Source organism: Durio zibethinus, chromosome 20 (assembly GCF_047325235.1).
Source record: "Durio zibethinus cultivar Kanyao isolate XHJ-2024 chromosome 20, ASM4732523v1, whole genome shotgun sequence".
Taxonomy (NCBI): Eukaryota; Viridiplantae; Streptophyta; class Magnoliopsida; order Malvales; family Malvaceae; genus Durio; species Durio zibethinus.
Genome location: NC_143181.1, coordinates 2,923,143 through 3,182,340, shown reverse-complemented (window position 1 = coordinate 3,182,340; position 259,198 = coordinate 2,923,143). Strand labels below are relative to the sequence as shown.

The window sequence follows — 259,198 nt, the reverse complement described above, 5'->3', positions numbered from 1 at the left end:
TGCCATTTTGCTTGACGGGTTCATGCTGATGAAGTCACCGATATGATAGGTGTCTAGTCTTGATGGATCCACTCAACGAAGATACTTTCGGAGCATATTAACAGTATTTTTAATTAATTAATCAATTAAATAACACCTGCAGCCATCTTTTCTATCGTTTCTTTTCCATTTTGAGGAACGCAAGGAATCTAATCATCAATTTTACCTAATTGTCCTGGTACAGGTTTCCAGCTGTAGCTGTTGCCCTACTCGGAAAAGCCACTCAACAAACCAATTTGGTCAACTTCAGGTCCTGGTTGTGATCTTGCTGGAAAAAAAAGTGTAATGAAATCTATTATTGTTGGCGAAATCAACGGGTAATTTGCTTAGAGTTAAATTCTATTTGCAAGAACTCATTATCCAGCGTAAAACACCCTCACTGTTGAAATTGAGTTGGTTATGGAACGTGTTACATGAAAAGTGCTGTGATTTGATGATTCGATTTTGATGTGGAAAGAGGGCCCCACATCAAGGACTGGATAGTCAAAAATAGTGCGGCGATGGTATGATTGAGATGGTACACCTAACTCACCTATGTGGGCACTCACACTAAATCATTCTTTTGGGTACCAATGAAGAGTGGGGCTGGCAATGAGGTTGGAGAACTGGAGAAGAATGATGTGCTGCTAATTGTTTGTTCTCTAGCAATAGAAGCCAATGGTAATGAATTTGTTAAATATCATGAAATTTTGCTTTATTTTTTTTTACAAATGAAATTAGATTATACAATGAACTCCAAACTTACAGTCATAAAATCTATAAAAATTCAGAAGGAAGCCAATGTTGTCATAAAAAGAATGATTAGCCAAAATTACATAGATATAGTCTTACATTAATATTATTATTTTTTAAATATCGCATTAATAAAAATATTATTATTATAGTCTAAGAGTCTAGTACTAGGAACAAAAGAATAATAAAGAGAAAAATAGAAGTCCCTACATGGGATTAATTTGATGATTATCCAATCAAAATATTTCATGTTTGTACGTACCCTTTAGAAATATAATTATCCAAATTTCAAAAAAAAAATATAATTACCTATTAGAAAACAAAACCATTGAACCACCGACACCGATGGACTGGTCTTTTGGACAGTTTAAATTCAAGGGCATTTCATATAATTTTTTTATTATAATTTTATAATTATTCAATTATAAAAAAATTATGTAAGAGTAAATTATTTATGAGTTTAAATTTTATATAAAATTTTGATAAAATTTACATAGTTTTAAATTATAATAATTAATTAATTATATTATCACTTAAATTTTTTATTTATTCTTTAATTTGATTATTGCATGTGTTTAACGTAATTAATTATTAATTTTTCAAAAATAAATCTACTTTCATAATATATTAAATGACTTTATTAAATTTAATATTTAGATTCAATTGTTTAAATAAAATCTGAATTTAACGCCGCAGCCCTCAAGCGACCCCGCCATCACGCGTGCGGCATGCGCCGAGCTCGCCCATCTTGACCCTACCCTTCCGTTCCCTCTGGTCCTGCCTAATTAGCAACAATGAGATGGGATAGCTCGAGTGAAGAATCTCGTAAGATTTTTTACGTCACCAGAATTTTTTCTTATGCCATTAAAAATTTAACTTGGTTCCTTCTTTAATTTGCTTTAAAAAGTTCACACCCCATTCTTGATGCTGCTGCGTCCTCGTCACTCTTTTTCTGCTAATAAGATTTATACTTTCAAAGAAGCTTTAAGCTTTTTCGTCTCTTCTTTACACAAAGTTGCCACAAACCTCCTTCTTTCCCAATTACACAAAGCCAGAAAATGAATTCTCAGTTTCTTAGTAGAATAATATTAGTGGACGGTTTGAAGGTGGAAACCATAGTTGTTAGATTAAAATGTGTGTTGTGAGTGGAAATTTTATTTTGAAAATTGAATATTTCGAGTATTGTATTATAGGATATGATAAATTAATTTTAAAATTAATTATAAACAATATATATACATATAAAATAAACAAAAAATAAAAAATATTACACATATTAATAGATCTGAGTGATTACGTATAGTTAGGGGTGTAAATGATATATTAATACTCGTAAATTATTCGAGTTTGATTCGAAAAAAACTCGAATTCGATTCGATTATTATCGAGTCGAGCTCGAGCTCGAGTAACTCGACTTATCGATCGAGCTGAATTTGAGTATTCTTATATCTGACTCGAGTAGCCCGCGAGCCTAATCGAGCTTTTATATTTAAATATATTTTTATTATTTTAATTAATAAAATATTTTCGAGTCCGAGTTCGAGTTCGAGCATGAATAATTGAACTTTTATCAAGTATACGAATCGAACTTATTTTTACATATTAATCGAGCTTAATCGAGTGAGTTCGAGTAGTTCGAATTCGATCACGAATCGAGCTCGAGCCGAGTATCGAGCTCTGAGTTGTGAGTCGAGCTCGAGCTCGAGCTTCTCACTATTCGACTCGACGCGATTCGATTACACTCCTACGTATAGTTACAGGAATATATCATTTATATATATTTTTATATAATATTATAATTATTTCATTAAATTAAAGATTTATATAGGGTCTACTACTTGTACATGCGTATTTCATGTAAAATTTTAACAAATTTTATATAATTTTAAATTATAATTAATTAATTATATTACAATGATATGATCGTACTATAAAAAAATAATTTACGATTAGTTAAAGTTAATTGGTTGCATGATGGGGATTTAGATAGAGTAAGCATGCAAAGTATGAAATCTCCCGTACCTTCCAATGAGAGCTGAGAGAAGCATGCGCATAGGAGAAGTAATATCATAATCAATTTTCCTTTTAACGTATTAAAGCAGAGAGGACGCTGTTAAGGAAACTGAAGACATTAATGATGCTTTTCTATTAAATGCAAAACTCATTGAACCCATGACGGCTCAGCCCCGATAATCATTCCAAGTCATTGATGTCTTCCACATAAAGAAGCTTCAACCGTGTTTCACTGTGAAATCAAAAGGACTAGAAAATTTGTCGGAAAATAAAAACCACAACTACAAGTCATTATCAAAAAGAAAAATCAGTAGCCGCTATTCCAGGCATCATAGACACATTGGACTAAGGTCTCTTTTTAACTTTCCAATGTTTAAAACAGGCATGGATCTACCAACTATTTGTGAAAGAGCAACTTATAAACTATTACCATTGTCAAAATCTGCGTACTAAACATAATCATAAGAATGGTAAAAGAAAATGTATAAAGAAACATAATGATGAGTTCAGAAGATGGAAGAAAATCAGGTACTTGAGTTCCTGATGTTATAGCCATAGCAGCATTAAGACTAGTAAGACCATATATTGCAAATCTTTTAATATTTCTAGATAGAATTATAATACAGGGACAATGTTCATGTCAGAAATAATTTCGAATCTCGCACCAATCTACCATATCCCAAACTTCAAGCTTGTTGCGTCTCTCTGGAATGACGTCCAGATAACCTGAAAACTAAAACATCCTCGATATAATTTAATTAATATAATGTAAGTCCTCAATGAAAACTGCAGTCTGCCCTGGTCTTGGATTTGGGAGGTCTCCCCTCACTATAAACTTTTTTGAACAGAAAAAAAAAAAAATTCATCAATTCTGATACTTGCAAATTTTCCACGTACCCCCCCCCCCCCCCGGGCCCTGCCATAGCCTGGTGATAAAGAAATTTCAGCTCCTGGAGCTTCATGCCTCAGTAGCCAATGAGCTAAGATATAACTGAAGTCAGCCATTTAAAACATGTCCTGATAGGTGATTTTGAAAGTAAACTCCATAATCACTAGTCATTAGTCTTGAGTGAAATTTTGGATCACATTTAAATCTACAGAATGTCGCTTTCTAACATTGGTTGACATATAAACAAATGCATAACACCTAGGGAAGCTGAAAATCAGGGTCGTCTTCTAATTAGTCATACTGACAAGGTCATGGATTGATGGTCATTCACTTCTTCTGCTGGCTGCCACATCACAATTAATCATCTGCAAAACGAGCAGCGTTTTGTTAATGTCATGGCCTCGTGCCTCGCAGCGCAGTGGTAGTGGGTGGCTGCAAAAGGAAAGCTCGCGATAGACACTTAAATAGTTAGCATTCCTCAGAAACTACTGGGGTTATGGCAAAGTCATTAAAAAAAATGTAGCAGTAAATAAATAGTAGGTTAGACATTGAACAATCGTGCGTGCCCCATTAGAAAATCTCAAATGAGCTGGATCAGTAGATTCTTTCTGGACTAGATTTGAGCCTAGCTGGTTATTATTTATTGACTATTCTAGATTTGTCTCTCAAGACCTCAAGCAAGCTTATTCAAATAAGAATGGTTACTTCAAAAAAAAAAAAAGATCCATTATTCTGCCTTGTGTATTGGCTCATTTGTTTCAAATTTCAATTTACTGCCGAACAGACAACAGACGACAGTGTAAAATTGTTTGTTGCCTTACAAGAAAAGGGAAATTATTGTACCAAAAATTTCAAATACAGGAAACCATATTCGACATAACAATATCTTTTCATATTTAACATTGCCCTATACGGTAGATGGTGTTTCCTGCCACTAAACTTCATGTTAAGGATTAAGGATTAGCACATTCTCACTTCTTACCAGCAGCAAAGAGGACAGTTTTAGAAACAAAATAAAAATGGGCAGTGCTATAACATCGTGGAAATGACAGGTTGCTGCATGCGTCGAGGTATCAATCTTATTAAACATGCTTTATTCATTGAAAACAGAAAACTCTAATCGAACATTCAATATGAAACTATGACTAGACATTGTGAACCTCAAAGAAGGTGGTCCTCACTCAATCCTCAGCTGATCACCATGATAAGGACCAATTTTTCATAAACACAAACACTTTCTGATGGAAAGCAAGATATACCATTTATAGTTTTCCTGGAATGCCATCGCTGCCTATTTTTTTTTTAAAGCATTGTTTTAGCTAGATGGATCAATTGTGTAAATATACCATATCCTCAGTGCTTAAATTTAATTTAAGTAATCTGCCTTCGTTTTCTTATTCAAATCTTTGGCATGAAAAATAGTGACAATTAATCAAAACAAAAGAGAAAATTTTCAGACAGAAGTGGATGAAATGAGCAGGCCATTTAAACCCAGGAAGGAATTGTCCGAAAGTAACCATAAATAAAACCCAGGAAAGACAAAGGAAAAGCAATTCATTACCTGAATTGGACCGACACTGGCCTTATGTAGTTCGATTATTCAAAAAGACCCAAATTGTTGGAAAACAGAGTGGGTTTGATGATGAAAGAGAATCCAGAATAGGCCTAAGACCAAAGTTAATTTACCCATTAAAAGGTTGGGCCGAAAAGAAGCCAATAGTAGAGGAATCTGGTGCAAGAATAAAACGGATCGACTGACAATTGCAAAGATTTTTTGGGGGCTAAAGTCAACTTTTGAGATTTAATCTATACACAAAATCAAAGTTTAGGATCTCATATTTCAATTATACCAATTAAAAATCTAAAATTTTAATATTCATCCAATTCAGGGTTTTGTATTTTATTTTAATACTTTTAAATAAATAAATTTTCGTTTTGAAAATTTTCTTTTTTCACTGTCATCAAATCTGATAAACTTTAAGTTCTAAAAGTTTGTTTTAGCATTACTTTACTAAATATTTTTTAATTAGATCAATGATAAAAATAATCTTTTATGATATTAATTCTTTGACTACAATCAACTTTTAAGATTTACTTTATTTTTAGTAATAAAGTCATAGATATCTCCAAATTTTATTTGGATTTAATCTTTTCTTTGAATGATTTAAAAAATTTTTTCCTTCACATCAACTTAATACATTTAATATTTTACTTATATAATATCCGTTATACCAATTAAGGATTTAAAGGTTTAATATTCTTTCAATTCAATCATGTTTAATGATAATAAATGCGTAATTACATGCATTCTTTATTTCACGTGAAAAACCATAATTAAGAAGATAAATGATTGTTTTTAAAAAAGTTGATAAGGAAACAAAAAGAAATGAAGAATCTTTTCCTTTTTGTGTATATGACATAAATAAAAATAAAGAAAATGAAGGTATATTTAGCTTGCCATGGTTTCCCTAAACTTTCTTCATTTTTTAATTATCCTAAGGCTATGTTTGGATAAACATTAATAAAATAAATGAAAGTAAAGTAAAGTAAAAGAACGAAAGGTTATTTAAAGGAAATGAAATGATATATATATTATTTATTTGGATAACTAAAATAAATAAAAGAAAAGAAAGTAAAACAATCTTAACAACTATTGTTTGGTTAAATAATAGAAAGGAAAATAAATAATTTATTATATTATTTTTTTTCTATTATAACCTTTGATAATATTTGTTTTACTATGACATTTACATTTTATGTTAATGTATTTCATGTTTTCAAATTTCCTTTATTTTTTTATAAAAATAGTCATAAATGAAATTTATGAAATTCATAAAAATAAGAGAAAATAATGAAGACATTAAATTTATTGGTAAATGATATTCTATATTCTCAATCTAATTTTGAAATTCAAAATCATATATTTTTAATTTAGAAAAATTAAAAAAGATATAATAGTTATTTTATATTTTAAAATTTTTATTTTTTTCCTTTCCCTTCCTTTTCCCTCAATTTGGGTAATTAAAAAATAAAAAAATTTGAGGGAAACCAAAAAGAGCTAAGCATATCTTCTTTTTCTTTATTTTTTTATGTCACATACAAACAAAGGAAAAGATTCTCCATTTCCTTTTGTTTCCTTTCCATTCCATTCCTTTCTCTCCCTTTACCTCAATTCAAACGGTAAATTAAGAGAAAAGGATGGGAAAAAAAGAATAAAATTTTTAAAATATAAAATGATTGTTATATCTTTATTAATTTATCTAAATTAAAAATGTATGACGTTGAATTTCAAAATTAGATTGAGAATACAAAATATCATTTATCAATAAATTTATTATCTCTAATTTTTTTTATTTTTATGAATTTCATAAATTTCATTGATGATTATTTTTATAAAGAAATAAAGGAAAATTGAAAATATGGAATACATTAATATAAATATGTAAATATTATAGTAAAAATAAAGACTATCAAAGGTTATAATAGAAAAAAATAATATAATAAATCATTTCCTTCTCTTTCTATTATTTAATTAATTACTGACTGTTAAAATTCTTTTATTTTATTTTTTAATTAATTTTAGCTATATAAATAAATGATACATATATCTTTTATTTAAAAAAAAAATTCTCTTTTTTTGTTTTACTTTCATTTTATTTTTTTTACTAATGTTTATTCAAACATTTTTTTATAGTGGAGCACCATGATTTTCGTTTAAATAATGATAATAAAATTTGATCAGAATAATTGAAAAAGACGAATTTAAAATAAGGAAAATGAACCTTAAATAATGAGATTATAATTTTTTTATTAAAAGAAAATAAAATCTCTAAAATTTAGTTTTGTGTAAAAATTAAATCCAAAATAATACAAAAGCATAAATTAAAAAAATATTATATTAAAACTTTATGTAAAAATCAGAACTGGTTTCAACCATTTTACGGAGTATTTTCCTGAAAAAGAGTAGACAAGGTAGCATGGAACTAGAGTCAAAGGAAAAGACAAACTTACAGACAGGATTCACGGCAGTTACGGCGGTGCAGTGACAGAGACGGCGTAGCTATAATCAGCCACATGCATGCAATTAGCCGTTCTGAACAAAAAGAACAGCCGGGATCACGAGGCATAGAAATACTCTATGCTACCAAAGTTGGACCCAAAGATACTTAGATCCTGGACGTTGACAGGTCCAACCCTTTAATCTATTTTTCATAAAAGAAGAACTAATTTTATGGGTTCTCTCCCTCTGAATCTCTCTTTGGAGGTAAGTATTTGTGTCAGGAACTGATGTATATACATATATGATCTGAAACCGTGAGGGCTATGGTTCAGAAACTGGCTGCCATTATGTACGGATCGTCACTGTCAATCTTATTCGAGCCTTTCATGTTATCATCATTATTGTACTTCTATATTTGGTAGTTTTACAATTTTTTCACCTCTGGTATAGAATTAGTTGATAATTTATTTTTAATTCCTTAGCTACCCTGAATGAAATCGATCCATTTCAATGTGAAAAGGGGTGGATGTACCGAGGTAAAAGTCTGGTGCTCTTAACTTGCATTGCGTGCTTAAGTGACTGGGGGGACAGTGATGCAGGAGACAAAAAATTTTCTAGCAAGCAGCAAAACGAGAGGCAAGTGACCGCAATGAATGAGCGGAGGGTGGTGACAAATATTAGCAGTAAATGCCCAGGATTCTGAGCAGCAACCATGTCTGGTGAACCCGGCCCTAGGGCAATTGCTACTCAGCCGTACATTCTATTGTTACATCTGTTTCTCAAATGTATTAGAAACACCCAGATTTCAAGACTTGGATGAACAAAAGAAATCAGAAACTTAAAAGGGTAAATGTAAAAGGATAATAGTTATAGATTGGGACCGCCATTAAAATGGTGCATCAATGGCCATTTTATCTGGCATTGCCTGGTTAGTTGGACTTTCATCTACCCACCTCAGAAATTGGTCCTAGACTTTTATGTCCTGATAAATTTTGCCATTATATCAGTAGTTCTACTTAGAACAGGTTAAAGAATCTTCCAAAATCCTTCTGCCACCTCAGCAAAAAAATTACGGAGAAAGAAAACGTGAGAAAAGTCGGAACTCTTTCAATTTTGTTTGTTTCGGTTTTAGATGAATTCGTCTCATCATGTCTTTCCTAGTTAACGTGAAAATCTGAAAATCTGGAAATGAAGGACGAGTCCAAATTACAGGTAGGGAAGGGGTGGAGAAAGAGCCACTAGTTTTTAAGGTCTCCCCGGACGAAACAAGACTCCTCCATCCCTATACTTTTCCCGTCAAAATATTGGACATACATGCACAACCTGAAATTGTTCAACTTCGAGGGAGCTGTTCACGTATTATTCAGGCGGAGGAATAAGGAGTTGGGGCCCTAAAAATTATGGGACCATTCATTGTCACAACAATCTATATGTCTAACAAAAAATCATCTTTGTCTAATTGATCAGTTTGGACTGTTTAAGAATTATGTGCATGGCGCAAACAGGTAACATTGCGATACTGCTTTGGTCATTTTTATTTAATGCTGGAAACAGGCTCAAAGGATTAAGGCTATTAACCAGAGTTCGAAGGACGAAACTTGTTTCTAACCCAATTGAATTCAGTGTGACTGTAAGCACATGCTGGTAATTTAAATGTGAATATTCTCGAATATTCTACCCCTCCAGGATAAAAAGAAGATGAATGAAAGGATAAAAAAAATTGAACAATGAACAGGAAAACCTTCCCTTTTCTTTTTGTTTTCAACCATTTGTAAGTAACATTCAAATTTTTTTTAAAAAATTTGATATTGGGATTTTGATGTAGTGGTTATGTATCTCTTTGGATAATAGTTTCCATTTTCCGTATATTTCAAATAAGATTTCCCCCGTGATGTTGCTAACAGTACTTTAAAGTTCGATTACTTGGCAAAAAAGAAAAAGAAAATAAAGACCTTTGAAGATTGAATCTTGAAATCATGATAAGCTGCTATGATCCAGCTCGTGCGCAACTAAGATTAACCCATTATTACTTTGCCAAAGCTGTCCTGAGGCAATTACACGTTGTTTTTCACCAGTCCAAGCTGTCAACACCAAGCATGTAATCATATTTGTTGACCATACTCAAATGAGGGGTTTGAATTTTGAAGAAGCTCATATCAGTGTTTTTATTTCTTTTGTTGAAAATAAGAAGTACCTGTTAACCATGCAGACTTTTTACCACAAAGATGAGCAATCTTTTTGACCATCAATCGCTCCACCGTGACCTTTTGTTTTTTATGGGTTTGTTACTGTGTTCCCCCTTTTATGAATGCCTTTTTTCGTGTTTCCTTGTCTAATCAAAGCTCGATTTATTTCTTCTCGACGTTGTAACCCTTTTCTTCAAAAAAGTAATGAGATTTTCTTTGTGATGCAATTGCTGTAGGGCATCTTTGGCCAAACCTAAAAGTAAACCACGAAATAATTGACAATATCATTGTGGCAAAACCAACCCTTCTTTTCTTATTATGATTCCTTCTGCAACAAATTTAATTCATAGTATTTGATTGATTCAAATTTTAGGATCATGAAAAGGAAAAGAAACCCTTAACTTTTAATATGATCTTTCATCAAATTACTTGTGAAATGAGGTCACTAGATCAACCAGATATATTTTCCACCATCGGATGAAGTTAATAACAGTAGTAGTTGATAGCTTCTTGCATGTTGTCTGAAGGTGTGGACTTTAATGAATTAAACAATGAGAATAAAGTTATTCAACCTCCAGGTTTTGCGGCACATATTCCTCGCTGTCATATCCTATGAGTTCCAACAAGTGGATCGTCAAGATCGCAATCCACCTCATCGGACATGCAAACTAAAGCAGCCGCTGCCGTGTCCACACGACGACGAGGGAGAGGGATTTTACAATTTACACAGTCGATCCATATCTTTTTAGCGTCCACACCAGGACACGGGATCGCTTTTCACCCCCCCATATTGTTTATCTTTGGTTTACGTCAAGGAATTAGGAAAAAGCTAAAGGGATTTTTCAGCATTAAAATGTCTTTCGTCCTTCACAAAGTTGAAATATAGTAGCATAAAGTCCGAACTAATTATGACTATTAAATCTTAAAATAAAAGGAGCCAAAGTTTTTCCTTTGATAATCTCGTGTACCCTTACGAAATAATGAAGTGGAATGTCCGTTCTCCTTTGAGGAAAGCTGAGATAAAAAGAAAAAGATGGAATGGTAATGATTGTGCAATCCAGATTCGAGGAACAAACTGTGGGGACTGATACGAGATATTGTGGTCAAAACCAGCTCCCCTTTTGCATTATTGGGAAACATTGAGCTGGTTTTGTACTTAGCAACACCTATAAAAAGCAGAAAAGCAGATTCAATTATATAACAGCCACTTCAATATTGACGACATCATTGCATAGAATTTAATCATTAGGCTCCCTCTCTTAGCCCCTTCCCTCCATTTTGTAAAAACCTTCATACAATATGAGCCGAAAAGTAAAGCTTGAAAATAAAAGTTTCTTGCACTTTGGTTACCAGACAGATGACAGGTGTCCCCCCCACCTTTGTCCTTTCATTTATCCCAAATTCCCTCCACTATTTTGCACCTAATAAAGACATAATCAAAATCTTACTTTCCCACTAACTCCACCGATTTTGTTGCTTTTTCTGCCTCGTTCAAAACTTCACTTGTTTCCAGTAACAGGAGAAAAAAGATTCAGGTATCGCTCCAGGCAGCAAAAAGGGGCAGGTGAGCCATTGAGATAGCAGCAGGCCTCAGCTGAGCCGCTGCTGATGGAAACCAACTAACACCATTTGTCGGACTAATGAACTTTGATGCCAAGGAAGGCTTAGCAAAGAGCATTGTGGAGCCTGTTTTATCTGGGCTGCCTTCTCTCGAGTTGCTAACACTGGTTACCAACGAAGAAGGATTAGAATAATGAGTCCCTACATTGGTGGATTCATCCACCATTGGTGGGCTAGAGCTCACTGAACCAACTCCTATGAGACCTTGCAGGGCCATTGAGAAAGCCGGATTTCCACAGTTTGCGGTACTCACGGACTTCTGATCAAGCGGCTCAACAGCACCAACAGGTTGTTGCTGTGGAGATTCACACAAAACCATCTTCCAGTCTGACTCATCCCCATTGTTCACTTCAGGTTGAATTGTTTCTCCATTGGTTAGCTTTGGTGTATTGTAATCATTGGCCTCATTGTTTGAATCTGTCTCTTTGTTTCGCCGAGCTAGCTCTCCAGCAAGCAGAGTGTTGCTGGCCACGATCCTTTCAACATCATATCTAGTTATGTCAAAGTTGGTCACAGCATTTACACCACGAAACTTTATGGCAGCAATGTCATAAGCTTCAGCTGCTTCCTCTTGGGTGCCTGAAATGAAGCTACAACCATTAATTGACAAATTTTTGTTATGTCGAGCTTTAAGGAAAGATTTTTAGGCTTGCAAAAAGATTAAGCTTTTGATTAATTATTTTAGCCTAAGAAATTCTTTTCTTTTCCCATCTTTATCAGCTCCCAGGGAAAACAGCCTTAAAAAAGTTCATTGTGACTGAAATCAGAAAGGTACAGTTTTTAAAGCAACTGTCATCAGCCTTATAAAAGCATTGCCAATCTCTAGTGGAAACATAAGAGCAGAGATGTCCAAAAAACTAGCCTTTTAAAAGCTCTTTATGCCATGGTAGAGTCAACAAAATTGAAGTAGGAATGAAAAATGACAAAGGAAATGGCAAAGAAAACAATTACCAGCAGATTCAAGAAAAACTTGTTTGCAAGATATTCAAAACTACTTACTAAATGTTCCAAGATAAAGATCCTTGTTTCCCGCAACCCTGCCAATGCGAGCTTGCCATCTTCCATGCTGATGATGTCTAGACAAATAAATAAATAAAAATAAAAAAAGGAATCAGCACATGAAAATGTCCTTAAAAAGAAATAAAAAAATTGATGAGGTTCAACGATATAAAAGGAAATAAAAAAAAATATGTCACCTTGTTACTCCTCTGTACATTGAGGCCCCTCTGGAGAACCCACTACTTTTCCTGCAAATATAAGGAATACATTAACTTGACACAGCAGGCAAAAACAATAAAAATAGATTTTAGAATGCAAATCAGAAACCAACCTTCTTAGATGGGCAACATATTCCTGGCGGCTCATGTTCTTCATTTCTTCCAGTTCTTCTCGGTAATTTTCAAGCTGCAGAAAGCAAGAGCCAAAAAAAAAAGAAAAGGAAAAAGCAATCATATGGTTTCTTTCTGTTATCAAAATTTTTTCATTTTGTGCAACTGAAATGATCAAATATAAGTTGCCAAAAGTTTGACTTACAGGAAAATTTATATGCGTCGAAGGCCCCCAATACTTAAGAGCCGCGAGATCATAAGCTCTAGCAGCTTTCTCTTCCATGTCATAACCCCCTGAAATTCATTTGTGAGCTTGATTATTAAAGATAAAATCAAGATTAATTAATACAATGCTTGATTAACTATTGGTTAAGAAAATACTTACCAAGATAAACTGAAAATGCATGAGTTGATTGAAAAGGCATCCACGAGGAGCACGAAGATGACAAGAAGGAATTAATAACACAAGTCAGACCATTAAGACAGATGGACCAACAATTGCAGTCAAAAGAAGGAATACTTCCAAATTGATACTGTAAATGTGTTTTGTTTTTGCTTTTGACAAACCTTGCCTCCCTTTCCTGCTTTGCCCTTCCTTCTTGCAACTGTTATCCCAGAGATGAGCTTCATATCTACCCGTCCATCTATGTCTGGTGGAGGCAATTTGACAAATGTTATTTGAATATTTTGAGAAAGGAAAACAAGACATTTCAGAACAGAATAATACAGGAAAAGAAGCACGATTAATGGTAGCAGCATAATGGAAAGAAAAAAGAATAATTAAGCAGTAGTAATGAAAACAGTTAGGAAACTATTTCAACAAGACCCAAGAATGAAATGTAGTGGCTTAAGGAACTGTGTGAACTGACCTGGTAACACCTCTATACTGGGATGTTCTCTGTCCAAATGTGTCAATGGACTTCCTATGAACAGGTTGATTCTTTCCCACTTTTCCGGGCCCCCTCTTCTTTGTTTCCATGGCCACACATTCAGTGGCAGTAGATGAGATCTGCCTTGGAGCTGTAACGCAACTGGACTGAGAACCAGGGCTCATTGACAAACTGAGAGACTGTAAATCCCCACAACCCATTGCAACAACAGACCCAGAAGCTGCTCCATCATCAACCATGCTACTAGTCATCTGCTGTTCCAGTGAACTATGGGTAGAGTAGTGCCTAGCTACCCAGTTTTTAAAGCAAGGCATTGCATCCTGCCCAATTTGAGGAATCTGGGAATCACAGACTGCAAGTTGGGGATCCTTGGTTTCGTCCTCCAATGGCGACTGATACATGCCTTGGCAGGCCAGTCCTGAATAGTAGGGGTGAGTATGAACAGGAAACTCTTGGCCTTGTTGCCTAAAAGGTTCTTGAAGATGGTCCAGAGAATGTTGCCTATTGGTTTCCTGGTCTGCATTTTGGTGGTAGTACATGCTGTCTAAGCTCAGAGCCATTGTTTCCCTTTCATGGCTTTCATATTGATGAGTTTCCATAGTTGCACCACCCAGAAAGTCCTCCAGTTTGGGAGACGAAGTAGGTACAATTCCTTAAAAAAAAAGCATTGAATAATAGAAGTTTTATAACAACCAAAAATGCGAATAAGATAATCCCAAATGGGATAAATAGGGAGACATGCAAAAAGCTGAAGCAAACCTTCTGATTGTGATCGACTGAGGGATTCCACGATGCCTAGAGACCCATCTGACTTAAGTGGCATAACAGGCAAGGGAGCGTGAAAGCCTCCACTTTCTCCAACTCCATAGCAAATTCCAGAACCATTGAGGTGAGAAGACAAGTAGAAGCTCGTAGGAATAGCATTAGATACAGAAGTAGCGGCAGCAGCAACTGCCGCTGAATCTTGACTATGATGATGGTACTGATGACGACGGTGTTGGGGACCAGTAGCTACCTCCATTTTCAGGTGGGTTGAAAGAGAGAAACCCAGCCAGTTATTGTTGATGCCATTGCTATTGTCGTTCATAGACTTCATCTTCTTCTCTCTCCTGCTTCTCTTACTAAGAAATTCCTCAGCAGTTATATACCCAGCTGCAAGGCAACTCAATCATTGAAGAGAAAATAAACTAATGATACCGAAATCTCACGACCACCTCCCATCTGAAAACATGGTCTTTTGTTGTTTAGCAGAACTCATTGCAAGAACATTTTCAATGGCCCGGGACTGTTTGATCATCTATGCACCCACACACACACACACTCTCTCTCTCTCTCTTTTTCTCTCTCAGTGTCTCTCTCGCTATAAAGAGAACAAAACTGGTCTCTTTAAACTAAACGAAAAGAACGAATTCAAGCAAGCAATGCTGGGGGTGCCCCTTCATTCCATAGGGATCTGTGTTATATATTAGAAAGACCATGTTCCTTTTGCTTTTCTTCCTCTTCACCTTTTATTTTTTTTCCTTAACGCTCTCTCTTAAACCCTACAAAAATCCCAGATACAAATATAACACCAAAAACCTTTTGCATAAACACTCACAAAGCCTCGTTTTAGTATCTCAAATGCGCCCATATAAAACTCCACTACTTCTGGACTGAAGAAGAAAAACAAAAACCCAGAAAATAATTACCAACTTTTTTCCACACACACTCTTTTTCACGCTCCAATATTGGCAGCAAAACTAGTCATTTAAATCTAGTGGGTAGTGAAATAGCCAATAGGGAGACGGGGTGGTCAGATGGCCAAAACTGGTTTGCGTTAAATTTACAGTCACAGCACAGGGCCTTAGATTTGACGGGCAGAACACTGCCATTCAGTCACTTCACACAGTACAGCCTTCTGTGCCACTCTGCAAACTCAAGGAGGATCCAATTTTAAATCTAATGTTTTTCGTTTGCCCTGGTAACTTAAAAACTGCTCCAATTTCGTTCAAAGCTATCATTAAAAAAACCAATGCTTGCGATCGGACAAAACACACAAAAACCTAATAGGATTTGTAGTAGTAATATTTAAGAAGAATCCTCAAAATATATAGTAGTATTTTTTTGTGACTGTGACGATAAAAAATAGTCACAGCCAATCACCCATCGTAGATTTTGATAAAGAAAGGTGAATTGAGTGGGTCATCTGATGTGACCTCTGCTGAACTTGTGCTTTATTCATCTGACCCTGATAAAACTTGGCTGTGATCCTCAACTGTAATGCTAGGGTGACAGCGAAACCAAGTTTTTCTTTATTTTAAAAGGAAGCGCTGGCTAGAGGGTTATTAGAATTCCATTTTTTTTTTCTTCTCAGGAAAATTGCTTTGTATGCAAAGCAAATAAAGAAATCCTATGAAAACAATAATGAAATAAAAAAAAAAGAGAAAAGAGATGAAGTAAATGATGTGCTATATATATTTCCTACCGTCACTGCTTTCTTTTTTTTTTTTTTTTTGGGGGGGGGGGTTGGGTGTGCAAGTTTTTGCAGCAAGCAACTTTTAACAGCGGGTTTCAGCCACCAAAATGATAATTAAAAAAAAACCTGTAGCATCCTCTTGACAACGGCCTTTTGCTAGTGGTACATAGACACATAGGAAGGATTGAAATATGCTCAGCACACCTGAAAGACTAAAATTTACAACATATAGGATGTACAAAGTTGGTCCGCCGTAAGAGCGTGCATATGTTATGAACTGGTCTTAAAGGCGCGTTTTCTAGTACCCCTTATTACTGATCAGGGATAAAACTTAAAATATATCTTTGATTTGTAGAAAAAGATTGGAAACTCCATTTGCTTTTCTTGTAGAAAATTGTTGGTAATTTGTAGTCAACACCTGCTTCCAGACAATAAGTGGGAAGTGGGTCAGTAATGCTTATCTAACTGTAATCCTTCTTTTTTCCACCATCTAAAAAATGTTTATCTGAAGAGTGTACACAAACTGGAACATACGTTTCTGTGTGAAGATACTAGTTTATTTTTTCGGCTCTTTTCCCCCTTGTTCTGCCAATGTTTTCCTGGAAAGAAAATGTTTTTTCTTCATTGATACCACTACCTGATTTGCAAAAGCTATTGAACAATAAATTTAATTTGAGAGCATCTTAAAGTTCCAAATAATGTTGTAGTTATCATTTCTACCCAAAATTAAACAGTACTATCCATGACTTTAGTGTTTTTGTGGTGCCTTATGACTTCGGAAGATAGGTAACATAATTACAGACAGTTGCTGTGCTTCTTTTTTTTTGTGGATACTGATATTGTTATCTATTTTGATTAATGGGTTACTCCTATTTTTCTTTTCATTAATTCTTACTCTCCTTTTTGGTGGTCAATTGTTGCTTTTACTCTTTCCTTTTGTCTTTCTTGTAGTGACAGGGAGCTAACAAAAGGAAAGCAAAGGAACAATTTGTTTGTTTCATTTACTTTTATCTGGGCTTTGGCATTTGCTACGGTTGTTTTTTAAATGTAGCGAAGCTTGCATGGAGATGTGCATGAAGGTAATTATGGAGACAGATTTTCAAATGTAAATGATTTGGTTTGAACCCCTCGAAGGAAGACTGAGTTTGGGAGGGAAAGTGGAAGTAGTACTATGAAGAGTGTGTCTCTGCACAGAGGTGGGAAGGGATTCTTTTGATTATAGAGTAATGATGAGTGAATCCATCAATCACAGAGCAGAGATAAAAATAAAATAAAATAAAGCACTGAGCTTTTTTTTTTTTCATAATAAAAAAACCAAGAATTAGTGCATTTGGCAAGCCAAAGAGTTGCCTGCTAACTATTAATCCCAGGCTGCTAACTGAAGATCAATTTAAAACTGTTTCATGAATCATAAGCCTCCCATGAAGGCATATTACCTTGTTCAAGAATTAGTCATTATTATGAGAAATGTCAAAAGCCAAAAGCTATTCATAACAATCTATAATCATCCTAACACTTCCAAAACTTAATTATTACCCTTTATCAAATGATAAAGAGGAATGAAAGAAATAACACAAGTATAGAATCAAGGATTTGACGATAAAGCGGATTCAGGCACCTCAACATTTTTATTCTTGGTGACCCCATTTACTTATCAATTCCATTATTCCACAGTATAAACACATGTTAAATCTTCCATTGTCAAAGGCTTAATTTAAGTGATCAATGTTGAGATACTTTCATTAATACAATTTGAAGGGAGGATGGAGAAGAAAAGGAGTAACTAAAAGCAAACAATGAGGGGGCTGGTCGGGTCAGGTTTGGGCGGAATTTGTATATGATATTAATAGTTGATATATTTGTTTCGTATTTGGTGAGAATTGAAATTTCAAGTTTTTAAATATTTTCAAATTTAATTCAAATTAAAAAAAAAATCAAAATTCATCTATTAAATTTAATTTATATAATAAAATAAAATATTATTGAATTAAATTTAATGGGATTATATTTACATATATATATAACTTAAAAATTAAAAATATAAATTATATATTTTAAAATATATAAATTTTATTTTTAATTTATATATATAAATTAATTTATATATAATTCACATATATATATAAAAATAAAAATTTTATATATATATGAATTTTGATCGAATTGAGCTAGGATTATATTTTAAAATTTTTGTTTAAGATTTAATCTGATATTTAAATAAATCTAAAAGTTATATTCAAATTCTTTAACTGATTTTAATTTTTTAATTAAACTTTCTTAAAATTTGAATAACTTTCGAGTTTGAACAGATTTGGAGGGATTTGCTCGATCCTATCTGGAGGGATAAATTTTTGACCATTACTGTCCGATTGTTGAATATGTAGGCTTATATTTTAGTCAGAGATGTGGACCTTACAAGCGTAAGAGAGAAAGCAAAATAGGCAAAAATAAAGGGAACAGAGATCACCGTTTTTAAAAAAAAGACAAAAAACACTGGAAAGCATTTGCATTAGAAAAAAACTTTTCTCCTCAATGTGAGTCAGTCAGTCAATTCCTAATGAGCTCAAGGACATTAGATTCCATCCCCAGGTTGCTTGTCATGGTCTGGCTTTAGTGAATTAGTGCGTCTTGGTCTTGTCATGACTCTTAATGCGGAGCAACGGACGAGACCTTGTCTATGGGATGATGATCCCTGAGCAAGTTTGCGGGCAAGCGTGGGCCTTGGAGCAGGCCATTGTGTGGGTACCTTGGAAGCTATTAGCTTGGTTGAGTGCTCTCCAGTGAAGCCTTTTGTGCGAGCACCTTCGAAGGTTGGTGGTACCGCGATGGATATTTTAGTTTCATTGGGATCAAGAGGAAGATCATGGTGTTTTAAGTTTGCTGGAGTTGAGCTTGGATGGGCGTGGGGAGAAAAGAGTTCTCATTTCCGATATCTTTATGGTCCATGAGAAAATAGATTTGTGAGAGGTTAATCTCGGTTATGAGTAGATTTGATATTGTACGGTCACATAATTTCAACATAAAAAATGCACGGTTCATGACATTGCTGCTGTGACTTTGTGACATGGAGAATTTTAAACCGAGGAACCATAAAATGCGTTTTAGAGTATGAAGAGTAAAAAATAATTATACACAAACAATTAAAATAGTAGTACTAAGCATTTGGTAACCATGACCAAATCATGTAGTTTAATCTGATGAAGATCATTCCAGACTCAATCAGATAATTGTCAAAAAGAATTAAAGTGCTTTCTCTGCAGAAACAGCTATTAGCAAAATCTACCGCCAAATATTTTTCTATTCAACAATCAACCATTTAGAACATTGATATGGTTAAATATGATTTTTCCTAAGTTTAGTTCCTAAAGAATAGAGATAATACGTACAGAATATCAGTCTGGAACACGAGACAAGACATGACAAGCCAAGCCAAGCAGCCTGCCCTGTTTGTGGAAAAAGGCAAATCTATATTATATATATATATATATGGGATACAGGCTGCTTCCAGCGTGCTTGGTAAATCCATTTAGGCCAAAATGTTTTCTTTGGCAAACCCATTTTATGTCAAACCGAAATCCCAACATTGGATCATTTGAGATTTCTTTTATTTACTCCTGGTTTCCTTGAAATATACAGCATATCCTAAGGTATATATATGCATGGTTTGATTTTTGAACTTCTGCTAAACCCTGATGTCGAGCAAGAATTGAGAGGGAAGGATGGAATGGAAGGAGTTATGAGAACCACGTGAGAACGCAAAATCCTTGCAAAATCGAAAGAAAGATTCACAATAAGAGCCAATGGCTGGGGGTGGACAGAGGATAAGAAAGTGGATCATGAGATAACTAGGGGAGAGGATACCCCAATCCACAAGGACAACGCCACCTATGACTCCGTAACTCACTGTTTATTTAGCTGTTAAATATCCACCCTTTCTCTCCCTCACTCTCACATATATCCTTAATGCTTTATTACTCCTCAACCTCTCACTGATGCCTTAACCCTTGCATGCCTTACCGCTAAAGTCGTTTTGAACCCCTACCATCCCTACCTTTTTCCTATTTGGCACTACGTTGCCCTCTTTTAACCAGTGATGACTTATCAAAATCTAAACCCATGTGTCATGTCAAAATCAGCTTAGGTTCTCTCTCTCTTTGTTTCCTCAAGAGGGGATTTCTTCTTTTTCCGATTAAGAGATAGCAAGTTCAGAGAGCTTGGTTTTGATGCACTAGAACAGACTGGTAGCTTCATCTTTTGTCAACCTAGCTAACCTAAGCAACAAAAGAAACTGATCATTTTAAATCCAGAAGCAAATCAATTAAACAAGGCACATCCTAAGACATCCCTCTGTACTCTATTAATTCCCAAAAGAGTGAATGGTTATAGTTATAGTTATAGAGACTAGTGGTTGGAAGAATTCAAAGAAGAAAAAAATGAAGAGAGGTGGATGGGTTTATGGGGCTTCCTTTTCAGCAGTAATTTCTGCCCCAAGTCACCCCCTCCGCCCATACCTACATGTGCCTTCCATGTTTTTAAAATGATATCCATTTTGCTGTACTCTTTGCTTGTTAATGGCAGAAACATATTTCCTTTTTTAGTACTGTTGGTTTTTAAGAGCAATCATGTTTTTAACTTGCAAGGAATGTGAAGAAAGGGAAATCATCCATGCTCGTCCTTTCCTATTAAAAAACTCCTTCACGAGATAATAGTTACTAGGCAATTAAAGCTAAGAACTCAGTCTTTTGTCCATAGCTAACAGTGTACCACTGTTTTTTTCTACCTTGTTCAATTTATTTGTTGATGAATGTTGCCTTTAGATTTGGTACCTTTTTTTTTCCTTTGGCAACACCTAACAAAATTTATCCTAGATTATTTATTTAATACTGTATATTACATAAAAATGATAGGTCAAAAGAGAGATACGTCTTTTATATAGTTAACAAAATAGAGGAAAATTAAGAAAACACTTACTTTGGGAGGTTTATTTTGAAGATAAAGTTTATTTTTCTTAATTTTCAAGATGTCAAAAGATTTTTCTTCATTAAAATTTTTTTTTGAAATGGTTGTGTTATTGGCTCTATGGTATAATATATTTGTAGTGGTGGATGGCAAACGGCATGGCAAATGCAGGGTCATAGAGTCATTAGTCATGCATTGACACCGAAAGATGATGTGATTTGGTGAGTGATAACCAAATGATACATCAACAACTGAATGATTGTCAAATGGAAGACCCAAGGGTGCCTGGGCCATCTGTTGCCTAGAGAGAAAGAGTAGAACAGAAAAAATCTGAAAAACCAGTGGCTTTTGTGAGAGGCTGATGGGACGCCTCGTGGAGCAGATAACTCTGTAGTCTGTTGTGACGGCCAATAGGGGCTCCTACCAAAGAAATTCACACATCTACTCACCGACTCCTTCAATTGCCAGCCGCCGATGAGCTCACCAACTCCACCCCATTCCAATCGCTATGACTTCGAATGTTAAAGAAAAGCCAAGTTAAAAGTTTCGCTTGTTTAAAATCCCCTTGATTAGTGATTGTTGCACAACAAAAACCATCATCGAGATCTAACTCTCTTGTCCATTAAGTGGCATTAAGCAACATCTACCTCCAGAAATCAATGTCCCAATTCATATGGTACGTGAAACCCTTAAATCATCATTTGGGCCTTCAGCTTTTCAACCATAATGGCATTAAGAAACGACTGAGAGAGGGGAGTAATTTCGCTAAATACCCACTGTTTACTTGAAACAATAAAACATCGAAAAAAATATATATCAATGGTGAGGTTATTCAGCAACAAGACTTCCCCCCTCCCCCCTCACCCTTCACCCTCTTCATGCACGTGGCAAGACAGGCAACAGTGTTGGGCATTAAGCAAAATTTCATTGCATATCCTACTGTATCATTGCATTCTAGTATAACAATAAAAAATTCCAGGACAACTCTACCAGCATCAGCGTCGCGGACAGTGAAAAATACTCAAGAAACCAATTTTACGATAAAGAGGAATTTACAGTAAATCTAATTCGATTGAAATTCGTTATGAAAGTAAATGAAATCAACTTCAGTTCCTGTGATTGCCTTCTCTGTGATTGGGCCCAGAAGGCAATCACAATATGCAACTCAGGCCAATCACAAGCTTCTGTCAGAGAAGTAAATGGAAAAGCAGAAGGGTGAAAAACGTCATATCACCTCATAGGTTAACACCGTAGCTGCATTGCACAACAAAACAACTAAACCAATGACCCTAAGCTTTTACTCTTAGAGGTTCAAAAATTATGCATAAAGAGGCTAGTTGTTTGTATTCACCCGTGGCTCTCTCTCTCTCTCTCTCTCTCTCTCATCAATTCACAAATAAGAATTTAGGTTCATGGTAGCAGTTCCAGAAAGAGTTAGTACACCCTCTAGAAAAAGGATCATTACATTTTTAATGCTAATTACCACATAAACATAATATTCACAGTGGTGTATCACCATGCAACAACCTCGGAGTTTGGAAATCAAAAAATAATAAGTGCTCTTACCTGTTACAAGTATAACAGATTAGTACAAGTATACATCAAAATTGTGAAAATTTATGTCTTGAGGGATCAACCTCATGGCAGATGTTGTGTATTACCATCTCCGCACCAATGATGTAAGCAACTGCAACAAAAAGTAATCAAATCTCTATTAACAATGTGTTTTTCATTGAATGAGCAGAAGTGCAATCCCAATTCAACCAAGGCAGATGTGGTAACTTTCATTTGTCAAATGTTGCACTTAAGACCATAGTAGAGCATTTATCCTTGAAATTTAGACAAAGGGATTCGAAAACATTTCATCTTTCAAATTGTAATTAAAGAGCAAGTGCAAAAAGGTGTCATTTTTCAGTTTGGCTTTGATTTTTAAGATCTTCCTCTTTCAGAAAAAAAAAAACTTGCCTTGGCTCAAAATTTTCCCAAACCTGTATTGAGCCAAACAATGTGGAAGTACTTTTCGAGGGTTTCAATTCATAGATATGCAACACGTCAGAAGCTCTAGAATGAAGCATATTCCATTATATAGAAGATCATTGCTAATTCTAAGATAATTTCTCAATTGCGGAATCAAAGTAGACAACAAAATGTGTGACAATGAACTTGCGTACATAAGATGCAAAGCTTAAAACTATTTCATGAACATGGTGAATCACAAAAAGTTCCAATACCTCAAACAGTTCAAACGGGCTGCCGCGTCGGTATACTTCATTCTTCTTTTTTGTTTCATCAGGTAAAATGCTTATCAATAGCGCTCTCCACCCAATAAGCAAAACAGAAGTGCTTCCCATTGTTACTAAGACAAAGGTATATGGCGGAATATGGCCTGATGTTGCAGCTCGTATAATCAATCCCAACTACCAAATGAGAAAAAATGAAAGGTATATGATTTAAACAGATATGGTGTCAGCTAGGTATGTAGAATGCAACTACAAAAGAAAAAAGAAAAGGTGGGGGGGGGGGGGGGAATGTAACTTAAAAGTTACTAGTAAACCATAACACGTCTATAATGAAATAAATAACTTAAGTTAACTTCGAACGGGAACAACGAACTAAAGCTTCATTAGGGATAGTTTGATGAGGGACAACAATAAGCAAGCCTGTTTAAAATAAAATATTATACGAGGATCAATGGGGCAGCAACTCAAAAACAACAGGATAACATATTAATTCTAAGGCTTCTAAGCAGTATTATGAGACGAGCAAATGCACAACATTGACCTCTTAACAAAAAGAATCATTGAAGAAATCATGAAACAACACCTTGCCTCTTAGTAGAGGTCCCAAGTTTGAATCCTTCTCCCTACTTGAACTTAAAAATAAACCCAAAAAATTATGCTAATTGTTATGAAGTTATAATGTGAATAATTGAAATTCAGAAAAGAAGAAAATGGAAACTTACTGGAATTCCCAAACCCCAAGATTTGGCAGCAGCAATAATGGCTTTGGATAGACCGTTGGCTCCTCGCCCATCCTCACCATAGCCACCAACGAAGTATGCACTCAAAAACCATCCTATCAATCCACATTTCAACTTTTACCAAAGTTAAATAAAGAAATCTTAACTTTTTTCTTTTCTCAAATTACAGGGTAAAAAAGTAAAAAAGAAAAAAGTACCAGCCATGAAAGGGTCAGCTGTACGTAGAGTATCCATTGCAAAGATATGGAGGCCATGATTGTATCTTCCAATTGCAGAAAATAAAACCAAAGCTAACACATCCCCACCAGCAAGCAAAGCCACTCGACTGTTACATAACAATTGAAACAATTACAAGAAGAAGAGAGAGGTAAAAAACATTAAAAAAAAATTACCCCCATTTGATAAGACGAGAAGAGGAGCTGGGTTTTTCAAACTGGATAACGCCTTCCAAAGGGACATCTTCTTGACCAACAAAAACGGTGTCGTCATTGTTGAACGGAGGCGGCGTAGGGGAAGATTGTCTAGGAGCAGAGGCAGAGTCTAGGCCTCCCTCAGCCTTGGCGAGAGTGAGATGAAGTGGTTTCCGACAATTCCTTGAAGTAATGAATTTGGGTCTTCGATGGGTAGCAGAATTGGAATAGACGGATTGAATTGGAGCTGTGAATTTGAGTGTAAATTTTCTAACGGACAAAGCTCCACTTGGAGAGGTTACCAGAAACATGTTCTCTTCCCTTTTCTTTTGTGGGTTTTTTTCTTCTTCCGCTCAGAATTCTTCTCTTTGCAATTTCCACCCCCAAAAATTTTAATTATTTAATGAAATGAAAAGGGTTGATATTTTCTTTACAATATCCTAACCTCCAATTTTTTTTTTCTGGTGAAAATTTTTAATAGCATTTGTTTTGATCGTGGTCCATCTATTTGGGCCTATTACAGAATGGCTAACTTATGGGCCCAACTTAATGGGCTTTAATTAATAAAAGCAATAGGTAAATTTTGGCCCAAAGGAGAACTGCTGGGTGATTGAGCTGTTATGCTATAAAATTTAAGTTTTGTTTGATTTATATTTATTTTTTTTTATCTTTTATTTTTATTTTTTACAAACAAGGATCGAAGGACTCTATTTGATTTTGATTGAGAATAAATTTTTCAAATTGAAATTTCTAATCATGATTTTTTTCCTTTCATCTGGAACGCATAATTCTTTGATGAAACTAGTAATCCCAAATTTTATTAATCTAATTAAATTAAATGTAAAAAAAAAAAAGGAAGAAAAAAGATTGATGAAAATTTTAATTTATGGGTTACCATGTGCCATGATGCCAAAATGCTTTTTGTCACTTGTATGCTTGATTTGAAACATGCAATTTGCCAAATTCTTTTTTCACTGTGTTTAATTTTTATATTTTATAATAATGAGCCATGATTTTATTTTTTTCTCAATTATAGTTTATGAAAATTTTTATATTCATTTTGCAATTATAGAACCTGTGGTTGTGGGATGGTCGAGTTATATGACAAAATGTAAAATCTTGAAAGTATCGAATTGATGTGTATTTTTAAAATTATCTGAAAAATTAATTAAACTCAAATAAATTTAAAAAATATCTTTAATTATTTTTTATAAAAAAATTATAAAAAATTTGTCATTGATTTTCCTTGAATTGACAATTTTTATTATTCTAAGAAAATATAGACAGTCACACAAAGGAATGCCATGTGTTAATAATCATTTTTTACCGAATTCTAAAACCTTGTTTGGTAAGAAATAATCAAGTGATGGACACATTGGACTTTGCTTTTGATTTGATACAATAATTTTTTCTACTACAATAATGTTAGCAAATACATCGAGCGTAGTAGGTTTAAGTGCATTTGTTTTCTATAATTTTCTCGGTAAGCAAGATGGGATCTAAGTAAGATGAAAGAGAAAGGAAAATAAAAAAACAATGTTGCAAAGCTTGTGCAGAGGGATTCAATCCCGAGAATTTCTCACATGCATCATGCAAGCCGGAGTTGCAGCTCAATGTCTAAAAGCAAAGAGATAATCAACTAGTCTTTTTTATGCGTGCGAATATTCGATAATTGCGCTTCACTCTTAAATTATTATTTTTTAAAAAATATATTGAAATGTGAAATCTAAATATATAATTATATGAATCCATGTTAATAATTTATTTAGTCAATCTTTTTTTTTTCCTTTCAATTCTTTTGCATGTGACATTTTGAACAAGTTTGAAAAAAACAACTGATATTGCAATGATCTTTAACTGATATCTTCATGGAAAAATTTGTGGTAGTAAACCAAAGTTTTAAGAATTGTTTTTTCAACCCTTAGCTTCTCTCGTTCTCGATGTTTGACGTATTAATTCACGAAATTAGCATTTGTTAATCATATCTAAACGATGTTCAACAAACTCGATTTTGGGTTTTCACCACTTTCCAAGCTGCTGCCCTAATAAACCTTGGAATTTAAACTATTCAAAGATGACGATGATGGTGATGTTAGAAGCATCTCTAGGTGTTATTGAATTAAATCCTTTTCTAGGGTTTACCAATCTCACTTGCATTTACTTAATCTTTGTCATCTTCTCGTCGCCAAAAAACCGTCGCACAAATAAAATACTCGATGCTCTTTCTCTGTAAACGCAGTTTCTTTTTTCTTTTTCTTGGGTTTTGGGGTATTTCAATTTCTAATGGACGCTATGAATGGAGCCCAAACCCCAAGCAATTAAAAGTGTTTTATCCACATATTTTATTAATTAGTAGTATATTTTGAGTTTAACCCATATTGCTGCCGAAGTACATGTTTGCAGAAGAGATTTTAGATGTGAAGTTTGTAAAATTTTTTTCATAAAAAACGATAAAATAAAAACTAGTTATTGAAGTTATTATTAAAAGAGGGATGATCAATGTTGAAGTTTGATGTATCTCAAGTTGTAGTATGATATCAAGGGATTAATGGAAACAAGCTGTTGTTTAAAGCATTTCAATTCTTGATTGAACAAAAACAAAGCTGAGTCAAAGCAAATATGACCTCAACATGGTTTCGACTGCACATGCAAAGCAGTTTTATACTATAACGATGGTGGCAATAGACATGGAAATCAAATGCTACGCATTTTTTTTCTACTCATGATATTGTTCAAAGTGGAATATAGATGTATAGATTAATAAAAGCTAATCAATACTTAATGGATGTGAGATAATAACATTTAACAAAGAGAATGAGAGGAGATTAACAAGTGCATGCGACTAGCTACAGATTTCATTTAAGTTGGAATTTCTTTGGCTTGGCCTGGACCAGCTATTTATATGGTAGCCATTTTTCATTCAAGTGAACCATCTTTGAAGGAAGAGAACAAAATGGTAGTTCAAATCTTTTATTTTCCATAAATACATGGGCACACAGAGAGATAGATGGGAAAGGAAGTGAGAACAAATACCAATGAGATGAGAGGATGGCCCTTCGAGGTGTTTTTCGTTTTTCTAAAACAAAAAGAGAGACACCCAACCCAAGTTGATGCACCTGGAAGAGAACAAGGCAAGGACATGCAGGCATGGTTTGGTCCCTTGAAGATTTTAATTCTAGTTTACTTTGAGCAAGAAAACAAAAGGCGATAAAACATGCCTTTGGGATTACACACTTCCTTTGGACTTACAGACACCCCCCAGAAAGAGAAAGCTTAAATTAAGGCCTTGTTTTTCATGCTTTTTCTTGGATTTTGATACCTCTAGGTGTTATTGTTCATTTTTAAAATATATTAAAAAATAAAGAAATGTATTTGCTTTGAAACCCAATAAACCCATCCCTATACAAGACATTTGTGACCCACCGTTCTGTCAAAACAAGAAAAAAAAAAAAAAAACCCTACACAGACCTATATACAATTGAAAACAAGAATATTATATTCATTTATATTTGCAAAAAATATTGGTCTTCCCCCCCTCCCCCCAAACCCCTCCTCCATGTACTTCCCAATGCAAATTGTATTCTCTCTTTCTCCCTCTGGCGTCTGCCATGGAAACTCACAGAAAGTGTCTACCTCAAACTAAGAGAGAGAGAGAGAGAGAGAGAGATAGAGAGAGATAAAGGCGACCATGTTCTAATCCAAACAAAGTCTAATTTGTTTTCTAATGGGAACCAAATTGATCTTCTTTTGAGTCAGCAAAACCCAGCATCAGATATTATATACATGCTATATACCTATAGTTCTCCCGTCTACAGTCTGACCTATAAAAAAGATTTTGAAAAGGTGGGGAAGCTGTACAAAGCCAGTCATGTGAGCACAATGATCATGACCTCAACTGGGGTCACCTATTATATGTTTCTTTCCCTCGAATTATTACATGTTTGGTTAGGCTTTGTAGAATAGACATAATTTCTCTTTCCCCCCTTTTCCCTTATTATTTAAAACTACTACCTAAATTCTTTTTGTTATCTTAAACTTACCTTAAAGTGTATTTAAGTATTTGTTTTGAAAAAGATGAGATGCAGTCAAAGATAGGGTTTGGCTTAGTTTTTTGGTTAGTCGTTGTCCATCCTAGTGTTGTTGGCTGATAATAAGTAATAAATCTGTGTCAGCATTATTATTAGTTGGTCATTGGTCCCTATTGTTGTAGAACCTAACCGCTATTAAAAGATCCAAATTTCCAAACCCTGTGGTGTGATAGCTGGAGGGGGCGTGCAGCCAGGCAGTAGCTAGGTTGGCTGCGTAAGTTTTCTCTGCTTTTTAATGCATTTGGAGACTGCGCGGCAACAGTTAGGGTACACTCTAAATTCAATGAGTGATAAAAAATAATATAATTTTAAATTTTAATAAAATTTAAAATATATATTTAATATTTTTATATAATATTTATAAAAAAATAATATAAATATATAAATAATTAATATTTTATATAATACAAATATACAAATTATTAAAATTTTTAAACCACCTGCATATATTTTAAGCTCTACCACCGACCAATCTTTGCAATAGCCAATGATAAATGTTTGTTGTAGGGTGAAAAAATATATATTTTTTAATTTTTTAAAGAAATTATAGTTAATGATTGAAAAAGAGATAATAGTGTTAAATTTATTAAATATATATATTTTAATTTTTTAAAAAATTGATGAATTAATTTAATTAAATTTTAAATTAGTAAAAAGTTTCAAAAGGATCCTAAATCAACTAAAAATTTGTAAATTTATTGAAATTGATCCAAATATATCTGTAGAATCATGTAATTAAACTAAAAAGATTACACCAATTAAATGATTAAATCTTAGATACTTTAGTTTCTTTCATTTATTAATATATCAATAAGAACATTTTCTCAAACAAATTATATCTTTTTTAGAATACTTTTCATAAGTTTGTGTTGGCTCGTATAACAAACGCATGACTCAAATTTTGAAGATAGTAAATCTAAGAATAGTAATTACTCTTTTGATGATCTAACATTGAAGTGAACCTCCTTCAAAAAATATCATGTCCTTTTGGATTTGAATGAGATGACCGTGCCTGAGCCCACGCAAACATATATACAGCAAATACTTTCGCAAATTCCATTATTAAAAATTAAGAAAGAAAAAGAAAGGGTACAATTTGTCAATTTCATTTCAATAATATCTAATCTAAAGTGAGCAATTTGTTGTTGACTTGTGCGACACAACATTATATTTTCATGACAAATATACGGAATCACAGAAAAATAATGACAATATATCATGTCAAATGACAGAGTGGCATGCATTAGCCCCCCATGAAAGGACGATACAAATTTTTTTATTTGATACTATAAATTTCATATATTATGCTCTTTTCGGCTTAAATTATTTGAGTTATAATTTTTTTATAAAGTTTAAAATTTTTTTATTTTCATAGATTTAATGTTAAATTTTAAAATAATAATTTTAGATGTAAAAAAAAAAAAAAACATAATTTTGGGTATCTTAAAAAAAATGAAAAAAAATAAGATGGAAGAAGTATATTTTATTAAAAATATTTTATTTGATTTTTTTTATAATTTTGAAAAAAAATAAAAAATGAAAATAATGTCACATAAAATAATATACTTGAGTACATAAAATAAGATTAAATAATATATTTAAAATAAGTCATATGGTACGTTAAAATCATATTCTTGTTTAATTATAACATTTGAGATCAATGCTTTAATAAGAAGATAAAAATAAAATACTTGAATATAAATTATATCTTATACTTAAATTTCATTCTATTAACTATATATGATTAAATTTCATTTTATTAATTATATATGAAAGCAAGGTATTGCGGTAGTTTAACTGATATATGAATATGATTAATGTGGATAAAAAATAAAATATTTTTATTAATTATGTGAATATTTTTAATGATATTAATATATATTACGATAAAATAAAAATGATAGTTTTATAGATAATTGTTTTTTATTATTTGATTTTAATTTAATTTTTAGATTTGGAGCAGAGCCCATGACTTTCTTCACCTTCAAGTGTTTATGGGCCCCTTCCCTCAAATTGGTACGAAAATTGTAAAGCAAGTGGGGCGAAGCACCCGTTAGAAAAAATCGAATTTAAAAAAAAAAAATGATACTAAAAATGAGTATTAAAGAAAAACAAAGGGAGAGAGAAAGGAGGAAGGGATGTGAGGGGTGAAGGGGAAGGGTAGGGGCTGTCGGGAAACGGGAGGCGAACCGCGCCCAAACCCCAACGTCACACAACGTTTTACCCTTCGATGGGATAGACTTGATATAACACAGAAAAAAAAGAAGCATAAAAAAGAAATTCTTTAAATTCTGTTATAAAAGAAAAAACTAACAATGCCCATATCTTGGGGCCCACGTGGCATTATCTAGACTATTCCCTCTGATGACACGTCAACGTCATTAGACCCACTCCTCTCTCACTCAAAATTAAATAAAAATTTAAAAAAGTGTTAGGAATCCAAGATGATATGAAGGAGATAACTGGCAGCCTTTGCTTTTCCTTTTTTTTCCTTAACTTTTCTATGTTTGTTTTCTCTTCCCTCTTTTATTGCAATCCTCGAATTGTCTTCTCCAAGCTACTCTCTTTGTTTTTTTTTTTTTTCTCCCTGTTCCTGTTTTATCGTCACGCGCCTTACCCCATTATTATTTCTAGTTGAAATAATACTTGTTTATAATGCATTCTTATCTCTAAACAAAAAATAATAATTAATAAAATAATTAGTTAATAAAAAAGTTAATATCAGTAATATTCTTAAATTATAAATATTTACCGTAATATTTAATTTTTAAATATTTTTAATATAATATTTAAATTATAAATATATTAATTAATATAATATACATTTTTAACATGATTATTTTAAAAATAATATAAGCAAACAAATACTTTTTTAAGTTTTACATTACATATTAATAGATTTATAATTTAATTATTATATTAAAAAAATTTTAAAATAAAATATTTACTATAATTTAAAAATTATGGTATTATCCTCTAAAAAAGCGAAAATTAAAAAAAAAAAATGAAAGACAAGAAAAAAAAAAAAAAAGTAGCTTTTGGGACCTTTTTAACATTGGCTGTATTGTCTAAAGCGGGAGGACCCAACATGGATGTACCAAAATTGTGGGCAAATTCCAACAAATCGCCAGAGAGACACAGCATATAAAGCTTTGTGAAAAAGAAAACAATAATTGTTTTTGCCTCAACTTGTATTTCTAGTTTCAACGTTGATAAGGATGCTTCGAAACCATGCATGGCCGCCCCTACGAGCCCATCATTTTTTGTTTTTCTCAAACCTTTTTAGTTGTCTCCTCTCCCTTCACCATTCATTTTCCCTTTCTTTCTAATTTTTCATTTGAATTTTGAACGATTAATGCTTTGTTTATTATCTTAACCAAATAAATTTATAAAAATTTGGCCAAAAAATATAAATAAATATATTTATAAATTAAAATCTTGTTGCTCATTAAACAAATATCATATTTGGATAGTTGAATCAAATATTCTGATATCATTCAGATTTTATTAATTATAATATTTAAAATATAAAAATTTGATTAAATTTATTAATTATTCAAATCGATTATAAAAATACTTGAATTTGATTAAATCGATCAATCGATTTATTCGAATTCGAATTTGAGTAAATAATAATTAAATTAAATTTAAATTTTAATTTAATTGAATTCGAATAATTTTGTGAGTACTAATATATTATTTGTTCTCTTAGTTTCAATTTGATCAATTGAAATATTAATGTTGAAAAAATTTATAAACAGTTTCAACAATTTAATCCCAATTTCAGAGATCTTTCAATGAACTAAAAGTCAATTGCTTGATTGAGTTTTGTATGGTTGAAGATCAAACAAAAGCAAGAACATTAGATAAATGAAATTTTACTCAGAGTTGGCAGGAACACCAAGAGCATTTATTTGGGAAAGTGAATCTAGCAGCAACTGCAAGGTGGCAAACAAATGTAAAAAGGCCAACAAAACAGCCAATAATTTGATCAGTTCAGAACAACCATTTGTCTCCATCGATTTACATATAAGAACTGATATAATGCCACCAAAGAAGATTAGGTTTGAATTTCTATTGTTTGGAAACAAAACATTAATGTGATCCTATAGGCTTTTTCAAAACGGTTATAAGTGAACAAAATTTTTCGGGTACAAATGTTTTCATTTTTACATTTTGGATTCGTTGGATTCCTCTTTTTTCCGGTGTGTTTTCCTATGTTCCTTTCCATCAGACCTGTTTGTGTGTATTCTATTGATTCCAGGAAACCCGTAAATTCATATAGAAAATTTTAGATTGAGGAAATTATTGATGATTGAAGGTTTCTAAGGCAACAAATCTTCGGACATCATAATTTTGAAGATGTTATTATTGCAACGAAGTCTATTGTTTACATTTACATCCACTTATGATTATCAGTTGGAACTGGTCTGTCTCCTCTTTGCATAAGAGGTGAAGGATGAACAAAATTTAATGAAACAATAAATGAGAAAGAACACCCAATCTGACTTGCAAAAATTGAGGATGCTTGACTCTTTAATTAATAAAAGTTGCTACTAAGCTGCAACTTGTTTGTTCAAAGTGCTTTATAAATTTCACCCAATCAATAATTATTGAACAAAATAAGCTTTAAAGCTGTTCTGAATAAAACTCACAAGGAGGCTGTCTTAATGACTGTTATTTATTGAATTTACCTACAGAAAGCAGGTTATTTATTGAAGCTAACATTGCCTCTTTGGTTGCAAACCCTTGAAAATATTCAGTTGTGTTTGAATTCAACCATGCTTTAAATTTCCATGAAACAGATTATTTTTAGAATTTTGTAGAAATTTAAAAGGAGTGTTCAGATCCAACTCATATTATATAAAATATTGATGATTTTTTACTTATTTTATATTTTATTTAAAAATTACGTATTATCATTTATATTAATATAAAATATAAAATATTAATTTTATTAAATTTTTATATAATTTGTATTAAAATTAAAATTAATTGATATTATTTTATTTTTTATATCTTATATCATTTATTTTAAATTAATAAATTTATCCGGAAAGTATGAACAAAGATTAAGAAGACTAGAAGAGTAGGACGGCAGAAGATGGTAGAATTATTTGTGGCGACGGTCACGTGGCAATGTATCTTTGTACAAGACTTCATGCAGCCCACCACTTCTTGGCCGTTTTAACCTTAAGATGAGAGAGAAACAGAATAAAAAAAGAAAAAACAAACTTAAATGAAAGGAAACCGCTAGCGGACTTTGCAAGGCAACTAGCCAACTAAAACTAAAGCTATGGTAAAAAAAAAAAAGTACTCTGCTTTCTCCTTTTTACAGTTTCAATACCCTTCTATTTCAACGACCCAAATTGCATAAGAAAAAGGCAGTTTGTTTAGTACTACACAAAACTCGAAAGAAGGCCTCAAACATGAACTGATAGAAATGAAAGTGTCAAGGTTTGCATATGGGAGGAATTGTAAATTACAGATAAACCCTGCTTCTATCTGTCAAAGAACTTCATTGTCTCAGGAGTAAATTATCTAACTTTCCAAGGAGGTTTTTGTAATTCTAGAACTCTCGACATCATTATTAAGCTAAGTTGATGTGTTAGAGGGGATCCATGATCTATCTAGGCTTAAATATTGATGGTGGAAAAAGTTATTGTTGCTCAAACAATGGGAGGTCCTATTCTATTCCTATTCCTGAGGTTTTCTTCTGAGTTTTAAAAAATGGAAGTGTTCTTTGTGTTTATGTCTGAGATATGTATAGAGAGGGAGTGGTGTTTAGGATTAGCTTGTCCAGTCAGTTTTCTCCTTGCTTCTGTTTCTCTCTCTGTCTCTCTCTAATTATTTAATCTTTAAAAGAAAACTGGTCTGGTTTAAGAGTCTGAGCCAAAGCTTAAACTACTATTCCTACTAAACAAACACTGAAAATGAACCTCTTTACACCCTCTCAAGCTCCTGTATTTAATACTAGTAATAACCCAATGCTTCATCTCTTGAGTCTAGCGTTTTTGTAGGTCGGGGGTGTGTCTGTCTATATGGATTTTGGGGTGCTGGGTTTCGATGGGTTTGTGGGTTCAGAGACTACTGCTATTACTACTACTACTACTACTGGTTTTACTCTTGCTTCAGATCCTGAGACAAAGCAGAAATGGTACGGTTCTGGTTTCCTCAAGCAAGAGAGATCTGGCAATAATGAAGATGACTGGATGAGTTCAAAACTGGCCAAAATTGATGATTTTTCGGCCTCCAAGGCAACGCTGCTCCAACAGAGAAATACTTTGTTGAGATCTAATACCTCTATCTTCTCTGACGGACAACAACAGCAACAAATGCTGAGCTTTTCTGCTCCCAAATCAGAAGCTCTTTCAGTGGATAGGAGCTCCCAAAATCTCACATTCCCCTCCTTTCACCTCACATTACCAGCTTGTACTAGAAATACAGGTATATATAGATTAGAGCAACGTTAAGGTTCTAACATCGTTACCTATTCAACATCATTTGAGGAAATGAAAGGAGTAAAATGGCTGTGGCATGTTGGTTAATGCATGCTTGTGAGTTGTGGCAAAGATTAGACTTGTTTTGTTATTGGTTCTCTGATTTGATTCCATTGTTCCGGTGAAGGGTCTTTTCATGGAAATCTAAAAGTGGTCTTTGTTTTAAGTCTTGTCAATAAAAAAGTGAGGTTTTCTATTTTTCTTCCCCTTGAAAACTCATCTTCCTGATTTAGGAGAGAAATATTTTTGGTAATAAACCAAACGGTGACCGGGGAACAAAAGAAGAAAATATGTACATGAAGGAAAGTATAGTAGTTAGGAGTGAGAGAACCAAAAGGCCCATCCTTCGATTGTTTTTGTGTTATCCTTACGTTTCTTTTTTATTATCTTTACCTTTTCCCCATCTTCCTTTTGTGTTCTGTTTTCTTGTTGGATCAAAGACAACAAATCGATGGCTCTTTTAGCCTCCTCAAACGTTGCTGACAAATTATGATTTCTGGGTTACCTGCCAGACCTCTTTCTTTACTCCCTTTTCCCCCTTTTACTCCAGAGTAAAAACTACAAGCTTTTTTTGTTTTCACTATGCTGCTTTGAACGCCTTGAAAATTTGGGTTTTCTGCCTTGATATGTTATTTTTTCTTTAACCTTATTTATGTTTCTTGATTTTATGTGTCAGGCTACAACACTGGAAGATTTAATGGTGCAAACATGCATGGGATGTTAGCAGGAGCTGGAGGACCATTCACTCCATCTCAATGGATGGAGCTAGAACGCCAGGCTTTGATCTACAAATGCATAACTGCAAATGTGCCTATACCATCTAATCTTCTCATTCCTATAAGAAAAGCCTTTGATTCTGCTAATTTCTCTAGCTTTCCTGGTGGACTTCTCAAACCTAATACATGTAAGTTCCTTCTCTTCTTAATGAAGCAAGAAACGCAAAATTTTCCTCTTTAAAATGTCCATATAATTTCCATGGTTGATGCAAAAGTTGCAGCAAACGGTTTTCTTCCTCTCTGAGAAAGATTTGGGAATGGTAAAGGGGACAACAAGTAGTGCTGCTTATTACTTTCTATTATTCTGCTGAGTACTGATACTGAGATAATGCTCTAATTTTCCTCTTATCTTATTGGCCAAGAAGTAAAGTACTGATATTGAGTACTAATAACAATGCACTAATTCTGAATTCAAAAACTTAAATTATCTAGTTCTTGATCAGTGTTACTTGACTTGTTTTATAATATGTTTCGATCAGAAAGTATCACTGTCAGGGCACTTAAAATTTCAACTACAGCACATTCCACATTTGTTTTGATCTCCATATGCGACAAGGCAGCGTCTCTTTACCTTTTAAAATAAAGCAGTGTGTTTCTATCAAGGTAAAAATCAAATAATAAAGTAGAAAGTTAAAAATTTGTACCAATTACTGATTAGCTATCAGAAAAAGACATCGGCATGCTTGCTTTGGCTGGCATTTTCCACTTAATACTTTGGTACATTTTGTTTTGAAGTTGGAATTTGGAATTTCTTGTAGGTTTTTTTTTTTTTTTTGGTCTGTTTTATTGACATGGGTGTTCCATTTTCTTTTTGTTTTTGTTTTAATGATGTTTCAGCAGTGGGATGGGGACCCTTTCATCTTGGGTTCTCAAACAACACTGATCCAGAGCCTGGAAGGTGTCGTAGAACGGATGGAAAGAAATGGCGGTGCTCAAGAGATGCGGTTGCCGACCAGAAGTATTGTGAGCGGCACATGAACAGGGGCCGCCATCGTTCAAGAAAGCCTGTGGAAGGCCAATCTGGCCGTTCCGCTGCAGCCACCACCGCCACTACTACCAAGCTGATGCCTACGTTCTCATCCTCTTCAGCATCAGTGGTAGGGCCAATCAGTGGCAGCGGCGAGTCCAACAGCCTTGCAATTGCACAGCAGCAGTTCAAGAATTTGCAGCCTGGTGGTGCATCTAATCTCTCTACGGCAGCTCCACTAAACAGGTGATAGAATTATTCTCCCAGCATTTATTCGTTGTTTGTAACCTGCAGCTGATAACACTTATCTTCATGTGGTATGGTGCTGCCGTTGCACATTTGTTACTCTTATCTTTCATAAAGAATAATAATTGTAGAATCTACTTATCTTCTGCATTCCTGACATTGGTTGATCTTATTAGTAACTATGAGCAAAAATTCCTTCTTTTAAAAGATTGTTTGTTGCCTGTTAAAATTGTTTATAGAAGTTTAAGTAAAAGTTAGCTGTTACATAATTTTACTTTCATGTTTTGGCTAGTCATTGATGGATTCTAATTCTATTGATTATTGTTTCTCTTGCACAGGTTGCTTATGAACAAGGACACTGTGGGTGAAAAAATACATGCTACTGCACCAGGGCTTTCCATGATATCCCCCACTGATGACCTGAAATCTAAAGAAAATCCTTTCTTGATACTGAAGCAGCAGATCACCTATGAACAAAACTCAAGAAATGAGTTTGGTGTTGTTTCCTCTGATTCACTCCTTAACCCTTCACACAAAAGCTCTTCCTTGATTAATTGCAGAAATTTTGGTTCTTCTCAAGATCTTACTGGTCAAGAAACTGAATCCCAGCATTCCCTTCGCCAGTTCATGGATGACTGGCCTAAATGCCAATCTGATCGGTCAACCATTTCCTGGCCTGAGGTTGATGCTCAATCAGACAGGACTCAACTTTCCATATCAATGGCTGCCTCAGATTTCATGTCCTCCACGTCCTCTCCCAACAATGAAAAAGTAACTCTGTCGCCGCTCAGATTATCACGTGAATTTGACCCCATACACATGGGATTGGGAGTGGGCAGTGTTATTAATAAACCAAACCACAGGCAAGCAAATTGGATTCCTATATCTTGGGAGACTTCCATGTGTGGTCCTCTTGGTGAAGTATTGCACAGTACTAACAGCAGCACAGCAGACTTCAAGAACTCATCAGCACTTGACCTTATGACTGAGGGCTGGGATCACAGTCCTCGGTTAGGATCATCTCCTACTGGGGTCTTACAAAAGACTACCTTCGGTTCTCTTTCTAATAGCAGTGCTGGAAGCAGTCCAAGAGCAGAGAATAACAAGACTCGTGAAGGTACTAGGCTTTGCGATGACCTCCTGGGTTCAACCCTTGTTCATTCTTCCTCTTTGCCTGCTGTGTAACCACTTTACCTACCGACAAGTCCCTAGGATATGGAAGAAGAAAAAAAAAATAGAAGCATGAATTTTATCTGTCTGACAAACATGGAACAACTAGTGATGAAAGCTTAAATTATTATGTTTCCCTTCAATTTTTGTAATTTGTACTTTTTAGCCATGGTTTGTTCCTAAAATTAGAGACTAAACTAATTACAAGAAACAAGGCAAAGGAAGTTTGTCTAAAATTATGGAAGTATTGTTGGAAACTAAAATTTTGATTTTTAGCTTTACATGAACATACTTGGTATGACTTGAGTTGGCAACATAGTTTTGTTGGTGAGCATGGCGGTTGGAAGGGTAACTATTGCAGTGGATAGGTTGTTTGTACCGCTTTAGACGGGGTTACACTTTCAATAAACAAATGAACCTGGACCTTTTTTAGCTTAACTAATGGTAGGAATACTCAAATCCTGTTCGGTCAAGCAGAAAGACAGAAGACAACTCAACTAAAAGTGTCTTATTCTATCTCTTCCATAAGAACATAATCTATATTTCACTATTTAGAACTACAAGCCTGGCCCGGTGCCTTGAGTGTGTCTCCCTGGCAAATTGCCTACCAAAAAGGACCTTATATCTAGGGGTATCTTTTCATGGAAATTCAAACTGTTAAGAGTCCAACAAACTTTGAAGCAGCCTGGATGTAGATGGGCTTTTTCACTTGCAAGTTGGAACTACTTATCCAAGTATCCAACAGGGCTCTGCAGAAGGTGAAATCCAATAATCATTGCCATTAAACTTCTAATTTTCTCCTGCAATTACCAGATTAAAAACAACCTCTGCAACATAATATTTACATTCTACCCATAAATGTGATTGAATGTGGCATGAAAATTGAAAACCAAGGCTTAATATTTTTAAGGAAAAAAACACTCGAAATGTCATATGTATTGCCGATTTTGAAAGCCAAAACGACAGAGAGAGATGGGTGCTAAGATTGCCAAATTTAGTTTTTGTCAGTTGTCAAAATGGTAGGGAAATGAATGCCAAAACCCACCATTTTTTTTTTCATTAAGAAGGCCCTCCTTTGTCAAGTTATGGAACAAAGCAAACCAGATAGGCATGTAGCAACTTCCATTTTATAATATAATAATTCATGGGGTTCCTGAAATCTAAATTGAGATCTTTTTGCTAGTTACCATATACAGACAAATTAATCTGTATACTAAGAATGGATTAAGCAAGAATTGGCAGTGTTAAGAGGGACTGTTGCTGTCGTAGGGATGTTGGTTGCCCCAGCAATTTTCAAGTACAAACAGGAATTCCAGACCAGGATTTCCTTGAGTCAATTATCTCAATACAGGTCAGAACCGGTCAATCCAGGCTCCCAAGAATGTATTACATATGTGCATGAGGGTGCCAATTGCCATGAACTCCCCTGAATAAGCCATTCCAAGTTTGTTAGCTAAGTCCTCTTATAACTTCATTAGCAGCTTTTCTACGTTTCTTCCTGTTGTGAACCTTTAAGCCGCTAGGCTTCTTTTTCTGCAACATACATATTTTTGTCTACTCTGCTTAATTAGTTTAAAAGTTAATGCTCTTTCTAAGGAACATCAGCGGTTGCAAGTGTTGGTAGTTTAAAATATTATGTGGAATTTTTCGTCCCTCTTGGGATAAAAAGGCCTAATTTTAGTTATATTCTAAATAATCATATTTGAAAAAAAATAATTATTTATAATAGATAATAACATAAAATTTATAACTATTTAAACAAATAGTTGTGTTTATAAAAAAATAATTATTTATAATAATTATGCAACAAAAAAATTCTAATTATTTAAACAAAATAATAATGTGATTATTCATCAAAATGACATGACTGTTCGTCAACTTTTTTATATTTTTGAGTTATGCTTAAAGCACAGGATCAGGACTCCTTTAATGTAGTACTAGTATACGTAACTTAGTATCCAGACCAACGCCAACATCAAAAGAAAATGAATCACAACGAGGTTTGCTCCAAAGTGAATGTACCCTTTTCATGGGAACTCAAACCTGGGGTCTCAAAGGTGACAAGTGAAGAAGGCAGTACTGAAACCAGACATGTCACAGTAAATTTACCCCCTCCTCCTCGCTTGTCAAACAGTGCTAAATTTTGTGTCGATGATTTGCAGGGTGTTCTGCCTCCATCTCCATGCCAGCTTCATTCTCCTCCGAGAAGTTCAGCAAAGAGGGGTAATGTCAACAAGAACGAAGACCCTTTTGTAGCAGCCTATAGGAAATGTACTGAGTACTCTATCAATGGTAATTTGGATTCTGGTGACAAAAACTATGCCTGCAGGACTAGGACTAAGAAGAAAATGTTCACTTGCTCATGTAAGTACTCATGCACTGTTAACAGTGATAGTGTGGTAAGAGCGTCCCAGTGCTCGAAGGGAAAGGAAAGGAAGAACAGAAGGAAAAGGACGGGTGATGCAAAATTGACTGGACAAAGCGGTGTTAAATGCAATCAGGAAAAGATAAATTAGTCATGTGTGTGTGTGCATGAATATGTAAGGCCCATGTTAGATGATTGATCAATGTATGCAATTTGTATAATGATGTGGCCATTGGTTTATAATAATCAAATTTCCAGTTGAACTTTTTGACCAAAAAAAAAAATTTCCAGTTGAACTTTTGTCTGAATTGTACTGGTTTACAATTTTTAAAGCCAATCCAAGATTTTTGTCAATTTTATTGCCGCCTGGTTTTGTTTTAATCTGCCAAAAGTTATGTTAATCCCACTTGTAAAAACCAAAATTTCAATCTTCTGGTTGTCCTGCTAGGCTGCCTGTTGTTAGTCCAGTAGATGTGCAGTACATTAGTGTTGAAGACATTTTACCATTGAATTTAGTCCTTGAGACTGAGCCATAGTTGCGCAATGAGGCGGCAAGGAATGTCGATAAATCAGTGGCCAAAATGACTCTACATGAGCACAGTCATTCTTTCAGATTTGTCACTTTCCCTTCCCTACTTTTTTTTCTTTTAACTTCTCTACTTTTCTATGATGTAGACCCTTAAGACTGGGTCTTTTATCCGCAACCCCCCTGGCTTTTCCTTGCAAGTTCTGTTTAAAAAGGAAATCACCACCTTCTTTTCTTCTCTTTTTATATACTATGATGATGCAAGGAAGCCGTGTAATCATACATTCATAAATAACCCGTTACAAGAAAAACCCTTGCTATAAAAAGCCTTACCAATAGCATTTATGAAAAAAAATGAATCAGAGCAAGGATCAATCGCAAGGGACAGTGCCCTTCTCATGGGAAAACAAGCCAGGGGTTTGCAAGCTAACAAGCCAAGAACAAGAAGACTCCGAAGAAGATCACTTTCTGCAAAAGCTACAGCCACTTCCATGTCCACCTGAAAGTGCCAGGATATCGATCCATGACATTAAAATTCCTCCTCCTCCTTGTGCTTTTCACCCTCCTTCCACAACTTCTTCAAGAAGAGGACTTAAGAAATCTGATGACCCCTTTTTGGCTGCTTACAAGGCGTGCACCAAGAGCTCTAGCAAAGGTGAGTTGGCTAAAAAGGATGGCGGGTCAGGTTTGAACAAGGGTATGTTCAATTTCTCTTGTAAACGATCCTGCAGTGTTAGGAATGACAAGTTAGTTAGGGTTTCTCAGCTTCCTCTCGAGAGAGGCAGATCAGGTAGAGAGATGTGAGAACAATGAAAACTGTTAATGAACTTTGACAGGTTCAACATCCTATATTGTTTATTGGAATTTCATTGTTTGTCTCTTCCTTAGTGTATAAATGCTTGAAAATTATGCCTTACAGAAGATTCAACTTCCACTTCCACCTGATATATGAACTTGGATTCTATTGCTGGAACAAAATATCAGATTCAAGGTTGATCAAAATGAAACAAAATCTTAACAAATTTAGCTGTCCAAGCTATGAGAAGAAGCAAATTGATTAATTTTCTGTCAATCTATAGAATATAATATTTGATTAATTTTCTAGCATGGCTGCCTTTCAAGATATACACTCAATATATATTTTGATTGATGAAAGTAAGTAACCCTATTAAAGGTATATGTATGAAAACTTTTCTTTTCCTTGGTTTCTAGCCATGCTCCATATATATCCTAATCCAAAATTGTGAGATTTGAATTCAAATTTCATTCAATTAATTAATATGATATTTTTAGAAGGTAATATTTAGTAAATTTATGTTCAAATTTTAATATCTAAGATTTTTTCTCTTATTCTTATGTTATGATTTTAAAAAAATAATTTATAAAAAATTGTGTTTACAAATAATTGGAATTTCTAATCCAATTTATATTTCCCAATTACTTGAAAAAAGAGTGATATATATTTTGTTGTGTATGTAAGTTTATGATACTTATTTTATTGTGTATGTAAATCTTTTCACTAATTTTTAATTAATTATGTTTTGCTACGGATTTTTAATTTTTTAATTACATCATGATATTATTGATTAAAACGTAAAACACAAAATTAAAATGATCAAACCGAAAGAAACAGTGGGTGGGTATCTTCCAGATCCGACCCGGGCAATCCAACATAAGCTGTACCCGTCAAGGATAAAACTGGCAAAACAGGATACAAAAAGAAAAAAAATAACAAAAAGGAAAAAAAAAACGTTTCTCCTTTCAAAGATTTTCTCTGTTTCCACCTGTTCCTCTGTTAAACCCTAGCACCTGAAATTTCGATACTGAGATCCAAGTTCTCCCGCACAATTGAAACTTTTTCTTCTTCTTCTTCTTCTTCTTCTTCTTCATCTGATATATGTAAGTACAAATCATTCAATTTTAACTTCTTTATTTCAATAATTTTTATACTATTGATTTGGAGTAATTTTTTTTTTTCATGATATTCTTTGGTATGGATAATTTAGCCATTTAAATTGATTAGATTGGGAACACTCGTAGATGCAGTTTCTATCTCCTTTTTTTGTAATTATTCTTGTTGATTTTTTTACAGCTGTTTGAGGTAAACTTTGCATATGTGCCGGAATGGCCAACAATCCTCAACCCTCTAGTGCCCAGGTAGGATGTTTATTAGGTTTCATTTTCTTGGTTTTTTTTCTATAAGTAAATTCTTATATAAGATTATGCTGTTTTTTGGGGGTTAAATCTTGGTTGTTGTTGCCATGTTTTGTCGAAATTTATCAATATTTATAAACATCGTCCAAGGCTTTTCTTTCTTTCTTTCTTTTCTTTTTCTTATTGGAAATAGTTTGAAATAACTTGAATATAGCATTACAAGATCTGACATTGAAAAAATTCTCGGGGTGGCATTATTGTTTTTATATCAATGAGAAATCTCATGTTGGTTTGGTCTAAAGCACGTACATAGTAATCTCCTTTATTCTAGTTTTTAGATGAAGGTCTAAGATGTGTAATCTTTCTCTCCCAGCCACATTGGCCGCCAGCAGTTGGATCCTTGGGTCCTCAAAGTTATGGTTCTCCCATATCGTCACAGGTAATTCCTCTTTTTTGTTTTTCATGTTTAGTGGCCATTTTCATCTTTTGACAGAAATTTATTAAAAGCATGATGTGTGAAATTTTCCATCACAGTTTCGACCGGTGGTCCCAGCACAGCAAGGACAGCACTTTGTTCCAGCTGCTTCCCAACAGTTTCGGCCTGTTGGGCAGGTTCCCTCTTTAAATGTTGGGATGCCAGCTGTTCAAAATCAGCAGATGCAGTTTTCTCAGCCAATGCAGCAGTTTCCACCCCGGCCAAATCAACCTGGTCTTTCTACACCTTCAGCACAGCCTATACAAGTACCATATGGTCCAAACATGCCTCTTACATCTGAATCACCACAGTCACATCAAATTGCTCCCTCTTTGAATAGTCATGTGCCAGGCTTAGGGGCCCCTGGAATGCCCCCTGCTTCATCATATAGTGTAAGGGCTTGTGTCTATGTTTCTATTTTTCCTTTTGTTAATCACAAGTTCAAGGAATTTCTCTCACTTTCTGTGATGTTTTAACATTTTCCCAGTTTGCACCATCTTTTGGCCAGCCACAGAACAATGTCAGTGCATCTTCACAGTTTCACCCTATATCTCAAGTGCATGCACCTGTTGGCCCGGTTGCTGGACAACCTTGGTTGCCAACTGGAAATCAAAGTGTTTCACTTCCTACACCAATACAGCAGACAGGCCAACAACCTTCACTCATTTCTTCTTCTGATACAGTAAGCACTTCCTCCCTGGGACATCAAATGTAATGTATATTAGAAAGGAATTTAACTAGGATATACCATGTTTAATTTTCAGTGTTTAGTTCAAATGTTATATTCTCCTCAATATTTATTTGTTGTTGCACTGGTCAGAAACATGTTGAGCTGAGAAATTGAATTTTGTCCCATCTTCATTTTTTCCCTTGTCTTGATCATTAGATAACAAATACTTCTGTTTGTTTTTTTTTTTCTTCTATGACGTTTTTTTATGAGAGTGGCATTGAGTGAACTTTTTTCTTCAAAAAGTATGAGTTTTTATGTATTTCTATAAGCTTTAGTTCCTTAAATCATAGAAACTAGATCTTCAAATAAATTTCTATTGTGAAAAAGGTTTTCTTTTACAATTCAATTTCATATACTCTGCAAACTGTCAGTTGATTTATGGCTTTCTAGAGTAAGTTTTTTGTTTGGTCTCCTCAATTTTCTGTACATTGCATTTAAAAAAGAAATTGTACATAATTTACACCAGCTCAATTGTTTCTATTTCTGGTCCTAAATTAACATTCTGCCTCACTGTTATGATTTCAACATTGCAACTTCTCTCCTCAGTGAAAGGAGCTACCTGCCCAGTATGCAATGACCAAATTATATATAATACTTTTCATCCCTATTTGGAATGTGAGTTATAATGTTAAATAACTGAAGTTATTGTCATAACATTTTGAAATTATATATAATGCTAGACATTATTTGTTGTGGATAGCATCTTGGAAATTGGTTTCCACTGTATTTTGTTTTCAATTTCTTTTTATCTTGCTGCGATACCCATTTGACCATTCTATGAAATTCTATTTTTTCTTAATTTGCACTTTTGCTTTACCAGGCTGCCAATGTTCCTAGCCTTACACTGCAATCGTCTTCTGATTGGCAAGAGCATACATCTGCTGATGGAAGAAGGTAACTTTATATTGTAGCTCCAAGTTGTAATTTTTGCTTGCTTCTTGCTATGTAATATGTATTTGGTATTTTAACTTTATATTTAGTTATGTGGACATCTAGGGTTCATGAAGGAGATTTGGTGTTTGTTTGTTGTGTCTAACTATTCTTATGTATCTGCAGATATTATTACAACAAAAAGACGAGGCAATCTAGTTGGGAAAAGCCTCTGGAACTGATGACACCAATAGAGGTGAGGCATATGAAGATCTAGTTGCTGTTTCTGCGGCTAAATTTTGTGTTTCATGATCTGTTAACCTTGAATTTGATGTGATATGCTATTTATACAAATTGTTCCCTTTCATGGGTGCTGAAAACTGTAGCCATTGTTAACTTGATCAAAATTGTTTTATGCGAAATCTCCTTTCTTTTGCGTGCTTTGCATTCATTTGTAGATGTCATGGCAAGTGTGGAGAAATTTATCGACTGCTCTAAATGGTCTCTTTGAGGGCGGGCCTTCACTATTCTCAAGGCAGGCAACATTTTGCTATTTACATCTTGTTTATCATGTGGGGATAAATTCTTTTATGAGGAATGATTAGATATATAGACATGCTAAATCAGTGCCTGGTATTAACTGTTCTCAAATTTTTTTCATCATTTCCTACATGTAGTGAAGTTTTAGGATGGAGATCATATTGTCCCCCCCCCCCCCCCCCCCTTTTTAAACAGTTATCTAATCTACTTTTTTACTTCTGTTCCTTATAAATATTTCTCTATTTCTTTTGTTCTGTTAGTAGTCCATGTGTTTTTCTTATTTTAGACAAATGTGGTTTATGCTTGATACTGTAATGAATTCATAGATTGATTTTAAAGAATTCGCTATGATGTTCATTTTGTATTTCTCTCCAATCAAAACTTCTTTGTTGTTCACTCACATCTGGTGCTTCTGATTTTATGTTGTTATTTGTTCCCTTTTTCCCCTTTATTTTGCTATTGTTGCAATCTTGTGTTTGTAATGGTTTGTAAAGAGTTCCACACGCACATATTGGCTACTGATTTCAGAGGTATGAAATGCTGGGTCAATGGCTCTTGCTCTATTTCTCAATTCTTTTTATTTTCATTCTTGTTGCTATTGGTTCTATAAAGATTCCTCTGGAATGGAATTTGATGTCAATAAATGATTTTGGTGTCATATGTGCTCTAGAATTTGTTTTCTCCTTTTAGGGGTGCAACCGTGCGAGGGAGGGAGTAATGGGAGTTGCCCAGGAGGTTAATGAACTGATGGTTCCTAGGAAAATATATTTAGATTCTTGGCCAATTCAAACATCTTTAAGATTTGGCTCAGGCAAAGATTTTACTGTTTGTAACCAAAAGTATGGTTTGGGTTTATTTCACAACTACACCTGAAGGAAAAGGGATTTTATTTGTTCTTGAACTAAATACCTTATAGCATTTTAGATGATGTCAAGGGCATGCAAGTTAAGACTTCAAGATGAATCCTAGCACATTCATGAGGTAAAGAAGAATTTGGAGGTTACTTTTGGGCTAAATTCTCACCCAGAGTTGAGATAATTGTTCCTGCCCTTTCTGAGTTCTGACTGGAGTTAGATAATTTTCTTATTAGTATCATGGTGCAGACTTTTGCCACAGCTTCTTTTTCCTCCACTGTTTGCATGCACATCACTGGCCAAGTGAATCCCTGCGGTATTGATTCTAGCAGTCATTAGGTGAGCAAAAACTTGGGCATGCCTATGGGGCCAGCCAATGTATGAGATTTTTAATTGTCAATTCCTCCACCTTTTCGGGGTTTGGACTCTTACAAGTCAAACCACATTTTGTATGTGTTAGTGTAGCTCTTACCACTGTAGAATAGTTTCTTTCACCCCTACCGATTGCACACATACAAACCCCTCCTCTCCCATTCTGGGAATTTTGCCGGGCTGAAACTGATATTGGGCTCATTTTTGACAAGGTCATAATGTAATTTGTTCATTTGTGTTTTATCTGTTTGTTCCATCTTCAGATGCTTGGCTGCATTGTTGTCACCTTCCTTGGTGTCCTTACATTGACTAATATAGTGCCACTTCCTGGTGTGATCATGATATTTTCCTGAATTTTCTTTTCATTATTACTTTTACTTCTTCGCTTAATTATTGCTATTTCAACAGAGAGCTGATGCATCCACAGTTTGGAAGGAATTTACAACTCCAGAGGGAAGAAAGTATGTTTGAGCTCGGTTTTGCGTTTCTATTTATCATGTGCCTGCATATTGTTTTAATATGGTCTTGTGTATGCACCTTTTTTTTTTCTGTTGAAATTTTATTTTCATAATTGATATTTGATCAAGAGATTGCTTTTGCAGGTATTATTACAACAAAGTTACAAAGCAATCTAAGTGGACAATACCTGAGGAATTGAAGGTTCATCCTTTTGACTAACGATTACTGTTTCTTTACCTGCATTTTGCCGTTCTGACATCATTTTTAAATACTTAATTCAGTTAGCTCGTGAGCAAGCTCAGGTAGCAGCTAGCCAAGGAACCCCATCAGATTCAGGAGTGGCTTCTCAACCTCCAGTTTCTGGTGCTGTCTCTGCAGCTGAGACGCCTACTGCAGCTATTCCTGTGAGCTCCAACACTTTGCAGGCTTCAAGTCCAGTTTCAGTTACGCCTGTTGCTGCTGTTGCTAATCCTTCCCCTACTTTAGAATCTGGATCAACATTTGTTCCTGTTTCACAATCTGCTGCAACGAGTGCATCTGGGGTTCAACTCCCTGTGGTGTCTGCGACTCCTTTACCTGCTGTTGCCTCTGGAGGATCCACTGTTTCTGTTACTTTGGTCAATGCTAACACAACAACCATGTATGGACATCTACTTTTTTTCTTTTTAATTTAAATTTTCATTGATGCAATGTTGGTGTTGAAATTAACTGCTTTCCTCTCTATCCTCACTGAAGAAGGAGCTTAGAAAGTACAGCGTCTCAAGACACTGTGCATTTTGCAGATGGAGCTTCTGCTCAGGACATTGAGGTATGACTCATTTATCGTTTGTTGAAGGCTGTTGCTATTACAGCTCTATTCTTCTGGATGACCATTTCTGAGATGCTGAGAATAATCTTTTTTAAGAGTTCTTTTCTATTTTAGAAAAACTTTTAGTTGCTATACTATCATTGCTGGCTGGTCTATTTGGCAAAATGCAGATGCTCCTATTTTTAAAACTGTTGGCAGTGGGGCGTATATTTTATTTGTTTTAATTGTTTTTTCAATTGGTTTTTACTTGCAGGAAGCAAAAAAAGGGATGGCAACGGCTGGACAAGTTAATGTGACTCCGGTGGAAGAGAAAGTTCTGGATGATGAGCCTTTAGTATATGCAAATAAGCTGGTAACATTCTTGAAACTGGTTATTTTTTTCTTTTCACTTAACCTTAAGTTTTATCTTTTTTTGGATAATTAGGTGTAAATTTATTATCCAAAGAAAGGCAGATTAACTGCTACATAGCAACTGTCATACAGGAATAAAATTAACTAACATAGAGTCATTAAGTCCCCATTCCCTGTATAAACTTTGATTAACAGAAGCAGCAGTAATCACTTGACCTTAAGTTTTGTTCTTTCTTTTCACCTAAGAACTGGGAATTGTGATGCTAGTTATTCAATCAACTGGATCAATACGAGTTCCTTCATTTATGTAGTATGTTTTCATATTCATTTTTCCTTTTGTTCAGGAGGCAAAAAATGCTTTCAAATCCCTTCTTGAATCTGCAAATGTGCAATCTGATTGGACTTGGGAGCAGGTATCCTAGCTTTATCTTTTCCCTTGCTGCCAGCTTTGGTCTTTCGATATATTTACTTCCATTGACATTGAAATTTTCTTCCAGGCAATGAGAGAAATAATTAATGACAAAAGGTATGGTGCTCTGAAAACACTTGGTGAGCGGAAGCAAGCCTTTAATGAGGTAAATGTTGTACAGGAATCTTACCATAGCAGCTATGCTGTACGAATTTGTTATGCGTGTGATAGGATTGCTTTAAGTTTGGATTACTGGACTATTCCTCTGGTTGCTGCTTAGTTTATGACTAAATAAATGTTTTAAGTCAAATCAAGCATTGTCCATTTTGTTCTGACATGAAATTGATATTATTAATAGTATTTGGGTCAAAGGAAAAAGCTAGAGGCTGAGGAAAGGCGCATGAGACAGAAGAAAGCTCGGGAAGAGTTTTTAAAGATGCTGGAAGTATGTTGTATGAAGCTCATTATCTTCTTTTCTTCTCCTGTTTATATTTCTATTTGACCTAATACTTTCTTGGTGCTTTGATTTCGTTCCAGGAGTCCAAAGAACTCACATCATCCATGAGATGGAGGTTGAAGTTTCTCTCTATATTATGGAAAAAATAGATTTGTTGTGGCTTTGTCATTCTAAATATGGAAACTGTTAAATATTCTAACTAAAGCTTTTACCCGTTCAGCAAAGCTCAAAGTTTGTTTGAAAATGATGAGAGGTTCAAGGCTGTTGAACGAGCCAGAGACCGAGAAGATCTTTTTGAAAACTACATAGTGGATCTTGAGAGGAAGGTAATAGTTTGACTTCTCGCTTATTTTGCAGATGTTCACTTTCATACATATAATTGGGTTTTGGTGTGTGAATGTTGTGTCAAGATATAGAATGCATAGGTGTTGTCCATAGGAATAAAAACCTACGAAATTCCACCTTGTTCCTCATCTTTGCATTCCTCTTAGATAGCCATATTTCTTCAACAAAAGTCAGTAACACACTTTGGCTAAAATTTTATAACTAAACCTATGAAAATCATTGGTTTGTCTGTCTGATTTTAATTCTTTGACTCTTGAAACATTTGGCAGCTTCTGTTTTTAACATATCTTGTCAAAAATATTGTGCTAATCTCTGCAGCAGATTTATGACTGCTATTTCCATAAAACATGATGGGTCAAACAATAAATAACGATTCATGTGTGCAAAACTGTTTTTTCTGGTTTGGATATATGTTGTACTTGCTTTTATCAATTAGGATTCGGTCTGGCTTAGTGGAAATTTTTTGAGGATGATGCATCAAGTAAATGGTCGGAAATGTCATGTCACATGCCAGCACAATACTATATGTCTATATCCGTTGGCAACTATCCCAAGCAAAAAATGTAACACCACTTCAAATATGTAGTCTCACTTTTTGTTATTTAATGCAGGAAAGGGAAAATGCTGCAGAGGAAAAAAGGCGAAATATAGCAGAATACAGGAAATTTTTGGAATCCTGTAATTTTATTAAGGTACAACATTTAGAAAAGAGTATTGTAATTTGTTTGCTTTGCTAAGCTCGTTAGCATGGTTGCTATTTTCATGAACTTTTTCTTTCAATCTGCAGGCAAACAGCCAGTGGCGAAAAGTTCAGGATCGCTTAGAGGATGATGAAAGATGCTCACGTCTTGAAAAAATTGACCGCTTGCTCATATTTCAGGACTACATTCATGAATTAGAGAAGGAAGAGGAGGAAAAAAAGAAGATGCAAAAGGTAGAGGTAATTTGTATGATTATTAATTTCCTTCCAAACTGTGTTCTTACATTTTCTCTTTCGACATAACTTAGGAACAACTGAGACGTGCTGAGCGCAAAAACCGTGATGCATTTCGAAAGCTAATGGAAGAACATGTTGCTGATGGCATTCTTACGGCTAAAACTTACTGGCGAGATTATTGTTTGAAGGTCTTTTATTTATTTAATTTGTTTATAGTAGGAGTGGCTTTAATCAAGGTGTATTTTGTCTTCATCGGAAATATTTTTTGTTTAGTCTTCTTGTTATTTATTTCTAGGTGAAAGATTGCACTCAATATTTAGCTGTTGCATCTAATACATCTGGTTCAACACCAAAAGATTTGTTTGAGGATGTTACTGAAGAATTAGAAAAACAGGTGTGTGCCTCAAATCTATTCTTTGTAAGATTTGGGTGTCCATTTTTTCCTCTTTTTTGCAAGCAGAAAAAAAAATGGTCGTATGTTTCTGATGGTTTCTTTTGTACATGGATAGTATCATGAAGACAAAACCCGTATAAAAGACGCAATGAAGTCAAGGAAGGTAAGATATTATATTTTTCTTGCAGGGTCCTGTTTGGTGCTTTCTCATTATTGAATCCCTTCTTGGCTTCCCCCTAGGTTACCATGGTTTCCACGTGGACAGTTGAAGACTTCAAGGCTGCTATTTCAGAAGATGTTGGTTCCTTGCCGATATCAGATATAAACTTAAAGGTACTTCTGTTGCAATGCATGTTTCAACCAAATGGAAAAAGAAAAGGACACGCTAAGCTCTGGTAGAATTATTATGGAGATAAATGGATGTTACCCTTCAAGAATACTTTATATGATTAGAGGTCCTCACATCTTGTCTTTTAATCAGAGTTTTAGAGCTTTAAAATAGTGCTTGTTAGAATGTTAAGTTGGATGGTGTATTTAGTATTTTGTTCTCTTGTATTTAGTTTAATGAAGCACTAACCATGTGATTGAATATTGATAAGTTTATTCTTTATCATTTGCAGCTTGTGTATGAGGAGTTACTCGAGAGAGCCAAGGAGAAGGAAGAGAAAGAGGCTAAAAAACGTCAGCGTCTGGCTGATGACTTCACTAAGCTATTACATACATATAAGGTGTGTTGCACTGGTTTACAGAACGGGCAGTATAGCTTTTGTACACGTTTAAATAATTACCCATGACCATCTCGTTTAACTTCTGGTTGTTGTGCTGCTTTGCAGGAGATAACTGCATCTTCTAATTGGGAGGATTCTAAGCCACTTTTTGAAGAAAGCCAAGAATACAGGTATTGCATCCTTCTTTCTTTCTTTATTTTTGCATTTAAGGTGAACAACCATTTGGAGTTTATTTGCTGGATATTTATCATTCTTAAGCATCTCAATCCTAAGATCATTTCCTCCCCTTGCTGGGTGCGCTTTTATTAGATCAATTGTGGAAGAGAGCTTTAGGAGAGAGATCTTTGAGGAATACATTGCACACTTACAGGAGAAGGCTAAAGAAAAGGAGCGCAAACGTGAGGAGGAAAAGGTATGTGAATCTTGAACTACAATGTCCAAGTAGTTGGTGGTTAAAAATCCCATATATTCATAAATCAATTTTGATATAATTTATGATGGACCTCACTCTTTGGTCACAATTGAGTAACTTTAGTTGCTTTCAAACCTTATGCATGTCAAAAGAGTGTGAAAGAATATGAGCACTTGTACATTTTTTATTTTTTGAAGCATGATATTCATTTCATATTGATTACAACCATATGTTTCTTCTAAAACCTTTATCTGGTTGATTTGCAGGCTAAAAAGGAGAAAGAGAGAGACGAGAAAGAGAAACGAAAGGAGAAGGAGAAGGAGAAGGAGAAGGAGAGAAAGGAGAAGGAAAGAGAACGTGAAAGGGAGAAAGGTAAGGAACGAACTAAAAAGGATGAGACAGATAGTGAGAATTTAGATATATCTGACAGTTATGGCCATAAAGAGGACAAGAAAAAGGAGAAGGAAAAAGATAGGAAACACCGTAAACGACATCAAAGTGCTGCTGATGATGGTAGTTCTGACAAGGATGACAGAGTGGAGTCGAAGAAGTCTCGTAGACATGGCAGTGATCGTAAGAAATCAAGAAAGGTATATCTATCTATCTATTGATGATTATTTGTTTATTTATCCAACTAGTTTTAATGTTCTTCCAATGTTCCATTGGCAGCATGCACACTCACCTGAAACTGACAGTGAAAACCGGCATAAAAAGCACAAAAGAGATCACCGTGATGGGTCGCGTAGAAACAGTGGTTATGAGGAGTTGGAAGATGGTGAACTTGGTGAGGATGGTGAAATCCAGTAGTTTCCTATTAACCTATTGCGAAGAAAACAATTGGGGGGATTAAACTACTTGAAATTTTATTGATACATTGTTGTATTTTATAAGCTTAACTGTCATTTTCTATAGATTTAGGGGTTTCTAGATTATTTAGGCTATTGGAAATTAATAACACCAGTATTTTACTTATTTTCCTAGTATTAGTGCTTTAGGGCAACGCCTGGGTTACATTAGAGCCGACTGAGTCTGTTAAATGACAAAAGATGAGGTCTTAATATACCCTAACAGTCCCCCAGTCTTACAATGCACCACCTTCAGTAACTTCGCTTTAGCCACCGAAGCAAGTAGATTTGCTTGCGCCGACAATCTTTAGAAACAAATTGTTTGCACTCTAGAATTATCTGATATAGTGGATCTTTTTCTTGTAAATGTTGATTAACCTTGTTGACAGCCTTCAAAGAATAGGATCTTACAATTGCTTCCACGTGTATGATGTATCCCTTTCCCCAAGCTAATTTAAGCCCTGTCAACGTATAGCACGTAACTTTGCTCTAGACATGCTGTCTTTGAGTTGTAAGACAAAACCAAACACACCCATGTTCCTTGATCATCTCCACAAAAACCTTTATACCGTGAGCTTCCCCGGATTAGCTGTTGTTGTTCCATCAACATTCAACTTTAAAAAGCTATGGGGTGTTTTATCTCGAATCAAAAGAAATTTTCTTTTAATTTTTTTTTAATAATCTAAAAGGACGTTTATAGACATCGAACTGTCCCATTTGGATCCACTCTTGCCCATACAATCAAGCACTGTCGCTTTATCTGCTTGTTACCGACAATGAGCTTATGCTTCATATATAAAGTCATGATTAACAACAGTGTTACTACTATGATCAACCTTCAGCAATAAGTTCAAAAATCAAAACCTTTTCACTAACATGCAATTCATTAACACTCCCTTTTTCCAAATGGATGTTCACGTCATCTTAACTTTGTTAGTGTTAATATTACGTAATTATTAATTAGCAAAGAAGATTTTACATTTTTTTTCCTTAGTGGGAATGTGAGAAGATTTAAGTATCTGATAAAAATTATAATGTGCATTAAAGTTTGATTGGATTGTCTGGCTGACATATAGAACTCGAATTAAGTTTTTTAATTTTTTTTTTTTGCAATTAGGTTTAAGAAAATCATTTAAAGGGGTTCTTTATGGTCTGTTAGGACGTCAATGTCAATGGATCATTATGTATTGTAAGGCATTCCATTCTTTTAAACAAATTTTGGGTGAGTTCCAGATAAAGCCAAGAGACCAAATCTTTCTTTCCATTTTCTATTGGAGAAAAAGGATGTTGTGGATCAATTTTTCTACCCTGTTGGTACATCACTAATTTAATACCATGAAATAAATCTAAACAAGACAGGACAGGAACAGCCGGCAGAAATCAATGTGAGTGAAATAACAATTGAAATTTCAAACAAGCAAATTACATCTCAGCTATAGGACATTAATCATGTCCATTACAACTTCATTTGTAATCTGCTCTGCGATGGCGTTTCCAATTTCTAGCACGATACGCTTCTTCTGGGATTCAGATTCATTCCATTCCTGGATTGAATCCATTATATCTGATTCCAACAACTTGGCCATGTTGGATTCATCTCCACATCTTTTTCCCCATCTCTTTATTTTCTCACCAATGACTTTTCCAATCTCCTCAGACCCTAAAAATCCTTTTCCTTTTTCTTCTTTGACATGCTTATTATCTACCAACTCCCTAAAACAATCAAAGAGAAGCTGCTTTGTTTGCTGCAAAACCCTTTTCGATATTGACAACGGGGAAGAATTAGACCAGTCAGGCCCTCGTAATCCTGCATAACTTGATTTCTCTGGTGAGGTTTGAAGAAGTAAATTCCAGAGCGAAGCTGACAATATTGAGTCTTCCGTTATTATCTTAGGCAAGAAGAAGCTTTTCTGCCTTGTGCTGGAAGCCCTCCTTGCTGTTTTAAACTCACGAGAATTAGTAATGAATTCATTTAAATCATAAGGAAAATAATTAAGAATGCTTAGAAACTTTAAAGATACTAACTGTTATCGAGTGGGGAGCCTGTTGAAGTAGATGTTTCTTCTAACACTGACTGAGGGCTGTGTTGTTTACTGTCTTCCATACAACTCCATTGAAACTTTGCATCTGCAGCAGCCTGTTAGCTTTATGAGTAGCAAACAGAACCTAATATTTTCCTAAGATTATCAAGTAGAATCTTGCTTTATGCAAAAGATTAAAGAGTTTTAAGAAGTTTTTCTTCTACCTTCTTTTCCCTTTGATCGTAGAGTTTCAAATTTGACTTGGAATTGTCAGCAAACATGGATGGTTCATAAATGTCGCTATCTGAACATGAATTATACACTGTTGTGCTGCTAGAGGAGGAAAATCTATCTAGCTCTGCAATTTCTTGGCTATTTCCGTCCATCTCAGTGACACTAGGCTTTCCATCTTCATCAACGGAATTCTTTGTTCTTAAGCCTTTAATTGTAAAGAACTTGTTACATACAACTTTAAGTACCATGGGGGAGTACGGAATACCCTTCTTGATCTTGTTCTGGCTAACAGACCTCTTTAGAAACTTGCCTGAAGTGCCATGGCTACAGATGAAATTAGCTCCTGAAGTTAACTTCTTTCTGATACACCCTCTTTCTGAAAGGTAAACCTCTAAGATGAAAGGTTCTTGCTGTTCTTTGAGGATTTCTCCAAGTTGCCTCGCTGGCTTGGATGCCGTGGTCCTAACTGTGGCCATTTGAGCAGTATTCGACTGGAGGGTTGCGGCCTGCAGGGGTTGAAAATGAAGCTCAATGCTTTTAAGTTTAAAGCTTGTTGATTAGGAGGGAAAACAAGAAGTAGAAATAAAATGAAGATAGATGGTGCATGTGCAGGGCTAGCTATTAAAGGGAAAGACATACATATCTGTCAGTCGGGGACTGAACAAGACGAGAAACAGAAGGAAGAATGGGCATTTAAGGCTATGAAAGGGAGAGAGGGAAGAAAGACATAGTCCAAACAATCTCAAGGTTATGTAGCTTTAACTGCTGAGGTACCAACCCTGAGTTCCAAAGATTTTGCCTGGACACAGTGGTTAGGAGATATAATCTTTTAATCTAGCATCTTCTATTCCTTTGTTTTGTTCATTTCATTGCCTGTCTTTACTTGCAGACTTTGACACCTTATTCGATCCTCCAAGTTCTATCCCTCTCATTATTTTATATGCATTCAAATTTATTTATTGTTTTTGGTATGGTCCCAAAAGCACTTGTCTCTTTTTGAATGGTGTCCATAACCATAGCTAGTCAACATTGACGATGGGAACAAAGGCAAACTGAATGCATGCTATTTTCCTGGATTGAAATTGGCTGCTGTACTAATCTCGATTATATTTATATAGATATATTTATACATGTGTACTAACGTGTATTTCCTCTCCCTTTCCCTTAACTCAAGGACATGCAATCACCTGGTCCTTATCATGGTTCATGGTTCAATGCGCGTGATATTAATTATTATAGTCTTCAATTGTGAACTTACAGCTCAAAAAACAAAGTAAAAAACAAAATGCTACTTTCTTTTTCTTTTTTTGTGCTTTTCTTGATGTCGGTTTCTCTCTTGTTGATGATGGGAGGTCCCATCACCACTGTACTAATATGATTCTGTTCATAAAAACAAACAAAAAAAAAACCTTGGGAGCATCTTTTACTTGGGGATTTGGTTTCTTGCAATGTAGAAAGAAATCGGAAAGAGAAAGGTGTAGTTTCAAAATTTTGGAAAAGAGTACTGGAGATGTAGCTGCTGGCTGCAATGGGTAGGCAGAGAATATGTGGTAAAAGAGAATCTGTGTCCGTATACTGTTCTGGAATTAGACAACATTTTTATGTCAAGTAGCTCCAGACAGAGTTTCTGATGGAATAAAAAGGTCTATTCCACCCATCTTGTCCCTCTGTAAGAAACTGTCTTTTTTTTTTTCCCATTTTGTATAATGATTCTGTTATGATTTTGGGATAGGGTTTTCACATTTGGATGGATATGGTAAAAATATATAGTAAAATGCATTTGAAAATGAAGGGAAAAAAAAACCTACATCTTAGATCAAAACCCTGGAAGCCATTCAACCTAGCTATGCCAATGAACTATGCTTAATGATTTGCAGATCCATGTGACAAGAGTTGGTGTGTTTCATTAGCAATTGAGGAAAACTATGACACAAAAAAAAAAAAAAAACCTGATGTAGAAACCAAATTTATTTGATAGAACCCATAAACTACCAAACTTTGTACTATTCTACAACAATCATGACATCATAATCTGGTCTGGTTCTGCCTGTGATTGTTCTAAATTCTCATCCTCCTCTAGGCTTGTTTTTATGGCACCTAACCAGATTCACCTTTTACATTTTATATATTTTTCATGTCTATAAAGAAAAAAAAAGAATTATTCATTACAAAATGTCCAAGAATAATCAGACAATCATAGTTTATAAAAGTCATGTGAGTGTGACCATTTTCAATTATTTTACCTAATACAATGTAACAATTACATCATATGAATTGGCAAAAAGCTGAAAGTTGATAGTCATGAATAAATGGTGGAATTGGTTCTTGGTGAGAAAAACCATCATAGATTGGATAGGATATGGGGCCTTATCTTCTTCCATCACAATCTAACTAATACAATAAAGTAGGCAACACCCGAGTAGCCTTCATCGTTCAGCTTGAGGCATCTTTACTTTTTGCTAATAGCTTTGTTGACTTATCTCGCAAGGGCAGATTTTCCTCCTGTTTCTTGTTTCTTTTTGTTAACAGTGATATCAATATGCAGAGACTTCCATAAGATTTGAAGCCTGAAATCAACGTAAGGCAGTGGAAAAGGACATGGTTTCCAACTGCCAACTTGACTGCATAACTGGCAAACCCAAAACCCATGTTTTGGATCAACCAACATTTAAAGAGTTTAAGCCAATGGTACAACAAATCAAGAATCTGATTTGAAACAAGCAATTAGTTGGTATTCCAAGTTTCCATTCTTTACCCCAACTTAAAAGGTTTAACTTTAAACACGTTCAGAGCTCTTAGGCATGATAATCAAGTGAAAAATCTTCAGGAAAAGTGGATTGAAAAAAAAAAACTAATTTAATGTTTGAATTTGATTCTCACATTGCCCTTAAGTCTTAACACATTCAAAAAATCAGCTTCTCAAATCACAACCTTCTAAGCTTTGTTAAACCACATTCTTAATCATTAAGGTTCGAACTAGGAGTGGATGAGATAGAGAACAATTTATAAATAGACATCCAGAGACTAAGAAAGGGTCATGCCAGTTTCAGAAAAACACAGTAAAATAAACAAAGAAAATTCAAAGACATTGCAGGTCTCTCCAGAAAGTTTCCAGATGAAGTTCCAAATGCCCTTAAAATGGAAATTTTTTTATGTTAGCCAGGACGGGAGGATTGGGTGGGTATTGAGACCCAATAGAATGGGGTCCAGTGGGCTAGTCTCATGGCAAAAAAGGAGCCGCCGGCCCCATATTTCGGTGAAGGCAACTTTAAAGCCCAATTCTTACATTTGTTGGCCCTTACAATAAGCATATGAAATTGCAAGGGCCAACTTTGGTAAATGGTGATGACCACCTACACTTAGAACGAATAACTAAACCTGCTCATGGGTTGGATGGTCCGTTCAAACTCAAAGTTGGTTTGAAATTTTAAAAGATTTAAAAATAAATATTAGGCTTAAATGAGTTTAGATAAATAAATGAGGTTCAATAAAAAATATATAATTGGACTGTAGTTTCACCATTTAAGACCTTAATTTAACTTGGTTCGACTTAAAAATTTTAAAAATAATTTTTTATTATAATGAGATAAAATTCATTTGCTTTATTTTTTTTTATAATGAGCAAGTCTATTTACTTTATTACTTAGAATATGATAAAGCTCATTTTTCTTTATACAAAATAATAATCTAATTTTAAATTTTATTCAACAAAATTAAATTGGACCAAGTCAAAATGATTTATAAATTTAATTAAAATTAATTTAATTAATTAAAATAATAATTTACAAAAAAAAATTAAAAAAAACTTTTTTTTTTAATTTTAAATATCAGTGCTTTGGACAAGTTTTGATTTTATTATTACATATAAAAACGAATTTGAGTAAAAAATAAGATCCAAAAGATAAAATATAATCAAATTTAAATTTGAGCTTACTTAAAATACAAAAATATCATGTCAGATTCAATCTGACCAAACTTAACCCATGAGTATATCTGCAAATTACATTCTATATTTATTTGTTCTATAAATAAATTAGATCAAAGCGAAGTACACCTCCAAAGTGACTACAATTTATTTTACATCTTGCATCAATCGTTCCAAAATATGCTTGTTATTTAGCCATCAAGTTATGCTCGATTGCATAAAAATAGTGTGGGTTCCTTATTTGCATTTCATTCAAGTAATTCAACATTCTTTTTGCAATATGAGAAAACAATCTGTTTTTCTTCTAGTGCACATGACATAAATAATGGATTCCAGAGCATTTGCTTGCAAGAAAAAACATGGTTTATTTTTTGAGGGTTAAGGTTATATATTGACATCCATGTTCCTGATTGCACCACCTCCACAAAATCCACTCTTTTAAAAAGCAAAACCCTGGTTGTAAAGATATCTTATTTATGGTTCTTTTAGTAATGTGATGAAATTTATTGTATCTTGTGAAATAATGAGAATTTTTTCATCACAATATCAAATGAATCTTTAATTTGTGAAAGATGAGTTGGACAAGCCAAACATTTTTCACCAATAGAAAAAAAAAGTAGTATTTATAGATCAGTGAAAGTATGGTGATATCAGATATTGTCGTTAATGCCAAATTCATGTAATTTGGTCTTGTATATGTTATCTTATTAGGTCATACATGGTACATAAAGATAATAAATAAAATAAAATATTAATATTATATATTATATTTAGATTATATTTAAAAATAATAATAGGATTACAATGAAAGTAATCATTCTTTTGATATATGGTGATTTAAATTTTCTAAATGAAAAGTATTATTTTTAATTTATATCGATGAATTTACATGTTTTAATATATTCTTAAAAATTATATTAATAATTTAAATTATATAAAAATTTAAAAAAGTTTAATTAATAAATAAATTATTTTATTCTATTATTTGTATATATTAAATATAAAATATAATGATATTATTTAATTTTATTTTATTTATAATATTATAATATTTTATTTTATTATAATTTTATATATTAATTAATCACATTCTTTGTACATGAACGAATTACGTTGCTCGGTCAAAAAAGATGGATCAGACGTTTGTTTTCTTAACTTTGTTAAGACTCTTAATATTGTTTACCCTTCAATTCTGCCCTTTTTTTTTTTTTTTAGCTATGGCTTTTGAGAACTTGCAAATTAAGAAAGCGACAAGAGAGAGTTAACCTTATTTTTTTTTTTTTCAAAAAACTTTAGGTGATGATAATGAACAAAAGTAAGCTGAAAGACAGGAACCGAGCATTTGGCAACATTTAAACCAATTTTATGAATGACTCAACTCATGGCAAAAGAAGACTTGGCAATTAGTTCTTTTTTTTTTTTTTTTCATTCTTTATTTTGGTGGTCGGATTCTAAAGTATATATCTCTTTGTCTTTTGTGTTTTATAATTAACTTTTTTTGTTGATTTGATGGGACTACAAATCCATATTATCCAAATCCATTCTCTGCACCTGGATAAAAGAAGCCCCATCTGCTTGGAAATGCAGAGGACTAAAACAATTTCATGCACTTTAAATTTAATTTAAATAATTATTCTAATAAATAAAACTAATAATTTACGTGGTATACCTTGCATGTTCTATTTTACTCACATTAATCAATTTTTTTTCAAGCAAAAAAGCAAGTGCACATTTGTATTCATCAATTGTTTAATGAAGGTTTAGTCTTTACATCATGATCCATACAAAATCTCACATTAACAAAAGGGAAAATAATAAAAAACAAAAGAAAAAAAAAGAAGACTGAGGGGGGCGGGGGTTCTTTGCTTTTTTGACTTTCATGGTTGCATGCATTGGGTAGGTTAGTCTAAAGTTCGAAATTTTGATGGTTGTGGACTTCTCTAAAGTTTTCTTTATTTTTCATTTTTTTTTTCTGGGTGGGTTATAAATTAAGCTATAAACTTTGATGAGTTTAAATATTTAAGAACTGGAATATTCGAGATAGCAATCATATTTCGATGAGACAACCAATATATATTTGTGAGAATCTCATCAAATTTGGATTGTAAAGGACAATGAGAATTATATAATTATACTTTTTTTTTCACCCATATGTAGCACATTTTTTGTTTTAGAAATGAGTGATGATTTATAGTTAAATTTGTTCAAAGTTTAGATTATTCATTTGAATTTGAAGATATGTATAGTATTCGAAAAAAGTTGAAAGAAATATCAAGTTTGTTTCAAACTTTGGTTCTATAACTTGAGGCCTGAACCCGATTCGATCAGGTTAGAATATATAATTATATCCAAATATCCTAAGCTTATAATCAACTTTAGACCATGAAACTATATCCTAAAGGCCTAAACCACGAAAAATTAAATCAAACCACACATACAAATTTTTACTTGAATGATAAGAAAACTTATAGAAAAAAAATTTTAAAAGAAAAAAAATTCTTAACAGGTAAGTTAATATATTTATAAATAAGTAGAATCTTTATAAAATTAGGTATGAGAAATAGATACAAGAGAGTTGTAAGTTTTTATTGGGTAGACACCATTTAGCAAAGGACTAGATGAAATTGAGATAGTTTTTATGGATGTATATATTTGAGTGGATTAGAGAAGAATAATATGGTTTACATAAGTTCGGTGCATGAGATACACATGTGTATATATTTATTTAGGTTAATAATACTCTATGGGATTAGAAAAGAATGAGAGAGTTTATGAGTATTAATTATAACTGTTTATTGATATAATTTGTATATTTGTAATTCTTTACAACTAGTAAATTTTTTTTCTTATCCATGAATATAAGTTAGTTTGGTTAAACCATGTTAAATTATTATTTTTTTGTAGTTGATTTGATCATTTAATTATGTTTTTGCTAGTTTAGATGTTTAATTAATTGAGAGTTTTTTAGCTTAACAATTGGTATCGAAATTGTCGTGATATCAAAGTCAGGTTCGAGACATGAGAATAGACAAGTCTAGAGGAGCTTGATTCAATGGAAGAGATCAATTTCGTATTTTGAAGGTCGATTTGCATGATATTTGAAAACACACAAGAGAAGATGATTGATAAACTTTCATTGTAAGTGGAGCTAAGCAAGTCTAGCATAAAAAATGATGATTTGATGAAATTTGAATCAAAGTAAAGATTATTAAGAATATTGACTCAAATTCTATAAGAGATTTGCTTGAAATTGACAAGATATTACTTAATGAACAAAAAAACCTGCATAAGAAAAATTCTAAAAAGAAAAGAATTTTTAATAGGTAAGTGTATATGCTTATAAATATATGAAGTCTGTATAAGATTATATATGAAAAAAAATATAAGAGAGCTATGAGTTCTATTAGGTAGACACCTCATAGGGCTAGAACAGATTGAGATGATTTTTATGGGTGTGTATATTTGAGTGGACTAAAAGAGAATGAGATTATTCACATAGATATGGTGAGTGAGGTACATATAGATATGTGTTTATTTGAGTTGAAAATATTACATAAGACTAGAAGAGAATAAAAAGGTTTATGAGTATTGATTGTGAGAGTTGATTGATATGATTTATATGTTTGTAATTCTCTATAATTATTACATTTTTTTCTCATATGTGAACGTAAGTTAATTAGGCTAAATCACATTTCTTATGTGATTGATTTGCTCATTTAATTATATTTTGTTTGACTTGAATTTATTCTAACAATTAATATCAAAACTGTACTAATTATAAGAGTGCGTTTCAATTTTTTGTCGTCGCACTTTTTGTTTGCAAAGGGAGAAGTGTAATATTGTCAAAACTTGTCAACATTTTATTCATGAATCCCATCCAAAATTAACAGTAATTCTTCATAAAAGACGAGTAAAAAGCATCATTGCATTCACTAACATACATAGACCCATGGATTATATACAAGAACCATTTACTCTTCCGCCTAGCCAGCTAATCTACCTAGCCAGCAAGACACGTGCAGTAGAAGCAGCTATGGCAAGAAAGAAAATTCCTCACAAAAAGACCAAAAAAGCAAGACTTAAAATCTTCTTACAACATAACAAACATAGGGTTTATTAAAAGCCACCATCTTTTGCTGACCAAAGTTGCCTAATATTATGTAGAAAATAGAGAAATTAAGCCCTAATTAATCCTTTCTTTTGCTCTTCCAAGTTCGAGAGTTTCATTTAATTAGAGCTTGTTGGGATGACGATGATTTAGTTAATTATTTAAGCTTAATAAAACGTACGCTATTGGTACTGGAGTTGCTTCAGAACTTAGAGGCTTCGAGTTCCATCTCAATTAACCCAAAAACCAAAAAAAAAAAAAAATGTAGGCTATTGTGATTGCATGAAGGCTAAAGTCCAGTATAGATCCAAGAGTTTGGTCCAAAGAGCTTTGGATTCGGATCTTAACTGTTCATTTTCTTGCCATGCAACGTGATGCTGATTAACAACTAAACTTAGCCGGTTCTTAAGCTGCTGGTTCTCTATGTTCAACCTGTTCACTTCCTTGGTGAGGTTCTCCAGGTGCCTCTTTTTTCGCCAACGAGAACGCCTGGCTGACTCCCTGTTTGATATCATGCGTCTTTGCTTCCTTTCGTCCTTTGAATATACAGCCCGATTTGAGCCTTCTGAACCAGAGTTTGGACTAATCGATTCGTCAGATTCAAGGAAAGCTAGTAACTCTTCAAGTTCTTTGGAAGTAAAAACGGTTTCATGATGAGCCACTAATTGGACTTGAACCGCTTCTTCAGCTAAGGACATCGAGTTAATTAAACCAAATCAAACACCCAAAAAAAGTTTCAAAGTAAACCTAGAAATGAAAAGAGAAAAAAAAACCCCAGATTTTAAATTGATACTAGGAAGGTAGAGAAGAGGGGAAAAGGGAAGGATAGAAGAGGAGGGGAAGGGTATTTAAGGAGGGAAGAAAGGGATATATGGGGTCCTCGTAAACAAAAGATTTTGTGAGGAGGGTACTTTTCCAAAATCAAAAAGAAAAAAAGTTGGCATTTCAAAGCAATGTTAAAGACTATAGAATTTAGGGGTCATTTTTTTTTTCATAGTTGAGAGAGAATTGGTGGGTCATGGAGAAGATTAGGCTTCCCTTAATCACGAAGAATCAAACAAAAATATATAAAAAAGAGTTTATATTTTATACTAATAATCTATCAAATATAAATTTTATAAAAAAATGCTTGAAAAATTATGTTTATTAGATAGACAAAGAAGAGAAGTCATGTGGGATACGCAGGGAAGAAAGGTGATATTTTAAAAGAGAAAATTAAAGGAGAAATATTAAAGGTGTTTGCCAGGGTAAGTAGGGGTTACGTGGATTTTGTCGGCGTGTGGTTGGTAACATGAAACCAACGTAATGGGAGATATAGGTGATCTCAACTGTCAAGTATGTTTCATAAGCAAATGTCGATTTAAAGACAATAGAAAGACGAGAAGTTTGTAGTTTAGTTTCTTAGTTATTACAATGATTATGGGTGGGCATTGCACGTGGTGGAAAAGACAATTACAAACATGCATTACATATTCATTTTTTTTTTTTGGTTAAATTCTTTGTTATATTTTATTTATGGGAAAAGTATAGGAGGCATCCATCTCCAATTCTTACTATCCATTTATATTGATTTTGGAAACTTCAATCTAAGAAAATTTTTTTTATAATTAAACTAATTATGTATTAGCAAGTTATAAAATATTTGAAAAACTTATTCACTTTGGAAAATAAATATTACAACGGATTTTTGTAACAATTTTCCATGAGAAACCAACAAAAAAACATCATATGAGAAAAGAAGAAACATAAATCTATATGGTTCTTATACTAAGAATCTAACATTTTTAAGGTACTTTTTACTCTTCTACAAAAGCAAGGAAGAAAAAAAAATGTAAAATCAGAGTGATTTGGTTTTCTTTTATACATTAATGTTTATCGATTTTAAGTTGTTTCTAAAGTACTGTTGATTCCGGGGTAGTTTTCTTAGTTGGTGTTCTAGGAAGTTGGAACATACTTTTTCTTGTTACGTTTTTCATAGGGATCTTGGAAAATTTCCTTTGTTTGGCAGTTAGTTCTCAATTCAGCATGATTTTAATTCCCAAAAGGCTAGGCCAACTACACTATGGTGGAGGCTAACATGCAAACGATCAGTCTGCTATTATTTCATGAAAGTTTGCTCAACCATTAGGCATTAGCCATCCCTTTATATATAATTTAACCAACATTTAGAGAAAAGTTGGGTTCATGTGCTGCCGCAACTCATTTTACCTTTTGTTGCACTAAACGACTGCCTCAATTTGTCAGCTTAGTCCCAATAGCAGCAATGGCGCTTTAATGATCATCAGCTTTAGCAGTAAAACTTAACGATTAATACCTCAAATTCAAGCGTTTTATTCTTGAAGGGCCCGACCAGGATTTTGGTAGGATATCATGGCTTCAACTTTCAAATAGGCTATGGCTAGTGAAGTCCCAAAGTAGTACAGATTTCTTTGCCACACTTGAATTGTCAACATTTCCCTCAAATGCAAAAATTAACCCTTCGTTTGCCAATAGCCTATCCTATGGCCATGCGTCCAAACACCAGAAGCCCTTTTGCCATCTTTCAGTATTACTTCAGGCGCAGGCAAACCCAGTGGAGCCTCTCTTTCCCATGTGCACACTAAAGGCAATGAGGGGAGCTAAGACAGTGTACCGAAAAGCTGAATCTTCAAATCCCAATGCCCTTTGCTTATTTTCAAAGGCCTTCCTAACCTTTGCGTTCATTTATATTAGGAATTAATGTAAAAAGAATCTGATCCAATGAAGTAACATAAAGAACAGATTAGCATTTACAGTTGCTGCCACAGACGCAACAGCAGCTGCTTTAGGAACAACTGAGCTCAGTCCGAAACCCCTCAAATGCTCCTTGAACGGAGGAATTGATAAAAAAAAAAAAAAAATCGGTTTAAACGCAAAAGAAAATTGAAAATAAGGTAAAATCTGGGTGCCAGCTTGGAGGAATCAGACGGTGTCGTTTAATGCATAATGGATCTTTCCTGAGCCCTTAAACCCAATATTGAATTCTTTTATAGTAGATTTTGGGCCTAAACCGATAATTGGACTTCAGTCCGTAAATAACTCAAATAGCCCACAACAAAGAAACGAAATTTGCTTATGATTTAATTCCAAATTGAATTATTTAATATTTATTACTAAATAAATTTTTACATAATAAAAAATTTTGTAAAACTTCGTAAATAATTAAAAATTATAACTATAATAATTAATTTTTAATATCATTTTTTATGAATTAAACATGAAATTTAAAGATTGTGAAATATCTTCTTTTGTATTATGACAATGCATAATTAACAGTGGAAGTGTTGATGAAATGGGTTGTGCTTAGTATGGGTGTGAAGTTTTAAATATCAAATTTTCTTGCAGACGAGACTTTGGTTTATTGATAATAAGAAGAATTCAAAATTTTAAAGTCTTAAATTCAAAACATATGATACGTGATTTTAATTTAATTTATTCAATTATCTGTTGATTTATTAGTTAATTTATATGTGTAATTTAATTCAATAATTTTTTTTATACTTTTAATTTCATAAAAGAATATTACCATTTTTTCTTGAATTGAAATTTTGCAAAGTACTTTAAAAGCTACACAATTCAAAAAGAATAAATAAAGAGTACATTTTCTCTGCACAACATATGGGATAAGGATGATAACGGATCGGAATGAGTTTTTGCTCGTTTCGAACTCGATCTGATTTTATAATCATAAAATTCATATTCGATTCGAAATTTTTTTAAATTTTTTTACCTGAATCTTATATTGTATAAATCATACCTAATTTGATTCGACTCGAAATTAATAAAATATTATTTTTTAAATATAAATATATAAATATATATAATTAAAAAAATTAAAAAATAATATTTTATATAATATCATATTGAATCTACCTAAAATTTGAACTTAATTTTCATTTATTAATACTTGATCCGATCTAAAATTCGATTAAAATAAAAATCGTTCTTATAAAATTAAATCAAATTGAAATCTATTGCGCTGCCAACCCGGGGAACAAAATATCTAATCTAGAACTAGAATGATTCTCAATCATGCGTTTGGATTGGAGACTGAACAATAGCACGCATAACCAAAATGGTGGATAATCAAGTTAAAGCTAAATTAAAGGTTAAAAACGACTAGGAACAATATTCGGTGGGGATTGATTTAACCCATCACCATGAAAATTTTAAATTATTACTGTGTCTTTTTAATCACGCAACTTTGATTCTTGTTTTTTTCTCTTAGGTTTTGCGTTATTAATAAAATTGACAGTTCAATCTGAAATCAATATGTTTCGATTTAATTTGATTTTATAAGATTAATTTTTATTTTTAAAAATTAAATTTCAGATCAGATCGAATATTAATAAATGAAAATCAGATTCAAATTTTAGATAAATTTGATTTGATTCGATCTGATATTATATAAAAAATTATTTTTTAATTTTTTAATTTATATATATTTATATTTTAAAAATAATATTTTATATTTTTTTAAAAAATATTTTATTAATTTCGAATCGAATCAGATCAGGTACGATTTATATAATGTTGGATTTGAATCGGGTTCGGATAAAAAAAATTAAAAGAATTTTGGATTGGATACGAATACGAATTATATAATTATAAAATCGGGTCAAGTTCAGGATGAGCAAAAATCTACTCTAACCCGACTCGTTACCATCCATAATTTATTAGCTTCTTTTTTTTTAGAAAATTGTACTAAATTTTTTTTATAAAAAAAATTGTGCTGTGAAAATAAGAAAAGATTATATATAAATGTTAAAATTTAAATTTAAAATATGTGAAATATTATTATGTAAATATGATTATATAATTAATTGGATTAATTTTTTATTTGAAAATTATATTTTTGATCAACGAAATATAGGTGAAGGGAATGGGAAAATATGAATTTTTATGTTAAAAAAAAAAATTCAATCTTTGGATTCCAAGCTAGAGTTAGGATAAAAGATAAAACAAAAGCAAGTCCAACAAGCATCATGATACATATATACCCCAAAAATGTCAACATCATTCAAAATCATGGACCCAAGTCGTTTTTGAATATTTAAAGCACCACCTTTTGTTCCTGTTTTACTCTTTGGATTTTTCTACAAAATTAACTATCAGCGGAGCATGCTTTTGTAAATGAGTGTTATAGCTATGTGTTCAATAAAGCTAGATAGGGTTGAATAATGAGAAGTACTGACGTTGCAGATTAAGCTGACCAAAGTACATAATTCCATTCATAAGAGGAAGAAATTGTACTGTATTAAGCACTACCAAATTTCATATACATGATCAACAATCGTGTGATTTATCATTGAAGTACTCAAATTTTAATTTCAATAACCAACGATCAAGTCTTAATAATTTCGAATGCCAAAAAATTTTATATACATGAAAGGGAAAAAAGCTAAAGATAGAAAATGTTCTGTAAAGTTAAACATTGATAATATACAGCCAGAGCCAAATTTTGGCCTTGAATCTTAACTATTTAATTCTTTATTAATCATGGGATTTACCTGCTGCAATGAAACTCCTATAAAATTATGTAATAATGTACAACATTTGGGGAAAAAATGCCCAGGCTGGTTGTATTGAGTTTAAGTGAGGAAGTGGAATTATTTAGAAGAATCAGAACATTTTCATGCCATGATTTGGCAGCATGAGCTTAGGGAGGATCCAATTCCTTTTGAATTAATGAAAGGAAAAAAAAAAGAAAGAAACTCACATTATTTTCTTCAATGAATAACTCATAAAATATTGTCAGTTTCTAGCAAAACTTTCTAATTAACCACTTGAAAATTATTTATGTAATTATAAAAAAATCTGATTCTGAACAATTGGCATGAAAGCTTCTTGGGGAAAACTGCAAGATTGGAAATTTCACATCATATAAAAATTTTCTTATTTTCCATTTCATACTCATATCACTGATTCAAACAAAAGTAAAACTAAAAATATTTGACCTCCTTTGCAGTTTTAGCATTGCCAAACCCAGTGAAACTTTCACAGATCCAAGAAACCCTTCAACTTACTCAATTAAGTAATAAACAAAGACAATTCCAACACTTTAGTCTTCAAGAAATGCTCCTTCTCCTTTCTTTCCTTTCCCCTTCCTCCTCCTGCTTGTAGTTCCAGCTTCATGCCTCACGTTCCCATCACTAAGAATCAATGGCACGTCGTTTGCTTCCTCGCCGTCGTCCTTCGTGGCTATACGGATGCAAGAACATCGTTCTAGTGATGCAAAGAATGCAGTTGCTACACCATTGATGAACCACATAGCAACACCATCAAACTTTCCACACACAGAAGCTGCTGAGCCATGGCTGGATGATGAGGGCCGCACCACCCTAGGCTCAACGTTATTTGATCGAAGATTGAAGACACCAGAGAAGCTACTAGTACTTGAGGTAGTGTACGCCATGAATTTGGTATTATGAAAGCCTTGAAATAGCCACAGAAAGAGAGAAAGAGGTTTGGCTAAAGTCCAAGGCGTCACTTAAGTTATCAAGAGACTAGAATTATGGTTGTTTAATTTTTACTATAATAATAAGTATTAATTTCTACATATGCCCTTAATCCTTTGTGGAATTACAATGTCCTAATGAATGCCCCTGCCCTGCATGCACGGTTGTTTGTTGATTAATACGTGTAATATGATCTACCAATGCAAGTATAGAATAGAGACTGTGAATATAAGTAAAGATGAAATGAAGATAATGATGAGACCCAAAGGTAAAAGTCACGAGTCTAATCACAGGTTACCCATTTTGACTGACAACATCTTTATTAAACCCTATCTACAATTAACAAATTAACCTAACTTTAGGTTTGCAAAAAGAGAGAGAGAGAGAGAGAGAGAGAGAGATATTAATTGTGTGGTTGAAGCTGAAAGTTGAAATCTAAAAAATATAGCTTTTTTAAGTATGTGTAAAATGTATCATTTTTTATAAAGTTATGTATATGAATATTAAGGTCAACAAAAAAATCGCCAATAACTAAAATGACTTACTATAGACTCATAAATTTATCAATTTGAATAAATTGATATATTTTAAATAGATATTTTACTAAAAAACTTAACAAAAATTTTCATTATTGAATAAGTAATAATTAAATTTTGATTATAAATAATAATTTTTACATATTATTTATTTTCTCACAGTAAAATTTATTATTTTATAAGTTTTAATTTTTTAAAAAAATTTTTATGTGATCATTTTTAATAAAAAAATTTCATAAACTTCAGCTAAAAAATTTTATTAAGTGTTATAGAGAAGTGAGATGGAGTTGGGAAAGCAGCATTAATTCATGCTAGACTTAACCTTTTTCCTGCGTTTGGCAAGAAAAAAAAAACAAACAAAAACAAAAACAAATTTCTGCCTACTTATATTATATATGTGGCATTGGGGCTTCATATTCTAAATTACAACCTTTGCTTTGTGTAAAGATTTAATTTGAAACATTATGCAAAAAAATTCATCGGTTTTCAGTCAAACTCTATAATTTTGGGCAAAACCTTTGAATCTATTTGCATTAAATTGTCATATAAACAAGATTTTGGCACATAATTCAAAATCCCAAAACCAGTGACAAAAACATAATAGCGGCTGCATAATGATATGCTACATGCTAACTGCTAAGCACAACAGTTGGGTTATGGCCGAAGGCATAGCCCGTTTGTGCGGATGGGGTAGCCTTCATCCACCTTGATACCGGGTCTGGATCCCAATCTGCAATGGAGCAGCCAACCATCTGTCGAAGTATCTGGTCCGTTACCTCTTCCTTCGCCGGTTTTGATTTACAAATGGATGAGCCTCGGCAAAAGGAACCGGCCTTGTCCTTGGTGATGTGATACCAATACCCCTAAATGAGACAAATTTAGAACAGTCAAAGGACGGTAGCCGGCTTTTGTCATAATCGTTCAAGACATATTAGATCTTAGGCAGTCACGCCTGGATTACAAGATATCCCCATCCATTAAGATGAAGAAGAGCAGTGACTGTGCCATTGCCTTTTTTTGTATGGCTGATTGAGTCTTAGATGGCAAATCGATTTGCTGAAGTCAAGTATACAGGTAATTAAGCATATTTGGATTCACATTTAATTGCCTAAAGTCCACCCAAATTCCACCCCACCTAACCAGATGGTATCTTTCTCTCTTCTGTTTCCTCTATAAATTGATCCTTTTTGAACCTTTAACCAGCATCTCTGAAAATTCTTTCCTGAATCTTAAAAGAAAATGTCTAAGCTCTGCACCCTTTTCATTGCTGCCCTTCTCCTCAATTTTCTGCTAAGTTATGCTGCTCAACCCGGGCCTGCTTTACCCTTAACCCAACACGAGGTATGTATCATTTCCTTTCTTCTTTCCACGCTTCTAACCAAACCCAATCCTTGGTTTTCTTTGTGTTGCTAAATGAAGATTTCCTTTACAAGGTTTATATATATTGATAAACATTAATAAGGGTAATGGTTTTTGTTGATGCAGGAAGTTGAGGCAGAGAAAGTTGACATTGATGAGAACTGTGATGGAGTTGGCGAAGAGGATTGCTTGATGAGAAGAACCCTTGCTGCTCATGTGGATTATATTTATACTCAGAATCACAAGCCATGAAGTTGAATTGTTGTAGGAGAAAATAAACAATAGTTCAAATTGAACCATCAGACCATAAATAAATTATGTTTTCTGGCCAAGTTGACATGACTGTCTAGATGGCTTAGCTGGTTCAGTTTCACAGTCAGGATGTTTCTGCAGTGATCGAGAGTTTTAATTGATAATTACAAAAGAAATTATTCAATTGCTTCTTTTTTTTTGGCTTATCGTCATGTTCGCATTTATAGTTGCTTTAACCTGCATTGGTGAGCCCCGGTTTATCCACTTCTTTGCAGATGCATACTTTCCAAGAAAAAGTTTGAACAAGTTTGAAAAATCGTTCAAATGAAAAGAATACACATAAGCCAAAGGGAAATTGAGACAAGGAAAATTTGTTAAATTACTATAGTCACAAACAGTCACTGAAAACAATGGAGCTTCTTTAAAATACTAGGACTATTTGCGGCACAATTCACACATGTAACGTACGAATTTTCCAGTCAATTTCCAACAAACCAGATATATGGAAACAGGCAGGCTGAGGGTCAAACACGGTTATGACAATTTGACACCCTTTACAGGTGTTAATTGAAGAGTATTCTTTTGTTAAAAAAGTCATTTTCCTGAGCAAATTGAATCTGATATATATACATTGAGATAATGTCGTAAATGCATGTTTAACAACCATTAGTGAGATCAATATACCGGCTTCTTGCAACCTTAGATGGCAAAGATACTGCCTCTATTGGGTTTTCAGAACTTTTTCTTGGACTTCCTGTAGATAAAAATAATAACAGGTCCAATTTTTATTTTAATATAATCTAAGTCTTATTATAATCAAGGATCATAATTTATACTAAGATCAGTTGTGGAAGAATTTGCTTTACATTTTATTGACCATGAAGGGGAGGCTAAAGATGAAAGTAGAGGTTCGGCCAGGAAGCAAAAGTTTCAAAACAAAGATCATGCCGTTGGTTGACCTCCACAGTCAACTCACTCAGGTAATGGCAGGCAGGCAGTCTCGCGACAGGTAAATTTCCTACTAGGAGCCCTCTATCCAGGCTGCATAGTCCATACGCACTTTCATTCCAAAAGTTTCAGCATCTGAAATTTGAATGGCACAGAATCATCGATCATTCTTCTCAGAATCTGAAGTATGGATGATTGTCTCAATCACACAATTTCCAGGTTCATCCCTACCAACTTGAGAAAAATGATAATACTAGTAATATTACTACTAGATCCTACAAAGCCAGAGACATCTCGTCTAGGATTATTATCTCTATCATAGTCCGCTCATTTTGTAGAATCATATTGCGGCATCAGCAAAACTTTCCCTAAACAAAACGTGATGCTCCTATGGGGCAATGACTGGAACTGACCTAAATCAGGATAGCAATCCCCTCCAACTCAGAAAAATCACAGTTCGAAAGGTGTGATGTGATGCTGAATGATACAAGTGTATTAACAATGGCAAAAAAATTGATAGAAATATTGGAATTGTTAATCCCAAAGCACATTAATGAATATTTTATGTTCTTTGGTTTCTAAATCACTAAGACAATCCATCTCTTAGAGGGATTTATACCACTAATTGTGGTATACAACAGGAGCAGAGTATACATTTGAATAATAATGCTAATAAATTTGGAGGAAGTTAAGTATTCCTAAAGCTAAGACCAATAATAAATATGAACAACACGAGCATAGTTATACATTTTAATTGCAGGAGAGAAATATACATACAAGGCCGTCTGGTATAATCAATTTCTATAAGATTTCATTGTATTTCCATTAAAGGACAGAACAAACCTATTCAAGCAGGTAAGAGAACCCTACTACCACCCAGGATATATAAATACAGAGCAAGACAAATGGTGACAATAACGGAAGATTTCGCACCAACAAATCTGATAACATCCAGTCCCCTTTCCACAACCTCCTCATGTACAACAAGAATGATTCTTTTCAAACCCTCTGAAATCTTCCACAACAGAAACTCCACAATAAACCTTATTGTTTCGAAGGTCACCCTCCCAGTCACATCAAGCACAAACTTCCTATTGCTAGGAACTGCCCATGTGGATGAGACCTTATCAACCCAACCATTATTATGAATCCCATCACATAAGCTCCCCTCTTTCACTCCTTTTAAAGATACTTCCTTATCAAAACCATCTCTCATTCCACCAGCATCCTCATTCTGATTAACAATTGAACAACCCGAACTCAACTTAGAATTCGAGTTTGAACTTGTCAACACTTGATGTGATGTTCTCACTAGAGTTGCCACAGCACCATTACAAACAGAAACCAAAATGTCTCTCACATTGTTTTGATGCTTTGGATTGGTCATTCCAGCAAACATGTCATCATAAGTATTAACGTCCATAGTCTTGTCAAGATAAACTGCAACGGCTGTGCTTACAAATCTTTGTATGCAATCAGCCATTAGTTCTTTACACTTGTCATCGTAAAGTACATTAACCCATTTGGGGATATCAGATGACCCGCCATTCCCAATCAACCCATCAATTTCTCCACCATTTGAGTAAAACCCCAGCACCAGATTCCTAGCAAAGCTACCAACCACAACAGATACAAAACCAGTCCCATCACTAGAAAAAACCCTATCCAATACCCTATCAGTAAAGCTGGAATTCCCCGGACCCGTTGCCAATTCACCCACATCCCCTGAATCCAACTTATACCCTCTTAAAACCCCAACTGTTAAAGACTCAGTAACCCTAATTAAACATTGGGAAAAATCCTCTGAGCTCACAATCTTTGAAATTTGCTTCAAACTGTTAGGAATTTGATCAGAATCAGATTGTAAAAACTCCCTCAAGTCCTTGGATACAACATCAATCGTCTCAGCCGAATCCGAGACCAATTCAGCCAACGAAATCAGGGCTCCAAAGAGCTTCAAAAACCTCTTCCTTTTCTTCACCACAGAGGGTAAATTATACACCTTGTAAACCCCATAACCAGAAACTCCACATACAGCTAACAAAATAAGCCATTTTTTCTTCCTACGTGAAAAAGTCAACGCATTGTTCAACAGTTGCACATCCATTGACCAAAAACAAAACCCAAGAGCTACACGAATTAGAACCCCAGGGGTTTTCAAATACTAAAAAAAGAAGCTATTAACCCCTGAAATTTATAGTTTGGGTAAGAGAATTTAAGAGCAGATACAAAGAAAGGGGTAGATAAAGAGGTTAGTTATGTGAATAAAACAGTGTTTTTTTAGTTTGATGTTGAATTGGGGGAGGTATTCTTTTTCTTTTTCTTTTTTTCTTTTTTATGGAGAAATTGCATTTGCAGGAGGATGGTGAGAAAACGAACCTGGTTTCAGAGGGAAGAGAGAAAGGAAGAAAGGAGTAGAGAAGATCCAAAATGACTAAAACACAGGGCGATTACGTTTTTCCCAGTTGTTTCAGGTCCAGTTTCTCTGGCTTGATTTTTCGAAGAAGCCGGTGGTCTTGCTTTCTTTATACAAAATGACGCTGCATCAGCATTGCGTTTACCAACCGTAGCAACTAACAACTTGGTTTTTTTTTTTTTTCTCTGTCATTAATTTTAATAATTGGTCTGATAAGGAAATAAGTACAAAGAAGCTTTCAAATGGAAAGAGATGAGAATACAAAGCGATGGAATTTAAATTTTATATTTATTAAATGTTATTTTTAAAAGTGATTATACAAATTAAATAAAAATTTTAAATTTTAATTAAATTTTAAGTTTTTCTTATTTCAATAAATTTTTTCTGACAAAAAAAATCTTAGATAAATCTCTATAATCTTTGTGAATGATTTAGTCTGCTAAATTGAGATTCTTTTTTAATGAAACAGGGATTTGGCTACATATATAATATTAGAGAGAAAATTTTGAAATATGTTACATACCATCAGAATTGATTGGAGGGATTTGGATAATTGATCTTTTACAATTTGTTCTTTAAACAATTCCTTTTTTGCGTTTGATTCAATTAGTAGATAATTAATCAACTTGAGCTTTTCATATTTTGTTTTTTTTTTTTTATAAATATTGAGCTTTTCTTAAGCATATTGGTTAATTGATTTTATAATCATGTGAAAAGAAAAGGAAACCAGATTTCAAGAACCAATAATTCTGATATCGGAATTGAATAAAAAGCTCATGATCCTTCCACCGATCTAATTACATATATAATTCATGTAATATACAGTAGAAAATGTGAGAATCAAATCTCGTGAATCATGAGCTCATCTTATTACATAAACTTAGCAGAAAGAATTTTAAAAAATACCCTCTGTATCTCAGGGTGAACCTCAAGTTCTAAGAAGGACTTTTTAACTAACAGATTTTCTGTACAAATGTTTTAGAAAATTGAGACAAAGCTGCTGTCAAAGCTTCTATTCTCATTTCAACTCAAACTCCTTGTACATATGCAATTTTTAACATTTGATTGATCACTCACCATATACAAACACGCTCCCGACACACCTTCAGCACCTGCAATCGTTGCCTCTGCATCCATGATACTGTTGGTGTCCGTAATCCCAGGTTTTACATCAAATTAAATGACCTTTTGATTCCATCTTTGATCCAATGAGCAGAGCTTACGCCAAGCTGAATCCAATCACAGAGCTTTCAAATCACTTTGTAACTATCTTAGATTTTATGGGGGTACTACTATCATCGACGTCCTCAAGATCACTAAAAGAAATATCTTCTTCGTTCTCCACACAAATTGCAGCCCCACTGTAGCCACCAAATTCAGAATCATCAACTTCTGGCCAATCAATCTCTTCATCTTCAAAAGTTGGAATCAATATTTTTGAGGATGGACCAACCAGATGATGCTTATCCTCAGTGTTAGACACCAGTTTTTCCTCAATAACAGACTTGTCTACAAATGGCATCTCAGTACTTTCAACTGGATGCTTCTCAGTCTCATAATCTGTTGTGATGCTGGATGCAGGTTCAGAAGTATATGTCCTAGGTGACATGGTCTCAATGGTAAAATAACTGGATGATGAAGGAATAAAATCTTCGTGCATAATACCAGAGTTATCTCCTAAGCGGGAAGTGCTTCTTCCATACGAATCAGTTTCTGGCTTCATTTGCTTTTGCAGCTCCTTCATCCACAATGCTCTGGTTTCCATTACCTGTCAGCAATAGATTAAATACCAAGAGAATTAATCAACAAATTGTTCTGCACATAAGCTTGATACCTACCGGCTACCGAACATGAAGGGTGAAAAAACAAGGACATAAAGTATCTCATAGAAATTGCACTTATGGCAAACAAATCCTGATCACAATTCTAATAAAACATAACATCAATTCCATGAAATTATATGAAATGATATTGTAAACCAGTTTCATAGATGGATTTGTAAGTAAAACCTTACAACTCAAAGATTAAAATTTAAATTTCCCATTCCCATATAGATTGAAGTATAAAAACTTGAGATTAAAGTTTAAATTTTAAAATGTAAAATTGTAATCTGAGACAGGAAAAATACAAGAAGAAAAAAGAAACAGATATTAAACTGAACGCTCAATAAGGACTCAATATAATACTTTCCTCTGAAAGAAGAAGTGTAAGAAGCTTCAGAAAGTAATAAGATACTTGGGCCCTCGATGATCTTGTTTCTATGAGAAGTAGCTAACCTGAGGTGTAGACAGAGTCTCTGCATCATTCTTGTTAAGTCTTGAATGCAGAAGAACAAAATAAACTTTCCAAAAGTAACTGTCACTCATATGGCAAGGACAAAGTTCAATTCTCAGAGCTGCCAGTCTTGGAGCAAGATATTCAACAACCATAGCATGCTCTCGTTGGGCAATTGACATGTCAAAATCTAAAACAAGGCAACAAAAGGGGGAAAAAGAAAATTCAGAAATGCACAAACTCTGATTGTCATTTTGTAAATCTGTACATAATAAATCACAGGAATCACAACCAAAATTGAAGTTTGTAAATCAAAACTAGCTAGCTAAACAGGCAAAGAATACATAAAAAATGTGTTAAATTGAGTAACGATAATATAAAGCATTCATCTGCATCTAAAATTCAACCACAGAAGGTGGGTGTTGATCAAAACTCCACAAAGAATAAGTTTTCAGCCCTATCATTTGAGGAGAGACGCATACAATACACTTAGACAATGGTAAAACTTCAAACCAATGTCAAGGGCAGTAACTGCAGGAACTGGCACGTAGTGTATTAACCACATTTACTTTAATAATTTAAACTTCTTTATTTTATGAATTATGATCCAACATTCTTGAAGACATTCAACAACAGAATCAATGACTTACATAATGGCCTAGGAAAATAATGGTAGCATTTTGCATTTTTAAATAGATTTAAAGGTATAGAATTCAAACTATTCTGTGTTTAATTGAAATTCAAACAAAATAAACACTTTGATCGGTTGAGCTCTAAACAACTGAACTTTATAGCAAGAATTCCATGGCAGAGGATATAAATAAAAAAACCAAATTCTATTACTACGCAATGAGATCAAATTAATCATGATCAATTAAGAAAATAAAATTACCAGCCAAGTCTTCATCGGGATCAAGAGGGAAATCCAGCCACGTTTCTGGGTGATGCGCGATGTTCCTAGCAAACGCCAACACCTCATCCGTTATCCCAACCGCATTGAACTCCCGATCCTCCTCATTTTCATTTTCCATCTCGTTTTCTTCCTCATTTTCCCCCGATCCAAACGGAAAATAATCCGATGCCATCTTCGACAACCTTCCACCGATCTCAGCGAAATCGTCCCTAATCCCCCCAACCGCCGCTGAATCAGAATGATCCTCTTCGTCCCCCGAGAGAGATTGATCCGACGGCTCAGATTGATTCAAATTAGAGAATGATCGATCATTAGATTGGCGATTGAATTGCGTCGAAAAACGAGGCGGGGGAGGAGGAGGAGGAGGTGGCGGAGCGAGGAAGGAAGCGACTCCCCACAGTTGGCGTGTTAGGGATTGTTTGAGTTCGGTTAGGTCTTCTTTGACGCCACGCGATTGGAGTTCCGCTAGTTGCTCGGGGGACAATGATTGTTGTTCCGCCATGGTTTCTTCGTTTTCAATCTTGTGCCTCCGAGGAAGCGATGATCGAGACTCATTCGTTACGACGTCGTTTTCTTCATCCCCAGAAGAAGCTGATTCATTGTCATCGAGACGAAGCGAGTTCGCTAGCGAACGAGCTAACCATGACATTTTTTTTTTTTCCTTTTGGGCTTTTTGGATTTTTCAGAAAGTGACTGATTGATAGCTGGTTGCTTATTTTATTTGTGATTTTGTTGTAAGAGAGGGGGATCATATGGTTTTTGGACCACTATAAGCACAGTCTGTGTTTAGAATTATGTCCTAACGGTTATTGCCACGTATTAAAAAAAGGGCTTGCTACTGTTTTTCTTTTTCACTGCTGTCGATGATTCTATTCTGTTTTTCATAGTTTTTTTTTTTTTTTTTGGGTCAAATTATATAATTAGTCCATGGACTATTATAAATCGATTTATCTCAAATAGCGGAAGTCTGTTATGGAACAATAATTAAAATACAAAACAACCAAACAATGCTCTTGAAATAGCAATATTAAAGTTTCAAACTTTACACAAAATCCGTATTTATTGAGTCAGCAATAACCATGTAATCGAATTTTGATAGTAGCATTTTCAATGCGATCAATATCTGTGCAATTATCTCTTTTACATGTTTAAATAAATGATAATTCCTCACATGCAAGCATTCCAAACAATGTGTAGTCTAATAACAATTAGATAAAATTAACAAATTCTTATAATAAAATGATTCAATTGATATGAATTATAATATAAAAATTAAGTAAAATATTTGTTTTCATAAGTAGTTATTGTCCATGAATAAAACTAAATTGAGTTAGGCAAGAAAATAAAAAGTGAATAATTACACACTCCCAGTGCCAAGTCTGAAGTTCCCATTCACGGGGAACACTGCATTTGACCAGATTCTTTTAGTCTAGGCTTGAGCTGGCAAGTTGGTTGAGAAACATTGCCAATGCCACCAAATGGCTTCTTCCCCGCTACCTCTACTTTTTAGGGTAGAAAAGATTTACCTCCTTTTTTTCCCCCCGCACAAGTGTGTTTCTTGGGTTGTGAGTGCGCATTTGGTGACAACAAAAGTGGAATCCAGGGCCCTCATCCTCTTGGGAACCTTGGATCTCATCACTCTAATGTTATGCATGCATGATCCCCTACTCCATATTTTTAAAGAATCCTCGAAGTTGAAGATACTTCCCAATAGTATGGTTAACAAGTTTAGGTTGATTGATATTGAAGAAACTAGGTAAGGTTGTTCTTACTCATTTGCTCCGCCGAAGATCCAGCTGGTGGATATTGGAGACTTGCAGCAATTACCACTGGTACCTGCAGAGAAAATTCTTTTCAGATCCTTCAAGCTACAGCCTACATTTTGATTTTGAATGATGAGAAGAGTCCACCAGATTTTCTTTCCAAAAAGTAAAGATAAAAACATATTTCAACTCAGGCAGATTCAATTGAGCAATTCAAATAGATTGTAGACGTTTTATCTGATAGCAACCCAGAAGGTTTATAAACCCTGAAAAGTTGAGATTTAAGATTCAAAAGAAATCTTTCAAGTTCAACCAAGGTATAAATGTAAGCTTTCACAAAACCTTACAGAGATGAAGGAAATCTAGGGATCAATGAGACAGGACTACTCACAAAAACTAACTACAGTTACAAGTGACACAGATGCTAACAGGAATCCCCTCAACATATCATTTCCCTCTATCACCATTTCCCAACCCCCACTCAGCTCATTTTAAGAGTTTACAGTTGCATCTCTCTAGTGGATTGAAACAACAAAGAAACCAGTGACACAAACAGTTTGAATCATAACCTTGCTAGGAATTATTGGGAAATACTGGCAGAAGCTTGAGCTTACAGACAGTGGATTGGTAACTACACTGCTTCCAATTAGCTCAAATCCACATTATGATGCTACTTGATGTCAAACAATAATATGATGGAAATTCTTCAGTATGCACAAAAGAGTCAAGGGTACCTCGGAAACCCCGCTTCTGAGTTCTCCAATACCGGAAGCTCGTCTGCCCCATTTGTCATATTGGACAAGAAGAAAAACGAAAAAGTCCTGTATATCAACAAACTGCTATCTAGCTTCGTTGAATTAATCTTGTAAGCTTGCAATTGGAGATAAAGATGGTGGTCGTGTATATCAACAACTCTGCTGACCGTTGCTTTAAAACAGGATTGTAACCACTTTGTATAACAAGAAATAGTTTTGCGGCCATACCTGCATCCATAACATTGACAATGCAAACTGAGTACAGTTTTCTGAAGCTTTCATCAATAATTTCACCACATTTGGTATGGTATTTGGACAATCTTTCAAAGCCAATCTTCCTTCTGGAATACTTGATTTATGAAATTTATGAAATTTTAATATAAGTTTTATTTATTTAAAAAAATAATGATTTTAAATATTTAAATAATATGCATGATAACTTACTAATGTGTACATTTTTTTATAGAAGTTTCAATAATATTATAATCTTTAGTATCTATATGGCTTTTCAAATATTTGTGCCTTTCAATTATTTTAAGGCTGATATCGATACAATTTTGAATAAGTAATAGTATTGAATTATAAACAATTATTTAAAAAAATTATTGACAAAAAGTTTTAATAAAATGTATTAAACTATTTATCTTTTTGTATTTTTTTAAGTAAATACCAACTCTCTTCAACATAAAATGTCTCATGAACATGTGTAATAGTTAATCTTGAACTTCCATAAAAAAAGTTATAATCATTGAGTTCTACTTCAAAAATATATTAACGGCCTATCAACTCTTCCAATATTTTTTTTACTTTGGCATATTCATCTTCCTGTGAGTGAGTTTTATATAAATTTAATTAAATAACATTGATATTCATACGAATTTAGAAGATTCTTGTGAGTGAGTTTTACAACTTGCACATAAGTTTTTGTTTATGACACATAATTCTATTATATCAATTAATAATAGCATCATTTTTATTTTATACAAATGGAGAATATTGAATATTTAATCAGTTAAAAGATAAAATATATTACTTGATTAAATGAAAAATCTACAAAAAAATAAAAGGTCTGTAGACAACATTGGTAAAAATATAAGAATATATGTGTTTTTATAGTTTTTGAAAAATATATATTATAGCTGATTTGAAAAAATATATATTTTCTAATTGAGTGAATAATATATTTAATGAAATAGTACCTATCATTAAAAAAAACATATTAATTCCTATAACAAAAATAGACTAATAAAAGAGAGAAATTAAATTAATAGTAGAAAAAAATACATTTAGCTCAGTGATATATTTGAAAAGTTATATAATTAAAAACTACCAATAATGAGGGTTTTCTTGAAGTTATTATGATATTTATATATATTTAAAAGCTGGAGATAATGCAAAGATTATTTATAAAAAATATTAAAGATATTAAATAATATTTTTAAAAGTTGTAATAAATTTAAATATTTATATTAAATACAGATAAATTAAAAAAAATAAATTACTTTAAAATTGATTTTAAATTAAGATAAAATAATGTACAAGATAAACTTTTCTGAAGTTGTTTTGGTATTTATATTTTTTTTTCACATTTTCTTTGTGAAATATATTGAAAAGCTGAAAATAATGTAAGAATTATTTATAAAAAAAATTAAAGATATTAAATAATATTTTTAAAAGTTGTGATAAATTTAAATATTCATGTTAATTGCAGATAAATTAAAAAAAATAAATTACTTTAAAATTAGTTTTAAATTTGTTTTTGATTAAATTTTAAAATTTTAGATAATTTAATAATTTTTAAAATAAATTTTTTATAAATAATTTAGTGAAATACCAAAAATTTTTGTTTTTATAGTTTCTTAAAAAAATATTATAGTTGATTTGAAAAAAAAAATCTTACCTGATTGAATGGATAATATGTTTAGTGAAATAATATCTATTATCAAAAAAAAGATATTAGTTCCTATAGTAAAAATAGACTAATAAAAAAAGAGATTAAATTAATACTAGGGAAAAATATGTTTAAATCTATAGGACTTTAGGAAAGCTATATAATTAAGAATTATCAATAATGAGGGTTTTTTTAAAGTTGTTCTGGTATTTATATATATTTTTTCATATTTACTTTGTGAAATATATTTAAAAACTGAAGATAATGTAAGGATTATTTATAAAAAAATATTAAAAATATTACATAAGTTTTTAAAAAATTGTGATGAATTTAAATATTTATGTTAACTGTAGATAAATTCAAAAAAATAAATTACTTTTAAATTAATTTTAAATTGAGATAAGATAATGTACATAAAAATTTTCTTGAAGTTGTTCTGGTATTTATATATATATTTTTCACATTTCCTTTATGAAATATATTCAAAAGGTAAAGATAATACAATGATTATTTATAAAAAATATTAAAGATATTAAATGATATTTTTAAAAGTTGTGATAAATTTAAATACTCATGTTAACTACAGATAAATTGAAAAAGATAAATTATTTTAAAATTGATTTTAAATTGAGATGAAGTGATATATAAGAAAAACTTTTCTGAAATAGTTTTGATATTTATATATTTTTTTTCACCTGTGAAATATATTGAAAAACTGAAGATAATGTAAGGATTATTTATAAAAAAAAATTAAAGATATTAATAATATTTTGTAAAGTTGTGATAAATTTAAATACTCATGTTAATTACAGATAAATTAAAAAAGATAAATTACTTTAAAATTTGTTTTTGATTAAAATTTAAAATTTTAGATAATTTAATAATTTTTAAAAATATATTTTTTGTAAATAATTTAAAATTAATAAATATTTTATGTGTTATCATAATGAAAAGTTATACGAATTATTTTATGTGTCAAAAAAAGAGGTTGTCCATATAAACATTTATGTCATAATTGTTATATAATAACTATGTATGTTGTAATATAATATATATATATGATTTGATATATACAAAAATTAAAATAAAATAATTTATTTATTTGTTAAAATTATTTTTTAAAATTTTATATAATTAAATTATTAATATAATTTTTAAGAATATAATTGAACATATAAATTTAATTATATAAATTACAAATAATTCTTTTCACTTAAAAAAAATAAATGATCCTATATAAAAAAATATTAATTTTTCTTATAATTTTTATCCATTTCTTTAAATATAAATTAAATATAATATAAAATAATTATTATTTTACCCTATCAATAATTTTATACATAAAATATATCCTTAATTGACCAGTTAGACAATGATTTAACTTAAAACGACGTTACTGTCCCTTGCAAAATATTTTGAAGAACAATTAACGTCGTCCATCACAGCACCCGACACGTGCCTGTGGGAACCATGCATCTCTGGTTCTCTGCCACCTTCCCTCTGCCTCAACTCTCATTAAATTATTGGAACTTGACCAAGATAACAAATCGGTATTCTTCTAAGAACCAATATAAGCGACCATGGGCTGGCTCGGACTGGACTTTGGCTTAAGGCAACATAACTTTTTATCCTACTTTCCCTAGCCGAACTCTTGGAATTGATTCTAAAAGTGCTAAGCCTGCTTTTAATTAAACAATGGAATATCTGAAAGTTTGTGTTACTCTCCAATTTGGAGACTCAAGTGTCTGACTGTTTCTGCTCTACCCAATTTGGACCTTAGCCTAGGGAATTAAGTGAAGAAATTTGCCCTATTATCTCATCAAGTGCAGCATTATCTTCAATCAGTGAAGTATGAGAAATCCCACTGATTCTTATCACCTTAAGTGGTTGGCTTTTCTCATCAGCCCCATAGTGACTCTAGTGCCTTGGTTAGCTTTATTGCACCGCACGTTCCAAGTGCCATTAATTCAATAATTAATATATATTTAGTCCAATTACATTCAACCTGTATACCGTTTAGCAAAGGCAATGACAATGGCAATAGCGATAGCAGCCAGAGCAGGTGGAGAAGTCGAAGACTAACGGAGCAGATGAGCGGACCGTTAGTACTTAAGGGATTCTTTTATTGAGCATATTGGGTCAGTAAAGCCCATTATTAATCACCATTGGGCCAAATAATGGGCTTTAACGTTTCCTTCTAAGCCTGTCTGATTTTATTTCAAGTAAGCATCTGTTTGTATTTTAATGAAATTGTTGTAATCTGAAAATTAAAAAAAAAAGTTATTTTTTAAAAAATGATTATATTAATTAATTGGGTTAAATTTCGGATTCATTTTAATGAAGTATTTAACAACCTTCTAACCTTAATGGTACTGTATTAGATACTTTTGTTTTGTTTATTTAATATTAAAACCGAAGTTACATTTTTGTATTTCTAAATTATAAAGTTATGTATGGGTCAAAGAGGTGGTTTTTTAGGTTCAAATTCAATTCAAAGTTTGAAAGATACTAGTACTATATGATAATTCTATTCTTCTATTATTACTATTAGTAAAAATAAGCTGTTTTTTATTTGTCCTTTATATAAATGAAAAGTATGTTTGAACTTCCTTTCCTTTTCATTTATTGCATTGACAAATAATTGTGTAAGGCATGGGTTGCTTGGGTTTTCTTGGAAATATTTTGGTCATATGTACTTGTCCCTATTCTTTTATTTTAGTTTAATCAATTATTTGTAGGTTCATTATTTCATTGTCACGGGAATAATCTTCCAAACTTTTTTAATCTTTATTTGGTGCGAGTTAAGATTTAAGAGAATAAACATTAATACAAAATGTCTAGCAGAGACTAAAAGGGTCTTCGAGGCAGGCAGGTCAGGTATAGCCGGTTGAAAACTAGGCCCAGATGGGAATGTGAATGCGGCTTGCATTATAAAGTGAAGCTCTCATGAGTTTTTGGCAGTCAAATTCTTCAATATACGGCTGTTGTTTTTTCAATGCCATGACACACTCCACATATTTGTTCGTATCTAATGGTTTTGTATAATCCTGCGTGCTTTTTGGAAAAGTCCAAATCCAACAGCATCTCGGCCTGCCATTAGTAATTACTACTCAACGACTTTAAAAAAGGCTTCCGATACTTAACTCTTCTCCTCGGAATTCTTTTCCAAGCTTTTTATTTTTATTTTTGTCAAACCCCATTTTTGGATCACTTTCCAAACATCGAATCTCCAGATTTTATACCTCAAAATTGTAGTATGAGAAGCAAAGGATACAGCCATAACAAGTTCGTGCGGTTCATTACAGTTCCCTTTAGAGCGTTAGGAAAAGCTAGGGATCTTTATGTTAGAAGTTTAACAAGTTGTGCTTCAAGGGTCAGCTGTGGACAAGGCTCGGCGGACTACACAGGGCAATACTCAGGCTTGCCGAGGAGCTTTAGTACAAGCTCAACAACATCTAACGACAATGAAGATCTTAGAGAGCTTGTTAGAGCTGCATCTGTTAGGAGCTTGGGTCATAGGAATGAAGTGGAGATGTTTTTGCAACAACAATTGAGGTTACAGATGGGATCAAAAGGGTTGCCAAAGAGTTGCAGTATAGGGATGGGAAGAATTGATGAAGACAAGCCTTGTGAATTTGAAGAAAATGATGCTGTTGTTGTTGATAAGAAGCAAGATTTTTTGTATCCGAGAAGCAAAAGCTATTCTGTCACAAGAAGAAGTGTTTCTTTTGATTCCTATTGATTCTGTCTGTAATTGCATATAAAGGGAAGCAAAAGAACCTCTCTTTTCTCTCTTTATTGTTTCACTTCTTTTGTTGTTTTGAGATCTTTTTTGGAAAGTTGTTTTCAATTATGATAGTATGGTTAATGGAATTGTTTAGGGTTCATGTTTGAATCAAAGTAGTTTCTATCACTAGTCTATACAGAGTTAAACGGGTTTCATGCATAATAATATTTTTCCTTCTTTCTTTTTCTGGGTATGGCTTTTCGTTCTTCTTATTCAGGTTTTTCTTGGGGTCTATCTTTTACATCTTGAATGGAAGGTTGCCAAGAATGACTTTCCTTTGAGAATGATTTTCTTTTTTTTTTTTTTTTTTGAAAATAACTTTGAGAATGATTTTATTAATAAAAATGGGAAAAATAGTGAACATGGCCAAAGCAAATTCCAAATTTCTACGTTGTTTTGTTTGGGCCTTCGAAGCTCAATGGCTTGTTTGTAAATTCCAACTATGGCCCAAAAACATAAATCTCATCAACTGGTAATGGGATGTCACCATTAGGCTATATGCGTGGTTACTAATCGATCAATTCGATTCCAAGCAGCCCGTGGTTTACAACAACAACTATGAAAATGGTGTGCTTTTTCTTTCGATTAACAATGATATAAAAACACAACAATTAAATGACATTTCATAGACTGACAGGAAAAAAAAAAAATTTTAAATAATAAACATGTCATGGCCTAAAGTGGAAGAGTTGCTATCTCAATTATGGCAAGCTTACCACAGAGGAAGATCGATGTAGCAGTAATTTCAGAAGTGTTTTTCGGAGTACTTTAACTTCAATTTTGTCACCATATCCTTTAAGATGTCCGATGAAAGGTCAAGTAAACCGTAGCCACTGACTCTATTCACATAAATACAAATACAGACAAGCAGTCCTTACTGAGAAGTCTGGATTCTCTATCAACTGTCATCCTCTTTGAATTTCTTTGCTGCTTTCATGGACGTTGGCCACTCGTTTGTGTCAAATGCTTATCCTATGTCCTCAATGCCACACTATATAGGATAGCTAAATCAATGGCAATACAAAATAAGATGGCTCTGCTATTCTTTTTGTTCTTTCTTTTTCAGGTTTGCTCAAAGCTCGCTTTTGCTCATTCTGCTGTCAAGTTTCTTCCTGGATTTGAGGGGCCTCTCCCTTTTGAGCTTGAAACCGGGTAATCTAATGAATATCTGTGGTAATTTTTGCACTTTTTGGTCGTAAAGATAGTTCTTTGATATAATAGTTATGTGCATGTTTTTGTCAGATATGTGGGTGTGGATGAAGCAGGGGATATTCAGCTCTTCTACTACTTTGTAAAGTCGGAGAGAGTTCCTGAGGAGGACCCTCTTCTGCTTTGGTTGAGTGGTGGCCCTGGCTGCTCTGCCTTCTCAGGTCTTGCTTTTGAAATTGGTAAGACAGCCATATTCGACATGAGTAGCATTGCGTTAATTAGTTGTACCTTACTTGACACTTCTGACATGACCATTTCGTATTAATCAACAGTTTTAGTCCGCAAAGGGAACTATGTAAAATTGCATCAGATGTTAGATGATAAGTCGATATAAGGTAATCAAATTGACAAAACCATTTCGTAAGGTCTGAGCATTTTTCATAATATTGCAGGTCCATTGAATTTCAAGGCAGACGTGGAGTACAACGGAAGCTTGCCGACACTGGTATTGAATCCATACTCATGGACAAAGGTGATTATGCGATTTACTGGACAGGAAAAAGTGTCCTTTTCCTTTTCTCATCTGTTCTTTCTTTTAAGATTTCTGAATAAAGTTTGGAAAATACTGAACTGTATTTTTTTTCAGGTGTCTAACATCATATTTATAGATTCACCAGTTGGTACAGGATTCTCCTATGCAAGAAACAGTCTTGCTGCAAGGACCGGTGATTTCATACAAGTTCATCAGCTTTACCAATTTCTTAGGAAGGTACATCCACATCTTTTTTAAGCAATTCTGACTAGGTTCAAAAAATTTTTCATCAATAGACTTTAATTAAGTAGATCTGAACCAAAATTTTCCAATTTGAAGTGGCTGGTGGATCATCCAAACTTCATTTCAAGCCCAGTTTATGTTTGTGGGGACTCGTATTCTGGCATTCCTATCCCAATCCTTGCTCAAGAGATCTCAAATGGTAAATGCTATAAATTGAAAAAGAAATTTGATATCTTGTGAAGATGAACGTAGTCTTTTTACCTTTTCATATAACCATGCAGGAAATGAAGAAGGTATCAGACCATTGATTAACCTACAGGTTTGGAATTGTGTCCTCCCTCTTGTTCCATTTTGAGAATAAATGCAAACACACCGTCCCACTAATACTTATAATTTACTAGAATGGATTTCTAAAACATGTACCTTAATGTCCTTAACAAACAACATTAATGAGTATTTGGTGAGGCGATGGATTCTGATTGCTTTCAGGGATACATACTGGGGAATCCCAAAACAGAGCCAAATCTCGAAGCCAACCTCCAGATTCCATATGTTCACGGAATGGGACTAATTTCTGATGAACTCTATGAGGTGCAGTAATCTAATCCCTCAAACTCTTCTCCAAATTTTGCCACTCATGTCCCAAAAAGATGCAAGAAAAGGATGTTATTAAGCAATGAGTTTTATGGACCTTTTCCAGTCATTGAAGAGAAATTGTGAGGAAGATTATCAAAATTTAGATCCCAGTAACGAGGAGTGCCGGAAAGATATTCAATATTTCTCCATGGTATATGCCCGGATTTTTTTTTTTTTATAAATTTAAAAAAAAAAAACATCTTTTTTTGTTGTTTTCTTCCGGTTCTGATTCATTATTTATAATTTGATTCCTATTTCAATTCTGCATTTCTCAGTGTATCTCAGGAATTCAAACTGGCCAAATTTTGGAACCTATCTGCGGTTTCGCCTCCCCGAAGCCACAAGAGATCGGTACAAGGCGTTATCTAGATGAACACCATGATCAAAAACCCCTCGACGATGAACAAGACCCACCACCGCTCCCTACAGTTGGCTGTCGTGTAAATTACACGTTCTCCTAAACTGCTCACTATTATATATAGGCACCTAACCGTTCTCCTGCACTCTATTTTGATTGATTTTAATTTCTTGCCTGCAGTCTTACTCATACTTGCTATCTTATTATTGGGCTAACGATGATAATGTCCGAAAAGCTCTCCACATTAGAAACGTACGACTTTGATTTGTTGTTACAAAAAAAAAACTGGTGTTTGAAACAGCAAGAGAATATAATAAAGAAGCAACTCTTCTGATCTGATGCAGGGAAGCATAGGACAATGGCTGCGCTGCAATTTAGGATTACCTTATAACATCGATGTTCTAAGCAGCTTTCAGTATCATGCAAACCTCAGCGCCAGAGGCTACCGCGCTTTAATATACAGGTATGAATTGAGATGACTCTAATTTATTTTATTTTTTACTTGGTACATTTGAATTGTTGTTATCGTTTTGGTTTTAATGCAGTGGCGACCATGACCTGCTCGTGCCATTCTTGTCAACTCAAGCATGGATAAGATCTCTGAACTATACAATTGTTGATGATTGGCGGCCATGGATACTACAAGGCCAAGTTGCAGGGTCAATCTGCTGATCATTGGGATTTTTTTTCTTTATTTATTTTAAATTATGATCTTTAGGAGAGAAGCTAACTTGGGATTTTGGATGACCACATTCTGCAGATATACAAGAACTTATTCTAACAGGATGACATTTGCCACTGTCAAGGCAAGGAAGCTTTTCAGTTTCTGTTTCATTTCTTTATTCCTATAAAGAAAAAAAAAGGTCATTTAATTAAAGGAAATCGGTTGTTTTCATTTTCTTTCCTTCTTACATATTCGGTTGATTTTGCAGGGAGGAGGGCACACAGCTCCTGAGTACAAGCCTGCAGAATGTCTGGCAATGTTTCAAAGGTGGATATCTGAACAGCCTTTGTAATAGGGACATCAAATAATACCAACAGTTGATGAAATGTTATTCTATATAATATATGGCACTAGTTAGCCTTTTTCATATTATATATAAATCATGTAATTGACATAGAATTGCATGCCAAAATAATGAAATTTCCGGGCCAAAAAGAAGCTCTATACTAAAATTGATGCAAATGCAAATTTATGTGCGTTCGATTATCTTGTTGGGATATATCTAAGCTGAATCGAGTCAATATATTGTCAAATTTGAACTTGACTTCATTAGAAAACTCAATGCTAGAAAGCTCAATTTGAGTTCTATTGAGTTTCATTTTTGTATTTGAGCTCATTTTAATAATCTCAAATAGATTTGATAAAATTATAAATGTAGACATTAAATATTATATTTTTCATCGTTTACTTGCATATACATTAAAAACTATTTGGAGACCATGACACAACCAAAGCCATTTCAAGCATAACATATTTCTATTTGGCATTTCAAGCCATTTCTTTTCATTATTTTTACTTCTATGGCATGTATAGTAATTAATACTTATTGTATAATTAGTTATAACCTTATAATTAAAATATAACTCAATTTTATTTTCTAACACCAACCAAACAGTACATGCAACAGTGGAACCATACTTCAGCAATGAAGTTGTTTCAAGAAAGTTAAAGGCTATGATGATGAGGGAGCCATGAGAAAAATACACCACATGATCACCCACAAAGCTCTCAATTAAATATAAAGCAATATCTTATCACAATGCATTCCCAAGACAACAGTGTAACCTATGAAACAAAATATTGGATGCCATAAACATAATTTGAAAAGTGATTGGTTTTCACAAAAGAATATACATAAGGAAATTTGAGAGAAAGGGAAAAAGACAAAATCAGTGCTTATACATCTGCCTATCAGTAATATTGAGGGATATATGAAAGATCAGAGGGGGCAAATGCAACAATTACATGAAGCATGCTGGAAATTTAGACAAGCTATGCACATCAAAGCAAACATAAACATTCTATCATGAAAAGAAAGCACAACAACCCAATAAATTGTAAATGTTAAGATCTTTCTCATCATCAATGGAGAGTCTGTTGACCCAGGGGCATTATCTTCAAGGCTAAAGCCAATCATCTCAATGTTTCTTTCCCTGCAAAACTGACCAAGGAAGAAACATTGTCTAAATCAAAGCTGAACCAGCAAAATATAGATATTTATTGATTGGTATGATACAAAACATTTCCCTCCCATGGCAGCCAAAACCAATATGTGAATAAAATAACAGCAATTCAATAGCAAAAGAAAACCCTTCTATATTTTTTAAATATTTATTAAATAAAAATAATTATTTTATATCTAAATTTATTTAAATATATTTAAAATAATATGAAAATAATAGTAAAAATAATTAAAAATTATTAATTTTAAAAAATCTAATCAAACCGATAAAATCTAATTCAAATTAATTAATTTATTTTTTAAAAATCTGTTCGGATTTGAATTTGATTTTAAAATTTATAATATTATGCATTAATCGAAATAATCAAACAAAAAATTATCACCCCTGTTAGATACTATAGTTCCTTAAAAATAAAAGGAACAAGAAAAGTTCTTAATGTGATTGATATTACTTTAATATTTGATGTTACAAGCTTTTTTAAAAAATATATTAAGTTTGATACAGTATATTTTATCTTCTCATGTATATCTAGTTATCATTTTATCCTCGCTGAACTTTCAGGATTTACGGTGCAATTTCTCCTTATTTTTTTGGCTTTGTTAAAATTAACTTGAAATGGGAAAAGAAAGAAAGAAAGAACCTATTAGTTACAGTACTAGATTAGTCTTAGGGTAAGTTGGAGTTCTCTCTGCCAGCTTGCAGAAGATATTCTGAATTTCAAGCCAATTGCAGCGGAGTTTCGGAACAGCAAAACCCACTTGCCATGCCTCCCCTCCCAGGTCCTGTCTTCATATCTGAAAGCTACTGACAGGACGATATAGCAGCACTGCAGACATTTTTGAGAAGTTATGATTCATAAGATAAAAAAAAATTGTGTAATACAGTGCATGTATATATGCCTCGAGTTCTCGACCATAAATCCATGCTAAGTGTGATTTTAATGTGAAATATTGCAACGTTGGTTTTATCGTGTTTTGTAGTTGGCATTAACCTTAAAAGTGAATACACTAAGATATTATTTTATCAAAGTAAAATGGACAAGAAAGGACTGAAAGGACAAGAGAGGAAGTATTGTCCTTTTCCTAAGGTCCAAGTCCCTTTCCAAGATATGATATGCTTTCTAATTCTCAGGATGGCCTTGGAAAACAGCTTCACTAAAAAGATTTTGAAAGGAAACCCACCAAACAATATTCAATAATTGTATCACTATTATGTATGGATCACGTTCTTGGTTGATAGCTACTTAGTTAGGGGTGATGGGTTGGTGCTTTTGGGACCTTTTGGTGGAAAATGAAGCTTGCCTTTTGCTTCCTTCCATCTGAAATATTTGTCTGTTCTGAATCTGGAATAAGCATAGGTTACCAAATTTACCAACCCCACCTAGTTTTGAGCTAGGCTGGCAATTGCAGAAATGGAAAATGGTGGGTCATTTTTTGCTGCCATCTGGGATTTTCCGGATTGGTACGCTTTTATAATGGCCTTGTACTCTCTTCAATTTTTGTGTTTGGTGTGTGGCTGGATGGGCACAAATGGCCTACAAGGTACTCGCTTGATTAATGGCAAATGCAGAGACAACCTGTCCATCCAAGGACAACAGCTATTTTCTGTAATGATCTTTTTTTTTTTTTTGAGTTAAATATAAAGTTTCCAGGGTTAATTTTGTTCATAAGCCTTTCTATCATTCTGCCAGAACGGTTTTTTAAAAAAGATAGAGGCTAGTCTTTCTGACAGTTTTGAAATTTGAACAACAAATTAAAGGCCGTTGAAATTTGAACAGCAAATTTTTTTGTGGATTCCGCGAATTCTCAGTTCAGCATTCAAAATTTCAAGTGTTCCATACAATCAAGGGGAAAATAATGGTCGGCAGAACATTCCTTGAGGGAATTACTAGTTTTAGATATTACACTCTAAGCTGGATAAACCTGAAGAAATAGATTATGTGCTAATAAAATCAGATTCTACTGTATGGGGCACCATCAATTACATGGTCTATGCATGATGATCTCTAGAAAATAAATGGGAGAAAACCTACAATTTTCATAAGTGACTATCACTAATAATGTTCTCAGGTTGTTTCCCATTGCATTGACAGGAACAAATAAAAAGTAGAATTGGATAAAAAAGGAAAAGAAAACAAGAATAAAAAGGAAGGAACAAGATCCCTTTGAAATCTAAGGCCTTTTTATACACATTCCTCCCATTTCTCTCTCCAGAGAAGCTGCAGTAGTAGAGACAAAAGCTGTTGCAGGTTACCCTTTTGTCATTCCCAGCTTCTTTTCTGGAAGCCACCTGTTCCAAGAGATTAATACAATACAAATTAGGCATATCTAACCATCAAATATCCTTTTTTAGGTCACAGATGCATCATATTCTAAATGCCGAAATTTCCCGAGAAGAATATGAATATCTATGGGTAGCTAAAAGCAAAGACTAACCTGCATCTTTTGAACCTTTTCCAGATTTCAGGAAACCAATTTTTTTCTGGAATGCCGATTTACCCTGAAAGAAGCTCACAGGTGGCATAGCTAAGTTTCAATTCATGAGAAAATATATATAATAATGGAAGACAAACTGTTTTAAAGAAGGAGAAAGTTACTACTTGGTACCTTAAAATGTGTACCCGAGAAACCTTGTGAAAAGTCCAACAGATCTATTGAAGCTTCTTTCTTGAAGTTCTTCTAAACATACACCAAGAGCACCCATTATTGCTTTATTTTGTTACAAATGAAAAGACAGGTATATTAGTATATAGACAGTTATAAGAATATTGTAGTCAGGATGTGGAACTTGCATTGGAAAAGCTTGTTACAGGGGAGCTGGCAGTGTCATCAAGATAAGAATGCTTTTGATTGCTACTATGTTCTTTGATCTTCTTTTTATTTTTGCTGCTTTTCTTAGCTGGTTCAGAGGCTGCAGGAGCAGAACAGAAGCTCCCATTTTCATCAAGGCATTCCTCATAATTTTCGCAATAATGTCTTGGACCAGAAGATGCATCAGACACCATGGATAAGTCCTCCTCATCGTCTTCAACCACGAATCTAGCTCCTTTCCCTCCATAATCCTCATCAAAGTTCCCACCAAACTTTTGACACCTAGTTTGAGAGTAAGAGGATTGATCTAAGTAGAGAGTCCAACCAGACTCACAGCCACTACCACATTGTGAAGCTGATGCATTCATTATCACACTCTTTCTCTCCAACCAAACAACAAAAATGTGTTTTGCTTGACAACCTTCTCCCCTTGTGTCTAACAAAGATAGAAAAGGAAATGAATTTGCTATGAATAGTGAAAGGAACCCTCTCTTTTTCTCTCTTGAATTTTCACATACATGCAAACTCTTGAAGCTTTTGTGTATATAAACAGAATAGGAGGTTAGAGCCGTACAAGACCAAACGAATCACACTAAAATCCTAGACTACTTGTCCTTTCTTCAATTCTTTCGCCCTCGTGTTTTTTCTTATGTGAATCAATCAAATTTGCCTGTTGGCTTTGAGAGACAGTTTGTGCCTAGGTAAGAGAGAGAGGAAACGATGGTAATTGGTAACAGTAGTGACAAGGGAAACGGTTAGCAGTTCATGTATAAATGTAGTAGAAATACAGCGGCCTGAACAACAATGGCGCTGTCTTTTCAATAAAAAGTGAATGTATTTTACTGCTCACTTAATAGCCTATACCTCTGTTTCCTGCATGCCTTTGATGTTTATATATAGTCTCCGATTAGTTTGTAAGTGATAGCTGATTAGATGGGTTATAAAGAGGGTAACAATGTCACTTCAAAAGAATGTGTCAAGCCGGCCACTTCAATAGACACTTAAACAGTACTGTTTCATTTTTTCATCTTTTTCTTCTCCCATTACATATGGGAACTAAATAATTAATACTCTCTTATGCCTTTAATACTCTTTTACTGTCAGGATTCTCTAAAAGGGACCCTTTCTTTTGGTCCAAAACTGCAAATTCTTTCATCTTCACCAACTAGAATCTTCTTCAATCACCATCATTTAAAGTTGGGATGAGATTATTGCTCAACAAGCAAACAGAGAATGTGTCAGAAAAACAAGGGATTAGTGAAGATACCATTTTATTCAAAACTTAATTAAGGATGCTTCGAGTTTTCTTGAAACCAAATACCACAAATGTGAAACGGACATACATGTCCCCTTTGCTGAGTTGTTGCAGACTCATGGTACTAACCAAGACATTATTGTAAACTGATTATTTCCCTTTTCTCTCATTACAACAGATTATTTATCTATTTATTTTCCTGTACCACCTTTGGAATCTAAAGTTAGAGTTGGAATGCATTAAATGATGGGGTCCTGAGTGACCTCATGAATGTTAGATCATTTCAAAATATCCGGCATCCAAAGAATATGTATTCCGAAAGGTAAATTCCTTTTAGAAGTACCGTATGCAAAAGCAGCAAAGCCTCCTTCTGTTGGACCGTGGAGACTATGATTTATGCAAATGGCTAACTGTATTCTTTAGCAACGTTACACTTCAATTGAGAAACATTTCTATTTGAAAGGTGATTGGAAGAGAAAGAAACAAAAAGGTCAAGAACTATTGATGCCTGGCATTTGTTGTGTGCACACAAGAAAGTCGACTTTTCCCTGTTTACTCTGTTCTAATTCACATGGGGGCTTTGACCACTCCTCCCTCAAGTCTTTGGTTGTTCATACTGTAATCTTGAATGCCTCTTGTTAGAACAAAAAACTGTAAATATGAAATTATAGTTTTTGATAAATCTAGAATTTTGAGAAAAAATTTCAATACATGCTAAGTTTTATTTGCTTTTATTGTATTATTTATTAGTTGGTATACCAAAAAGTTACGGACAATAAATCTAAAAAATATAATAAAATCCAATGATTAATTGCATTTTACATTGATAAAATCAATCCGTCGAATATTCACCGACATATTACAAAATCATTAAATTTTTATAAAAGATTTTTGTAATAAAATTTTATAAAAGAATTTGAAGTTTATTTGAAAAAAGAGGAAATGTTCTTAAAATTGTTTCCATCTTTTCTTTGAAAACCTAAAGAGTTTATATAACTAATTAAATATCTATTTATTGATATAACTATTTATTTTGAAGAGATAAAAACTATCCGTTTTTAGATAATTAAAAATTATCTATTTGAACAGACTTATTTGTTTATTTTATATAAATTTAATTGATTGTTCTTATTAATTTATCTATTTTGAACGGATTTAATTTTTTATTTGTTTGGAACAAACTTAATTAATCAAACATTTAATTAAAAATTAAAATATAATATAATATAATATAATATTTTATTTAGTATACTGTACACTTCAAGTACCAAGTGTTCTATTTATTTTGGAAAGACTTAATTGTTTGTTTGTTTAGATAAATTTAAATAATCAAACACTTAATTAAAAATTAAAAATTAAAAAAAATTATATTTTAATTACTACACAGTCCGTATCCAAGTACCAAGTGCCATTAATTATATATTAATATTAATTATTTAATTTCAAGTTTGAAACACCAAGTCAAGAACTATTGATGCCTGGTATTTGTTGAGAGCGCACAAGAAATTCGACTTTTCCTTGTTCATCCTGTTCTAATTCACATGGGGGGCTTTAATCGCTTCGCTCCTCCCAGAAGTCTTTGGTTGTTCATACTGAAATTCAGAATGCCTCTCACTCGGGAGACTCGGTCTTTAAGATTGAGAAGACTTTAGTCTTCTTTGACAATTGAACCTTTGGTGATTGACTAGAATTCAGTACTTGACTATGTTTTAAGTTCTGTTAATCCTGAACTTTTAACTTCTTAATGATTCAGGCTGAGCACCTAGCCAACACATCAAAAGCTTGCTATCAACTTTTTCAGAATATTAGATCAAAGCTACATTTGCGTAATCATCGGCATGATAATGAACCAGTTTTTTATTGGATTGGGAGAAACCCACAATGATGTAATATAGTCTGACCCGAGCATGTAGGATGATGAATGACTGAATTCCACCCTAGTACATTCAAAATATCTGTTCTTCGGCCTTACCAATGATGTTGAATCCTCATGGTTGCCACTGATGCAAAACAATACACTGATATCAGATTACTCAACCACGTACGACATAGTTAAATCAGCCTAGATTTCCTTCCATATGATTCGTGTATTGGTTTCATAAACTATATATATACGGCAGACCATATAGCTAGCCTGCCCTGTATACATGGAATCAGAAGCTGCAAGTTATTAATATAAAGAACCGGGATTCAGCATTTTAGAAGTTTTTTCGAGGGAAATTGAGAGGCAGAAATTTGTTTTAATGAGAGCTCAGTCTATAAAAACAAATGACAGAAATCAGTGAACCTAAAGTTAGGCCAAAAGCCGATGCTCGATTTAAGAAACATTAATGATTATAAATTGCCATGGAAAAGATCATGGGACCGCTGTAGGATCTTCTTCCGGATCAAAATGGTCCCAGACATTAAACTCTTGTGCACATGGCCTTTGGCAGTCTGTGGCCTTTGCCCGGTCCATGACTCGTAATCTATGCGTAAAATATATCAGTTTGGCATTTGGTGTTCTTGCATGCTTTTCTCCTGCTGATTGAAAACGATTCTCATTTTACTTCGTCATTTTCAATTCCAAATTAATCGTTGAACGTGTCAGACCTGGTTCTCATTTTACTTCATGATTTTTCTCCTGTTTCACAAAATTTCAAACCCTCCCTCAAGATTCTCCTTCCAATTGAAACCTGAATTGCTTTCTATCTCTTTCAATTGCTAAAGCGAACAAACTCGAGTCCCAATCAAACAAAAAAGGCGCACATGATTGAATTCCGTTAAAGCATACGTCTGTATCATATTTAATGTTTTGCACGAATGATTCTGAAATGGATGAGACCACATTTATATTTTTGTACATTTATTAATTTAATTTATCATCTGGAAAAACAATTCTATCGTTGCCTTTTCTATTTAGCAGTATGATATTTATCATCCAACCTAATTTTTGTACTGATATGTAGAAATCTTGATATGCATGCCTACAAGCTATACGGCACGATAGTTAAAAAAATATTGTAACATTATCTTTGGTAAAATTAATGTCTTCAAGGACCTTCTTTTTGTTTCCCGAATAGGATGTCGATGGCAAGTTCAGGAAAAGCTTAATACAAATAAAATAGATGTTTTAGTTCATTGTCTTTGTCACTAAAATAAGAAAATAAATCTTAACGAGCATGCATGCAAGATTCAAAGTCGTCATTATCCAATATTGCAAGCTATGGAACAAAAGGAAAATCCCATTTGAGTGGACCTAATAGAAATCACAAAACTCAGATATCATTCTCACATTGACGACCATCCATACCATAGAGTCTAGAGAAGCTTAAGCTCCCCATAGGTTGGTCGGTTTCGAGCTGACATGATTCATCGTGATAGATATTAATATGATTCTTTCTCCTCATATTAACAACATAAACAGGAAAGATAAAACTAAATACGAGATTCTCAGAGACAAACATAGAAGCTTTCACTCTTCTCTTTGATCCACCGTTCTTCCAATTGCAAGAGAGTAACGTAATTTGAAGGAACGGAAGGCAACTTTTTTTTTTTTTCCATTGATTTTATCAGATTCCACCATTGGAGAGGAAACAAAATATAATTATGGTGTTGCCATTTCCACTAGGGCCTAAAGAGCATAGTGGGACCCATGGATGAGGACAAATCCGGAAAAGGTGATTTTTGGGTCAAGTCTTGTCTTTCCGACTCGGGCCCTCTATCTTATTTGTCCTTCGGGCTTTTTATTGAATCCCAGAGGCCCCTCCCTCCAGCAGCATTATAGCACCTCAGACTATTCGAGCAGTAGGCTCCAGCTCAGTGTCGGGTGCACCTCACCCAAGCCTAAACCCAACAATGCAACTTCCAAAGAAACCAGAGGAGGTTGAAGAAGAGTTTGACTCGGAGGCCTTACCAGCTGTGATATCTGACACGAACAACAAAGTTAGACTGGCAAATTCTGCTTACAAAGAGATGGTGGGTCAGCCAGAGTGTCCATGGCTCGAATCTATGGTAACAGGTGAAGGAAAAGCAGGTGGCAACTCATGCAAGAGAATCTGTGGGGAAGTGATGCTTCATCTATCTGATTCAAGGGTGCCAGTTAAATCAAATGGGTTTTCATGCTGGGTGAGGATTGAGTGGGGAAGCGAAGGGAAGAAGAGCTCAATCAAAGCTTTCTGTATTGTGATAAGATTATCATGTCAGTCAAAGGACTACCTCTTCACATGGAGATTCCATCCCACAACAGGAAAGCATCTCATTCTAGTTCCAATGTTTGAAATTTGAAGTGTACACTGCTGTTTTAAGACAAATTGCATCTGAGCTAGCTAGTACTATATGTATAGATGAGACAGTACGGTAATTTTTTGTCAGCATCTTTTGAGTAGCTCTATATGCAAAGTTTTTACTCCATTTACTTTTAACTTTGTGTGTCACTCTCTGCAACTTGTTCTAGCAGCCCCAAAAAAGAAGTTGGGAAGAGGAAAATATCGGCAGAGCTTCTTGACTTACTAAAGTTCTGCTGTTACTGTATATATTAACTGCAAAAAAAAATAATAATAAGCGCGTATTAATATGTTTCTTTAGTTGTAAATGTAAGCTTCCGTCGTCTGCCATTTTCTAATTTGCTCTTTAGTTTATTTTTTGACCCTTTTGTATCAGATGTATTAGAAGCAGTAATATGATAAGCTCTGACAGGTCATATCCTCGCGGGTTCTTGAAAAGAAATCAAAATTTTAATAATTTTCACTCCAGTATTTTCTGGGCCATTCCATTTGAAATTGTCTGCATATGACTTTGCCTGGAATTATAAGGGAAAACCAGTACTTAAATTCTCCCACGTAATAATTCAATATGCAAACCATTTGAAATGAACATTCAGTACTACAAGAGATATGATAGTCTTGATAAATGAACATTCCAAGTAAATCCTGGTTTTTCTGCATCTATGAATAGGAAGGCATTGAAAATTGAAACAAGTCAGCATGAAAACCCGAAATCCTATGGCACTTGTCATGTTTTCACACCAGTCAATCAACCAGAAATATGGGGAGCAAAAGAAAAAGAATTATATATATATAGTTAAGTAAACGTATGTATAGGCTTCAATGACAAAGAAATTGTTTTGTTTGTCACTAAAAAGATAATGGACAAATGAAAGAACGTAAAGAGAGTCAAACCTTGAGAAGAGCTGTATGTCGCTTCTTGACCTGTAGGGAAATATATGTGATATGTCGAAGAATACAATGAACATTTAAAATCACTACAATTCCACGTTTAATTATAAACTTGACTGTTTATGAATGAAGTCAAGTGTTTTGGAGACAAATAGATGGAAAGCACTACTTCAGGATTTGAACATAGCAATTGATTACCACTTTTTCAACTAACACGAATTACCACTATGCATTATCTTCGCAAGTATCTGCTTATGGGTGGGGGAATTGGCCCACTCTCTTTGTTGAATTGAGTTCATTGATATATTGGGCTTAAGCCCGTTATCCGCTTTAATGAAAACCAAAAAAAAAACAAAGAAAAAGAAAGAGGACAAACGTGCTTCGATAGTTTGAAAAATAGTGCTCTTGATTTTGGAGCCTGCACTGATTCCAAGCACACCGGCCGAACAGTCGTAGTTTTTCTCTTGCACATTTGCCATTTGTTCTTGGTATGTATCGAGATGGAGTCTTCGTGATTTATCCTTTTTCTCGTCCTGTTTTGCTATGCACAACTTTGTTCTTGTCATTAGTTTATTAGAGTTTAGGTAAGCCTGCACGCATATTCAATCTTGCAATTTGATCTCTGCTCTCCTTGTCTCTTCATTGTGCTAGCCTGATAGTTCGTGAAGGACAAGATCAATGGTAGCCAACGAAGAGGATTCAACGCTTGTCAAGCTAGAATTGGCGTGCTTGGATATGAAAACACTCCTACAATCATCGGTTAAGATGGAAAAAAGCCTGGAAGAGATGGAAAGGAAGTTTGATTTTATAGATGAAAGTCTTTCAACAGCTGCAAAAAAAGTAGCACCTTTGCAGTCCTTGGCTATGGCTGCAAAGGCTCTCGAGACTAGAATAAATAGAGCTGTCTCTCAGGCTCTTGCTCTCCTTCAAAGTTTCAAGCTCTCTGAATCCCTTCAGGACAAGCTTATTGAACTCTCCAACAAACTATCTATTGAGAAAAACTCGAGAAAGAGGCTTAAAAAGCTGCTCAAATATGTCAACTGCGTTGATCAGCTTAATTCAGCTATTAACTTAATCAGTCGCGATGGTGAGCCTGTGATTCAAAAGCTTCAAGAGGTGATGGAATTCTTGAGCAGGACTAAAGCTACGGATCCATATCGAACCAAAAGATTGAAGGAGACTTTAATCACACTTAGAGCTCTATATGAATCTGAGGTTGATGCCATGAGGTTTGATGGGTTGTTTGATGAGGCTTTACTGAAGCTGCAGGATGAATTCGAGATTATGTTACGGAAAATAAATCATCAAAATATAGGGGAGCAACAAGCAGATGAAGAAGCTGATCAGATAGTGGTTTCTGAACTTGGCACGGAAATGGAGATCCAAGTTCTCAGGAGAATTGCAGAAACCCTGGCTGCCAATGATTGTTTGGATATATGTATTGATATCTTCGTTAAGGTAGGCTTCTTGCTTTCAAAGTTATTTCTATAATTTTGGTAATTTTCCTGAGTTAAGAACTACAAGACAGTAGTTTCTCCTAGAAGTGAATCAAGTGATGAGGTACGTATCACTCGGAAGACCTAGAGCACATCTGGTAGACTTTATTACTGTAACAAGAACAGCCAACCAAATATCCAATTAGACCTCCAGATTTTGTTACAATCAGTAGGAAGCTGTAGAACTGATTCTAATTCTTGTCTTAAATATATCTGAGCCGTGCGCCCCCAAAAAAAGGCTAAAAACGAAACGAACAAAAGAAATTGATTCAAACAGATTGCTACAAGCTAGGAACCAAATTAGGATTATGGATAGATTGAGCGAGTATGATCTAGACAAACAGTTTTATTTGAGAACCTGTGCTTTGGAGACAATTTTATTTTTGGAGCCTACAAGCTGTGACTCTTTTGGTTGTTCAACAGGTGAGATACAGAAGAGCAGCAAAAGCATTAATGCGATTAAACCCTGATTACTTAAGAACATACACTCCGGAAGAAATTGGTGGAATGGAGTGGGAGAGCCTGGAGACAGCAATTTCTCTCTGGATCCAGCATTTCGAACTCACAGTGAAAACAGTCTTTGCATCAGAAAAGAAACTTTGTAAACAGGTTTTGGGAGTACTTCCGGAAGTGCTTGTATGGCTGGAGTGTTTTGCCAAGATTGCAGACAAAATCATGGCAGTATTTTTCCGATTTGGAGAAGGCGTTGCAAGAAGTAACAAAGAACCACACAAACTGTTCAAGCTCTTAGACATGTTCGACTCCTTAGAAAAGCTGAAAGTCGAATTCTCAGAGGTTTTTGAAGGTGAATCAGGAGCTGATATTTGCATACGTTTTAGGGAACTCGAAAAGCTACTCGTGCATGCTTCAAGCAAAGTATTTTGGGAGTTCGGCCTCCAAATTGAAAGCACTTCCGATGGTTCGCCTCCACCACAAGATGGTTCGGTCCCAAAACTTGTGAGATATGCTATCAATTACCTTAAGTTCCTTACCACAGAAACATACAGTGCACCCATGGCTAAAGTTTTCCGAACAGAACAAGTCTGGAAAGCGGGCATATTATCAAAACCTGTAACAGAAGAGAATTTACTCAAAGATGCCATCTCTAACATTATGGAAGCTCTTGAGAGAAACATCCAATCGAAGCATTCACGTTACAGAGACAAAATTTTGCCCCACATATTTGTCATGAACTCTTATTGGTACATTTACATGAGAAGCAGAAATACAGAACTTGGGAAGCTTTTAGGAGAGCAATACATGAAAAAGAAATACAAGACTGTTGCCGAGGACTCAGCTTACATGTATCAAAGGCAAGCATGGGGACCTTTAGTCAGGTTGTTACAGAAGGACGAATTGAAGGAACAAGATAACAACAACAACGGCAGGGGAACAGGAGCTTTTATAAGAGGTAAAATGGAAGCATTTTTCAATTGTTTTTATGAGATCTCACAGAGGCACAGAGGGGGTTATAGCATTCCTGACGCCGATTTGAGAGCACAAATAAGAGAAGCAACAGTGAATATGGTGGTTCCTGTTTACAGTGAATTCTTGAATACACACTCAACTTTGTTGCCTGCAAAATCTTATGTTAGTCCTGAATCTTTGCAAGGTTTGCTGGGTCAGGTTTTCAATGGAACTGATCGAACGGGCGATGGAAGGCTGAAGCGCCCAGATTCCAAGGATAGAGTTCCTGGAAGGAATTCGGTTTCCATGGAGGGAGAGCTTAAGAATTTAAGACGATCAAGATCAAATTCCATCAATGTGTGAATCAGTGAATGCTTATTACGCCTTTCCGATCGGAAAACTTTTTATGATATTAAAATGCTTGGGTTGAGGCAGTGAAAGAGCTGATTAAGATTGTTTCCATTTTCGTAATACAGATCTAATTTACAATTGTAAACTGGTTTTATAGGATATGGTCAAGTTGAATTGTCTTTGAATATACAAGATATAATTAAACAGGATATGAAATTGAAAAAAAAAAAAAAAAGGAGACAAGACAAAGTTTCTTTTTAATTAATTTTAAAATCTTAAAAACAAATATATTTAAGAAAAATTATCATATACTATCGTAACATATAGATCTATAAATTTATAGTTAGACTTAACAAATGAAGTTGCTACTAATCTTTTTCAACATGTGTGATTGGTCACCTAAAAATTTATCTTTTTAAGGAGTTTTTAAACTTGACTAAGGGTTCCTAAAAAAATAAGTTCGGATCTACGAATCAGAATAGCGTTCGAGAGTTTTGTTACATGTAAAGAAGGTTGTAACACCCTTACATGCCCATCCACAAGATGATACCTCTTTATTTTAAATTTATTATAAAATCTTGATTCTAATTGTTTTAAGTTTAATGTTCAACTATTAGAAACAATTTTTAAGACTCTCCATAAATCTGTTAAAACTCTTAAAAAATATTTTTTCACCTCAATATTATTCAATAATCTTATTTGTTTTATTGAAGAGGCTCTATCGTTCGAAAAAATTTTTTAATTTTTTTTATTGAAAATACATCTAATTATTCCATTATTTGGGTTAAATTAAAAATATTTTGTCTTTTGAATTTTTAAAATTTTTACCATTTGGATCTATTTAAAAATTTTATTTATTTATTTATTATTTTTTTAGATTTCTAACTTTTTCACAATTTGGACCTATTTAGAAACTCTTTTTTTTTTTTAATTTCTAAATTTTTCACCATTTGAGTATATTTAGAAACTCTTATTTTTTTTCTTCTTCTTTTTTATCTTCGAAAAAAAAATAATGTGACAATTATTTCTTATTAAAATTTCATTTAAATTCTTTCATCATTTGGGATAAATTTAAATAAATTTCTCACATAAATATTTTTTTAAGAATTTACTATTTGAAATTTTTAAAAATCTCATTATTAGATAATTATCAAATATTTTCAACCAAATTTAGAAAAAAATACAATTACTTTTATTAAAATTTTATCTAAATTATTCCACAATTTGAAACAAATTTAGAGAAAATTTTTCACCTAGAGATTTCTTAAAAATTTACCATTTGAAATTTCTAAAAATCTCATCCTTGGGTAATTTATATTTAATTCCAAAGTTTTTACTAATATTTTTTTTAATTTTTTATTGTTTGTTTGAAAATAAATATTAATTATTGTTATTGAAATTTTAACTAAATTATTTCACCATTTTGTACAAATTTAGATAAAATTTCTCACATAGAAATTTTATAGAATTTTACCATTTAAAATTTCTAAAAATTTCTCCATTAGATAATTATTATTTATTCTCAAATTTTTATTTTATTAAGTTTTACATTTTTTATTTTTTTTTTAAATTTAATCATACAAAAATACTATAAAAATAAATTAATAAAAAAATATCAAACAAAAAAATGACTCAGCTTAGTGGCTAGAAAGCTCGGCTTTACTGCAACAAGAAAAACTAGAATGGCTTAAAAAGTGACTCAACTTAGCTCAACTTGAGACAAAGACTAGAAAAAATCATTGGAATCTGAAAAAAATTTTAGATTTTTTTCAAAATTTTTTTTTAAAACCCCAAAAAATTTTTGAAAAATTTTTTTGACTGCTTTTTCTGATTTTTACCTTTCTTCCTAATTTTTTTTGTGTGTTTGTGTGATCTGTATAGGCATATATTTATAAAGTTCTGAATCTGAGAACTCCAATTTAAAAAAAAATCTCAATTTCCTTTGAATTTCAATTTCAACCCCCTAAATTCAGCTCAAATTCAAACACCTACCTTTAATCAAACTCAATCACCTATTTTTTGTTTTTTCATTTTTTATTAACAGAATTATCTTAATAGACCCTTAGACAAATTGAAATGTCTACAAATACATTTATAATAAATTTTTTTCACTTCACAAGAAGAGTTAAGATTATAATATATATTCTTTAAGTGGTATTTGTTATGAGGTGACCACTTTATAAGTCATAATAATTACATCATTGTGTTTGAAAATCACTTTGTAATTCTACATACAGTGATTTCATATCACTAAGATGAAATGATATATAAAATTAATAATATTCAATATTATTCATTTAATACGTGAATTAAAAACTTGTTTTCTCTTAAAATAATAATTGTTTATATTTTTAAACTAATATTCATTGTAATAAATTCAAATATAATGTATATGTTTTTTTAATATGTTACATATAATTTAATTTTTTATTTTCTTTTATTATGATTTAATAGATTAGATTTATTTTTTAATTCAAATAATTTTTACATAATTTATATTAAAAAATTTAATTTATCTATCAATAAATATATTTATTAATTTAATAATTTAATTATATTTTAATATAAAAATGAATAAAATATTAATAATATTATATAAATATTATCTTTGAATAATATTAAAATTATTTATTTGTATAATTATTATGATATGCATGATTATTTTTATATTTTTAAACAAAATAATGTTTTAATTTTTAGTAATATCAAAAACAGTATTTTGTAATTTTTAAAAATTAATGATTGTAACCAAAAAAATAATTTTAAATCATGAACAATAAGTTCAATTTAATAATAAGGTTTTGATAATAAAATTATCTAGATAATTATATTACCATAATAATCATAAAAAAAAAGTGATATCTTAGTGTACATGTAAAAAAAAAAAAAACTAATTAAAAAAAATGTGCCACCATCCTCGTTTATTAAGTTAAAAAAGTTTCACTATTAATATATAAAATAATTTTTTTATTTAATCTTGAAAATATATTTAAGTGATTGATATTTTCATCTTTTTTCTTCATTTGTAAGCATTGAGATTGTTTCAAGAACTTCTCAAACAGAGGAAAGTTGACCGCATTATCAGCAGCTACAGGCACAAAGGCATTTTGCACCCAAACTAGTGTTGCATGTAACAACATGACAAATAAATGTAAGGATGGCACGTGAGACTGAAACGAATGAAAATCAAACCAAAAAAGGAACAGTCAATCAATGTTTTTACAGCTTTCCCTCATTCCCCTGTGGCCCACTCGGAACTAACATCTGGCCTAATTTAAGCTCATGGGCAGAGCTAAACTGTAGCCCAATAATACAGTAGTTTGGGCTAAAAGAATTCCCAGAAACTTCAGCCCACATATTCATAATAGCAATTGGCAAGTTCATTCCCCCTTGAACCAAAAGACCAAAAAGAAATCTCCAAAGTTTTATGTGAACGTGCCGGTTAGGCGCTTAGCGTTACAGCTTGTAATTATACGCCCTACCGTGAACGCAGTTGTCCCAAACCACCGGTTGGACCACCTCAGAATTATTATTTTTCAATTGGGTCAGAAGCCTGATCTTTCACCGTGAACCCAGGGGCCAATTGCTGCAAATTTTTTGCCTCGTTGCAATGGCAGAACGTTAAATGATTGACTGATCTGGAAAATGCAATGATATTAGAATCATTTTTCCCACTATAAATCCAAGTGGGCGCTTGGTCTAGTGGTATGATTCTCGCTTTGGGTGCGAGAGGTCCCGAGTTCGATTCTCGGAGCGCCCCATGTTCAATTGGATCAATTTTTTATTGCCCCGATTGGCTATCACTGTGCAACGTTGTCTACGCTAGTTCATCGTGTCTATCTATGTTAAACAGTTAAACCCAAAACCCTCAACTGTAACTTGTCGCAAACAGAAGCACCAACTTTCAACTTGGAAACTCTCTTTATCTGGACTAAAGTGAAAAAAGCTTCAACAACCATCTAGACCAGGTAAATTTTTTTTTTTTTTAGAGGATGTTTAGTTCGAGTAAACAAATTTGGCATAATCAGATTGTTTATGCTTTTTCCATTCGATTCCAATTTGGGTATATAATATATTGGAAAGATTTACCGTTTGGAAATTTTTTTTTTTTTTAGAGCATGTTTAGTTCGAGTAAACAAATTTGGCATAATCAGATTGTTTATGCTTTTTCCATTCGATTCCAATTTGGGTATATAATATATTGGAAAGATTTACCGTTTGGAAAAGTTTAGCCTTTTGCAAAAGTGTTTGCTACAAAATTTTTTCAATACACATTCACTTTAAGAACAATAATTCTGTTTATTTTGTATGGTTCCAAATACACACTGGGGTTTTGCAGTTTCCTGGTTTGCATTGCTGAAATTAGCTACCTCTTCTTGAAGGTACCCTTGACTTGGAATTTTTTTCAATACAAATATAAATATTTATAGAGAGAAATCGGATGGTGTTTGGGCAAGTTGTGATTGGCCCACCTGGGTCAGGAAAGACTACTTACTGCAATGGCATGTCTCAGTTCCTCAAATTTATTGGAAGGTTGTTTCTAGTTCTCGCTTCTAGTTTCTTCATTTGCTCATGCTCACATCTTAGATAGATTATTAGATGTTGCAGAAGTTGACTGTTCCCATGCCTTTATTCATGCAGAAAGGTTGCTGTAATCAATTTGGATCCAGCCAATGATTCATTACCGTATCCTTCTCATTGGAAGTTATTTGTAATGTTGTTTTCCTTGTCCTGAAAGTTTGATTAATATGAACTTTCCTTGACATGAATATAGTTATGAGTGTGCTGTCAACATTGAGGATCTCATAAAACTAAGTGATGTGATGACAGAACATTCTTTGGGGCCTAATGGAGGTGCACCCTTTTTTTCTTTGTTACTGGCACTGCTTTCTTTTTGTCTATTACTGTATTTAAATGATTCGGGATTTGGATCAGATAAATCATAAAATGAGTAAATCAAGGCATGTGGCATCCACAGAAGGGATTGATGTATTAATATTTGTCCTGCCTTTTATAGATTCTCTGTTGAACAGCCTGAAGAAATTCTGTGGATCATAACCTTAGATGCTGATTGTGTTAATATTTTCTTAAAGATCTAAGTGACTATGCACTATGCTGTATTTACTGGTTTGTTGTGAGATACAGTATGAGTTTGAAGTGCATGAGTTGTGTTTATGCTCATTATGGTTCTACTTCTGGTTTGGTTGTCCGGTGGTATCTAATGTATATATTTTTTGTGTGCAACCAGGTCTTGTCTATTGTATGGATTATTTAGAGAAGAATGTTGATTGGTTGCAGTCAAAACTGGAACCTCTTTTGAAAGGTTGGTATCCTTCTTTCTTTTCTTCTTCTCAAAAGTTTATGCTCTTATGTTGATTTTGTTTGATCAATAATAGCATGCATCTAGTTATAAAAACCGTACAGCTTTCTCAAGGGGATTTGCAGATGGGTGTTGATGCATGCCGGAGGATTTGAGCTTGTCTTTGATGGGGAGCCTCAAGCATGATTGAACAGTCAAATTTTTTGCATTTCTGTGTTTGTGGTTTTTACTTTCTCTAGAAACCAACAGTAGAAAGGAACCAAACACTAACACATATCAATGCTTAACTATTAGAGTTTCTATATTGGACTATCATGTGCATTTTTATCTTTGTGTAACTAGATAATTGATGTCTTGTTTGGGGAAAGAAACTATTTGAAATCTAGTGAAAGTAGGTATAATGAAGTTATTGGTTGATGTATCTTTTTATTTCTTCACTGCACCCTGTTATTTTGCATGGATTTGTAGGCTATTGTACTTATTAAAGTTAAATTTCTAACGATTTTTATAATTTGCAGATCACTATCTTCTTTTTGATTTTCCCGGCCAGGTTGAACTATTTTTCCTTCACTCAAATACCAAGAATGTTGTCATGAAGCTTATTAAAAAGTTGAACCTTAGGGTATGGTTTGTTTTTTATCTTCATGGGCTGCTAACTCTAAAGGTCATTTCAGCTTGTTATCCTGATGTTATGATTGGAGAAAAGTGAGTGAGTTATTTATTAATGCAGTTGACTGCTGTACATTTAGTTGATGCCCACCTATGCAGTGACCCTGGGAAGTATGTTAGTGCTTTGCTTCTCTCATTATCTACCATGTTGCACTTGGAGCTGCCACACATCAATGTCTTGTCTAAGATCGACCTAATTGAGAGCTATGGAAAGCTGGGTGAGTATGAAGTATCAATTATATTACAAGCCTGAAAGTGCTAGTATTCATGGTTAATCATCTTACCTGGATGTTTGTTAGCTTTCAATCTGGATTTCTACACAGATGTGCAAGATTTATCATATTTACAGCACCATCTTGACCAGGATCCCCGCTCTGCTAAGTATAGGTTTGTTATGGCAGACGTTATTTTTGCATTCTTCACTATGCATAAGACATTAAGTTTTCTATGTTTGATGATTTTACATGTTAAGAGGTTTTGGTTATGAGTTTAAACTTCTATCCATTCATGTATTGATCAGGACTAGGATTCATTTACGTATCCTCAATTTTACATTTGGATGCTAATATGTATAGCATTGGGGAGATAATATTGCATAAAAGTTTGGATTTTTCAAGGGCTGACATTGATATGCTACTATGAGATGTAACCATAATTGCTTGTCATGAAATCTTAGTTGTCATAATTAGGTTAGTTGGTGTAATTATATTTGCCCTAAATCCTAGCTTCCACCCAATTTTTGAGCTCTCCTCAATCATCTGAATTCTTCTTTCAGAAAACTTACAAAGGAGCTCTGTGAAGTAATCGAAGACTTTAGTCTTGTCAATTTCACAACCTTGGATATTCAGGCATGCCAGTAACTGTAGCTTTCTCGAGTTGTATCATTCTTCTTCACTTCATTTTATAGTTTTATATAGGTGTGTTGTTAAGCGGTTTCTCCTTTTAGGATAAAGAGAGTGTTGGTAATCTTGTGAAGCTTATTGACAAGAGCAATGGATACATATTTGCTGGTATAGATGCCAGTGCAGTTGAATTCAGCAAGATTGCAGTACGACAAGTTGATTGGGATTATTACAGATATCCTTTTATCTTAGTATATGTATGCTCTAATTCATGTACCATGCAAGAATCTACCTAACATTTACTATGAAATTAATACCTTGAAGTTTTTGGACCTGAGATAAATTCTAACTCTACAGAAGTTGTTAACGTGTCAACTTATTGATGGTTTTTTCTAAGTTTCTCTTAACGAATCAGTTCACAGCTGCAGCAGTGCAAGAGAAGTACATGAAGGATGATGAAAATTTTGATGATAAAGACTGATAGTGCTTTTTGGTGAGACAACGGGATCCTAGTTGCCTACGCCTTCCCATTTTTGTTCAAGTTTATGTATATTTTTATGAATTTGGACTTGTTAATCTCAAGTTTATTAAGATTGAAGATCCAGAGGATATAAAGAAAATTTAAGAAACTTCAATTAGACGGAATTTTGAGAGCTGGTTTTCTCATGCAATAAACCGGTGAGCACACGATTCTTGTCCTGTCTTTTCTTTTCATTTCATTTGTTTTGCCCAGGTGGTGGTGGATGTTTTCCCTGTCCAAATTTTCAACCTAGCCAACTAATTCACGTAGCCTTTCAACTGTCAACCTACTGCTTGGGTATTTCATCCAGAAAGCTTTTACTTAATAATTACATATGGATTTTATATTATACAATAATGCCATTATCATTGCATCATTCTTTTGACGATAAGTTCAAGATTAATCCAATACAGTCTCAAGCCCTCATCTCCGAGAAAAAGTATTTTAAAACTTTGACTTTTATCAATAATTCATAACTGTAAACTTTTTCTTCACATTCATGGTCTCCAAGAGGAAACTTCTATTACTTGGAGGAGTTTCTTGGTTTTTTTTTCAAATCATTAAATTTGACAAAGTTGTTTTTTATTTGTCAGAAGACTCTTTGTTAAGTACTGTGGGTCTCCGTTTCTCTGTTTCAATCAAAACAAACCAAATCCAAAGTCCTGAAAACATTTTTCTCCATAACTCACTTTCAGATGTTTCAGCCTTTTATCTGTGGTGCTTTCAATCACCAAGAAGAAGATGATCACAAGCTTTTGAGCAGCCGTAATTCTACACCAAGAAAATCAAGAAGAAACAGCTTTTGTAAGAGCCATAGCAAGGATTACAAGAACCCTTATTCGAATAATGGCCTTGAGAAGTTTTCTGCTCTCTTAGCTGAACTTGAAGAGAAGAGACAAAAGATTTACTCACAAACAGGTTCACAAGATATATCATTCGTTCGTTTTATGTACAAGAACTCGACAGATTGTGTCCCAATCGTGGTAAAGCTCAAGGACAAGAAAGAAGAAAAGAAAGAGAAATTTGTTGATGCCAAAGCTCCTCAGCCTGTAACGAATGCTGATTCAGAAGTCGAGGGTAAGCGACCAATCGAAACCTTAATTGAAGAGAAAGAAGTAATCAAGAAGTTATCAGAATTACGATCAGTTAATGAAAAGACTGAGAAGAAGAAAAAAAACTTTTCATGGAATATGGCGTTCCATAAATGGAGGCAACCTTCTTACTATTTACCAGCATTTCTGGTCTTTATATTGTTGCTATTGCTGTTTTACGGAAGATCAGTTTCAATACTCTTTACTAGTATTGGATGGTACATAGTTCCTATAATACAAGGAGAGAGTTCCAATAAGGTGAGAAAATCAATGAAGAAGAAAGATTATGTCAGAGAGTTGACTGAAAACAAATCCGGAGCTGTCCGAGACAAGTCATCCCCGGTTCATGATCACCATAGGAAAAGCTGATCAAGAAGATTATCTGATCATCTTTTTTGTTTTTTTTTAATTGATTTTTCTTCTTTTTGTGTTAATAAATGTAAATATGAATTTTCTTTTTGTGTTGGACTGAAGAATTCATCCACTCTGACATGTTCAACAGTGTAAATTCTCGTCTGTAAGCTGAATTCCAATTCAGGTTGCATTTTATGACATTTTCTTAGTCATGAAACTTGATTATGGGAATTCCAAATGTTGGTTTTCAATATTTTAATGTAAAACATCTTGTAAAGGATTCATTCAGAGCATCTTCAAGTTTCTTGCCTTGATCTAGATATATAACAACAGAATGATTCATTCAAATACTTCTCTTAAGGTAACTTGCTTTTAATGTTCTAGTTATCAAAGGCTTAGAAATGACTTGCTACTATGTTCTATATAATTTTTTTTTTCTCATGCATAACAATTTTTTAAAAAATGAAGGAATTCTATGGAAAAAAAAATGTCAAAATTTAAAACTTTCAGTATATTTCCCTAGTTTTAATATAAGGTTAGATTTGACCAATGTGATATAATTTTGTTTTGATCCATATCCTCTTAATTTAAACCCTAAATCTCTTTAAATATTTTACAAGTTAATAATACATTCATTAAAAAATTCCATTAACGGTGTATGTTTATCTCATTATTTTGACTTGTCAGCAGTTGTATTTTAGTTTAATCACTAGCAAGGGCATTATTTTAACAATTTTGAAGAGATTTAAGACCTAATTGAGAAGTTTAAGTAACAAGATAGCATTTGTTATTATTTTTAAAATCATCATAGTATTTTAATTATTGAAATTATTTTATTTTTTTAATAAGAATTAAATTACTCTTCGCTATACTATTTTAATTTTTTGATGATCTAAAATCATTGATACATAAGACCATTAAAAGATTATCAAATACGATGTCCTAACTACTTATATAAATTATCATAATTTTTTAAGTAATCACCTCATATTAAATATTACTGATATTTTATTATAAAATTAAAGATTAATAGACATTTTATCTAAGATTTGGAGTAAACATGAATAAAGCTAGCTAAATCAGCAAAATCTTTATTTTTCTTGGGAATTTAAAAAAAAAAAAACAGTAATTTAAAAATAAAAAATAAAAAATATTAAGATTTAAAATTTAAATTTAAATATCAATTTGGATGATTGCATAAAACAAATAAAAAACGATTTAGACTGGGTAAGCTGTTCTTGTAGCTGTTGTTGTAGGGAAAAAGCATGGCCCAACATTATTCATCGATAATTTTGGTGTTTAGCCCAAAACCTAAAACCCTTCTTCTAGTATAATTAACTTTAGTGGACATAATATATAAAATAAGAATAGATTTAAAATAAATATATATAATAAGAATAAAACCGAAAACAAAATCCATAGGGGGTAAAATAACTAATGAGTCTTAACTTTGCGAAGTAGTTCTTTGGTCCACGACATTCAGTTTGGTTCATTAGGTCACCATGATAATGGCTAAAGCATCAAACCATCAACTGCCTGTACAAGAATGGGGGGAGGGGTGCGATGTACAGTCTCGTAGACCAATCAGCATTTATCTTTCGAAATGTGCGGCAGTATCTCTATTCCTGCATTCAAAGGAAATAAGGGGAACACAACATAGCTTAAAACGTAAATCAAATAACTGCAACAAATGGATTCAAACCAACTTATCAGCCACTATTAATGACAGGGAAATTTGAAAAAATGAAAAAAAGAAGACTATTTAACACCTATTTTATCCTTCTTTTTTTGAGCCAGCTAATTTATTCCTCTGATGTAGTTGTGAAAGAACCTGGACTATTCCTCGGAGTATTGGGATACTTCGTAACAGTTTGTTTATGGAAGCTTTTTAAACATTTAAATCATCGATCAAAATCGCTGGCAGGAGCAGTTCGAAAAATCAGCTGCTGGAAGAGCTGCACGTGCACAGATAGAAGGGGCTGCAAAGCAATCCGCAAATTCTAAAAAAGGCCAACCTGTTTTGAAGTTTTTTGTAACTAATATGCTTATGTAGCTTCAACATTTATGTTTTTTTATTAAAATAAAATCTGCCTGTTAACGGGGGGAGGGGGGAGGATTGGGTGTTTCACTCCATCTTATTGAGGCATGATCTTTCCTCTAATGATGCCTTTGCCCTCCAATCTCGTGCCATGCTGCTCTTGGCCCTGGCGCGCTCTGGTAATTTCCTCCGGGGATCATTTCCATGCTTTTTGGAGAGTACCAATATGCATATTTGACCCTTTTGTTGGTTGGTGATTTTGTTGCAGTGGAATATGGTTTGAGGTTTTTCTCAGTCTTATTCAGCCAAAACTGCTTGGGAACAAAATTGGTAAATATTTCTTGCAGCATTTTCTTAAATCTGTGGGTTTTCTTTCTTTCTTATTTTGCACTTTGAAAACTTGATATTTTCTTTCATGTAGAAAAACAATCAAAATTTGATATTAACAGAAAAATCGAAGGTACGAACAGGGAGCTTGCTGTACATTTGAATAGGACATCGTTGCTAAATAACGGTGAGTAGAATCAGTAAAATTGACTATCATAGATGATGGATAAGATAAACCTTATTCTTTGATATTGCCTACCAGCTAAATAATCAAATTCCACCATCATGTAAAAGCTTCAACAGGAGCTGACATCTTCAACTCATAAGCTGCTTGAAAATAGTCTGCTGCTTGTTGTGATAAGCCTTCCATTTTTGCAATCAATCCAAGGTTCATCCATGCATCATGATTTGTAGGATCTAACCGAAGAGCATTCATTAGAAAGCTTCTTGCAATTGGGAGTGATTGACCGCCAAGTTGTATAAGCACTGCCGCAGTTGAAACAATACTGGGCACATAATCTGGTTCTATTGACAGTGACACCGAGAAGGATACCAGGGCCTCCTTATAAAGTGATTGGGCTTCAAATAACAATCCTGCAAAGACAACTTGGAAATTAAAATGGAAGTGCATTGTTGGCTTTATAACAAGCATTCATGGATTGATGGAATTCGTACCTGTTGTATGCCAACTTTTGGGTGAATAAAATTCAACTGACTTGGCTTTGTTTAAACAAATTTCTGCATCAAGCCACGAACCAAGTTTTGTATAAATACTTGCTAGATCCTGCCAGGCGGCCATTTCCATATTTCTTTCCGCTATATTCTGCAAAAGACATAAGATATGAACAGGGTGAAAACCATTTTGCTTTTCTTTTACCCCAAACGTAGGGTTTCTCTTTTTTCTCTCACTGAAAAAGAGAAAGCAATGAACTTATCTCATGGACAAAAGATTGTAAAATTAGCATGTATTTTAAGTTAATTACAAGAATAATCTGCAAATACATGAGATGTAGGTCCATGCTGCTGTTTAAGGCCAAAGAACTCATACCTCTGAATCAGAACTCTTTGCATTCTCAGAGTTATTAGACTGCGGTTCTCTTTGGGCTTGAATCAGAGATAGCAAAATTCGGTAGGTTTCAATTGCTTGCTTGGGCCGTTCCTGAGCAATCTGAAGCACAGCTTTTAATCTAAGAAGTTCTAAATGATCCAACGTACCAGCTTCATCCAAAGCCAACTCAAGTATGGTTTCAGCATCTTTGAGCCGCTGGTCTGCAGAAAGTATTAGTGCTAATAGCCTCCAACCTCTTTTTGAGCTTTCAGTCACCATGTTAGAGTATGACATTGCATTGTCAAAGGCCAAATCCAAATTCCTCTGAACTGCATTTTCCAAACTGAGGTTAAACATCACTTCAGGATCTTCCTTCATGTTGAGAGCAGCAGAATTAAGAGAGGTCAAAGATTCTTTCTGAAAGAGAGCTCTTTCAGAATCTGATATGGAAATTCTAGCAGCATTCCCATAGCAAACACCAAGGAACTTATGGGCTTGACCCTTGAAATGTTCATTCACTTGATCTGCCAAATCAATCACATTACGAGCGAAAGTTATTCCATATTGAGCATGCTTTGGATCTTGAGAAGATAACTTTGCACCAAACAGTAAAGCAGGGATATGAGGTTTGTGCTTTGCTTCTGACTGGCCAGAGACCTTCTTCAGTAAGTTCAATGCTACATCATTCTGATCAGCAGCAGCATAACAAAGAGCAAGAAGGTACCACCTCTCAGCTCTTTCATATATACCCGGAAGGGCCAGCTCCACATGACCAGCTAATAATTCAAACTGCCCACTAACTGAGAGAGCAAAAGTCAGATAATCCATAATATCTGCATCCCACTTTATTTCTCCATAGGCTACTTTTTGCATAAGTACTAGGAGGAGAAGAATTGCTTCCTCTATATTACCATTAGGGGTAGTTGAGCCCCAAACCTGTAAGTTAGAAGGGAGGCTTGTTTCAACACCACCATAAAGTAATGTAGCAGCTAAGTCTTTCTGTACACTTGCTAACCTCAGGGGATCCAAATTCCATGGCTTGACTAAAGCCCGGCGATATGCAGTTATAGCTTCACTGAGAAAGCCTGCCTTTGTCCACAGATTAGGGAGCAACTCTATTGCTTTGTGAAACATCTCCTGTAACTTGCAACCTTCGGCAATTCCCTCATGCATTCCACTAGGTAATGCTGACTCAACTACATCCAAAATTATTATGCACTCCTTTGCAGCCTCTGATAAATGAAAAAAAAACAACAGAACCATTCAAACCTTACACTCTAATAACAGAATTTATAGTAAATCTAAATGATCCAACAAGTGCAATGTCATTTATAAAATCCCGGATCATCAATAATAAAACTTGAATTTTCAATCAATTTGAACCATCCATTAATTAAAGTCTCGTCGTTACAATCAAACTAAATTAAAAAGTTTCTTCATATAGGAATCAGAGATTTATAAGATCAGTTACCTCTAAAACTAAATTAAGAAAAACTACAGAATAATTTCTTGTCAATTGTGAAGCAAACCTATTAATAAGTTCCTGCAGGGAGAAAACTAAAATACCTCTGAAATGCCCAAGTTCCTCCAACGATTTTGCTTTCAATAGAATTGCTTCCAGAAGTAAGCTCACTGAATGCAACGACATCACACTAGGAGGGATAATGTCACCTTTGGATCGTGGTTTTCGTTGCCGGGTTCTCTCAACAATAGCCCTAGTCATCCTTGGCGTCAAACCTTTAATGTCAATACCCTGAAAAACCTGAAGCGCAGCATCAAAGTTCCCTCTTTGATACTCTAGCCTCCCCAACAATGCCCTTGCTTCCTGCAAACTCATTCAAAAAAACAAAACTAATGAGCTTTCAAATGATCAATAAATGAATAGATTGGTTTGGCAAAAAGAATTAACCCACCTCATAGTTTAAGGAGAGAGCTTCTTTGAGAGTGGATTCAACTTCTTCCACTTGAGCATCCTCAACTTTTGGTTCCCAGTCTCCGGTCCGAGATGAGAGTCCACTGGCTGAGAAATCTCTGGTTGCCAATGAATCCGGCGACTGCGGAGCATCTTCAAACTTGAATTGTTCACCTGAGCAAGCACACAACATCTTCTCCAAAGAAACAATAGCCTACAATTTGGTTGTCAAAAAAAAAAAAAAGAATTTGAAACATCACAATTTTATTGTTTTTGTAAGCAAAAAAAAAATAATGGAATTGCAAGTTAAACCGTTATGGAAATCAATAATAAAACAGTTACGGATATTTAAAAAAACAAAAGAAATGGAAATCAACAACCAAGTACCGATTATAGCAACAATCTCTCAGAGCTCAAAAGAAAAAAAATAAAAAGGCAAAATCTTTGGGGGGACAAAGAGTAAGTTATAGAAAACAACAATAACAAGAAGGCAAGGCGAATTTAAAGAGAACAAGAACAAAGTTCACAAGAAATGAAAAGGGCGAGACAAACGAAAAGAGCAGAGCTTTGGACTTACCCAAAACCCAGGAAAAAAAAACCGTGACCCTGGCAGAAGTCGTTCACACCATGAAAGCTACTTCTCAGAAAAAAATTCCTGTTTCTCTGTTTTCCGGGTTTGTTTCATTTCGTTTCACCACTTTCTCTTCAAAAACGAAAAAATAGTTGGTGACAACTGAAACCAAATACTTGAAAAATAAACAATGAAATGGTTTTAGAGATCTGATTGAGACATGGGCATTTGTTGTTTTGCTTAATTTAATTAATATAAAATAGTTTTTTCTTTTGCATGTGTGAAGTGGAAGTACGGGGGCAAGGCAAAGTTGGTTTGCAGAGCCGGGGGTCTCAACAGATATACACATAGATTCTTTCCATGTCATATTTTTTGTTTTTTTTTTTTCAAGTTTTGGGAATTTTATATCAATCCTTTCTCTCTCTGATTTAGAGACGCCACCATTGCACGGTTTTGCACCCCAAAACTGCCCTCCGGGCTGCCCTATTTCCCTACATTTGTTGCAAAAATTTAGGGAGAAGAGAGAGACTCTTGGTCCAAACCATTATTGGTTGGATTGATACAACTCGATGTGAATAAAAAAAAGTTGTTTTGTATTTCAAATTTCCCCCAATTTCTATCCGAAATTTATACTACTGCTAGCTTGGAACAAAGTTACAGTACTAGTCTACTAGTCTCTGCCATTATTTTTCCTAAAATCCAACTTCATAGGCTTTTGCCGCATCTTATAGCTCTGATGACAAGTAGTAGAGAATTAATGGAATTTTTTACGCAAAGCGGATGATTTTTTTTTTTATTTCGTGTATGAAAATATGATTTTTTATAATTGATTAGATCTGACATACATGAACTTGTTGAAATCAATCCAGGGAATGCATGTATTAAGTAAAGTTTAAAATCTTTTTATCCCTCAGTAAAAAATAATGCCTACTAGAGAAAAGACAGAAAAAAAAAATTTTCCAAGTGAACTTGTTTTTTATTAAGAATTTTTTCATGCTAAAGGGAGCTCCATATTATTAAATCCCTTCAAAAGAAAAAGTAATAAACTACTAGTTGATAAAAATTAATGGCCTAATCCTCATAATTGGATTAAAATAACCAAAAGCAAAGATAAAATTTCTGATGAAAAGATAATTATCTAAGCTAGAAAATTGCCTAGAAAGATAACAATGTGTAGGAGATAAAAGCTACCCAAATTGGTTTTTTCACTTCCCATGCATATAACTAACATATGATGAATTTTTGTTCGAAGTATTAAAGAAGTACATTAGGTAGAGAAGGCTGAAAATGGAAAAAATTTATAAAAACTAAGGTGTATAATGTATGATCAACAATGATAGAGAAGTTGGAAAGAGTAAGAGGAATGAAAGAATTCAGACCAAAAAACAATATAAAAGGAAAGGTACATTTTATGCATTTTAAATTAGGGGCCCAGAAGTTGGAAAAGCAAAATCAACTTTGAATTCAAATAAATGCAACAGCAAAGTTTGACAATGGCAGAAGGGAACTGATGAGAACTTGGCAGAGTTGGGCTTCCTTCCTATAATCAATTTATGGTTCCAACTGGCATTTCCCATTTAAAATTCCCATCACAATTTGAGGAAACTCCAACAGAATTAATTTCCCCATAATTGCATCATGCAATGGGTCTTTGTCTAGAAGTTGTCATGTTTAAGAGATGGTTATAACTCATAATTTGAAAAAAAAAAAAAAAAAAGAAAGAGTAAAAGATAAAGTGAATCCAAAGCTACATACTTCTATTTTACAAAGGGCAGTACAGATAGGAACAAAAATCAAGTTCATTGTTTAATTGAATATTGCTTAAGATTAACATTTGAATTGAATATCAGTTTTTTCTTCTTCCTTTTTCAGTGAATTATTTTATGTTTCCCAATGGACAAAGATACAGCTTTGACAAAGTTTTAATCATAAAAAAAAAAAGAGAACAGCACATCATGGTAACATCATTAAACAGAAGCTTTATTGACTGATTTTCCTTCCTCAAGCTATTTTTGTAATCCTAACTCCCTACTTTTTTACTCCTAGTTCTAGTGACGGTCACACGTGCACAGTGCTCAAGAAGAATCGAACTACAACCGAAAGATCCAAATATCAAGCAACATAATTAGCGGATTTATGTCTGCTTTCTGGTCCCTTTAACTTTTTTAATCCTTTAGGCTTTAGCATTGAGAGAAAAGCTACCAGAATTTCACTTATTTGATCACCCTCCAATGTCTCCTCAAAGTCAATGAATTCCCATTGATATATATTCAAACTTAATCGAACAGGAAGAACCTGTTTCTCATCAATTTCAAAGTAAGTGATCTCAAATAATTGCTCTCATGCCTCTTTGAAAATTTGATGGATAGTTTGAATGTGATTATCACCTAAACTTTTGTCATAATAACTATTAAACATATGGAGGTTAGTGGTTCAAGAAGTAATTTCAAAAAGAGGAAAATGGGGTTTCAAGGTAGCCTATCAGGATTCAGGAGGCAGTGGTGATAATGATCAGAACTTGAATTTTAAGCAAAACCCAAGAACCAGAAGCTCATCTTCATTCTTCACTGGGTGGCGAAAGTTAACTCTTCATCTAAGGAAAATGGTCTAAGACTAATGATTGTGTAAGATACCATATTATCTCTCTTGACTCTTATATTCTCCCATTAATAATCGCTTCTGTTTTGATTTACAAGCTATAGATATCTCAGCAATAGTTGATTTCCAAAGAAAAATTATATCAAATTAGGTGTAGTTCCACTTCCATTGAATCTTTAAGCAAATGAACATAATTAAAAGCATGATTAATTCTTATTTTCCCCAATATCTTCACAATTTATGTAAAAAATCTGGTTTCTACCTATGCATCTGAACAAATTAAGCTTAAAGAGTAGTAATTTTTTGATGAATTGCTGTTAATTTCACTTTCACTGGTATAAGCATGGAAGGTATTATCAGTAGTGAAATTTCACAAACTTATGCTACTGTAATACAAAAGCAATCAGTGTCCTTATGGCTTATTGTCATAATTTGCCGTGTTTCTTTTAGGGAAGAAGCCGAAAGGCAAAAGGGTCCAAGACATGCATGCATGGTGGGATGATGAACCAAACCGTATTGAAGTTATAAAGTTGGGGAATGGAAAGGCGACAGGTCATGCAGAAAGGCCAAAGGGATCGAGTATCACTAATTGTACAGGAGAAAAAGACATCACGTGATATACAGGACCTTTTCTTTCTCATGTCATCGGATTCTATAGTACAGTACTGTTGAGAATCAGAGGAAAGAAAAGGAAAGCAAAGCAAAGCATGCAAGGGCTGGTGTCTTGCATCTTTTATTGTCGTTTTATATATATAGGCATATGTTTATATGTATCAAAAAAATAATCTCTCACATGCTGAGCTCAGACTTCATTCCCCGTTTCCTTTTTTTTACAGCTTTTGTAGGAAAGGATTCCCAGTCTCCCCCGACCCCGGCCCCGGCCCCTCTCCTCCCCCACCACTTCCCAAATATTTTTCTATTTTCCCACCAGATATACTTAAATAGGTTGCTAGAATTTTAATGAATATATGTACCTAGAACATATAGAAACTTCATTTGCTGGTGACTTAATTGTAGCCCTCCAACCTCTCGGTTGACTCCATGACACTTGATTTTTAAAGAACTAATTGAAGGGGACATTGGGACGAATCCATTGGCTTGACATTTTCAGTAGTACTGTTGGCAAAGGTAATCTTAAGCTTTAATACCAACCAAGTCACAGCAGAGATTAAAGTACTGACCTTCCTCATCCGACAGCTAATGACCTAATTCAATCCACGCCATGAACATAGTTTTTTGGGCTCATAGTCCCATGGTTGATGGTCCAACTTCATAGGTCTTCAAGTGGAACCCAAAACCCATTACCCATGGTCCCATAACACCCAACAGGCCCATCCACTGAAGAATGTGGACTGCCCCCTTTCCATTTATTTTATCCTATAATACTAGACGAAGCTTTGGAAAGCAAGGGAAGGGACTGATTCAGACAAGTCAGAAACTCCAAGGAAGGGAAGGTAACTGCCAAAGAACGAATTTGTCTACTTTGGGGTTTGTCTTTTTTTCATATTTAATATCAACGTTCAAGTTGAAACTGAGAAAGGCTGTGACGGGAAAACAAAAAGGGAAGAAACAGAGAGAAAAATTTTTGAAGAGATGCTAGGAAAATGTGGAAGGAAATTAGAGATAGAGAAGCGGGTAAAATCCGCCCGAAGTCCTTTTCAAGTCGGATCAAATTCAATCGGATTTCCAATCTCCAACTAACCAATTACAAAGACATCGTTTCTTCTCACAGAGGCTCCATCAACTCCCTTCAGGTACTCTCTTTTAACTCTACAATTCTTACAATTACAAGCTTTCTTTAAGATTATCAAAATCTATTTCTTTTTTAATTGAAACTTAAGGCCACGTTTGGGTTATCATGTAAATTAGGTGGATTTGACTGAGGGAAGATATTTGTTGTCGGGTGCATCTGATGCATCAGCTGCTATTTATGATATTCAAAGGGCAACTAATTATGAAGGAAATGGTTTAATTGCCAAACATAAATCTATAGTTTCGGTCGATAAGCAACACGAAAAGGGACATAAATATGCCATTTCATCGGCCATTTGGTATCCTGTTGACACGGGACTATTCATAACGGGTTCTTATGATCATAATATCAAAGTTTGGGACACGAATACGACTAAGGTGTGTTGCTTGCTTTGTTATGTTTGGATTGTGAGAATGAATTCGTTTTTTTCTTTATTTTTTATTTTTAATCTGGTTCGATTGTTATGGTATGTTGTAGGTGGTGATGAACTTTAAAATGCCCGGAAAGGTTTATAGGACTGCTATGTCTACATTGGCAACATCTCATATGTTAATTGCTGCTGGAACTGAAGACGTGCAAGTTCGCCTTTGTGATATTGCTTCGGGGGCATTTGCTCATACTTTGTCTGGCCACCGTGGTATGCTGAAAGTTTGAGGGAATTATTCCATTTCCTTTTTTTGCTCCTAATTGATTGGCAATAATTGATTGTTAAAAGTTTTTCGTGTGGAACTTGTACTCATACATTACATTCTGTACAAATTTTTATGAAATTAAGGTTACATTTTTTATGGGTTCTCTGGATATGCTGCATGTGACATCTGGCTTACATGGCTTATAATATACCTGGAATTACAGTGAATTGTTGAAATAAAAGGAAAACTTCTCCAATCATAGTCTTGTCTTTCAGGTCCATTGCAATCAATATATTCTTGTCTTAGCTGGAGTTAGACAAGAAGTTGTCTAACGTATAGGTTCTTTGGCTGCAGGACTATGATGTTATGCGTGTGTAGCAGCCTATCCTGATTTTGGACCAGCCCTGCAGCCAGAGATCTCTTCTTTTACTCTTTAACTTTTATTTTGGTCTCTGCCACCTAAAAGTATGAATTCTTCTTTCTAACTGCAGTTGGCTGCCATGGACAACAGATTTTAGTGTGTTTTCTTTTTCTTCTTTTAATATTTAGGTGGGGTAAGGGGTATGCTTACATTTCAAAAGATCACTTTTTGGAAATTAATTTAGGGTAGATAATGTGTTCTTTCCTTGACTGGTAAATGGATTTCATGATTTGATCATTCCATTATTGGACCATGACCTGATAAAGCTTGCGGTTCTACCATTTTGATTCTCTTCTATTCACCTTTTACTCATGGAAAATGAGTTATTTTGTAGGGGAAACTGTTAACTTGAAATGATAAGTCTTGTTTGATTTTTGCTGTGGCAGATGGCGTGATGACAGTGGAATGGTCTACTTCCAGTGAGTGGGTCTTGATAACAGGTGGGTGTGACGGTGCAATTCGTTTTTGGGACATTAGACGTGCTGGATGTTTTCTTGTTTTGGATCAGTCCCAGTCTCAGCTTGGAAGACGTCCACCTGTCTTGGATCATTCAGCTGCAAATAAGGTATGCTTGTTATAAGCTTGGGTTTGTTGCACTACCCTCACTTACCCCTTTATTATTGCTCCTAATATTGCAAACTGGTTTCAAAATCATAAATTTCTTTTTGCTGTTAATATTTAGAATTTTTTGCAGATAGTTGTGGAAGTAGTCTTCCTTTTTTCCTAATATAGAGAACCGATCTTTTTAATCCCATCCTTCTGCATTTGATACTAAGGAACAATAACAATTCTAGTAAACCTTTTCCTGTACTATTATGCTGTAAGTCCTCCCTGATTTGTGTATCAAGGGATAATCATTTTATGTTTCTTTGTTCTCTGTGAATGCTTATAACAGAATAGATAAGTTTAAGAAAATTTTGACAATGCTGTATAACCATTGTCCGGGTACCAAACATAGAAACCACCAACCTCAACAAATACTAAATCTAGTTTTGTGGTTTTTTTTGTCCTACCTGCTCTTTCTCTTGATCCACTAACTTTTTTTCTTAAATAGCTCTTCATGACAATAATTAGATTTAGTAGCTTGATGTTTATTATATAATGTAAAACTCTTTCTCTTATCTCATGAATTTGTCTTTTTTTCTTGGGTACCCTCTCAGGTTTCAGTCTCAAAGCCACTGTCAACTGGCCAGAGCTCGTTGGTAAAATCACGAGCGCCACAAAAGAAATATACCAACGGGCATGGCATAAAGCAGTCAACCATTGGTCGAATGCCAGCTAAAGGTTCTGCAAGGCAAAGACTACACCCTGGGATGCTGTCCATTCAGGATCGTGCCACTGCTCATTATGGTGCTGTTACTGGTTTGAAAGTAACCGAAGATGGCATGTACCTTCTAAGTGCAGGTTGAGTTTTGACCATTTCCTCAGCAGTTAGTTCTTGCTATAGCTGGTTCATAGTAGTTGATGGTGTTCAATATGCGTTATTGGGGAATCTGTGGTAGCTTCTAAATTGTTACAAGGTGTCATTTAAGTGACTACATACATGCACTGGCAGAAAATTGAATACAATAGTGAATAATACTCTCTATGATGCACACTTGCTGGAAGGAAATTAGTATCTAGTGCAATATTAACTGGTTCAAGGCTTAGTTAGATCACTTTGACTGTTAAAGGTTTTATATAGTCCACTGTGATTACCTAGCAAACTATATGTGAAAGCCTTGGCTGATATTTTCTTAATTTTTTGTGAGAGTTTTTTATTTCTCATACAGTATACTTAGGTAATCATCTTTTCAAATTACACAGTAATGATCCTTCTCTCTCTTTCAATCTCTTTTTCTTTCGATTTCAGGTTCTGATTCAAGAATAAAGTTGTGGGATCTTGAATCTGGTTACAATACCCTTGTAAACTTCGAAAAGGCACGCCTACAAACAAGCAAGGCAATCCAGTTAGCCATATCTCAAGATTCAGCTCATGTTTTTGTCCCATGCATGACAGTCGTGAAAGTAAAATATTCTTTCTATCTCATCATTGTCTTTGATTTTATGTGAGTATAGGTCATTTTCATGATTATATTGTTATGGCAACATTTACATCTTAAACGTTTCTTGAATTTTTTAGGCATTTGATGTTTGGTCTGGTAAAATGTCCCATACATTTCGTGGCCATTATGAATCTGTGAATTGTTGTTGGTTTAGTTCACAGGATCAGGTATGACCTAACTCCTCTACATTTTTTCGGAAGGCTGCTTAATTATAAATTATGGACAAGACATTTGTGAGATATGACATCCCCACCTATTGATTAGATTTTGGTAGGTCAGAAACGCAAATATGTAATGGCTTTCATTCCCCAAAAATGCTATTTTGGATATACATGTTTTTTCCATCTGTCTTGCAAATAAATTACTGTATCTTTTGACTGATTTGTTCACTATTGTAGGAACTATACACAGGCGGCAGTGATCGGCAAATTCTTGTTTGGTCTCCATGCAAACTGATTACAGATGATATGGTACTTATTCTAAGTTGAAGATCTGTTTTTTGGTTTACTTTGACTGCATCTCATTTGTTTATCAAGCTGTCCATGAACAGTAGCTTAATTAGTTGACACTGAAAATGCAGGATGAAGGGCATATTAAAGATCAGGATAATTGGAGTGATTAGAATCTGCTCCTACATCGATTTGTTCCGCATATCCCTTGCCATTCTTCCTCTCGTATATATTAGATGCATGTGTATATGCACATTCCTTTGCTTCTTGTCAATCATTTTCCCCGTTTTATGGTCTGTTGTTCTTTAAAAGGATATGATATATTCATATAATTACATTCAATGAGTAATTTTTTTTCCTTTTGTTTATATTTAAAAATTACCGACATATCAGTTAGTAAGGATGTATTGATGAGAGAAGATTTGGGGAAAAAAAATGGGAAAGCCCAACATGTCGGATAAGCTAACAAGCTATGCTATCAAAATAACTAAAACAAAAGTGTATCATCTGTCACATCGCATCTGCAACACCATTATTATCAGTCATCATATTTAACTCTGCAATGCCGTTTTCCTCCCTTTTCCATATTAGACTTGGGATAAGCTGTTGCCTTGGAAGCAAATGACTACTGGTGGTGTGCCATTGAATCCACAGGCCACAATACATAGAACTCGATCCATGGTGCAAGGTTTAAGAGCAAAATACTCCCAAAGGTATAATAATTAAAGGGAAATCAAGGAATTTATTCATAACTTTTTGCAATGGGCGACCACTTAGCAACTATAGAAATCCCGTTACCTGTTGAACTGAACTGCTATCATACAATGAAAACCTGAAACTATAAGCAAAACTATGTCGAAGTAATCTTCATCCCGTCTCCTTAATTACATTAAGATTCCTATTCAGTGGTGAGTTAAATCAAGGGCAACAGCCAAGAGTAAAATGTTAAATATCAGGTAAAATAGATGAAGTAGCATTTACGAGGAAAAACATAAAAATATTTTAGAAATAATACATGTCGCAAATACATGGAACGATACTGGAACCATATGAAAAGTATCAGAATACAGGCATATGATATATCAGTCTCACAAATCCGTCTATTTTAACAGTTTTTGGCACATTATGGTCCCTTGAAAATCTAGAAAAGTATAGTGCAGAAGCTCTGATCTTTCATCATCAGTCATGTTAGAAAACCCAAAGCTGTTAGTCCATGTGTCGACTGCACCAGGCACTGCAGGTAAAATCAGCTTCTCCACCCCGAATTTAGTTAGATTCTTTTCAAGTTCATCCACCAAAACTCGACACATTCCACGGCGACGGTGTCTGAACCTGGTAGCAACAAGGGGCATTTCAGCCACCCTGTCCCCATGCACCCTCACAGTAGCCACAGAAACCAGATCATCATTTTTCTCCAGAATCACAGTATAGAATCCTTTGAAATCCAATCGTTTCAGCTTGGACCCTCTGCTGAAAATAACATCTTCAACCAGATCTCTCCCAGTGTAAATATCTCTACTAGGCTCGAAACACTCATGCATCACATCAAGTGCAACACTCAACTTACAGTCATTCTCTGCAGAAGCATCCAGGCCATGAGCATGATCAGAATCACTATCAGAGCAGGCCTCAGACTTCAATAACGTCCAAGTGAGATTGTTCCCCACTGTAATTGGTTTTCCTGTAAGCTTTTGCAGGCCAGATAAGATATTTTTACATCTATGGCTGCAAAACCAGTTTTTTGGAGTCTGATAATTCTTTAGGTCGTTTGATTCCTCCAACCTCAGGCAGCCAACATGAAATTTACGCTCACATAGTTGACAAGTAAGAAAACTACCATCACTTAAATATCCAATGCCACAAATTCCACAACAGCATGATGGACAAAACCAGTCTCCATCTGGAACTTCCTTCAGGCCAAGGCAATTCACATGGAAAGCAGAAGGGCAATGATCACAGCAAATTAATTCTCCCCAATCGCGACAAACAGAGCAAACCTCATCACTCTCATGTTGATACGAATTGTCCTTCACAATTTTAGGGCTCTCTACTTTGGAACTCGTGATCACTTGCCTTTGACAATCAGAAAGAGACCTGCCACTGCCATCGTCCAAGATTATATTAGCAGCTGGCCTATGGTTGTTACTACCAGCATGATTCTCGAAGGCAGTGAGAGTAAAAACCCTGAAACAACAATCACATTGGATCCCATTACGAGTTATCCGTCCTTTCATCAATGGGTTCCCTGCCTTATTGCGGTAATACACTTTTGCCAGTATCGAAACAGCATTGTTATCTATCAACCAAGAGAGAACGGTTTTAGGGTTACGATTAGATGAATTAGGAGGTGGAGCCTCTCGTACTCTTTTACTTGATCGGTGTCGTTTAATTTTCTTCAGTTTTTTCTTCTTTTTGGTGGCTTGGGTTGGTGTCTCCTGGCTCAATCTCTTTCTTTTTGCCGGTTGCTTGGGTTTCAAGTCTCTATCCACCACTCTTCCTTCTTCCCCTCGTTCATCGATATAACTTTTGCAAGCCGTTTTGAGTGAATAGAAAACTTTTCCTTTTGGTGATTGATACCTCAATTCCTGTTTCCCTTTTTTCTTTGCGTACCAAAATTCCCATCCCATAGCAGACAGATGTTTTCTTGCTTTCAATGAAAGTTCACGTGAGTTTTTCATGCCTGAATCTCCATGATACCACCTGTACACTGCTTCTTCACAAATTTCGCCTTCGACCCTAATCATGGCTGACTTGTAAAAAAAAAAAACAAACGAAAACAAAAAGAAAGAAAGTGAAGGAAGAGATTGTGGATGGTGAAAAGGAAAAAAGAAAAACAATGTAGGCATATATAGAGTTGGTATTTCAATGGTCACATATTCCTATTAGGAATAGAATTAAATTAAATAAGTTCCCTTTAAAAAGGTAAAACACGTTGTATCTGTCAGTACAAAATCGCTTTTCCTTTTTTTTTTTCTTTGTGGTAAATCTCTCAAAATCGTTTCTCAATCGATCTCTGATTTCAACTCTCCCATGCTTTTTCACTTTAAAAAAATTGTTTTTGAGAAAAGCATGTTTTTTTGTTATTTAGGTGAAACTTTAATTCTATCACTGCATTTTTAATTTTGATAATTTTTTGGTCAAAATTAATGAGAATAAAATATTTTAGTAATATATTTTAAATAAGTTTCAAAGAAGTTATTATTTATTTTTTATGAAATTTTATATTAAAATAAAAACTTTCAGAATATAAAATTTAATTTTTTTTTAAAATTATAATTTATCAAAGAAATTATATTGATTTGATTCACTTTTATTTTCTTTCAATAAGACATTTTTTTAGATAAAAACTCTTTTTTCGCCTTAAAAAACAAATTATGTTGCCATATGTATTTTGATATTTTAAATTACGTTGTAATATAATAGGAAGGAACTTGTGATTGATGTGATTGTGATTGTGCACTTAAATGAAAAGCTCCAACCAGAGAAATTAGATAATTCTTTGCAGCTTACCAAAATATGTTTTTTTTTTTTTTTTAATTTTTGCCACATACCAAAATATTGTAAATAATATTTTCTTTTTAACTTTACATAAATTTTTTATTAATCGCTAATAATTCTAATTATATCATCGTCTATCATCTCATGTATAAATAAAATAAAATAAACCCTAAGCCTTTTAGGCTCTGTTACTTTCTTTTTTCCAAAAAAAACTTTAAACATTTAATTAATTTGATTAATTTGAGTGTTAAAGTGCGTTTGAAAAACCAATTCCAATACCTCTAGCCGTACTTTTTGCCGCAAATCCAAACCTTCTCTCAGCCACCTGCCATGTCATCGTTAAAACTCTCTTTAACTCACCTCCTCCCAAAACCTTATTAACGGAGGGGTTTGTCTGAAGCCGTTTTTGTTTTTTAAACGATCCTTCTAGGAAGAAGAAACAGAAGCCCATCTCTAGTTTTGATGAACTGATTACACCCTCCGACAATGGAAGGGAGAAGTGAAAGAGAGAAACGAGAATCCTCTTGCCTTCTTTACAAATTGTATAATATCTTATGAGTGCAATCAAATTGGCAGCAAACAATTTCAAAACTTGCAAAAGATTTGCTACCCTGGGAAGGGTTTTGGTCAAGAGATTGAAGTCAGTCCTGCAGGTAAAGTTATCTGCAGATTTCGTGTACCTTTTTGTTCATTATTAAACGACCTTATTGGTATCACAACCTCTTTTTTTATTTTCCCATGTTCTTGCTAGATCCTTTCTGTTTTCTCGTTAAGATATAATCTTAGTGGTAGCAGTGTTAATCATGCTCACATCAATGAAAACATTGAAAAGTTCTTCAGATCATTTTTTTTTTCATTTTTTTGGTCTGATTAGATCTTGAACAGCAAAGAGCTGAATAAAACAAAAGCTGAGCAGGCCTAAACCCAGCCCCCCGATCCCCACCACTTGCTTAAATAGCAATGATTACACACTAAAACCCAAACCCAACCTAGTAATATCATTAGTCAATTCTTTTAAACATTTCTTTTTGGATTCCTGCGTGTTAACACGGCAATCTACAAGTCAATGGAGGCTCAATGCTGTTGCTGCTTATAAATTCCAGTCTCTTACTTTCTCCCTTAACCTCCTTTCTTTTTTTCTCTTAAGATTGGTTTGAAATTTGAATACTTGACGCAGCAAACGAGGACTTTTTAATTCAAAACACGTTTTTTTGAGTTTCTTTTTAATCTTAAAGTAACCCATGTTTCAGCTTAAAGGCCAGAAGACAACTTCAAGCCGCTTAAAGCCTCCTCTTAAGATCAAATTAGGACAACCCATGATTGCAAAAAGCTTGAAATCCCTGACAGGCTCAACAGACATGGATCCTGGAATCTGGAGCAAGCTTCCTCCGGAACTTCTCGAGAACATACTCTCGTTTTTGCCTCTTAAAACGTTCTTGAATTTGAGGTCAACTTGTAAGCATTTCAATTCTCTTGTATTCTCTCCTTCTTTTATTTCCAAACACTCCTCTGATTCTCCTTTCTCTTTCTTTTTGTTGCTTTCTCATCCCCAGTGCTATGGTCATTTTCCTCTCTATGACACTATCATTGGGGCTTGGCGCAACTTAGCTCTTCCCTTCTCTTTCTTGCCGCCTTGTGCTTCTCAGTTTAATCTTCTTTCATCATCTAATGGGCTTTTCTTACTCTCCCTCCCAAATTCATGTTCTTTCCTTGTATGCAATCTGTTGGGAAAATCTTCCAGGGTTATTCAATTCCCTTTCTTCCCTTATGCTTTTGAGCTGCTCACTTTGGTTTCTAGGCCAGATGGATATAAAATCTTCATGCTTTGCTCGAAATTCTCTTCCAGTTATGCTTTTGTATATGACTCAAAGGTTCATTCTTGGAGAAGATATGATGGTTTTCAACCGCTCCTCATTGACAATTTCCATCAGGAAGGCGCATCCTTCGATGGGTCTTTGCATTTTGCTACCCCAGAACCGTTTTCTGTAGTGTGCTTTGATTTGGAAAATGGAAAATGGGAGAGACTCAACACTGAAATGCCAGGGGAGCTTACATTCGTGAGGCTGGTTAGCGATATTGGTGAAGGGAAGTTGTATTTGGTTGGAGGAATTGGAAGGAATGGAATTTCAAGGAGCATGAGGTTGTGGGAATTGGGTAACGGAGGGAACTCCTGGGAGGAAATGGAAAGATTGCCAGAATTGATGTGCAGGAAATTTATGTCTGTCTGTTACCACAACTATGAGCATGTTTATTGTTTCTGGCATCAGGGAATGATCTGTGTTTGCTGCCACACATGGCCAGAGATTTTATATTACAAGGTTTCAAGGAGGACTTGGCATTGGATACCCAAGTGTCCTTCACTGCCAGACAAGTGTAGCTGTGGTTTCAGGTGGTTCTCTTTTGTTCCAGGGTTATATGCTTTGGCTTGAGTTACTTGTTATCATGTCTCAGTTACATTTTTTCTTGTTTACATTGGAATCAGAAAGGGAAAAGGGTGTCTATTTCACCTCTACTTATATCTGTTTGAATTCATCTTTCTCTTGTTCTTATATGTTTGTCAATCCTAGTCAGTGTGATGAATAATGTACAGTTCGTTTAACAATAGATTTGTGTTTGAGGCTTTGAGCTATTAGATTTTAGTTTATTGTATTTTCTGAATTATGACTGGTATTGATGAATTCGGAGAAAACTATGTGATATAATACAAAATCTCGGATCTATTGTCCGGTACCCATTCGAGCACTCATTGCCAACTGGCATGTAGATGCTACTGTTACAAGTTATTTCATTCAGTTCAAACCCTTTGGTTTGTATTTTTTGTTTACTCTTTCCGTTAAGGCAAGTTGAGACGAAGGCCGTTGAGAAGGCAGAGCAGGCGGCTTTGGAACACTGTACTGTGGTGGACAACCGCCGCTGATGAAGTCTTTTCTGTGTTTTTCTTTCCTCTTATCGTTTTAGTATCCAATCAGCAATTGGCAATAGGCAATATGCAATAAACAGCTACCCAAAAGTCAACTTTTAACTATTATTATTTTGTTTTTTTCTTCGTAAGCTGTAAAAAATCCAGTGATTTTTTTTATACAAGTGGGAAAAAGGCGAATCACTTAAATTACCATTAATACGCTGAAATTTATTATGCATGGTCATAGGAATCGACAATGGAAACCCGAATTCTGATTCAAAAGTAGATTCTTCGAATGAAAAGGGCAACTGTCAATTAGACAAAAAAAGGAAAAAGAACCATGTTCTCCCCCCTTGCTTTGTGTATTAGGTGCTGGATTTTTCTATCTGTAATTCCTGGTAAAGCCTACCAGTTTGATTGAATGGAAACTACTGCTTTGAATTACTCAAACGTAAAGCTCTTCCAAAGTACTAAACTTCAAAGTTGAATCATTTAGTCTAAAAGACATTCGAACGTGGCTATCAACAATGTAATAACATACATTTCTAATAGCAGCACCATTCGACCTGAATTTTAGGCAGCAATCCAAAGATTTCAGACCACGTTGCATGGGATAAAAAAGGAAGAAAATGAGTTGGGTAAGACCAAAATAGGGGTGAGCACATTAAAAAAGGTAGTGTCATTTTCCATGCTAGTATAACAAACTCGAGACTTGAGTTAGCCACTCCAGTGCATGAAACATTAAATAAATCTAGTATCCGCCATTTACTGAACGATGAAGATATCCATCTTTAGGGATGGGAATTCAACCCGACCCCGACGGGTTCCGACTCCAACGGGTTCCGACCCGACCTTATGAGGTCGGATTTTTTTTTTTTAATTTCGGGTTTCGGGTCGGATCGGGTAATGTTAAGAAATAATCGGTGTCGAGTTTTAAGCATACCCGACCCTACCCGACCCGATATTATTTAAAAAATTATTTTTTAATTATTTATATATATATATATTTATATAATAATATTTTTAAATATTTATATTTAAAAAATAATATTTTATTAATTTCGGGTCGGATCGGATACAGATTATAAAATATCGGATTCGGGTCGGGGTCGGGTATGAAAAAATAAAAAAAATTCAAGTCGGATCGGGATCGAATTTATTGATGATAAAGTCGGGTCGGGTTCGGGGCGAGCAAAACCCGCCCCGAACCTGACCCGATGCCAACCCTACCATCTTACACGTTTCAAGTTGGTGATTAGCTTACCAAATAACAGAAGAAAACTACTAGAGCAAATATTGGATGGACCAAAATATCCAATCAACTAATGTACATAAATATATTAATAAATTTGATCCGACTTACCCGATTTTCTGCATTCAAAGCAATAGAATACATTATTTCAGATTCATGACCAACTAGGTTTCAAATATTACAGGCCCTATACAAATTTTGCAAGGCTTGAGCTGTTTTGGCTGCACCGAACCGTATGCCACTTTAAAGAAATTCATCACAAGAGGCGTAATCACTTAAAATGAGTAATAATTCGTTAAAGAAAAAGGAAGAGTAATAAAAAATTTTGGACAATCCAAAAAAGTACACACTTTCTGAAAGGCACTAAATTCCATTTTAAATCACTATCACGATGCCTATATAAAAATGTCAAGGAAGAAAATCAAGAGATTTTTCAATCCCATTGGCCACATTATTTTGTTCCTATCATCAAGTCAATGTACTTGTTCAAGGCTTTATAGAGAGAGCCAAACCAAAACTTTGGAGTCTTCTCCAAAGCCTTTGTGTCAAAGGAAGGACTTGGGTCTGAGCTCATGCTGTACAAAGGTACCAAGATTGCCTTGATTGTTGAGCTTTGCATTCACCAGTGTGTGTGTGAATCAACAAGATCAGAGCATCCCACTGTTAATGCGTTTTCATTTGTGAAGATTCTCGCAATCTCACCCACCACAGCTGGCTCCACCATTCAACTGACATGGATGGTGCAAATATGACACCTTAAGAGTCACCCTTAGGGGAAGGACAAACCCTGATTACGGCTTTGATTGTGGCCATCAAACTATAATGCCTTGTGGGAATAACAGGAAAGACAATTTCCATTATTTGGTTGTATTTTCATGTTTTGCTTGAATGAAACATCATATCTTTAATTTTTTGTATTTTATAAAACAAAGATTTTCATACAGCATCATACCTTTGAGGATTGGGCTATCAGCCCATACAAATTGTCCATAAGAAATGAGAGTCAGTATCAGTATTGGGCTCTTAACCCTATTAGGCTATAAAAATATCTTTTATCTCACCCAGAAATATATTATGTGTGGTCCAATAGATTTTTATGTTGAAAATTTCCCATGATTATGTGTTAACGTCAAAAATTTATTCCCACCAATGCCTCCACAAACCAAATAGAACAATCAGGCTCCAACTGAGGACGGAGAAAAGCTACCTTCCATGTATAAAATTCACAAATAACTTTGAAATTATGTTAAGGTTTCGTTTGGATAAATAATGAAATTAATTACGATGATATTAAAAATAAAAATAAAAATTATTGTTATTATAATTATAGTTAAAAAAATTTATATTAATTTAACTTTATTAAAATTAATGTTTAAATTCAATTAAACATGTAATGAGATCGAAACGGCTACTAAATTTCTAAAACCATCTAGACAATGCATTTCAGAGTTTCTAGTGTCCATTACAAATTCTATAGTACGTTGCCTCCTAAAACAAAATTTTTCAATTTGAAATTTAAAAAACATAAGCTGAGGCTTGTTTTCTTTTTATTATTTATTTTACTTGGTCGGATTGCAGCCCCACATGACTATTGGAATTCCAAGTCAATAACGGAACGTGGTTGGCGTAGTATAATTTCAATCATATTGTCACATCCACATTTTTTCCCAGTTTTGAAATTGTAAAACAGAGCATAATAGTCGTGAATCATGATGTCATATTTTTAATATATGATGATGAAAAAGAAAAAAAAAATCGATCCCAACCTCGTTTGGCCAAAAATTTAAAACCACCGAATCAAATTCTATGCAATTTGATTGATGAGAGCGGCATTGGGCGAGTGGCCAAAAGAATTCAAAAAATAAAAAAGAAAACAGGGAATTAGGATCGGGTGTAATTAAGAGTGTAAATGATATATTAATACTCATAAATTATTCAGATTCAATTTAAAAAAAATTTAAATTCGATTTGATTATTATCGAGTCGAGTTCAAGCTTGAGTAATTCGATTTATCGATCGAATCGAATTAGAATATTTTTATATCTGACTCGAGTAACTTACGAATCTAATCGAATTTTTATACTTAAATATATTTTTATTATTTTAATTAATAAAATATTTTGAGTTCGAGTCTGAGTTCAAACATGAATAATTAAACTCTTATCGAGTATACGAATCGAGCTTATTTTTATATATTAATCAAATTTAATCGAATAAGCTCGAATAACTCAAATTCGATCACAAATTAAGTTTAAACTTGAAAAATAAAATTCGATCGAACTCGAATTAAATATCAAATCTTTAATTGTGAGTTAAGTTTGAGCTCGAACTTCTCACTCGATTCGATTATAACTTAAGTGAGGTGCGTGGTGTTACGTGTCAGTTTTGAAGAGAGAGTACTGAAACGTAGCTTTATCACAGTGCTGAGTATCTTGCTCAAGATTATCTCTATCAGTTGAACTTTCAAAATCGCACGGAGTTTAATCGATGAGAGAGAAAAGGACTTCGTCTTCCATTAAAACCCTTTCTATGCACGCGCTTAAAGAGGGAAACTTTCGCACGTTCTTAGCCCGGACTTTGTACGGTTAAAACCCAGCACCTTTCGCCCCAATACCCACTGCAAGAGTCCAGGTGTAGCTGCCTGTTGCTCTAACCCCCTTATATTCTCCCCTATCCCTCCTCCTTTTTCAACTAACCCGAATGGGCTCACTTTCCGATCCGGTTAGCCCGATTCCAAAACCCTTTATGAATCGGGGTCTTTGATTATTCACCGGAGAGATTTTAATGCAGTGATTGCTTGGTGCTTTGGCTACGGAGATGGATAATGCAGTGAATTACACGTATAAGGGGAAGAGCTTTAATGATTTGAGTATCAACGATAATTCTTCACCTTTCAGTGATTGTAACAGCGATAGATCCGGGGAGTTCCCATCGACATCGTCTCAGAGTCGGCCGTTATTACTCGCCTGTGCTAATTCTGAGAATTCCGATGAATTGATACAGCAACTCGTATCGGACCTCGATTCCTGTTCGATTGACGAGCAAAAGCATGCGGCTTTGGAGCTTAGACTATTGGCGAAGAACAAACCGGAGAATCGAATCAAGATCGCTAAAGCCGGCGCGATTAAGCCGTTGATTTCATTAATCTCATCCTCTGATCCTGATCTTCAAGAAAACGGCGTGACGGCGATTTTGAATCTCTCTTTATGCGATGAGAACAAAGAACTTATAGCGTCATCGGGAGCGATTAAGCCACTGGTTAGAACTTTGAGAACGGGAACTTCAACGGCTAAAGAAAACGCGGCTTGTGCTTTGCTTCGGCTTTCTCAGATAGAAGAAAACAAGGTGGCGATCGGACGGTCAGGAGCGATTCCACTTTTAGTTAAACTTCTCGAGAAGGGAGGATTTCGCGGGAAAAAGGACTCATCAACGGCTCTGTATTCTTTATGTACGGTTAGAGAGAACAAGATCAAGGCCGTTGAAGCGGGGATCATGAAACCACTAGTGGAATTAATGGCCGACTTCGGGTCAAACATGGTTGATAAGTCAGCTTTCGTTTTGAGCGTGTTGGTATCATTACCGCAAGCCAAAACGGCATTAGTTGAAGAAGGAGGGATTCCCGTTTTGGTGGAAATCGTTGAAGTTGGATCACAAAGGCAAAAGGAAATCGCCATAGCGATCTTGTTACAGATTTGCGAAGATAATCTGGCGTACCGTACTATGGTGACTCGGGAAGGAGTGATTCCTCCCCTAGAGGCTCTGTCTCAGTCAGGCACTAATCGCGCCAAGCTAAAGGTAAATTGCTAGTAACAGTATTAAGTTTAGCTGAGAAAGAGAAACTTCCGGCCGGGAGTCATCGTTGAATGACGTGGCATGGCTATTTTGAAAAATGTAGCCAGTTTTATGGCTGTTTTTTACGACAAGAACAGAAGCAGTGCACAATGTTTTTGCTTCGTCAGTCAAAGTTTTATCCCTTCCATTTTGGTTAATGAAAGAAAACGCACTAGTCGCAACGGCGCAACGCCCTGTTTTTTACGATAAAAATGTCCTTTCAAAATATTTATTTTTCTTCCAGTCAGTTCAACTTCACTCGGTTGATTGCTACGATTGAAATTTCTTTTATTTTTTTCTTTTTTTTAGTTAATGTTTTGTATCTATTGGGTCTAATGGATGGAGTGATTTCTTTGTCGTTTTGTTTGTCATTATTTGGACAGGCAGAGACACTGTTAGAGCTTCTGCGGCAACCAAGATTCGGCGATGCCGCTGCCAGGCCCTCAGATGTGTCAGCATAGAACTGTCCCTCCCCCATCGCGATTGTATAAGAAATAGATTTACAAAAAAAAAAAAAATGTAAATATCTTATGTAAAATCGATCTTGTGACAGAGTGATGTCAGCCTTGAGTTGCTTGATTTTCGGTTTTGGTTTGCCCTTTTGACGTTTTTATAAAGAATATATATATAAATGCATACTTTGTCTTTGTTCTTTTATATTTTCATAATTACGGGTTTAGGAATGATTAAAGTGGAATAAACAAATGTAATGAATGCTTTAATTATATTTGAAGAAATTCCACGGAGAACTCGTGCTTCAGGAAGAAACAAAAAGGTACCCCCTTTCATCACTGCCGTTTATTTTTTACGAGTTAAACAATCCAACAATCTTATCATCTGCCACCTGTCAGAATTTCGCTACCACCATAGGTTCCTTACTTTTGCGTACTGTTCCAATGGTTCTATGTTGAGCAGCTAATTGAAAAGAGAATACGATGATTTATAAGACCAGACCTACTGGGTACTCCTTCGTTCACTTCCCCTTTAGAATTTTTGGGAATGGAGTGTTGGTTTCTTTTTCTCTCATTTTTTTTTTTCATATGATTTTATTTGACGCTAAGTTAGTTTTCATACTAAATATTTACAAAATACAGACACTTTTGAATCTCTTGCATATATATATATATATATATATATATATATTATTCCTGTTCAATATTTTAACATTTGTAATATATTAAAATACTTGTTAAATTTAAAATAATTCTTGTGTGAATAATGATATTATATATTTTTATTATTGTATCTATTATTCATTTTTCTTTATAAGAGCAAATATCTTTTAAAAATTAGTTTAATTTTTATTTTATATTTTTAATTGACGATTATAATATATAAAATTATTTTTTATTATTATCTTCTATTATATCATGTTCTTATTTTTTAAAAATTATCATATTATTGTATCTATATTATATCATATCTATATTATATATATCGTATTTATGTTTTATAATTATTTATTTGAGCTCGAAGAATGTAAAATGAAAGGAACCCACTTATTAATTTTTCAAGTCCATTGGTAATCTTCGTTTTTCCACGAAAGACTCGAATTTTCTTTTCTATTGATGTTTACGTCATAACGGTTGTGGACAGAAAAGGATGGAGGAAGTTGGAGAAGAATAAGTTTAATTAGATATAATCATCTCTCTTAAGAAATCCAATTGCTGCTTTGAATATTAGTAGAAGGGATTTATACTTCATAGTAATTTTCTCTTCCCCAATAATATTACAGAAGGCTACAAAATATTATGCCCAAAATAGCCTAGACTCGTTTGTAGTAGTGGATGGATGTTACGTTGAATCAAATAATTGGAAGAAGAATATACCAGGTAAGGGTGTGACGCACGGCCCGTAATTAATCCCTAGAGGCGAAGCCAAGTCAAAAGCCTCCTCGAAAGTGCGCAACAAACCAAGCTTTGCTTCATGCAAAATGTTCAATCCTTGCATGTAGCTACGCTTTTGCACGCTATCTTGGTTTCAAGGCAAAATCATTAGCAACCGAACAAAAAGCCTTCCCAGTACTTTGACCAACCCACTCATAAAATTTTTTGTCATTAGAACCGAAGCCAAAGAGGCTTCTTTCTGACTATTCTACGTTCTAGCTAATAGTTTGTAAAGATGGTAATGGTTAGATTAGATCGATTTTGGTTTAATTTCTTTTATATATTATATGTAAACACCATTTTTTTTATTATCATTATTATCTTTTTTTTTTTCATTTTTTTATTTTTTTTCTTGCTTTTTTTCTTTTTCCTTTTTCTTCTTTCCTTATTCGGTTCAAATTTAATACATTAAATGCATCATCACCAAAGTTTAAAATGCCAGCCGTCACAACCACTGATAGCTGCCTAACACATTGCCTAACTTGACAGTGTGAATTTTTGGTTAAAAATATGAGATTTGAATCTCAAAAAATCTGGGATTCGAATCCCAGAAAGCTCCATAAATAGAGCTTGTTACATGTAAAATAGAAGGAGGATCGATTAAAAAAAAAGAGAAAAGGATAGAAAAAAATTGCCAAAAAAATTTTATAAAAAAAAAAAGGCTTTCTGTCAAAAACAAGAAGAGGAAACTTGCAAAATAAAAATAACCATTCTGAAAAAACAAAAAAATAAAAAACAATCCCTTGGAACGAAAAATCCAGCACAAAAAAAAACCCTGCAAAAAAGAATAAAATCAGGTCAGAATACAAAAAAAAAGAGCGAGAAAAGGGTTTTGGCCAAAATTTAGAAGGTAGATTTAGGGAATTGGGAACTCTTTTTGCTAAAAAGAAGGTCAGATCTGTGTTCATGGGGTCGAGAGGAGTTTGTGAGTATTTTTTAGAATTTTTTGACATCGACGACGGTGGTCGAAGCTCGTAGCCTGCAAGGACCACGACGACAGTCAAGGGGGATGGCCACCATCCCTAATCGGCCTGAAAAAGAAAAAAAAAAAAGGGGGAGAAAGGTGATTTTTTTCTGAGAGAAAGAGAAATGACAAAAAAAAAATTTTATAACCTTTTATATAAACTGTGAAAATCAAAACGACGTTGTTTCAATAAATGCCCAAAACAACGTCGTTTTAAGCACCCAGGATTCGCGCGTCAACCAGCTGACCCGACTCGGGATCCGCACAATCGACACGGTGACCCACGCCTCCTTCAACCTTTGACTGGTCTAGCCGAACTGCCAAACTGAACCAGATCGGATCGAGCCGTCGATCCAACCAGACCTGCATTGATCAGACCGTTGATTAGTCTGGTTCAGGTAAAAAAATTTTTTTTTAATTTTTTATATATTATTTTATTAATATTTATGCATATTAAAATATTTATATTTGTTAGATTAAATGATGAAATATGTAGTTAAATTTTTTTTTATTTGTTCATTTTTAAAATAAACTTTAAAAATAAAAAAATAAACTTAATATCACACAAAAATAATAAAAATGTAAGAAAATAAAATTTTTTATCCGACGATGAAATTTAAAGGTAGTCTGAGTAGTGATACCTATGAAATCTCTAGGTGAAAAGATTTTTTTAAAATACTACCAGTGTATTTGAGTATTTATAAAAAGTTTTTAATACAATAAAATTTATCTTTTTGTTAATAAAAAAATAAATATTAATTTATAAAAAAGTAATAAAGTGATCATATAAATAAAAAAAATAAAATTTTATCCAATGATGAGATTCTAAAAGTATTACGAGTAGTGATGCTTTACGAAATTCTTAGGTGAAAAGATTTTTTTTAGAAAATACTACTAGTTTATTAGAATATTTATATAAAAACTTCAATATAACAAAAATTTCTTTTTTCTTCAAAAAATTAAATAAAATAATTAATAAAATTTCTAAAAAAGAGAATAAAATGTGTGCATTAACATGATAACACTCTGCATTGCATGCACGACATAATTTTTTATGAAAAGTAAATTTGAGCCTCCAATGATGGGATTGTAAAGTATTCCGAGAAACGATGCCTAAGAAATCTCTAGGTGAGAAAAAGTTCTTCTAATATTATCAACGTACTAGAACATTTTAAGAATTATTTCAATAAAAAGGTTCTAATTTATTTTTCTCGAATAAAAATGAAACAATAAAAAATAAATAAAAAAATAATTTTTAATAAATAAAAAATTTAAGAAAATTATTTTTCAAACACCAAAAATAAGATTATTTTTATTGAAATCAATGGATAACACATAGTTAAGTGGTACCGTTTTTAAACGGGCACTGTGGGGGTGCTAATCCTTTTCAACGTATAACCGACTCCTAAATCCAGACTATTACGCAGAACTCAAATTATTTTTTTAATAAATTTTAATTAACTTTAAGATTTTATTAAAATGATATGTTTTAATAGGTGACCAATCGCACGTAGCCAAAAAAGATTGGTGGCGACTCTCATTTTTTATTTCATTTTCAAATTAGTTAGGCGAATACAAAACTGTTATGACAGCTTGGAGACTCCATTAGGGATGCCATTTGTTTTCGAGAGTCAGGCTAAAATTAACTATGTGTTATCCTTAAATTTTGATTTAAACATTCTTAATCGGTTTCTTAGATTTTTATTTTTCACTTTCAACAAAAAGGTAAAAAAAAATTGAAAACATTATTTTACTATACCTCTTATGCTTTGTTTTTTTTTTATATATTACTCTTAATAAATTATGATATATTTGCACACATAATAATATAATACATCTTATGCATGAGCTCTATACTCGAGCTTTATCCCTTATAGAAGGAAGTAGAGTACCTATGTCATCGTGAGGTGATAACCTCCGTAATGGCAAGCGAAATACTTTCTCTCAAATTGAACCATTTTCGTTCATAGCCTGTAATGGGTAAGGATCGAGGTGTCTTACTAGTCCAATGTGGACAACAGAGAGAAATAATTTGAGAACCTTTAGATACGTATCAATCCAAACTCAGCATGTAATAAGCCTAGAAAACTAGCCTTAGGTATAGCCTCGTCCACCTCATTGTAAGAAATACCTATGTCTAATACAAAACAAAACAAAACAAAAAATCTCAAAACACAAAAAAATATTTTTTCTCAAACCACATCCTCACACTAACTCAATTTTATTTATTTTTTTTCTTTTTTGCATAATTATATCGTACAGTTCTTCATCAAGATATTTACTCTAGGATAGCTTTCTCCTAAGAAGTCTTCATGGATCTTAAAAGCAGAATGAATTCAAAATCGCTACGAGCAGTTGAACTTCATTAAAGAGAAAAGACTGTCAGCACTTTGTCATAGTCAATTATATCAAAAGAAGATGATGAGAGCACATGATAAAAAAATTCATCCTCATCGCTTTAGAGAATAAGACTTAGTGTTGAAAAGAATCCTTACAAATCAACATGACAATCAAGAAAAATGGACACCAAATTAGAAGGGCCCGTACGTGATGAAAAAAACCTTTTTTGGTGGGACATTGATTTTGGCAGAGATGGATGGAGGTGATTTGTCTACTCTAATAAATTCAGATGCTGTAAAAAAATATTTTACTTAGAAAAAAAAAGAAAAAAATGATGACTTATCTAAGCTCAAAATTTGAAAAGACGGTTTGGATGCGAAAGAGAAGCATAATCAAGAGAAGATCTCGCAATGCAGGGGCAAGTGTGGTTTGACAAACTCTAAAGGATCAAGGAAGTCATTTGATTTAGTTTTAGAAGAAGAATATGGGAATATTTATTCATAATTATCTTATGATCATTATTTAAGCACATTTGTTTAGACTCAAACACTTTACCATGCATTTATTATCAGTTTAATGAGATATATTTTCTTTTCTTTAATAATACCTATCCATTCCTTTATTCACGTTTGATATTTTTGTTTATCGTGCAAATAGAAGAAATGTGTGATTACATTTTGTTTGTCTTGCACTTAAAATGATGAATAAATAAATAAACACGAAAGATCTTAGCATTACTTTTTTAAAAGTTGGCAAAGGTAAATAAAAAAAAAATGAGAAAAGCATGACAAGACATTGATGTTGCAGACTTTTGAATAAGAAAAGTATTGTTAAAAAAGAATACAATGATAAGATGTTAAGAACAGATTAATCATGACAATTGTTGAGAATTTTAATAAAAGAAGCAAAAAATGAGAGATTTTGAGAACATTTTTACTACAATGAATGATTTTAATTGCATTACATGCATTGCATTTAGAGTACTTAATACATGCATCTATGAGCAGTTATAATAAAGACAGAGACTTTTCATTTCCTATTAAAAAAATAAGATTTTGATATTCGGATGAAGATAATAATCAAACAGAAGATTTCAAAAGAGAGAAATTTACTTATTCAAAGATGAGAACTTGATTTCGAGAATAGATGAATTTTAAAGTTGTTGAACCTATGTTAAAATGAGCTTTTTTCAAGATGAATTTTAAAGTTGTTGAGCCTTTATTGAGAGGATTTTTTTTTTAAAATGAAATTTTAAGCATCTACTGAAAGGAGCTTGAAATTTTAAAATTGTTGAGCATCTACTTAGATGAGCTTTTTCAAGATGAGATTTTTAAAGTTGTAGACCTCTGTTAAAGTTGTTGAGTCTTTGCTGAGAGAAGTTTTTTCAAGATGAGATTTTTAAAGTTGTTAGGCCTTTGTTAAAGTTGTTGAACCTTTGCTGAGAGGGGCTTTTTTAAGATTAGATTTTAAAGTTGTTGAGCCTCTATTGAGAAGAGCTTTTTCAAGATGAGATTTTAAAATTGTTAAGTCTATACTGAAAGGAAATTTTTCAAGATGATATTTAAAGTTATTGAGCCTCTACTTAGAGGAGCTTTTTTTAATTTTTAAAAGTCGTTGAACCTCTACTGAAATGAGTTTTTTCAAGATAAGATTTTTAAAGTTGTTAAGCCTCTACTTAGAGGAAGTTTTTTTTTAAATTTTTAAAAATTGTTGAGCCTCTACTTGGATGAACTTTTTTTATTTTTTTCAAAGTTGTTGAGCCTCTGCCCAGAGGAGTCTTTTAAATTTTCAAAAATATTGTTAGACTTCTGGAGCCTTAAAAAAAAAATTTGTGCTCAATGTTTTTTTTTTCAAAACAAAATGGTTGTTTGTTTGTTTTTGTCTTATTCCTAATTATCAAAAATAGGCAAAAAGAGGTAGTTGTAAACATCATTTTTTATTATCATTATTATTTTTATTTATTTATTTATTTATTTCTTTCTTTTTCCTTCTTCTTCTTTCCTTATCCGATTCAAATTTAGTGCATTAAATGCACCATCACTAAAGTCCAAAATGTCAGCCTCTGCCACCACCGACAACCGTTTGACACACTACCTAACTTGGTAGTGTGGATTTTTGATTGAAAATATGATATTCGAATCTTTAAAATTTTGAGATTTGAATCCCAGAAGCTCTATAAATAGAGCTTGTTACCTACAAAACGGAAGGAGGATAAAAAAAAATTACCAAAAAAATTTTATAAAGAAAAAAAAAGCTTTTTGTAAAAAAAAAAAAAGAAGACTTACAAAAAAAAACCATTCTACAAAAATAAAAAAATAAAAAATAGTCCCCTGAAATGGGGAACCCAGCGCAAAAAAAAAAAAACCTACAAAAAAAAAGGTTAGAATATAAAAAAAAAAAAAGAGAGAAAATTATTTTGGCTAAAATTTAGAAGGCAGATTTAAGGAATTGAGGACTTTTTTTTGCTAAAAAAAGGTCAGATTTATGTTTAAGGGGTCGAGAGAAATTTGTTGGTGTTTTTTAGAATTTTTTGACACGACGATAGTGATCAGAGCTCGCCTTCGACAAGGACCACAGTGGCCGTCAAGGTGGACGGCCACTGGTCCTAATTGGCATGAAAAAGAAAAAAAAAGAAGAAAGGAGATTTTTTTCTAAGAGAAAGAGAAATGACTAAAAAATTTTTTTTAGGACTTTTTATATAAACTGTCAAAATCAAAATGACGTCATTTTAATCACCTAGGATTCGTGCGTCAACTCATCGACCTAATCCAAGGTTCGCGTAACCGACCCGGTGACCCACGTCTCCTTCAACCTTTGACTAGTCCAGCTGAACCTCCAGATCGAACCAGACCGGACCGAACCATCTATCCAACCAAACTTGCATTGATCGAACCGTTGACCGGTCTAGTTCAAATAAAAAAAAAATTTTTTTAAATTTTTTTTATATATTATTTTACTAATATTTATGCATATTAAAATATTTATATTTGTTAAATTAAATGATGAAATATGTAGTAAAATTTTTTTAAAATTTTATTAATTTTTAAAATAAACTTAATAATAACACAAAAATAATAAAAATGTAAGAAAAAAATTTTATCCGATGATGAGATTCAAAGGTATTCCGAGTAGTGATACCTACGAAATCTCAATGTGAGAAGATTTTTTTTAAATACTACTAATGTATTGGAGTATTTATAAAAAATTTTCAATACAATAAAATTTATCTTTTGTTAATAAAAAAATAAAGATTAATTTATAAAAAAGTAATAAAGTGATAATATCAATAAAGAAAAAGTAAATTTTATCCAATGATGAGATTATAAAAATATTCTTAGTGATGTTTTACGAAATTCCTAGATGAGAAGATTTTTTTTAAAAAATACTACCGTTGTATTGAAATATTTAAATAAAAACTTCAATATAATAAAAATTCTTTTTTCCTTCAAAAATTTAAATTAAAAAAATTAAAAAAAATAATTAATAAAATTTCTAAAAAAGATAATAAAATGTGTGCATCAACATGGTAACATTCTGCATTGTATACACAACATCATTTTTTTATGAAAAGTAAATTTGAGCTTCCAATGATGAGATTCTAAAGTATTCTGAGAAACGATACTTAAGAAATCTCTAGGTGAGAAAAAGTTCTAATATTACCAACGTACTGAAACATTTTAAGAATTATTTAAATAAAAAGGTTCTAATTTATTTTTCTAGAATAAAAATGAAATAATAAATAATAAATAAAAAATTTAAGAAAATTATTTTTCAAACACAAAAAATAAAGACTATTTTTATTGAAATCAATAGATAACACATAGTTAAGTGATACCATTTTTAAACGGACGCTGTGAGGGTGCTAATCCTTCCCTACGTATAACCGACTCCCGAACTTAGATTTTTACGCAGACCCTAAAATTATTCTTTTAATAAATTTTAATTAATTTTAAAATTTAATTAAAATGATATGTTTTAATAAGTGACCAATCGCATCTAACTAAAAAATATTGATGGTGACTCTCATTTTTTATTTCGTTTTCAAATTAGTCAAGTGGACACAAAACAATTATGACATTATATAATATTATAAAATTTTAAATTTGATTTGAATTCAAATTAATTCTTCATTCAATTCGAACAGGATCAAATCAAATTTTATTAGTTCAATTTAATTCAGTTTATCGATTTTTAATTTTTATATATTATTTTAATATAAAATTTTAATTTATTTAAATAGATTTTGATATAAAGTTATTATTTTTATTTTATAAAAATTTAAAATATATATAAAAATTAAAAAATATGTATAATTCGATTTGATTTTTTTTATTTTTTATTTTTTAATCCAATATTATATCTTAATCTAATATATATATATTTAATATCCAAATTAAATAAAAAATCGTCCAAAACCAAATCAAATATTATAATTTTGCATCAATTTTAAAATTCCTCAAAATTTTTTCTCACCATAGTAGTTTAGGTCCAAGAGGCCAGGGCTAACGATCTGACCCTACCCTACCGACCAATTATTAGTTGGGTACGAGAATTTGCACTAGACCTTTCTAATCTGATGAAATAAGCACACCTGGTTATGGAGGCCACTTCCCATCACTATAATCCTTATATATTACTTTAGAAGGTTTTTTAATCACTAATTCTTTAATAAAATAATCAAAGGATTATGCGTGTTAGTTGAAAATCGTGATTAGAAAAAAATATGTTCTTCAAGATCAACAACCTTTTTATTTCCTTGACCACAATATACTCCACTTTGGCACAACATGAAATAATAAAATGACGGTTTTTTAGGGTCAATGAGTTGAAAGTCTTGGTAGCATTTATATATGCTTTGCTTTGGAATTTGCATCTGATTTTTTAATTTCCATTTTATAATCAAATAATCATCAATCAACCGACCATCAGACTGTAGGATATCCCAAACACAAATTCATTAATAACAGTGTTTCATACTTGTTCAAGAATCTCAGGTTCAAATCAGAACTTTTTCTTTCGACTTTCCAAGTATAAAGGGCAAGTTTGATGGCAAATTGGCCACCCCAAAAACAAATCTGATCTCAGACACGGAAATCACAGGACAAATTAATTGTGACAGATGTTTTGCAGTTCTTGGGCTGTGCTGGAATTTTTGGTGCTACCACGGCCCATGAAGTCAGGACATATTTACATTATTTGCACAAAATCCATGATTTTAAATTTCAGGAGCAGGCCCCAGAGCGCCCAAATCTTTTGTGTTTGCATATATGAGGCTGAGATTTCATGACTCCTTTGACACTTTTTCAGTACAAAGTACAAAGCAGAACTGATGTGAAGGCCTGAAGAGCATGTGTTCCCGATTCTCAACCCAACTGCTGGTCAGTTTTTAATTGGAGATCTTAAAGTTTTCGTGGAAATAGTACTAATTTGCCTCTGACCTGCAAAAGACCTGTTGTGTATTACACTTTTTCTAGTTTACTACTTTTGTTTATTTTATCTGGTCCGAGTTCTGACACCTAGCCTGTTTGTTTTGTTCGTGTGCTTTTTACATGTTTGTTATAGATGAATATTTCAACTTGTTTCTTTTCTATTTTTGAACAAGCAATATCCGAAAAGGAAAATAGTGTAGAATGTAGATAGACAGACAGGGACATCGAAGACTCCCATCCATCGGCTGTGAGAAAATCAGGCTTATTAAAACAAGAACCTTTCCGACCAAACTCCAGAGAACCTGGTAAGAAACTTGTTGTATAGGCAAGTTGTGAATGAACTTCATTGAAAACTGTTGTAATAAACTTTGGAGGATGATGTGGTTTTATTCAAGAAAGTAATGGGGTAAATAAGTTTGAAAGGGCCATAGGAATTTGAAGAGTGAAAGAGACACCTTCAAGTTTCAAGCTATAATTTATTATTTGATATAGGTTAATGTTCAACAAATTCGATGTATGCTCAACTCGTTGAAAATGTGAATGAATGACTGGCTTTCTAATGGGATTGCGGTATTTGACAGCATTTGTTGAGCATTGACATTCAGCTCTCAAAGCATGTTTTTTCAACTATTGTTAAATTCACAAATTTACACTACCAAGGAAATTTCAACTATTGAAGCATGAGAAGATAATTGTCATTTTATATTGTCTATGACTCTACCCCCTTGTTTTCTTTTGGTATTTCTTTTTGTTGCAAAGGAGAACTAAACTTAATTAAGATTTAAACTTTGTGGTTTCTTTCTTCTACCATTTCCTTAACATCAAATTCAACTTGCTGCATGAAAAATCAAAATGAAAAATTGAGTATTATGGCACTCGATTTTTTCCTTTATGTGCCTTCCTAGAGTTTTGGGTAACCAAAATCCAAACAGAAAATCCCCAAAGCAAGTGAAAATGGGATGCTGGAAACTGCAAACATGAAAAGGACGGCAATGAAATCGTAAACAAGATTGCCGGGGACACAGAATCTCTGGGCAAGGCCCATCAAATTCATGAGCCATTTAAAGTTTTGGATCCTAGAGGACATTAGTAACCAGACATCAACCAAACCAAAGGCAGTCTCCCCGGTCCACAAGCCGCAAATTTTCTTTTATCAAAATTAATGTTTGAGCGAACAGAGATCAAATTTTATTATATTTATGATTTAATAAACGAATAAAAATTAATATATTGTTGAATTATTAATTGAATTTTTTAGTTAATATTTAATTTAAATATAAATAAAATTTATCATATTAATATTTATTTATTTATTTAATAATTTTGAAATATTTTATTAAATTTAATAAATAAATAAAAATTAAATATATTAACGAATTATTTAACTAACGTTTAGTTGTTTATGCCTAAAAGTATAAAAAGAAAAAAAAAATCTTGATGAAATTGGAGTACCGAAAGGTAACGGAACTATAAACGTTTTCATGTCAAGACAAATGAAAATAGAGAGCAAAAGAACTTTAAAAACTACCAAATAGTTAAAAAAAAAATACTAATAAAGTCAAAAGGAAAAACAAGAAAAGAAACAAACAAAAAGAATATACGTCACCACGTGACTATCACGTGGGTGTTCTTATCTCTTTAGAAAAAAAAAGAAATAGATATTATCTTAATTAGTCCAAGGATCGTATGGTTCACAAATTATTGGTCAGGTGTCGGCATCCCCTTCACTTATTACATTTCTTCCTGGACCCACCCCTACCTAAGTCTAAAACTTACCGTGAAAGGGCTCGCCTGAGCACTGGAGCCAGTAACGCTGGTGCGCTCAAATGCGGCAAATGGCCTTCCGTCCTCAAAATCTCGATCGTGGTTCGTCCCCCTAAATGGTTCCTTAAATATTCGGCTACCGAAGCTGGAACCGAGACATCCTTGGCTGTCTGGACTATGCAACAGGGTACTCTGACTAGGCCAAGTATCCCTCTCAGATCACTGTTGAATACGGTCCTGCAAACGAATAATGATATGTCTGGCCTCATGTTGAAAAGGGTTCGGCTGAATTCTCGAACCACTGTCGGCACATCAGCCCCCACAGCTAGTGGGGCGAACCCGTTGACCCAGGCTTCATAATTAGCTTCCATTGCTGAGAAAACCTTCTCAATTTCGCCTTGGTCAAACCCTCCGTGGTAATCTTTGTCATTAAGAAACCTGGAACCCATAAATTTCATTTCCAATTAACATTATTTCAACAGTAAAGCAAACTTATAACAAAAAAATGAAGATCGATCTTCTTCCTTTTCCATTTTTTTTTCTAACCTAGGAGAAGCGCCGATGAGAATGAGTTTGGAGAAGAGTTCAGGGCGGCGAATGGAAGCTAAGATGCCAACCATGGCGGAGAAGGAGTGACCAACGTAAGCGCAACGGTTAACGCCAAGAGCATCAAGAATATTAAGCAAGTCATCAACGTAGGCATCAAGCGTAGTGTATCTTCTAAAATCGAAGTAATCAGGGTTGACACTGCCAGCACAAACGAGGTCGAATAGAATTATACGATAATAAGGTGTGAAAAGTGGGAAAATGCGTTGCCAGGCCGACTGGTCCGTGCCAAACCCATGAGCAAGCACCAGGATTTTTTCGCCGGAGCCAACCACTCGGACGTTCAAAGCTTCTAAAAGGACGTTTCCCATAAGGGTTTGTTTTGGAGAATATTATGAGTATGAGACAAAGAAACTCTCTAAAAGTTATACTAGAAATGTGTTTGGTTGGGGTAGGTTTGTTTTTTCAAGTCTCTGCAGATTTGGAGTGATATTTATATTGGTTTGCAAGAAGGATCTTTCCTTCTTTACTAACTAAAACGGTTCTTCGTTGGTGGCAGGTTAATGACTCTGATGGTGATGGTTTTATCTAAGTGAAATAATTGGGGAATGCAATCTAACGCCAATATTGTGGTGTGCGAAGGAGGTCATAATCAAGACGGGTGAAAAAGGGATGATTTGTTGGGCCGGAAGTTCTCCTGGTCTGTCATTGACGATATGCTATGGATGACTGTTAGACCAGCGGCACTTCTCACTCGCTTCTATCATTTTTTGCTTTTTATTCTTGACTTTGGTGATATTTCTTGTTCTAGGCTAAATGACTAGATACCTAGCCTTGAAAGGAGATTAGAAGACAAAAAGTGCTCCCTTCAATCAAGGGAGTTTCTTTTTTAACTGTTGGTGTGAATCATTTGGGAGAAAAATAGTTGAAATTTGTGAATGATGATGCAAAATGCAACCACCTCAAGTGAAATTAAAGAGTGAATCTGCATTCAAACTTCTCCTTTTAAGATTTATCTAACTGTTGTTGGTTGGTTTCCATATTTACCCGTACTACTCAGACCATTCATTTCATTCTGAACCGGACCAACAAAAAGTTCTTAAGCTTGGGCAGTGGAACGTAGTTTTTGGACCAAATGTAGCAGGACTCTGCCAGAACTTATCGGCACTCAGTTTTGCTGCCCTATTTTCATTCAGCTCCTTTGTGCCATTTCTTTTTTATTTGGTCTACATCCTGATTCCTGTACAACATACTGAGGAGTTAGAGCTTAGCCAAGATTTGTTTTTGCTAGCAACAACGTTCATTTTTCTTTTCCTAAAAAAAAAGGGCCTCTAACGTTATCTCCTTCGTCCCTATGTATTCAACAAAAAAAATCAAGTACTTTTTGGAAGGTTTTTAATATCTAAGCTGTTTTCAGGCCTCCAGAATATAATTGTAGAACTGACAAGCCTGATAGAGATGGTACGTCAAATTCAGTCCCCTATCCCGCTATAGAAGATAAGGAAAAAAGAATCTTTAGATTAATTTGTAGACATGGCGTTATCGCTTTTCAGGGATCTAATATTCCAGAGTCATGAGAAAAATTGGATTTTACCATATTGTCATGTTGATCAATTGGTGGAGAATAAACCCTCACGGTAGGAATGAAGAGTAAATACGACCAATGATAACAATTTCATGAAGGACTGGAATCTGCCTCTCTTCATCTTCTGCACATGGCCAAATGGCAGAGGCAGGAATAATAAAATGGTAGCCCTGACCAAACCAACAATGTTAAGTTTAATTTCAATGGATAGGCTAATGTTTCTCACCATTAATTGATCAGCTATGTTTTGTGATTATGATGGTGCTAGTGGCTGCAATCTATGTTAGAAATAATGACTCAAATCTCATAACAGATTTATTTGAGATTGATTAGATATTGCTTGATAGATAAAAAACTTATAAAAGAAGAATTATGAGAGAAAATGATTCTTAAAATGCAAGTTTGACTTGTAAAAAAAGAATTCTAAGAGAAAATAGATTCTTAATAGATAAGTTTATAAGTTTATAAATAGGTAAAATTACTACAAAGTTAAATATGAGAAAAAGATATAAAGAAATTTTAGGGTTTTATGGGATAAACACACTATAAGACTACTAGAGATTTATGTCTTATAGGTATGTATGTTTATATAATGCATGAGAGTGGATTAAAAAAAATTGAGAGAGTCCATATAAGTATGATGAATGAATACATATGGGTATATATTTGTTTGTGTTGAAAGGATGCACATGAAATGTATTCGTTTGGGTTGAGAATACTTCATAGGACTAGAGGAGATTGAAAATACCTATAGGTATTAGTTATGAGTGTTTGATTTGATTTTATACTTGTTTGTAATTCTCTACAACTAATGGACTTGTTTCTCATTCATGGACATAAGTTGATTTGATCAAATCACGTTAAATTATTATCTCTTATGTGATTGATTGATTATTTGATTTCACTTTCGTTGGCTTGATTGGATTAGGGCTTTTTGCCTAACAACTGGTATCAAAGTTGTGTGATCCCTAACAAGTGGTATCAGAGCTGAAGGTTCAAGACGTGAAAAAAGTTGATGGTTTGAGACATGGAAAGAAGAGGCAAACCCAAAAGAGCTCAATTCAAGAGAGGAGTTCAAGTTCATACTTTGATAGATTGATTTACGTGAAGCATGAACATACAATAAAATATGATTGCGATAATTTCATTGTAGGTGGAGTCAAGTATGTCTAGTATGAAAATAGTTGTTTATTGAATTTTGAGTTAAAGTGAAGATTGTTAGGAATAATGACTCAAATTTCATAACAGATTTATTGGAGATTGTTTAGATATTACTTGATGGATAAAAAAACTTGCAAAAAAAAATTTTAAAAGAAAATAGATTTTTAAAAAATAAGTTTGACTTGTAAAAGAAAAATTTTAAGAGGAAAATAATTTTTAATAGTCAAGTTTGTATGCTTATAAATATATGAAATCTTTACAGGGTTAAGTATGAAAAAAAATATGTAAAAGAATTGTAGAGTTTTATGGAATAGATATCCCATAAAATTACTAGAAATTTGTGTTTTATGGGTATGTAAACTTGTATGGTACATGAGAGTGGATTAGAAAAGATTGAGAGTTTACACATAAGTATGATGAATGGGTACATGTGGTATATGTTTGTTTATATTAAAAGGGTGCACATGAGATGTATTTGTTTGTGTTGAGAATACTCCATAAAACTAAAGAAGATTGAGAGAGTCTATGGGTGTTAGTTATGAGTGTTTGATTTGATTTGATATTTGTTTATAATTTTCTACAACTAATGGATCTTATTTTTCATCCGTAGACATAGGTCAATTGGACTAAACCACGTTAAATTGTTATCTCTTATGTGATTGATTGATTATTTGATTTTACTTTCATTGACTTGATTGGATTAAAATTTTTTGCCAAACAAGTGGTATTAGAACTGTGGAGATCCCTAATAAGTAGTATCAGAGTTGAAGGTTCAAGACGTGAAAAAGCTATTGGTTTAAGCCATGAAAAGAAGAGGCAAGCCCAAAAAAGCTCAGTTCAAGAGAGGAGTTTGAGTTCATGCTTTGATAGATCGATTTACATGAAGCGTAAACACATAATAGAAAAAGATTATAAAACTTCTATTGCAGGTGGAGCCAAGCATATTAGCATAAAGATAGATGTTTGATGAAATTTGAGTTGAGATAGAGATTGCTATGAATAATAACTCAAATCTCATAACAGATTTATTTAGGATTGATTAGTTATTACTTGATAAACAAGAAGACTTGCAGAAGAAGAATTTTAAGAGAAAAAAATTCTTAATAGACAAGTTTGTATGCTTATAAATATGTGAAGTTTCTATAGGGTTAGGTATAAGAAAAAGATATAAGAGAGTTGTAGGATTTTATGGGATAGATACCACATAAGACTACTGAAGATTTACGTCTTATAAGTGTGTATGTTTGTATAAGTCATGGAGTGGATTAGAAGAGACTGAAAAGATCCACATAGGTATGATGAATGGGTACATAGGTATGTGTTTGTTTGTGTTAAAAAGATACACATGGGATGTATTTGTTTGAGTTGAGAATACTTCATAGAATTAGAAGAGATTGAAAAGGTCTATAGGTATTAGTTATAAGTGTTTAATTTGATTTGATATTTGTTTGTAATTCTTCCCATAGATGTAGATTAGTTGGATCGAATCACACTAAATTATTATCTCTTATGTGAATGATTGATTATTTGATTTTGCTTTCATTAACTTGATCGAATTAGAGCTTTTTACCTAATAAGTAGTATCAGAATTATGTAATCCCTATAACATGCAGTTGCATACTGGCGTTATCGGTGAATGATACAAGATGGCAAATGAAGCAGGAGAATTAAGTGTCCTATGTTTCTTTCGCCTTTAATCAAGCTTTGTTTTGTTATTGCTATGAAGCTAATGGCTGCATCCTGAAGTTGCATGATGACGTTATTGATGATGATAACAAATGACAATTGAAGCCACAAGAGAAATTAGACAGCATGCACAACAAGCAAGCAGGGGTTCATGCAAGGGAAAGGAATTTTAGAAACTTAGAATAAAAAAAATTATTCTTACCAGTGATCAGATTGTTTCATGGAAATTGCTGAGATTATGTGGGGTATGAATGTTACACATGGTAAATGAGCCGGACCTTGTGGGGTCACATTGGAATCTGATTCAATGGGGGTAGCCTTCACCTAAAAGATATACTGGATGGTCCATCTTTTTCTCGTTGCCGCATCCAACTTATTGGCCACAGAATTGACTCTGCATCTCTTTAGAAAATTTGCTCCAATTTGACAAAGATAGGCGTTCCCAAGCGTAATAAGAAGCTGCTTTTTCTTCCCTCTTTCCACAAAATCTACTACTTTTCCAAGTTAACTGCAACAGTACCAATCTCAAATAAATTACTAACTTTCATCTTTAATTACAAACCTCTAGCAAATTCCCATATACTTGAGGTCTTCCCCACCGGTGGTGCTTCCATAAAAATGGAAAAAAGGAAAGATCAGGCCATCATTACAAGCACCGAAGCACTCGATTGCTATAGAATATCATCAATATATTTAGCAAGTTTTCCCTCCACTTGGCTCACACAACCATCATATAGATCGATAATTCAATGAACAATTATACATTCCCAAATCTCACTTGTCACACCTTGTTTAGTTTTGATGGCATACTAACTAGTTCGTTATTGTATGGTCTTAAAAACAAGGACCAGAATTTAACACAATTTAATCCAATACAGTGCTGTATTCTTGCCAACTTTTTCTTTTACATGGTTTCTTATGGTTTATGATATGAATGATATAAGCATGCCAATGTAATAGGGTTGTTGATATATACAAATACTTACGACATTTGGATTTGTCCTGAAGCTGAAGATTGTAATTGACAGGACTAAGCATTGCTTTCTTTTCACGTTATCTTTTTTTTTTCTTAGTTTTCCCTTAGTTTGATGGAAATTTAATGACAGAACCTAAGGATTGGGACTATGGAAATGACATCCACGACGAGCAGACAAGTTAAGCATCAAGACAGCGTGAACCCAGCTTTGTTTGTCACCTTAGGCAAGCGAAGCTAAGCTAATAGGCTCATCAAAGAAAATAAAAGGCATGTGAGGACATGAAATTAGAAAGTTTGCAGATAAGTTATGGAGTTTGGGCCCCCTATGCCCGACACTGGCATATTATGGAAAAATGACATTAAGAGAAAGATAGAGAGAGGGAGGATGTGTACGTTATTTGGGCATGGCTTCGTTACTTTGGTACAAAATCTTGTGGAGGCAATGTTTCCTTGGGGTCTTTAAGTGGTTTGATGAGTCACAATTCACAGGGCTTATCTTATCTACACTTCTGATTCTTCTTTTCTTTTCTTTGCTTTGCTTTACTTTGCAGTGTAGCATCTAACCATATTCGACCTTGTCTAGGTAAAGAATGGGATAAGATGGTAGAGCATGAAAAGCTTCTGCTTTCTTTCCCTTTTAGTTGAATGACAGATGGGCAAATAATATGCATTTAGGAAAGCATTTTCATGAAACCTTAAAAAGTCAACAAAACCCAAAGTTTCTGTGCTAATAAATAGGGATAAGATATGGACTTTGAATTTCATTCATATATTATGTCTAATCACTATTGGTATTGGCAGACAAAACCAATGTCACCTCATCATCTAATACTTAAACAGAGCTGCAAGTTTAATTTAGTTAATTCATTGAATATTTTTAAGGAATATCAACAGATTTAATATTTATAATTTTTTATGTACTAAAAAAAATACTTGAATAAGCTTTATGTTTAATAAAAAAAAAAAAAGAGAGTTAAAAGGTATGTATCAAATGAATTTTGAATTCATAATTTAATTTAATAGGTTCGTATTATCATATTTAAAAATGATTTTCAATAAATATAAAATTTAAATTTCAGTATTTAGACTATAATCTCTTTTGCAAAAAATTATCTATTATGTGACTATGCCACTATCAAAAGGGAAAATAGTGTAATCCAACTATGGGAGAATCATTGGAAAAAAAGAACTAATGGAGAATCAAAACTGAGTGTTTCCCTTTGAAACTTTCATCTCATTCTTATCAAGAATAACCTTCATTGTTCTTTCAATTTTGTTCTTATACCATAAAATTTGTGAAAAGCATTAGAACTTTCAATGACTTTGACGTTCACTCTCTGTTTATGCATGGGTATATCAACAACAATTAATAAATTCAGGTATTGTGAAAAGAAAGATCGAGTTAGCTCTTAAATCTTATTGTAAAATTCATGTTCAACCATTGTTAAAAAAAAAAAAGAAAACATAAAAGGCAGCCCTATATATAATTACTATTGGATTCCCATCTCTGGAAGAAAGAGAGAGTTGGATACTTTTGATTTCATTTTCTTTTATCATTGCTTAGTAGATTATTGTTAAGAACAAATTTTCGACATAATCATTCACTTTCTTTTTAATACCCCCTTTTCTTCCTGTGACGCCAACTCTTGATTTCCATCTCTCTTTAGTCCTTCACTGTTACAAAAAATGGATGATATATATTTACTGCTACTGATAATTAGATAAAAGATAAGAGATTAAGAAAGTCTAAGCTTTCACTTTTCTGGCATGCGAGTTGATATGTGCACGCCTGTGGCTCCCATTTGATGCTCTGACTTGTAATTTGATTTGATATGTGTACTTGGTTGGATAAGGTGGGTTGATTTCAATGACCTACTTCTTCAAAGTCCTCGTCGCTTTCCACCAAATAATTATACTTCACCACTCCATATTTTCTCAGACCAGAATTAGAATTTAGAAACTTTATTCTGATGATTTTTGTCATGATTCCCTTTCTCCTCTCTTTAAAATCATCCTTGGGAAACTAGAGAGTTTCCCATATGCTTGGAATTTTTTGGTTCATGACAATTTCTCTTCCAATCATATGGCCTTTGTCATGGCTTTTGCTTCTAGGTTGCTAACGGTCAGGAGTGTTTTTATGATTAAGGGAGGGTTCTTTGAAATCAACAAGATACTGTTATTCTTATTAAGATTGTTTACGAATTGAGATATAAGATCTGAAAATATCTTTGATCGAGTTAAAAAAAATTAATAATGTTTTCATCTTATAAGGGATATACCTAACGTTTCGAACCAAAATTAGTAATCAATTGTCTAATAGTAAATCGGTATCAGGACGATGAAGATGATTTATTAATGGTCTTAGTCTTGTATCAAATGATTATATATAGTTCATGTTTGTTTTGAAATTTTTGATCAAATTTCATGTGAGGTGGGGGTGGGAAGGTGCATACGTTTCTTCCTATTTTGTGGCTAAGTTGGATTTTGTTTAGATATTAGCCTGTTTCTATATGCCAAAGGAGCTGATTTGAGTGATTCCAAAATGAACTGAAAAGGATAAGAAGACAAGTTAATTAGTACTCTGAGGCAACCAATGCCAAAGGGAGGGGATCGGGTGATTAGATTGCGGTTGCACGCGTCCATTGACACAACTCCACATCTATTATTTTTAGTTGTTCTGAGATTCATAGGATTTTAGTGGGGTTTCCACTTTCCATTATATACATATGTATATATATGTCTTGTAGTCTACTTCCTGTTCTGTTACTGTTCTATCAATTAGTTGATGCTATCAACAACATTTCTCTCATCTTCTTTTTGTGCCTGTCAAAGTGGGTCATTGAAATTTTCTAACTGATTCTCATCTCCTTGCCTTTTGCTCTGCTCCAGCAACAAAAAAACATGGTCCTATTTTATTCTCCTGGTCCTTTATCACTTTCTCCCATTAAAAAAAAAAAAATACTTTGGTTTTTGATGTTCAATTTTTTATATGTATTAGGGTATTAGCTTTTTGTGCCTATCCTTTTCTGGGTCGGTTTATTTTCTATTTTATTACCGTTTCCGTGGGAAACAGAAGGTTATACATGAAAACAAAACGAGTCACAGACTGCATTTGATAGCTTTTGTCGTTTTCCTTGAATCAATGTAATTTATCCCAAACTTGGACAGGGCAAACAATGGTTGTCATATGGGCCTAGGTTCTACTAATTCTGTAACCCAAATAGAAGGCTGCTCGGAATGGCGAGCTCAGGGGAAAAAGAATGGGCCAGAGAACTATTGCTAAAGAAAAAAATGAAATATCAGCCCATAGTAAGAACATTGACCAAAATCCAATAGGAGAAAATGTTTGCAGTGATAAAATGAATGTCTCCTGCTTAACCCATGTCAAAAAGAATGGAAATGGTTGCTCTCCTCAATGAATACGTGTTCAACTCTCCTTATCCAATAAAATTATAGCAGTTTTAAGGCATTGTTTATGCTTAAATCATTTGCTGAAAGCTCTCCTAATTTTTTGAGTACCGATAGAGTATATTTACCTACATTGGGAGGTTGGTGATAGGATTTATTTTGAAGACCATAAATTGGGTGCTGTCAGGGAAGAAATTTACAGCAAAAATAATGGTGCCTGGAAGTAAAAAGAAAGGAGGGAGGGGAGCCCTACATGATTGTGTTTGGTGACTTATAAACTTCTGACAAACAAGTGTCATACCCCACAATACAAATACACTAACTCCCCTCCCATCTCTTACAACAAAAGTGCCGGCTAATCTGACCCAGTATTTCACAAGGAGTCAGGAAAGGCAAAGGAGGTTAGGATTCCAAATGTTTCGACTGCCCTTATTCTCTTTCAAGCTTTTTAGAGATGTAATCGATCAAATTCAAATTAATACAACATTAACTTTAAATTTGATTTCAAATTTGAGATTTAAAATTCGATTAAAATTCAATAATTTTTTTTTTTTTAGCTCAAATTAAACTCAAAGTAAAAATCAAATTATTCGAATTCGCTTGATTAAATTTGATTAATATAAAAAAATAAATTTAAATTTTATATTTAATAAAAATTTAATTTTTTTATTCGAATTTGATATATTTTATTAATTAAAATAATAAAAATTTAATTAAGTTCATGATTACTTGAGCTAAATATAAAAATATCAAAACTCAACTCGATTGATAAATTTAATTACTCAAACTCAATATCAACTTGATAATAACTTAATCATATTCAAATTTAATTCAAATTAAATTCAAATAATTTATCAATACTAATATATTATTTATTCACCTATTCTCACTCTTATAACACCTCTGGATACTATGCTCACATGCGTGCGTTTGCTTCCAATATGATCCCACAACCGGCCTCCAATCCCCCATGAAAGAAGGCAGCGATGGCTAACAAAAACTTAATCTACGTTGGGCTCTCATAATTCCCGTCCAGCTACAACAAACGAGCCTTTGATTTTGAATACTCATCTCTTTGGGCATTTGGGCACCATAAAAATAACTAGCATTGTGAGAAGATGATCCAGGCCACTTCAGCCAATTCAGTTTAAAAGCCCAATTGAATTTCTTGAGTCACTGTTAGCGTAACAGTATGAAAGGCCCAATTAGGTTTGCTGCAATATCTGTATTTTATAATACATAAATAAACAAGTTTTCATTAAGTTTTAGTTTTAAATCTTATCAATAAAGAAAACAAATTTAAAAAAAAATTATTTATTTTAAATTAATAAAAATCTAAAAATAATTATCGAACATAAAAAATTTCAGACAAAAAAAAACATAAATAAATATAAGAAATATAACAATTAAATTTTGAGAAAAAAAACGTGCGTGAAAGATTAAACATTACTACAAGTAGCATATAAGTATTTTTTTTAATCTCGTATGCGAAGTAAGGGTATTTATTTTCTTGGTTCACGGCCAAAAAATTACCTTTTTTTACCCACAGCAATTTCTTTTCCATTCAGTGCGATTGTTATTTCTTAATTTTTACGAGTTTCTAAGACAAACAAACATACAAGAACAACTCAATTCTCAAACCCCACAAAACTTTCCCATGATAATCACGTGTCTCATCGTAATTCCTCGTGCTCTCTTCCTACACCCGCCTCGCGTCTCACTTGGCGCGTGACGCCGACAATCCCAATTCCCATCAGATCCGACCTTTCCAAGTAACGGCATCCAAATCGCCACGTCATAGGTATCACAGTTCTGACTACACCTCGCTATACGTTGACCGAATATTCCATTCCTGATACCACCCAAATTTGAATTATTCTGTAGAGTCATAGAGCTCCCCCAATTCCCAAGCCAAACCTAGAAAGGTTTCTCTAATTTTTACAAACGATTATTTTCCTTAGTTATATAACCTACAAATTTCACCTATATATATATATATATATAAACAATTTTAATGGCTGCATCGTACTTCAATTCACTTTTGTTGTCGTCTTTGTTGTTCTGTTTGGTTTCTTCTTCGGTTCAGTTCTGTCTTGTTGATCGTTTCTTAATTTCAAAGTCATCTCATCCTAAAATTGTTAGTCAACCTTGTACCTGTTTCTGACATATAAAAGCTTACGGACGAGAAGTCATCACCGACATGGGAAAACGTAAGAAATTTTGTTCCTATTTTGTTTTTTTTTTTTTTTTGGGTTTTTTTGGCTAATTAATTTGATTAACTTTTTTTTTCTTTTGGGGGTGAGCTTAGCGTTGACTTTATATTTATTTTGTTAAAGATTTCGTTTTTTTTAGTTGAATAAGAGGAGTTATTTGAATTTGGCAGGTAGAACTCAGCGTAAGAATGCGGCGATGTTAGATAGCGACGATGATAATAGTAGTGTGACTTCATCGTCAACAATGTCGGTTTCTGGTACCGAAGAATTAGAGGTTAATAAGGATAGTTTACTTGATGAAGCGGTCGATGCTTTATATGAAAAGCGGTTAGATTCAGTTATTTGCTTATTTATTTATTTATTTTTTGAATGAAAATATGATTCATTTGAATGGTTTGATTGTTTATTTTGGTGAATGGAACAACATATAGGTTAGGTGAACTTAGTTACTTTGCTAGGTTTTTGAGATTTGCAAAATTTCGAGAATAATTAGGCTTCAGAGTTAAATGTCGCTCAATTGGTTTTTTTCTCTTTTGTTGGTGAAGGGGTTCTACGCGAGAGAAGGCCTTGACAGTGATTATTGAGGCTTTCAATGGCAACTTGCAGCATCAGTTCGTGGAGAAGAAGTAAGTTGCTCTTTTTCTAAGTCTTTTTTTTAGCTTGATTGTGATTTATGTTATTGCAAGAATTGCAGAAGGGATTAAGATCATGGTTCTATGAGATTTCATGGAGCTTTGATGGGCTCACTAGGATCCATTAGTTGCGTTGGTAAAAAATTGGCATGTGAAGAATTAGGAATAACATTCTTTTAATGAGATTGAGAAATTAATATACTTCAAATTACATGGTATTAGATTGTTGTTTTGTATTGCCTAAGGCATTTGCATGTGTGGGTGAAAATGTTTCTTATGATTGAAATATATGGTTTGATTTCTTGAATCCTTGTGCTTCTGATGGTCATATTATTATCTTTGGCTGTTGTCCAGATTTGCTACATTACTGCATCAGTGTCTGAATTCTATCAAAAAAGGGTCCAAGAAAGAGATATCTTTAGCATCACATGCCATTGGTTAGTCTTGAATGCTTTTGCAAATTTTCATGCGTACAGACACAGAAGAATCACAAGGCTTCAGTATTCAAGCTGATAATTTCTTTTGGTAGGTTTGCTGGCTTTAACTGTCGGTCTAGGAGATAATGCACGGGAAATATTGGAAGAATCAATCACTCCTCTTTCACAGGCTTTTAAGTCTGGTTCTGAATCTTCTAAGATAGCTTCAGTATGTCAGAAATTAAATACGAATTTATTCTACCTCTAATGTTTTGTTGGTATTACAATGCTCAACCAGTTGTTTCACATGATCTGGTTTCTTATTGTAGCTACTGGAGTGTTTGGCTATCATCACTTTTGTTGGGGGGAATGATCCAGAGGAAACAGAAAAATCAATGCAAATTATGTGGCAATTGGTTCATCCTAAACTAGGTTCTAATGTAAGCAAGCATGCTTGACATTCACTAATTGAAAAGCATCAGATAATGTATTGAGGTTCATGTATCAGTTATTGCTTATTAGATCTTGTTAATGGAAAAACATGATGATTTATTAATGCATAGTTCTTTGCTTTATTTGAGGACTAATTACTTCTGTTTGACTTGTAGGTTATTACTGTCAAACCTTCTGCAGCTGTAATAACAGCAGTTGTGTCTGCCTGGTCATTTCTTTTGACAACCATGGATGGAAGGGGACTCAGTCCCAAACTTTGGCAAGGGTGAGTGAACTCTATGGATAATACTTTGTTCTTTTTTTTTTTCTTATAATTTATTGTCTTTAAATCCCTCCATCCATATCTATCTCAGCTAAACAAAATTTTGGGATTTAAATCTGAGAAAAGTAGGTCATGGAACCTTGTGAGATTTGATTGTCCCGCAATATAGATACTACTGAACTAACATACTAAAAAACACAAAGCTGGGCAACTTGAATGGGCTAAGAGACTGATCAGTCTTGGCAAATTATGCAGGTCCATTACATATTTGTCTAGTTTGCTAGATAAGGATGACCGATCTGTGCGCATTGCTGCTGGTGAAGCACTGGCAGTAATTTTTGAGGTGGGAAGCTTAGAGAAGTTTGCAGCTGAATTTAAAGGTTCCAGTGATGGTTCAGTTTCAGAAGGAAATAAATCTAAAGAAGGGTACTCACATATACAAGGACTGAAGGGAAAAATTCTGAATCAAGTCAGAGACCTCTCCATGGAAGCTGGTGGTAAAGGTTCTGCCAAGAAGGTCCTTAACGACCAGAGGAACTTGTTTAAGGATGTTTTAGAGTTCCTTGAGGTACTCATATTATTGTCTTTTATTTTCATTAATTTAGGATTATCAGGACTTCTCAACTGTTATTATCTTGATGATGTTAGGATGGTTACTGTCCTGAGACATCAATGAAGATTGGCTGGGATTCACTACAGACGTCAACATGGTCACAGTTGATTCAGGTTTTTCTTCCTCTTCTAATTCTACACCTTCCTATATTAGTTACATGCCATGAATTTTTATAATAATGTATAAAATTTCAATCCAACAGTTGAACTTTTTGAGGCACTTTCTTGGTGGAGGTTTCATTAAACACATGCAGGTTGGTCTTCTTTCAGTGAAGTTGACAACTGTTGGTGCAAGTTGCTTGTCTTTTATTTGCTGGTTAATTAAGATAACATTTTTTGTTTCACTTGTACAGGAAAATGAGTTCCTTAAAGATGTTTTTGGTTTCACACCAAAAAGAAGGAATCTTCTAGGCAGTGAACATATATCCAACAGTGAAAAGGTTGGTTCCTACTTTACTAATACGTTTATCTCAATCAAAATATTTCTGTAACCATGCTAACTTAAGTGTTTATCTGTCAGTTCTTTCTTTTATATTTTGATTGTAATGGTAAGATTTAAGCCTATGATTCGTTAGGCCATCGTAATACTTTAGCTCTTTGTCCGGTCTGTAAGGCATGAACTACTTACTTTGTGAGCTATCGCATTTTTAAAGTACAATGCTCCGTTAATTATCATTTTTTTTCCTTCCAGGTTTGCAATCATTTTGATACATATATGTGTCTTGACTAAACCAAAGGAATGAAATTAATAGTTGATTTTTTTTTGGATTCTGTGGTACAGAGAATTTACAAATCACCAAATTCAGTCATCAACAAAGTAAGAACCCAGCACTTGAACAAGCAGCGGATGCTATCTGAGGCAAGTGTCTTCCATGGGGAGTTGATCAAGTGTGTTTTACAACCAAATGCACCATTAGTAAATTGCCTGGTTAATGTTTGTTCTTCTTCTTGTATTCAGGGTAGAAACATTGGGCACTTTGCTGTCAATGTAGGTGATGAAGATTCATAAACTTCTGCTGGGCAGGAAGAGTTGATTGTAGTGCTGCCGTTTGTTATATCATTCATACATCAATTCATTGAATTCCAAAACTCTAGAACAGATAATCTAGGAACCATTTTGGCTTCATACACAGAGTTATTCTAGTTTAACTTGTGTAACGTTGATAGTGTTGATAGTATTCTGTGAATATTTTGAGGCATCAATGAGAAGTTAAATTCTTTTCAGTTTTCATGGGATTGAAATTGAGTACTGTTTTTCTCCTTTTGCTTTCCTTCCAATCTTTTCTTCCATATGTGGATGTTAATAACTTTCCCATGGGGTTAAGACTGCTTATGATCTGAATTTTCCGCACCACAATTCTCGAGCGGCCAAAGTTCGACCGACAGCCTATGATCAGTCCATCATTTATTGCAACTTGGCTATAAGAGATTAATAGTTTCAACTAACTGCATATAGTGAAAGTGAAACTCAAAAGAAATGTACTTAACAAATATTTGCAGCTTCCTATGGAAATACAAATATTTGCAGCTTCCTGTGAAAAGAATTCTTGAAATGGATTTAAGTAAAGTTTTGTATGGAATAGGTCCTTTTCAAGGGTGAAGACAGGATTTTTACTTTGGAGGAGCCGATATAAAAATAAGATGAATTAATAAAAATCTAATAAAAAAATTAATGTTAAATAAAATAATAATAATAATAATAATAATAATGTAATTAAATAAAATAAGTATAAATTTCATTTTACAATTAAAAGAAATTTGTTGAATATTTAAAGACAATTAAAATATAACTAATAAATTTTTTGAAAAAAATAAATAACGAAAATAATTTATTAAAAGATTTAGTTTTAGAAATGAAAATTTCTATAAAAATAAAAAAAGAATTTATAATGTACAATTAAATTTGTAATTTTATGTACACAATATATAGATAGTTGAATTTTTTTAATTGTATTTTTTTCTGTCTATATAAAAAGAAATGTTTTAACTTGAAAAAAAAAAAAAAACCGAGAGGAAGGTTGCTACCACGTCCAAGCCCATGATTAATTCTTCCTGAGCTTGGGTAACCAATGAAGCTTCATTGGCATTTGCAACTGCAACTGAATCTGCAACCTTATAACTATAATTCTTACCATCCTTGAATTAGTATTGAGGTTTCTTTCTTTAGCCCCATTTTGAAATACGCATAGATTGAGCATGGCAGCAGGATCACCATCAAAATACCAAGCAGTTTGAGAAGATGTTGAACCATATGATGCTGCAAAATAATTACCAGGTGACGCCAACGCGATGCTTACACCTCGACTAGATGATCTCAAGGCAGAAGCGCCACTTGAATCTGAAACTTGATTCTTGTCAACATTCTTAAAGTGTTTTCTACCTTCAAAAGAGTTACTCTTGAAGTCCAGTGGTGCCCTAGTAGCAGGTGAAAGCATCTGATGTCTTGATAGGTCCCTACGAACAGAAGAACTGCTACTCAATAAATCCCCATGGTCATGCCTTTCAAAGTCCATGGACCTTGAACCTCCACTATCAAGACTAGAACCAGCATTCAAGTGGAGATTAGTTTCAAGGGGAAAAATGTGAGAATTCAGATATTGACCTGATAAATTTTCAACACCACTCTCATTGCTGGATTTAGCTCTTCCTGATTGGTCACTCAAGGTTTCATGTTGATTGGATCTTCTAGAGATCGAGTGTGGCTGACTAACAAATTTTGAGGAATCAGAATCATCCTCATTACTGTCTACTTGACTGGCTTCTATGTTAATATGTTTCCCAAATGATTCAAAGATTCCGTCCAAGCTAGACATTATCTCCAGTAAAAGATTTAGATGGGGATAACCTACAAAATTCTTGTACTTTAAGAACATCCAACTTTTCAATGATGGGTTTCTACTGAAAACCTGCATAAAAGGATATGAGATGCCACTAGAAATGAGCAATCTACGAACGTATGCAAAATTTTAGAATATAAAGACAAATTATTCATACAACAAAGGGTAAATGACATTGATTTAGTCAGAAATAAGAAATTGGAAACAAGTAAACAACTCAATTCCATTAACTTTATTTGATAGATGCAGTAATTATAAAGTATTACCAGATCCAACAAAGAACTCTTCAGAACAGGAGAAGCATCTTCTATGACATTGCCAATATCTGAACTTGGTGTCTTACCAAAAAGCACACAGCCTTTGGTGCTTGTTCCAAAAGAACCGTACAGCATTCCGGCCCTGACCTAAGGTTACTATATCTAAACCACTATCAGCATCAAGATTATCAAGCCTTCCTGTTGCCTGTCTCAGAAAAGACAGTCCTTTATCAGCTTCTTCAGTTGCAGATGACCTGATGAGCTCAAAACAGGCAGAAAGCAAATTCTTAGGACAACAGAAAAAAATCCGGTGTAGACTTGGGATACGGAATTTGGATAACTTAATCAACGAAGATTCATCTTCATCAGAAAAGTTTTGCTTTAGCTCAGAAAACATTTCATCAGAATCCTGCATTTTGAAATTATCATCATCAACAATCTGAAACAAATCCTTTCCCTTGAGGGACAAAACGAAAAAAGAAAGCACAATCTGGAAAACTGCTAAGCAGATACCTCTGATAACCGATGATGTTGGTGCCTCTGCAGAAGCTGTGGAACAAATATCAGCTAGACCAAAAATGCAAGCTTTGGCAGTTTGAAATGCAACATTATCAGCATCTTCGCCCCTATTTATCACTGCCAAGCTAGAGTTATGCACATTGACACTGACTTTAGTAGCAGCTTCAAGAGTAGTTGGACGGACAGTATGAGGCATATCGAGGAACGAAATCAGCCACAAGACGCTGTACACTTGAACAACCTGCAAAGTAGTAAAAACAAATGTTCCAAAAAGAGTTTCAGTGCATAATTATGAATATTTCATTGCATCCAAAAGACTATAAAGAATTGAAGCTCTGTTGAAATCCAATCAAATTATTATATTAGTTCGCTCCTTGAAATCTACTCATTAACTAGAATTCAACTCATTTTGGTTTAAAATAAGGAATTTTGTCTCAATTTCTGATTCTGTCCAACACTCGTTTAATTCTATTAATGTTTCTGCTTCAACTCATTGTGGATTAAAATTCAATGTCACTAATTAACGGAAAAAAAAGAAGGTGACCTCTAGAAGCAGTTATGAGAGCTAGGTAAAGCTTGTTCACGCTCGGGCAGATGCCGAGCATCTTTGCCTTTTAGGGCAATACAACTTGGTTCTCTAGTAATTATCGTAAACACTTCGAATTTCGTCTCCGTTTCTCCTTCTCGCGAGAATTTCCTCCTGAGACAGCGGAGGTGGAGTGGTTGGTGGAGCCACGGAGGTCGCCGGCTGCCGCAACGGTCTCCGGCCGCTCAGGTGGCGGCTCGTACAGCCTTCGGTTCTTCAGAGGTTGTTCGGAAGATGCCATCGCCATGGCCGCGGAGAGAAAGATCAGAGAGGCGATGCCGAGTGGAGCGATGTTCCTCTCTCGCTACAAGGAATGAGGGAGTTTTTAGGACCGGAAGTGGAGTTCGTCGGGGATCGCAGGGGTTTAAGGACAATACGAAATTACGTTCTTAACCCTGTGCGTTACAGGCCAAACTCCCTGCCAAATGCCAACTGTTGCAATCTACGTGGCATGTGCCACGTAAGCCAACAAAATATTTTCTTATGGATTTAATAGGCCCGGCCCAATTCAAGATAACTTGCCGAGGCCTATCCAGAGGTCCAACTAAATATTCTATTATATTTATCAAGTTTAATTTCATCAAAATCCAAATAGTGAAACACTTTGGTGAATAATGGTATGTAGTATTTAATTTGAGAAAACATGAAAATTTTTTCCTACAATCAGTTGGGTTTAAAGCATCATTTTCTGTTTTATTTGCTCCAAATATATTAATCCTTGGTTCAGCATTTTGGTTTTTGGTTGCATTCTCAAACATCAATCTTGATTGAAGATTATGTGAATTCGCTTGAGCATTGGAATTGGCGTCAAAACTGTAGTTTTGGAATAAATTTATACGCCTACAATGCAAACAAAAAGCTTAAACTAAAGGATTCATGGCCACATGATTGCTATTTATACTTAATTTATACGCCTATTTATACTGTCCAGTTTGGTGCTAAGTTCACTTCATAGTTCATAACATTGAATTGCTGCAACTTTGACAATCGCCTGCGGCACAGGCATCCGTAAGCATGTGCCAGGGGACGTTCAGCTGGAATAACATAAAAAAATAAAAGAAAAAGATGGGATGGGATGGGATAATTCATTCAAGGATTAATTACTCATGTTTCATTCAGATTTCTCAAGATCTACAAAGTCAGAAGATGTATATATAATAGTATTTTTTTAATTTGTTGTCAATTAATTAGGTACTTAAGTCTGTGTCGGGTAGCCCTTTTTCCAGGGTCATAGAAGTGTGGAGATCTTCTTGTCCAGACCGATATCAATGCCATTGTAAGCAATGGGAGCATACATCCATAGATCATCAGAGCTCAAAAGCTGCAATCATGCACAAAGGACAGTACAATATTAGAGTAATGATTTAAAGCAACCCTTGTCAAGATTTGTTTTAGGGTTTTATTCAATCCCATTTTTCCCTTACCTTGATTTGAAGCTGCAAGAACTTCACATAATGAACAGCCTCTTCAAGCATTGTGCTGATATCAACCTGTATTGTACATCATCAATGAACAAAATATGAGTTTCAGAACCTTGTATTTTTTGCCTCGTAATTATAAAGTAGCTATTTAATTAAATCATATATACGTGGAATTATAATTTTGCTTAATTACCTTTGTTCCATTGGGGACAAGTTTCTGTAAAATTCTCAATCTCTCGTTAATCCTCTCTCTTCTTTTCTGCAATAATCAAGCAAAAAACATTTAAATATATGGTATTGTATCAATGGAATCATAATAGCTCGGATAAGCTGGAAGGAAATTTCTTACCCTTGCATAGAGGCTCTGGGGATCAGTTGCTGACCCTCTACTGGCTCTTGTCTTTCCATTCAAGTTAAGAACTAGAGAAGCCTTGGAATCTGAGGTTGCCACCCCATTGGTGTCCTGAGAAACATTGTCATTGTCTGAACTAAAGGTGCTAGAACTCTGTCCATCCGAACCAATGTTACTCTCTCCTTCATTGCCATTTAAATTACTATTGCGGTTCTTTTTTGAGTACTGCACATTCTAATGAACTTTTGGTGCCTGCATTTTCAAACCATGAATTAGAACTAGAACTACTATAATAAGATTATATATATGCTTGAGAGGAAAATTCTTTTTTTTTTCTCTTACATCTTTTGAAATCCGAGTTCTTTTCTTTGTGTTCTCATATGAATTGCTATTGATTTTATCCCCTTCAGCATGCAATTCCAGTGCATCAAACTTCCTCTTGAGTAGCAATTCTTTAGCAAGCACAACATTAGCTGCTGGATGGCTAGCATCTAATTTTCCCAAACAGTCAGTTCTCAAATCTTCAATGACATTAACAGTGTCTTCCATTGAAATGTTTGGGAATGCTAGAGGAAACGAGTCGGTAATTTTATCACTTACCCCGCCAATGTCCATAGAAATATCCAAGGACATGGCTTTATCATTTGTTAAAGCAATTTGATTAGAACCAGTAAGGTAATAGGTTTCATGATTTGAAGAGGGAACAAAAACATTACCACTAGAAATGCTACTTTGACTACTTTCCTGAGAATTGTACTGAAAATTAGAGTAAAGAGCATTGGAAGAACATAACAAACTCTCATTGACCCCATCAATGCTCATATTGGCTTCAGGATTAGGACAAAAAGTCGACGGATTTATGAAGCCCAATCCCTCTTCATGCTCGACAGGAAATGAAAACTGATGAAGAATTTGCTGAGTGAAGTCAAGCTCTTCAGTGGAGAACATTCTGTTAAAAGAGTCGCACTCTCCAGGAAAAGCTGCAAGCGACTCCATCTCTCTTGTAAATTGAGAAGCCTGTGGAGAAAATAAGGAGCGGTTTTGTTTCTCTGTACTGATACTTGCTAATTGAAGCTCTCAAAGGTGCTTGAGGTGAGCAAAAGCCAGAGACATATTTATACCCCGAATCATAAAAATAATGTTAGCAAGGATTGACCTGCATTAGTTTATTGAGTTCTTAATTCAAAATAATTATTCTGTTACTAATCCAGGAGTCCACTGTGGGGCCAAAACCAGGCAAAGTACAACTCAGAGGGTGGCCACGTTCATGCATTGATAGATTAAACTAATACAAGGGTTAAATGACCCTTAAACACCATGGACCTGATTAAAGTGCAATTAAAATGACATAAGGGGTCCAAGAACAAACATTGAGAGGTGCCTAAATGTGATTAATTAGTCATTATGCGGGTGATGCAGTGAGGCTGAGACAGCATGAGAATGAAGCACGCGTAAAGATTAGACTATTCTAACCATTTTGAAATGTCAGAACGTGGGAGTCTTCCCTTCAATATAATAAGCATGAGGAAAGTTAGCAGATTAAACAAAAGTGCAGCATAAGGACGGCAAGATCGTGGGAAATGAGTCTGACATTCTTTAAAATGGACTTAAAAATCCGGCACGGTCACCACCAAACTCGTTCCCTGTCCCAGATAGCAACTGGCAGGAACCTAAGAGTTGTTGCTTTGGTTTATGCCTTTTAACTTGCTATGATATATCTATTAATATTATACCTTCGTAAGACTGGTGGTACAAAGTCTTAACAACTTAGTTTTAAAAGGTTCAAGTCCAATCCTGAAATTAGGCCTCCCGCATTGCCTATATGTGACTAGTTACTGACCTATCTATCCCCATTCCCCAAGCTATTGCAAAGGCAAATTCATATGTATCAAGCTTGCTAATATTGCAGCCCTGAAACCAGGCTGTGATCAATCAAGCTTGATAATGTTGTACAATATCTCAGCCTGTTAATTACTCTCATGGCCAATGGCTGCACCTAAAGCATGCACCTGATGAAAAGGTTCTAACCATAAACCATGTGAAAGTTATAATAAAATGCAAAGTATTCCCCAACTGATCAAATCCCCTCAGGCCTCTCAGCCATTTATTTTCGACCATGTATCTTTTGCCTGTTTATATTTTACATGGCGTATGTCATGAATTCTTTGCATAGTTTTGCAAACCAATCCCATTGCCCCTAAAAGAAAAGAAAGAAAATCTCTACTCAGATCTGTTAACAGGCAAACTTTTTGTAAACTAACCAAGATTCCCTGAAAGCTGAAGCGCAAATCTAACTAGCTATGACAAACTCAATATAATCCCAGCTGTGATATCTTAGTTAAGAGAAATACTAATAGAGGGTACTGTTGTCCAATATATTGCCTGAACAAAGCCACAAACACACTTCGAAATTATCGTACGTTGGCCCCTACGATTCTGCCGATCGTCAGAAACTGACGTGTCAGACAGACCAATTTTGAGGTTTTGTTTTGAAGGAAAGTTCGATAAAGTCATTGGTGTTCTTTGGAACTTATACTGGCCATTGCACGACCTTTCAAACAGCAAGGCTCTAACATGTTCGAAAATTTAAAGGAACAAAATCAAGAAAGACTTGGCCGTGGTGGGAATTTTAACTTGTCAAAATCTGATATTATTCTTCATTGCAATTTAAAATTAGCTGTTCCTCACTTTCCACTGATTCCCTGAACATCACAACCTTTTGATATTGGTTCATTTACAGAGTTTTTCTTTCTTAGTTTTTGGGGATCGAAAAAATGACTAATCATAAAAGGACAGCTTGCTTGATTCATGTCTCATCAAACTACCAACGACCATATAATTTATCTCGATTTTCATCAGCCACCATTTGGCTACCTGACAGCTCTTCATTCATCCGTGTGTCTATTGGCTGCATTTCCAGATTATTAGAAAAGAAAAAAAATGGTGAATTTCTCGAGCAGTTCGTTTCCATCACTAAACGGTGAACACTTGCACAAAAAATGAATTTATATTAATTTATTTAATTCATACAATCACAACTTTAATAAAATTGATATTTAAATTTGAACACATATAATTTTTTTATTGTACGTTCGACCTTCATTAAAAAAAAAATTTATACCTAAAAGGTAAATAATCATATTTATCACATGTTTAATTACGAATTAATAGAAGTTTAGAAATTATTATTAATTACCTTTAAGAAATACACCGAATTCTAATTAGCATTAATTAATTACTTACATTATATACATGCAAGCTAGCCGACTGCATTCGACAAAGAAGAAAAATATGTTAATTATTTTTGTATTAGTCCTAATTGATTTAATTAAGGATTAATTAGTTGTATTTTTACAGATATAAATACAAATATAATAAGATGGGATAGTCAGAAAATTAATATTATTTCTTTGAAAAGCCGTGTTAATGTGGACCGTCGTGGTTGGTAAAACTATGCTTTCTTCGTCAACATAAAAAGTAATTATATGCATGAGCTAGTATCTGTCCAAGCTAATACATATTGTAAAAATAAATTTAATTTCCATGTTCCATTAAAAGAAATGTTTAATTTGTTTTCGAAGCTTGGTCTAAAGTCTAATTATATAATTAAACAATATTGTGTTCATCAACTGGTGACAATTGCAATATCAAAATTTCCCAAAATGATACAAAAAAAAAAAAAAAGAGTGCAATTTAATTCTAATGCTATTGACAAATAAAGTCAAAGCAAATAAATAAAAAAAATTCATTATTAAATTAGAATTTGCATTCATCACACTTTTTCCATCTATTATTATGATAATAAATTCAATAAACAACTTAATTTGTCAAGACGCATAGATCCATACCAAAAAAAAAAAAAAAATGAAGATAATGGCTTAAAGAATTATGATTTAATTATTTTTAACACTTGTCTTATCACTTTTGCTTGTAATTATTAAACTACTTACAAATTGTTTGAGAGAATGAATGCTTGGGAAGAGCATGCGGCATGCGGGAAGAAGCTTGGTTGAGTAGACTGTACAACATAATTTGCTTGCTATTCTTGTTTATTGAGGGAAAAAAAAATATATGGTTATTCTATTTACAGCCATTTCCCGATTTAATCTACTCGAAATAGGAAAGATAAAAAACAGATCGTATTTTACCTTTTTTTTTTTTTTCTTTCTTTCTTAAGGCCAAGGAATATTGTGAGGTTAGGCGAAGAGAAAAATGAATTCAGTTAGTCAAATGCCAGGGGAAACAGGTAGTCCGATTATGGTTGATAATCTGATTCGAATTTATCAGATTTTGATCTGATTTGATTTTATTAAATTTTAAATTAGATTAGATTGAATTTATAATAAAAAAAATCAGCTTAAATTTTAAAAAAATCCACTCTGTCCTTATGTATATAAACAATGTTTTTTTTATTTATTTAATTATATATATTATATATTTTTTATATTTATATTAAAAAATATTTTATTAATTTTAAATCAAATTAAATTAATTATAATTTTATACATATATAAATTTAATCGAATTTAAATAAAAAAATAATATTTTAACATTTAATCGAATTTAAATATTAAATATATAAAATCAAATGACATTCAAAACTAACAAAAACCCACTCAAACTTAACGCGTAAGCATCTCTAATTTGGATGACCAGGAATTTAAAGTAGTTGTTTAGGATTTCAGGCCCGAAAATCTCACCAGTTCTTTTAGATGGGCTTTTTTGTGGTATGGAAGAGCAAAAGAAACAGACCAAATTAATTTTTGGGTTGGGTTGTCAAATGGGCTCGATAAATTTAAAAATAAAAATAAAAATAAAAACGTGATTAAATTCCTTATATTTCATCCGTGGCTCTTACCAATAGGCCAAGACTTTCACCATCTGATGTGGGTGGGTGTCTAATATTAGACAGGGAGCATTTCTAATTACAGTCCAATGTGGCAATGTCCAACCGAACAATTGGCGTGAAAAATGACTTCAATAACGTCACAATCTTCTTACGCAACTCAAAAACACTTGCGCTACCAAAAGATTGTGACGGTTTATGCCATCCTCCACTGAACACTGCCGAAAAAATCTTAGGCGTCTGATGCTTCAAGACCTTAATCTGTATATCCGAGAATTTCACTTGTGCAACAATGAAAGAAATGTCAAAACGAGCTGAATCAGTTCCTTTGACAATGCACAAAATCTCGATTTCGTGCAGCAGTTTGACAAAAGTTTCTGAAAACCCACATGTTTTTCATTTTCTTTACAACTTTGCAGTGATGGGTTTTAAAGTATTAGATAAGTTCAATGACTCTTCACTGACTGCATTGGATAATCCAAAACGAGAAACCCATGTGTTGTTATTTTGTAGTTACCTTTGATTTGCACCCAGATTCTGTAGGTGGGCTGAAACTGAACTAATAAAAGAAATAAGAATATTTGATTATGTAAGCGATGACTTAAGGCGGCCACTGCTTGCCCTTGCTGCTCTCTGATGCCGACTATATGTTTTTTTTTTTTTTCATACTTATCCTGCTTTCATTTTCTTCTTGGATCAAAAGAAACTTCTTAGATTACAAAGAATTATACAAATTTTCAACAAAGACAACCATTTTTTTTTTTAATTTGCTTAAAGTCGTATGCTGTGTTTTTGGATGATTTAGCCTTTCTGCACATGGCAAAGAGCAGTGATATTTTTATGTACGCTCCACAATTATTGGGGAATCATAATAGACTTCACACCATGTTCCCAGGCTAAGAAAATGATACCTGGCTTCAAAGATTGTCCAACGAGTAGCTTCTAGCGTATTAGCGAGTGAACGGAGCAATACTTAACCCAATACGTTTGGGATAGTTACTTTCATTATCCCCTTCGTTTTTTTTTTTAAGGTTGATTTTAATTGATTCGTTACTATGGGTATAAATAATTCATTAATAATCACAATATATTTAAATTCGATTCGAATAAAATTTAAATTTAAATTGATTATTATCGAGTCGAATTTAAATTTTAATAATTTAATTTATCGATTAAATTATGTTTAAATATTTTTATATATGAATTAAATAATTTACGAATTTAATTAAATTTTTATATTTTTATTATTTTAATTAATAAAATATTTTAAATTCAAATTCGAATTGAAGTATAAAATATTAAATTTTTATTAAAAATAAAAATTAAGTTTATTTTTTTATATTAATCGAATTTAATTAAATAAATTTAAATAATTTAATTTTTATCTTCAATCGAATTTAAATTAAAAAAAATTTAATCAAATTTGAATAAATTTAAAATTTAAAATTAATATTATATTAATTTAAATTGGATAAATTACATCCTTAAATAACCCTAGTCACAGCTCCCAATTGAGTGGGTCATTCTGGAATCTACGCTAGCAAAACAAATGTCAATCTTTTCCCCTTCATAGATTTCAGTGATTAAACTTTGATTTGTTTTTATTTGGAATTTGGACGGCTATTTTCTGATTTATTTGGGGCCCAAATGGACCCTTCAACCATTAGTCGGCGTGCGGTGGATGTGATTATCGCGATGTTTCGCGTAACTTCCTACAGCTTTCTATAGAAAACTCAATTACAAATTAGAAACCGAAAAGATAAAAAATAAACAATTCTTTCTCTAATTATTCAACCGACTTACTTCATTTTAGCTTGCATAGTATCATAAGGCGAATAACTCAACCAAATTGTAGCTTTATACACTCACGGATCATCAAAACCGTGTGGGTCTCATCTTACTAAACGAAATCCAAAATTTATTCGATTTTGTTCACATGACTATTAAGTTCAGTTTCATTCACACACTGTAGCCATAATAGCAGTAAGACTTCATTGAAAATCAAATCAAATATTGATTCATCAAAATTGTTTGGAAAGCTCTTGTCCACGTGCATGTATCAGAGACTTTACCTACCAAAAGTTTTTGCCGAGCAGAAATTAAAGAAAGGTCCAATCTGGCAACTAATAAGCTGATCCTACAAGGTAGATGGTGGAATGGGAAGTGAGTCGGCACCCAATGACAAGGTAAAGTCTTAGCAGCAGCGAGCTGGGGTATAGCCTAATTTATCGCCTGGTGCTTTGAGAGGGGCCTGGGCCCTGAATTGCACCGTGTTTGATTTTGAACTCTGCTTGGGGTGTTAGTATTTGACTTGGAAGCTGTCTTCCTTCCAAGTCTTCCTTCACTTCAATCTCGTCTTTGACCAACACTGGAAAGGAATCGCCCCTTAGCCACCAAGAAAACTCAACTAAACGTGCTCCACGCCCTTTTCTATTGTTTTTTGTCACCGTTATGCTAAATAACAACTATTTGTCTGTATTATAGCAACTATAGCTTTTCTACTTTCTCACCACTTGTCACGCAACTTCCATCCCTCCACTCCCTCTTTAAAACCTCCCCCACCCTCACTCTCACTCTTCAACTCACAGTTTACCATTCACTCTTCCCTCAACCAAGAACTTAAAAACTCCCCACTCGAAAGGACGAAAGACTCTTCCCTTTCTTTATTTTGTTGTTTTTCAGTGTTTGAATCAGATGGCTTTAGAAGCTCTTAACTCTCCAACAGCTGCCGCGGCCCCTTTTCAATTTGAAGATGGCAATTTGCACTGCCTGGAGTCGTTTGCCAAGCGCAAACGTTCAAAGCGACCACGTTTCGACCACGTTCCCACCGAGGAAGAATACCTTGCTCTATGCCTTATCATGCTAGCACGCGGTGGTGGAGCCGACTCTACCTCCACTTTCACTATCCCACACCGCCACCGCTCTCCTACTCCAACCACCTCGCCACCGTCAGCGCCAGCCTCGACCTCAACAGAGCAGAAACTTGGCTACAAGTGCAGCGTTTGCAACAAGGTCTTTAACTCTTTCCAGGCTTTGGGTGGCCACAAAACCAGCCACCGTAAGTTTTCAGGCGGCAACGACGATCACTCATCGTCAACAACTACGTCTGCAAACGCCGGCGGAGTCAGTTCCGCTGCGTTGAACCCAAGCGGTAGGTCCCACGAGTGTTCAATCTGTCACAAAAGCTTCCCTACAGGACAGGCCTTGGGAGGCCACAAGCGATGCCACTATGAAGGTGGGGCTGGGAATAGCGCGAGAGGTAGCGGCGTGACGCCATCCGAAGGAGTGGGCTCCACCAACTCCAACGGCCACATCAGCAAAAGGGCCTTTGACCTGAACTTACCGGCTTTGGCAGACTTCTCATCGATTAATTTCTTTGTTTCTGACGGTGATGATGAGGTGGAAAGCCCACACCCTGCTAAGAAGGCTCATCTGTTGATGCGGATGCCATCCAAAATTGAAGTCAACTAAACAATTAGGAATTAAATTATATGTCAGATTCGATGTATTTCTTCTTTTTTTGTCTCTTTTTGGTTTGGTGAGACAATTCTTTTCTGTACATAGCACTTGAAGAATTCCTAATCTCAATTGCCACTGTTTTTATTAATTAGTCAATTCAATTCAGTTAATTTAATTCCTCTTAATTCACAACTCACCACTTAATATTTATCTGCGGCTTACTGTTGTATAACAAAATGGATATAATTGCTGGTGGCTGTCAGAGGCTGTTGAAGCTTCAGTTTGACGGACGGGTATTTTTGGCAAGGTATAGTTACAGACTTACAGTGGCAAAAACCAGCTAAAGGCTAAAAGGTTCCAACCCATGAAGATCACGTGCATGTTGCATTTGCATGTTTTATTGGCCTTATAATTCTTAATTAATTGTTTATATAAAGTTTTGAGGTCGAGGGAAGAGAAATACTTAAAATTTTTTTATTAAAAGTAAGTAAATCAAAATTAAAATTAAAAAATTAAAAAATCTCATTATATAAATCAAACATAAAAAAATTTAAAAATTAAAAATCTTATTATATAAATGAAACGTGTAAAATTTTAAAAAAAATTTAATAAATTTTGATATATTTATTAAATAGATATTTTTAATAAAAATATTGATAAAATATTTATCATTGAATAAGTATTAAATAAATTTAAATTATAAATAAAATTTTTAATAAAATTTTTTATATATTATTAATCTTTATATTAAATTTTATTAATTTATCAATTTGAATTTTTTATAAAAAATTTATTTACTTATTTTTAATAAAAATTTTTATAAATTTTGCCTATATAATTTCGTTTAAGTTTAATCCCGAGTGGGGATGGACGAGTGATAAGAAGGGATGCTCGGTGTGGATAAGAAGATAGGCATCTGGTGGTGCGGGGGCTGTTTCGGCACGCGGTTTTCGTGTGGGAAAGTGATTAGGATGGTAGGTAACTTTTGCTGGCCGGGGAGGGGGGTTGCTTGTTTTGCTGTCTTCCATATGTCTAATACAACAGGAAATGAAACAAACACCAACGAATCCCAAAACTGTATCCCTAATGATGGGTTTACTTTAATTTGCTTCTCGTAGTTTTCATGGAAACTCCCCTTCATAGTTTTCTAACTAAAATATAACAATCAAATGCATAATGCATGAAAATCATCATCAATCTTAAACAACATGCATGTGTTTTTCTTTCTTTCTCTTTTTTTTTTTTTAACAAGGTTCAGCTTTGTTTGTCTGGCTCTTAATGGTACACCAGCATCAATATGGACTAAAAAACAAACCCACCTCGAGTTTTTCCAGTTTCTACCTGCAAATTTTTTCTACAGTTTATGTAACTTTCTAGGAACCTAATTTTTCAAAGTGCAAAAATACATTTGAACTTGATGTTGTCTTTGAAATCCTTCCAAGTTTAACGCTACCACCAAGAAGACTAGCTACCAGGCCAAGACATTTCCATGTGTGTTGTCAAAGTAAACTCCAACCAAATAAACAAAGAAATTTGCACCCAGTCAAAAGTTCTGACGACCAAATCATCATCAGTCGACTGATCTTATTGCAATCTGACGTTAATTGAAGTACTTCATTTCGACTGTTTGCCATTCGCACTTCCATTGCAGGAATGAAAACCTGATCAAAATTTGGTGATTGAGTTGGCATATTCTGTTTTTAAAAGAAATTGAAATGTAAAGCTACACACATTAAACAAGATGCTTACTTTTAGCCATAAAGTGCGAAAGGTTTACTTCTGGATCTAACCCAAAGTCCAGAAAAAGTTGGGATTTAACTAAAAAAAGGGAAAATGAAGGCCCCTTGCGTAAGCGAAGGACAGAGATATATGATTTGAATACACTGTTATATGATCAGCGCAAAGAAAAACTAATAAAACACAACAAATCTTTAATGAAAGTGATAAAGTCAACTAGACAGTGTCTGAATTGAAGGTTACTGTCCAACTAGACAGTGCTTATTGATTAATTTAGTTGGTTGGTGAACCGACTAGCTATAAGAAAAAAAGAAAAAAGGGATTATTTTGATAAGGTCACCTGCCTTCGTTTAATCAGCTTGATTAATGAAAAAGCCATACCAAATGTATTCATCTATTTGAGCTTAGATTCATAAATTAAATAGTATTATAATTTTGTTTACCCCATTGGTCCTATTTTTTTATCCTTTTTATTTGGAATTTTTCAAAATGATTTTTTTTTCATTTTTAACATCTTATACTATTATTTTTTAAAATATTTTTACTATTGATAATAAAAAATAGGATACATTAAAATTATAAAAAAAATTAAAATTTAATATTAAATAAATTAAAATCAAAGCTTCATAAAGTCAAATAAAGACAACAAAAATGAAATCGAAGGATTATTAATTAAAATGATAGTACTAAAGTGACAGCATTATATAGTGATGACATAAAAAAGGCTTTTAGATCTTTTTTCATGATTGTCAAAACTATATATCTTTGATGCCCATTGGAAAAGGCATGTAAAAGTCAAATAGTCGACAACTTCTAGAGGAGCTGACCAATTGAATTTCCAACCAAATTAAATGATATATTAATTTGTATGATTTTACCATGTGCTTTTGAAATTCCACTGAATTTGTTCATAGTTTGCCAAAATTTTAAGAAAGAAAGTATAGTTATTCTTGTGTCAATACCTAAAATTTCAAGTTTCAACCGCCAAACTCCATTACCAACAATGCCAAGAAGCTTATCCGTTCACAGTTATTTATATTTGAGTATCTGATCGTACGGTATGACTTGTTACAGAACGTCGGCGTTCTAGTTTGGCGGCCAAAAGCATTAAAAGGAAGAAAAAGACAAAAGCTGAAGTCAAACATTGACTCTGTGTTGGGTATGGCTGCAACCAGTAGATCAGAAAAAGTCTTAAATTAATTATCTTTATCAAGATAATTAACTCATAAAAAAAAAAAAACATAAAGTATTAGGCAAGTGGTTAAGCCCAACTACAACTCTATCTCTTCTTTTATATATTATATGTATATAATATATGGGGCTGGAGGACCACTGGACCACGATGATGGAAGCAGCTGCTGTAGATCAGTAGTGCATTTTGTTGCCCATATTGGATGGAATCGGTCATACGTGGCTTCCACATTTACCATTAAAAAAATGCTATAGTGGCACGCATCGAAGCTCAAATGAGTAAAATTTATTTTCTATGGCGTTTTTATGACAAAAGGAAAGAAAGCAATCATCACGACGATGTGCTCCGCGGAGCCACTGGCATGAAACACCAGTTTAAGTCGGTAAATGCCTTCGAAATGATAGGTCAACGCGAAGAATACAGAGACATAATCTGATGCTTGCAAATAAAAAATCAGAACATTAAGAGCCTTTGTGCTCTGCCAACTGAAGTTAGCTAGACGGGCTTCACTGGCTAACCCAAATGTAGAAGCTTTTATAAAATTTAATCTGTGACACGAGGATATAAGAGGCCCAATTCAAGCCCACATGTGCTAAAGGCTTTGATTGAGCCAATGGTTGCATTTCTTTTACGGAGAAGGAGTCGCAGCCCATTCTTGAGCAGAAATTTGACAACATAGAGATTACTATATGCCCATTACCAGGCAAAATTAAGGATGCATGATTGAAACTTTTTAGATATATATACATACATATGATCCAATGTCTAAGCCATAAAATAGAAAAAGAGATTATATATACTTCAACTTCTAGATGAAATATATATATATATATATATATGTATATACATATTGCCATCATTCCTACCTAATGCAGTGAATGGATTTTTTGAATAAGTACTAGAAAAATGATTTTTTTATACCTAGTTGAGTCAGGTCCCAAGTGAAATTTGAAACAAATCATATTCATACATATACTGTCCAATTGCATGCTGATTATGTGCTAATGAGACAAATGTTTGATGAGCACTAGAAGGAAGAAGGAACTGTCAGAGAGGAATATAAATTCATTATCCAAGCCTCAACATAGATGCTTCTAACCAATTATTCTGTTGTTATATGCTAGGGAAGCTCCCAATCTGACATCGGTTACAATTAAAGTACCTGACGAAAGACAAATATGGTTTCATGTTCTTAATCAGATTGAAATTATTGGTGCTGTTGGGAACAAGAAAAACAAGGCCATGTTCCAAAGATAAGACTCAAAACTACTCAATGCTTATTCATCACATGGCAGAATGCAGATAGATATGGTGGGAGACAGATTTGAAACTTATCAGACCTCGATCTATCTATATGCAACAAATAGTATTTAGACAGCTAAAGGAGAAAGAACAAAAAGGGGGATTGAACTGGCTAGCTTTGTCATCAAAATCAATTATATTCCTACCATCCCATATGTTCCATTACTATTTCTTGACGAATGCTGGAGCACCACCTTTGCTTATAAGTATCAATATCTGGTTCCATCCTGAACTCTACATATGATTTCAATCCCTCATCAATTAAGATTCTCATTAATTATCATTACATCTCATATTCGAATCGATTCGTTAAAATACATTTATTTTATTTTATTTACATTAAATTTAATAAAATTATAAAAAATATTATCTCGTAATCTTTCATCGAATTCAAACCCAAAACTAGATAAAATATTAGTATAATTGATGAAAAAGTTATTTCTTTATCAATGAATTTCGATAGGTAAAGGATCGGGTTGGTGTATTTAGTAAGAGAGAACATAGAAATTGAAGGGTTTAATTTACTTGGTTTGAAGGAGGTCAAGGATCAGGTTCTACAGTTTTCTTCTAGTTTTGAAAATTCGTACGAAAAGAAGGTAAAGAAACGATTGAAAAATTGGATGGACTAAACCAATCGAACGATCCACATCAATCAAAATGATGGAATCGAACGGTGCACATGAAAACAAGATCAATAAAGGAAGCGGAAACCCGGAGCCGGTCGTGCCCAGAGTTTGGAAGATATTCCCTTCCCACCACCACGTACCCCAACCCAACCATGGTTAATTTAACTAAACCCTTAATCATCACGTTGATTAATAAACCCCTTCTCTTCATTTCCCTTTCATCTCGGGCTATTCCCTTTCTTCTGGTATTTCTAGTTCACTTCCTTCACTCTCTTTCTTTGACTTGCTTGGAACCCAGGTAATCTCCGGTCAACAAAAGGATCAGATTTTTTTTATTAAGATCAGACGGTTGTTAGTTGAGGAAAAATATGAGCTGCAACGGCTGCCGAGTGCTCCGAAAGGGATGCAGCGAGACCTGCGTGTTACGGTCGAGCTTACGCTGGATCGAATCCCCCGAAGCCCAAGGCAACGCCACCTTATTTCTCGCCAAGTTTTTCGGCCGTAGTGACCTCCTCTCTCTTATCTCCTCAGTCCCCGAATACCAACGCCCCGGTACCCTCTCAAAAATACTTAATTTTCTATTTACATTATCGAATTTTTGTTTTTTTTAGGTATATTTTTTAAAGTTTTTTTTTTTTTTTTTTGGGTTTTTTATAGCTTTGTATCAGTCTTTGTTGTTTGAGGCTTGTGGTCGTACCGTGAATCCGGTGAACGGAGCGGTAGGGCTGTTATCGAGTGGGAACTGGCATATCTGTCAAGCAGCGGTGGAGACGGTGCTTCAAGGCGGAGCTTTACGGCCGATTCCGGGGATTTTAGCCGGAGTTTGGACGCCGAGTTGCGACGAGTCATCGGTTCTTTTCTGTGCTAACTCATGCAACTTCCAAAGCCGCTACGCTCAGTCTAAGCCTTTGATGACGATGATGAACGAGAATCAATCGGCTTCGGATCTAAGCCTCTCTTTGACGACTAAGTTCGGTGGAGGAAGACGTGGAAGCGGAAGCCGATACCAGGAAGAAAATAAGAGAGCAAAAACGGCGTCGTTTTATTCGGAGGAATCAGAGATAACTACCTTTGAAAGCAACGGAAACGAAGGCAGGCAAGAGAGAAAGATTTTGAATCTTTTCGTTTGAGAAAACTAAGACCAACAAAAAAAAAAAAAGCGGTCTTTTTTGATAAGCCGGCGTTGTAGTGAATAATGAAGAGAAAATAACAAGAATAGAAGTTTTTTTTATTATTATTTTAATTAATAATTTTGTGAGTTTTGTTAAGGGAGGGTGAAAAAATGAGGATAATCTGAGTCATTATGATTTTGGTATCAAGGAAAGCATATTGATAATCAGTATAGTTAAGCAATCAATGATGATAGATTGAAATTAGTAGTATTTGAGTTGGGGAAGATAAGAAATGAGTAATTAATCCTTTTTAAGTAGGGAAGATGATTAAAATTGCTGCTATTTTCTTGGTATGATATGTATGGATGCCTATTCTTTTGCAAATAGATTCATTTATCCTTGAGAAATTATTGCCCGAAAAGAAGATGACTGGCTAACCTTGAAAAAAGTTGAAGTTTTCATCATCTTCAACTTGGTAATTGGATTTGTGAAAGTTCATTGAAGATGATAAGGTCACCATAACTTTTCGTAGAGAACTTGAGGAAGTTGGTTGAATTTGGTAAATAGTTTAATTTAATCAACTATTTTTAGAGGTTTCCAAAGGCCACTCATATGATATCATTACAACATCTTTTTAAGTTTAATTTGAAAATTTTTTTAATGATACAATCAAATATTGATAGATAAGAAAATAAAAGTGCTTTGAACTTGCCTTTATCCGTTTTAATTTTTTTTCATATATGTATGCTCTTTCTAACCTCACTTTCACTTAAAGAATAATAGGGGATTAAAATATTACTGCTAGAATCTTTAACCAAATTTGAGAAAATATACCAGTTTCCAAGCAAAGCAGGGCTGAAACTCACATTAAGTCAGCTGAGCCTTCACTTTGTGGTCTCAAGCAAGATAGTCAGCATGCATAAGAACGAAGGAAAAAGGAACAGACAAGGGAACTTTAAAGAATGGAGAAAAAAAAAAAAGGAAAGGGAAGAAAAAACAAAAAAAAAAAAAGGGTGGGAAGCGGGGCTGGGTCCCAAAGTTTAGATTTTATAAAAGCAAAAAATGGTGCGCTGCACGTCAGGCTGCCCCGCCTCCCTCTACTCCCCCTAGTCCTCCTCCATTGGAAGTGGGTTCCACGGCATCACACATTCCTTTTTTTTTTTCACAAAAGATCGTTGATAGGAAAGGGTCTTCGATTCAATTAACCAAAAAGCAAAGCTTGTTGTTCCATTCCACCGTTCCGCCGCGTCTATTTGCATATGCTGTGGATCCCACAATGATTTTAACTTCACTTGCATCACATCGGTGTTGGATAGCTCCACTCAAATTAACATCACTAAATGGCTATAATATTCGTGTAATGTGCAAAAGCGTTTTCGGTGTCATCTTAAGTGTTTCGAATATAGAAGTTAATAAATTAAAAGTTTTTCTTTTCTTTATGTTTCATTGGCTTCTTTTTTGGCCTCATATGATATAGATTTACATTTCATTACTTCTTTCATGCTACACAACTTTGCCTTGTCTGAAATATTGATGAATGGAAACCTCACCTTCCGGTTACATCTAAGCAACAAGTTGGACGAATTATGAACCATTATCCAAAACAATACCAATGATAACATTGATTCCCGGTTCAACTGGTCCATTCCTTTTCAACACCGACCTCAACAAGCCAGCCACATCTTTTTGCATGTTTCAACTTCTTCAATTCTTTTTTACCTTTTAAACTATGCCTTGATAAGAGAAAAGTGGAAATAGAATAGTTGAATGGAAAAGGAAAGTAAAAAATGAGAGACAACAAAATACATATAAAAAAACTTTAAAACATAAAAAAAAAAAAATCCATTTCTTTTACTTACAAATGATGAATTAATTCCCATGTAATTTTCTATTTTTCCTGCCAAAAAAAAGGTGGACAGAGAAAACGAAAATTTCCTTCAATTATTCTATCTTTTCATTTTTATACCGAGCAAAGCCTCAAAGGGAGTTTGGAGTTATAAGTAGTTTTTACTCTAAACAAATACAGAGGATTACAACAGAAGATGAACATCAAAAGATGGATGACACATCATTCATTATATAAAAGCAAACAAAAACAAAGCTTAAATTAAGAACCATTGACTGAAATTGGAAACATCATTTTTACATATATTTACACACTTTCCTTTGGCCTATAGAAAAAACAACAAAGAATACCCTGTAAAACTATCTAACTTCACAATGAGAATAATTTCTTTCAAGCCATCAAATTACACATAAAGGCTAAATTCACGTATCAATAGAAAAGACCAAACTATCACTCTCATGCTTGTAAAACTCAATCCATCATTGAAAACTTTCTTATTACCTTTAGTACAATATATTCGGATGAAATGGAAATGGGGTTGATGTCATGTTAGTATCAGAAAAAGGCAGTGAAAATCACCTGAGCTTTACAATTTTGGTGTCAAGCTGGAAGGTAAATGATTTAGTTGTAAAATGTGTGTTCTCAGGCTACATTCCTTCACCTGGTCATTAGAAACAATTAGACTAAAAAACAAGTTATATACAGCAATTCCTCTAATAAAACAAAACAAATAAGATGTTTACCTGCATGGCTGCAATTGCTGACAAAAGTTCTTTGCATTGATCAAGTAAAGCAAACTCATTTGCGCTTAAATTTCCAAGTTCTGTCACCAAAGAGTTAACTTTTTCAACCTAGAAACCAACCAAAAAAAAAAAAAGGTTAGATGCAAGCATAAAAGAACAGACCAAAATCAATAAAATCTGCTTTTATTGAGGATAAAAACAACTTTAGAGGAGATCCATTGTCATTACAGTCAGTAAGCTGTTTATCATAGTCATCCAAAATTCAAAAGGTAACTTCCATAACCAAAAGCAAGACGCAAAATTGGATCAACCTATATCACTTTTAGTACTGGTTGAACTGATTGGGCAAACAAGCCACTAAAACTAACATCAAATCAATTTGATCAGCTGCTGTAGTCACTGCAACAATTTTAGAACTTCGTTCATTGAGTATAATAAAGAATTTTACAGTAGCTGTACCAGTTGACTCAAAAGATCACATGTCAGACATAAGCTCCAACGCTTAAGCTCATACCAGAGGTCAAGCTTTAACATTGTGGTACATGTGGCTACATGCATTTCTAACAATACAAATCAACAGCTGGTTGCTTTAGTCAAGGAAGAAAATATTCTATGTAGAGTACAAACAGGGTAACAGGAAAAAGTCAAAGTCTTGATTTATTTATTGAAGGCTATAACATAATTAAAGAAAGATGGAGACAACTAACCAGATAGACTAATAACCTGGTGACCTTACATGTAATATGGATGGTTATTTTCATTTGACTGGGATTAATAAAATAAACCAGAAGCCAGCCAACCAGTATATACTCATCATTCAGCAAGATTAGGAATCAAACTAGGGCCACAAGAATTAAACCTAGTCCTTTTATACAAACGGAGAGTCAGAGACATGAGATCATTATACTTCTTTCTATCATAGATAATCTTTAAAAGATACTTATCATTAAATGAAAGAGTACTCAACCTCTGATCTTTGTCCAAGAAAAAACCCTCACACAGTTAGCAATATCTTACTATTACACGAACTTTTGCTGGTTGCAACTTGTCTAAAACCAGTACTTAGGAAAAGAAAAAGTTTGCACATAAAAGAGGAACAAAGGCAAATTCAAAATTTGCTCATAATAAAAGAAAATGAGGGGAAGGTGAGGGTGAGGGGCTAAGGATGATGAAGAAAGAAAGAAAGAATTACCTTTGATAACGATGAGCATACGGAGGATGCCATTGCCTGCATTATGTCAACTGCTGAACAAATAGCATCCTTCAATTTTGGAATATCAACCTGCACAAATGAAGAGAAAACCAAGACGTTTCTTTTAAGACGCAACATACCAATGCATTGGCAACTGAGATGCTACAGCTTAAACGAAATTGACAAAAGTCAGAACAAGGAACTTACCCTAGCCCCACAAACAACTGGAAGGCGGAGCGTGCTAGCCATCAAAGCTTCAGTAGCCCCAGACAAAGAACCGCAATAATCATAGTCCAGGGCAGCCCATTCGTCCAAAAATACCATCTGCACTCATCAATGAAAATAATATTATATACAGCAGTCAGTCGATGAAAAAGCATTGGATTACATGAAGTGAAAAATGCAATCCAAATCAGATATTTGAAAGAAACGATGGCTATAGATGACAAGAATACAAATTTCAGGTTTCTTCCAATAAGCAGCAAATTCAGGCTATTCATGAGGTTACACAATCAAGTTCAAATTTCAAGCACAATTAATGATGAGGCAAGGGGGAAAGAGAGACAGCCAGACAAATAGAGCAAGACAGAGAGATCTACACTTTGAAATGTAATGGAAGATGCAGACATGAAAAACTAGCAATAATCAAGTTAAGATCATCAAAATGATGAGAAGATGTAAAAAACCCAAGAAAATATCAAGTCAACAAGAAACAAATCCACAATGGAGAGATGGTTCTTACTTGCCCCTTGAGGATGGAAATCAGCTTCAAGTTTTGCCTCAGCAACTGTAACTCGGTTCTTTTGGCTCTAACAGATTCTCGCAGTTTTGAGGTGGTTGTCCATGCATTATAGAGGCTTTTCTGTTATAGAAACATGATGACAAAAGGATTCTTCGTCATATTTTAACCAACTAAAATGAAGATAATCAAAAACATAAACCATCAGTAACCTGAAAACAATAGGAAAGTTAAAAATGAAGCGTCTTACAGATACAATCAATGCAAAAAGATTAAAATGAATGTTAAACATGTCAATCATTAAAATATGAAAAATATCAACTCTCTTCTTTATCCTTTCTCAGACATCAATAAGTCATCAACCATAGATGTTTCTAGGGCACATATAATCTGCAACCTCTGCTTGCCTCTAATTTGATCAAATTGTTCCCAATATGATGAATGCTCTCTTTGACTCATTCCTTACAGCAACAAGATCAGCAACTAATGAACCAGTGTCTTTCTCTTGGACAATTAGCTTTCTTGACATTCAATGTTAATTTGAAATCAGAATCTACTGAACTCAGTGTCTCTCACATGGCCTCTGGATTTAGTGTGAAGGAAAAGACCATGCAAAGCAGGCTGCAAAGTCTCTTTTTATCCCATTTCTATCATTAGGTTCCCTCTTTCATTCCAGTATCTTCATCCATTTTCACTTATCAAAGATTGTACCAAGATATCCCTTACACAACCGAGATTAGTAACTCTGATTGAAAAGCTGTTAAAAATACTTCAGCTTCTCTGCCCTCAACATGATCAATCTCATAAGCCACAAAACAACTCTCACAGGCTGCTTGCACATGATATCAGAACTGCTTCTACACCGCAAAAGCAATTATAAAACAGAATAACGAAAAAGCCAGAGTACAAGCCCTATCAAGCAGAAGTGGCCCAGAGAATTCCAGCTTTAGCAAGAACATCACTGTCTGTGTTTTTACGATAGAATATAATTCAACTCAATTTTATTTGTCAGGATTCTTCTTGTGTTTTTAAGCGAAAGTTCTCAAATTCTGGGCAGTAAGAGCAAGACAAATTACGTGCAGCCGGGGTAGATTCTAAAAAATTTAACATAATACAAATCTTAGCCATAATCCTTTACAATTGATGGTAAGCAACATTTAGTTCTGCGCATTGTACTGTGAAATTACATTAAGGGTGAATTCCTACGAATGTAGAAATAGTACAGCATGCAAAATTAAAAGCATAAAAAAGTCGACAGCATAGTGATAGTACCATACAGCAAGCAACTATAAAGGTCAAACGCAACAAGAGAGAAATTCAAAGTCAACTCTTAGAGTCATACCTCCGCATTAGACCTCTGGAAAGACAGAGCAGCATCTGCTCTAGCATTAACAAAACGCCACTGCAACAACCGGTTATGAAGTAGCCTCAATAAATGAGCATCCGAAACCTTATTCTCCCCGATCTTACCCATCTTAATAACATCACCAGCAAAGCTCAAAATCGACGGTGTATTTATGAAATTACCACTCAATCCATTCTTCACTCTAGAGGGACTCATTCCCCTCAAAGGAGACGAAGTTGAGGACGCCCCAAGCTTACTAGGCGATGCAGGCCGAACCGGCCCACGAATTGGCGATAGCTGTGCTCTGCCGTTCACTACACCTTTCGGATACGACAAAGGACTATCAATTGCGAACTTGTCTGGTGCAATTAGCTTAGAGTGAACCGTATTTTTCTTAGAAACCGGAGAGCCAGGATCGGACAGGCGTAACCGGTTGTTAGTCTCTTGCCAGAAGCGGGCCGGGACCTTTATCCCCCGAGGCCCACGTTTAACGTCTCCTTTATCGTTACACGAACTTTCTGGAGCTCCTGAAGTACTACCAGAAGAAACGCTTTCAGTATCAGAAGCCGCAGGATCACATTGAGCCTCAGATCCAACGGCCGTAACGGCCGTTAAATCTCCATCATCAATCATGGAATTTCTTAATGACCTAACTACATTGCCAGTAACAGATCCGTTTAATCTCTTCTTCTCGTCGGTGCAATCCATGCTTCTACTCACCGAATTCGGTTGCCTTAACCTCGCCGGCCACCGCTCCGTCTTTGAATTCTCAGTTTGATCTGTTCCTCTCCCCGGAGTCGTTATTGCCGCAGTTGGCCTCCGCCTCTCCGGCGTGCCTTTTCTTGCCGCGCTTTGTGATGGAGTTGGTTTAGCTTTGCTAAACTGATAGGAAAACGACTCTCCCTGAAACGAAACAGATAAGCTTCTCGTAGAAGTGAAGAGCAACTTCTGAACAGCGGATAATTCGCCGTTGTTGTTACCATTACTACTTCTCAAATCCATAGAATTATTAGGCCGCGGCGTAACAACCGCCTGTCTCCGTTCTACTGATTGCGACCGCTTGATAACCGATGGAGTCGCGTGCTTTGGCGTCGTAACAGCCGTCGAATGAGAAGAAGTCCGCGAAACCAACGGCGACGGACACCGTTTAGCAGAAGCCGCAGAAGAAGATGATGATGACGTGGACGAATTAGAGGAGGATCTCGACGTGGACAAATAACGAGAAGAGACTTCTCGGAACTTTTGATGGCGCGGAGCAATGGCATTGTCGGTGTCTGAAGGCAATAACGGAGGCCGAGACGGGTTTTGATGTGGTGTCCCTCGTCCGTGCTTTACCGTCGAGGACAATGCAGCTACCATTGCGGGCACTAACACAATTCAATTCTAATATCTGACTGATCCTTTAATCTCACTCTCCTCCCAAACCTAACCGTATCTATTAATCATACCCCTCCCAAAAAAAAATTTTTCACTTCAAAAAAATTTTAAAAAAGGAAAAAACCAGAGTTTGGAGTTAATTAAAAATTTTCAGAGCTTAACAGATTTTCCCTTTTTGACCTTATAGTCGGAATTTAGGGGAAGAGCGGAAAAGTGAGCATTGCCGACGAGAGAGTGAGACAAAAAGCGAGAAAGAGAGAAGGGAGTGAGCCTTGAGGGTTGAGGGATGCCGTAGCGAGATGTGAGTATAACGGTCTTACTAGGCTTTTTTCTGCTTGGGGATACGGGAAAAAAATATAAAATAAAAGATTAGTTTTTTTTAATTGAAATGAGAGGATTGTACTCGCGGGTTTTTATGGGGGAGACTGGAACTCGCGTGGAGGGGTGGCAACGTGTTTAGGTGAGGATAATATTGGAAATAGAAGTACACGTGGAGGCGGGTTTTGTGGGGAGTAACGTTACAGGATATTTTTGGGAGAAAAGGACTGTGAAATCCTCAGAGAGACGTTACGCTAACGACGCACCGAATTTAAATTCTTTTAAGGGAATTGAATTGTTATTATTGTTATTATTATTGTGATAGCAAAATATAGCCGTTTATATTTGCTGTGCAAATTGGGACAAGGAACTACTTTACAAAAAGCCTGTTATCAACGCTGACCCTCTTCCTCTTTAATTCGTAGTCGATCCAAAAATATTATGGCACCAAAGTTAAATCATACGAAAAATAATCATTAATCTTTTTTAATAAATTATTAGATAAATCTTTTTTTATCACCACTCACTTTATTACAAGCTTAATAAATTTATAACAAAATATATTTATAGATACTCATTCCTATGATATTATTTTAAGAAATATTTTGTATTAATCAAATTATTATTCTCATTAATTTAAAAAAAAACACATTAATCACATTAATTGTAATTTTTTAAATTTCATTATAACTAATCTTTTACTTATATTTGTTTGTTTAGGACTTTAATAAGTTTGGAAGAGAAAAAGAAATAAAAGATTAAACAATATATTTAATAAGTCTGCAGCATTCATCCAAACATGCCCTAAGCAAATGATCGCTTGCTTTAATTATTTTGTAATGTCTCACAGGGCAAACTTTTAAGTTTCTTTAAAAAAAAAAAAATTGTTAAGTTTCTTTACTCAAATTGCTAATGGAATAGTAGGGGATGTAAAAGAGATGTAGAAATATGAGCATCAAATTAACGATAGAGCCGGAGACCAAATGATTATAATAATAAGCAAAATATCAATTAACTAATGCGTAACGAACTCTTTAACAGCTTCTGAAGGAGAAATTGACAATCAATTATTGTCCAACCCCACCAAATTTTAACCTTATTCCCAAGTCTTTGTCTTGTCAAAAATATTCATTACGTCAAGCTTCTTTAGATTTTTTTTTTTAATGTAAATTTTGAATGTAGTTAATAATGAAGGTTTTAAAAATACATGAAAGATTGAAACAATTTTACCAATCCTTAATTTCAACGAAAAAAAAATTTGTTATGTCAAAAATCAACTTCTTTTTTTTTTTAAAATTTAATTTTAATCAAATTAATTGATCGAATAAATTTAATTTAATTAATCAATCGATCATTAAATTAATAAAAATGATTTTAAAAAAATTTTAATTTTTAAATAATTTGATTCGATAATTAAATTAAATTCGATCTGTTAAATTTTTAAAATTGATAAATTTAATTTATTTAATAAAATAATTCAATTAATTCGATTTTAAATAATTTAATTCAAAATTAATTGAATTAACCAAATAAAAATCCCTATCTCTTTTCCACCTCAAAATGTTTCATCTATTACCTTAATTATGCTCTAATCTTTGTACTGTGTCGCCTAGCTATGATGAAGATTAGCATATAGAACCAATCATTTTCAACAATTAAGCTACTAATACAAAGTGGAAAATGCTTTTCCTTCCCACGCTTCAACATTAAGGCACCTTCTTTATCTTAATATGAATTGCTGACTTTGAGAATTATCCACATGAAATGCCTACTTTCACCGACTTGCAGCTGCTTAAACAAGTGGAAAAGAGGTTGATGACGAAGCTAAGAATTGATTTTTTTTTTCCCTACTTTTAATCTACTCCTAAACCACCCTTTTCGCCCAATATACCATGCTTTGCTTGGCGTTGGCTCTGAAAATTTTCATCACAATACAATTAGAATTTGGCTATTTTTTCTTTTTTTCTAAGATGAAAAATATAATTAACCATTGTTGGTGCCGAGCAGTCCTCACGGGGTAAAACCCTGAAATCAATAGGAAATGAAAGAAAGTTACTACAAATAAAGGTTGAGATCTCTTTGAAAAACAAAATGTGATTATCAATTAATTAGGCTTTATTTTAATTTTATTAATTATGTGTGTGTACGCGCGATGTGTGAATGCATGTGTTATTAACGCATTGAAAGTTAGAAACTTTCTTTCATGGATCAAGTTTCCACTTCTAGCCTGGAAAAAGTATCCAACAAAGTTTACACATAAAGCATTTAATCTATATGAACCCCTGTCTTTTATGGTCCTAAAGTTTTTGGTCTGTGCATCACTCAAAGAATCTGTCATGAAAATCATATTTGATTCGATGAACTACACAAAGAGAGCAAAAATCTGCAAATAAGAATCACATTTTTGAGATGCCAACACATGCTTCTATGTCCCTCTAGTTAAATTCCATCCAAGGACCACCCTCTCCCAAAAAAAAAGCAAGTTTCCTTCTCTGGCACTCAGTTTCCTAAACATCTTTCTTTTGTAATGCTACTGTCAACAAAGAATAAACTATTTCGTTATTCCAATTCTTATCTTACCTACAAAAGCATTATCAATAGTATATAAGTCCGAGTTTTAAGCATATTTATTCCGTGAACATTTTTTTTATTTCGCTTATGTTTTAAAAAAAAAATTTTTTGATCACTTGAATATGATTCGATATGATTAAGGAAATTATTTATTAAAGCTACATTTGGGAGCCCGATTAGAAGATTTCTATTATAGTTAAAGTTACGTTTTATTATTGAATCCATTTTAATCAACTCTTAAATGGAATCGAACTAATGGAGAATAATTATGAAATACGATGAGGAAGAAATTTCTTTATCAAACATAACTCATGACAAGCATCATTCTTCCAATAAATAATAGATGCTTTATTATCCCCATAAATGAATGACAAACTAAGCTAAATTATGTCCTTCTATGGAAGTATTCTCAAATACCCTGATCAAAGATTACTGTTTTATTGGTTATTAGGTTATGGTTAATGCAAGAAGAGAAGGCTAAAAAAAGGCCCCCACATCCCAACACAAAGAGAAGCAAACACCTCATAGTTTATATAATTAACCAAAAGCATATATCTCTTTCTAGGATGCTCCGTCCCATATTGTCTGCATTGTCCATGTCGTACTTCTCTCCCCCCCCCCCCCCTACTTTCCTCACTGCTTTATAGTATGGGTTCTTGCCAGTTGCCACTCTTTCCTCCCCATCTGCCCCACATTTCTGACGACCTCTATCTATTTCTCAGGCTTCCAGGGTTAAGGGTTAGAAACTTTTTTTTGGGTAGATTGGTAGGCCTGTCAATTGGGCGGTGATAAAATTATCAATAAGATTCTAAGATATCAAAAAGTTGAATTGTGAATCATGCATGTGTTAAGTACCCGACAAAGATGAGAAAATTAAAAAAGAAAAAAGAAAAGGCAATTAAACCAAATGGATAACATGGCAGAAAATTTTCCACTTTCCTGTTTGGAAAAAGAAGCGGGTCAGTTTTAATCAGAGAGAATATCAAAATGAAATCCCAATTTCATTCAAAACCAGAGTAGTTTGTCTATGTCTGCTGGTATCGTATCATGGCTTTTAACTTTGCTTAATGAATCTATTGCTTGTAGCAGAAGCAGAGAAATATTTGTTCCCCATGAAAAAATGAAACTTTTTTTTGGACACATGACAAAGAAACCCTGCTATAATTTGTAGGAATCTTATTTGATTGAAACCATAATTTAAAGTTAACGCCACTGGTTTTGTAATGGACAATCCAACAAAAGAGAGAAGATTTACAGTTCCTTCAAGGCTTCAACACGACCATTTACTAAAACATCAGTTAAACATAATTATATTTTAACAAATCAAGTTTGTTTGGTTTCAAAGATCATTCTAAAGGGGTACTCTTGAATTTCCTCCACAAGCAATAACATTTTTATTTTTTTGCATTAAACGGGGATGGTAGGTCTATCAATATGAATGAGTAGCCAATTTGGAAAATGATTGACTAGGATACCATATGGGTTGAGTTTAATCCCCTTGGTCAGAATTGACATCTGCCAATTAACTATAGGCGGCTAGAGATGATAGACAGTTAAAAACTTTATTAACAAATGATGATTAGTAGGAAATCGAAAACGTCCTGCCTTCATCATCACTTCATTTTATAATTGAAGTTAAAGTAACTAATCCTTTTTAAGTAATGTTTTTAAATTCTGGTGTATATGATGGTGGCTGAAGCCATGGCCAGAGGTCCAAAGCAAATGATTTTTCTATGGTCCCATAGCTTTGGTGATTATGATATCTACTTTCCACTTTGCATAAGGCAAAAGCCCAGAGAAAAAAGAGTAGTGCGGTAGTTAGCTGTAGGAAGGGACTGAATGAAAGCGGTTGCTTTTGCAACTCTGTATCATGACTTTCTGTGTTCCATTAAGCTGTGGGAAGGAAAGAAATTGGCACTCAGGCTAGGGAAGTTTTTAACTTGGTTATATGTTGATTGATGGGTCTAAGTGTTTCACTTTGTGGGCAAAGGATTGGTTGATATGAATGAAGAAAACCAATAAAAATGGTAAGGAAATTAACTTAAAGAAGAAGAGATAGAAGTGGTTATTTTTGTGTTATAGTCAATGGAGTTGGTGATATAAATAAGTCCACTCTAGTTGGCTTTCTTAGCTTTGGTTGTGATTTGATCACCCTCTTTTTTGTGCCTCTGGTTAAGCAGGTCCACCATTGGTGGCGCCATGATTGTTTTCTATCCATGTTTGCTTGTTTTCTGATAGTTGCCTAGTGGCTCAACTCCATTAACACTCAGGCAAGTTGGAAACAATATATCGCTAGTCAAACTGTTGCGCCATCAAAAAGTCAGGATAGCCCTTCGCTTTACACATGCAAAGAATATAGTAGAAGGTGAAATATTTAAAGGGTTTGTGGAGCATAGGACTTCAAGTGTTTCTCAACGACTGCTGGAGTGAAAAGGAGGTCTACCAAGCAAGCCTTTTAACTACTAGTGTCCTATTTAGGCCTTTCAAGTGTATCTTATTATATGGTAGAGTTACGCCTAGCTGAAATTCTATGTTCGCGGTAATGATTACCAAAAGATTTCACCAATTGCACTTGTTTATCATCTTTTTACCTTTTCCATAAATTCAAGAGCCAGGAATCCATATGAATAGCAGATCATAGAAGAAAAAAATAGTACTGTGGTAAAAATGGAAAACAGCTCTGCATTGTAAAGAAATGAAAGTGATATCAAGTCAGGTAGTGGTATAGTAGAAAGTACTAACATGGGGATCATGAATTTTTTCTTGGGATAAGTGGTGTTTTCATTTATCCAATAAACACTACATTGACAAACACACCAGCATCAGGTATCATGGGGAATGCTGGCGGCACCTGTTTCCTCACTCCCCTTACAATACTGAAGAAGGTGCACGACGTTGTATATAAACCTTTTACCCGAATTTCCAGTAAATAATTTTTTATTTGTTGTAGTTTATAAATGAAAAAATATTGGCTCTTACTGCAATAAAATTTTGACAAAGACAACAAATCTTTTAAAATTTTTCATAAAATCTGAAATATCATTGATATACACTAAGTTATTTTTTTTGCTAAGTCATACACAGTAATTTCGAGAGGTTAACTAGTTAATTTTCTGCATGCTACCGGAACAAAAAAAATTAATTTTACAGAGTATACCATTTTTTTAGTACTACTATTTTAAACTTAATTACTTTCATGTTTAATTTTATTACAATATTTTAAAATCTAAATTTAGTTTATATGTATAATCTTTTGTTGAATTTTTTTTGGTTAGCTAGATAAAAGATTTTTGAACAGGAAATAAACTAAAATTATTTAAACGTAAATTATTAATAATAGTAATAATATTATTATTATTTTTAATATTTTTAATATTATTATGTCGTTTGAGCTTGAAAGTCTTTTTACAATTAAATTAGTTTATATAGTTATTTTTAAGATATGATATTTAATTAAATTTGTTAACCTTGACTTTAATAATTTTAAATATTTAATTGAATTAAATTTTAATAAATAAATTTAAATATTGTTTTATTCAAAATTTTGAAAGATTTATAAAATTATTCATCAAGTTTTATTTGACCAAGCACCAAAGTAGAAACCTATTAATCAATTTTTTTTTTTTTGGGTGCAAGTTGGGGGATCAGTCAGCGGCTGTTACACTCTTTTTACTGTTTCCTGTTTTGGTTGGATAACAATATTATCATGTTGTGCAAACAGATATGCTAATTATGCCCCTGGAAAAGGAGATTAGACAAAAAGAAAACTTAGAAAGCATAAGTATATAAGCTAGTTATTTCTTGAAAAATGGAAGTGACGTTCATGATACAAGGTCAATGACAAACACATTCATACACAATCATATGCCGCTTACATAGGCAACTTGAAGTTATTTTCTGGACATGGTACAGAAAACAAGCTGGTTAAAATATCAGATGATACAGATCACATGCCACATTCTTTAGATCATAGAAATGACTTTCCGATGGCTAAGTGGAACCACCAATCTTGGGATGACCCGGAGGTGAAGGTTTTGGTATGTATGGGATAAGAGGACTACCATGCTCGATAGGACCAGGATTTATAGAGCCCCTTGAGCTTGGAACTGGATCGATAGGATGATAATCTTCTAGATCCACATTGCCCTTCTTTTCATTGCTTGGATTGTAGCCATTCCCCTGCAATTTCAGAAGAGAAAATGTCTCAAAATCCACAAAGAAAAAGTTCTAAGTTGATTTTGGCCATATAGTGGATTTACCCTCAGCTTCCTACTTGTTCCTGTTAGACTCGTACCATCACCATGTTGGGAAAACTCCATACCTGGAATGACATTTAAGAAGTCAGCTGCTATTAACATATATTTGTTGATTCCTACAATGATATATATCTGGTTGCTGTTGTTTTACTAGATTTATCAACGCACTGCATTAAATTTAGCAAAAATATTTGATCTTCATCAGTTCATCTAGGCAAAAGAAGAGGACATTTCTGATCAGTCAGTGAGTGAAGAAGAATTGGTAGTAGATATCATGAATTGCCTTGACATGCAAGTTGCAACCTAAGCTATACAATTACTGGCATGATCTAAAATGGACCAATCAAAGCTTAAAAGTTGATCAAATAGTTACAAATATAATAAAAATAGACCACAAATAATTGCTTTAAACCCTCCCCTATAACCAACAAGGCAACAACCAACAAAGAATGAGACAGAAAGCAAAATTTCTCTAGGCATATTAACTGAAACAACTAAACACTATCATAAAAATTGACATACACTATCATAAAAAATTTCTCTAGGCATATTAACTGAAACAACTAAACACTATCATAAAAAAGTGGGAGTTAAAGACTGCTGGAGAATAAAGAATTTGAGACAGTTGAACAAAACTATCGACATACAACAATATAACAAGATAAGGTTAACTGGCATTTCAGGTTTCATGCAATATAGTATAACATCAGGTTAAGAAACCATGCATTTGGCAATAACACATCCCCCAATTTACTCTCACGAATTCTATCTAGACCAATTAGTCGAAGTGAAAGAAAATGACAAGTTAAAAATATTTACCATGAATGGAGGAGCTGCTGGAGAGGGTAAAGACAAACAAAGCTGTTCCGACCACAAAGAAGAAAACCCAAATCCCAGGAACCTTCATAATGTCAATGTTATTGGCAGATGACGATTTCCCCTTCAAAACAAGTAAGTGTATTTGTCCTTTACAATTACACCCTCAGAAAACCTCTCAAAAACTCCTTATATGCAGCAACTCAGCCCATTAACATTTTTCTTCCGATCAAAATATATTTTAAAAAACAAAAAGAAAAAAACTTGGAATCCCAGCTTTCGTCACCCAGATTTGAAAAACTTCAAAGACTACCGGAAAATCCGTGGAGATAAGGAGATGAAGTAGGGGTGAGTACTATCCTAGTGCCTAAGAACGGCCCATGCCTTTGAACTCGTTGATATATAAAAATAAATAAATAAATAAAAATATTGTAAAACTTTAATGGTAAGTAAGTGAATAATAAAAGAAAGCATGTGAATTTCATTGTCTGATCTCTCATGGCTGTAGTAGGGATGCAGAGAAGGGAGTAATTGCCATTGCTTTTGCAAGGGGAGCGAACACCGTCACAGTATAAGGAATGAAAGAAGAGACTTTAATGCAGCAAGAAAAATAAAAGATGTGTGATGGAATGCGAGCCGTTTGGCCATGTTTATGACTATGGAACGCTTTAGCATTTTGTTTTGTGCCAACTGCCATGCACTTCGTTTTTACTTTTTGTGCACCGCTTGCTTGCCTTCTCTCAGACAGAGACTGACCATTTTGTCACTTTGTAGGATTCAAGTTCCTAGACAAAATTAACAAAAAAAGACCGACCATGCCAAAAGGCTGATCGAGGGACTGTTCCTGACATGCTAGAGCGCTCGCTTCGCATTTAACCAACCTCAGGACTCAGAGTCATAAGAATAGTGTCGGCCCATTTTACAACGACCCTTAATATCAATCGTGGATGTTGTGGAAAACTGGATGCGGTGAACATGAAAAGTGATGTTCTTGGCGGCTTGGCTTCTTTGATATAATTAAACAAGGAGTTATTATTCGACGGATGTTGTTGTAAGTTGTTATAACCAAGGATTCTAATCTCTTCAAACTGGTCATAGCGTTAGGCTGCCTGCTTTGGTTACTTGACTTTTTCGCAGGAACATCAATCAGCAGCCAAGAACGCTCAATTTGGATGCCACCAACTAACAGCCTAGCAATTATTGAATTAACACCAAAATTGGATTCAGAATTTCATTTGTGATAAGCTCCGAAAGGAAAAGTTGGGCTTGGTTTAGGATTTGGGAGGAAATGCCCATACAAAAATTAGACCCACGGAGGACCCAGGAGGAGGAGAAGCAGCTTTCCTAATAGCATCCAATGGGCAGAAAACATGGGCTTAAACCCATAAATGGCATTTTACTTTTGAATGGTGTTGTGCTTGAATTTTGAGTATAGTATTTGATTTGGAGCTGAAATCAACAGCATTTGACATCACAACGTTTATGGTTTGGAGACCTTTAGCTTTCAGATCATAACTAAATCTAACCCAATCAATGCAATTTTGATGGTCAGAATAAATGCTTGCGTAATGTCTTGATCAAATGAAGAATGAATTATACAAACCATGACAAAATGCACCAGCAACGATCAAAATCAAATTGATTTAGACCTTTACCGATCAATTTAATTTCAAAAACAGAAACGGAAACCTCAAGGAGGGAGGAGACCTAGCACATCACAGAAACCACCCTCAAATGACATTAGCTGCAAGGATGATCACCTTCCTATCAATGGAAAAATCATACTATTTCCTTTTGATCAATTATTAGCTGAAGCATTCCAGAAAGATTCAAAATGAACCAAATGTCTAAGCCTTTCACACTACCTATCAAAATTTTAGATTTCAACACCATGTTTTTTGCATATTGTTATGTAAAGATGCCCAAATAATGGCCAAAAAAGAGAAAGAGCACACCCAAAAATTGTGAAGGGATCATTCAAAAGTTCATAGATAAGGTAGAGCAGCTACCTCATACCATATATATATAATAGCATAAACATGGCAGCATGTTTTTTAAGACAACAAAAAACACATATACCACATAGTACAAGATAGAGCGTGAAGATAGGAAGTAATGGAGCACATTCACTTGGCAGGCAGCTAATATCTACAGATAGTTGACATAAAAAGGAAGAGGGGCAAATCTCATAAGCCAATCCATCCTTTCTCTCTTTTTTATTGTGGTTGGACCGATATCAACTTCAAACGTTTCTAACCCGGAAGATAGGATGAAAACTGAAACCCTGAGTGAAAATCACATGTTCAGAAGCTGCGACCAAGAAAAGGAGCCCATTCAAAGCAATTCGTCAATGGTCTCTTCTTGCATCTTTTCGGGGATCGACCAAATTCTGTTTCAGTTTTCCTCAGCATCTCCCACATCACATGCACATCCTCATACTCACAACATCTCACATCCTTTCGCAGCTTCGATAGCCCTGTTCAATCCCAGAAACACAATGGCTAAGTAACCGGGTGAACTCATACCGAAGGAATTCTCTGTAGTTTCAGACAATCCAATTTCGTTGCAACATTCCTAAATAACTATGGAAAAATCCGAATTCCATGTCGTTTAAAATGGTTCTCAACAGAGTATCGATGTTAGCCTTTAATTACTTATATCCACCATGCCCTCTACATGATTTCTTATCCCCTTCTTCAAATGTAGCTGATCGTCTCGTAAAACGTAAAAACACATGGGAATCTTTACTTTTCATGGTAAAGCCGTAATTTGAGATTGCCACGGACAGTTTCAATATTTGCTCCCAAGTGAAGAACATAACATTCCCTAATTATTCTTAAAAATTCAATTATCCAATAATCATCCTATTGAAGAAAAACACGCATGCCACAAAAATAAATATTTTGTTTAATAAAAAATCTTAGCCAAAATGATGGTATGGTTCATAAACATTTCAATTGACAAAAAAAAAAAAAACACTTACAAAACTTCTAAGAAAAAGATAAAAGAAAAGAAAAGAAAAATGCTTTCTTGATCTCAAACGGAAATTAAAATAATCAAATCGGCGGCAAATGAATCAGACGGTTGCCGAGAAATGAGACTTACCGCTTTTACGAACCCCGAAGCGCGTGGCCACACCGGCCCAAACTCTACGCATTGGAATCGTCATCCTATCAAAGACTTGCATTCTTCTACCAACTGAAATTTCTTCGTCTCCTCCAGCTGAGAGGAGAGAGAGAGAGAGAAATCCTCTGAGAAAGGAAAAAGAAAAAAAAAATGAGATTTTAAATTTCCTGCAACCAAATTCACCAAAAAGAAAAATCAAAGAAAAATTAATAATCCAAGAAATATTAAATCGAAGTAAGAAACTAGATGTTTAAAAGCTTTGCTTTACCTCTCTCTCTCTCTCTCTCTCTCTTTCTCTTTCGTTCGCTGTATTTTTTTTTTCCTTTTTGTTTCCTCTCTGCTCTGGCAATGCACAGCTCTTCGTGTTCTGCATTTTAATGGCTTTTTTGAACCAAAAATAAAAACAGATGGCGTATGCGGATGACGACAGCATGTCGTCGTAAGGGTGCCACTTGTCGTTTCAGCCGTTAGGACACGTGTTTGGACTAAATGACTCTGTCGCTTTCGATCGCGACGGCAAATCTGGTAACTACCAGACCCGGTGGTGCTTTTCTATCCGACGTGGAGGTTTGCAATTGGTTACTTGTTTATCGTATCGTACAGCCACGTGAGCGCGTTATGTTATTGGACCCTCCAAGGATTTGCCGTGGCGTGTGGTTGAATTTTGTGGAGTCTGGTTGAGGCCAAACAAATGTCGCGTGACATTGACCGCAAGATTCAAAAAAGAGGAAAAGAAAGTAGAGGATTTAGTAGGCGAGGCCACGTTAGCGGTTGTATGTGATCAAAGGATGAGGCTTTGGTTCAGTATCAAAGAGCAAATCTCAGAATGTCTCAAGTTCTATTACGCATAAATTTAATTGTTTTGATTATTTAATTATGTTTTAATTTATTAATTGATTATTTAATTATTATAATTTAATTATAATGTAATAATTAATTTTTTAATTAATATAAATATAATATTTTATTATAATTATAATTTTAAAAAAGCAATATCAAAATAGTACAAAAATATAAAAAATAACATTAATTTAAAATTTTAAGAAATATGTTTTAAAAAAATAAGAAATATTTTTCATATTTTTACTTGGATACAAATTATAATATGTAATTTTTATATAAAATATAAAATGAATATACAAATCGTCAACGTTTAATATTATGTAAATATTCGAATTGTTAGAATTTTTCTCTCCAAATGCCATTCATACTATCATTTTCTTTATGTTTACCATAGTTTCGTTGGTTTATTGAGTCCTGTTTACTTCGTCAATTACGATTCAACGTTTACAATCCGTTCCTCCAACCCATCAAAACTAGTCACATACAGACGAAAAAAGCCAGGTACCATTGGACTAACCAACCGACGGAGGCAATCAACCTAAATCATATCCATGTTCCATCTATTTAGATTTTAGACTCAGTATATGAAGAGGCAATATCAGAAATCAAATTACCAAATGATAAGTTCCTTTGTAATAGAATACAATAATAAGTAATTAAAAAAAAATCATCGTGAAATAGCTCAATAAAAGAATACCAAGAATCACGTATCAGAATGCTTAAAACAGCTACAAAGCTGACTTAAAAAATCTAACTCTAAACAACTTGAGGCATGGTTACCTGCATTATAGCAAATATTCAATCCTAAAGGTTGCTTTTCACTAGTGTATCTCAATTACGTGTTAATGCAGTTAACTTGAACAACTCTGAGAATAAATACCTCAAGATTCAAACTCAAAAGCCTCATTAGTCAATGCTCGCTTTTTTTAAGCTTGCCATGTATGTCAAATAAATTGTCCACATGTAAGCACATGAACTGTTCATTAAAGGCTGTCAAAAAAATATTAGCAAGGTATTAGTTATAGCGGGAAAGTTGTAACAGCGCAATAACATTCTCCACTGCTCAAACAAGGATTTCATTAACTGAGTCATAAAACAAAAAATGGAAGCAACACAAAATTACCTGGAGATGGACAGGTACGAACTTGTATGTAACAAAATCACAGATTGGCCAGAACATAGCACCATTTATCAATGTCGGGAGGAGGTCACGCTTCAATCTAGCCACAATCTCTTCACCACTTTCACCTGAGTTTGGCACCACAATAAGAAGTCAGAGATTAATGCTTTACTGTAAACAGAACACCACAAAACACAACCTGAAAGTTATATACAATAAGTACAAGATAGGGGACCAGGCTTTCATCTTTGAAAACCCTAGCAGTAGAAGAACTAAGCTATCGTGCTCCATTTTCAGAGGATTGATTCAACTGCTGGAGTTAGCCAACAAAAGACCAAAACAAGAACAAGGTCCCATTACAAAGACAATAAAACAAAGGGTTTTAAAGCCAGGCAACCATTTCATCCAAGAAAAGGTCTCAGGAGTTCAGCTGAAAAGAGTCCATGAAATAATGATGGTTAGATATCTACTATATGGCCTGCTGAATTCCACAAGGACTATAATAGGTCCCACCCAAGCGGGTTGAGATTTGGGAATATAGTTTAACCGAAAGTCCCAACATTGTACTGATAAAAAGTAGCTCTTTTTCCTTTCAAAGAAAGAAAAAAAAATCTCTTACCTTGTAGAGCCGCATTGTAGGAGAAGAAAACAGTCGTGCTCACAGGTCCAAAGATAGCCTGCCCCATAAACATTTTCTTGAAGGTTGTCAGCATATCCCTTTTAGGTAAAGCTTTAGACAGTAAGTTAAACCAAAGATGCTGTGATGGCCCCAAGAGAAGCGACCCATATCCAGCCATCCTTAATGTCCTTACCAAGTCATATCCAGAAGATGCTGATGTGATCATCTAACAAAGATGTCATTTATAAACATGTGAGAAGGAAATGAAATTATGGTGAATCACCAGATCAAAACAGCAGCATTATAGAAATGCAAATCTTTAAGAAAAAAAGTCACAGAAAATCATAATTCAACAAACTATAATAATTGTATTGTTGCACAGCCATTCTTCCCCCCTATGCATAACAATTGTAAATGCAAACATCATGCAAACACCTAACAGGAGTTCAACAGACTCTGACATCTCTTCCTTAAGGCTGAATTGTATCTCCATCTAGAGCAACCGAATAGTTTCAGAGTTTAGTCAGAATCAAATACCAACAAAACATTGTAAAACTAATAAATTGGGTAATTTGCAGCTCCACAATCCTCTAAGTATACAAGAGAATTGGAGCCATCATGGGTGTATAACAGAGTGATCTCCTTTCTTTGATATCACACTTTAGTTATAAACAATTCGCAAATATGAAATGTTGAAGGAAACTCTTACATTATCCTGAAATTATGTCAAAATTTCAGACTTTATTCGCAAATTTGAAACTTTTGGAACATTAAATTTGGTTTGAGGAAAAACGAGAATCTAGGGATTTACCTGGGAAGTAAAATCAGCAGCAGCAAAGATAATCGAAGTTGTGATCGCTTTTGTAATAAGCGGATTAGATCCGAGCTTCCCTAAATACCATCCCAAAAACCCAACCTCTGACGACGATGACGAGCTTGAAAATGAACGCGAAGGAGGAGATCCTTTGAAACTTGGGAGTTTATGAGGGAAAGACAAAGAGTAAAATCTCCACCTTAGGTTCGTAAGAGAAGCATCCGTGAAGCTTTTGCCATGGAGGAGCAAATGGCTATCGGAGGAGAGTCGAAGGCAGAGTTTGCTCAAGCCTTTTAAAGTGTTGCCGCTGCTAACCATTTCGGTAAGGTGCGCTTCAACCGAAAGAACAACCAAGTCTGGTGTTGTAATTTAGAGATAATGGCCCATCAACATATATAGTGGGCTTTAATCCATTAATGACCAGGTCAACAATTTACCTAAAAATTGATATTATTCGACTAAAATGTGGTAGAAATATGTAACATCTTAAATAAAAAAAATTATAATAATTTTAAATGTAACGAAAATAAAAATAAACGTGAAAAGATATTATTATAATATAAATAATTAAGTTAACAACGAAAAAGAGTTATTACCTTAAACTCAAAAAATAATTTTTAAATCAATAAATAAGTGTTAATATAAAAATTTGATAATAATCGTAAAATTGATATCATTTAACAAAAAATGAGTTAGAAGTATCGTAACAACTTAACAAAGAGTTGTAATAATGATAAACGTAATGAAAAGTAACAACATACATAAAAAAATATTATTGTTACAAAAATAATGTAAAAAATATTATTACAAATAAAAAATAATTTTAAATAAAAAATAATAGTTAATGTAAAAAAGTGAAAATAATCATAAAATTAGTATTATTTGGTGTAAAATGGTTACAAGTACCATTACACTTTAATAAAACATTGTGTTAAATCTAAATGTAATGAAAAGTAAAAAATGTAAAAAAAATAAAATAAAATGTAAATAATTAAATTGATAATATAAAAAAATTTGTATTATAAATAAAAAATAATCTTACACCAAAAAATAGGTGTTATCGTAAAAATATAAGAATAATCGTAAAATCGATATTTTTCACATAAAATGATTAGAAGTGTTTTAACATTTTTTAAGAAAAAGTTATTAAAATTCTAAACATAATAAAATGTAATAACTAGAGTAAAAAGATATTATTATAACGTAAATAATTAAATTAATAACATAAAATTTATTGTTATAAATAAAAATGATTCTAAATAAAAAAATATTAACGTAAAAAAGTGAAAGCAATTATAAAATTGTAATAATTTAGTGTAAAATGTGCTAAAAGTGTCGCAACGTAAAAAGATAAATATAATTGTACAATTGGTGTTGCTTGGCATAGATTAGATTAGAATTATTGTGACATCCTAACAAAAAATTGTGATAAATTTAAACCTAATAAAAAATAAGAATAAGTATAAAAAAATATTATTTATTGTAACATAAATAATATTTTTGGCGACGTAAAGGAATTATTATTTCAAATAATTAATAATTCTAAATAAAAAAAAAGTGTTAGTATAAAAAAATGTGAGAATAATCATAAACTTGGTATTATTTGAAGTAAAATAGTTAGAAGAGTCATAATACCTTTAAAAAAAAAGTCTTAATACTTCTAAACGTAATGAAAGGTAGTAATAAGCGTAAAAATTTATTATTAGAATATAAATAATTAAGTTGGTAATTTAAAAGAACTATTATTATAAATAAAAAATATTTTTTTAAAAAAAGTTAAGAGTTAATGTAAAACGGTGAGAATAATCGTAAAATTAGTATTATTTAATGTAAAATAGTTAGAAGTATTATTATACCTTAAGAAAAAAATTATAATAATTCTAAGCATAATAAAAAATAACAAGAAACATAAAAAGATAAAATTGAAATGTAATAAATTGGTAACACAAAAAAATTAGTATTATAATTAAGTAAAAAAATAAGTGTTAACGTAAAAAGTGAGAATAGTTATAAAATTAGTATCATTTGATGTAAGATATATTAGAAATATCGTAATACCTTAAGAAAATTTTGTGATAATTCTAAATATAATAAAAGGTAAGAATAAGAATAAAAAATTTTATTGTAATGTAAATATGAATTAACAATATAAAAAATAATTCTAAACAAAAAAAAATGTGGTAACATAAAAAGGTGAGAATAATTGAAAATTTGAAATTATTTAATGTAAATTATGCTATAATTTCATAATATAAAAGGATAAGAATAATTGTAAATTTAGTATTATTTGATGTAAATTGGATTAGAAGCGTTGTAGTAACTTAACAAAAAGTTATAATAATTTCAAACATATTAAAAAGTAAGAATAAGTATAAAAAAATTATTATAACATAAATAATATTTTTTGCAGCATAAAAAATTATTATTACAAATAAATAATAATTATAAACAAAAAAATAAGTGTTAATATAAAAAAGGTGGGAGTAATCATAAAATTGATATCATTTGGTGTAAAATAGTTAGAAGTGTCATAATATTTTTAAAAAAAAATTATGATAATCCTAAACGTAATGAAAGGTAACAATAAGTATACAAAGATATTATTATAACGTAAATAATTAAGTAAGTAATGTAAAAAATTATTATTATAAATAAAAAATATTTTAAAACAAAAAATTAAAGTTAACATAAAATGATGAGAATAATTGTGAAATTGGTATAATTTGACGTAAAATATATTTGAAGTGTTGTAATATTTAAAAAAATGTTGTGGTAATTTTAAATATAATAAAATATAAAAATAAACGTAACAGATTTTATTGTAACGTAAATAATTAAATTGATAACATAAAAAATTATTATAAATAAAAAAATTTCTAAACCTAAAAATAAATATTAATATAAAAATATAAAAAAAATTGTAAAATTGGTATAATTTAATGTAAAATGTGTTAAAAAGTATCATAATGTAAAAATGTAAAAATTGTCATAAAATTAGTATCATTTAGTATAAAATATGTTAGAACTATCATAATACCTTAATGAAGAGTGGTGATAATTCTAAATGCAATGAAATATATGGGCAACTCTGTCTATGTGTTATCACATTACCAATCCCAAGCCTAGATAAAGAAGGAGGGTTGCGATAGGTTGATAGTTAGTGCAAAACATAGTCAAACCATGATGAAAGATCAAAACAAGAATTCTCATTGGGTCGTTACCTTCTAGCAAAACGCTACATTGAAGCTTGGATGTAATGTTCAATATGCAAGGGTTGCTAGGTCGTCACCCGAAAGTGACGTGCCACATTACCGCCTGCGTGCGGTGTCAAATAAGCAAGGGTTCTCATGTTTTGGTAGACAAACACGAATAAAGAAACTAGTCCATAAAGGTAAATTATGCTTAACTACTTGAAATATAGGATCATTAATTGGTAAGCTTGTAGAAACAAGAGATGTAATGGCTAGAAAAGGAATTAATCTTATGTGTCTCCAAAAAACTAAATGGGTAGGGAAAAACGCTATGAGATAGAAACATAAAGCTTTAAGTTTTGGTACACAGGAAAAAAGAATAGTAGAAATAGAGTATGGATAATTGTTGATAAGAATTTGAGGAATAATGTGCTTGAGGTTAAAAGAAAAAAAGATAAAATTTTACTTGTTAAACTTATTTTAGAAGAAAAAACTGTTAACGTCATTAGTGCTTACGCCCTGCAAATAGGTTTGAATTATAAGAGTAAGCAAAAATTTTGAGAAGATTTAGACAAGATAATGTGAGCTATACCATAGGGAGAAAAATTATATATTGGAAGAGACATGATTAGTCACATATGCATGGATGGTAATGACTTTAAGAAGGTACATGAAAGATAAGGCTTTAAAAAAAGAAACAATATCAAAGAAACTATCTTAGAGTTTGCTACTGCATTTGACCTAATGATATTAAACACATGTTTTAAGAAAAAGGGAATCACACTTGGTGACATTTAGGAATTGATCGAATGTTAGTCAAATTGGTTTCTTTTTTACAAGAAAAAAAAGAAAAATATTTGTAAGGATTGCAAGGTTATACCATGTAAGAGTGTGGCCACACAATATAAATTGTTAGTACTTAATCTATTCCACTTCATGAAGTTAAAGAAGAGATATCAGAGTCATAAATTACGTATTAAGTGGTGAAACTTGAAGGGGGACAAAATGATAGTGTTTAGGGATAGATTAGTAAAAGAAGTTGATTGAAAGCTTAATGAGGATGTAAAAGTAATGTGAAAAAATATTACAGCCAAAATTCAAAGGGTTGCTAAAAAACACTTAGGGAATCTAAGGGTAAGGTACCATTAGGAAAAGAATCTTGATCATGGAATGAGGATATGCAAAAGGCAACTAAAGCTAAATAAGATAGTTATAAAAATTTATGGAACAATAAGGATGTGGAGAGTTATCGAAAGTATAAGAAAGCAAAAAAGCAAACTAAGAAGGCTATTCAAGACTTAAAGAGCAACTTTTACTCACATAACAAAAAAAAAAAAAACTTAAAAAGTAGGATCCATGAGATGCTATATAGAAAACTAAATATAAGAGTTGGAGAAAAAATTTGTTCAAAATTGCTAAAATGAGAGATAAGAAGAGTAGAGATCTTATGGCGTTAAATACATCAAAGGTAAAGACGAAAGAGTTTTAATGAAGAATGAGGAGATTAAAAAGAGATAAAAAAATTATTTTGATAATCTCTTTAATAGTAGTTTTAAACATGATATAAGTGGGTCGAATATACCTTCTCAAAATGTAAATCGTTTATTTAAGCGTAATATTAAAAGTTATAAAACTAAAGAGACTTTGAGTAGAATGATATTAAAGAAACCTATAGGACCAAATAGAGTCTCAATTGAAGTTTGAAAATGCTTGTTTGAAATAGGGATAAGATGATTGATGGATCTTTTCAACAAAATTTGATGCACCTAAAAGATGCCAAAAGAATGGAGGAAGAACCCCCTTATGCCTTTATATAAGAATAAAGGTGATATACAAAATTGTTTGAACTATCGAAGAATAAAATTTATGAGTCATACTATAAAACTTTAAGAGAGAGTAATTGAATCTAGGTTGCGACATGAGGTCACTATTTTCAAAAACCAATTTGGATTTATGCCAAGACACTCCACAACATAGGCAATCAACCTTTTGAGGCTTTTATTGAAAGGTTTTCAAATGAGAAAGAAAGATCTACATATGACATTTATCTATTTGAAAAAAGCATACGATAAAGTTCCTCGAAGGGTGCTTTGATGAGCCTTAATGAAAAAAGGAGTCTCTTTAAAGTATATTAACATAATTAAAGATATAGATGAAGGAGTGGTAACAAATGTGAGGATGGTTGGGAGCATGACAGATAGCTTCCCTATTATTTTAGGATTCAATTAAGGCTTAGCACTAAGTTTTTTTTTTTTTTTTTGCATTAGTTATGGATTAACTCACTAGATGTATTTAAGATAAGGTACCATGGTGTATGTTATTTGCCAATGATATAGTTTTAGTTACTAAAACTTGTGATGCCCTTAATACGAAATTATAATTATGGAGGAGTACATTAAAGTCTTAAGATTTTAAATTAAATAAATCTAAAACTAAATATATGAATGCAAGTTTAGTAGTCACAAAGAAGTTGATACTAATGTAATTAAGTTAGATGGTGGGAGAGTACCAAAAAGGTAACCAATTTCGATATGTGAAATCAATTATTTAGAGTGATACTAAGATAAAAATGTCAAACATAAGATTCAAGTAGGATGGGCGAGATGACAAAGTACATCGGATATTTTGTGTGATCATAATATACCATTAAAGTTAAAAATAAAGTTGTATAAAACAACTGTAGAGCCTGCATTACTATATCAAACTGAGTGTTGGGCTGTTAAGAAATAATATGAGAAAAAAATTAACGTAACGGAGATAAAAATGTTTAGATGGATGTGTGATAAAACTAAAAGAGACAAAATAAAAAATGAAAGGATTCAAAAAAAAATTAAGAGTGTTCCAAATTGAAAAGAAAATGAGAGAGGACCGTTAGCGATACTTTCGGATTCATACTTTCAAATAAGTTCCAACCAATTCTTATTACAGTCCCAGGCTGCAGCACAACAGAATTCTCCACGGACGGCATCTGTTGGTGGTGCCACACAGTTCGCTGGTCCACATTCATTAGCTCAGCTGCCCCAAGAAGGCCCTAATTCTCCTGCAAATCCATCTCACGCCTCTTCTCCAGCTGTCTCCATGCTGACTAATTCAAGTTATTTTTCCATTGAAAACAAGTAAAAAAATCTCACAAGATGGATCACCAATCAGATTCTCGCTTTGGAGTGCTAGGAACCAAAATTTCTTCCTCCAGTTCAACCACTGCGAATCAAGAAAGAGATCATTCTTTAATTCCTGTACAAGGAATTAACAAGCAGCAGCAACAACATTTGAATTTCCCACAAACTTCTTTTGCCATGTACAGGAGTAGTACCTATACGCTCGGCCAAATGTTAATACTTCAAGTTCCTCTCTAAAGCTGCAACCTCATGATTCTCAAATTAGGCAAATTGCACATCATCAAAGTATGGGATCAAATCCTGTAGGAGGATCAATCAGGCAAAGAACATGATGAGTGGACCTAAGCTTGAGAGGCAAAATATACTAATGACCAAATAGATCGCAGTGTGTATCTGTTTCCCTTTTCAAGCAGTTCAGTTCCTTAGCAAATCTCATCAATTAAGGAGCCAAATCCTGGGCATTTGTTGACAGTGACGTATATGAAACAAGAATCTGTTGATCAAACAGCCGAGCAGCAGGACAGACCTCGTTTATTTGCAACCCAAGGATTGTCTACTGCACCAGTAAGACAGGTAAATGCCTATTTCAAAGGATGAGTCTTTAGAGAAGTAGTCTTCTAAAATTGGCTTCTTAACACCTACTACTATGGTACCTCCTAATTTGATTTCTCCTTCCATCACGACTCAAATGGATTCAAATGTCCCGGTAATCTCGTCTCAGTCTATGGATTCTAATGTCCCGGTAAGCTCATCTCAGTCTATGTTTTTTTTTTTTTGGTTACAAGTCTATGTTTTCTCATTGTGTATTTTGATGGACGATTTTGGATACTCTTGCTATGTCTATTAGAAGAAACTCTACATCAAAATTTATACCTTAAATATTTGCATCTTGGACTGATTCTTTCTTTTAGTTATGACATTCGTATACACGAATTGCTAGGTATAGCCACTTTGATGTAGGGAACCGAGTTGTTTGTCACTTTGTCTGATAGTCTTTTCAGGATTTTTTGTCTTTATTGGGCAAGTAACCTTGACCTATGTTAATGGATCATGTGCTGTCTTGCTGACGTGTTAGACTAAGCTCTTTAGTTGTTCTGACTTTACAGTAGGCAAAGATCCCAAAATCTGTCCTACATTAACAGCGCGGTTGAAACATGAAATTTTATATATGTTATTATTCTTGAATTTTGAATTTACTTTCTTTTCAGTTCACATATTTGAAATTTATATAATTTAGTGTTCCCCATTGAAGTGCATGCTTATGACTTCTTGCTTTCTTTTGTCAAATTTCCATGTTTGTTCTATATTTATCAGTTAAGCGCTCAGAATCCACCTTGCCCACTTCAGCTGGGGTCAATGCAAGAACATCCCACAAAAGGCCTTCTGTTGGCCAGAAGAAAACCACTTGAAGCTCTTCGTTCATCACCAACACTGTGAAGGTTAAATAAATCTCTCTGTTGCATGATAGCCTGGAATCATTATCAAGGATCAATTAAGAATCATTTGATTCCTTCTTGATATTAACCTCTTATTACTTCATTTTTTGCCCATATTCAATGGGGCTTCAGACAGTATGAAGCAAAAAGTGTTTGCAGCCTTTTCAGATCAGAGCATTGAACAACTGAATGATGTCACTGCTTTCAGCGGAGTCAATCTCAGGTTATGATACATTATGGTCACCTCTGCCTAAATTTAATTATTAAGTAATTATGTAAAGATATATAAGCCCTAAAAATAGAAATCACATCCTTTTAACATTCTGCTATCAAATAGGAAGAGGAGGAACAACTATTTTCTGGCCTCAAGGATGAGAGTCGAGTTTCTGAAGCATATAGAAGGGTTGTGCAAGAGGAAGAAGAAAGACTTATTTGCAGAAAACCCCTTTGCAGAAGAAACTGGGTGAAATTAATTAATATTCTTTGTACCTCCCGGGTCTAAAGTTCTTTAATTTCACACGTTTACACCTACTTTTCATTAAGCCATATCTTTCTCACAAATTCATGTCTGTTTTTTCTGTGTCTTCTTGCACAGGCCAAAAGTGGTTTGAAGAATATAAGCAATGATGTTGAACGATGCTTGTCCCAGGTTAGATGCTAGCTTCTTGTGCCATTTCTTTTTAATGAGTTTATACATTTCCTCATGTATCTGAATCTTTAGTGTGTGGAGGAAAGAATGTGTGGGCTCATATGCAATTTAATCAGACGTCATAACAGTCAGCCTCAATTCCTTTCAGTTAACATGAATTTTCTTTATATCTTTCTAATTTGGAATGAATCTCTTGTATCGGGTTGATTTTTGAGAAGTCTTGGCAGTAGACGCTTATCACCTTAAATGTTCGGCAGTAAATTATGATGATGAACCGGAATGCTAGGGAAGACTGGGAGCAAAAGCAGGCTGAGGCAGAGAAGCTTCGGAAACTCAATGAAGTTTAGTCATATGATCATCTATAATGCATTAAAAAAATGTAGGGAGGAATTAATAGCGAACACGAATATTTGTGGATTGGGGCCATGCTATGTCATTTATTTCTTGACATTGCATATGTTAAACATTTGTGGATGTAGCCTGGCTGAGACTGCAGTTGATGGTGACAAGGAGAAATATGGCTGTCGAGTTATAGTAAAGGTACTATCAAGGAGTAATTTTTCCCAGCATTCTAAGTTCCTTAACCATCCAAATAAGGGGAGTAACTCTCGGGAATGTCCAGGCAAACAAGGATTACAAGATGAGGATTAGTTTAGCATTCTTTTGCATTTGCAAAAAGTGTGATTAAAATTTTAAGTGTTTAATATTATTATTGTTATGGATGAAAAAAAATAAAGTTGGAAAAAGTGGGTTTAAATAATGTGATAAGAAAAATGTTGTTAGAAATTTTAATTGTTTAATGTTGTAGTGAAAAAGTGAAATGTCTAAGATAAAAAATAAAATATTAAAATATGAGGTAATATAATAATTTTTATCTCAAGTATTTTTTTATGGCAAAAGCTCATCTTCTAAGGAGTTTTTATTTGGGTTTACAAATCAATTATAAATATATGATAATAGCATGTATCTTTCACATTTATATCCGCATTATGCTTGATATGATGGAAAAGTGTGAGAAGGAAAAAATGAAATGCAACCGAAAATATACCAATTGTCCCATTTAGGCTTGTATCCATAAAAGCTAAAGACCAATACTCCAACTGTCGCTCAAAACAGAATGTTATATTTTTCACTTGTCTGATCAAGAGGATCATGTTCCTATAGTATAAGAGTAAGAAAAGAAGGAAAATTTGTGACTTTTATTAAAAAAGAAAAAAAAATCAAGTTGATTCACAGCAATTTCCTTGTAATAACAAGAAGATTGATATGACATGTAATCACCAAAACTTAGGAGGCGGATGTTAATTGATTAAACTAATATCTTGTTTTCAAATCTTTGATTTAGTGGTTAAAGACGTTAAAAAGAATATCAAGAGTTTAATTTCAAGCCAGATCTCTCTTTTCCTCCTTATTTGTATTAGAATTTTACTTTTATGATGTAACAAAAAAAAAACTAATATCTTGAGTTTAATTAAAGTTAAAATGTTAAAAAAATTCATTATAGTTGATTTTAAATAATTGACCATAATTGTAATATAGTGCACTCCCTATAAGAAAAGATAGTTTAAAAAACAAAAGCAAGCTTATTCTTATTCGTATTCTAAGTTATGGAATTTTTACTAAGGTTGAAGGCTTCTGATTTCAATTGGAATAAGGCTTTATCATATAAGAGCGTTATTAACTTTGAGGTCATGTTATCAATGGTGAGAACAACCTTGCCGGGCTCACCAATTACAAAACTATCACGGATCACTGTTGCATCAGCCAGGATAACCTTCTTTTTCTTTTTCTTGAAAATCAAAGGATATTCATCTTCAACAGTCGGCACAAATATAACTCCATATATGACATCCCAACCCATAATTCGGAACTACAAAACCGGATGAAATTTCTGCTAATTCAACAACAATTTTATTTTTTTTTATATTATATATATGAATAAAAATTAAAAATCCAAATCTTTTTTACTTACCTCCGTTACAGGGAATTCAATGTCGTGACTGGTTGTTGGCACTATTGTAACCTCCGTGACAATATCAGCAACAGTAAATTCTTGGTCACCATCTCTGCTCAGTCCATCATATTGGACTGGTACTTATTCAGGAGCAATACATCTAATTATTAAAAAAAAAAATTATATGAAATACCATATGAAAAATATTAGAAGTCAATTAAAAAATTTATATTAATCAAACAATGCAATAATGTCTAGAGAGAATTGTAAGATACCTTTTCATGAGCAAGCAAATTAAAAAGAGAAGAAATTAGTGAAATCCAAATACCTGAATAGGGTTTTTACAGATTTGGATGGACTTGGATACACAAACTTATTATTGGTACTTTGTGTTTTGAAGGGACTAATCATCCTAGTTAAAGCTAAATACTAAAATGGAACATTGATAAACACCTTCAAAATCCAAACAAAACATTGAACTATATTAATTTTAACAAAAAAATAATAAAAATATTAAAATATTTAACAAACATTAAATTATTTTAAATTTTAACAAAAAATAAAAATATTAAAATATTGAAAAAGTGAATATACCTGTTTGATTACAAACTCAGATACTTATAATCAAGCTAGTTAAGCGCCTGCTTAAGCTCCTTTTTGCTAGATCCATCAAAATTCTTGAGATCATGAACCTGAACCATGGTATCCCTGACACTGAAGTCAAGCTTCTTCGTATTTTTTTTCAAGAACTGAAACCTCCACCACAACAACTTGGATAGTCTTTCTTCATCAGAAAAAGTATTCAAATAGAATTCCTTAGTTATGAAATTCTCCATACACATTGTAGCAAACAGGATGGCCCTCCTTATCGAATCCGTGCATAAAAATAACCTTTTCTAATTGATTCTTGAGCTCTTTGTCAAGCAAGCCCGCAAGAAGTGGAATTTTCTCTTCTGATAGAGATGGAACAGTGAATTTGTGTTTGTTAAGAACTTCTTGAATAAAGAGTTTAAGCTCTTCAAAAGCCTTGTTTTGTGGCTTAGCAAATTCATCAACTATATTGGTTTTTTCTTTGAAAAAAACCAATTCATCAGCTCTCTTACTTTTCTTTTGAGTCTTCACAACCATGGATGAGATGTTTGAAAATTTTAGGGTTTTTAAAAGAAAGTTTTGGTTATATATAAGAAGGATATGAGAGAAGCGATAGACTCTTTCTCCTTTTTTGGTTTTAATTGGAGATGGTTAATGATAAAACATTTCCACATAGACTAGAAGGCCTTTAATGGCTAAGGATTTTTCATAGCAACATTTTAAATTAGATAAATATTTTTTTTAAATGAGTGATTTAACGAGTATTTTTTGCTAAATATAGAAAAAAAATTTGGTAAGAGGTAACTCTTTACCAATACAGCTCAGATCACCATAATCCTTCCATAATAGAACTACAAAATAAAAGTATATGAATGTTAAATTCTTACTTAAATTTGCTTTTTCATGATCTTAATATAAAAGCATTATCAAATATCAAGTATAGTTGTAATACGCCAGCCCAAATGATAATTGAGCTAGACTATTACTAAAACTCTTTAGTTTATTAAGAGTTTGGCAAATGCATTTTAGAAGAGAAAACTTAATTATTGTAAAATAGAAAAGAAAAGTAGAGCTCTTTTTTCTCATCTTGCTTAGAGTTAAAAAGCATGAAAAATCAAATTCAAAATTCAAAATCAAAGGTTACAATCGAGTTAATCTCCTCAATGTGAGTATATGTCCTTTTTTTATTTAAGAAAAATATCATATTGGTTGTTATTATTTGGAGTTAAAATTATAAGAAAAAATCAAGAAAAATTATGAAATCTTTCTTTAATTTTTATGATCAATTTAAGTAAATTATTGGGTTTTATTTACTTCATATTATTAAGATTTAATAATGATTATTGAGTAGATTTTAAATGATGAAAGTAGATATTTTGGTTTTTAAAAATTAAAGAAAAAAATTTGTTTTGATGAGATACTATTATCTATAACAATGAATTAAAAATAAAATTTTGTATTAATGGATAGATTATTACTATAAGTATTATATATTGTTGAAAAGCTTGTTGAATCTATTTCCAATGAAACAAATGAAACTTGATTTTGAGTTTTTTATAAAAAGTTGTCAAATTTTTACTTAAGAAGGTATAGGCAACATGACAGCAGCATTAGTAATGAATTACGAAAGTTGTCTTAAATTTTATGTAAGAAATTATGGATTAAGCCATATATACTTAAAAAGCTTATTGAGTATATTTTCCATCTAAAGAAGCAAAATTGAATTTGAAGTTTCCTATGAATAAATATATAATTTGTATTAGAAAGTATACATACTATCTAGCAACAACATATGACATGAATTTTAAGAATTATTACAATTAATATATAAAGAATTAAGAGGTAGACCATATATGATTATAAAGCGTATCAAGTCTAGTTTTTAATGCATTAAAAATATCTTAATTTTGAATTAGATATTTGAGATATGGTCATTTTAGTGATATTAGTGCAAGCTACCAGAATTAGTTAGTTGAATTAACCCTTATGTAGCTTAGTTGTTTTTAGCATAAATGATCTCAAAATGGGTTGATTAATTTATGTTATGTTGAAATGATCTTGAATAAGCCATTAATTATTTTGAGAGAAAAATCAAATAGTGGAATCGAAATGATGTAAATAAAATCTCACACACTTTGCTTGTTTTCGAACCTATATATATGTATGTTTCTAAATGAATAAGTATTATATTTCTTTATTTTCGATATATGAAAATACGATCAAACATATGATTATTTTGTGTATTTGCTATGTAAATGATAGATCTTGCTTATGAATTAAATTAAAAAATGATTTATATTTAAGGAATGATTTTATGATAATTATATTTTTACATATCTGAAAAGTGAGATCATCGATATCAAAACTAGTTCTACAATCTTGAATAACGAGTTACAATAATTAGCATAGCCATAATCATACGTCCTTGATAACGAGTTATAGTAGTTAGCATTAAGCCTTGACTAACAGCTTATAATAGTTAACAATGATCAGAATGATGAAATTATTGATACGATCAATGTCACATATTATAATAGTGACCGTAGCTAATAATAAACAAATGATAATAATAATAATGCTTTATTATGATTTTTAAAAATTAATTTATGATTTGGTTTAATTATGATATTTGAATAGCGACATATTTTGCAATGATTTATGAATTGATATATTTTGATATTGATTTATAGATTACAAAATATTTGACATAATGATGATTTTTTAAATGTTTTGACATTATGATTTGATAAATTTTTTGAATGATTTATATGATATATATGAAAACAATACTTGATCCGATAAGGTATATGAGCCTACACTTACTGAGTTGTGATTTACTCTTCTTTTTTTTTACAGATTAATAAGTTATAAGTTTTTTTTTAAATTTTATAAGAAACTAAAAGATCAAATTAAAAATATTACTTGAATATTTGAGATATTATTAGCTAATGAAATTAATAATTTTTTATTTTTTATTAGTTTATATTTAAATATATAAAAATTTATCATCAATTTATTAAAAAAATTTGAAATAATTAAATTTTTTTTATTATTTTAAAATTTTATTTTAAAATAATATGATCATTTTGTGTTTTGATCTTAGAGCTTATCATAGTTATTTTATTTTAAAGCAAAAAAAAAATGGTTTATGGGATGAAAAAAACTAAAAAATAATTGAAAAAAAAAAACGAGTTAAAAGTCGTTATTAAAGAAGAACATCCTTGTCAACGCAAATCACGATATTTACAAAACACATTAACATTTTTAAGTCTTACATTTCGGAACAGAAAAAAACCGAAAACCTTAACAGCAAGAAATGGAAATCAGAAATGCAGGAAAAGAAGCCTATGAGAGAGAATTATTGTAGCCAAACAGTAACCACACGCGCCATTAATGCGAATGAGGAAAAATCAAACACGGAAGTAAAATCAGGATGACAGTTATCGACCCGGTGCATAGCGTAAACTGTCGCCACGTCAGCTTCAATTTGGCGGCTTATGCACTTTTTTTCTAAAAAAATCGGTGATTTAACCAATGTTGCCAGCCAATCAAGGGTCCCACTTCCGCCTCCATTTACTTAGCGAAAGCGATCCCAATCCCATTCCCCTCTCACAGCCGAATATGCTTTGCTCTGCTCTACAAATATCCTTTCCTTCTCATCCTTCTCTCTCTTTTTATTTATTTACATCTTTTACAATTTTGCAAAAAAAAAATAAAAGGTCCCCTATATAGTTCATCGTTAGACCAGTTTAATTCTCATTAATCCCACCTTTTCTTTCTGTTTTAATCTTTGGGTTTGTGAGTTTTAATCATGGAGATTATCCTGGAGCTCTTTTTGACAGCTTTGATTGCTCTTCTTTTTTCTTTCTTTATAGCCAAGATTGTTTCCTTGGCTATGGGTGGTGATTCTGTTTCTGGGGTGGAGGAAAAATCTTTGATTGATGTTGATGATGAGATTATCATGGAAGCGTTGGAGTTTACCGAGAAATTGAAAGTTCAAGGCCTTGAGAGCGAAAAGAAAGTTGAATTTGTTAAGGAAAGTGCTGATAAGGTCGATGTTTTTGAAACAGGACAAGCTGGGGTTGATCATGGTTTTGAAAGTGAAAAGAAAGTTGAATGTGTTGAAGAAACTGCTGACAAGGTTGATGAATCTGAAGCTGGAGAAGGTGGGGTTTATGAGGCTGTAGAAAGATTGAAAGCTCAAGGCTTTGAAAGTGAAAAGGAAGTTGAATTTTTTCCAGAAACTGCAAAGAAGGTCGATGATTTTGAAGCAGAACAAGCTAAGGTCGGTGAAGCAGAAATCGAGGTGAAGCTTGATGATATTGTTGTCGAAAAGAAGATGGAGAAAAAAGAAGTTGGGGAAATTGGTGAAGAATTAGAGGCTGAAAATGAAACCAAACTGCAACCTGAAGCGATTAGCGTTGAAGAGAGTCGAAGGAAAGGACTTGGGGAAGAAGAAAAGGAGGCGAAACTAGAGAGTGATGATGATGATTGGGAGGGGATAGAGAGGAGTGAACTGGAGAAGGTTTTTGCTGATGCTGCGAAGTTTGTTGAGCATAAAGGAGATTTGGAAGGTTTGGGGAATGATGTTCAGATGGAACTTTATGGACTCCACAAGATTGCTACCGAAGGGCCTTGTCGGGAGCCACAGCCTCGGGCTTTCATGGTCTCTTCTCACTCCAAATGGTAGCAAACTTTCCTGTATCCATATTTGACTATTTGTTGATCGATTTTTCTTCTTCTTTTTGCTCTATCTTTTTGGTTGGTGTGAATGTGGATGGTTGGACATGTCTCTCACGTTTGTGTTCATTGTGGAGGAAAAGATCAATAGCTCAATAGATTAAAGAAATTGAAGTTTGGAAGTATACATATCGTCCTTGATACATTAAATTTTTATCATATGTCAAAACCACCGATACGATTTTTAGTTTAAACAATTTAGAAAGCGATTACACAATGAATTTATAAATCGCAAATTGAAAAGTGTGGTTAACTTTGAGAAAACTTTAAGTGATCAGATGATAAAATAAGAAGGGTGGGAAGCCTATATTATTGGTCATTTTGTTTCCCATCTTACAATTAACCAATAGAACGGAAGTTGAGAATGAACATATATCATTAGTTGACAAATTTGAGATAACACATTGTCCAGTTTTTGTTTTAATGCCTCATATGACTAGAGCTATTTAAAACACACTTAAGTCAATGTGGAATGACACAAATCATTAGACTTTCTATATTGGTCGAATTTGGATTGACCACTATAATTGGGAAATTTTGTTGAACTAAGAAAAAAAGCTGAGTGTGAAACTCATTAGGGTCTAGCCTATACCAAATTGCACGGTATAGCTTGATTGGTAGTTATAATAACAGGGTTGACAGCTGCTATGTGTGAGTGATGGACGGCACTGCTTGCATTGTGCAAGGAATGCTTGGCAAAGGCTGGGGAACATGAATCCAGAGGCGGCTATGGAGCAGTATGTTGCCCTTCTTTCAGACAGAGTTCCAGGGTGGATGGAAGACAATTCTGATGTAAGCCCCTTGCTTTTCAGGCGGTGACTTTGTTTGATTTCTTTAGTGACTTCCATTACAAAGAATATTTGCCAAATTTTATTTTGACCTACTTCTTTGTATAGGGAGAGCATAAAGCAGACCGAGGAATTCCTGGTGCCATGGCCCCTGATATAAATTCATTTCCAGATCATCAGAACATTTTTACCCAAGAAAGGTGGTTTGATGTTGGCAATCTTAGATTTTCTTTTGTGCTCATGTCATTGTTTATCACACCAAAAATTTGAGCCACTGCTTTCATGTCCTGCAGGAATGCGGATTTGAAGTCTCCTAAAGGAGGAGGTGACATAACTGAGAACACAAGCTTTGAGAAGCAGGTATTATTTTCATTCCCCCTCCTCCCTATATAGCTTATGTGAAATGAAAGATGTTATGAATAGGTTCAATGGAAAAACCATTTTCTCAAACAAACATGCACAACTTATGCGTGTATGCTCAAAGTCACGAGTTTCAAATAGCTGACAAGTAAAGGACAATGCAGGATCTAAATGTCTTGATATTTGTAGTCATAAATCTAAATTATGTATAACATCGATATCTTCAGAAGGAAAAGGATGATGGCCTACTAATTTATGTGGTGGCTGCACTTTCAGGTCATTATTTTACCATGCTAATACATTTTAAGGGTTGCTTTTGAGCAGATATTCTCCTGAAAAGGCTAAAAACACCACAGATTTCATCTAGAAACTTAACAACATTTCTTTTATATAAATCTTTAAAATGTTGAAAGAAAAGCACCCGAAATCTGGTAACAAAATATTTTGGTGGGTCTGCAAAACAGATTAAAGGAGTGACGACTGTTACCTTCTTAACTTACTTTAGAGAAGATAACTACATTAAAATCATTCTTCATTCATTATTCTTCATTTTCTGGGGTTCCAGTAGCTGAATTACCTAAATGGTGATAGCTGTTATTCTCTCACTTGATCCATTCTCCATAACTTGATAATGTCAGAATTAGAACCTGTATCTGTAGTACTCCTGTAACTTAATAGCAACTTTCTAGGCATCTACGAGAAATGTGATAACGTGTAAACATTCCTCTTATTCTGGAGCTAGGTACTTGCTGAAAGGGCAAGTGCTTCCATTTTTCAGCTTCTGTCATGCACAGAAACAACTTGATTCATCTTTTAGAACAGCAAATCATGTTGCAAATGATCCTTTTTCTTTATTATTTTAGTAAACTTAAATAGCCTTCCAAGTTTTATGATTTTGGAGAGTTAAGATTGTTGATGAATGATTATTCTATTCCAGCTGTGTTAATAATTATCACAAGCCTCCATGAATGTGAGGCTGAAGCTTATTTCTGTAATCTGTTTAATTCAACATTTGTTATTGGTGATTCTCTAGAGGGCATATATTAATTCAAGTGTAATCAAGTTCAGGATTTTGGGTTCTTTATTGATTTGGGTAACATCTAGGACAGAACTGTCTGATTACTTATTTTACTAGAATGTTGCTTCTGGTCATAATAGATTAAATATAACTTTATTTATTATGAAATTTCAGGGCAAAGACTGATTAGCATTACCATGACTTCATCTCCCCAACCACAGGGGCCATTCTCCTGGGTTTGCATGGTCAGAAACAAGACTATATCACCACCATGTATAAAAATCTGCCTGGACTGAATTAATCTTTCGTGCTGTTTATCCTTTTCCTGCTAGTAAATAATGTCGCGTGGTTAAATAACTGTTAATTATTGTATATTATGCGTGTAAATAACATGTGAAACACCCATGTTTCTACTAACTCAAATGGCTATCCGGTTGTGATTGCTCAAGTAAAATGCTATTGTATGCATTTACCTAGTGTTCATGGTTTCAATGCTTTGCCTCTTTCCTTTGGCTTGTATACTTTTCAATCATTTACATTTTTATTTCTACAAGCAAACTTTTATTCTTTGACTCTAAAATTTATATTAGAGGGTGCTGGACCAATGACCCACTTTGCATGAACACAGCTCCCCAGGGGGCATTTTTGGCGAGTATCTGTTCCATTGGTTTGGATTAGGGGAAGGTTGGGATGAATAAAAATGGTTTCCTGGGTTATAAGAAACCACGCCAAAATCAGATTTGGGTCTATGGCCTTGCCTCTAGCAATGAAGGCCTTTCAAGAAAATGGGCTTGACTTGAGCTTGAAGAATTTGAAATTATGGACCATGTAATGGTGCTCTAAGCATTGCTTGAGGACCAACGACCCAGTGACGTTGCCACTAGGTGGAAACACTAGAACAGTACTCTTGTGACAAATTATTTGAATACTCTGTCACCAACTTTTGAATTCGCATTTAACTATGGAGTTATTGACCCTTTCTCTCCTTAGTCTTCCTAGTGGGGTCAGTTTGTAACCTACTCTTTTTTTTTTTTTAATGTTTTTGGTAAAAGATATAGGATTCTCAGTAGTTAGTACACTTGATTCTTGGACTCAAACCACCTTACTTTTGGATTTTCCTTGGGGGCCCCCTCGATCAGCATATGATCCCAATTTCAAAGTCTTGGATTGTAAGAAAAAAAAAATCTGGCTGGAGCAAATTATTGAATTGAATTCACGATAAAAAAAGTTGTCCTTATCTACAACGTTTAATAGGAACTAGAAGCAAATGACATACTTATGAAAGAAATGGTGAAAGTTATGTAGATATTTAAAAAGTTTTAGATTTAATAACTGAATGAATCAATTAAATTATAAATCTTAATCATAATTAGTTAATTATGAAATTATTTTTAAAATTGATCCTGATAAGACCCATCTTAATGAATACAAATATATTATTTCAAAGAAGTGGACGTCAATCCTTGAATGAAAATGATAAGAGGAATTGATCCGACTACCCAACCACAAGCGAACAGAACAAAAAAAGTCATGACAATGCCTTGCACCTGATCCTGCTGGCCCGGCCATCTGTTTCCCTATCAGAATTATGGTCATTCCAATTCAAAGACGAATCAAATGAGTGATTTGGGCATGTCTTTCTCCATCCACGTTTATGGCTACCGTCATTTACAAAGAATTCGAATTCACCCATTTGATATTTTGCTATCCTCTTTCTCGCTTGATGTTTAAACAGATCCGCATGCTTTAATAATTGAGGCTGCGACTGCCTTTGAACTTGAGCCTGCAAGCGGCTTTGATGGCTGTCAATTCAATTGCGACGAAACGTGTTTCAAGAAAAGTTTTAAAAAGGAGATGATTGATGGATTTCAATGTTCAACATTCACTACTAAAATTTTATTGCGAAAGTGACAGATAAGCAAACTCCAAAAATTTTAAAATTTGCGTTTGTTTTCTCAAATGATTTTAAAAATCTATATTTTTTTATTGATATAACACATTCAAGATTTTGATATCAAAATACTCGATTAAACTTTGATTGATAAAGAAATGAAAATTTTTTTCTTATCAATTAAACTAAGTTTATGAATATTGTATTTGTATATGTTTCCAACAAGTCTAATATGTAACTCAAGCTTTTTAACAATCTTGCAAAGCAAAAACAAGAAGAGTTTAGAAAATGAAAGCAACCGCTAATTGATCCATGTTAAATTTGTTTCGAAACATAAACATCAAATTTGACTGATAGAAGGGGGTCGGAGGACATGAAAGCTTTGATTCCATTAAAAAAAAAAAAAAGCTCAAGGAATCGAATAAAGATTGAAGATTCTGAAACCACAGCCAACCATTGCTCCTTTTTCCTTCTCATTATATCTATTAATTTGCGAACATGATTGGAGATGAATTGAAATTGATAAGGTACCGACATGAAAAAGAACCATCTCCAACGGGAAATGGTCCAATGTTCCCATTCTTTAAACGCTATTGATTAACCTTTATATTGACCACAGAAAAAAGCTTAATAAAGCAAGAAATAGACTGGATTCTGAAGATATACAAAGCCCGAAGATGGACCTCATCAACATCTAAAAGAACCCAGGTTTGTGAGGTCCAAAATTAAATGTTTTGAGTCCGGTAAGATTAGTAAGAGTGCTAGTTGAAGGCTTGTGATCAATCAATATGATCATTCACTATAAAACTTTAAATTACACAAGCTCACTTATTATGATCACGCATTATATACACTCCTTGGTAGTATAATATCTCTATATCATTTATTTCATTATTTTATCTGGATAATGTGGGATATAAGAATTAGGATCATCCTCAACTTATTATGAATTATTAAAATTTTCATAAAATCTTACTTTTATCAGCTTGATATGTCGATAAAATATTAATATTTTAATTACAATAATTAAGATACAATCACTAAATATCTCTTTCAGCATAAAAAATAAAACTTGGGATAACTTGGATGAATTTAAATATTGCCAGTGGGTACCTAATAACAACACAATAGATATACCCGTCCAGTTTTAACCCTATGGCCATTCACCGAGTAGATATACCTTCTGCAGATTGTTTCTCTTTTGGGTTATACATTAGAGGTGGCTAAAGGAGCAGTGAAAAAGGCTACATGGTCATCAGCAGTTCATATAAAGACAAATTGACACTTCTATGAGAGTAAAGTTTTGGAGAAATAGACTGAGAACCGCGCAAGCTAGGTCCTAAAAAACCTATTTTAGTTTGGACAATAACTATAAATACTTGGCTATTATTAGAGGGTAGGGGTAGGCGTCCATTTCCAGCTAATTGCCACTAAAGTAGAGAGTGGGAGAAACAAAGCTTTCGAGTCTGTTGTGATTAAGCATTCCAATAATTCCATCATCTAATCAAAACCCTCTCTTTCCTATGAACCTTTTGATTACTTTTTTGATAATTTTATAAGGCCAGATGACTTAATGACTCGATGTTCACATTCTGCACAGTCTAAGTTCTCTTTTTCTGCCCTGCATTAGTTGCCTTGGAAATGCCAATCCATGAGTTTCTACAATGGCACCACCACATGGCAATGATAAATGCTTGGATTAAAGATAAGTTAAACAGCCGACAGCTTCAATCCTTGTCAGCATCTTGAACAAATGGGAAATTAGTGGTATCCATTCCCCACTATCGCTTTGTATATGATCATTGGTAGATATCGAAGGTGGGATTTTGGGTGAAAAGGCGGTGCTGATCGATCTAGAAAGATAACATATTCTAATAGTCACCATTATTACCATTTAGTACTATGTCTTTTCCTTCTTTCAATCATTATCATTTCCCCTTTGTCATTTAGTGCAGATTTATAATGAAAAACAATTCCCTGGTATTTCATTTTTCGTGTTAATTCATGAAAAGAGACAATCCCCAACATGATACATGTTCATGCTAATTCTGTGTAGATTTGCCAGCAAGATTCACAATTTTTACAGACTAATGAAAGCAACAGGCAGATTAAGCCATTAAAGCAGTGCTCAACTCGGATGGTGACCTGTAAATGTCTAAATGGAATGACTAAAATTGAAAGGAACTTTGCTTAGCTGTTAAAGTGTGACAGAGTGCCTAATTGTTGTAAAATTTGGAATCTCTACCGTCTATTCCAAAACAAAATCTTTGACAATTTCAGGCTTCCCTTTTGTTTTAACTTCTCTTTCCATCCTTTATCCGTCAAGTAAAGGTTTACATTGGAATTTATTCACTTGAGCTTTGGTCAGGCTGCAAACTTCTCAATTATAAGTATATGTATTGAATTAGATTTGTATCTGATGCATTCAGAGTAAAATGGAGAAAAAATGTGGAACATAAAGTGGGGCCTAGCCACTGAGCATAGCGACTTCCTTCCGCATTTGTGAGCCTTTACGACGAATTTATTAGGTGGTTTGCTCAAATACATTATGACAGCAAGCACTAAATCAACTTTAAATGCCAACCTCTCTTAACAAGCAACAGTAAATTCCCTGTTTTCGGGCCATTAGAAGTAAACAAATTCCCATTTTGACAGCCATTAGCAAAGAAGAATGACTTGATGCAAGAAATGTAAAAACCCATAATAGTGGCAATCATTTGCGGCTCGCTCCTTAGTCCCAACTTGCTAGTAATTACAGTCTGCCATAGAATTTTATCGGATTTTAGGTGTTTTAATATATAAATATATATTTTTTATTTTATTTTATTTTATTTTATTTTAAACATCAATCATTGAAACAAGAAATTACTAGTGTTCAACAAGGGCTTTTTTTTTTTTTGGGAATGGATTTTGAGGCAAACCAATCTCATCATATAGTAGACCCTTGGTGACTAGGAAGAGAACCTATTACTTAATTCAGCCTGAGCTTTGTTTCTCTTCCAAAATTCATTCTACCAAAAAAAAAGAACCTGTCAATTGCTCGACGGCGGAGATGAAGCCCATGAAGTTCAAACTAATAGAAATCTTTCTATTTCTGAATTTGTGTTGCGCATGCGTGGTAGCAGAAGAGAAGATCCGGCAAGCCAAAATAACTTACATAGTTCACATGGATAAGTCGAACATGCCAGAAAGTTTCACTGATCACTCCCTATGGTATGATTCATCTTTAAAATCTGTCTCAGAATCAGCATCCATGCTTTACACATACGAAAACGTAATTCACGGCTACTCTACGAGACTAACAGTTGAGGAAGCTGAATCGCTTGGAAAACAGTCTGGAATTCTCTCTGTCCTACCTGAAGTAAGATATGAACTGCACACAACTCGAACACCAGAGTTCCTTGGATTAGGAAAGAACAGTGCCCTCTTCCCCACCTCTGATTCAATGGGTGAAGTGATTGTTGGCATATTGGACACTGGAGTTTGGCCCGAGCTGAAAAGCTTTGATGATTCTGAGCTTGGACCAGTGCCATCTGGCTGGAAAGGCAAGTGTGAGGTGGGCAAAAACTTCAATTCATCAAGCTGCAACAGGAAACTAATTGGTGCCAGATTTTTCTCAAAAGGGTATGAAGCTGCGTTTGGACCCATTGATGAAACCATGGAATCAAAGTCTCCAAGAGATGATGATGGACATGGAACTCACACAGCAACTACAGCTGCCGGGTCAGTTGTGCCTGATGCTAACTTGCTAGGATACGCTTCTGGGACAGCACGTGGGATGGCTTCACATGCCCGAGTTGCCATTTACAAGGCGTGTTGGCTTGGTGGGTGTTTTAGCTCTGATATTGCAGCAGCCATGGACACAGCTGTTGCGGATGGAGTGGATATTATCTCAATGTCAATTGGTGGAGGAATATCGGAGTACTATGGTGACACTGTCGCCATTGGAGCATTCACAGCAGCCGCGTATGGAATTTTTGTATCTTGTTCAGCAGGAAATAGTGGACCCAGGCCCAGCAGCTTGTCAAATGTTGCACCATGGATAACTACCGTGGGTGCTGGAACATTGGACCGTGATTTCCCTGCCTCTATTACTCTGGGAAACGACGAGCAATACTCTGGCGTGACACTTTATAATGGAAAGCAGTTATCTGATTCGGTGCCACTAGTTTATGGTGGTAATGCGAGTAATTCAAGTAGTGGAAGCCTTTGCATGGCAGGAAGTTTGATTCCAGAAAAAATTTCGGGGAAGATTGTGGTATGTGATCGAGGGGGGAGTGCGAGGGTGCAAAAAGGAGTGGTGGTGAAGGCTGCTGGTGGTGTAGGGATGATTTTGACAAACACTGATACTTACGGAGAAGAGCTAGTTGCCGATGCGTATCTCTTACCTTCAGCAGCTGTTGGGCAGAAGACTGGAGATGCAATCAAGAAATATTTATCTTCTGATCATAACCCAACAGCCATAATTGGTCCTGGAACCACAAAATTAGGTGTTCAACCATCTCCCGTGGTAGCAGCATTCAGTTCTAGAGGTCCAAATCCAGTCACTCCAGCAATACTTAAACCAGACATTATTGCACCAGGAGTCAATATCCTTGCAGGTTGGACTCGTGCAGTTGGTCCGACAGGATTAGCGAGTGACCACAGGCATGTAGACTTCAACATCATTTCAGGTACATCAATGTCATGCCCCCATGTTAGTGGGTTAGCTGCACTTATCAAGGCTGCTCATCCTGAATGGAGTCCAGCAGCCATTAAATCTGCCCTCATGACCACAGCCTACACAGCTTACAAAAGTGGTGAAAAGATTAAAGATGTTGCCACAGGAGGACCAGCAACACCATTCGATTATGGTGCCGGGCATGTGGATCCAGTTGCAGCCCTTGATCCTGGCCTTGTCTACGATGCCACTGTTGAGGACTATCTTGGTTTTCTTTGTGCCTTGAACTACACACAAAATCAAATTAAAAGCACTACGCACAGAGACTTCACCTGTCTGACAAGCAAAAAGTACACCCTGGGAGATTTTAATTACCCATCCTTCTCTGTTCCTTTGGAAACTGCCTCAGGCAAAGAGGGTGGTACTGGCGTCTCAAGCACCATCCAATATACAAGAACCCTTACTAATGTTGGTGCCCCCGCAACATACAAAATTTCTTTGTATTCAGAGACACAAGCAGTGAAAATCTCGGTTGAGCCAGCAACACTAAGTTTCAGCGCGCAATACGAGAAAAAGAGCTATACCGTGACATTCAAAGCTAGTTCTATGCCATCTGGTACAACCAGCTTTGCCCGTCTGGAATGGTCAGACGGAAAACACATTGTTGGTAGTCCAATTGCTTTCAGCTGGACATAACCATGACAACAATTGGGTTCATGATACTAATACTGGAACTGCCAAGTGCCCTCAAAGCACTAGAGATTTCTCTTACAGTATAATGAATCCGTCTTATACTATCTAATATTACAGCAACTGTGCAGGCAGAGCCAGTTGTAAGTATAAATGCTATCCAAGAAAATTAGGGGACAGTAAATTGGGTTTAAAAAAAAAAAAAGTTCGTAACAAGGTGGGGAATAATTGTACAATGACTTCATGTATAAGGAACTGGCATGTGAATTTAGACAGTATTCCTAGTTATGATTCGTCTCGTATAAATCTTGAATTCTTCCAACATTCCTGTGTTTCATGGTTGACACAATTGAGCAACATAAAAGGAGTTACTGTTATCATAATTGTTTCTTTTTATTTCTATTATTTTTGCCATTAAATTCATACTTCATACCTATAAGATTTTACGCAAAGACTTGCCGCCTCGGCAATCAAGCATTGCTAATCAACTAAAGATTTTTGGTCTGCCCCTCAGCATTGCAGCATAACCAACAGATAAAACAGAACATAGGATATTAATCACGGGCATCTAAGATTTGGCTGCTTTTAATGTGTATTGCAAGGTTTTGCCACAGTAAAACCAAAGGAAACAAGGGAAAATAACCAACAAGAAACTGGAGAAAATAGATTTTCATTACAGTTTAGGTAGTTTGAAGAACAATTTAAACAAAGAATTATTCATTACGACAGTTAAAAGATCTTTCGGATAGGATATCTGTTTTGGCAATGATGAAAATATTAATTGACTCATGTATCTCTCCTTATAAACTCATTTTTTCCTTGTTATCTGAAGCATGTATAATGATTGCTTCAGGCAAATATTGACTCATGATAAATTTTGCTTATGGATGAGTATTCTAAATAGAATCAAACTATAAAAAAGAATTCTGACTAAGTTGTCCTTTTTTTCAACCACAAAGCTTAACCAGCCAAAGGAATGGGTGATAGATTCAGCACATGGATTAGTTCTTTTTCCATGACCAATTCTCTGAACATAGTCAATCCAGCAGCAAAAAGATACTGCAACATCATATATAATCGGTCATCTTACATAATCCTAACCATCCAAAGTCTGGAAATGGTCAAAGATGATATCGACGTGCTTTTGAGATCAAAATCCAAATTTACAGGAGAAAAACAATTCTCACATTGGAAATATGTACTCATCATTCAGAGTCCTGTATAGACTGACAAACAGGGAGATAATACTTATCAAGTTGCCGATATTTCTGACTCACACCTCCCCAAACTTCTTCTCCCAAGCAATGCATAGAAGGAAAGGAGATTAACTGTGTCGGGTACCCCAGATTCTCTAGTTCTAGTGAAACTTAATGGCAGTAAACAACTTGGGAGAATGCATTACCTCCACAGAGGCCATTAAAAAACTAGTAGATTCCTCCAGGCTTCAATGACTTAGGAAGATGCTGATGAAACTCTCTCAGATCTTCATAATATTCTCTATAGTTGTCAAATAAAATACATACAAAGGTTTTGCATACAACTCAAGGAGTTATTTATATAGGTAGGTAGGCCTATATATACCACACGGATTCATTTTCATGATAAGAGGTTACTCTACATTAGCAGTTAGCACTTATTTCTTATAGCTTTTTTACTTTTGTGTCTACGTTTCTAAAGGTAGGAACTCAAACTACTAGAGGTCAAACTAAAAAAATTCTACTCATTCAGAGAAACTATACTACATGTTCATGAAAATTGTAGGAGTTTGGTAGGTGAAATGTCTTAGTGTGATAAAATAATGAATGAACCAGCTTTATTAGCATATCTCAATGTCAGAAAAACCGTAATTTAGTCCAATGATATAATTATAGAGTGGCGATAGACTTAATTAGCATTGCCTACGACCAATTTTTGTAATGAAGTTGATCCATCTCAGCAACTCAAGGATTAATTTTTAATCAGAATAATAAGAAAACATATCATAGCAGATGAATGACACACATGGTGATGCATACATATACATACATATATATATATATATATATGTATGCATAGAGATTGAGTGGTCAAATGAATCTTAATTTACCATCATTCAAGCTGAGAAAGAACATCTTGCTAACTCCCAAAATATTATTTTCTCGTTATCCTTCTTGCCCTAACCAGTGTGAAGCATGCCCTCGTAGACCTGTGGATGAGCTTCAACAATTGTGTGCGTGGCGGGACCATACTGCTGAATAGCTGCATCAACTAGACCCATGCCAAAACCAACATTGATTATGTTACCACCTCCAGAGCAAACAGTGTTTGCATAAGCTTCCATCAATGGATTCTCCCAAACCATCATCACAGTCACAGCCTTGATATCAGAGTCCATCAACTTGTCCTCACTAAAAGTAACCCTATCTTCCAAGTAATCCTCTTCAGAATCACCATCCTTTTCTGTTTTCCTAGCAATGGTTCCCAAAACCATTTCAGCCTGGATTCCTGTTCAATTACAGATGCTTAATGTCACACATTATATAATTCCCTATTTATTCCCCCCTTTTCAAATCAATGGGGAGCTTTTCTTTGCTCTAATGAATTGCTCTAAGTGGTTCCAATGACTCACTTTAATGAATTTTTCAGCTCTCTTAATCTCTTCCATATTAAAATTCCAGTATATACTTACAAGTAAAATCAAATAAGTAACAGATTGCCGGCATTGAGAAGGACTTGAAAAGCGTCCTGGTGGCTAGAGTCCATGGCGAAGTCACCAGCTGATTTGTTAGATGGAGAAAGAGTGGTCCAGGGCGCGCCAGCGTCAAGGAGAGCTTTGACCACATCGGTATGGCCGAGCTTGGCGGTGTGAGTCCATCGCTGTCGAAGAAGGAGATGTCGGCTAGGGATTTTATCAAAATCACTTTAGCTACGTCGCCGTTTGTTGCAGCTTCGCAGAGTGCTCTCCTTCTGTTTCCATGTCCGACACAGCTCAAGAGTCAAGACCTTTTCTTTTTTTGAGTTGCCTCCACTAAACCATGGTATAGTTAAGGGAATCTCCCCTGAATTTTCTAAATTCATAATTATGTCCTTAATGAACCATAATGCTATGGTGATTGGTTTTTTTTTTTTTTAATTGTTACATGTGATATGATTAATTTTAGATTTATGGATCTCACAAAATCAAATACTTTCTTCGTTTCAAATGAAAGTAAGCTTAATATTTCTTTATTGATTTTCAAACGACCGAAGAAAAAAAAAGAAGATAGTGAACACTTTCTAGATTGAGTCCAAAAAATAAAATCTTACTATAAATCCATGTACACTAGTTTTAGTTTAGAAACTGTCGTTGACTTCCATAACAAAACGACACAATCAGCAGCACAAAACGACTTCCGCTTGAGAAAAAAAATTAATTTTTTTTGGTAAAAAAAATTAAATTTTTTTGGTTAAAAAAATTAATCATTTTTCGTGGCTGCTATGACCGTTTTGTCTTTGACTTTTTAAAGATATCCGTCTCCGTCTCTTCCTCTGATTCCTCTCTCTTGTTTTTCACCCTCTCTTTTAATCTCCAGTCCCTTAGCATATCAAATCTAAAGGATTTCGTTGATCTACGCCGTCAGTTTCGGTATTTTTAGAGGAACTTAGATTGTTGATTTGGTTTCATTTAATTATAATTAATTGATTAATTACTCGAAAAGGAGGGTTTTTTTTTTTTTTTTTATTCTTTCGTTTTTGAAATGGCTTCGAGTTTTGATCGGTGGGAGAAAGATCCTTTCTTCTCTGTGGCTGAAGAAGTTCAGGAATCTGCTGACAGGTAAATAATTTTTTTTATTTTTTAGGGTTCATTTTGCAGCTCGATTGTTTTTTCTCCTAATTTTTATTAATTTTCTTTTGTTTTATAGACATAATTTGAAACCTAAAGAAGATTACAGCTTTGACTCATGTCTTTGAGATTTAAAGCATGATTTTTTTTTAATTAGGTTCCCAAATGGTAAAATTAAGATTTAGAATTTTAGTTATTCAATAATCGCTTGAAAATTTGCGTTTCTTTAGTAAGTCGTTGTTCTGTGTTCTGTATTTGTTTGAACATAACTGGTCTCATGTTAATTTTTTTTTTTCGCGTTTGAAAGGATGGAATCGACATATAGGACATGGATAGACGCCAAAAAACCCGTTTCTAGTTCATGGAATTTCGAGGAACTTCGTAGGGATCTGCGTACCGCCCTTAGCACTACCAAATGGCAGGTCGTCTTATGCTTTCTATCTTTTTCATGAATCGTGAATGTTTGCATTGGTGCTGTCATGGTTCAGCATTTTGAGGAATTGAATTTGTTTTGTAGTTAGAGGAGTTTGAAAGGGCTGTCCAATCAAGTTACAGTCAGTGTTCAAGTGAGGATGCAAGACATAGGCATCGTGAATTTATTGTAGCAATTGAGGATCAGATTTTAAAGATAGAAAAATCTTTGCAGGAATCAGCCCATTCTGAGGGTAAGACATCAATGCATTGGGTGCGTTTGAATGAGGGTGAATGCAATGAACTTGCTTTATTTTTGTCCGGACCGTCTGCATCTGTAGACAAGAAACTTCCTCCTAAGAGTCATGGCAGGGATAATGAAATTCCACGAGGAATCAATAAAGAATCAGTGCCAGATTGCTTGAAGAATGCAGGTCAGTCTGTTGATTGGAGCTCCTCTGAGGCTAAGGACGAGAAGTCACATGGGCATAGGAGGACTGCTAGTGCTAGTGCTGACATTGGTGCTTGGAAGATTGCAATTGTTGATGATGTTTTACAGCAGAACTCTTCCAATGGTCAGCCCTCTATTCCTCCACGTAAGGTACCAAGCGTCTCTGGTTTCCTAAATTCCATGGAATCTGTAGCCAAGCTGAAGTGGTCAAAGAATGGAATCAGGAAGTGTAAGGCAGTAGATCATCAACAAGAGTCTGATACAGAGTTGTTGAGACCTCCACAGTTGGCAACGGTGAATGTCTACTCTACTGCTGTACTATTTCAAATATAGGTTTTGAAACCTGACCTTTTGCTACCATGTTCTATGCTGTCCCATTAGTGTTTATAAGTTCCCTTTTTATCATTTGCTCCTGCAGGGCAGTAACACATGCAATGAAAGAACTAGGAGTTGCCTAGATTGTGATGATTGTTATAATAAGCAACTTTACGGCTGGTATGGGGCTATTCAAAGACAGCTTCAAAGGTCTCAGTATCAAATGCAATATGGTCGTCCCATTAAACTAGCAGTTTGGTTTGTCCTCTTACTTTGCTTGATTGGTGAGCTTGCCTGAAACTTGTCTTATTTTTATTCTTCCTTTTTGGGATTGTTACTTATATTTTCTGCTTATTTGATTAGGAAAAAAGCTTACATACACTTGCTCGTTAATGCATTTTTTTTAAATTTGAGCAAAATTTTTAGCAATATTTTTATCATTTGTAAAGACTTTCATTATTCATTGTTATCTGTGCTACTTAGATTCTGTGCTTTATGCTGCTTAGATTGAATGGTGAATTCTCATTGCAATGGAGTATGAGAGCAATAAAATGTGCAGAGGCCAGTGACTGAAAGAAGCAAACTATAAGTGAAGAAAATTTACCCCAAATAGACCAGTAACAAATAGAAACACATATCTAGCCCATGGACCTTAGATTCTGTATTTCATAAATATTATGGCATTGTGAGCTAGAGATTCCAAATGCATACTAATTGTGGACAAATGATTAGAGTAGATGAGACTAACATCTGGTGAATGGTACATCAAATTCTTAGGGTTTTAGGTCATGTAGAATGCATGACTTGTAATCTTAACAAGTTTAGAAATAAAAATGAAGATGGTGTAGAAGTATTCACAGCAACAAATTTCCTAAGTGTATCATTTTTGGTATATATGATTGATTATTCATAAGAGATGAGAAAATTATGAGGATTTTTTTGATGAAGCTAAAGCAGGTTGAATAGAATGGATGAGTGCTGCTGGATATTAAAATTAATTGTAGGATATCTATCAAGTTGAAGGATGTCTAAAACAATTTTGGTTTATGGGTACAAATTTTTTGGCAATTAGATGGATGCATGCTAATACAAGAAAAGATGGGCTATTAAATAAAGTTATGCATAAATGATGGTAGTTGCTTTCACTGCAAACAAATTAGAAGTCAATAACTTTTGATGATTTAGATAGCACAACATAGGTCGGGGATTCATTATGTGAAGGATTAACTTTTTGCTAGTAGAAGACGGTGACATGCCGGAGATCACATGGGATGTATTAAAATAATTAGAACCAAGATTAAGTGCCCTGATTTATTCCTGCAATAAAGGCATTGTTCGCTCGTCTGCTTTCGGATTGTTGTGCTAGTGCTGCCTCTTGCTATATTTTGTAACCATATTCACATTTTTTGAAATTGAGTTCACGAAGTCTAAGAAGTTGTTATTATCCTATGCAGTTTTAATCGCTTATCATAGAATATGAAGGACAGAGTATCTTTGGGCGGCAGTTTATATTCAGTGGCTAATTGTTTGGTCGAAGGTGGTTGAGAAGTATATGTTGTGCAGATTATGCTGTCGCTGGATGTTATACCGATCCAGGTCTTGGGTGAAGGTAGTAGAACAAAAAGCAATAGCACCTTTTGTCCCTTCTCTTTTCCTTGACCACTTCTTGTCTCTCCCTTCCGATTGTTACTTTGCAGATAAAGGGCAGGTCTGTTTGTTCAAATTAAGGAGCAGAGGGATGACGGAGTTGAACTGAAGCTGTTGGATCTTGTAATATTATGCTCTTTCTTTTTCATTTCAGAGAGTACTCTGTATTAGTACAAAGCCTGTAGCATTTCAATCCCCCTTCCTCACCTTATTTCGTTTTCAAGTTGTAACTAATTACTAAGTGTAGAAAAGAAGTGGGAAATTTAATTTATCAGACCTCAGTTATGGAAAGTGTTGAAGTTCCTTGTCTCATCTCATTTTTTGCATTGTTACTATTGTGTTTGGTAAGAAGAAAAGAGAAAGTAAATGGTGTGAAAAGAATGACCGCGTCGCCTCTATCTTCCTAGTTTCAAGTCACATACTGATCTTATTTCCTGTTAATTAGATGCTGCAAAAGTACATAGCTTAGGAGTTCAACTTTTTCACCGTTACCCGTTGATTCAACTCATTTATATTTCGCTTTGCAAGAGTTTAGCTTTTGAAGTCTAAAACGCAGAATTTTTTGCTGTAATATTTACCAATTGTCATGGTAATTGAATATGGTAATTCTCCTTGCAACAGTCATCAACTGCGACAATCAAGAGGACTACAACTGAAGATAAAAAGAAAGGACAACATACTAAGGTTGAGCAAAATTCTAACGTTTTTAACATTCTAGACCAAGATTTATTTTAAAGGAAGAAAAGGCATTTTGATATTGGCTTGGTGGTTCACCTTGAAATTTCTGGTAATACCGAATCGATTAGAACATTGATGAGCCTAAGGTCAGGTATCTGTAAAGGAAGTAGGAACCAGCAACCAAGAGTGGCACGATGAACTCGACAAGGGCTACATATTTATGCATGTGCTCATCCTTGATCACAAAAGCACTCATCTCTTTCTTTTTTGGGTTCCTCAGTTGAAGCAACCTGGACAGCTGCATCATATTGAAAGTGCAACCCTGGAGAACGCCAACTTGGTACTTGAGGACCAAGTTCTGAGACGTTTTGCTGTGTCCGATGTCCTTGAATTCCTGTGTCGCATCCTTCCTTGCTGACTCTAGCAGCACCTCTTCTCCTCCTGGATAGGAATTTTGTCACGTTCAGTACCTACAAGAATTAGTCAAGTCTCAAGATTTACTACATAGACAATTTATATGTAGACGAACGTGATCACTGATCAGTATTTAATTCGTGGGTGTGGAAGAAAAGAGAGCAGGATTACTCTGCCATCGATGACAAGCCAGTAATCTTTCTTTGATTTGTGTTCAGCAACCTGTGAGAGGGTGAAAACTGTGTTCAGCCATCGTTCTTGTAAGAAAGACTGAAAAGGAGCGACCAGGCCTCCTTTTGTCAGGGCGACACACACTAGTGTATTTTAGAGGGGGTAGAAGAGGTGGAGACTTGGGGATGAATGAAACAAGGGAAGTGGGATCGCGTGAAAGATAGGGACGGGTTGCTCTGAGCAGTCGGCACGCGACCGACCAACCTTGGTGATGAAAGGGGAGGACATGCACGTGAAGACCATCGAGGATTTGTCACGTGTCTACATGGTGGTTGGTTATTGGTTAATGTTGCTGAGTAACTGAGTTCGTTGATTGAAGACAGCAAGCAAATCAACAGATTAGGAAGCCAGGCCTTGAGGTCTCCACACTCCATTCTATGTATTCAGGAATTGGAGTGTCAGATAAGACACGTCACTTTCTTTCAGTAGTACGACTTTGACCTCAAGTATTTTCTATCCTTTTTTGGTCAAAATCTGTACCACTTGATTTTGTTTCTTGTTTGTTTGTCTTACTACTCTTCCACGGAAGAACCGTGCAGACTAGGTACCAAAGACGTGCTCGAAGGTCGTCCAGGAATTGTTGAAGAAAAGCCCAAAAGGACTAGAACTTTAAATTGTAGGTTGCTAAGCCACTCCGTCACCTCAACTGGCTTTTCCTGGAACAGAGTTTCGAAATGTCCTTGTTACTACAACCAACTAGTTGCAGTCATTTCAAGCTTTTGAACTCGTAATTTATCACCTCAATCTCTAACTGTTAAGATTAATGAGCTTTAAATCCGAGGTTTCTTATTCAAGCTTTTAATATGTACCATTATTTTTCTGGTTTGGATGGTAAAACCTATAAAATGATAAAGAATGTTGACCAATCTACTCAATTTCATTGATTCCTCCTGCTGAACTTGCATGACTCCAAACTAGACATTAAATACCTTCAATACAAAAGTAAATACAGGATTTCCCCGTTTAATTTGTCTACTTAAAGGCAAAAACTTGTGGACAAATGCACCAAAATATGACATTTCTCTAATCCATATCTCATTCGTTACCGTCTGAATTCAATCCCCAAACTGAAATTATTGTTGCGCACGAATTTCCTTGGTGCTTTTTGGTGTTTCTTTGAACGCACCATCCTGACTTCGATCCTCTTTGCCAAATTCTAAGCCTTGGAATATGACCCTAGATGACCTATACTGGCCACCATAGGCAGACCCAAAGCCCCATCCAAGGCCAAAGCCAACACCACAGCCACCACCTTCATATAAAGAATAAATACAATGTGAATGACTTTTGACTAATAATTTAGAGTCCGCAAAGAAGATAAAAAATGGAACCGTTGGAGTTCATTAAGTATTAAAGGAAATACCTGCACCAAGCCCTAAGATATTCAAAGGCATCCCTGAAGGTGAGAAAAAAAATCACAAATAAGAGATAAAGCTTATTACCACATCCATAGAGTGAGAAGAAAATATTCATAAATTTAGAATCTTGACAATACCTTGATTTAGAGAGAAGGTGTAAGAATTTACATATATCTATAAAGTATGAAATAGCAGTGATTAAATGATTACAAAGTTCATAATTAAACCATCTATAATTTTCCATCAATGGAATGAATTGTCTACTGCATAACAAAAGTTAAAAGGCACACCATGCATCCCAAACCTGATGGAGCAAAACAAAACAAATAATTTTATAAATTTTATACAAAAAAAAAAAAAAAATGGCATCCTAAGTTTAAGCTTGTTAAACTATCTCAAAGTTCCAAACCTTCACAATCACAATTCCTATAGTTTTCTCACTAGCTAATAAAGACAACAACAGAACAGAAAGAAATGGCTAGAGATCTCATTCCCTTCATTAAAGAAAGATGCTATAAGATTCAAACCTCATTTCCAGCAAAGAGAGGAAGTGTCTGAGATAACAGGAAACAAAAAGCACTTTACCAATTCTCAACGAATCGACACATTCTGATCTTTTGACCTTCTAACTATCATGATTCAGTAAATTGCCAAATAAAATGCCCAACAGCATCAGCAGAAATAATCATCATCCATATAGTTTTATAACATCTCAAAAGATATCTCCAGCAAGCTAAGACTGACAGATGAAGCGATGAACACAATTAAAGATCACTAACTGATAATGAAGAGATCATAATCGGTACTTCATTCTCATCTGACGTCAACAATTCAACCTAGAGTCTTATATCTAATATCAATATGCAACTAAAATTATAATATTCAACTAACATCAACAACCAAGGCGGAAAAGAAGTCCCTATGTCCATGTCTCATATCTCACAAATGATGAAAACAAGTAGGTTTTTTTTTGTTTTTTAGCTACTTCATTGGATCAAATATTATCAATTTTCCAGTGTTGGGTATATATATTTCAGCCGAAGTGAAATCGTTATGCATGGGAATTTAATCTGAAAGCTTAAATTTTGCAAGAAGATTTTAAAAAAAAAAAAAGGAAAAAGAAAAAGAGACCTCCGAAACCCCATCCAACTCCGAAGCCGCATCCAACGCCAAAACCTGAAAACAAAATTGACAGAAAAAAACAGAAAAGAAGAAAGCTCAAAGACAAGAAATTTACTTCAATAGAACATCGAAAAAAATGAAAAATAAACGTGGGCAATACCAAGGCCAACACCAAAACCATTGAAGTTTGTAATCATTTTGCCTTCGGAGCTGAATGAAAGCAGCAGATCCTATCAAACCCTACTCAACTGTAAGAAATAGAACTGGTGTCTAAGATTACGTAATTGATCTTCAATGGAAAGAACAAGTATTGGAGAACAGACTCAGATTAGGAACTGAGGTTTGCACGGAAAAAGGTTTGGATATTGAAATTATACATATGCCCCTTTAGTTTAGGGGTAAGGGAAGATGTTTTTGGGTCAGATTGATGGGCCAGGCCTGCTCCATTATTTAAAATCGGCTTTGGACAGATTTTTACGCTTATCCTAGCCGATGTCTGTCCGGCCACATCACTATACGTAATCATTTGGCATTCCCTTCATTCGTTCGGCTTCTTCCTTTCTAAATTCCGTAGGATTTAGGTGTTCATTTCAGTCGATTTAATTAATTTTAAATTAAATTAAAATTTTTAATTTAAAAAATAATCAATTAAAATTAATTTAACAGATTCAATTAATTTTTTAAATTAATCAAATAATAAAATATATTAAATTAAATTTTATATTTTATATTTTTAATAATTAATCAAAATTAATTCAATAATAATCGATCAACTAAATTAAATCACATCGATCAATTTATCGATTAAAATCTAATTTTAAACCTTTTAGCTCTGTCTTGCTCTTGAGATATCGAGACAGTCTACTTCCATATCGGTGATCAGTCAAAAACTCAGAAGGCATCTAACTCTTTTTCCTCATGGATAACGTGCGTGATATCCGTACAAATCTTATTTCAATTTAATGATAAGCCATCACCAAGTTAATGATTAATTTCCAAAGTTAAACCAACTTATTTTGTCCAATACGGCTGGAAAGGAAGAAACAACTCTTGAATGACTGTAACTAGTATCTATACATAATCAAATAAATTGGTAATCTGGACATGTGAAACACTCTTCACTAGTTCGCTTCATAGATACATCTCATTCTGTAACATCAAAATACTTAAATTCCTAATTTAATCTGAAAGTGATATAGAAGGCTTTGTCTAATCAAGAAGTTTTACTGTATAATTCAGGATTCTATAAAATAAATAATATTGAAGCAAGGCACAATCCTGAAAGCCTTCATCTAATCAATCCAAGTAATAAACGAATTCCTAGAATTTCTAAACCCCAGAAATCCGTGCTCCTTACTCTTATTCATCCTCGACAGCATCGCCTCCCCTGAAAAAAGCAGATTCACAATCCACCATATTCCCACCTCCTCCAACCTCGTCTCCTGCAACTGGTTCTCCTTAACTATCTCTTCCCACACCCTCTCCTTCCCTTTCATCATCTCCTGCAACCTCAAATCCTTCCCTTCCTCAAAACCAAATTCTTCTATCCCAAACTGCTCCGCCAAAGCGCTCCACAAATGCTTCCACTTAAAAACATCCCCATTTGTCACATTAAAAGCTTCGTTTTTTGCGTATGGATCAACAGCCGCCCATATATGTTGCTCCGCAATCAAATCCGCATCCGAAGCATCAGAGTAACATTCCCAAGCGGCTTTGCTTCCAGGAAAAAATAACGGTTTCCCATCGTGTTTACAAATGGCGGCGTACACCCAAAGAGTTCCAACGACGTTCATTAAACTGTAAGGCGAAAACCCAAATATAATAGCGGGTCGGTGCACCGACCAGGTTAATCCTTCTTTTTTCTCGGTTTCTTCAAAGAGGATGTCTTCTTGAGTGTAGTAAAAATTGGGAGCGTTTAACCGTGGTAAATCTTCTGTTAAAGGCGGATCGTGAGTTTGGATTTTACCGAACAATTCAAACGGTCCGACATAATGTTTGACTCCAGTTTGGAGACAGATGTGGCGAAGATTGGGTGCGTTCGGGATCACAGAACACAAGACGTTGCGAAGCATGGAACCGTTGATTTCACAGTTCTCGGCTTCGGATGACCGGCTGATCCAGCTAACGTAGAAGATGACGGAGAGCTTCGATTCGGTGTCCTTGGGATTGGATATGTCGCACTGAATATACTCGATTGGATTAGCGCCGTTCCAGTTGGGCCTGGGCCGACGAGCCACCCCGTAAACTTTCCATGGGCCACCGGGGGTGTCGGATAATGGAAGGATTTCAGCCAGGCTGTTGCCCACTATGCCGGTCACTCCAACTACCAACGCAACGCTCTGAAAGCTTCTCGGTGCTTCATCTTCCTCAAGTTTCTTCTGCAAAAATTAAAACAAAACACAAAAACATAAACAATTTCATACTGGAAATAAACATAAATCAATTAAGCCAAAGAAAATGAGGACTAGCCTTAGCAGCGCCAATGGCACCAGCCCACCACCAGCTCATGCTTTTCTTTTGAGATAATTTGATTGAATTTGCGGGCAAGGTAGGAAATAAATAAAACAAGAAAAAAGGAGATTGATAATTGATGGGACTGCGAACTAAAATTCTGGCTTTGGTGTTCGATTAAAATTTGGATTAGAACCACATTTTTTTTTTGGTAAGAGATTGGAGCCACATTTATTTCTTAGGTTGTAATAAATTCTGTCTCTTTTTTTTCTCTCCAATTTATAAGAAAAGAGCATGAAAAGGACAAAAGGGTGATCGAGCCGCGGTTACGGTTGTGATCAAACCGAAACGAATTCATATGGCGAAAATTTTGAATTTAATTTTAAATTTAAGATTAAAAACTTCACGATCAAATTTTTTTTTTAATTTAAATTTAATTCAAAAAAATAAAATTATTTAAATTGATTCAATTAAACTTGTTTATTAAATATAGAATAAGTTCGATTTTCATTCTTGACTTCATCTATTAGTACTTAAGCTCGAATTGAAAATTTTTAAAAATATTCATATTAATTAAAGTAAATAAATAATAATATTTTTTGCTAAATAATAACAATAATAATTAAAAAAACCTTAGACAATAAACAAATCCGAAATTTTTTAAAATTCCTAATCAAATTCACAAAATAAAACACTACTATACAGATCAAAACACAACTTACGGTATCATAATTATTGTAGAAACTATGAAGGAAATAGCTATTACTAATGTTTCTGCTTTTGTTTAAACTTCATCTTTCTTTGATGTGAGCCGCAGATTTAGTTTTGCTCATTTAACAATATATCCTACATTTGTCAACGAAGAAAAAGAAAATCCGAGGCGTTACTGTCAGTGTTTATGAAGCAACAAGGAAAATCAAACAACACCAATTCCAAGTTATTTACCTTCCTCCAAAAGATCGAGGTCACCGATGGGGCCTGGGTCTCCTGGGATCGAGGGGAGTGAGAGATTAAGACAGAATTGAAAAGGGTGAGTGGGTGGTCGGTGTTGGAGCTTGGGATACCGATCCAGACAAAGAGGAAAGGAACGCCGCTGGCCTGGGTTTCCTGAGATTGAAGGGCGACTGAGACAGACGGAATCAGAAAGGGTGGCTGACTCGAAGGTGTTGGGGCTTGGGATATTGATAGGGAAAGGAGGAAAGGCAGAACTTACCTTGGGGGAGTCAAATGTCTGATAAGAATATGCAACTAAAATTTAATCTTCAACTAACAACAACCACCGAGGCAAACAAAAAAGTGCCTATGTCCATGTCCCATATATCACAAATGATAAAAACAAGTAGGAGCAATTTTTTAACCTACTTCATTGGATAAAATATAATGACTACAGGGACACAACCCATTTTCCAGTGTTGGGTACGTATATTTCAGCCAAAGTGAAATCTTTATGCATGAGAATTTAATCTGAAAGCTTAAATTTTGCAAGAAGATTAAAAAAAAAAAAAAAACCTCAAAACCCCGTCCAACTCTGAAGCCTCATCCAACACCAGAACCTAAAAACAAATTTGACAGAAAAAACAGAAAAGAACAAAGCCCAAAGACAAGAAATTTCCTTGAATAAAATATCGAAAAAAATGTAAAATAAACGTGGGCAACACCAAACCCGCTGAAGTCTGTAATCATTTTGCCTTCGGAGCTGAATAAAAGCAGCAGATGCTATCAAACCCTACTCAACAGTAAGAAACAGGATGGTATCTAAGATTACGTAATTGATCTTCAATGAAAAGAACAAGAATTGGAGCACAGATTCAGATTAGGAACTGAGGTTTGCACGAAAAGGGTTTAGAGCTTGAAATTACACAAATTTCCCTTTAGTTTAAGTGTAAGGAAAAATGTTTTTGGTTCAAGGCTGATGGGCCAGGGCTGCTCCATTCTTTGATATTGGCTTTGGACAAATTTTTACGCCTATCCAAGCCGACGACTGTCCCACCAGCCACTAGCCATGATCACCACACATAAATCATTTGGAATCCCTTTATTTGATCTGCTTTTTCTTTCCAGTATTCTATGTTTTCTCTTAATTGGGTTGGATTTAAGGCCGTTAATTTCGGTCGATTTAATTAATTTTAAATTAAATTATTTAAAATTAAATTAATTAAATATGTTATTTTACTTTTTTACATTTAAAAATTAATTTAATAAATTCAATTAATTTTTTTATTAATCAAATAATAAATATATTATATTATATTTTAAATTCTTAATTTTTTATATTTAAAATAAATTATATAAAATTATTAAATAAAAAATTTTATTAACTTAAAATGCGATGGTCAACTTCTTATACCTTTAGTGTTATATATAAATTTTGTAATATTTTGATTAAAATTTAATCAATTTAATTATTTTAAATTTTCAAAAAAATTAATAAAAATAAAAAAATTTTACAAATTAATTTAATAACAATCGATTATGTAAATTAAGTCACATCGATTGATTAATAAATTAATTAAAACCTAATTTTAAAAACCTTTTCAATCTATCTTGCTCTTGAGATATCGAGACAGTCTACTTTCATACTGGTGATCTGTAAAAGGGCATGTAACTCTTTTCCTCAGAGGCAAAGTGCTTGATATCCGTACAAGTATTATTTCAATTCAATGATAAGACTTCACGAAGTTAATGATCAATTTCCAAAGTTAAACCAACTTAGTTTGTCCAATATGGCTAGAAACAAATCTTTAACTAGTTTGGATCAGTAATCCGTTTGCTTCGTAGTTACCTCTCATTCTGTAACAACAAAATGCTTAAATTCCAAATTTGATCTGAAAGTGATATACAGGGCTTTGTCTAATCAATAAGTTCTATTGTATAATTCAAGCTTGTACGAAATATAATAATACAGCATCAGAAGCCAAAAAAAGAGTAAAGAAAAACATACAGCATTCGCCAAACGCTACAAAAGCTTCACCAATCTAACGGTTCCTTGCTTTTGCCATTAATTGCTTAGCTGATGTACTTATTTTAGAGTAACAACATCAGCAATAGCAAATTCATCTTCATCACCAAAAACTGGAAACAACTCGAAACAAGAGATTGAATCAAGGCACAATCTTGTAAACCTTCATCTTATCAATCCAAGTAACAAAGGAATTCCTAGAATTCCTAAACCCCAGAAATCCGTGCTCCTTACTCTTATTCATACTCGACAGCACCGCCTCCGCTGCTAAAATCACATCCACAAACCACCAAACTCCCACCTCCTCCAACCTCGTCTCCTGCAACTGGTTCTCCTTCACTATCTCTTCCCACACCCCTTCTTTCCCTTTCATCATCTCCTGCAACCCCAAATTCTTCCCTTCCTCAAAACCAAATTCTTCTATCCCAAACTGCTCCGCCAAAACGCTCCACAAATGCTTCCACTTAAAAACATCCCCATTTGTCACATTAAAAGCTTCGTTTTTCGCATACGGATCCACAGCCGCCCATATATGTTGCTCCGCAATCAAATCCGCATCCGAAGCATCAGAGTAACATTCCCAAGCGGCTTTGCTTGCAGGAAAAAGTAACGGTTTCCCTTCGTGTTTACAAATGGCGGCGTAAACGCAAAGAGTTCCAACGATGTTCATTAAACTGTAAGGCGAAAACCCAAATATCGGACCGGGTCGGTGCACCGACCAGGTTAATCCTTCTTTTTTCTCGGTTTCTTCAAAGAGGATGTCTTCTTGAGCGTAGTAAAAGTTGGGAGCGTTTAACCGTGGTAAATCTTCTGTAAAAGGCGGATCGTGCGGTTGGATTTTACCGAACAACTCGAACGGTCCGACGTAATGTTTCGCTCCTGTTTGGAGACAGATGTGGCAAAGATTGGGTGCGTTCGGGATCACGGAACGCAAGACGTTGCGAAGCATGGAACCGTTGATTTCGCAGTTCTCGGCTTCGGATGATCGGTTGATCCAGCTGACGTAGAAGATGTGGGTGACATCGGTAAGTTGGGAGAGCTTCGATTCGGTGTCCTTCGGATCGGATATGTCGCACTGAATGTACTCGATTGGATGATCGGCGTTCCAGTTGGGCCTGGGCCGTCGAGCCACCCCGTAAACTTTCCATGGGCCGCCGGGGGTGTCGGATAATGGAAGGATTTCAGCCAGACTGTTGCCGACTATGCCGGTCACTCCAACTATCAACCCAACGCTCTGGAAGCTTCTCGGTGCTTCTTCGTCATCGAATTTCTGCTGCAAAAATTAAATCAAAAGACGAAACAATATAAGCAATTTTCTACTGGGAGGTGCGAATAAACAGAAATCAATTAAGCCAGAGAGAACGAGGACTAGCCTTAGCAGCGCCAATGGCACCAGCCCACCACCAACTCATGTTTTTCTTTTGAGATAATTTGATAAATTTGTGGGCAGGTTAGGAAACGGCTTATAAAAGAAATTAAAATTAAAATTAAAAAAAAAAAAAAGGAGATTGATGATTGATGGGACTGCGAACTAACAGTCTAGCTTTGGTGTTTTATTAAAAATTGGATTGGAACCACGTTTTTTTTCCTAGGTTGTAATAAATTGTTTACCCTTTTTTCTTTCTTCAATGAGAGAGATTAATCGAAGGGCGAGAGCAGGACAGAAGGGTGATAGACCCAAGAAATATTCTCAAACCGATTCGAATCAACGAAATATTCAAAATCGAATTTAAATTTAAACCTCAAAATTTAATTTGAATTTAATTGTATTTTATATTTTTAATTTAAATTTAAATTTAAAATTTAAAATTATTTAAATTAATATAATTTATTTATTAAATATAAAATAAATTTAATTTTTATATTTGATTTTAAATTTAATTATTAATGTTTGAATTAAAATTAAAATTTTTTATAAATTTTATATTAATTAAAGTAAATAAATAATAATATTTTTATAAAATAATAATAATTAAAAAAATCTTACACAATAAACAAATCTAAAACTTTTAAAAAATTCATAACCGAATTCATAAAATACATCACTACTGTAGAAATCAAAACACAACTTACGGGATCATAATTATTGTAGAAACTCTAAAGGAAATAGCTATTACTAATGCGTTATGCTTTTGTTTTGTTTCAACTTCATCTTTCTTTGATGTGAGCTGCAGACTTAGAGTTCATTTGGATCAACGATTTCCTTTAGTATGGCATGATTAGAGCACCCAATTGCGTTGAAAACTCGTTTGTTCTTCTTTTTCGTTCTAGTATTCTATGTTTTTTCTTAATTGGGTTGGATTTAAGGACGTTAATTACGGTCGATTTAATTAATTTTAAATTAAATTATTTAATATTAAATTAATTAAATTATGTTATTTTATTTTATTTTTTAATTTTAAAAATTAATCAACGAAAATTAATTTAATAAATTCAATTAATTTTTTTATTAATCAAATAATAAATATATTATATTATATTTTAAATTCTTAATTTTTTAAATTTAAAATAAATTAAATAAAATTATTAAACAAAAATATTTAAATATTAAATTACTAAATTTAAAGTTTTATTAACTTAAAATGCGATGGTCAACTTCCTATACCTTTAGTTTTATGTATAAATTTTATTATATTTTGATTAAAATTTCAATCAATTTAATTATTTTAATTTTTTAATGAAATTAATAAAAATAATTTTTTAAAAAAATTAATTTAATAACAATCGATTAAGTAAATTAAGTCGCATCTATTGATTAATAAATTAATTAAAACATAATTTTAAACACCATTTCAATCTATCTTGCTCTCGAGATATAGAAACAATCTACTTTCATACTGGTGATCTATCAAAGGGCATCTAACTCTTTTCTTCACAGGCAAAGTGCTTGATATCCGTACAAGTATTATTTCAATTCAGTGATAAGACTTCACAAAGTTAATGATCAATTTCCAAAGTTAAACCAACTTAATTTGTCCAATATGGCTAGAAAGAAACCTTTAACGATTGTAACTAGTTTGGATCGGTAATCCGTTTGCTTCGTAGTTACCTCTCATTCTGTAACAACAAAATGCTTAAATTCCAAATTTGATCTGAAAGTGATATACAGGGCTTTGTCTAATCAATAAGTTTTATTGTATAATTCAAGCTTGTACGAAATATAATAATACAGCATCAGAAGCAAAAAAAAAGAAAAGAAAAACATACAGCATTCGCCAAACGCTACAAAAGCTTCACCAATCTAACGGTTCCTTGCTTTTGCCATTAATTGCTTAGCTGATGTACTTATTTTAGAGTAACAACATCAGCAATAGCAAATTCATCTTCATCACCAAAAACTGGAAACAACTCGAAACAAGAGATTGAATCAAGGCACAATCTTGTAAACCTTCATCTTATCAATCCAAGTAACAAAGGAATTCCTAGAATTCCTAAACCCCAGAAATCCGTGCTCCTTACTCTTATTCATACTCGACAGCACCGCCTCCGCTGCTAACATCACATCCACAAACCACCAAACTCCCACCTCCTCCAACCTCGTCTCCTGCAACTGGTTCTCCTTCACTATCTCTTCCCACACCCCTTCTTTCCCTTTCATCATCTCCTGCAACCCCAAATTCTTCCCTTCCTCAAAACCAAATTCTTCTATCCCAAACTGCTCCGCCAAAGCGCTCCACAAATGCTTCCACTTAAAAACATCCCCATTTGTCACATTAAAAGCTTCGTTTTTCGCACACGGATCCACAGCCGCCCATATATGTTGCTCCGCAATCAAATCCGCATCCGAAGCATCAGAGTAACATTCCCAAGCGGCTTTGCTTGCAGGAAAAAGTAACGGTTTCCCTTCGTGTTTACAAATGGCGGCGTAAACGCAAAGAGTTCCAACGATGTTCATTAAACTGTAAGGCGAAAACCCAAATATCGGACCGGGTCGGTGCACCGACCAGGTTAATCCTTCTTTTTTCTCGGTTTCTTCAAAGAGGATGTCTTCTTGAGTGTAGTAAAAGTTGGGAGCGTTTAACCGTGGTAAATCTTCTGTAAAAGGCGGATCGTGCGGTTGGATTTTACCGAACAACTCGAACGGTCCGAGGTAATGTTTCACTCCTGTTTGGAGACAGATGTGGCAAAGATTGGGTGCGTTCGGGATCACGGAACGCAAGACGTTGCGAAGCATGGAACCGTTGATTTCGCAGTTCTCGGCTTCGGATGATCGGTTGATCCAGCTGACGTAGAAGATGTGGGTCACGTCGGTAAGTTGGGAGAGCTTCGATTCGGTGTCCTTCGGATCGGATATGTCGCACTGAATGTACTCGATTGGATGATCGGCGTTCCAGTTGGGTCTGGGCCGTCGAGCCACCCCGTAAACTTTCCATGGGCCGCCGGGGGTGTCGGATAATGGAAGTATTTCAGCCAGACTGTTGCCGACTATGCCGGTCACTCCGACTATCAACCCAACACTCTGGAAGCTTCTCGGTCCTTCATCTTCATCAAATTTCTTCTGCAAAAATAAAAAAAAAAACACAAAAAATAAACAATTTCATACTGAAAATAAACAGAAATCAATTAAGCCAGAGAAAATGAGGACTAGCCCTAGCAGCGCCAATGGCACCGGCCCACCACCAGCTCATGCTTTTCTTTTGAGATAATTTGATTGAATTTCTGGGCAGGGTAGGAAACTATATATAGAAAAATAAAAAATAAAAAATAAAAAACAATAAGAGAAGGAGATTGATGATTGATGGGACTGCCGATCAACAGTCTGGCTTTGGTGTTTGATAAAAATTTGGATTGGAACCACTTTTTTTCCTCGTTGTACTAAACTGTTTACAATTTTTTTTTCTCCAATTTACAAGAAGAGAGATTAATCAAAGAACGAGAAAAGGAGAGAAGGGTGACGGAAGCCATGACATATATTGGGCGAGGTTTGGGCTTTATCTGGATCCTATCATAGGGGTATTTCTATCTCTTCAAGGGGAACTAACAAATATTCTACCGCATTGTTTGTAAACTTTATTAATTTAGTAATTAATAATTAAAATTTTTATTTAGTTCTTCTTCTTTTATTTTTTTTCAAAAAATTTTAATATTTTGTTTATGAAGTTAAATTTTTACTCTATTTTTTATTTAAAATTGCCTCGATCTTATTTATTGAAATTAAAAAAATAAATTAAAGGATTCATATTATCCTTTTGAAGTAGCTTTCATAAAAAATGCATTTTGGTTTATTTGTCGATAAGTTTGTTCTTAAGAACTATTAAAAAAAAAAAAACACAAAAAATAAACAATTTCATACTGAAAACAAACAGAAATCAATTAAGCCAGAGAAAATGAGGACTAGCCCTAGCAGCGCCAATGGCACCGGCCCAGCACCAGCTCATGCTTTTCTTTTGAGATAATTTGATTGAATCTGTGGGCAGGTAGGAAACGATAAATAAAAAAATAAAAAACAATAAGAGAGGAGATTGATGATTGATGGGACTGCCAATCAACAGTCTGGCTTTGGTGTTTGATAAAAATTTGGATTGGAACCACTTTTTTTCCTCGTTGTACTAAACTGTTTACAATTTTTTTTTCTCCAAAATTTACAAGAAGAGAGATTAATCAAAGAACGAGAAAAGGAGAGAAGGGTGACGGAAGCCATGACATATATTGGACGAGGTTTGGGCTTTATCTGGATCCTATCATAGGGGTATTTCTATCTCTTCAAGTGGAACTAACAAAATTCTACCGCATTGTTTGCAAACTTTATTAATTTAGTAATTAATAATTAAAATTTTTATTTAGTTCTTCTTTTTTTTTTTTTTCAAAAAATTTTAATATTTTGTTTATGAAGTTAAATTTTTACTCTATTTTTTATTTAAAATTGCCTCCATCTTATTTATTGAAATTAAAAAAATAAATTAAAGGATTCATATTATCCTTTTGAAGTAGCTTTCATAAAAAATGCATTTTGGTTTTATATGTCAATAAGTTTGTTCTTAAGAACTAAAATTAAATCTTATGAGTGTTTATTATGGGAGGTTGAAAGATCGTACATTTGAATATGTAAAATAATTTATTTAGTCAAATTACTCTTATCATTTTTACGCTCAAGTTGTCATTTGGCATTTAATACGAAACTAGAGCTTCATTATAACTAAGAAATTTCTTTCGAAATTCTCCATCTATCATACTCTAATATTTATTTAGCTAAAAAAAATTAAACTTTTAAAATTTTTTAATTTATAACATTCAAATATTAATTGATTCAAAACTCATTCTTGATAATTTTTTTTTTAATTATGCTTATTTACGTATCAAACAAATATAATTACTTAACTTATAAATAACAACGCGAATCGAATTTCATATTAGACTTGTATAGTAAGAATTGAGAGATATTTATTAATTTCATGGATTGAATTGTCAAAATATTATTAATTAACAAAAACTTATATAGTTGATTATCAATCAATCAAATTTTATTTTGATAAAACGTCACTTGAAGTATAATATTAAATATAATATTTTTGTACTTGAAATTATCATAAATTAATTTTAATTACAAAAACCTTAATTGCTTGGAGTATCATGTTACTATTTCTTAATTCTCTTTGTTTATTGTTTTTTTTTTTTTTTTTTTAAGTTTGGTGAGTTTAGAGGTAAGTTTTGTATTTAGACTTGATATACTCTAAAGTCTTAAGGAGTAGGCAGATATACTCTAAAGTCTTAAGGAGTAGGCATTAGGCAATTAATAAAATCGACCGAATGTATTTACTGTAATTTTTTTTTTGGATATTATTTACCGTATGTTTTAATTATCCATCCGTTCCGCATCATGTCAAACGCAAGAGTTAGACGTATCTTTTTTCACAGATTTGGTATTGGACCGTTGAAAAGAAAAGAAACCTTGGAACTTGAAATTTGATGCAGTACCCGAAGCAATAGAGTAGCCTTCCTCATGCAGCTTTGCTCGCAGGAAATAGCAAAGGGAAACCTTCATGTCTGTTCCTATATTGCAGAACAAACACACAAAGTTCCTACGATGTACGGACCAGGCCGTTAACGCCGCCTCTTTCTATCGTAGCCTTCTTCGAACATAAAACCTTTGAAAATAAAAGTTGTAACAGAGATTTACAATCACGTTAGGTTTTAGAATACCTAAAACGCCATTAATCTATGCGTTCCCCTGGTACAATGCCGCATTGGTTTGTTCTTCGTTTGGGTTTTAGGTATTGAATTCAGTCTTTGATGTATACGTATGGTAAAGTTTGTATGAACAAATGAAAGACAGCAGAGCCCAATGAGTAGATTCTGATCATATAAGGTGTAAGAAGCTTGCATATTTTTCTATTGGATCCATAACAGCAAAACCTAACTTGAACCTGTTTAACTGAGCCCAATGAATATGCAAAGTTGGCCTTCAAAAACTGCATACTCGAGACACAGACGAAGAAAAACCTTCTTTTAGAAAAAGGATAGAGGCAAGTTAAAGATTTCAGTATCTTCCCTTTTTGTAATAGAAAAACACATTAATTCTCCACTTTTGGTTGATTTTGTATTCAAAACATTTTTTCAACAATGTGCTCAAGTGGTCCTCTACACCCTTCCTATATATTTTTACTTTTGAAAGGCAAAAGATCCACTGGAAACACCACTGGCATTCCACTTTCATGATAAAATTGAAGTCACTATCAGTCAGGGCTATTTTTTTTTCTTCCACCTCTCTAGCTCTTATACAAGCACATAACTCTAACTCGAAACAGCCAAAACATTTCTCCATGCCATTAATTGTATTAATGACAAATCATTCTCAATGTCATGGAGAATTTGAGAAAATTAACCATATATGGAAAATTTGATGCTAAGGCATCATTGCTTCAACATGAAGTGATTTGATTTTGGTTTACATTGATCGAGCCGCAACAGCTTTTTTTCTCCTTCTTGCCCTTTTCATCACTCTCCAGTTTTTTTCCTTTACAATCAAAGGTTCTTCAATTATGGTGGACAGACCTGAAAAAAGTTACCAGAAAAAGTCATAAAAGTCATAAAGCACGAAACTGAAAGGTGCTATCACTTTGGAGGCACGCTATGTTTCAGAAAATATGTACTGCTATATAACCATTTGAATTTTCAAAAGATTGAGTTGCAGTGACGACTTTGTACTATTTTATGGTAATCAAGCAATTGCTCACCAGATGCTATACTTCTCTTCTCCATCAGCATCCTTATCATTTCATCACATTCTTGCTCCTCATTGCTACTTATCTCACAATCATCGTCTGATTCTTGTACTTTTCCCAGATGACTCATTGTGGCCTTCGACTGGGCATTGGCAAACAGCCATGTGGCATCCATCTGTTTGCTGATCATACGAGCTGCAAAGTATGGAATCTTCACACGCTTGTTAGTCTCTGAGTTGATACAGCCATTGATGAACATTATACAGTCCATTAAGCTCTCTTTAGCCAACCCTTTCATGTCATAAGCCTGTGATCTTCTCCAAAGACTTTTACCATGAGAATTTGCAGGATTGGAGAGGCAAAGAGCTCGAGTTGAGTCTCTAATGGTAGCATCAGGGTCCCTAAGCAGCAAATAACACTGAGCTCTATTACTGTATAGAACCATTCTCTCTTTTCTAAGCTTCAAAGGGCATGCATCTAATGCTTCGGTATAGCACTTTACAGCTGCTTCTACATCTCCTAACCAGAACATATGGTTTGCTTGTTGCTTTATCAGGTTTGTTAGGACCCTTCTCTCTTCAACTTTTTCTTCAGACATAGTTTTTTCTCTCCTTCTCCTTTCTACCTTCAATTCCCATGTCTCTAGTAGTGCCTTTTGAACTTGGCTGCTCTTGATTCTAAATTTTCTTTGCCTATAATCTAAGAGGAGGGCTTTTGTGATTGTTTCACCTAAGCATGATCTATCTCCAAGACTTTTGAGTTCAACCAAATCGATGAGAAACATGGTGGCAATTTCAATAACCTTGTACCTCGTATCTGGGTCTTTGAGAAGTAATAGAAGACAATCAATGCCCATGTACTGCCAATCATCTGATGATCTCGAGAGATGACATAGATTCTCTAAAATCTCATTTGATTCAGAGATGCTTTTTCTTCCATATTTACTGTAGCACAAAATTCTAATCAGTCCTACCCCAGCTGGTGATGAGTGATTTACCAATCCACCCCACATTCCAGACAAATCTGTCAAAAACTCTTGATTGCAAATAAGATTTAGAGATCTCTCTTTGCAAGCAAAGCAGTTGAGAAGATAGAGAGACCAGCACTGGAGCTGGCTAGCCCATTCTTCTGCCTTCTGGTTCTCCATTTCTAAACCACCAACTCCTCTTGTAAGCAAGTCACAGTGATATTTTGATCTCTTACACTTATCCTTCACACCTACAAACTTAACATACACTTCATCAAGACAAGTAGAAGCTAAGTGCATCCCTAGTCTCACCAACTCCTCTTCATATTCTGCTATAGCTTCAAAGGTTCTCTCGTAGCTCGCTAGGTGACCAAGAGCTCGAACCGCAACTCTTTGCTCAACCCAACTTATCTTTCCTCTTAGAAGTTCCATTAATGGAGGTATAACACCTGCCAAGACAGCTTTCTCTGTGAAGTCAACCTTGTTCATAGTATAAGAACCAATAACATGAGCAGCATAGTAGGGAATGTATATGTTCTGGTCCCTAAGAAGCCAGCTTCTATCATTGATTCCTTTTTCAACGAAACTTGCCATGCAGTCAAAGATGCCAAGGGATGGGAACTCCGGATCATCTGGCTGGGTCATGGCAATATTCCAGAGACCACTCAGCACTAAAACATGTTGTTGGTCATCTTTTATGAGAGGCATTTCCTTGAAACAACTTGCTATTCCAGCTCTTCTGAGAGATGGGTCTGGCTCTTTCATGATACAAAAGAAACAACATGGATTAGTGCATGCCTGCTCCATAACCACGTTGTCCATATCGCTGGTTTTAGGGGTGGTAAAGGTAGGTGTCATCTTCCCCTTTTTCTTTAGGGAATCCATTGCTTCGGAACAAAGATTTGGTATACCGCTTCCAGGATTTGGGCAAGGGTTAGGGTTTTCTGGTACCATAAATATTCAGGGAAGAAGAAATTGGGAAGTGAAAAAAGGTGGCCAAGTGGTATAGTGACACCTAGCGGCGCATGAAAAGGATTTTATAATCAAACCTTAAGAACCGTTTTCCATATTTGAATCGAAGCAAATGTATGCCTCTTTTTCTCGAAAAAAGTATAAATCATCACAGGTTTACTGGGGGGTTGATTCCGGTGAATGAACTATGTCCTGACACATATTGTACTTGTTGCATTTATTTTAATCAGGTGGATGAGAAAGAATTGATGAAGCAACTACCATTTGCGAGGTCTCGAAAAAATAAGGAACTCGTAACAGAACTCCACAACTGAAAATGAAATGTGTTGCTGGTCGCTTCATATTGTAAATTCATTCACCTGACTCTTTATTTGGTAGCTGATTGCTTATTTTAGGCAAAAAGTTGATTATGAGGGATTGATTGGTTGGATATCTGTGTTCCTCCAATCTGGATCATGTATCTTCTTTTTGCTTCACAAGCCTTAAAAGTCATTTTAGGTTATCTTGATGTTATCCAAATCAACACTTTTTCTATCAACAGTAAAACGAATGAAAATAATAGAAGTAATAATTAAGAGTACTCCAAAGCCTTAGTTAACAGATGGTACCGATGTTTTTTTCTTTGGTTGGATGTTTCATCTGTTAACAATGTTATTCATATATAACTGATTATATTTTTGAACATTGGTTCTAAAATTTGATCATCTTTTGCTCTCTTCTTTGTTGGGTTAGTGCTTGCCACATCAGAAAGCTGTGGTCCTCACCAATCACCATCGGTGATGTTAGGAGTTAGGCCCCTGGTTGAATTCTTAATCCGGAACAATGCTGTTTCACATTGCTTTTTGCTCACTTTTCTCCATTGTTTTTCTTTTATTTCACCCAACACTTTACATTTTCTAAAACATGTTTTGTCTTATGTGACCAAGGATCAGTTAAGCCGGACAGGTTTGTCAAACCTTCGAAAATCTCCAAAATTCTACCAATAAACTCAGATTAGAACAGATTTCCAGATTTCCTGTGCATACTTGTCATGATACTGTCTTGAACCTTAGATTTTTGGAGTTCCAAATCTGATGTTACGTCGACTTCTGAAAGCAATTTGAGTAGGGTCTTCGACATGTCCAGAACGAATACCTTTCCTACAAAAGTTCAATCTTTTCTGAATCTAACAGGATTAACTTCTGATAGCTTCAATTATACGAAAATTTGTTCAGTTTTGCCATTCAGTGCATCAGTTGTTCGTTTAATTCACCAAAATAAAGTAAGGAAGCTGTGAC

The 259,198-nt window shown here is 33.9% G+C and overlaps 35 protein-coding genes, 2 long non-coding RNA genes, 1 other non-coding gene and 9 pseudogenes across 65 annotated transcripts; 22 read left to right on the top strand and 25 right to left on the bottom strand.

The window, feature by feature from the left end:
* Positions 1–11,055: 11,055 nt before the first annotated feature.
* LOC111314900 (AP2-like ethylene-responsive transcription factor ANT) lies at positions 11,056–15,056 on the bottom strand. Its single transcript, XM_022916517.2, has 9 exons — positions 14,457–15,056; positions 13,677–14,349; positions 13,375–13,457; positions 13,193–13,201; positions 13,013–13,101; positions 12,810–12,883; positions 12,676–12,726; positions 12,479–12,555; positions 11,056–12,058 (listed from the first exon to the last, which is right to left on the bottom strand). Exons 1-9 carry the CDS (start codon positions 14,791–14,793, stop codon positions 11,391–11,393), a joined length of 2,061 nt encoding a protein of 686 aa, XP_022772252.1. The 5' UTR covers positions 14,794–15,056; the 3' UTR covers positions 11,056–11,390.
* A 7,502-nt stretch (positions 15,057–22,558) lies between these two features.
* On the bottom strand, positions 22,559–24,919 carry LOC111315471 (uncharacterized). Its single transcript, XM_022917195.2, has 6 exons — positions 24,484–24,919; positions 24,289–24,416; positions 24,074–24,186; positions 23,343–23,528; positions 22,749–22,798; positions 22,559–22,677 (listed from the first exon to the last, which is right to left on the bottom strand). The coding sequence occupies exons 1-5, from the start codon at positions 24,810–24,812 to the stop codon at positions 22,769–22,771; spliced, it is 786 nt and encodes a 261-aa protein (XP_022772930.1). The 5' UTR covers positions 24,813–24,919; the 3' UTR covers positions 22,559–22,677; positions 22,749–22,768.
* Positions 24,920–33,971: 9,052 nt separating this feature from the next.
* Positions 33,972–38,391, top strand: LOC111314899 (growth-regulating factor 1-like). 2 transcript variants are annotated; one of them, XM_022916515.2, is made up of 4 exons: positions 33,972–35,036; positions 35,766–35,993; positions 36,706–37,078; positions 37,417–38,391. In XM_022916515.2, exons 1-4 carry the CDS (start codon positions 34,631–34,633, stop codon positions 38,261–38,263), a joined length of 1,854 nt encoding a protein of 617 aa, XP_022772250.2. In that variant the 5' UTR covers positions 33,972–34,630; the 3' UTR covers positions 38,264–38,391. The 2 variants fall into 2 exon arrangements, with proteins under 2 accessions (XP_022772250.2, XP_089605740.1); XM_089749614.1 differs by having other exon boundaries at positions 36,703–37,078.
* A 2,979-nt stretch (positions 38,392–41,370) lies between these two features.
* On the top strand, positions 41,371–42,019 carry LOC149513051 (uncharacterized). Its single transcript, XM_089749233.1, has one exon. The coding sequence runs from the start codon at positions 41,494–41,496 to the stop codon at positions 41,941–41,943; it is 450 nt and encodes a 149-aa protein (XP_089605359.1). The 5' UTR covers positions 41,371–41,493; the 3' UTR covers positions 41,944–42,019.
* An 850-nt stretch (positions 42,020–42,869) lies between these two features.
* On the top strand, positions 42,870–53,701 carry LOC111315470 (pre-mRNA-processing protein 40A). Of its 2 annotated transcripts, none has more exons than XM_022917193.2 (28): positions 42,870–43,038; positions 43,232–43,296; positions 43,667–43,732; positions 43,828–44,160; positions 44,256–44,450; positions 45,319–45,392; positions 45,555–45,624; positions 47,543–47,595; positions 47,737–47,794; positions 47,875–48,233; positions 48,332–48,401; positions 48,655–48,753; positions 49,097–49,165; positions 49,250–49,327; positions 49,520–49,606; positions 49,699–49,733; positions 49,839–49,944; positions 50,575–50,655; positions 50,751–50,897; positions 50,972–51,088; positions 51,196–51,294; positions 51,410–51,457; positions 51,535–51,627; positions 51,915–52,022; positions 52,128–52,192; positions 52,332–52,434; positions 52,701–53,024; positions 53,104–53,701. In XM_022917193.2, exons 2-28 carry the CDS (start codon positions 43,264–43,266, stop codon positions 53,239–53,241), a joined length of 3,108 nt encoding a protein of 1,035 aa, XP_022772928.2. In that variant the 5' UTR covers positions 42,870–43,038; positions 43,232–43,263; the 3' UTR covers positions 53,242–53,701. The 2 variants fall into 2 exon arrangements, with proteins under 2 accessions (XP_022772928.2, XP_022772927.2); XM_022917192.2 differs by having other exon boundaries at positions 48,329–48,401.
* Positions 53,702–54,655: 954 nt separating this feature from the next.
* LOC111314898 (uncharacterized) lies at positions 54,656–56,355 on the bottom strand. The gene is made up of 4 exons (XM_022916514.2): positions 56,174–56,355; positions 55,525–56,040; positions 55,305–55,416; positions 54,656–55,215 (listed from the first exon to the last, which is right to left on the bottom strand). Exons 1-4 carry the CDS (start codon positions 56,225–56,227, stop codon positions 54,713–54,715), a joined length of 1,185 nt encoding a protein of 394 aa, XP_022772249.2. The 5' UTR covers positions 56,228–56,355; the 3' UTR covers positions 54,656–54,712.
* Positions 56,356–63,205: 6,850 nt separating this feature from the next.
* On the bottom strand, positions 63,206–64,492 carry LOC111314897 (basic leucine zipper 4-like). The gene has a single exon (XM_022916513.2). The coding sequence runs from the start codon at positions 64,263–64,265 to the stop codon at positions 63,837–63,839; it is 429 nt and encodes a 142-aa protein (XP_022772248.2). The 5' UTR covers positions 64,266–64,492; the 3' UTR covers positions 63,206–63,836.
* A 4,771-nt stretch (positions 64,493–69,263) lies between these two features.
* On the bottom strand, positions 69,264–70,148 carry LOC149513050 (uncharacterized). Its single transcript, XM_089749540.1, has one exon. It carries the CDS (start codon positions 69,998–70,000, stop codon positions 69,647–69,649), a length of 354 nt encoding a protein of 117 aa, XP_089605666.1. The 5' UTR covers positions 70,001–70,148; the 3' UTR covers positions 69,264–69,646.
* Positions 70,149–71,534: 1,386 nt separating this feature from the next.
* On the top strand, positions 71,535–72,396 carry LOC111314895 (phytosulfokines-like). Its single transcript, XM_022916512.2, has 2 exons — positions 71,535–71,920; positions 72,065–72,396. Exons 1-2 carry the CDS (start codon positions 71,819–71,821, stop codon positions 72,188–72,190), a joined length of 228 nt encoding a protein of 75 aa, XP_022772247.1. The 5' UTR covers positions 71,535–71,818; the 3' UTR covers positions 72,191–72,396.
* Positions 72,397–72,880: 484 nt separating this feature from the next.
* Positions 72,881–75,804, bottom strand: LOC111314894 (protein PHLOEM PROTEIN 2-LIKE A10 pseudogene; annotated as a pseudogene).
* A 481-nt stretch (positions 75,805–76,285) lies between these two features.
* Positions 76,286–79,518, bottom strand: LOC111315469 (uncharacterized). The gene is made up of 3 exons (XM_022917191.2): positions 78,721–79,518; positions 77,831–78,018; positions 76,286–77,322 (listed from the first exon to the last, which is right to left on the bottom strand). The coding sequence occupies exons 1-3, from the start codon at positions 79,388–79,390 to the stop codon at positions 76,810–76,812; spliced, it is 1,371 nt and encodes a 456-aa protein (XP_022772926.2). The 5' UTR covers positions 79,391–79,518; the 3' UTR covers positions 76,286–76,809.
* Positions 79,519–86,283: 6,765 nt separating this feature from the next.
* LOC111315468 (uncharacterized) lies at positions 86,284–87,119 on the top strand. The gene has a single exon (XM_022917190.2). The coding sequence runs from the start codon at positions 86,407–86,409 to the stop codon at positions 86,890–86,892; it is 486 nt and encodes a 161-aa protein (XP_022772925.1). The 5' UTR covers positions 86,284–86,406; the 3' UTR covers positions 86,893–87,119.
* A 730-nt stretch (positions 87,120–87,849) lies between these two features.
* LOC111315467 (serine carboxypeptidase-like 7) lies at positions 87,850–91,031 on the top strand. 3 transcript variants are annotated; one of them, XM_022917189.2, is made up of 14 exons: positions 87,879–88,089; positions 88,180–88,325; positions 88,539–88,618; positions 88,733–88,855; positions 88,958–89,060; positions 89,143–89,180; positions 89,351–89,452; positions 89,562–89,648; positions 89,773–89,937; positions 90,036–90,107; positions 90,200–90,318; positions 90,401–90,514; positions 90,616–90,661; positions 90,788–91,031. In XM_022917189.2, exons 1-14 carry the CDS (start codon positions 87,950–87,952, stop codon positions 90,869–90,871), a joined length of 1,419 nt encoding a protein of 472 aa, XP_022772924.1. In that variant the 5' UTR covers positions 87,879–87,949; the 3' UTR covers positions 90,872–91,031. The 3 variants fall into 3 exon arrangements, with proteins under 3 accessions (XP_089605358.1, XP_089605357.1, XP_022772924.1); XM_089749232.1 differs by having other exon boundaries at positions 87,850–88,089; positions 88,539–88,855; XM_089749231.1 differs by lacking the exon at positions 90,036–90,107 and having other exon boundaries at positions 87,858–88,089; positions 88,539–88,855.
* A 2,742-nt stretch (positions 91,032–93,773) lies between these two features.
* LOC149513049 (protein SOB FIVE-LIKE 5-like) lies at positions 93,774–95,327 on the bottom strand (annotated as a pseudogene). The gene is made up of 4 exons (XR_016330789.1): positions 94,834–95,327; positions 94,649–94,720; positions 94,478–94,541; positions 93,774–94,331 (listed from the first exon to the last, which is right to left on the bottom strand). The product of XR_016330789.1 is annotated as a protein SOB FIVE-LIKE 5-like (transcript).
* A 4,414-nt stretch (positions 95,328–99,741) lies between these two features.
* LOC149513048 (uncharacterized) lies at positions 99,742–100,754 on the top strand (annotated as a pseudogene).
* Positions 100,755–101,469: 715 nt separating this feature from the next.
* On the top strand, positions 101,470–104,899 carry LOC111314893 (exocyst complex component EXO70I-like). Its single transcript, XM_022916510.2, has 2 exons — positions 101,470–102,721; positions 103,183–104,899. Exons 1-2 carry the CDS (start codon positions 101,942–101,944, stop codon positions 104,527–104,529), a joined length of 2,127 nt encoding a protein of 708 aa, XP_022772245.2. The 5' UTR covers positions 101,470–101,941; the 3' UTR covers positions 104,530–104,899.
* Positions 104,900–108,205: 3,306 nt separating this feature from the next.
* Positions 108,206–108,277, top strand: TRNAP-UGG (transfer RNA proline (anticodon UGG)). Its single transcript has one exon. It is a non-coding gene; the product is annotated as a tRNA-Pro (tRNA).
* Positions 108,231–112,047, top strand: LOC111315465 (GPN-loop GTPase QQT1). The gene is made up of 11 exons (XM_089749591.1): positions 108,231–108,485; positions 108,857–109,050; positions 109,159–109,203; positions 109,292–109,371; positions 109,766–109,840; positions 110,356–110,459; positions 110,568–110,724; positions 110,806–110,893; positions 111,282–111,354; positions 111,453–111,584; positions 111,770–112,047. The coding sequence occupies exons 2-11, from the start codon at positions 108,959–108,961 to the stop codon at positions 111,827–111,829; spliced, it is 906 nt and encodes a 301-aa protein (XP_089605717.1). The 5' UTR covers positions 108,231–108,485; positions 108,857–108,958; the 3' UTR covers positions 111,830–112,047.
* On the top strand, positions 111,886–113,513 carry LOC149513047 (uncharacterized). 2 transcript variants are annotated; one of them, XM_089749593.1, is made up of 2 exons: positions 111,886–112,026; positions 112,564–113,513. In XM_089749593.1, exon 2 carries the CDS (start codon positions 112,564–112,566, stop codon positions 113,326–113,328), a length of 765 nt encoding a protein of 254 aa, XP_089605719.1. In that variant the 5' UTR covers positions 111,886–112,026; the 3' UTR covers positions 113,329–113,513. The 2 variants fall into 2 exon arrangements, with proteins under 2 accessions (XP_089605719.1, XP_089605718.1); XM_089749592.1 differs by having other exon boundaries at positions 112,026–112,165.
* Positions 113,514–115,773: 2,260 nt separating this feature from the next.
* LOC111314892 (protein NPGR1-like) lies at positions 115,774–119,576 on the bottom strand. 2 transcript variants are annotated; one of them, XM_022916507.2, is made up of 6 exons: positions 119,216–119,576; positions 118,640–118,852; positions 118,293–118,551; positions 116,727–117,958; positions 116,354–116,501; positions 115,774–116,272 (listed from the first exon to the last, which is right to left on the bottom strand). In XM_022916507.2, exons 2-6 carry the CDS (start codon positions 118,829–118,831, stop codon positions 115,962–115,964), a joined length of 2,142 nt encoding a protein of 713 aa, XP_022772242.1. In that variant the 5' UTR covers positions 118,832–118,852; positions 119,216–119,576; the 3' UTR covers positions 115,774–115,961. The 2 variants fall into 2 exon arrangements, with proteins under 2 accessions (XP_022772242.1, XP_022772243.1); XM_022916508.2 differs by lacking the exon at positions 119,216–119,576 and adding an exon at positions 119,026–119,165.
* Positions 119,577–123,210: 3,634 nt separating this feature from the next.
* LOC111315464 (WD repeat-containing protein ATCSA-1-like) lies at positions 123,211–127,475 on the top strand. Of its 5 annotated transcripts, none has more exons than XM_022917184.2 (9): positions 123,211–123,561; positions 123,677–123,937; positions 124,038–124,197; positions 125,000–125,178; positions 125,774–126,017; positions 126,466–126,620; positions 126,736–126,825; positions 127,057–127,128; positions 127,239–127,475. In XM_022917184.2, exons 1-9 carry the CDS (start codon positions 123,412–123,414, stop codon positions 127,278–127,280), a joined length of 1,353 nt encoding a protein of 450 aa, XP_022772919.2. In that variant the 5' UTR covers positions 123,211–123,411; the 3' UTR covers positions 127,281–127,475. The 5 variants fall into 5 exon arrangements, 2 of the variants coding, with proteins under 2 accessions (XP_022772919.2, XP_022772918.1); XR_016330772.1 differs by having other exon boundaries at positions 123,214–123,561; positions 126,813–126,928; XR_016330770.1 differs by having other exon boundaries at positions 123,214–123,561; positions 126,736–126,928; positions 127,239–127,396.
* Positions 127,476–128,088: 613 nt separating this feature from the next.
* On the bottom strand, positions 128,089–130,039 carry LOC111315099 (increased DNA methylation 1-like). Its single transcript, XM_022916706.2, has one exon. It carries the CDS (start codon positions 129,951–129,953, stop codon positions 128,208–128,210), a length of 1,746 nt encoding a protein of 581 aa, XP_022772441.2. The 5' UTR covers positions 129,954–130,039; the 3' UTR covers positions 128,089–128,207.
* An 841-nt stretch (positions 130,040–130,880) lies between these two features.
* On the top strand, positions 130,881–133,249 carry LOC111314891 (F-box/kelch-repeat protein At5g43190-like). Its single transcript, XM_022916506.2, has 2 exons — positions 130,881–131,258; positions 131,856–133,249. The coding sequence occupies exons 1-2, from the start codon at positions 131,160–131,162 to the stop codon at positions 133,032–133,034; spliced, it is 1,278 nt and encodes a 425-aa protein (XP_022772241.2). The 5' UTR covers positions 130,881–131,159; the 3' UTR covers positions 133,035–133,249.
* A 4,161-nt stretch (positions 133,250–137,410) lies between these two features.
* Positions 137,411–139,249, top strand: LOC111315463 (uncharacterized). Its single transcript, XM_022917182.2, has 2 exons — positions 137,411–138,554; positions 138,974–139,249. The coding sequence occupies exons 1-2, from the start codon at positions 137,577–137,579 to the stop codon at positions 139,049–139,051; spliced, it is 1,056 nt and encodes a 351-aa protein (XP_022772917.2). The 5' UTR covers positions 137,411–137,576; the 3' UTR covers positions 139,052–139,249.
* Positions 139,250–150,727: 11,478 nt separating this feature from the next.
* LOC111314890 (putative strigolactone esterase DAD2) lies at positions 150,728–152,080 on the bottom strand. The gene is made up of 2 exons (XM_022916505.2): positions 151,520–152,080; positions 150,728–151,411 (listed from the first exon to the last, which is right to left on the bottom strand). Exons 1-2 carry the CDS (start codon positions 151,888–151,890, stop codon positions 150,982–150,984), a joined length of 801 nt encoding a protein of 266 aa, XP_022772240.1. The 5' UTR covers positions 151,891–152,080; the 3' UTR covers positions 150,728–150,981.
* On the top strand, positions 151,832–152,458 carry LOC149513046 (uncharacterized). The gene is made up of 2 exons (XR_016330845.1): positions 151,832–151,970; positions 152,079–152,458. It is a non-coding gene; the product is annotated as an uncharacterized LOC149513046 (long non-coding RNA).
* Positions 152,459–162,227: 9,769 nt separating this feature from the next.
* Positions 162,228–166,154, top strand: LOC111315462 (uncharacterized). Of its 2 annotated transcripts, XM_022917180.2 has the most exons (13): positions 162,231–162,545; positions 162,719–162,875; positions 163,094–163,174; positions 163,535–163,617; positions 163,710–163,825; positions 163,926–164,036; positions 164,205–164,314; positions 164,567–164,879; positions 164,960–165,037; positions 165,127–165,177; positions 165,277–165,363; positions 165,705–165,782; positions 165,882–166,154. In XM_022917180.2, the coding sequence occupies exons 1-13, from the start codon at positions 162,536–162,538 to the stop codon at positions 165,930–165,932; spliced, it is 1,326 nt and encodes a 441-aa protein (XP_022772915.2). In that variant the 5' UTR covers positions 162,231–162,535; the 3' UTR covers positions 165,933–166,154. The 2 variants fall into 2 exon arrangements, with proteins under 2 accessions (XP_022772916.2, XP_022772915.2); XM_022917181.2 differs by lacking the exon at positions 165,127–165,177 and having other exon boundaries at positions 162,228–162,545.
* A 700-nt stretch (positions 166,155–166,854) lies between these two features.
* Positions 166,855–169,647, bottom strand: LOC111314889 (uncharacterized; annotated as a pseudogene). The gene is made up of 3 exons (XR_016330703.1): positions 169,081–169,647; positions 168,027–168,777; positions 166,855–167,829 (listed from the first exon to the last, which is right to left on the bottom strand). The product of XR_016330703.1 is annotated as an uncharacterized LOC111314889 (transcript).
* Positions 169,648–169,997: 350 nt separating this feature from the next.
* Positions 169,998–171,730, bottom strand: LOC111315098 (uncharacterized). Its single transcript, XM_089749561.1, has 5 exons — positions 171,210–171,730; positions 170,893–171,116; positions 170,737–170,802; positions 170,547–170,612; positions 169,998–170,443 (listed from the first exon to the last, which is right to left on the bottom strand). The coding sequence occupies exons 1-5, from the start codon at positions 171,715–171,717 to the stop codon at positions 170,351–170,353; spliced, it is 957 nt and encodes a 318-aa protein (XP_089605687.1). The 5' UTR covers positions 171,718–171,730; the 3' UTR covers positions 169,998–170,350.
* Positions 171,731–177,633: 5,903 nt separating this feature from the next.
* On the top strand, positions 177,634–179,348 carry LOC111315461 (zinc finger protein AZF3 pseudogene; annotated as a pseudogene). Its single transcript, XR_016330756.1, has one exon. The product of XR_016330756.1 is annotated as a zinc finger protein AZF3 pseudogene (transcript).
* Positions 179,349–184,271: 4,923 nt separating this feature from the next.
* Positions 184,272–185,288, top strand: LOC111314888 (LOB domain-containing protein 37-like). Its single transcript, XM_022916501.2, has 2 exons — positions 184,272–184,609; positions 184,715–185,288. Exons 1-2 carry the CDS (start codon positions 184,426–184,428, stop codon positions 185,185–185,187), a joined length of 657 nt encoding a protein of 218 aa, XP_022772236.1. The 5' UTR covers positions 184,272–184,425; the 3' UTR covers positions 185,188–185,288.
* A 1,341-nt stretch (positions 185,289–186,629) lies between these two features.
* On the bottom strand, positions 186,630–192,796 carry LOC111314886 (QWRF motif-containing protein 2-like). Of its 2 annotated transcripts, XM_089749588.1 has the most exons (8): positions 191,032–192,796; positions 189,693–189,812; positions 189,158–189,274; positions 188,951–189,040; positions 187,759–187,866; positions 187,595–187,676; positions 187,029–187,066; positions 186,630–186,902 (listed from the first exon to the last, which is right to left on the bottom strand). In XM_089749588.1, exons 1-6 carry the CDS (start codon positions 192,391–192,393, stop codon positions 187,602–187,604), a joined length of 1,872 nt encoding a protein of 623 aa, XP_089605714.1. In that variant the 5' UTR covers positions 192,394–192,796; the 3' UTR covers positions 186,630–186,902; positions 187,029–187,066; positions 187,595–187,601. The 2 variants fall into 2 exon arrangements, with proteins under 2 accessions (XP_089605714.1, XP_022772235.2); XM_022916500.2 differs by lacking the exons at positions 186,630–186,902; positions 187,029–187,066 and having other exon boundaries at positions 187,272–187,676.
* Positions 192,797–199,072: 6,276 nt separating this feature from the next.
* LOC111314885 (uncharacterized) lies at positions 199,073–202,230 on the bottom strand. Of its 2 annotated transcripts, none has more exons than XM_089749367.1 (3): positions 200,376–202,230; positions 199,560–199,723; positions 199,073–199,479 (listed from the first exon to the last, which is right to left on the bottom strand). In XM_089749367.1, the coding sequence occupies exons 2-3, from the start codon at positions 199,656–199,658 to the stop codon at positions 199,291–199,293; spliced, it is 288 nt and encodes a 95-aa protein (XP_089605493.1). In that variant the 5' UTR covers positions 199,659–199,723; positions 200,376–202,230; the 3' UTR covers positions 199,073–199,290. The 2 variants fall into 2 exon arrangements, with proteins under 2 accessions (XP_089605493.1, XP_022772234.2); XM_022916499.2 differs by having other exon boundaries at positions 199,560–199,621.
* Positions 202,231–202,360: 130 nt separating this feature from the next.
* LOC111314884 (uncharacterized) lies at positions 202,361–204,381 on the bottom strand. Of its 4 annotated transcripts, none has more exons than XM_089749372.1 (3): positions 203,767–203,861; positions 203,478–203,665; positions 202,361–202,848 (listed from the first exon to the last, which is right to left on the bottom strand). In XM_089749372.1, the coding sequence occupies exons 2-3, from the start codon at positions 203,557–203,559 to the stop codon at positions 202,676–202,678; spliced, it is 255 nt and encodes an 84-aa protein (XP_089605498.1). In that variant the 5' UTR covers positions 203,560–203,665; positions 203,767–203,861; the 3' UTR covers positions 202,361–202,675. The 4 variants fall into 4 exon arrangements, with proteins under 4 accessions (XP_089605498.1, XP_089605497.1, XP_089605496.1 ...); XM_089749371.1 differs by lacking the exon at positions 202,361–202,848 and adding an exon at positions 202,855–203,198 and having other exon boundaries at positions 203,478–203,625; positions 203,775–204,381; XM_089749370.1 differs by lacking the exon at positions 202,361–202,848 and adding an exon at positions 202,855–203,198 and having other exon boundaries at positions 203,478–203,621; positions 203,767–204,380.
* A 545-nt stretch (positions 204,382–204,926) lies between these two features.
* LOC111315460 (uncharacterized) lies at positions 204,927–207,266 on the bottom strand. 3 transcript variants are annotated; one of them, XM_022917178.2, is made up of 5 exons: positions 206,892–207,266; positions 206,274–206,306; positions 206,081–206,138; positions 205,465–205,589; positions 204,927–205,331 (listed from the first exon to the last, which is right to left on the bottom strand). In XM_022917178.2, exons 1-5 carry the CDS (start codon positions 207,210–207,212, stop codon positions 205,248–205,250), a joined length of 621 nt encoding a protein of 206 aa, XP_022772913.2. In that variant the 5' UTR covers positions 207,213–207,266; the 3' UTR covers positions 204,927–205,247. The 3 variants fall into 3 exon arrangements, with proteins under 3 accessions (XP_022772913.2, XP_022772910.2, XP_022772909.2); XM_022917175.2 differs by having other exon boundaries at positions 204,927–205,121; positions 205,222–205,331; positions 206,081–206,306; positions 206,892–207,264; XM_022917174.2 differs by having other exon boundaries at positions 206,081–206,306; positions 206,892–207,263.
* A 4,239-nt stretch (positions 207,267–211,505) lies between these two features.
* LOC111315096 (transcription initiation factor TFIID subunit 4-like) lies at positions 211,506–215,661 on the top strand (annotated as a pseudogene).
* A 1,391-nt stretch (positions 215,662–217,052) lies between these two features.
* LOC149513045 (uncharacterized) lies at positions 217,053–218,536 on the bottom strand. The gene is made up of 2 exons (XR_016330841.1): positions 217,838–218,536; positions 217,053–217,403 (listed from the first exon to the last, which is right to left on the bottom strand). It is a non-coding gene; the product is annotated as an uncharacterized LOC149513045 (long non-coding RNA).
* A 2,909-nt stretch (positions 218,537–221,445) lies between these two features.
* On the top strand, positions 221,446–225,232 carry LOC111315459 (acyl-CoA-binding domain-containing protein 3-like). 2 transcript variants are annotated; one of them, XM_022917173.2, is made up of 5 exons: positions 221,446–222,520; positions 223,261–223,366; positions 223,471–223,562; positions 223,656–223,722; positions 224,915–225,232. In XM_022917173.2, exons 1-5 carry the CDS (start codon positions 221,646–221,648, stop codon positions 224,924–224,926), a joined length of 1,152 nt encoding a protein of 383 aa, XP_022772908.1. In that variant the 5' UTR covers positions 221,446–221,645; the 3' UTR covers positions 224,927–225,232. The 2 variants fall into 2 exon arrangements, with proteins under 2 accessions (XP_022772908.1, XP_089605356.1); XM_089749230.1 differs by lacking the exon at positions 224,915–225,232 and having other exon boundaries at positions 221,452–222,520; positions 223,656–223,879.
* Positions 225,233–229,856: 4,624 nt separating this feature from the next.
* Positions 229,857–232,303, top strand: LOC111315457 (subtilisin-like protease SBT1.7 pseudogene; annotated as a pseudogene).
* A 133-nt stretch (positions 232,304–232,436) lies between these two features.
* LOC111314882 (protein arginine N-methyltransferase 2-like) lies at positions 232,437–234,937 on the bottom strand (annotated as a pseudogene).
* On the top strand, positions 234,808–238,919 carry LOC111315456 (uncharacterized). Of its 4 annotated transcripts, XR_002693299.2 has the most exons (6): positions 234,808–235,774; positions 236,091–236,205; positions 236,301–236,939; positions 237,064–237,244; positions 238,415–238,569; positions 238,658–238,919. XR_002693299.2 is itself a non-coding variant. In XM_022917171.2 (5 exons), exons 1-5 carry the CDS (start codon positions 235,698–235,700, stop codon positions 238,438–238,440), a joined length of 1,038 nt encoding a protein of 345 aa, XP_022772906.2. In that variant the 5' UTR covers positions 234,808–235,697; the 3' UTR covers positions 238,441–238,919. The 4 variants fall into 4 exon arrangements, 2 of the variants coding, with proteins under 2 accessions (XP_022772906.2, XP_089605354.1); XM_022917171.2 differs by having other exon boundaries at positions 238,415–238,919; XR_016330652.1 differs by having other exon boundaries at positions 235,462–235,774; positions 236,301–236,978; positions 238,415–238,919.
* Positions 238,920–239,143: 224 nt separating this feature from the next.
* Positions 239,144–240,949, bottom strand: LOC149513044 (uncharacterized; annotated as a pseudogene). Its single transcript, XR_016330691.1, has 6 exons — positions 240,860–240,949; positions 240,670–240,681; positions 240,447–240,586; positions 240,135–240,305; positions 239,871–240,021; positions 239,144–239,755 (listed from the first exon to the last, which is right to left on the bottom strand). The product of XR_016330691.1 is annotated as an uncharacterized LOC149513044 (transcript).
* LOC111315095 (uncharacterized) lies at positions 240,789–242,795 on the bottom strand. Its single transcript, XM_089749229.1, has 4 exons — positions 242,571–242,795; positions 242,420–242,464; positions 241,294–241,326; positions 240,789–241,182 (listed from the first exon to the last, which is right to left on the bottom strand). Exons 1-4 carry the CDS (start codon positions 242,605–242,607, stop codon positions 241,004–241,006), a joined length of 294 nt encoding a protein of 97 aa, XP_089605355.1. The 5' UTR covers positions 242,608–242,795; the 3' UTR covers positions 240,789–241,003.
* A 714-nt stretch (positions 242,796–243,509) lies between these two features.
* LOC111315094 (3-oxo-Delta(4,5)-steroid 5-beta-reductase-like) lies at positions 243,510–245,128 on the bottom strand. Its single transcript, XM_089749459.1, has 2 exons — positions 244,880–245,128; positions 243,510–244,788 (listed from the first exon to the last, which is right to left on the bottom strand). Exons 1-2 carry the CDS (start codon positions 244,916–244,918, stop codon positions 243,703–243,705), a joined length of 1,125 nt encoding a protein of 374 aa, XP_089605585.1. The 5' UTR covers positions 244,919–245,128; the 3' UTR covers positions 243,510–243,702.
* A 2,578-nt stretch (positions 245,129–247,706) lies between these two features.
* Positions 247,707–249,353, bottom strand: LOC111315455 (3-oxo-Delta(4,5)-steroid 5-beta-reductase-like). Of its 2 annotated transcripts, none has more exons than XM_022917169.2 (2): positions 249,194–249,353; positions 247,707–249,093 (listed from the first exon to the last, which is right to left on the bottom strand). In XM_022917169.2, exons 1-2 carry the CDS (start codon positions 249,230–249,232, stop codon positions 247,963–247,965), a joined length of 1,170 nt encoding a protein of 389 aa, XP_022772904.2. In that variant the 5' UTR covers positions 249,233–249,353; the 3' UTR covers positions 247,707–247,962. The 2 variants fall into 2 exon arrangements, with proteins under 2 accessions (XP_022772904.2, XP_089605353.1); XM_089749227.1 differs by having other exon boundaries at positions 247,707–249,090; positions 249,194–249,351.
* Positions 249,354–250,932: 1,579 nt separating this feature from the next.
* On the bottom strand, positions 250,933–252,548 carry LOC149513043 (3-oxo-Delta(4,5)-steroid 5-beta-reductase-like). The gene is made up of 2 exons (XM_089749226.1): positions 252,410–252,548; positions 250,933–252,318 (listed from the first exon to the last, which is right to left on the bottom strand). The coding sequence occupies exons 1-2, from the start codon at positions 252,446–252,448 to the stop codon at positions 251,188–251,190; spliced, it is 1,170 nt and encodes a 389-aa protein (XP_089605352.1). The 5' UTR covers positions 252,449–252,548; the 3' UTR covers positions 250,933–251,187.
* A 2,866-nt stretch (positions 252,549–255,414) lies between these two features.
* LOC111314881 (uncharacterized) lies at positions 255,415–258,494 on the bottom strand. The gene is made up of 2 exons (XM_089749500.1): positions 255,995–258,494; positions 255,415–255,812 (listed from the first exon to the last, which is right to left on the bottom strand). The coding sequence occupies exons 1-2, from the start codon at positions 257,901–257,903 to the stop codon at positions 255,706–255,708; spliced, it is 2,016 nt and encodes a 671-aa protein (XP_089605626.1). The 5' UTR covers positions 257,904–258,494; the 3' UTR covers positions 255,415–255,705.
* Between the last annotated feature and the right edge of the window lie 704 nt (positions 258,495–259,198).

Bases quoted from the DNA above. Each gene is read 5' to 3' on its own strand.
- LOC111314900 (XM_022916517.2), bottom strand. From the start codon at position 14,793: ATGAAGTCTATGAACGACAATAGCAATGGCATCAACAATAACTGGCTG. The intron at 14,350-14,456 runs GTTTGCTTCAGC...TTTTTTTTTAAG, and splicing joins CAGTCGATCACAATCAGAAG to GAATTGTACCTACTTCGTCT. The intron at 13,458-13,676 runs GTCAGTTCACAC...TGCCTCCACCAG, and splicing joins CAGTATAGAGGTGTTACCAG to ACATAGATGGACGGGTAGAT.
- LOC111315471 (XM_022917195.2), bottom strand. From the start codon at position 24,812: ATGTTTCTGGTAACCTCTCCAAGTGGAGCTTTGTCCGTTAGAAAATTT. The intron at 24,187-24,288 runs GTACTTTTTTCT...GTGGATTGATAG, and splicing joins AGCTGACCCTTTCATGGCTG to GATGGTTTTTGAGTGCATAC. The intron at 22,799-23,342 runs GTATTGGAACTT...TTTTTGTTGCAG, and splicing joins GCCCGTTTGAACTGTTTGAG to TTGCTTACATCATTGGTGCG.
- LOC111314899 (XM_089749614.1), top strand. From the start codon at position 34,631: ATGGATTTTGGGGTGCTGGGTTTCGATGGGTTTGTGGGTTCAGAGACT. The intron at 35,037-35,765 runs GTATATATAGAT...TTTATGTGTCAG, and splicing joins AGCTTGTACTAGAAATACAG to GCTACAACACTGGAAGATTT. The intron at 35,994-36,702 runs GTAAGTTCCTTC...ATGATGTTTCAG, and splicing joins ACTTCTCAAACCTAATACAT to CAGTGGGATGGGGACCCTTT.
- LOC149513051 (XM_089749233.1), top strand. From the start codon at position 41,494: ATGAATCAGAGCAAGGATCAATCGCAAGGGACAGTGCCCTTCTCATGG.
- LOC111315470 (XM_022917192.2), top strand. From the start codon at position 43,264: ATGGCCAACAATCCTCAACCCTCTAGTGCCCAG. The intron at 47,596-47,736 runs GTATGTTTGAGC...TTGCTTTTGCAG, and splicing joins ACAACTCCAGAGGGAAGAAA to GTATTATTACAACAAAGTTA. The intron at 50,898-50,971 runs GTAGAGGTAATT...GACATAACTTAG, and splicing joins AAAAAAAGAAGATGCAAAAG to GAACAACTGAGACGTGCTGA.
- LOC111314898 (XM_022916514.2), bottom strand. From the start codon at position 56,227: ATGCCCATTCTTCCTTCTGTTTCTCGTCTTGTTCAGTCCCCGACTGAC. The intron at 55,417-55,524 runs GTAGAAGAAAAA...TAAAGCTAACAG, and splicing joins ACGATCAAAGGGAAAAGAAG to GCTGCTGCAGATGCAAAGTT. The intron at 55,216-55,304 runs GTTAGTATCTTT...AGTTTAAAACAG, and splicing joins AGGCTCCCCACTCGATAACA to CAAGGAGGGCTTCCAGCACA.
- LOC111314897 (XM_022916513.2), bottom strand. From the start codon at position 64,265: ATGTCCTTAGCTGAAGAAGCGGTTCAAGTCCAATTAGTGGCTCATCAT.
- LOC149513050 (XM_089749540.1), bottom strand. From the start codon at position 70,000: ATGGCGTACACTACCTCAAGTACTAGTAGCTTCTCTGGTGTCTTCAAT.
- LOC111314895 (XM_022916512.2), top strand. From the start codon at position 71,819: ATGTCTAAGCTCTGCACCCTTTTCATTGCTGCCCTTCTCCTCAATTTT. The intron at 71,921-72,064 runs GTATGTATCATT...TTGTTGATGCAG, and splicing joins TACCCTTAACCCAACACGAG to GAAGTTGAGGCAGAGAAAGT.
- LOC111315469 (XM_022917191.2), bottom strand. From the start codon at position 79,390: ATGTCATGGTTAGCTCGTTCGCTAGCGAACTCGCTTCGTCTCGATGAC. The intron at 78,019-78,720 runs GTAATTTTATTT...GCCTTGTTTTAG, and splicing joins TCCCGATGAAGACTTGGCTG to ATTTTGACATGTCAATTGCC. The intron at 77,323-77,830 runs GTTAGCTACTTC...TATTGCTGACAG, and splicing joins AGACTCTGTCTACACCTCAG to GTAATGGAAACCAGAGCATT.
- LOC111315468 (XM_022917190.2), top strand. From the start codon at position 86,407: ATGAGAAGCAAAGGATACAGCCATAACAAGTTCGTGCGGTTCATTACA.
- LOC111315467 (XM_089749232.1), top strand. From the start codon at position 87,950: ATGGCAATACAAAATAAGATGGCTCTGCTATTCTTTTTGTTCTTTCTT. The intron at 89,453-89,561 runs GTGCAGTAATCT...GACCTTTTCCAG, and splicing joins TTTCTGATGAACTCTATGAG to TCATTGAAGAGAAATTGTGA. The intron at 90,662-90,787 runs GCAAGGAAGCTT...TTGATTTTGCAG, and splicing joins TGACATTTGCCACTGTCAAG to GGAGGAGGGCACACAGCTCC.
- LOC111314893 (XM_022916510.2), top strand. From the start codon at position 101,942: ATGGTAGCCAACGAAGAGGATTCAACGCTTGTCAAGCTAGAATTGGCG. The intron at 102,722-103,182 runs GTAGGCTTCTTG...GTTGTTCAACAG, and splicing joins GTATTGATATCTTCGTTAAG to GTGAGATACAGAAGAGCAGC.
- LOC111315465 (XM_089749591.1), top strand. From the start codon at position 108,959: ATGGTGTTTGGGCAAGTTGTGATTGGCCCACCTGGGTCAGGAAAGACT. The intron at 111,355-111,452 runs GCATGCCAGTAA...TTCTCCTTTTAG, and splicing joins TCACAACCTTGGATATTCAG to GATAAAGAGAGTGTTGGTAA. The intron at 111,585-111,769 runs TATCCTTTTATC...AATCAGTTCACA, and splicing joins TTGATTGGGATTATTACAGA to GCTGCAGCAGTGCAAGAGAA.
- LOC149513047 (XM_089749593.1), top strand. From the start codon at position 112,564: ATGTTTCAGCCTTTTATCTGTGGTGCTTTCAATCACCAAGAAGAAGAT.
- LOC111314892 (XM_022916507.2), bottom strand. From the start codon at position 118,831: ATGTTGTGTGCTTGCTCAGGTGAACAATTCAAGTTTGAAGATGCTCCG. The intron at 116,502-116,726 runs GTATGAGTTCTT...TGTCTTTTGCAG, and splicing joins CAAAGAGTTCTGATTCAGAG to AATATAGCGGAAAGAAATAT. The intron at 116,273-116,353 runs GTACGAATTCCA...TTGTCTTTGCAG, and splicing joins CAAAAGTTGGCATACAACAG to GATTGTTATTTGAAGCCCAA.
- LOC111315464 (XM_022917184.2), top strand. From the start codon at position 123,412: ATGTGGAAGGAAATTAGAGATAGAGAAGCGGGTAAAATCCGCCCGAAG. The intron at 123,562-123,676 runs GTACTCTCTTTT...CATGTAAATTAG, and splicing joins GCTCCATCAACTCCCTTCAG to GTGGATTTGACTGAGGGAAG. The intron at 125,179-125,773 runs GTATGCTTGTTA...GTACCCTCTCAG, and splicing joins ATCATTCAGCTGCAAATAAG to GTTTCAGTCTCAAAGCCACT.
- LOC111315099 (XM_022916706.2), bottom strand. From the start codon at position 129,953: ATGCCTACATTGTTTTTCTTTTTTCCTTTTCACCATCCACAATCTCTT.
- LOC111314891 (XM_022916506.2), top strand. From the start codon at position 131,160: ATGAGTGCAATCAAATTGGCAGCAAACAATTTCAAAACTTGCAAAAGA. The intron at 131,259-131,855 runs GTAAAGTTATCT...CCCATGTTTCAG, and splicing joins GATTGAAGTCAGTCCTGCAG to CTTAAAGGCCAGAAGACAAC.
- LOC111315463 (XM_022917182.2), top strand. From the start codon at position 137,577: ATGGATAATGCAGTGAATTACACGTATAAGGGGAAGAGCTTTAATGAT. The intron at 138,555-138,973 runs GTAAATTGCTAG...TTATTTGGACAG, and splicing joins CTAATCGCGCCAAGCTAAAG to GCAGAGACACTGTTAGAGCT.
- LOC111314890 (XM_022916505.2), bottom strand. From the start codon at position 151,890: ATGGGAAACGTCCTTTTAGAAGCTTTGAACGTCCGAGTGGTTGGCTCC. The intron at 151,412-151,519 runs GTTAGAAAAAAA...TATGGGTTCCAG, and splicing joins CTCATCGGCGCTTCTCCTAG to GTTTCTTAATGACAAAGATT.
- LOC111315462 (XM_022917180.2), top strand. The intron at 163,175-163,534 runs GTAAGTTGCTCT...GCTGTTGTCCAG, and splicing joins CATCAGTTCGTGGAGAAGAA to ATTTGCTACATTACTGCATC. The intron at 163,618-163,709 runs GTTAGTCTTGAA...TTCTTTTGGTAG, and splicing joins TTTAGCATCACATGCCATTG to GTTTGCTGGCTTTAACTGTC.
- LOC111315098 (XM_089749561.1), bottom strand. From the start codon at position 171,717: ATGAGCATTGATGGGGTCAATGAGAGTTTGTTATGTTCTTCCAATGCT. The intron at 171,117-171,209 runs TCAAGCATATAT...ATGTGCAGTACT, and splicing joins AAAAAAAAAGAATTTTCCTC to CAAAAAAGAACCGCAATAGT. The intron at 170,444-170,546 runs GTAAGGGAAAAA...GCATGATTGCAG, and splicing joins TCTTGCAGCTTCAAATCAAG to CTTTTGAGCTCTGATGATCT.
- LOC111314888 (XM_022916501.2), top strand. From the start codon at position 184,426: ATGAGCTGCAACGGCTGCCGAGTGCTCCGAAAGGGATGCAGCGAGACC. The intron at 184,610-184,714 runs GTACCCTCTCAA...GGTTTTTTATAG, and splicing joins CCCCGAATACCAACGCCCCG to CTTTGTATCAGTCTTTGTTG.
- LOC111314886 (XM_089749588.1), bottom strand. From the start codon at position 192,393: ATGGTAGCTGCATTGTCCTCGACGGTAAAGCACGGACGAGGGACACCA. The intron at 189,813-191,031 runs GTATGACTCTAA...TTTCTATAACAG, and splicing joins TCCAGAGGTCTAATGCGGAG to AAAAGCCTCTATAATGCATG. The intron at 187,677-187,758 runs GTAAACATCTTA...TCTAATGACCAG, and splicing joins CAGCAATTGCAGCCATGCAG to GTGAAGGAATGTAGCCTGAG.
- LOC111314885 (XM_022916499.2), bottom strand. From the start codon at position 200,463: ATGAAGGTTCCTGGGATTTGGGTTTTCTTCTTTGTGGTCGGAACAGCT. The intron at 199,622-200,375 runs GTAAATATTTTT...ATGTCATTCCAG, and splicing joins CAGCAGCTCCTCCATTCATG to GTATGGAGTTTTCCCAACAT. The intron at 199,480-199,559 runs GTAAATCCACTA...CTGAAATTGCAG, and splicing joins GAACAAGTAGGAAGCTGAGG to GGGAATGGCTACAATCCAAG.
- LOC111314884 (XM_089749371.1), bottom strand. From the start codon at position 203,559: ATGCAAGTCTTTGATAGGATGACGATTCCAATGCGTAGAGTTTGGGCC. The intron at 203,199-203,477 runs GTAAGTCTCATT...AAGAATAATTAG, and splicing joins CTTCGGGGTTCGTAAAAGCG to GGAATGTTATGTTCTTCACT.
- LOC111315460 (XM_022917175.2), bottom strand. From the start codon at position 207,212: ATGGTTAGCAGCGGCAACACTTTAAAAGGCTTGAGCAAACTCTGCCTT. The intron at 206,307-206,891 runs GTAAATCCCTAG...CATCTTTGTTAG, and splicing joins CTGCTGATTTTACTTCCCAG to ATGATCACATCAGCATCTTC. The intron at 205,332-205,464 runs GTAATTTTGTGT...TTTTTTTGACAG, and splicing joins TCGTACCTGTCCATCTCCAG to CCTTTAATGAACAGTTCATG.
- LOC111315459 (XM_089749230.1), top strand. From the start codon at position 221,646: ATGGAGATTATCCTGGAGCTCTTTTTGACAGCTTTGATTGCTCTTCTT. The intron at 223,367-223,470 runs GTAAGCCCCTTG...TTCTTTGTATAG, and splicing joins GGATGGAAGACAATTCTGAT to GGAGAGCATAAAGCAGACCG. The intron at 223,563-223,655 runs GTGGTTTGATGT...CATGTCCTGCAG, and splicing joins AACATTTTTACCCAAGAAAG to GAATGCGGATTTGAAGTCTC.
- LOC111315456 (XM_022917171.2), top strand. From the start codon at position 235,698: ATGGCTTCGAGTTTTGATCGGTGGGAGAAAGATCCTTTCTTCTCTGTG. The intron at 235,775-236,090 runs GTAAATAATTTT...CGCGTTTGAAAG, and splicing joins GTTCAGGAATCTGCTGACAG to GATGGAATCGACATATAGGA. The intron at 237,245-238,414 runs GTGAGCTTGCCT...TATCCTATGCAG, and splicing joins CCTCTTACTTTGCTTGATTG to TTTTAATCGCTTATCATAGA.
- LOC111315095 (XM_089749229.1), bottom strand. From the start codon at position 242,607: ATGATTACAAACTTCAATGGTTTTGGTGTTGGCCTTG. The intron at 242,465-242,570 runs GTATTGCCCACG...TTTTGTTTTCAG, and splicing joins TGGTTTTGGTGTTGGCCTTG to GTTTTGGCGTTGGATGCGGC. The intron at 241,183-241,293 runs GTATTTCCTTTA...CTTTATATGAAG, and splicing joins TATCTTAGGGCTTGGTGCAG to GTGGTGGCTGTGGTGTTGGC.
- LOC111315094 (XM_089749459.1), bottom strand. From the start codon at position 244,918: ATGAGCTGGTGGTGGGCTGGTGCCATTGGCGCTGCTAAG. The intron at 244,789-244,879 runs GCTAGTCCTCAT...TAATTTTTGCAG, and splicing joins GTGCCATTGGCGCTGCTAAG to AAGAAACTTGAGGAAGATGA.
- LOC111315455 (XM_022917169.2), bottom strand. From the start codon at position 249,232: ATGAGTTGGTGGTGGGCTGGTGCCATTGGCGCTGCTAAG. The intron at 249,094-249,193 runs GCTAGTCCTCGT...TAATTTTTGCAG, and splicing joins GTGCCATTGGCGCTGCTAAG to CAGAAATTCGATGACGAAGA.
- LOC149513043 (XM_089749226.1), bottom strand. From the start codon at position 252,448: ATGAGCTGGTGGTGGGCCGGTGCCATTGGCGCTGCTAGG. The intron at 252,319-252,409 runs GCTAGTCCTCAT...TTATTTTTGCAG, and splicing joins GTGCCATTGGCGCTGCTAGG to AAGAAATTTGATGAAGATGA.
- LOC111314881 (XM_089749500.1), bottom strand. From the start codon at position 257,903: ATGGTACCAGAAAACCCTAACCCTTGCCCAAATCCTGGAAGCGGTATA. The intron at 255,813-255,994 runs GTGAGCAATTGC...AACTTTTTTCAG, and splicing joins GAAGAGAAGTATAGCATCTG to GTCTGTCCACCATAATTGAA.